The following is a 288,358-nucleotide window of genomic DNA, read 5'->3' as shown; positions in this document are numbered from 1 at the left end:
TTTGTAGAGACGAGAATGGACCTAGAGACTGTCATACAGAGTGAAGTCAGAAAGAGAAAAACAAATATTGTATATTAATGCATATATGTGGAATCTAGAAAAATGGTACAGATGAACCAGTTTGCAAGGCAGAAATACAGACACAAATGTAGAGAACAAATGTATGGACACCAAGGGAGGAAAGTGGGGTGGTGGGCGGTGGTGGTTGTGGGGTGAATTGGGAGATTGGGATTGACATATATACACTACTGTGTATAGAATAGATAAGTAATAAGAACTTGCTGTATTAAAAAAAACTAAAATTAAAAAAAAATAAATAAAAGGTAACTGTTTAAAACAATAATAGACAATATGTTGTGTGATTACAGTATTTGGACAAATTGGGTGAATGACAGCAATATCCAAAAGGGTGAGAGGGAGAAATAAAGAACACTGTATTATAAGGTACACCCACTGCATATGAAATACTATACTGTCATTTGAAAGTGGAGTTTTATTAGTTAAAAATGTATATTGTGAGCACTAGGGCAACTACAATTTTTTCAAAATAATGTTTGATATGGTAAGCCATGACATAAAATGAATTTATAAAAAATTCTCAAAATAAAAGACATCAAGAGGAGAAAAAACAAGGGAGAAATGTAATCAGTAGAAAAGAGTTACAAATATAGATATTAATACATCATTAAAAATACCAAAGTTGTCAGAGTTGATTAAGAAAACAAGACTCAACTATAAGTTGTCTATAAGAAATCCACTTTAAAAGTAAACACTCAGATAGGATAAAAGTAAAGGAATGGTGAAAATATACCATACTAACACTAATCAAAAGAAAACTGAAGTAGCTTTATTAATTTCAGACAAAGCAGACTTCAGAGCAAGAAATAGTATCAGAAGGGATAAAGAGTCATATTACCTAGTGATAGAGGGCTTAATTCACTAAAAAACAAGAAAACCCCACAACAATCTTAAATACATATGTACTTGAAAATAAAAAGCATCAAAATACATGAGGTAAAAACTTATAAATCTGAAGGAGAAACAGACAATTCATCTATTATATTTAGAGAGTTCAACATCTGTCTTAAAGTAATTGATAGATGATGCAGGCAGAAAATCAGTAACGATATAGTTGAACTGAATGGCACCATCAATCAACTAGATCTAATTGACATTTATAGAATGCTTCATTCAACAGTGGCAGAACACACATTCTTCTCAAGCTCAAGTGGAACATTCAACAAGATCTGGGCCATAAAACACTCCTTAACAAATTTAAAAGAATAGATATCATACAAAGTATGTTCTCAGACCAAAGGGGAATTAAACTAAAAATCAATAACAGAAAGGTAGTTGGAAAGTCTCCAAAATATTTGAGAATTAAACACACTTATTAATAACACATGAGTAAAAGAATTATCAAAAAATATTTTAAACTACATAAAAATGAAAAATCAATTATCAAAATTTGTGGGATGCAGTGAAAAACAGTACTTGTAGGGAAATTTATAGCAATAAATGCATATATTAGAAAATAAGAATAAATTAATAACATAAACTTCCACCTTAGGAAACTAGAGAAAGAACAACTTAAGCCTAATGCAAGCAAAAAATAAATAAATAATTAGAAAAAATATAGTAGAATTCGATGACATTGAAATTAGTACAATAGAGAAAAATCAATAAAATGACCGTTTGAATAGATCAATAAAGTGATAAATCTCTTGTCAGGCTAAACAGGAGGAAAAAGAAAGAATTTGCAAATTTCAATATTAAAAATGTAAAGGGATCATCGTAACTGTTTACATGGCAATTAAAAGAATAATAGGGCTTCCCTGGTGGTGCAGTGGTTGAGAGTGCAGATGCAAGAGACACGGGTTCGTGCCCCGGTCTGGGAGAATCCCACATGCCACAGAGTGGCTGGGCCCGTGGGCCATGGCCACTGAGCCTGTGCGTCCAGAGCCTGTGCTCTGCAACGGGAGAGGCCACAACAGTGCGAGGCCCACGTACTGCAAAAAAAAAAAAAAGAAGAAGAAGAATAAAGGAAAGCTATGATGACTCTATTCACTTAGTTTTATAATTCAAATGAAATGCAACAATTCTTGAAAGATACAAATGAACAAAATTCATACAAGGAAAGAAAAACAGAATATCCCTTTATCTATTAAAGAATTAGTCACTGTCAAAAAACAAATTACAAGGCTAAGGTAGTGAACTCTTCCAAATATTTAACTAAGAAATAATAACAAATTTTCATAATCACTTCTAGAAAATAGAAGCAGAGGAAACATTTTCTCCTCATTCTATGAGGCTGACATTACTTTAAAACCAAAATCAGATAACACACAAGAAAAGAAAACTACAGAGCGATATCTCACATGTGAAAACTCTCAACAAAATATTAGCAAATTAGGGCTTCCCTGGTGACACAGTGGTTGAGGATCCAGCTGCCAATGCAGGGGACATGGGTTCGTGCCCCGGTCCGGGAAGATCCCACATGTCACAGAGCAGCTGGGCCCGTGGGCCCTGGCCACTGGGCCTGCGCGTCTGGAGCCTGTGCTCTGCAGCGGGAGAGGCCATGGCAGGGAGAGGCCATGGCAGTGAGAGGCCTGTGTACTGCAAAAAAAAAAAAAAATATATATATATATATATATGCAAATTAAATTCAACAATGTAAAAAAGAATTATACTCCTAATTGTGTAACTAAGTGATACATATTACAGGAGTGCAAACCTGGTTCAATATTCAAAAATCAATCAATGCAGGTTGATTGACATCAGCAAAATGGCAGAGTAGGAAATATCAGTCTTTGTACCCACCCACCCCAAAATAATACAATTAGACAGCTGACCATGAAGAAAAATAGCCCAGGAGGTCTCAATTGTCCAATTAAAAACATACAACAACCCAATGGAGGAAAAACACCAGAGAATAACCACAAAGAAAGGATCGTTGCAGAGTCCAGCATCACTGAGATGTCTAAAGATGATGGCTAGGAACAAAGAAGCATGAGGGCTGTTCACATCAGCCACTCAGTAAGTACTAATGTGGTCCTCCTCCAGTGGGATGCTCTACAGAAGGCCCCAGAACCTTTGCCACTGAAGACCTTAACATCATTTGTGACAGCCATGAATTCTCCACAGCTTTCACAGTAGAAGACCCAGTAGTGTTTCTCAGTGCAGACCCCAGAAGCTTGCTGCACATAGGACACAAAGAGCTTTTGCCAGTGAGATAACTAACAACCCACAATCCAGATCCTAGCTCTGCAGCTGTGATGTGCACACCCATGTTTCAGACTATAGCTCTGTGATCGCTCCACATGCACATGTATCTCAGGTACCAGAGCCACCACTGCTGTGGGCTAGCCAGCATCCCAACTCCAGAGCTCCTGTTTCTCCGTACGTACCTATACTTCAGACCCTGGCCCTTGGCTGCTCAGTGTGCACCTTCATTACACATGCCAGAGACACCACTGCTATGGATTAGCCTGTGCTTCAAACCCTGTCACTTTGCAAGTGCCCTCACTCTAGTCCCTGACTCCATCATTTTTCAACCACCCATGACTCAGGCACCGGAGCCATGATTGATGCAGGCTAGCCAGTACCCCAGAGCTCTGTAAATCAGATACCAGTGCTACCACCAATCTAAGGTCAACCACAAGTCATATCAAGTATCAAGAAGGATCCCCTCAGCCACAACATCCCCCATGGGAGTAAAAAAGATCAAGGGTTCCCTGGAGCCCCTGCCACTGAAGAAACCAACAGTTTTCACCAGCACAGTAGACTACCTATAGCCTTGGCCATTGAGGATCCCTGAAATATTTGTCAAAGCTGAACTCAGTTGTAGAAGCTGCATGGAGAATATGCTGCTGGACGTCCCTTGGATCTGCAACCACCACTCCCCACCCTACCATTACCCTCACACACACCCACAGACAAAATTCCTTCCCCATCAAAATCAGTTGGCAAAGACTGGAAGAGCTGGTTATTCCATCATATGCACAGGCATCAATGCAAGCCTACAAGAAACATGAAAAATCAAAGAAACGAAGAGACCTTCAAGATGGTAGAAGAGTAAAACAAGGAGATCACCTTCCTCTCCACAAATATATCAGAAATACATCTACATATGGAACAACTCCTAGAGAACACCTACTGAACACTGGCAGAAGACCTCAGACTTCCCAAAAGGCAAGAAACTCCCCATGCACCTGGGTAGGGCAAAAGAAAAAACAGAAACAAAAGAATAGGGATGGGACCTGCACCTCTGGGAGGGAGCTGTGAAGGAGGAAAAGTTTCCACACACTAGGAAGCCCCTTCACTGGTGGAGACAGGGGTAACGGGGTGGAAGCTTCAGAGCCACAGAGGAGAAGACAGCAACAGGGGTGCAGAGGGCAAAGCAGAGAGATTCCCACACAGAAGATTGGTGCCAACCAGCACTCACCAGCCCAAGAGGCTTGTCTGCTCACCCGCTGTGGTGGGTGTGGGCTAGGAGCTGAGCCTCAGGCTTTGGAGATCAGATCCCAGGGAGAGGACAAGGGTTGGCTGCATGAACACAACCTGAAGGGGGCTAGTGCGCCACAGCTAGATGGGAAGTAGTCCAGGAAAAATTCTGGAACTGCCTAAGGGGCAAGAGACCATTGTTTTGGGGTGCACGAGGGGAGGGGTTTCAGAGCACCACCTAAATAAGCTGCAGAGATGGGTGTGAGCCGCGGTTATCAGAGCAGACACCAGAGAAGGGCATGAAACACTAAGGCTGCTGCTGCAGGCACCAAGAAACCTGTGTACAAGCACAGGTCACTCTCCACACCTCCCCTCCCTGGAGCCTGTGCAGCCAACATGATCCACAGACAACTTTCCTGGGAGAACACACGGTGCACCTCAGGCTGTTGCAACATCACACTCACCTCTGCAGCCACAGGCTTGCCCCACATTCCATACCCCTCCCTCCCCCCTGCCTGAGTGAGCCAGAGCCCCATAATCACCTGCTCCTTTAACCCGTCCTGTCTGAGTGAAGAAAAGATGCCCTCAGGTGACCTACATGCAGAGGCGGGCCAACCCAAAGCTGAACCCCAGGAGCTGAACAAAGAAGAGAAAGGGAAATTCCTCCCAGCTCCCTCAGGAGCAGCAAATTAAATCTCCATAATCAATTTGATGTACCCTGCATCTGTGGAATACCTCAATAGACAACAAATGATCCCAAAATCGAGGCAATGGACTTTAGGAGTAATGATATTTATATTTTTTTCCCTTTTTCTCTTTTCATGAGTGTGTATGTGTATGTTTCTCTGTGTGATTTTTTTCTCTATAGTTTTGCTTTTGCCATTTGTCCTAGGGATCTATCTATCCATTTTTGTTGTGATTTTTTTTTTCAGTGTTATTTACATATTTATTTATTTTTAGTATCATTTTGTAGAGCTTGTTATCATTGCTGGATTTGATTTTTGCTTGGGTTGCTCTCTTCTTTCTTTCTCTTTTCCTTTTTATTACTTTTAAATTTTTTTATTTTAATAATTATTTTTTATTTTATTAACTATTTTTTTCTCTTTTCTCTTTATCTTAAGTGTTTAGGAAACGTCAGTATCATGAATGTCATATATATATATATATTTTGAATTTTATTTTACTTAAGTTTTTATACAGCATGTTCTTATAAGTTATCCATTTTATACATATTAGAGTATATATGCCAATCCCAATTTCTCAATTCATCACACCACCAACACCCTGCCACTTTCCACCCTTGGTGACCATAGGTTTGTTCTCTACATCTGTGTTTCTATTTCTGCCATTCAAACCAGTTCAGAACAGTGGAAGTTAGTCAAAGGTATACAACATCCAAGTGAATGCTTAACAAGAGAAGTGCACTGAAATATAGTGGAAGAGCTTTGATAACACTTTAAATCACTTATTCTATCCCCGTGCCCTGATGCAGTGGTTGACCTTAAGATGGCATACTGTGGTCCTGGAGGACCTACTGAACTAAGATTTTAAATAAACTGACTAAAATATACTTAAATATATTTAAAGAGTTAAAGGAAAACATAGACAAAGAACTGAAGAAAACCAGACAAAAAATGTATAAACTAACAGAGGTAAGGAGATAGAAATAAAGGCATAGAAACTATAAAAAAGGAACAAAGTGATAAAAATATTGGAGTGAAAAGTAAAATAACTGAAATGAAACATGCCCTAGAAGGATTTAACCTACAATTGAATAGAAGAAGAAAGCATCAGTGAACATGAAGACAAGTCTAGTGAAATTATCCAGTCTGAGAAGCAGAGAGAAAAAAAGGAATTTTTAAAAAATGAACAGAACCTAAGCCTTGTGGGAAACCATTGATGGTACCAACATATACATAATGGGAGTGCCAAAAAGAGAGGTTAAGAGAAAAGGGACAGAATGAATATTTGAAGAAATAATGGTCAGAACTTACCAAACTTGATGTAAGCATAAAACTACACATCCAAGAAACGTATCAAATTCCAAGTAGGATATACTCAAAACAATTTACACCAAGACCTTATAATCAAACTATCAAAGCCAAAGACAAGGAGAGAATCTTGAAAGCAGCAAAAGTGAAGTGATTCATACAGAAAAGTCATCCTCAGTAAGATTAACAGCTGATTTCTCATCAGAAGCCACAGAGGCAAGAAAGAAGCAGAATATTTAAACTGCTGAAAGAAAACAAACAAAAAACCCCTACGAACCAAGAATTCTATATATGGCAAAATTACCCTTCAAAATTAAGAAATAAGTAAGACATTCCCAGAGAAACAAGCACAGTGGGAGTTCATTGTTAGTAGATCTGTCCCATAAGAAACGCTAATGTGAGTCCTTAAGGCCAAAGTGTAAGGACACTAGACTAATTCAAAACACTAATAAGAAATAAAATATACTAGTAAATGTAAGTACATAGTAAATGTAAATCAAGTACTAACATCTTTTTGACTTGCCATTCCTCTTTTTATTTCTGTGTGATTTAAAAAGCAACACAGAAACAATAATTATATATCTATATTAATGGGCACACAATATATAAAGATGTGACAACAACCTAAAGAATGGAGGCACAGGGCTGTATACAGATGAGTTTTTGGATACTATCAAAGCTAAATTGGTATTTATTTAAACTAGCTATTATAAGTTTAAGATCTTAATTGTAAACCTCAAAGTAACTCCTATGAAAATAATGAAAATATATTCAGAAAATAAAATGAAAAGGAAAATATAATGGTGCACTACCAAAAAACCAAAAATCAGTTAAGTACCAAAGAAAGCAGTAGTTGGGGAAATGAGAACAAAAAAGGATAACATATGTGGAAAACGAAAAGCAACATAACAGAAATGTCTGTCATCAGTAATTATTCTAAATATAAATGGATTAAAATTTCTAATTTAAAGGAAGAGATTGTCAGTATAAATAAAATAACAAGATCCATCTATACACTGTCTACTAGAATCTCACTTTAAATCTAAAATTAAAAATAGATTGAAAGTAAATGAATGAAAAAGATATCCCCTGCCAATAGCAACCAAAGTAGAGTGGGGTGGCTATCCTAATATCAGAAAAAATAAACATAGAGTCAAACATTATTATAAGAGTTAGAAAAGGGTTCAATCAGTAAAGAAAATATAACAATTATAAACATATAGACACCTAAAAACAGAGTCTCAACATATCTGAAACAAACATTGGTAGAAATAAAGGAAGAAATAGTCAGTTCTACAATAATAATTGGAGACTTGAATACTCCACTTATAATAATGGGTAGAACAACTAGAGATAAGATTGGTAAGAAAACACAGGACTCAAAAAACATTATGAACAAATTGGTTCTAACAGATATATACAAAACATTCCATGCAGAAACAAGAAAATACACATTATTTTCATGTGAACATGAAGCATTCCTCATGTATCAGACTGCAAAACAGGACTCTGTAAATTTAAAAGGACTGAAATCCTACAAAATATCTTTTTAATTCCAGTGTGGAATTAAACTAGAAATCAAAAACAGAAGGAAAACTGGAAATTTTACAAATACATAGAAATTAAACACACTCTTAAACAACCAAGAGGTCAGAGAAGAAATCACAAGGTAAATTAGAAAATACTTTGAGACAACTGAAAAGAAAATACAACATACCAAAATTAATGGGAGGTAGAAAAAGCAGTGCCCAAAGGAAATGTATTGCTGTAAATGTCTACACTTAAGGAAAAGAAATATCTCAAGTTAGAAATCTAACTTTACACCTTAAAAAGGTAGAAAAATAACAAAATAATACCAAAATGTAGCAGAAAAAAATTGAATAATAAAGAGTAAAGATAAACAAAATAGACTATATAAACAATAGAGAAAATCAATAGAAAAAAAATTGGTTCTTTGAAAATATTAACAAAATTGGCAAAGCTTAATCTAGACTGAAAAAAAGAGCAAGAACTTACATTACTAAAATAAAAATAAAATTGGGCTCATTACCAGAGATCTTACAGAAATAAAAAATATTTTAAGAGAATACTGTGAAAAATTGTATGCCAAAAAATTAGATAACATAGATGAAATGGACAAATTCCTAGGAACACAAAACTGACTAAAGAAAAAAAAAAAAGAGTATGTGAATAGACATATTAGAAGTAAAGAGATTAAACCAGTAATCAAAAATCTCACTACAAATAAAAGGCCAGGACGAGATGACTGTACAGGTGAATTCTACCAAACATTTATATAACTTAATACTTCTCAAACTCTTGTAAAAAATAGAAGGGCAAGGTAACATTTCTTAACTCATTCTGTGAGGCCAGAATTACGTTGATTATCCAAACAAAGACATCAAGAGGAAAAAAAAAAAAAACTACAGGCCAATTTCCTGTGAATATAGATGTAAAATCTTCAACAAAATACTAGCAAAATGAATACAGCAGCACATTAAAAGCAATTACACACCATGACAAAGTGGGTTCTCCAAAGAATGCAAGGTGGTTCAATATATGAAAATCAATCAGTGTAATACACAACATTAATAGAATGAAGGGGAAAAGGCATATGATAATCTCAACTGACACAGAAAAAGCATCTGAGAAACCCAATACTCTTTCAGAATAAAAACACTCAACAAACTAGTGATAGAAAGGAATTTTCTCAACATGAAAAAGGCATATATGAAAAAAAATCATAGCTAACATTAAATTTGAAAGGCCAAAACTTTCTCCTAAGATTGGGATCATGACAAGGATGCCTCCTTTTGTTATTTCTGTCCAACACTGTACTAGAAATTCTAACCAGAGATATTAGATAAGGAAAAAAAATAGTTGGCATCCAAATTGGAAGGAAGGAAGTAAAACTAATTCTAGGTGCAGATAAAATGATCTTATATATAGAAAATACTAAAGAATACACACACACCAAAAAAAAACATTTTAGAGCTAATAAATGAATTTAGCAGTTTCAGGATAGAAGGTCAACACACAAAAATCAGTTGTATCCCTATACACTAGTAATAAACAATCTGAAAAAAATTTAAGAAAATAATTAATTTACAACAGCATTTAAAATATAAAATACGGGCTTCCCTGGTGGCGCAGTGGTTGAGAGTCCGCCTGCCGATGCAGGGGACACGGGTTCGTGCCCCGGTCTGGGAGGATCCCACATGCCGCGGAGCGGCTGGGCCCGTGAGCCATGGCCGCTGAGCCTGCGCGTCCGGAGCCTGTCCTCCGCAACGGGAGAGGCCACAACAGTGAGAGGCCCGCATAACGCATAAAAAAAAAAAAAAAAAAAAAAAAATATATAAAATACTTAGGAATAAATTTAAGGAGGCTAATACTTTAAACTACTAAACATTTTTTTTTTTTTTTTTTTTTTTTTTTTTGTGCTGTACGTGGGCCTCTGATTGTTGTGGCCTCTCCCGTTGCGGAGCACAGGCTCCGGACGCTCAGGCCCAGCGGCCATGGCTCACGGGCCCAGCCACTCCGCGGCACATGGGATCCTCCCAGACCGGGGCACGAACCCGTGTCCCCTACACCGGCAGGCGGACTCCCAACCACTGCGCCACCAGGGAAGCCCCTACTAAACATTTTTGAAAGAAAATAAAGAAGACCTAAATAAACAGGACGATCCCATGTTCATAAATTGAATGAATTAATATTGTTAATATGGTAAATTTCCAAAAGCAACCTACTGGATCAGTGCAATCCTTATCAAAATCCAAGTGACCTTTTATGAAGAAGTGGAAAGGTTGATATTAAAAATTCGTATGGAATTGCAAGGGACCCTAAGTAGACAAAACAATCTTGAAAAAGTAGAACTTTTTAGATTACAAAGTTGAATTACTGACACTTTCCAATTTCAAATCTTATTACAAAGCTACAGTAAGCAATGAAGTGTAATATTAGCACAAAGATAGACATACAGGCCAACTGATTAGAATCAAGTGTCCAGAAATAAAACCATACATGCATGGCCAATATGTGTAATTTATCACAATACACACAAAAGAAGGAAGTATCCAAAAAATATCAGCTAATATTCACTCCAAGTCAGAAGTTACCTCACTCAGTGTGGAAATAATGAGGATACATTTAAGAACCAATAGATAAGAATTTAAAAAAATGAAGAGTTGAGATAACAGGAGTATAAGTGCAGGAAAATTAAAGAGAAAGCTGCATGAAAGAACAAGTCCTCCTTGTGACATGAGAGAAGAGAGACCTTAAGTCGAGCAATGGGAAAGTGACCTTAAATATCTCAACAGTAGGGTTATTCTGTTAATAAGTGACTTAGGATGAGCTAACTCATTCAATTATTAATACAAAAAATGCCACATTATTTTTGAATTTGAAAAGAAAGAAAATCAGAGCCTGTTAGAAGCAAAATAAAACTTACTGGAAGATACAGGCACAAATCAAAGGAGACTAGCAACACAACATTTCAACATATTTTTATGAGCAGATACAGTTAAGAAAGAACATCATGAAATGCTTTAAAAAATACAAAAATAAAACCTTAGAAAGTTCATGAACAGACAATAGGAAAATGTAGGGAACACACAGAATTCAGAAATAAATGAACAAAAAGGACAAAATCACTTCAGAAATGGAAACTGGATTACAGGGGGAAAAAAGATAATTGACATCATTGAATCTATATAAAGTTATATAAAGGAGTTTCTAAAATTGCCTGGAAAAATAAAAAGAAATGATGAATTATCCCCAAAGTAATAAACATAGAAGATAAGCAAATGATATAAAAAATATGTGCATCTGCAGGTCTTGGCATAAAATAAAGGGAAGAGAACAAACATTTAAAACCATACATCTAAAACCTACAGTGAAGGTGGGGGAAAATTTACATAAATTTGGAAATAAGTGGAGTCTGCAAAACTAAATGTAAAAGGAACTGCACATAAGCTCTGCATTCTACATGATAAAGTTGTTACCTGTGGAATATGGGTGAATCTTTCTAAAAACATATATGTACACTGGAACTAAACAATTAAATACATGAATGGCAGATGTGGTCATGTTTACACTGCTGGAGTGAGATATTACAGACAAGAAAGGGGAGGATAGGATGATCCATGGGGTAATAGATATCAGTATAAATTCATATTTAGATCAATATAGACACCAAAGATTACATATATAAATATTTATATATACTATATCAGTTAGTATATAAACATATATTTCTTTTTCATATCAGCTGAAAGGGCCTAGAATCAGTGAAACTCCAGTAGCAATTAGTACACCTAGTGCACTAGATGCAGGTGCACTTGTTTTTGATACCTCCAAAAGAACAAATCATGGATCCTTGGAGAATTGGCTGATTATAAGAGTAGGTTCAGGGAATTTACAATGTTAGCCTAGAACATATGTTCCATAAAGTAAGGAAGTCCAACCCCAAAAAAGGGGGTATGACAAAGTGATGCAAAAGCCAACTGGAAAACCTCCCATGGCCAAGGCTAAAACAATTTGCACAAAAAAGTAATACTGGATTATAACCCATAGAGTAAAATACATATCCATGAGCCTATACTTATGCTATTAAATTAATGAATACATAAATAAAAGATTGGAGAAAAGACAAATATACTGTGCATAAGAATTCTAAGCAACTTACATAAAGACTGCCCTCAAGGAAGTTAAGCATAACTTCCCATTCCTTAATTGAGAGCTTCCACATTCTGACTTCCATCAAAGAGCATAGTACGGAAAGGAGGTAAAATGGTAACTTTACACTATCTCGACTCAGCAATTTAGAAGTGGAGAGGAACTTCCTCAACTTGATTTTTTAAAAAGCAACAAAATCCAATAGCTAACATCATACTTAATGGTAGGAAAGATAATGTTTTCCCACAAAATCAGGAACAAGGAAAGGGTATATTTTCTCAACACTCCTATTCAATACCATACTAGAAGTCATAGCTATTTCAATAAGACAAAAAGATGAAATAAAAGCTACATATTGGAAAGAAATAAATTAAACTATCTTTATTCACAGATGACTTGAAAGTCATGTAGATATTTCCAAAGAATCAACAGATATATTTTGGAACAAATAAACAAGTAGATCAAGGTTGCAGAATACAAGCTAAATATACAAAAATAAATTTTGTGTATATCAGCAATAAAAAATTGTAATTTGAATTAGAAAATAATTTCCATCTACACTAGAAACAAAAATAAAATTGAAATATGTATGTCTAACAAAATATTTATAAGGTCTACAAGTAGAAAATGAAAAAAAGAGTGATAAAAGAAATCAAAGAAGATCTAAATAAATGGAAAGATTTCATGCTCATGGATTGGAAATCTCAATATTATTAAGATGCCAATTCTTCTCAAATTGATCTATATACTCAACACAATTACAATCAAAATCCCAGCAAGCTTTATTTTTTTTAATTGAGGTGAAATTCAAATAACATGAAATTAACCATTTTAAAGTATACAGTTCAGTGGCCTTTATTATATTCACAATGTTGGGCAACCGTTACCATCACCTATCTCCAGAACTTTTCATCTTTCCATACTGAAATCACAGAGTGTTGCATCATCTCAAAATGAAACCCTTTACCCCTGAAGTAGTTACTTCCCATTCTTGTCTCTCCCCATATGCAGGCAACCACTAATATATTTTATGTCTCTATGTATTTACTTGTCCAGATACTTCATATAAATGGAATCCTATAATATGTGACCATTTTCGTCTGGCTTCTTTCAATCCATGTAATGTGTTTCAGGCTCATCCTGTGTTGCATGTATCAACATGTCATTCCTTCTTATAATTGAATAATATTTCATTGTATGAATGCACAATATTTTGTTCATTTCTTCATCCATTGATACATATTTGAGTTGTTTTCACCTTTTGGATATTGTGAATATTGCTGTTAAGCACATTTGTGCATAAGTATTTGTTTGGGTATGTGTTTACAATTCTTTGGGGTATATTGCTAGGAATGGAGTTTCTGGGTCATATAGTAATTCTATAGTAATTTTTTGAGGATTCACCAAACTGTTTTTAGTAGCAGTTACACATTTTACATTCCCACCAGCAATGTATGTGGATTACAGCTACTCCATATCCTTAACAACATCTGTTTTCTATATTTTAAAATTATTATCACGGTTATCCTAGTGGATGTGAAGTGTTATCCCATTGTGGTTTTGCTTTACATTTTCCTAAAGATTAATGATATTGAACACATTTTCAAGTGCTTTTGGCCATTTGTATATCTTCTTTGTAGAAATCTTTATTCAAGTTATTGGCCCAGATTTTTTTTTAACATCCTTATTGGAGTCTAATTGCTTTACAATGATGTGTTAATTTCTGATTTATAACAAAGTGAATCAGCTATACATATACATATATATCCCCAAATCTCCTTTCTCTTGCGTCTCCCTCCCATCCTCCTTATCCCACCCCTTTAGGTGGTCACAAAGCACCAAGCTGATCTCCCTGTGCTATGTGGCTGCTTCCCACTAGCTATCTATTTTACAGTTCATAGTGTATATATGTCCATGCCACTCTCTCACTTCATCTCAGCTTACCCTTCCCCCTCCGCATGTCCTCAAGTCCATTCTCTATGTCTGCATCTTTATTCCTGTCCTACTCTAAGTTCATCAGAACCTTTTCTTTTTTAGATTCCATATATATGTGTTAACATACAGTAGTTGTTTTTCTCTTTCTGACTTACTTCACTCTGTATGACAGACTTTAGGTTCATCCACCTCACCACAAATAACTCAATTTCGTTTCTTTTTATGGCTGAGTAATATTCCATCGTATATATTTGCCACACCTTCTTTATCTATTCATCTGTCGATGGACACTTAGGTTGCTTCCATGTCCCAGCTATTGTAAATAGAATTTCAATGAACATTATGGTACATGACTCTTTTTGAATTATGATTTTCTCAGCGTATATGCCCAGTAGTGGGATTGCTTGGTCGTATGGTAGTTCTAGTTTTAGTTTTCTAAGGAACCTCCATATTGTTCTCCATAGTGGCTGTATCAAATTACCTTCCCACCAACAGTGCAAGAGGGTTCCCTTTTCTCCACACCCTCTCCAGCATTTATTGTTTGTAGAATTTTTAATGATGGCTATTCTGACTGGTGAGAGGTGATACCTCTATGTAGTTTTGATTTGCATTTCTCTAATGATTAGTGATGTTGAGCATCCTTTCATGTGTTTGTTGGCAATCTGTATACCTTCTTTGGATAAATGTCTATTTAGGTCTTCTGCCCATTTTTGGATTGGGTTGTTTGTTTTTTTGTTATTGAGCTGCATGAGCTGCTTGTAAATTTTGGAGATTAATCCTTTGTCAGCTTCTTCATTTGCAAATATTTTCTCCCATTCTGAGGGTTGCCCAGATTTTAATTGGTTTGTTTTAATTTGTTTATTTTAATTGGGTGTGACATAGGATTTTGAACTCATTGTATTGAATGTGGATATCCAATTGTTGTAGCGCAAGTTGTTCAAAAGATTATTCTTTCCCCATTAAATAGCCTTGGCACACTTGTTGAGAATCAGTTGACCATAAGTATAATGATTAATTTCTGGAATGTCAGTTCTATTCCATCGGTCTATATATCTAGTCTTATACCAGTACCAAACTGTTTAGATCAGTGTAGCATTGTAGTATATTTTGAAATCAGGAAGTGTGAGTCCTCCAACTTTGTTCTTCTTTTTCAAGATTGTTTTGTCAACTTGGGGTCCCTTAAATTCTCTGTGCCATCAAGCTTTCTGTAGAGGTGAAAAATCAAATTCTAAAGTGTATATGAAAAGGCAAAAGACCTAGGATAACTAACACAATAGTGAATAGGAAGAACGAAGTTGAGGACTCAGCTATCTGAGACTTACTGCATTACTCTTGCTATTTGAGTCTTACTACAAACCTAAAGTAATGATGATAGTTTGGTTTCAGGAAAATAAGAGACATGTAGATTAATAAAAAATAATAGAAATCCCAGAAATAGACCCACCTATAATCAAATGATCTTTGAAAAGGAGCAGACTATTTCAATGGAAAAGATAATATTTTCAACAAATATTGCTACAATAATTAAACAGTACTATGAAAAAATACCTACACACAGGCCTTATGACTTTCACATAAATTAATTCTAAAAGGATTATAGACTTACACATAAACTGCAAAACCATAAAACTTCTTGAAGAAAAGATAAGAGAAAATCTAAGTAACCTTGGGTTTGGTGGTGAGTTTTTACATGTAACAGCAAAAGGATGATCCTTGAAAGAAAAGGATGGATAAGTACAACTTTATTAAAATTAAAAGCTTTGTGCTGTGAAAACAATATTAAGAGCATGAAACTGCATCCATAGAGCTGGAGAAAATATGTGAAATATACATATATAATAAAGGACTTATATCCAAAATATACCCCCAAAATCTTAAAAGTCAAAAAATAATGAAAGAAATAACCCAATTAAAAAATGGACAAAAGATCTGAATAGACATCTCATCAAAGTAGATACATAGTAGATGGAAAATAAGCATAGAAAAAGATACTCAGCATTTTTTGGCATTAGATAATTTCACATTGAAATGAGGTAGTATTACATACCTATTAAGATGATTAAAATCCCAAAATGGAAAATGTCAAATACAAACAAGAATATGGAGCAAAACTCATTTATTGGTGGGGAAATTTAAAATGGTACAGCTACTTTGAAAAACATTTTGGCATTTTCTTACAGAGCTACGCATAGTTTTACTATATCATACAAGAAATGTGCCACTAGGTAATAACCCAACTGATCTGAAAACTTATATTCACATAAAAACCTTACATGCATGTCTATAACAACTTTATTCATGATTGCCAAAACATGAAAGTGATGAAGATAATCTTCAGTAAATGAATGGATAAACAAACTATGGTGTATTCATCAAATGGGTAAAATGAATCAGCACTTAAAAGACATATGGCATCAAGCCATAGAAAGACATAGATGAATCTTATATACATATCATTAAATGAAAGGAGCCAGTCTGAAAAGACGACATATCATGTAATTTCATTATATGATATTCCATACATGGCAAAACTACAGAGACAGTAAAAAATCAGTGGTTTCCAGGGGTTTGGATTTGGGAGGCAGTAGAATGAGTGAAGCATATGGGATTTTTTAAGGCAGTGTAATTATTTTGTATGGTACTATAATAGTCGATATTATAAGCTGAATTGTGTTCCCACAAAATTCATATATTGAAGTTCTAACTCCCAATACCTCAGACTGTGAATATATTTGAAGACAGAATTGTAAAGAGGCAATTAAATTAAAATGGGGACATTAGGAAAAGGCTTAATTCAATATGACTGGTCTCATATAAGAAGAAAAAATTAGGACTCAGAGATACATAGAACTAAGACCATGTGAAGACACAAGGAGAAGATGGCCGTCTCCAAGCCAAAGAGAAGGCCCTCAGAAGAAACCAACCTTGTTGACACCTTGGTCTTGGACATCCAGCCTCCAAAACTGTGAGGAAATAAATTTCTGTTGTTTAAGCCTCTCATTCTGTGGTACTTTGTTGCGACATCCATAGCAAATTAATACAGTGGATTCATGACATTATTCTTCTTTCAAAACCTGTCGAACTTTACCACACAAAGAGTAAGTCTGAATATAAGCAAAATTCAAAAAAATTTTAGGAGGTTGGAGGATTCTGGTATGAAATACAGAATGTGACAAAACAATTTAACTCTATTGCAACCTCACTGATGGAACAACCTCACTGACAGGAGTGGGGGGAAAGTTGCTGACCTAAGTAACTTTGGGAATGTGTGCAAAAGAAAATTCATGTAAGCACAGAATTCTTAATGATAATATTTTCCCCCCACAGGGGTGATCAAGGCAACCTTCAAGTTTCCCTCAGTTTGACCCAACTTTAGACAAGTTTCTTTCTGCCTGTACATCCCTGACTTCCCTTTCCTTAGAGCATTTATTTTAGAAAACTTATAATTGTAAATTCTTGCTCTGTCCCTTTTGAAATATATGCAAATCTTCTCCCAGCATCTTGTTAGTTCTAAAACTCAGGAAATATCTTTCTAAGAAACTGGGAACCACCGCTTCAAAATGCAATCATCAAGGAAGATAAGACTCCTTTTTCCAATTCTCTGTTGGAGAGAAGGAGCCTAACTTTGGTGCCAATTAGCAAACACAGGTGGTCCAATCACAGAGAAAATCATTTGAAAACCCAGAAATAACTCAATGTTCTCCACACATCCCATTGATCAACCATCCACCCAAACTCATCCAGTAATAATTTCCTATTAGCTCACCAGTACTTGGACACCCTCCACCTTTTGTTACAGGGGAGTTGAGTGCAGCCCTTTTCCCCTACTGCAGTAATATCAAATAAAGTTTTCTCTGCTTGTCTGTGTCTGATTCATATTTTACTTTGACAGGGGTACAGTTTAATAACTCTGATATGTTATTCATGAATTGAGTAATTAAGTAAATAAATGGTAGATGGTGGGAGCCAAGTTCCTCACTGTTGGAGTGAGAGGATACATATACTATTAGAATGATCCATGAAGTTAATGGATTAGAGTTGCAGAGATTGCTATGAACTCATTTTCAGCTTAATATATTCAGGTACTTACGTATAGAAAAATATACTATATATATATGCATGTATTTCCTTGCTCTGTTACCTGAAAGGGACTAAAAGCAATGAAATCCTTGTAACAATGAGCATACCTAGCCCTAGACCTTGGTTTCTAATACTATTCTATAATAAAAAGAAGCAGTACTCAGAGAAATGACTGATTCTAGAACTGGGACAGGAAATCTACAAAATGAACCTGGAGCATGTTGTAGTGCCAGGAAATGAGAAAGTGCTAAAAAACAAACAAATAAAATCCCACCATGATGGAGAATATTTTAGAGGGACACTGGAGCCAAGTAAAAGAGCTTCGAGTGTCAAAACAGGAACAGATTAGACAAAAAATAAATAAAGGGGTACTGGATTATGGCCCAAAGTATAACATACATATCTATGGGTCCTTACTGATATAAATAAGTGATTGAATAAATAAATAAATATGTGAGAGGAAGAGGAAAACCTCCTGACCTACAGAAATCAAAATGATTTATGTAGCTACTTTGCCTTAAAGAGCTGAAGTAAAAGTCTATTCCTATTAAGTGGCGATTATACATAGTGACTTTCTCCCAAAGAGTTCAATATGAAAGTAAAGAGAAAAATAGTAAGTTTACAGTGGAGAAGGCTGACAAACAGTTGCCAGCCAGATGTTCACAGTTAACATCAACAATAAGTCATTTAATATGATGTGATGAAAATATCTTCCCAAAAACATATGACCCCAATCTAATCATGAGAAAAACATGAGACAAAATTCTAATTGAGCATATATGGGAATTCTCTATACTATCTTCACAATATTTCTGTAAATGTAAAAATGTCTTAAAATAAAATGTTTATTTTTTAAAGTTCCATTCTTATTTTTGCCAAACCTTCCAAGTTAATTTGAAAATTTTGTCTGGAAAAGAAAATGAATTAAAACAGCAAAATAATTTTGAAAAAAAAAAGAAAAAAGTGAATGGGCTTTCTCTCTCTGACAATAGGAGTACTATAAAGTTATAGTAATCAAGACTGTGGTACTGGGGAACTGATAGACTCATATATTAATAGAACAGAATAGAGTTCAGAAATAAAGCCATCAAGTAAGGTCAATTAGGTATTAATAAAGATTCAAAGGCAATTGAATGGAGAAAAGAAAGTGTTTTTTTCCAAAAATGGTGTTGGAATAATTATTTATCCTTAAAATAAAATGAACCTTGATCTATATGTCTCACTTTATGCAAAAGTAACTTAAAATGGATCATAGATCTAAAGGTAAAACTATAAAACTCCTAAGGAAAAAAACATTGGAGAAAATCTTTGTTGTGTCTTTGAATTAGTGAAGATTTTTAGATACATCACCAAAAGCATGATCATAAAAAGAAAATAATAATAATAATTAGACTTCATCAAAATTTTAAAAACTTTTGCTCTGTGGAAGACATTGGCCAAAGTATGGACAAAGACACTATAGCCTGGGAGCATATGTTTGCAAATAACAAATCTGACAAAGGAACTTGTATTCAGATTATATAAGTACTCTCAAAACTCAACAATAAAGAAATAACTCATTAAATAATGGATAAAAGATATGAACAAACACTTTATTGAAGAAGAAACACACATGGTTACTAAGTGCTGGTAAAGATGCAGACAATTTGAAATCTCATATACTGCTGGATGGAATGCAAAATGGTAAATCTTCTATGGAAAATAGTTTGGCTTTCTCTTATATTTCAAATATACACTCACAAGTATGACCCAGTAGTCTCACTATTAGGGATTCATTAACCCTGTATTTGAATGTTTATGACATCATTAGTCATAATTGCCAAAACTGAAACAATTCAAATATCCTTCATCAGTTGAATGAATAAACAGATGTAGTATATCCACACAATGCAATACTATGCAACATTCAAAGTAATGAACAACTGATATACCCATCAATGATATATCTCAAATGCATTATTGTAAGTGAAGGAATTCAGATTCAAAAGCTCACATTGTATGTGATTCCATTTATATGGCATTCTAGAAAATCAAAACTTTTGAAAGAAACTAGATCACTGGTTGCCAGAGGTTATAGGTAAAAAAGAGTTTACAGGGGGAAGCAAAAAGGAATATTTGGAGATGAGGGAACTTTTCTTTATTCTGGTTGTAGTGATGATTTCAAGACTCAATACATTTGTCAAAATTCATAAAACTGTACTCCAAGAAACAGTGAAATTTACTATATTTAAATTAAAAGTTTTTAAATAGTAAAAAGAAAACTTTAACAATAGTTTATTCTGGTAGCAGCATGAAGAATTTTATTTTCTTCATTCTACTTTACTTCAGTCTAAAACCTTTTAATCAATGTGTGTATGACATCTACAGTTTGAAAAAATATGTTTATTAAAGATATGGCTGTAAAAATTAAACAAAATAGTTATCAGAGTTGTGAAGGGAGAGATCAAACCATCCTTACTTTGAGATTATGATAGCCTATATAATATTATAGGAATGGGAAAAGAATTTGAAAAGGAATATATACATGTATATATATATATATATATATATATATATATATATATATATATGTATATATAACTGAATCACTTCTGTACACCTGAAACTATCACAACATTATTAAACAACTATACACCAATATAAAATAAAAAGTTAAAAAATGGGAATGGGAAAAGAATTTGAAAAGGAATATATACATGTATATATATATATATATGTATATATAACTGAATCACTTCTGTACACCTGAAACTATCACAACATTATTAAACAACTATACACCAATATAAAATAAAAAGTTAAAAAAAGAATATGCTATTAAAAATAAATAAATAAAACAATTATGTTGCATTTGAAAATTCTAAAAGGACATATTTTTTAGCTACAGGAAATTGTTCAACTGATAATGGGGTGGTGATAGCGTGCTGTTCTTAACTCATCCAAATGCAAAATTTTTTGGATAAACATTTAAAAAGAAGTCAAGTCCTATTCTTGAAGCAATTCATAAATTTCACTACTAAGATAGTATATCTTTCCATTTTGATCTTGTGCTTATATTTTTTTAATTCAGAAATAATTGTTCTGAGCTGTAAATTGTAAGGTGCTATTTTTAGAAATGAATTTGTCTCTGTTTCATTTATTTTTTGGTTACATTTTAATCTTCATTCTTGCTTTTTTTTTCCAGAAAAATAATATAATACTTCTTAAGATTTCTAATTTATCATGTATTGAAATTGACTTTCAAAGAAACCATTCTACATGTTGTCAAAAATTAAATTAAAAAATGTTTTAAATTAAAAGGAGCTATGGATAAAATCACAACTAAAGAGAGAGATTAACATGCTGACTGGATATAAGAATGTACAACACAAATAATACATATCAATAATTACCAACTACAATATGTAATGAAAAATTTTTTCAAAATAGTTACAAAAACTATTAATGTCCATAGGAATAAATACATGAAGGACAGTTGTAGGAAAACTTAAAAATCATGACTGAAAGCCATTAAAGAAAACCTGTATATATGGAGAGATCAAACATATCCATAGATTTAAAGGTTCAATATCATTAAAATATCAATTGTTCCCAAATTTATAAATTCAATGTCATTCTAATAAAAATCCCATAAATATTTTCATGAAATTTTACAGGATCCTATAATTTTATAAAGGGGCCAACAAGACAAAGAGAACCAAGGCAGTTGTAAAGAAGAATGTGGTGCCTGGCCCCATCAGGGCATACGATAATGAAATTAAGACAGTGAAGTGCTGATGTAGGATCAGAGGTAGACTCAAGTTGAGAACTGAAAACTCAAGACACAAAATCATGCACACATTCTATGTGACAAATCAATGCAGAATGCATGTGCCATTCAATGCAAGGAACAGTTAATTAGTTATTTAAATATTTCAGAAGAAACCATAGGAAAAGGTTTTTCTGACTTCTAGGTAAAGAAAAAGAAGTTTCCAAAAGCTCTTAAAATTTTTCCAAAGAACAATCCATAAAGGAAAAGATTGATCATCTTTGACATGTTAAAATAAAAACTTATGCAGAAGAGATAATAAATAATATGAAAAGATAAGACAGTGAAGGAGAAAATATGTGATACACATACTTGTAAAAGGATTCATGTCAAATATATATGTCTAATAAATCAAAAGGGTAAAAGCAAACAATTCACTCAACAAATGGATGGAGGATATGAATATGCAACTTGAATAGGCAATAAATATGGTAAAGTGCTCAGTCTGCACCACTAATCCACAAAAGGCGTGCCTTCCACATGATCAGCAAATTGCTTTTAGGTAGATAACCGGTTCTTAAATGCTTCTTACTTTGTTCCATGTAAAAGACCCATTTATTTATACCATGGCCCAATATACAGAACAAATAGGTGTGTGTGTGTGTGTGTGTGTGTGTGTGTGTGTGTGTGTGTATGTATTGGGTGGGCCAAAATGTTCATTTGGTTTTTTCTGTAAGATGGCTCTAGTAGAACTTAGTTGTCTTTAACTTCATTGGAAACAATTTTGTTAGATTGTATGTGACAGCTGTCATATCAGCATGCATTTTAAAAAAGACATCAAAACTGGTGAATTTTTGTGTAGCCATTTTCATATTGAAGATGGAAGAAAAAAGCAACATTTTTGGCATATTATGCTTTATTATTTCAAGAAAGGTAAAAACTCAACTGAAACGCAAAATAAAAAAGATTTGTGCAGTGTATGGAGAAGGTGCTGTGACTGATTGAATGTGTCTAAAGTGGTTTGAGAAGTTTCATGCTGGAGATTTCTTGCTGGAAGATGCTCCACAGTCGGGTAGACCAGTTGAAGTTGAAAGCGATCAGATAGAGACAATAATTGAGAACAATCAATGTTATACCATGCAGGAGATAGCCGACATACTCAAAATATCCAAATCAAGCATTGAAAATCATTTGCACCAGCTTGGTTATGTTAATCGCTTTGATGTTTTGGTTCCACATAAGAGAAAAAAATAAAACTGCTTGACCATAATTCCACATGCAATTCTCTACTGAAATGTAATAAAAATGTTCCATTTTTAAAACCAATTGTGATGGGCAATGAAGAGTGAGTACTGTAAAACAATGTGGAACAGAAGAGATAGTGGGACAAGTGAAATGAACCACCACCACACCAAAGGCTGGTCTTCATCCAAAGGTGTTGTGTATATGGTGGGATTGGAAGAGAGTCCTCTATTTTGAGCTCTTCTGGAAAACCAAATGATTAATTCCAACAAATACTGCTCCCAATTTGACCAACTGAAAGTAGCACTCAATGAAAAGCATCCAGAATTAGTCAGCAGAAAATGCATAATCTTCAATCAGGATAACTCAAGACTGCATGTTTCTTTGATGACCAGGCAAAAACTGTTACAACTTTGCTGGGAAGTTCTGATTTATCTGCCGTATTCACCAGACACTGTACCTTTGGATTTCCATTTATTTTTTTCTTTACAAAATTCTCTTAATGTAAAAGATTTCAATTCCCTGGAAGACTGTAAAAGGCACGTGGAACAATTCTTTGCTCAAAAAGTTAAAAAGCTTTGGGAAGATGGAATTATGAAGTTTCCTGAAAAATGGCAAAAATTATGAAGTTTCCTGAAAGTTGAATAAAAGGGTGAATACATTGTTCAATAAAATTTTTTGAGAAAATGAAAAATGTGCCTTTTATTTTTACTTAAAAAACCGAAGGCACTTTTTGGCCCACAAAATATATGTATATGAGTGTGTATTCCATTAAATATACTCATCCTTCTCACATGTGATGCACTGTAATTTTTTAATTCTATCATGTTACCTTCTTTGTAATGTTGGCCTTGACCCACTGCTTGATTTTATGACTCACTAATAGGTCAAGACTTGCTATTTGAAAGACACTCTACCTCCAAAGCCCTTATTCACACATACTAATAGACAGGTACAAAAATGTTTACCATAATTTAGTTTGTAATAAACATTTGGAAACATCTTAAATGTCTTCAAAAGAATAAACATCAGAGTGTTACCATACATACACATCTGCAGTAAAAATTTTTAACATGTAGTAAAGGTTTTAAAACATGTGTGGGAATGCTGAAAGCCAACGTTGGAAAGCAGATACTTCTAGTGGGTAGGGTGGGAAAAGGCACAAACAAGAGCTTCAAATGTATATCTGCAAAGTTAGGGTTTATGGAGATGTGCAAAAAAATATGGCAAAATGCTAACATTTGGAAAAGTATATTTTTCTGTATACTTTATGTATTTTTTAACTTAAAAAGAGGCAAGGAGACCTACAAGATGGTGGAGGAGTAAGAAGTGGACATCACCTTCCTACCCACAAATAAATAAAAAATACATCTACATGTGGAACAACTCCTACAGAACACCTACTGAACACTGGCAGAAGACCTCAGACTTCCCAAAAGGCAAGAAACTCCCCCACATGTCTGGGTAGGGCAAAAGAATAAACAGAGACAAAAGAATAGGGACAGAACCTGCAACTCTGGGAGGGAACTGTAAAGGAGGAAAAATTTCCACACACTAGGAAACCCCTTCACTGGTGGAGATGGGGGTGGGCAGGGATGGGGGAGCTTTGGAGACACGGAGGAGAGCGAAGCAATAGGGGTGCAGAGGGAAAGCAGAGAGATTCCTGCACAGAGGATTGGTGCTGACCAGCACTCACAAGCCTGATAGGTTTGTCTGCTCACATGCCAGGGCAGGTGGGAGCTGGGAGCTGAGGCTTGGGCTTCGGAGGTCAGATCCCAGGGAGAGGACTGGGATTGGCTGCGTGAACACAGCCTGAAGGGGGCTAGTGCATCACAGCTAGCTGGGAGAAAGTACAGGAAAAAGTCCAGAACTGAACAAGAGGCAAGAGACCATTGTTTTGGGGTACGCGAGGAGAGGAGATTCAGAGTACCATCTAAACTAGCTCCAGAAATGGGCAAGAACAGTGGCTATAAGCGTAGACCCCAAAGACTGGCATGAAATGCTAAGGCAGCTGCTGCAGGCACCAATATTCCAGTGTTCAAGCACAGGTCACTATCTACACCTCCCCTCCCTGGAGCCTGTGCAACCTGCCATTGCCAGGGTCCCTTGATCCAGGGACAACTTCCCCTGGAGAACACATGGTGCACCTCAGGCTGTTGCAATGTCACACTGACCTCTGTTGCCACAGGTTCACCATATGTTCTGTACCCTTCCCTCCCCTCGGCCTTAGTGAGTCAGAGCCCCTTAATCATCTGCTACTTAACCCCATCCTTTCTGAGCAAAGAACAGACACTCTCAGGTGACCTACACACAGAGGCAGGGCAAAATCCAAAGCTGAACCCCAGGAGCTGTGTGAACAAAGAAGAGAAAGGAAAATTTCTCACCCAGCAGCCTCAGGAGCAGTGGATTAAATCTCCACAATCGACTTGATGTACCCAGCATCTCTGGAATACCTGAATAGACAACAAATCATCCCAAAATTGAGGCAGTGGATTAATTCTCCACAATCGACTTGATGTACCCAGCATCTCTGGAATACCTGAATAGACAACAAATCATCCCAAAATTGAGGCAGTGGATTTTAGGAGCAACTGTAGACTTGGGGTTTGCTTTCTGCATTTAATTTGTTTTTGGTCTTATGTTTATCTTACCTTAGTATTTAGAGTTTAGTATCATTGGTAGATTTGTTTATTGATTTTGTTGCTCTCTTCCTTTTTTTAAATATATAGATATATAGTTTTTTCCTTTTTCTCTTTTTGTGAGTGTGTATATGTATGCTGCTGTGTGTGATTTTGGCTGTATAGCTTTGTTCTTACCATTTGTCCTAGGGTTCTCTCTGTCTGTTTTTTGTTGTGTTGTTGTTGTTATGTTTTTGTTTTCTTTTTGTATACTTTTTAGCACTTGTTATCACTGATAGATTTGTTTTCTGGTTTGGATGCTCTCTTCTTTCTTTCTTTTTTATCACTTTTTAATTTTTTAAATTTCTAATATATATTTTTTATTTTAATAACTTTCTTTACTTGTCTTTCTTTCTTTATCCCTTTTCTTTTGAGCCATGTGGCTAACAGGGTCTTTGTATGCCAGCCGGGTGTCAGCCCTCTGCCCCTGAGGTGAAAGAGCCAAGTTCAGGACATTGGACCACCAGAGATGTCCTGGCACCACATAACATCAAACGTTGAAAGCTTTCCCAGAGATCTCTATCCCAATGCTAACAGCCAACTCCACTCAACAACAAGCAAGCTACAGTGCTGGACACCCTATGGCAAACAACCAGCAAGACAAGAACACAACCCCACCCATTAGCAGAGAGGCTGCCTAAAATCATAATAAGGTCACAGACACCACAAAACACACCACCAGACATGGTCCTGTTCACCAGAAAGAAAGGATCCAATTTCATCCACTAGAAGAAAAGCACCACTCTCCTCCACCAACAAGCCGACACAGCCCACTGAACCAACCTAAACCACTGGGGGCAGAACCAAAACCAACATGAACTACAAACCAGCAGTCTCTGAAAAAGACGCCCCAAACACAGTAAGTTAAGCAAAATAAGAAGACAGAGAAACACACAGCTGATTAAAGAGCAAGGTAAAAACCCAACAGAACAAACAAATAAAGAGGAAAAAAGCAGTCTACATGAAAAAGAATTCAGAGTAATGATAGTAAAGTTGATTCAAAGTCTTGGAGATAGAATAGAGAAAATACAAGAAATGTTTAACAAAGACCTAGAAGAACTAAAGAGCAAACAAACAATGATGAACAACACACCAAATGAAACTTAAAATTCCCTAGAAAGATTCAATAGCAGAATAATTGAGGCAGAATATGGATAAGTGACCTGGAAGATAAAATAGTGGAAATAATTACCTCAGAACAGAAAAAAGAATGAAAAGAATTGAAGACAGTCTCAGAGACCTCTAGGAAACCATTAAACCCACCAACTTTTGAATTATAGAGGTCCCAGAAGAAGAAGAGAAAAAGAAAGGGACTGAGAAAATATTAGAAGACATTATAGTTGAAAACTTCCCTAATTTGGGAAAGGAAATAGTCAATCAAGTCCAGGAAACACAGAGAATCCCATACAGGATAAAACCAAGGAGAAACACTCCAAGAAACATGTTAATCAAACTATCCAAAGTTAAATACAAAGAAAAAATATTAAAAGCAGCAAGGGAAAAGCAACAAATAACATACAAGGGATTCCCCATAAGGTTAACAGCTGATCTTTCAGCAGAAACTCTGCAAGGCAGAAGGGAGTGGCAGGACATATTTAAAGAGGCAAAAGGGAAAAACTACAACCAAGATTACTCTACCCTGCAAGGATCTCATTCAGATTCGATGGAGAAATTAAAACCTTTACAGACAAGCAAAACCTGAGAATTCAGCACCACCAAACCAGCTTTACAACAAATGCTAAAGGAACTTCTCTAGGCAGGAAACACAAGAGAAGGGAAAGACCTACAATAGCAAACCCAAAACAACTAAGAAAATGGTAATAGGAGCATACACACTGATAACATATGCTAACACACATATATGGAATTTAAGGGAAAAAATGTCAGGAAGAACTTAGGGGTAAGACAGGAATAAAGACACAGACCTACTAGAGAATGGACTTGAGGATATGGGGAAGGGGAAGGGGAAGCTGTGAAAAAGTGAGAAAGTGGCATAGACATATATACACTACCAAACTTAAAATAGGTAGCTAGTGGGAAGCAGCTGCATAACGCAGGGAGATTAGCTCAGTGCTTTGTGACCACCTAGAGGGGTGGGATAGGGAGGTTGGGAGGGAGGGAGATGCAAGAGGGAAGAGATATGGGAACATATGTATGTGTATAACTGATCCACTTTGTTATAAAGCAGAAACTAACACACAATTGTAAAGCAATTATACTCCAATAAATATGTAAAAAAAAAAACAAGCAATGAAGTGACTATTTAATAATAAAGCATAGATTATAGGAAAAAAAATTAAATGTAAATGGAACAAATGCTCCAACCAAAAGACATAGACTGGCTGATTGGATACATAAACAACACCTATATATATGATGTCTTCAAGAGACCCACTTCTGACCTCGGGAAACATACAGACTGAAAGGGGGGAGGAGGATGGAAAAACATATTCCATTCAAATGGAAATCAAAAGAAAACTGAAATAGAAATTCTCATACTAGACAAAATAGACTTAAAAATAAAGACTATTACAAGAGACAAAGAATGACACTACATAATGATCAAGGGATCAATCCAAGAAGATGATATAACAATTGTAAAAATTTATGCACCCAACAGAGGAGCACCTCAATACATAAGGCAAATGGTAACAGCCATAAAAGGGGAAATCGACAGCAACATAATAATAGTAGGGGACTTTAACACCCCACTTTAACTAATGGACAGATGATCCAAAATGAAAATAAATAAGGAAACACAAGCTTTAAATGACACATTAAACAAGATGGGCAAATTGATATTTGTAGGATATTCCATACAAAACCAACAGGACACACTTTCTTCTCAAGTGCTCGTGAAACATTCTCCAGAATAGATCATCTCTTAGGTCACAAATCAGCCTTGGTAAGTTTAAGAAAATTGAAATCCTATCAAGTATCTTTTCCAACCACAGCGCTATGAGACTAGATATCAATTACAGGAAAAAAATTGTAAAAATTACAAACACGTTGAGGCTAAACAATACACTACTAAAGAACCAAGAGATCACGGAAGAAATCAAAGAGGAAGCTAAAGAATACTTAGAAACAAATGACAATGAAATCATGACGACCCAAAACCTATGGGATGCAGCAAAACCAGTTCTAAGAGGGAAGTTTATAGAAATACAATCCTACCTCAAGAAACAAGAAACTTCTCTAATAAACAACCTAACCTTACACCTAAAGCACATAGAGAAAGAACAGCAAAAAAATAAAAATAAAAAACACCCAATGTTAGCAGAAGGAAAGAAATCATAAAGATCTGATCGAAATAAATGAAAAAGAAATGAAAGAAACAAGAGCAAAGAACAATAAAGCTAAAAACTGGTTCTTTGAGAAGATAAACAAAATTGATAAACCATTAGCTGAACTCATCAAGAAAAAAAGGGAGAAGACTCAAATCTTTCAAATTAAAAATGAAAAAGGAGAAGTAACAACTGACACTGCAGAAATACAAAGGATCATGAGAGATTACTACCAGAAAATATATGTCAATAAAATGAAAAACCTGGAAGAAATGGACAAATTCTTCGAAAAGCACAACCTTCCAAGGCTGAACCAGGAGAAATAGAAAATATAAGCAGACCAATCACAAGCACTGAAATTGAGACTGTGATTCAAAATCTTCCAACAAACAAAAGTGCAGGACAAGATGGCTTCACAGGTGAATTCTATCAAACATTTAGAGAAGAGCTAACACCTAACCTTCTCAAACTCTTCCAAAATATAGCAGAGGAAGGAACACTCCCAAACGCATTCTATGAGGCCACCATCATCCTGATGTGAAAACCAGAAAAATATGTCATAAAGACAGAAAACTATAGCCCAGTATCACTTATGAAAAAGGATGTAAAAATCCTCAACAAAATACTAGCAAACAGAATCCAACAAAACCCTGAAAGGATCATATACCATGATCAAGTTTGTTTTGCCCCAGGAATGCAAGGATTCTTCAATATATGCAAATCAATCCATGTGACAAAACATATTAACAAATTGAGGGGTAAAACCATATGGTCATCTCAATTGATGCAGGAAAACCTTTTGACAAAATTCAACCCCGCATTTATGATAAAAACCCTCCAGAATGTAGGCATAGAGTGAACTTACCTCAACATAATAAAGGTCACATATGAGAAACACACAACCAACATCGTTCTCAATGGCGAAAAACTGAAACCATTTACTTTAAGATCAGGAACAAGACAAGGTAGTCCACTCTCACCACTATTGTTCAACATAGTTTTGGAAGTTTAACCACAGCAATCAGAGAAGAAAAGAAGTAAAAGGAATCCAAATCGGAAAACAAGAAGTAAAGCTGTCACTGTTTGCAAATGACATGATACTATACATAGAGAATCCTAAAGATGCTACCAGAAAATTACTAGAGTTAATCAATTAATTTGGTAAAGTAGCAGAATACAAATTAATTAACAGAAATCTCTTGCATTCCTATACACTCATGATGAAAAATATGAGAGAGAAATTAAGGAAACACTCCCATTTACCATTGCAACAAAAAGAATAAAATACCTAGGAATAAATCTACCTAAGGAGAAAAAAGACCAGTGTGCAGAAAACTATAAGACATTGATGAAAGAAATTAAAGGTGATACAAACAGATGGAGAGATATACCATGTTCTTGGACAGAAGAATCAACATCGTGAAAATGACTATACTACCCAAAGCAAAGCAATGCTACCCAATGAATATTACCCAAAGATCCAATGCAATCACTATCAAACTACCAATGGCACTTTTCACAGAACTAGAACAAAAAATTTCACAATTTGTATGGAAACACAAAAGAACCCGAATAGTCAAAGCAATTTTGAGAAAGAAAATCAGAGCTGGAGGAATCAGCCTCCCAGACTTCAGACTACACTACAAAGCTACAGTAATCAAGACAGTATTGTACTGGCACAAAAACAGAAATATTGATCAATGGAAGAGGACAGACAGCCCAGAGATAAACCCATGCACATGAGGTCACCTTATTTTTGATAAAGGAGGCAAGAATATGCAACAAAGAAAAGACAGCCTCTTCAATAAGTGGTGCTGGGAAATCTGGACAGCTACAATTAAAAGAATGAAATTAGAACACTTCCTAACACCATACATAATAATAAATTTCAAATGGATTAAAGACCTTAGTGTAAGGCCAGACACTATAAAACTCTGAGAGGAAAACATAGGCAGAACACTCTATGACATAAATTACAGCAAGATCCTTTTTGACCCACCTCCTAAAGAAATGGAAATAAAAACAAAAATAAACAAATGGGACCTAATGAAACCTAAAAGCTTTTGCACAGCAAAGGAAAACATAAACAAGACAAAAAGACAACCATCAGAATGGGAGAAAATATTTGCAAATGAAGAAGCTGAAAAAGGATTAATCTCCAAAATTTACAAGCAGCTCATGCAGCTCAATATCAAAAAAACAAACAACTTAATCCAAAAATGGGCAGAAAACCTAAATAGACATTTCTCCAAAGAAGATATACAGATGGCCAAAAAACACATGAAAGGATGTTCAGCATCCTTAATCATTAGAGAAATGCAAATCAAAACTATAATGAGGTATCACCTCACACCAGTCAGAATGGCCATAATCAAAAAATCTAGAAACAATTTAATGCTGGAGAGGACGTGGATAAAAGGCGACCCTCTTGCACTGTTGCTGGGAATGTAAATTGATACAGCCACTATGGAGAACAATACAGAGGTTACTTAAAAAAACTAAAAATAGAACTAGCATATGACCCGAAATCCCACTACTGGGCATATACCCTGAGAAAACCATAATTCGAAAAGAGTCATGTACCACAATGTTCATTGCAGCTCTATTTACAATAGCCAGGACATGGAAGCTACCTGAGTGTCCAACAACAGATGAATGGATAAAGAAGATGTGGAACGTATATACAATGGAATATTACTCAGCCATAAAAAGAAATGAAATTGAGTTATCTGTAGTGAGGTGGATGGACCTAGAGACTGTCATACAGAGTGAAGTAAGTCAGAAAGAGGAAAACAAATACCATATGCTAACACATATATATGGAATATAAAAAAAAATGGTTCTGAAAAACCCAGGGGCAGGACAGGAATAAAGATGGAGATGAGGATACAGGAAGGGGGAGAATGGACTTGAGGACACCGGGAAGGGGAAGGGGAAGCTGGGATGAAGTGAGAGAGTGGCATGCACATATATACACTGCCATATGTAAAACAGATAGCTAGTGGAAAGCAGCTGCATAGCACAGGGAGATCAGCTCTGTGCTTTGTGACCACTTAGAGTGGTGGGATATCGAGGTTGGGAGGGAGATTCAAGAGGAAGCAGATATGTGGGTATATGTATATGTACAGCTGATGCACTTTGTTATACAGCAGAAATTAACACACCATTGTAAAGCAATTATACTCCATTAAAGATATTTAAAAACAAAAAGAAGAAGAATCAAGAATAGAGATGAGCTTTGCTGTGACTGTGAAGAGACATATGTAGTAGTTGGAGTAGGGTAAATATCACAGAACTGGGTTTTTTGTGCTGTTCTGCTTTGTTCTTCTCTAGAAGGCCTGACCCTTTGGCCAACCCTCCCCATGTTCCAGTCACTTCCCATTGATTTTACCTGCTTTAGTACTTACAATGGTTGTGACTGATGGAGATTATCACTCCCATTTCACAGATGAGGAAACTGAAACTCAGAAAAGTTGAACATGCTAACCTGCCTCAGGGCTTGGAGCTCACAGTGGTGGAGCTGGCGTGCAAACTCTGGGACCCCAGCTGCTAGACTGTTTTTCCCACTACATGTCACTTCCTCTAAACGTTAGAGAAGAGACTGGAACTCAGTGTGGGGCCCAGCACTGGGGTCACACTGTAGTGTGCCAGCATGCTCCCATTCCTAAAACACAAAAAAGCAGAGACCTCTTCTTCTGAAGCTCAGAGGAAAGCTCAGAGGTTTTCCTGGGAAACCATTCGGCATCAAACAATGCAGAGAAACCACAGGACTCACTGCCTCAGGGCTCAGGTGATCTTAATGAAGGACCTCCCTGGAGTGGGACGCAAGAATCAGCCTGACCATCAAATCTAGCTGCTAAGAGGAGATACCTATGACAGGAGGGTCTTGGGTCTGTTTCAGCAACTCAAGTATCTAGGGATCCACCAGTCTCCTGTCTGCTCCTGTGTAAGATGGGCATGGTGCTGTGGGCACTGTTTCCCAAGGAGGGTTGATTTGATGCTTCAACGGGCATAAAAGTACTCTGTGAACTGTGATACATAATACATTTGGAAGATTATTATCTTTCATTGTGCTTTGCAAAATCACTCAATAGGAAAAACACAACTAAAAATGTGGATCTGTGCCCTCTGAGAACCACAGTTACTTGGCCCATTTGCCACACTAACAAAGTGCATGGTCCCACCAAGCTCCACCCAAGACAGATCCAGCTCATCCCTGCCTCCCTGGCACAAGAGAGTACTCTGAATGACCTCTAGCTCCCCCAGTACCCTACACTTCAGAGCACTCAATCGTCACTGGTCCCTCTGCTTGTCTGCTCAGTCCCCCAACACTGAGCTATCTTAAGGGTCTCAGGCCACAGGAACTCAGGCTTCCTCCTTCAGGCCCACCAACGGGAGACAACATGCCAGTTATATGTCTCTCTTCCCACTGTAGGACTATGGGCATGAGAGGAAACAAAATGTCTAAAAGAGATGACGTGAATTTATAAAGTGCAGCCCATTGTGGCTGGGTCCAGGCCCCAGGTGTCAAGACCACACTCAACTGTGAGATGATGTGAAGTATGTCAGCACTCTTTGCTTATTTCACCCACCAAGGTCAAGCTTCCTTTATCCCTGGGAGCCCAAACCATTTTCCCTAAAACCAGGACACTTATTATATCCCGAAACATGAGCACATCTCCTAAAAAAATCACACTTTCTTCACAGCCCTTCTGCCTTAGGGATCTGCCCTCTATTACATGGTGTATTCATCTGCCAGGGCTGCAGATGAACAAAACCACAGACTGGGGAGCTTAAACAGAAATTTGTTTTTGCACAGTTCTTGAGGCTGGAAGTCTAAGACCAAGGTGTCAGCAGAGTTGATTCCTTCTGAGGTTTCTCTCTTTGGCTTATAGACAGCCATCTTCTCCCTGTGTTTCCACACGACCTTCCCTCTGTGTGTGTCTGTGTCCTAATCTCCTTTCCTTAGATTAGGGCCTATGCCAGTATCATACTGGATTAGGGCCTATGCCAATGTCTTTATTCTAACTTAATTACTTATTTAGAGGTTCTAACTCTAAGTACAGTCATGTTTTGGGGTGCTAGGGTTAGGACTTCAACATACGAATTCTAGAGGAGACACAATTTAGGCCATAACATAGTACAACCCTCCACGTGCCCTGACTTCCCCATCCAGGCTAGGCACCTGTTCATTTGCCCCCAGAGACCCTTCTGACTTCCCATAAGGTAGCACTTGGAATGCACTAAAGACAGTCGTGTTTTGTCTGCATCCAACCTTCCAATTCCCCCAACTCCCAGCAGAACACCAACCCCTTGTCAGCAAGGTTCTCTCTTTCACTTGGCGGCCAGGGCCAAGGAAAGGCTGGCCTGGTCAGCGAGGTGGTCATCATGGAAGGCACTGTGGTCTCTGACTACAGTGTCAACCCTCTCCTCTCACCTCCCAGGCTGCAGGTGCTGCACACTGCCATTGAAGCATCAAAGCAAGGTTGATCTTTAAAGTCCTGTTTCTAAAATTCCACACCACATTCCCATTGTAAAAACCCGAGAAGTCTAGATTTTAACACATCTACCTTTTCATCACTCTGAGCCCAAATAAAAGTATGAGAGCCGATTTTCTGCTGCCTGCTTTTCAAGAGCTTCTGCATCTGTCACATTCCCTGAGCTCCTGGCTCTCTGACATTCGACCATGTTTAGCTCAAATACCATCTTTCCTGGGATCTTTTTCCCAGGCCAAGAATCATTCCAGCAAAACATCCTATAATTATTTATGGGAATATCTCACTCTCTTAGGAATCTGCAAGCTTCTCGAGGGCAGAAAACTCCCAGATTTATCTCAGTATGACCAGAACTTGATACAATTCTCAATTGGAGATACTCAAAAGTTGTTTTAGGAGTGAATAGATAAATGAGTTTATAAAAAAGCTGAAGCCAAATTTGTCTTCTCTTTTCTAAGTATGCTCTGTATCTTTTGACCTTTATAACTTTATTTTCTGCATTCCTTCTGCCCAGAATTTCTCTTCATAAACAGTTAAGGAAATTCTAAAACTTATTTAAATGTTTTTCTAGATTCTAAAACAGTGTCTGGCACACATGGGCCTCAGTAGATATGTGATAAGTTACCTTGTTGCAAAATGAAATTCTTCCTTAGATCACTCCAGACTCATCACCTCATCACCTCCCCTTCCTCTCAATTACAGTAGGACACTAATACATTCATTCATTCAACACTGCCCTCATCTAACCCTGGGCTACATAGATGCAGAAGATGTTGTCTTTCTCCTCAAGCAATTTCTAGGCTTGTGAAGAGTGTATTGTGTAAACAAACAAAAATGCACCCAAAGAAACCCACAGGTGCTGTGGGAGCAGTGTCTAAAGGACCAGGAAATGATAAGTTCTTCCCAGAGTCAAGAGGATAGTGGGCAACATGTCCAGGCCAAGGTGAACCATAAGCTGAACTTAAAGGACTGTCTGAGAGGGGTGGAGGATGACTATAAAAGCAGGTGATGTGCCTGCTGGCCATGCCTGGGAGGGCCCCAGGAATTCAGGATGGCAGGAGTGTAGAGGGTTAAGGAAGGGTGGACAGCAACAAAGGTAGAAAGAAAGCAAGCTGTGGCCACATCATGAGGGGCTCTGTGCATCCTGCTTAGGAGCCTGGGATTTTTCTGGTCATCTCTGTCTTCATTCATCTTCTTCGGGGTCATGCACAGCACCTACAGAATTGGGTAAAGGAGACACTAATGTGTTCCACAGAGAATGGCCCCCCAAAAATGGACTGCAGAAGAACAAGCAGAGAGTCGTGCAGAAGGTAAGCTGAGCCAGGGAGAGGCTAGACTGGGGCAGAGATGGCAGAAAGGCACAGCAGGAATCCAGAAGGCAAAGGACAGGTGCTAGGGTGGGTGCAGGGCAGGGAGATGTGGGAGCCTGTGCCCAGGACTCCATGGGGAGGGCGTGGTTCCACAAAGCTCTCTCTATTTTTTCAAGTGCTTATTCCACTCATGATACTTTTTTGCCACTTCCTTGTACCATAGATATTGGTAAACTCCTCCCTATGAATGGTAAATACTTGGAAGACAGGTACTGTGATTAATTCACCTATACATACTGTAATTATAAGCACTCTAGGGATCCCAGTAAAAACATGTCAAATGCATGTGTAAATGAGTCAGTGAATAAATGGTATCAAGTTAGATGTTGTAGCTTATTTTCATTCAATCTCTTCCTAATTCCTTAACCCAAGCATCAAGAAGCTCTAGAGTTCTATGGAGACACCTAAATCAGGGGGTATTTCATGAAAAATAGGCAGAGAAGATTCCCAGCAAGTAGAAGAAAGATTTAAAAGTGAGGTCAAGGCAAACCAAGAGGACCAAGGCCAGACCTCACTGAGGTGTCTGTCTGCCATTTAGCATGTTCACTTTTACACAGAAGGAAGTTAGTACCATTCTATTGCTTGAGTCAATGACAATGATAAGGTAGAGAGAGGTAAGAAATGTGATGAATAAGCAGATTTCACTAATTGTCAAAGCTATGTGAATATATTATGTGGTAACCTAAACACAACAAAAGAACATTGTTTTCAAAGATTAAACCTAGATGTGTTGCTGATGTATTTATTTCATCCTAATATATTTAAAGTCCTAAGTTCTCAAACACTGTCCCTTGTCTCAGTTACCATCTGGTGTACTATAATTAGTCCCCAGCTAATGGCTTCCCACTGTACTGCTCCTGGTTCAAGAAGTAGAACATTGTGATTGAATAGTGATGTCAACCATGGGCACGTGCAGGAATCGTGGGACACATGTGATTTTGCCATAACTGTACTAAGCCTTCCAGGGTGCTAGGAGCTGGGAAATCATTCAGTATTTTAACTGTTGGCCCAATCAATTAATCTGAAAACACAACCTATACATTATGACTTCGGGAAGCCATGAGAAAAAGTAGAAGGAGATGATTGGGCGTGAATTCCAACTTTGCTTCTCACAAGCTGGGTAATCATGCACATGTTTAAAGACTCTGGGTCTTATTTTCTTTTTTCTGAAAAATGGGGATCCTTACTCAATCTGTGAAAATAGTGTATCTATGGCACCTGGCAAAGTGCTGAAGAGGAGTGACTTCAGGCTGCTTCCCTCCGAACAGCCCCACACCATCACTCTGTGTGCTGCACAGAACTCAAAACCGTCCCAAGATTTCTAGGGGCTCACTCCTACTTACTCAATCAACACTGATGTAGGTGCTGCTGTGGAGAGATTTTACAGTGTGATTAAGGTTCCAAATTGGTTGGTCTTAAGACAAAAAATTAGCTTTGGTGGGTCTGACTGATCAGGCAAGTCCTCAAACGACACTGGGATCTCTTCCTTGGAAAAGAGGTTCATGGCATGAGAGGAAGTCAACCTGAGAGATATTCTACTCTATTGACTTTGAAGATGTGGGTGGCCTCCAGGACTGAGAGAAGTCCCCAGATGACTGCTAGCAAAAAAACAGGAACCTCAATCGGAGAGCCACAGGATTGAATTTTTCACAACCACATGAGCTTGGAGGAGGATCCCGAGCTCCAGATGAGAACAGAACACTGCCAACACTTTGACTTCAGCCTCAAAAGACTGAGCATGGAGCTCAGCCATGCTGTGCCCAGACTTCTGGCCTACAGAACTATGAGTTGTGTTGTTTTAAGCCACTAAGTTTGTGGTCATTTGTTATGCACCAACAAAAAACTAATGCACCCGAGTCCTTCTCTTGCCAATTTTACTTTCTTGAGCTTTAAAATCTTTCTCATTTTAAAACTGCCATAAAAATAATGTTCCTGCAAGGAAGACATATCTGAACACAAATACCCTTTAATACCCTACAAGGAATAGCTGCAGTGAGGCTCAAGATAATCCCCCCAAGTGAGCTGTGTCCTTCTTTCATTTCCTGATGGTCAGCATACTACCTTACTTTGCTTTTATAATAGTGTTTATGGTCATTTTTCTGAGAATGAAATTGATATACACTGATAGAAAAGTTGGAAGCCACAGAAATAAGAAAACATAAATCAACAATAACCCTACTCTCAGAAGCAATCCCTGTTAATATGTTGACAACAATCTTTATATAAAATAGAAATAACAAATGTAAGTGAGGATGTGGAGAAAGTCAACCATTTATATATATACATACATATACTTAAAAAGATAAAAACAATACATACTGTAATGTTTCTCAGATTTCTTTGATTGACTACAGCCCAATAGCATATTTTATTACTTGCATTACTCCAAAAAAGCTTTTGCATTACTTCAAAATAACTTCACAAAACATTATGTACCCTTACTACCTACAATAAATTCTGATAGTTTCTGTTTTTCATTAAATATATATATTCCTTGCATTCTAGTAAACTGATTGCAACACCCACTAATGTGTTGTTACCTGTACTTTGAAAAACCTTGCTATATGCAATTTTGTATCCTGATTTTCTACCTTTCATCATTTCGTGAAAATTTCCAATGCCATTAAAATAATTTTAAGCATATTTGTAATCACTTTATGATCTTAAATCTTATTGTATTACCTTATTTATTTTACATCCCTATTCGCCTATGTTTGAATATTAGGTTGCTTCAAAATTTTAAATTGAAGTAAACATTTTTCTTGACTATTAATCATGCTTTGTATGTTCTTCAACATTAATAGCAAGAAGTGAAACCACTAGGGCTTCCCTGGTGGCGCAGCGGTTGAGAGTCCGCCTGCCGATGCAGGGGACGCGGGCTCGTACCCCGGTCCGGGAAGATCCCACTTGCCGTGGAGCGGCTGCACCCGTGGGCCATGGCCGCTGAGCCTGCGCGTCCGGAGCCTGCGCTCCGCAACGGGAGAGGCCACAGCAGTGAGAGGCCCGCGTACCACAAAAAAACAAAAAGAACAAACAAAAAAAGAAGTGAAACCACTAGAAAGCATGCATATCTCCATTCTAAATAGTATGGAACTAAGCAAGGGGGCCTAAATCATAAAATTTAGTCATTTCATGTCCTTCCTCCCTGTACCCCACTTCCCCTGCCCTGATCCAGTTTGCCAGGGAAAATAGCGTCCGGAGAACACTGTTGTTCTCAGACGTCACTGGCCCGAAGGATAGAAAGTTTGGAAGGAACACTGTGCTGTGTTGTTCTGGATCAGGTAAGCAAAACAGGAGGGGCCTCACCACAGGCACCTGAGCAGCACCATGGTCATCAGCTCCACAGCTGCCAGAATGTTCTCATTGCTCATTAATTGTTAGCACTGTTCGTTCTAATGAACTGTGATTTTCATTGCTGCTGAAGCAGACTGGCATCCTCTCCTCCCCCAGCAACCAACATCCAACATAAGTGCCCCCCACAGGAGCCAGCATGCTTGCTCCATCACTCTCATCTGCCTCTCCAAACCTGTTTCCACCCTGCAGAGCCGGTGAGGCAGCCAAAGACCTCACCACGCTCTCCTCTCCTTCCCTCCCTCCTTCCTTCCATCTCTCTCTCTCCCCCCATCCCCGCCCATCCCTCAATTAATGCAACAGTTAAAGCAGAAAATTCACTTCTCTCTGCACTATTTCAGTATGAGTGTAAATCTCCTGAAATAAGCAGTTGTTGGGCTGTTTTCATGGGAGCAACTGCACCTGCTTTTGTCACTTGGTGACACCAGCTGGAAGCAGGGTTCATCTTACATGATAAAGGCCTCTCCAGAAAGCCCTCCTTATCTTCATCAGAGGCTGCAAACGTGAGGCTCTGAGCATTATGGTGCAGGGAGGATGCAGGGAGGGGGCTTAGGCATGTGTATATGTGTCCAAGTCAGCCCATCTCTCCATTAACAGGAAACTTAAGGGCATAAGTTGTTTTCACCTCTCAGTGCTTTTAACTTTGTGCTGTTCTAACCTTTCTACTCTTGGCTAATTTCTACTTGGGCTGCAAGTTCAGTCTGGTTGTCTCCCCCAGGAAAACTTCCTCTGACTTTCCTCTTCTGGGCTTCAACAGAACCCTCATGGACCACTCACAAGGGAGCATAGTCACTCCTTTGCTTTTCTCAAGACTGAATCTTAATTTACTTTTCTATCACTTAGTGCATGTCACATAGGATGTGCTCAGTGAATTTTTACTGCAGTGAACTGAAAAGGTACAGAATTATCTATTCACAACCTTGAGGTTCCTATTAGAAAATAGGCACAGTTGCTATTTCTCCCTTAATTCTGACCTCTAGGTGCTAAAGGTTTCATTTGTCATAGTAAAGAGTAGTGAAAAGTTCTACTTTGTCTTATAAAATTTTGGTTTAAACAATAGAAATTTACTGTCTCACAATTCTGGAGGTTTGAAGTCTGAAGTCAGGGTGTCGGCAGGGTGAGCTTCTTCTGAAGGCTGTGAGGGAAAAATCGGTTCTAGACCTCTGTCCTTGGCTTGTAGGTAGCTCTTTCCTCCCTGTATCTCTTCACAGTGTCTCCCCTCTATGTGTGTCCATCTCTGTGTCCAAACTTCCTCTTCTAATTAGGACCCCAGCCATGTTTTATTAGGGCCCTCTCTAATGACCTTGGGCTTAGTTACAGGAACCTGAGCAACATCATAATTTTCCTAGTTACACAACTTTATTACACACCTTTAATAACTACATTTGCAATGACCCTATTACTAAATAAGGTTACATTTCAAGGTTCTGGAGGTAGGACTTGAACATATGGATTTTGGCGGGGGGACACAATTCAACCCATAACATATGTCAAAGAAAAATTGTTCATTTTTCATGACACAGAAAAGTTGTTCTTCAGGTCCTCAACCCTAACTAAATCCAATTCCAGTCAAGTGCTTACTGTGTAGAAGACAGTGGACTAAGGGCCATAGAATGGAAGGGACACACATTTCTCTGCCTTTGAGGATCTCAGGGTGGGATGACAGAATAACAGTTTCCTGGCACATAGGAGGCACCCTATAAATGTTTAAAGAATATTGGTCCTGTTCTGGGGAATCAAGATTTTAGACTACTTGTTTCACCACTTGTTTGCTTTATAGCATTCGGAAGCCACTTCCAGCCTCTGAGGCTTTGTCTTGTAATTTAGATCAAATAAGGAAGGACACGATTACAGCAGGATACAATGCAACTGAAATAACGCCATGCCTGAGGAAAGAGCACTCTTGCCCGTGACATTAGTCAATTTGTAGGTCATGTTTGCTAAACAGATTCTAAGTTCCTTCTGCCAACTCAAGTGAGAATTATTGTTTTTCATTACCATTTTTAGGAAGTAGCATTTCTATGATTTCCATTAAGATATGTTCTCAGTTACAGGTATCTTTCTCTTGTTTAGTCTGCAGAATAATGTGTTAAATAGTGTTCAAGGACCACAAGTCCATGGAACTCATCCAGTACGTGGAAAACCTGAGGCCACTGGTCTCACAGGTGATGTCATTATTCCATCTTCTAGTGGTACTGGAAGCCCCATTCACCAATATGACTTACCAACACTTTTGTTGTTTTGTCTCCCCTATCCTCCCACACACACAACTAAGCCTGTCCCACAGGCAAAAGTACTTCCAAACATGGATTTCACGTGTGGGGGAACAGTGGTGCGGGGAGATAATTTCTCCAAAAAGTAACATAAGAAAGACTTTCAACACTGACTAGCATGCACACATTCATAATATATTAATCTTCTCATTGTAACACCGAAAAAAAAGGATAAAGTAAAACAATGTATGTTTTAAAACTATATCAAAGAGGTGTGGATGCAAAGAAGCCTAAGAGAACTACACTCTAAAAAAGATGAGCTCTTCTTGGTGAGCAGAGACTAGTAGCCACTTACCTCCATGGAGCGTCTGTTGAGTCAGGGCATGAACAGGCAGAGAATTTGACTTGATTCAGGAAAAACAGTGGATGGATTGGAATCTGTAAGAGCCCAAGATGCAGAATGAATTTCCCTCTAACACATTTGCCCCCAAAGGACATTTGCTGAGTGTGACATGTAAGTATCATGATGGAAGGCTGGGAACTGAGCAGATAAAGGAGAGAAAGGTACTGGAATGTTTTAGGTACTCAGAGCCTCTACAAGGAGGGGCTCACTCTTAAGAAATTTAGGCAGAGTTAACTAGAATTAACTAAATGTGTAACCCAGACCTGATACAATTCATTCCTGATTGACCAATGTGACCACCTACTTATCATAGCTACCTGACAAAGGAAGATGAAGCTTATTCTGGAGGAAAATAATGTTTATTCTTGTATCCAGAGATTTTCATAACAACTCCACTGAGATAATTTTGACATACAAAAGTTATATATATTTAAGATGTACAACTTGGTGTTTTGATATGTGTATACATGGTGAAAGTATTACCACAATCAAGCTAAATAAGTTATCCATTACCTTTACATAGTTACCATTGTGTGTGCTTGTGTGTGTATTAAGATTTAATTCAAGATCTATATTCTTATCAACTTTCAAGAATACAATAGAGTATTGTTAATTATTGTCACCATGCTATACATGAGATCCCCAGAACTCAATGATCTTGCATAAATGAAACTTTAGACCCTTTGACCAACATCTCCTCAGTTACCCCTGCCCCTGACTACCACCATTCAACTCTCTGAGAGTTTGACTATTTTAGATTCATCATATTAGTGAGATCATGCAGTAGTTGCCTTTATGTTTCTGTCTTACTTCAGTTATAAAATATCCTTCAGGTAGATCCATGTTACTGTGAATGGCGAAAATTCCTTCTTTTTTTAAAGCTGAATAATACTTAATTTTACATCCATATATGCCACATTTTCTTTATCCATTCATCCATTTACAGACATTTAGATTATTTCCATATCTTTGCTATTGTGAGTAATGCTGCAGTGAACATGGGAGTGCAGATATCTCTTTGATATTCAAACTTTTTTCTACAGGAAATATGACCAGAAGTGGGATCATCCGGTAGTTCTATTTTTAATTTTTTGAGGAACATCCATACTGTTTTCCATGATGACTGGGTCAATTTACATTCCTACCAATAGTGCATAAGGGCTCTCTTTTCTATACATACTTGACCACACTTGTTATATTTCATGTTTTTTTAATGATAGCCGTTATAAATAACAGGTGTGAGGATATATCTCATTGGGGTATTGCTTTGAATTTTCCTGATGATTACAGATGTTGAGCACCATTTCATGTACCTCATGGCCATTTGTATTTCTTATTTTGAAAAATGTCTATTCAGTTCCTTTGCCCTTTTAAAAATTATTATTATTGCTATTCATTTGTATGCATTCCTTACATATTTTGGATATTAAAACTTTATCAGATATGTGATTTACAAATATTTTCTCTCACTCCATAGGTTATCTGTTCAATATAATTGTTCACTTTAATTGTGTCCTTTGCGAATTAAAAGCAGAAGCTTTTTTCTTTTGGAGTATAATTGCTTAACATTACTGTGTTAGTTTCTGCTGCATAATGAAGTGAATCAGCTATACATATACATATACCCCCATATCCCCTCATTCTTGCATCTCCCTCCCACCCACCCTATCCCACCCCTCTAGGTGGTCAAAAATCACCAAGCTGATCTCCCTGTGCTATGTGGCTGCTTCCCACTATCTATTTTACATTTGGCAGTGTATGTATTTCAATGCCACTCTCTCACTTCTTCCCAGCTTATCCTTCCTCTTCCTTGTGTACTCAAGTCCATTCTCTACGTCTGCATCTTTATTCCTGTACTGACCCTAGGCTCTACAGAGCCATTATTTTTTCAGATTCCATATATATGTGTTAGCATACGATATTTGTTTCTCTCTTTCTGATTTACTTCACTCTGTATGACAGACTCTAGGTCTGTCCACCTCACTACAAATAACTCAATTGTTTCTTTCTATGGCTGAGAAACATTCCATTGTATATGTGCTACATCTTTATCCATCCATCTGTCAAAAGGACACTTAGGTAGTTTCCATGTCCTGGCTATTGTAAATAGAGCTGCAATGAATATTGAGGTACATGACACTCTTTGAATTATGGTTTTAGCAGGGTATATATCAAGTAGTGGGATTGCTGGGTCATAGGAGAGTTCTATTTTTAGTTTTCTAAGGAACCTCCATATTGTTCTCCATAGTGGCTGTATCAATTTACATTCCCACCAACACTGCAAGAGAGTTCCCTTTTCTCCACACGCTCTCCAGCATTAATTGTTTGTAGGTTTTTTGATGATGGCTTTTCTGACCTGCATGAGGTGATATCTCATTGTAGTGTTGATTTGCTTTTCTCTAATGATTAGTGATGTTGAGCATCGTTCATGTGTTTGTTGGCAATCTGTGTATCTTCTTTGGAGAAATGTCTATTTAGGTCTTCTGCCCATTTTTGGATTAGGTTCTTTGTTTTTTGATATTGAGTTGCATGATCTGCTTCTATATTTTGGAGATTAATCCTTTGTCAGTTGCTTCATTTGCAAATATTTTCTCCCATTCTGAGGGTTCTTTTTTCATCTTGTTTATGGTTTCCTTTGCTGTGCAAAAGCTTTTAAGTTTCATTAGGTCTCATTTGCTTATTTTTGTTTTCCTTTCCATTTCTCTAGGAGGTGGGCCAAAAAGGATTTTGCTGTGATTTATGTCATACACTGTTCTGCCTATGTTTTCTTCTAAGAGTTTTATAGAGTCTGACCTTATATTTAGGTCTTTAATCAATTTGAAGTTATTTTTTGTGTATGGTGTTAGGGAGTGGTCTAGTTTCATTCTTTTACATGTAGCTGTCCAGTTTTCCCAGCACCACTTATTAAAGAGGCTGTCTTCTCCATTGTACATTCTTGCCTCCTTTATCAAAGGTAAGGTGTCCAATGTGCGTGGGTTTATCTCTGGGCTTTCTACCCTTTTCCATTGATGTATATTTCTGGTTTTGTGCCAGTACAATACTGTCTTGATTATTGTAGCTTTGTAGTATGGTCTGAAATCAGGGAGCCTGATTCTTCCAGCTCTGTTTTTCTTTCTCAAGATTGCTTTGACTATTCGGGGTCTTTTGTGTTTCCATACAAATTGTGAAATTTTTTGTTCTAGTTCTGTGAAAAATGCCAGTGGTAGTTTGATAGGGAGTGCATTGAATCTGTAGATTGCTTTGGGTAGTAGAGTCATTTTTACAATGTTGATTCTTCCGATCCAGGAACACGGTATATCTCTCCATCTGTTTGTATCATCTTTAATTTCTTTCAACAGTGTCATAGTTTTCTGCATACAGGTCTTTTTTCTTCTTGGGTAGGTTTTTTCCTTGGTATTTTATTCTTTGTGTTGCAATGGTAAATGGGAGTGTTTCCTTAATTTCTCTTTCACATATTTTGTCATTATTTTATAGGAATGGAAGAGATTTCTGTACATTAATTTTGTATCCTGCTACTATACCAGCTTCATTGATTAGCACTAGTAGTTTACTGGTAGCATCTTTAAGATTCTTTAAGTATAGTATCATGTCACCTGCAAACAGTGATGGTTTTATTCTTCTTTTCCCATTTAGATTCAGTTTATTTCTTTTTCTTCTCTCATTGTTTTGGCTAAAACTTCCAAAACTGTGTTGAACAATAGTGGTGAGAGTGGACAACCTTGTCTTTTTCCTGATCTTAGTGGAAATGATTTCAGTTTTTTACCATTGAGAACAATGTTGGCTGTGGGTTTGTCATGTATGGCCTTTATTATGTTGAGGTAACTTCACTCTATGCCTACTTTCTGGACATTTTTATCATAAATCCATGTTGAATTTTGTTGAAAACTTTTTCTGCATCTATTGAGATGATCATATGACTTTTATCCTTCAATTTGTTAATGTGGTGTATCACATTGATTGATTTGCATATATTGAAGAATCCTTGCATTCCAAGGATAAACCCCACTTGATCATGATATATGATCCTTTTAATGTGCTGCTGGATTCTGTTTGCTAGTATTTTGTTGAGCATTTTCACATCTATGTTCATCAGTGATATTGGCCTGTAGTTTTCTTTTCTTGTGACATCTTCGTCTGGTTTCAGTATCAGGGTGATAGTGGCCTTGTAGAATGAGTTTGGGAGTGTTCCTTTCTCTGCTATATTTTGGAAGAGTTTGAGAAGGTTAGGTGTTAGCTCTTCTCTAAGTGTTTGATAGAATTTGCCTGTGAAGCCATCTGGCCCTGGGTTTTTGTTTTTGGAAAATTTCTAATCACATTTTCAATTTCAGTGCTTCTGATTGGTCTTTTTATATTTTCTATTTCTTCCTGGTTCAGTCTCAGAGGTTGTGCTTTCCTAAGAATTTGTCCATTTCTTCCAGGTTGTCCATTTTATTGGCATATTGTTGCTGGTAGTAATCTCTCATGATCCTTTGTATTTCTGCAGTGTCAGTTGTTCTTTCTTTTTCATTTCTAATTCCATTGATTTGAGTCTTCTCCCTTTTTTTCTTGATGAGTCTGGCTAATGGTTTATCAATTTTATTTATCTTCTCAAAGAATGAGCTTTTAGTTTTAGTGATCTTTGCGATTGTTTCCTTCATTTCTTTTTCATTTATTTCTGATCAGATCTTTATGATTGCTTTCCTTCTGCTAACGTTGGGTGTTTTTGTTGTTGTTTTTATTCTTTCTCTAATTGATTTAGGTGTAAGGTTAGGTTGTTTATTTGAGTTGTTTCTTGAGGTAGGTTTGTATTGCTATAATCTTTCCTCTTAGAACTGCTTTTGCTGCATCCCATAGGTTTTGTGCCATCATGTTCTCATTGTCATTTCTTTCTAGGTATTTTTTGTTTTCTTCTTTGGTTTCTTCAGTAATCTCTTGGTTATTTAGTAGCATATTGTTTACCCTCCTTGTGTTTGTATTTTTTACAGTTTTTTCCTTGTAATAGGTACCTAGGCTCATAGCATTGTTGTTGGAAAAGGTACTTGATACAACTTTAATTTTCTTAAATTTAACAAGTCTTGGTTTGTGCCCCAAGATATGACCTAACCTGGAGACTGTTCCATGAGCACTTGAGAAGAAAGTGTATTCTGTTGTTTTTTTCATGGAATGTCCTATAAATATCAATTAAGCCCATCTTGCTTAATGTGTCATTTAAAGCTGTGTTTCCTTATTTATTTTCATTTTGGATGATCTGTCCATTGGTGAATGTGGGGTGTTAAAGTCCCCCACTATTATTGTGTTACTGTTGATTTCCCCTTTTATGGCTTATAGTATTTGCCTATGTATCAAGGTGCTCCTATGTTGGGTGCATAAATATTTATAATTGTTATGTCTTATTCTTGGATTGATCCTCTGATCATTATATAGTGTCCTTCTTTGTCTCTTATAATAGTCTTTGTTTTAAAGTCTATTTTGTCTAATATGAGATTTGCTACACCAGCTCTCTTTTGATTTCCATTTGCATGGAATATCTTTTACCATCCCCTCACTTTCAGTCTATGTTTGTCCCTAAGTCTGAAGTGGGTCTCTTGTAGACAGCATATACATGGGTCTTGTTTTTGTATCCATTTATCCAGTCTATGTCTTTTGGTTGGAGCATTTAATCCATTTACATTTAAGGTAATTATTGATATGTATGTTCCTATTACAATTTTCTTAATTGTTTTGGATTTGTTATTGAAGGTCTTTTCCTTCTCTTGTTTTCCCTGCCTAGAAACATTCCTTTAGCATTTGTTGTAGAGCTGGTTTGGTGGTGCTGAATTCTCTTAGGTTTTGCTTGTCTGTAAAGGTTTCAGTTTCTCCTCTGAATCTGAATGAGATCCTTGCTGGGTAGAGTAATCTTGGTTGTAGGTTTTTCCCTTTCATCTCTTTAAATATGTCCTGCCACTCCCTTCTGCCTTGCAAAGTTTCTGCTGAAAGATCAGATGTTAACCTTATAGGGAATCCCTTGTATATTATTTTTTGTTTTTCCCTTGCTGCTTTTAATATTTTTTCTTTGTATTTAATTTTGAAAATTTGATTAATATGTGTCTTGGAGTGTTTCTCTTTGGTATGGGACTCTCTGCGCTTCCTGGGCCTTATTGACTATTTCCTTTCCCAAATTAGGGAAGTTTTCAACTATAATCTCTTCAAATATTTTCTCAGTCCCTTTCTTTTTCTCTTCTTTCTCTGGGACCCCTAGTATTCGAACGTTGTGTGTTTAATATTGTCCCAGACGTCTCTGAGACTATCCTCAGTTCTTTTCATTCTTTTTTCTTTATTCTGTTTTGCAGTAATTATTTCCTCTATTTTGCTTTCCAGGTCACCTATCCGTTTTTCTGCTTCAGTTATTCTGCTCTTTCTAGAGAATTTTTAACTTTATTTCTTGTATTGTTCATCATTGTTTCTTTACTCTTTAGTTCTTCTAGGTCCTTGTTAATATTTCTTGTATTTTCTCCGTTCTATTTCCAAGATTTTGGTCACCTTTACTATTGTTACTCTGAATTATTTTTCAGGTAGACTGCCTATTTCCTCTTCATATGTTTGGTCTGGTGGGTTTTTACCTTGTTTCTTCAACTCCTGCATATTTCTCTGTACTCATTTTGCTTAACTTACTGTGTTTGGGGTTTTCATTTCACAGACTGCAGTTTAATAGTTCCCATTGTTTTTGGTGTCTGCACCCAGTGGGTAAGGTTGATTCAGTGGTGTGTGTAGGCTTCCTCATGGAGAGGACTGGTGCCTGTGTTCTGGTGAATGAGGCTGGATCTTGTCTTTCTGATGGGAAGGACTGAGTCTGGTGGTGTGTTTTGCAGTATCTATGACCTTATTATGATTTTAGGCAGCTTCTCTGTTAATAGGAGGGGTTGTATTCCTGTCTTACTAGTTGTTTGGCATGGGGTGTCCAGCACTGGAGCTTGCTGGTCATTGAGTGGAGCTGAGTCTTAGTGTTGAGATGGAGATCTCTGGGAGATCTCTCTCTGATTGATATTACATGGTCCAGGAGGTCTCTGGTGGTCCAGTGTCCTGAACTCCACTCTCCCACTTCCAAGGGTCAGATCTGACACCCAGCCAGAGCATGAAGACCCTGTCAGCCATACCACTCAGAAGAAAAGAAAGAAAGAAAGAAAAGAAAAAATAAATAAATAAAATGAAATAAAATTATTAAAATAATTTTTTAAATATTATTCACATAAAAATTAAAAACAGCAATTACAAAAACAAAAGAGCAACCAAACCAATAAACAAATTCACCAATGATAACAAGTGCTAAAATCTAAACTAAGATTAACACATAGATCAGAAACTAGTCAATAGCATACAGCAAACCTCAAGTCTACAGTTGCTCTCAAAGTCCACTACCTCAATTTGGGGATGATATGTTGTCTATTCAGGTATTCCACAAATGCAGGATACATCAAGTTGATTGTAGAGATTTAATCTGCTGCTCCTGAAGCTGCTGGGTGAAATTTCCCTTTCTCTTCTTTGTTCACACAGCTCCTGGAGTTCAGCTTTGTATTTGGCCCAACCTCTGCATGTAGGTTGCCCTCTGAAGTCTGTTCTTCATCCAGACAGGACGGGGTTAAAGGAGTGGCTGATTATGGTCTCTGGCTCACTCAGGCCAGGGGGAGGGAGGGGTATGGAATCTGGGGCGAGCCTGTGGTGGCAGAGGCCGGCGTGAGGTTGGAACAGCCTGAGGCACACTGTGTGTTCTCCTGGGGAAGTTGTCCCTGGATCACGGGATCTTGGCAGTGACAGGCTGCACAGTCTCCCAGAAGGGGAGGTATGGATAGTGACCTGTGCTTGTGCAGAGGATTCTTGGTGGATGAAGCAGCTGCGTTCGTTTTTCATGCCCTTCTCTAGTGTCCACACTGATAGCTGCAGCTCACACCCATCTCTGAAGCTCGTTTAGGCGGTGCTCTGAATCCCCTCTCCTCATGCACCCTGAAACAATGGCCTCTTGCCTCTTAGGCAGGTCCAGACTTTTTCCTGGACACACTCCCGGCTAGCTGTGGCGAGCTAACCCCCTTCAGGCTGTGTTCATGCAGCCAATCGTAGTCCTCTCCTTGGGATCTGACCTCCAAAGCACGAGCCTCATCTCCCAGTCCCCACGCACCCTGGCGGGTGAGCAAACAAGTCTCTCAGGCTGGTGAGTTTGGTCGGCACCGATCCTCTGTGTGGGAATCTCTCCACTTTGCCCTTTGCACTCCTATTACTGTGCTCTATTCTATAGCTCTGAAGCTTCCCCCCTCCGCCACCCCCCATTTCCGCCCACGAAGGGGCTTCCTAGTGTGTGGAAACTCTTCCTCCTTCACAGCTCCCTCCCAGAGGTGCAGGTTCTGTCCCTATTCTTTTGTCTCTGTTTCTTCTTTCTTCTTTTGCCCTACCCAGGTACTGGGGATTTTCTTGCCTTTTGGGAAGTCTGAGGTCTTCTGCCAGCATTCAGTAGGTGTTCTGTAGGAGTTGTTCCACATGTATTTTTGATGTATTTGTGGGCAGGAAGATGATCTCCACATCTTGCTCCTACACCATCTTGAAGGTCCTCAAGCTTTTTTAAGTTGGTGCAGTCTCACCCATCCATTTTTGCTTTTGTTGTCTGTGCTTTTGGAGTCATGACCAAAAAATTATTGTCAAGAAAAATGTCAGGAAGAATTTTCCCTATTTCCTTCTAGTAGTTCTACAGTTTCAGGTCTTACATTTACGTCTTTAATCCATTTTGAGTTGATTTTTATATATGGTGTGAAATAAGGGTCCAGTTTCCTTCTTTTTCATGTGGTTATCCAGTTTTCCCTTGGCCATTTAATGAAGAGACTATTCTTTCCACACAGTGTGTGCTTGGCAACCTTGTTGAAGATCAGTTGACTGTAAGTGTGTGTGTTTATTTCTTGGCTCTTTATTTCCTTCCATTGGTCCATGTGTCTCTTTTTATGTCAGTACCATAATGTTTTGATTATTGTAGTTTGTATTATATTTTGAAATCAGGAAGTGTGATATCTCCAGTTTTCTCTTCTTTTTCAAAATTACTTTGGCTGTTTAGGGTCTTTTGTGGTTCCATATGAATTTTAGGATTTTTTTTCCATTTCTGTAAAGAATGAAATTGGGATGTTTGTAAGTATTGCATTGAATCTGTAGATCACTTTGTGTGGTACAGATATTTAAACAATATCAATTCTTCCAATCCATGAACACAGCATGTCTTTCCATTTATATGTGTCTTCTTTAATTTCCTTCATTAATATTCTATTGTTTTCAGTGTATATATCTCTCAGTTCTTTGGATAAGTTTTTCCTTAGTATTTTACTCTCCTTGTTGCTATGGGATTGTTTCTTAATTTCCTCTTCAGATGGTTTGCTGTTAGTGTATTGAAATTCAACTAATTTTTGAATGTTGATTTTGGACCCTGCAACTTTTCTGTATTTATTAGTTATAAGAGTTATTTTTGATTGAGTCTTTAGGGTTTCCTATATATATAATTATGTCATGGCAAAGAGATAGTTTTTCTTTTTCCTTTCCCATCTTGGATGCCTTTTATTTCTTTTTCCTGTTTAACTGCTCTGGCAAGGACTGCCAGTATTATTTTGAATAGGAATGGTCAAAGTGTGTATCTATGCCTCATATCAAATCTTAAAGAAAAAAACCTTCAATTTTTCCCATTGATTATGTTTTCCCATTGAGTATTGATTATGATGAATGGATGTTGAATTTTGTAAAATGTTTTTTCTATATCTATTGAGATAATCATATAGATCTTATTTTCATTCTCTTAATGTAGTGTATCACACTGATTAACTTGTGTAAGTTGAAACATCTTTGTATTCCAGGGATAAATCCCATTTGATCAGGGTGTGTAATCCCTTTAATGTGCTGCCAAATTTGATTTGCTAGTATTGTATTGAAGATTTTGCCTCTATGGTCATTAGGGATATTGGCACATGGCTTTCTTTTCTTGTGATATCTTTGCCTAGCTTTGGTATCAAGGTAATGCTGACCTCATAAAATGAGTTTGAACGTGTTCCCTCTTCACTTTTTGCAATAGTTTAAGAAATACTGGTATTAAATATTTGAATGTTTGGTAAATTCACCAATGAAACAATCTGGTCCTCGTTTTTTCTTTGCAGGGAGGGTTTTGATTACTGCTTTTTCTGCTTCCATCTCTTTGTCTTTTGTCTGTTCAGACTTTCTATTTCTTTTTTATTTAGTCTTTGTAGCTTTTACATATCTAGGAATTTATCCATTACTTCTAAGGTATCCAATTTGTATGTAATTGTTCATAATAGTATGTTCTGATCCTTTTTATTTCCAAAGCATTCATTATTTGGTTTTAATTGGGCTTTCTAAATGTGGATTTCTATTTCCGTACATGGGTTTGGGAAGTTTTCAACTATTATTTCTTGGAACAAATTTTCTGCTTCTTTATACCTCTCCTCTTTTTCTGGGGCTCCCATAGTACATATATTGCTTTGCTTGGTGAAACCTTATAGCTGTAAGCTACCTTCACTCTTTTTCTTTCTTTCTTTTTTCTTCTCTGACTGAATGATTTTCAATGATCTGTCTTTGAGTTTGCTGGTTCTTTATTCTGATTGATTGAGTCTGCTGCTGAATCTCTCTATTAAATTTTCAGTTCAGTTATTGTATTCCTCAGCTCTATTATTTTTTATTTGGTACTTTTTATATTTTCTGTTTGTTGAAATTCTAAATTTGTTCATGCACTTTCCTGACCTTGGTGAACATCTTTATAACCATTATTTTGAATTCTCTGTCCAGTAAATTATATTACCTCTATTTCATTCAGGTTAGTTTCTAGAGATTTTTCTTATTCTTTTATTGGGAACATATTTTTCTGTTTCTCTACTTTCCTTGACTTTCTGTGTTGGTTTCTGCACATTAGATAAAACAGCCACCTCACCCAGTCTTCACAGGCTGGCCTTGTATAGACTGACCTCACCAATCAACTTGGCCAGAGAGCCTGAATGCCTCACAAATCTTTGTGCTAGTCTAAACTACTGTCTTTGTTCTTAGTGGCTTCCAGGGTACTATACTATACCAAGTACTTTCAGTACCCTTAGACAAGCAAGATAGAAACAAATCCCTCATGTAGCAGCCAGCAAAGTTGGGACAATATATCCAATTTCTTCTCTCCTCAGAGAGCAGGTGGGAACTGGAGTTTATCACCCACTCACTCCACACTGATCCAGGAATAGGAACTGCAGCACGCATGCTTTCAAACCATACTGTCTTTCAAACTGTTGCTTTGCTCTCTGTCACCCTGAGAGGCATAACAAATGCTGGGACTCATCAGCTCTCAGAGACAGGCCCTTGGGCAACTGGAAAAGTCAGGGTACCAGGTATATAGTCCAGCTTCTTCCAGGTAGAAGCTGGAGGTTTGGTTTTTATCATTGGAGCAAGCTTTGGGGAGAAGCCCTGGGAAGTGCCCACATACTTGTTCAGATTCCCAAATGGCACTGTCAGCTTCCAGATGCAGGCTAGTTAGAAGCCGGACTATGGGCACCAGCTGGAGAAATCAAAGTACTAGATGTGAAGTCAAACCCCTTCCAGGAAGAAACTGAGAGCTAGACTTCATTTCCTTCTCACTGTGTGCTGAGCCAGGGAGAGAGCCATAGGAAGTACCTGCATGCCCATTTAAAATTGCTCTTTGTTCTCTATGGCACCAGAGGCTAACAAATGCTATGTCATGTCAGCTCCCAGATCTAGTTAAGTTAGGAGCTAATCCCTCAGATGGCAGTCATAGAAGTTGTGGTGCTATATGTGTGGTCCAATTCTTTCTGGGGAGAAACTATAGGCTTTGTTTTATCACTGGTGTGAGCTGAGGAAAGATGCCTCAGGAAGTACCCACACACCCATTCAAGCTCTCAAAGGACAGTTTCAGCTTGCAGATGCAGTCTAGTTAGAAGCTATACCCTTTGACAGCAGCCAGAAAAGTCAGAGCTTAAGATTTGTGGTCTAATTCCTTCCAAGGAGAAGCTGGGAGTTGAGCTTTGTTGCATACACATTCTATAGTAAGCCAGAATAAAGAGCCATGGGAAGCGCTCATGCATCCATTTAAAGCCACTTATTTGTTCCTTGTGGTCCAAGAGGACTAGTGAATGCTAGGTTCTGTCACCTCCCAGAAATGCACAAGGTAGTATCCAGTCCCTCAGCTAGCAGCAGATTAAAAGTAAAATTACATACATACCAGGCAGTCTGGAAGACTGTGTGCATACACAAGGCTGGACTCTCTTAGGAGTGATCAGAGAGGGAAAATACAAGCTGTTAATGAAACAAAAACATAAACTCCAGGAAATGTGACAGCAGTCTCCAAGTCATACATACATCCAATGATAAAAGGTAAATATCTATCTGCTAAGGGGGCTTAAGCACAACAATTGATCAAATTGACTTACACTGACTGAGGCAGCTGCTAGGTAACCAGGCCAAAAGATATTGAAAATTAAAGTAATAAATCTGAGCAGACATATTAGAGGATACACACACTACGATAGACCATACGGTAGGTCATAAAGCAAGTCTTAATAAACCTAAAAGGTTTAAAATCATACAAAGTATATTCTCCAACTACAAAACCATAAAATTAGAAAACTAGAAAAGGAAATGTATGAAATTCACAAAGATGTGAAAGTTCTTCAAAACACTCAAAATAATTGATGAGTCAAAGAGAATTCCCAGTGGAAATTAGAAAAAATTTCAGATGAATAAAATTAAAACACAATATACTAACACTTATGGGATGCAGCTGAAGCAGTGCCAAGATGCAAATTGATGGCTGTAAATGCCTATATTAAAAAGGAAAAAAAATCTCAAATCAATAATTTAAGAAACTGGAAAAAAACAGCAATCTAAGCCCAAACAAGGCAGATCAAATAATAAAGATTATATTGGAAATGCATAAAATAGAGAATAGAAAAATGATTGGGGAAAACCCAAAAAACCAAAAGCTGTTTTTTTAAGGCTCAACAACATTAACAAACATTTGGCTATATGACGAAGAAAACAAAGACTGGAAACTAAACTACCAAAATCAGGAATAAGAATATATAACTACTGACCTTACATAAATAAGGGAATATTGTGAACAACAATATACTAACAACTTTGGTAATTTGGATAAAATAGACAAATTCATAGAGAGACACAAACTATTAAACTGACTTAAGAATAAATGAAAAATCTGAATAGACCTATAACCAGCAAGAGATTTAAGCAGCAATTTAAAAATTTCACTTTCAGATTTTTCATCATTACTGTATAGGAATGCCAGAGATTTTTGTGCATTAATTTTGTATCCTGCTACTTTACCAAATTCATTGATTAACTCTAGTAGTTTTCTGGTAACATCTTTAGGATTCTCTATGTAGAGTATCATGTCATCTGCAAACAGTGACAGCTTTACTTCTTCTTTTCCAATTTGGATTCCTTTTTTGTCTCTGATTTCTGTGGCTAAAACTTCCAAAACTATGTTGAATAATAGTGGTGAGAGTGGGCATCCTTGTCTTGTTCCTGATCAGGGAGATCAGCTCGGTGGTTTGTGACCACCTAGAGGGGTGGGATTGGGAGGGTGGGAGGGAGGGAGGGAGACGCAAGAGGGAAGAGATATGGGAACATATGTATATGTATAACTGATTCATTTTGTTATAAAGCAGAAAATAACACACCATTGTAAAGCAATTATACTCCAACAAAGATGTTAAAAAAAAAATTCCCACAAAGAAAAACCAAGTCCCATATGGTTTCAATGATGGTGTTTACTTAACATTTAAAGAAAAATTAAAACTGGGCTTCCCTGGTGGCGCAGTGATTGAGAGTCTGCCTGCCGATGCAGAGGACACGGGTTCGTGCCCCGGTCTGGGAAGATCCCACGTGCCACAGAACGGCTGGGCCCGTGAGCCATGGCTGCTGAGCCTGCGCATCCGGAGCCTGTGCTCTGCAACGGGAGAGTCCACAAGAGTGAGAGGCCCGCGTAGCGAAAAAAAAAAATTAAATTAAAACTAATTCTTCAAAAACTCTCCTAAAAAAAGAAATTTATAATCTTTTATATATAGAAGATATATATATATCTCCCAACTCATTCTATGGAGCCACTATTAAACTAATACCAAAACAAAAGACATCACAAGAAAAAGAAACTACAGATCAATATTATTTATGAATAGAGACATAAAAATCCTCTATGAAATACTAGTAAATGAAACTCAGCAACACATGTAAAGGATTATATACCACGAGCACATGGAATTAGCATGTGAAAATCAATTAAAATTATAAAAAACAGAACTTATATGATCATCTCAATAGACACAGAAAAACATTTGGCAAAATCCACTAGCCTCTTATGATCAAAGTAGCAAAAAAACACTCAACAACTAGGAATAGACAGGAACTTCTTTGACCTGATAAAGGGCATCTACAAATACCCCACAGCTAATACCATACGTAACAATGAAAGACTAAATGCTTTATCTGTAAGATTAGGGAAAAAAACCCAACAAGAATATCTATTCTCACCACTTTTATTCAGCATTGCAATGGATGTTCCAGTTTGGGCAATTAGGCAGGAAAAAGCAGCAAGTGTCATCTTCATGATTTTGTTTATAGAAAATCCTAAGGAATCCATTAAAAAAACTAATCGAACTAATGTTTGAGTTTAGCAAAGTTGCAGCACACAGGATCAATATACAAAAATCAGCTGCATTTCTATACATTAACAATAAATAATTCAAAAATAAAATTATGAAAAAATGCCATTGGCAATAGCATAAAAATATTTAGGAATGGGCTTCCCTGGTGGTGCAGTGGTTGAGAGTCCACCTGCCGATGCAGGGGAAACAGGCTCATACCCTGGTCCGGAAAGATTCCACATGCCACAGAGCAGCTGGGCCCATGAGCCATGGCTGCTGAGCCTGTGCATCTGGAGCCTGTGCTCCACAACGGGAGAGGCCGCAATGGTGAGAGGCTTGCATACCGCACAAAATAAAAAAAATTAGGAATAACTTTTATAAAATAAACATAAGAAGTACAATGAAAACTACAAAACATTTTTGAAAGAAAGTGAAGATCTAAATAGTAGAAAGATCCATGGTCATGGATCAAAACAATTAATATTGTTAAAATGGCAATACTCCCCAAATTGATGTACAAATTAAGTGAAACTCCTATCTAAATCCTATCTTGTTTTTTAGCTTATATTGGCAAACTGGTCCTAAAATTCATATGGAAATTCAAAGTGCCAAAAATAACCAACTATATTGAAAAGGATGAACAAAGTGAGAAGACTCATACTTCCTGATTTCAAACGTACTACAAAGGTACAGTAATCAGTACTGTGTGTTACTAACATAAGGACAGACATATAGATAATTGGAATAGAATTTTGGTCCAGAAATGAATTCAAATATCTATGAACAATTGAATTTGGCAAAGGGTACAAGATAAGTCAATGGGGGAAAACACTCTTTTCAGCAAATGGTGCTGGGACCACTGAATTTCCACTTGCAAAAGAATGAATTTGGACACATTACTTAGAACATACACAAAAATTAATTTAAAACAGATGACAGAGTGAAATGTATGAGCTAAAAATTATAAAACTGTGAGCAGAAAATTTACAATTAAATCTTCCTCATCTTGGTTTAGGCAGACTTTTTAAGATATGAGATCAAAAATACAGTAACAAAAGAAAATATATATAAATTTGAAGACACTAAAATTTATAACTTTTCCACTGAAAATAAAAACACCAAAAAAGTGAAAAAAACAATCCCCAGAATTGGAAAATAGATTTACAAATTATATATCTGATAAAGGAATTATATCCAATTCATTTTTAACTCAAAGAGAAAATAAAAATAACCCAATTTATTTTTAACATCTTTATTGGAATATAATTGCTTCACAACAGTGTGTTAGTTCCCGATTTAAAACAAAGTGAAATAGCCATACATATACATACATCCCCATATTTCCTCCCTCCTGGGTCTCCCCCACACACTCCCCATCCCACACCTCAAAGTGGTCACAAAGCACCGAGTAGATCTCCCTGTGCCATGGGGCTGCTTCCCACTAGCTATCTACCCTACACTTGGCAGTGTACATAGGTCCATGCCACTCTCTCACTTCCCCCTCCCTATGTCCTCAAGTCCATTCTCTACATCTGCCGCCTTATTCCTGTCCTGCCCCTAGGTTCGTCAGAACCATTTTTTTCTTTTTTTTTTTTAGATTCCATATATATGTGTTACCAGGCGGTATTTGTTTTTCTCTTTCTGACTTACTTCACTCTGTATGACAGACTCTAGGTCCATCCACCTAACTGAACAAAACTCAAATTCATTGCTTTTTATGGCTGAGTAATATTCCATTGTATATATGTGCCACATCTTCTTTATCTATTCATCTGTCGAAGGACACTTAGGTTGCTCCCCTGTCCTGGCTATTGTAAATAGAGCTGTAATGAACATTGTGGTACATGACTCTTTTTTGAAATATGGTTGTCTCAGGGTATATGCCCAGTAGTGGAATTGCTGGGTCATATGATAGTTCTATTTTTAGTTTTCTAAGGAACCTCTACATTGTTCTCCATAGTGGCTGTATCAATTTACATTCCCACCAACAGTGCAACAAGGTTCACTTTTCTCCACACCCCCTCCAGCATTTATTGTTTGTAGATTTTTTGATGATGGCCATTCTGACCAATGTCAGGTGATACCTAATTGTAGTGTTGATTTGCATTTCTCTAATGGTTAGTGATGTTGAGCATCATTCATGTGTTTGTTGGCATTCTGTATATCTTCTTTGGAGAAATGTCTATTTAGGTCTTCTGCCCATTTCTGGAATGGGTTGTTTATTTATTTGATATTGAGCTGCATGAGCTGCTTGTAGATTTTGGAGATTAATCCTTTGTCAGTTGCTTCATTTGCAAAATTTTCTCCCATTCTGAGGGTTGTCTTTTTGTCTTGTTTATGGTTTCCTTTGCTGTGCAAAAGCTTTTCAGTTTCATTAGGTCCCATTTTTTTATTTTTGTTTTTATTTCCATTTCTCTAGGAGGCGGTTCAAAAAGGATCTTGCTGTGATTTATGTCATACAGTGTTCTGCCTATGTTTTCTTCTAAGAGTTTTATAGTGTCTGGCTATACATTTATGTCTTCAATCTATTTGCAGTTTATTTCTGTGTATGGTGTTAGGGAGTGTTCTAATTTCACTCTTTTGCATGTAGCTGTCTAGTTTTCCAAGCACCATTTATTGAAGAGGCTTTCTTTTCTCCACTGTATATCCTTGCCTCCTTTAACAAAACTAAGGTGACCATATGTGTGTTGGTTTATCTCTGGGCTTTCTATCCTCTTCCATTGATCTATATTTCTATTTCTGTGCCAGTACCATACTGTCTGGATTACTGTAGCTTTGTAGTATAGTCTGAAGTCTGGGTCCCTGATTCTTCCAGCTATGCTTTTCTTTCTCAAGATAGCTTTGACTATTCATGGGCATTTGTGTTTCCATAGAGATTGTAAAATTTTTAGTTCTAGTTCTGTGAAAAATGCCATTGGTACTTTGATAGGGATTGCATTGAATCTGTAGATTGCTTTGGGTAGTAGAGTCATTTTCACAATGTTGATTCTTCCAATCCAAGAACATGGTATATCTCTCCATCTGTTTGTATCATCTTTAATTTCTTTCATCAGTGTCTTATAGTTTTCTGCATACAGGTCTTTTGTCTCCTCAGGTAGGTTTATTCCTAGATATTTTATTCTTTTTGTTGCAATGGTAAATGGGAATGTTGCCTTAATTTCTCTTTCAGATTTTTCACTCTTAGTGTATAGGAATACAACAGATTTCTGTTCATTAAATTTGTATCCTGCTACTTTACCAGATTAATTGATCAGCTCTAGTAGTTTTCTGGTAGCATTTTAGGATTCTCTATGTATAATATGATGTCATCTGCAAACAGTGACAGCTTTACTCCTTTTTTTCTGATTTGGATTTCTTTTATTTCTTTTTATTCTCTGAATGCTGTGGCTAAAACTTCCGAAACAATGTTGAAAAATAATGGTGAGAGCAGAGAACTTTGTCTTGTTCCTGATCTTCAAGGAAATGGTTTCAGTTTTTCACCATTGAGAACGATGTTGGCTGTGGGTTTGTCATATATGGCCGTATATATTTCCCTCTATGCCTACTTTCTGGAGGGTTTTTATAATAGGTGTGTGTTGAATTTTGTCAAAAGCTTTTTCTGCATCTATTGAGATGATCATATGTTTATTCTGCTTCAATTTGTTAATATGTTTTATCACATTGATTGATTTGCGTATATTGAATAATCCTTGCATTCCTGGGATAAACCTCACTTAATCATTGTGTATGATCCTTTTAATGTGCTGTTGGATTCTGTTTGCTAGTATTTTATTGAAGATTTCTGCATCTGTGTTCAACAGTGATATTAGCCTGTATTTTCCTTTCTTTGTGACATCTTTGTCTGCTTTTGGTGTCAGAGTGATGGTGGCCTTGTAGAATGAGTTTGGGAGTGTTTCTCCCTCTGCTATATTTTGGAAGAGTTTGAGAAGGATAGGTGTTAGCTCTTCTCTAAATGTTTAATAGAATTCACCTGTGGAGCCATCTGGTCTAGGGCTCTTGTTTGTTGGAAGATTTTGAATCACAGTTGCAATTTCAGTGTTTGTGATTAGTTTGTTTATATTTTCTATTTCTCCTGGTTCAGTCTTGTAAGGTTGTGCTTTTCTAAGAATTTATCCATTTCTTCCTGGTTGTCCATTTTATTGGCGTATATTTGCTGGTAGTAATCTCTCATGATCCTTTGTATTTCTGCAGTGTCAGTTGTTACTTCTTTTTCATTTCTAATTCTATTGATTTGAGTCTTCTCCCTTTTTTTTTTCTTGATGTGTCTGGCTAATGGTTTATCAAGTTTGTTTATCTTCTCAAAGAAATAGCTTTTAGTTTTATTGATCTTTGCTATTGTTTCCTTCACTTCTTTTTCATTTCTTTCTGATCTGATCTTTATAATTTCTTTCCTTCTGCTAACTTTGGGGTTTTTTTGTTTTTCTTTCTCTAATTGCTTTAGGAGTAAGGGTAGGTTGTTTATTTGAGATGTTTCCTGTTTCTTGAGGTAGAATTGTATTGCTATAAACTTCCCTCTTAGAACTTCTTTTGCTGTATCCCATAGGGTTGTCGTGTTTTCATTGTCATTTATTTCTACATATTTTTTGATTTCCTCTTTGATTTCTTCAGTGATCTCTTGGTTATTAAGAAGTGTATTCTTTCGCCTCCATGTGTTTGTATTTTTTACAGATTTTTTTCCTGTAGTTGATATCTAGTCTAATAGCATTGTGGTTGGAAAAGACACTTGATATGATATAAATTTTCTTAAATTTACCAAGGCTTTATTTGTGACCCAAGATATGGTCTATCCTGGAGAATGTTCCATGAGCACTTGAGAAGGTAGTGTATGCTGTTGTTTTTGGATGGAATGTCCTATAAATATCAATTAAGTTCAGCTTGTTTAATGCATCATTTAAAGCTTCTGTTTCCTTATTTATTTTCATTTTTGATGATCTGTCCATTGGTGAAAGTCGGGTGTTAAAGTCTCCTACTATGATTGTGTTACTGTCTATTACCCTTTTATGGCTGTTAGGATTTTCCTTATGTATTGAGGTGTTTCTATGTTTGGTGCATAAATATTTACAACTATTATATCCTCTTCTTAGTTTGATCCCTTAATCATTATGTACTGTCCTTCTTTGTCTCTTGTAAAAGTTTTTATTTTAAAGTCTATTTTGTCTGATATGAGATTTGTTACTCCAGCTTTCTTCTGATTTCCATTTGCATGGAATATCTTTTTCCATCCCCTTACTTTCAGTCTGTATGTTTCCCGAGGTCTGAAGTGGGTATCTTGTAGACAGCATATATATGGGTCTTGTTTTTGTATCCATTCAGCCAGTCAATGTCTTTTGGTTGTATGTATGTTTCTATTACCATTTTCTTAATTGTTTTGGGTTTGTTATTGTAGGTCTTTTCCTTCTCTTGTTTTTTCTGTCTAGAAAAGTTCCTTTAGCATTTGTTGTAGAGCTGGTATGATGGTGTTGAATTCACTTAGGTTTTTTTGTCTGTAAAGGTTTTAATTTCTCCGTCAAATCTGAATGAGATCCTTGCTGGGTAGAGTAATCTTGGTTGTAGATTTTTCCTTTTTATCCTTTTAAATATGTCCTGCCTCTCCCTTCTGACTTGCAGAGTTTCTGCTGAAAGATCAGCTGTTAACCTTAAGGAGGTTCCCTTGTATGTTATTTGTTGCTTTTCCCTTGCTGCTTTTAATATTTTTTTCTTTGTATTTAATTTTGGATAGTTTGATTAATATGTGTCTTGGCATGTTTCTCTTTGGATTTATCCTGTATGGGACTCTCTGTGCTTCTTGGGCTTGATTTACTGTTTCCTTTCCCATATTAGGGAAGTTCCACTATAATCTCTTCAAATATTTTCTCAGTGCCATTCTTTTTCTCTTCTTCTTCTGGGACCTCTATAACTTAAATGCTGGTGTGTTTAATGTTGTCCCAGATGTCTCTGAGACTGCCTCAATTCTTTTCATTCTTTTCTCTTTATTCTGCTCTGCAGTAGTTATTTCCTATATTTTATCTTCCAAATCACTTGTCTGTGTTTCTGCCTCAGCTATTCTGCTATTGATCCCTTCTAGAGAATTTTTAATTTCATTCATTGTATTATTCATCATGGTTTGTTTGCTTTTTAGTTCTTCTAGGTCCTTGTTAAATGTTTCTTGCATTTTCTCCATTCTCTTTCAAAGATTTTGTATCATCTTTACTCTCATTACTCTGAATTTTTTCAGGTAGACTGCCTATTTCCTCTTCATTTGTTTGGTCTGGTGGGTTTTACCTTGCTCCTTCTTCTGCTGTGTGTTTTTGTGTCTTCTCATTGTTCTTACCTTACTGTGTTTTGGATTTCCTTTTTGCAGGCTGCAGTTCTCTAGTTCCCATTGTTTTTGGTGTCTACACCCAGTGCATGAGGTTGGTTCAGTGGGTCATGTAGGCTTCCTGGTGGAGGTGACTGGTGCCTTTGTTCTGGTGGATGCGGCTGGATCTTGTCTTTCTGATGAGCAGATTTGCTTCTGGTGGTGTGTTTTGGTGTGTCTGTGACCTTAATATGATTTTAGGCAGCCTCTCTGCTAATGGGTGGGGTTGTGTTCCTGTCTTGCTAGTTGTTTTGCATATGGTGTCCAGCACTGTAGTTTGCTGGTCGTTGAGTGGAACTGGGTCTTCACGTTGAGATTGACATCTCTGGGCGAGCTTTCGCTGTTTGATTTTATGTGGAGCCCGGAGGTCTCTGGTAGACCAATGTCCTGAACTCGGTTCTCCCACCTCAGAGGCACAGGCCTGACACCAGTCCAGAGCACCAAGATGCTGTCAGCCACACAGCTCAGATGAAAATGGAGGAAAAAAGAAAGAAAAAAGGAATGAAAGAAAGAAAGAAAGAATAAAATAAAGTAAAATTATTAAACTAAAAATTTTTAAATATTATTAAAATTAAAAAAAAATTTGAGTGAAAAAAAAAAGGACAGAGAGAACGCTAAGACAAATGGCCAAAGCAAAGCTTTCCAGACAAAATCATACAAAGAAGCATATACATAGACACAAAAAGAGAAAAAGGAAAAATATATATATTTATTTATATATAAATATAAAGGAAGAGAGTAACCAAATCAATAAAGAAATCTACAAATGATAATAAACTGTAAATACTAAACTAGGATATACATAAAACCAGAAACAAATCAGTTGCAGAAAGCAAATCCCAAATCTATAGTTGCTCCCAAAGTTCACAGCCTCAATTTTGAGATGATTCGTTGTCTATTCATGTATTCCAGAGATGCAGGGTACATCAAGTTGTTGTTGAGGATTTAATCCATCGCCCCTGAGGCTGCTGGGTGAGATTTCCCTTTCTCCTTTTTTCGCACTGCTCCCGGGGTTCAGCTTTGTATTTGGACCTGCCTCTGCATATAGGTCATCTGAGGGCATCTCTTTTTTGCTCAGAGAGGACGGGTTTAAAGTAGCAGCTGATTAGGGCGCTCTGGCTCACTCCAGCTGTGAGGAGGGAAAGGTATGGAATGCGGGGTGAGCCTGCGGCTGCAGAGGCCACTGTGACGTTGCAAGAGCCTGAGGCGCACCGTGTGTTCTCCCGGTGAAGTTGTCCCTGGATCACGGAACCCTGGCAGTGGCAGGCTGCACAGGCTCCTGAGAAGGGAGGTGTAGATAGTGACCTGTTCTTGCACAGAGGTTTCTTGGTGGCTGCAGCAGCAGCCTTAGCATTTCATGCCTGTCTCTGTGGTCCACGCTGATAGCCGTGTCTCACGCCAGTCTCTGGAGCTCATTTATGCGGTGCTCTGAATCCCCTCTCCTCATGCACCCCAAAACAATGGTCTCTTGCCTGTGAGGCAGATCCAGACTTTTTCCCGGCCTCTCTCCTGGCAAGCTGTGGCGTACTAGCTCCCTTCAGGCTGTGTTCACGCAGCCAACCCCAGTTCTCTCCCTGGGATCTGACCTCTGAAACCCAAGCCTCAGTTCCCAGCCCCGACCCGCCCCGGCGGGGGAGCAGACAAGCCGCTCAGGCTGGTGAGTGCTGGTGGGCACCAATCCTCTGTGCGGGAATCTCTCTGCTTTGCCCTCTGCACCCCTGTGGCTGTGCTCTCCTCAGTGGCTCTGAAGCTCCCCCCTGCCACCCCCTGTCTCCGCCAGTGAAGGGACTTCCTAGTGTGTGGAAACTTTTCCTCCTTCACAGCTCCCTCCCAGAGGTACAGGTCCTGTCTATTCTTTTGTTTCTGTTTTTTCTTTTGCCTTACCCAGGCACATGGGGAGTTTCTTGCCTTTTGGGAAGTCTGAGGTCTTCTGCCAGCGTTCAGTAGGTGTTCTGTAGGAGTTGTTCCACATGTAGATGTATTTTTGATGTGTTTGTGGCGAGGAAGGTGATCTCCACGTCTTACTCCTCTGCCATCTTGAAGGTTTCTCTCAACCCCAATTTTTTTTTAATGGAAGTGGAACTCAATAGACATTCCTCCAAATAATATGTGAAAATATCCAGTACGTACATATAAACATGTTAATATTATTACCATATTACCCAATAAACCTGTACTTTGGTATTTATTCAAGATAAATGAAAGTTTATGCTCACCAAAAAACTTATACACAAATATTCTTAGTAGCATTATTCATAATAGCCACAAACTGGAAATAATTCAGCTGTTCATCAAATTATAAATGAATAAAAAATATGATATCTGCTCACACAATGAATTATTATTCAGCAATAGGATGTAGTACTGACAAGTGCCAAGACATGGATGGAGCATGAAGACATTGTCCTAAATGAAAGAATGCATCACAGATGAACACATAGTATATAATTTCATTTACATGAAATGTTCAGAATCAACAAATCCATGGAGATTGAAATTTGATTAGTGATTGCTTAGGTTTGGGGAAAGAGGAAAGGGAAGCAACTGTTGATGGATATGGGGTTTCTCTTCTGGTTGGTGAAAATTTTACTTAGATTGTGGCAGTGGTTGAACAACTCTGTGAATATACTAAAAACCAATGAATTAAATACTTTAGAAAGGTTAACTTTACGTTTTATAAATTATATCTCAATAGTATATTTAAATAATTAATAGAAATATGTTTTAAACAACTTAATGATAATTTGACAATTTTTTTGATAATTAGCTAGATAAAACAAATTAAAAATACACAGCTTACCAAAACTGTCACAGAAGAAATAGAAGATCTAAATTAAAAATATGAAAATATAAATGATTGTTTAAGAAATTAAATCTCTAATTAAAATTTTTCTATGAAGAGAACTCCAAGCACAGAGTTTCACTGGCAAAGTCTACCAAATAAAAAATAAATAAAAGCTATATTCCACAAACTCTCTTAAAGAAAAGAGAAAGTGGTAACACTTCTCAGCTCATTTTTATGATTCTTGCATAACCCTATTATAAAAATCTTACTAAGATACTTTTAAAAAGAAGTTAGAGATCAATATTATTCATGGAAATAGAGTAAAAATCCTAAACAAAGTATCAGCTAACTTAATTGGACAATTTTTTAAAGTATTGCATTTTAAAGTATAATGAGAATAGAAAATTTTTTAATGTAAAAATAAATCTTATTATCAAAATAAAGAAGAAGAAATTATATCAACATATTTGGGAAAAGCACTTGCTAAAATTCAATACCCATTCATCTTTAAATTAAAAAAGAAAGTTTTTAGCAATTTAAGAACTTGCCCAATCTGTGTACCTAAAATAAAAAATAGAGAAAAGATAGATAGACAGACAGATAGATGGGGGGGGCGGTGGGGAGAGAGAGAGAGAGAATGTCTAAACACACACCTGCCACAGTATGCTTTCACATTTTTTCTATGGCCTGGTATAGCTGTGGCTCTTGCACTTAATCACTTGGAGGGCTTGTTAGATCACTGGTTACTGGGTCCCATATCCAAGGGTGTCTGATGCAGTATGTCTGAGGTGGGGTCCAAGAATTTGCATTTCTACTGGTCTAGGGACTGCACTTTGAGACTAACTGTGGTTTCGTATAAATAACATTGGACTGTATGTGATTTAGAGGTTAGGTAAACTGCTGTAAAGTATCTTTTTATATAGTGTGGAGAAAAGGGAACCCTCCTACACTGTCAATGCGAATGTAAATTGGTGCAGCCACTATGGAGAAAGTATGGAAGTTCCTTAAAAACTTAAAATAAAACTACCATATGATCATCCTGGGCATATATCTGGACAAAACTATAATTCAAAAAGGTACATGCACCCTTATGTTCACTGCAGCACTATATAGCCAGGACATGGAAGCAACCTAAATGTCCATCATCAGATGAATGGATAAGGAGTATGTGGTACATATATACAATGGAATATTACTCAGCCATAAAAAAGAATGAAATAATGTCATTTGCAGCAACATGGATGGGCCTAGAGATTATCATACTAAGTGAAGAAAGACAGATGGAGAAAGACAAATATCATATGATACCACTTACATGTGGAATCTAAAAAATGATACATATGAACTTATTTACAAAACAGAAATAGACTCACAGATATAGGGGGGAAAAAAACCTTATGCTTACCAAAGGGAAAAGGGGGAAGGGATAAATTAGGAGTTTAGGATTAACAGATAAAAATTACTGTACATAAAATAGATAAACAACAAGGACCTACTATATACCACAGGGAATTATATTCAATACTTTGTAATAACCTATAATGAAAAGAATCTGAAAAAGAATAGCTATACATATGTATAACTTAATCACTTTGCTGTACACCTGAAACATTGTAAATCAACTATACTTCAATAAAAATAAGTAAATAAGTAAAATCTCTCTTCATATAGACTCTGTTTAATGATATCTTGCCAGTTATCTTTCCAACCTCTTGACTGATAACTGCCTTTTTTCAAAATTTCTATTTCTTTTGAAATTTTGATGTTCCATATTTTTCTACAAAATCATCTATTTCCTCTTTTTTGTCAAAGTTATGCAAAATAGTCTCATAATTTTGTTTTTCTACATTTTTTATTTTGTTTTTTCTTATTCCTAATTTATTTTTTCCTTAACTGATTTTGTGAGAGCTGTCTATTCTATTGGTCTTTAAGAACAAGCAAAAACAGATTTTGTTTTTACCATTGTTTTCTAGGTTTCATTTGAACTGATTTTTTTTTCAAAATTAACTCATTTTTTCTCTACTTTGCTTTCACTATTAATGTGGGTTATTAGTTCCTTTATTACCAGTTTCTTTAATAATGAAGACATTTGAGGCTATAAGTTTATGTCTGAGTATAATATTATTTGTGGCTCTTTGTGTGCATTTCCTTTATTTATTGATTTCTAGATATTTGGTCGTTTATGTTTTATTTCTTCTTTGAATCCTTGGGCACCCATAAATGCCTTTCTTCTGGCTTGACAGGAGAATGGTACCAGAACTGGGTGGAGGGTTCCTGGGGTTCCTGGGGTTCTAATAGAGGGTTCTATTTTCTTCAGTGATCTGTAAAGTTCTTCCACTGTCTTTAAGTTCCCACTTTTGTAGATTAGAAAAAAATCATTTTCCTTTGTTAATAAGTTTTTTTGTAGTCTGAACGCATGTGTTTCCTTTCTTCCTTGGACTTCAAAAATTTTCCAGAAAAGGCATCTATCTTTCCTAGAACCCAGCCTTTTAAATCAGTTAACAGGTTTGCTTTAGATCAGTGAAGATATTCTCTATTAGTTGTTTAGCCATTGTCTCTTCCGCACCTGTTCTTTCTTCGCCTTCTGGATCTCTTACTATCCATATGTTAGACCTCCTGGATTTGTCCTCTGGTCTCTTGATTTCTTCCTCATGATTTCCATATCTTCATATTTTTCCTCTGAGAGAAATACTCCTTACCCTTGGTCTTCCAGGCTACTGATTTGATTCTCTCCTGTTGTACCAGTGAACATGATCCCAGAAATGAGATGGAGAGAAATACACGTACTCCAGCAGGTCCTCCAGAGCCAGGAAGCTCTGACAGTTCTTCTCAATATGGAAACTTATACACACAAACACTCAGTTATGCAAGACTCCAAATTCACACACACAGACACACACATACACCCTCCACACTTCTACAAGGGGATTCTGGGTCTCTGAAGGCCAATTCTGTCTCTGGGACCTTAGCCCTCACCCCAGGACTTGGCTGCTTGTCCCCAAGTAGTTCTCAGGGGAAAGCACAATCCTAAGAATGTTCTTCCCGACATGGATACTGGCAGAACCCTTAGCCCAGTGTATGCCTTCTCAGCCTGACTGGCACAGCCATGCCTCCAAGGAAGCGGGAGCAAAAGGCCCCCTCTCACTGAAGCTCAGCCCTTTTCAAGCTTGAGTAACCTCTTTAACCACAACCAGTTGTACAGCAAACCCTAATGGGCCTGCTGGATAATACTCTGACCTCCACTAACCAGATACTGACAGCCAGTTACCCAAGGAAGTCACTCTGGGGACAGGGAGACGGGGTCAGAAAAAGATTAATCCCCCACAGAGACACTTCGGGTGGCCCTTTTAGCTGAAGGGAGGATGCAATATTGGGCAGTGAGGAAGCACAGCTAAAATAATAAATATGGTTTCTTGGTCCTCTGTACCAATGTGTTCATGTTTGATCTGCTTAGAGTCCACCTAACCTGCACCTCATCTATCCCATGCCTGTTATGCACTGGGCACCTGGAACATCTTATCTCACTTGGTCTTTATAACACTGTAAAAATAAGTTATTATTGCCTCCACTTTTGAGTCACTAGAAGGCAACACAGTCTCCGAAGACTGACTGGCTCAACCTTCTTCCCATAGACAATGCTGATAATAGAAATGGATGCTAGAAAGCTAGGACATATTTTTTGAACAGTGTAGACGCTCAGGCGTCCAGGTATATGGGCAAACTGGGTAGGCATCTGTTATGGCTCTTACATTTCCTAATGCTTTTCGTTAAGGTGCATGGTTTTTGTTAGCCTGTGGAGTTGTACTTTTCCCAACCTCTTTCACTTTCCAAATCACTCTAATAACCATCATTTCCTCAGGTCTTCTGCAATCTCTGTGAGCCAAGAGGATAAGGTGTCTCTCACTTAATCTGTCCATAGGAGGAACATGACGCCAAAGAGGTAAGATTATTTGTGCAAACCCTCACACCTATGGGGCAGCATCACTGAGGCAGGAGCTACACATGCCCCACCACACCCAGAACCTTACCTCTTTTAGTTTACACCCACCCACACAGAGCCAACAATGATGAGGGCATCTCCTGAGCCACATCAGACCACCTGATGTTCAAAACTAATATTATTTAAGCTTCTAACAGTTTCTATTTAATTTTCAGATTAATCAACTAGTCTTTAGGCTTTCTGGAAGATTCATCATTTGTCCTCCAAATACTTGCTCTGAGGATGGGAAAGCTAACCCGGCTGGTATTAGATCACAAAGAATGTTATCTCCAGTTAAGACATCAAGAGGTGTACCCAGATTCGAAGAACTTCCAATTTAATCATTACGACACCTAATAATCTTATTTCTTTCTTTCAAAGATAACCAAGCAGGCAAAGGTGAAATTTGGTTTCCCCTGTTTAATATTACAGTTACAAATCAGTGAAAATGAGAGAGTCAGGAAAGCAAACAGGGACCTCCTGCTGAGCCATTGTCCATCAAAAATTGAAATTACTCTAATGTATTTTTTCTTTTTTCTATATGTAAATTGCTAAGAGAGTAAATCCTAAGAGTTCTCATCACAAGGGGAATTTTTTTTTCTTTTATATTGTATCTATATGTGATGATGGATGTTCACTAGGTTTATTGTGGTAATCATTTCATGATGTATGTAAGTCAAATAATCATGCTGTACACCTTAAACTTATACAGTGCCATATGTCAATTATATCTCAATAAAAATGGAAGAAAAATTAAATGAATGAACAAAGGTTATAGAAAAGAAGTCTTTTTTAACATATGAACATAGTCGCTGGGATGAACCCTCCCAAAGCAATGGCATGGGAGACTTTCTGTTTCCCTTGTAGCAAAGACAAATAAGAAGCCATATGTGGTTTACAGCTACTTGCAGCCCTCTTAGCCATGTTAATGTCCGTTAGAAATAATTATATATATATACACACACACATACAAATATATATGCACACACACATATATGCACACACATACAAACAACATATACACAAACACACACACACCCCATAAAATCAAGTCTCAACCAGCAGGCCTCCAGCTCTCTGTGCTAACTCCATCCACATCATTTATTCCGTATCTCAGGTTTCTGGATGACAGCTAATGTAGATTTGCGTGTCTCTAAGATGTATTCTCCTTACTAAAGGATAAAACAAGATTGTTTATCACTGAGAGGTTAACGTACAGAAAAGGAAGAAATAGACGTATTTTGCTAATTGAAATGAAAGGTGCATAAAATATGAATTATGAGTGTTTCTGTTCTCACAGACACCCTAGAGCCTCAGTTTGCACATGGTCTCTTGTTTTTCCTTGAAAACACATGCTGGTGATGCATGGCAGAGCTTTGGATTCAATTATCAACACTGGGAAGTAAATTGGCTTTTCAACAAAGACAATAAACAATCTATACATGGTTTAATGTAAAGCAATGAATATCTTATTCTTAGCAAAAAAATGTGTCCTTTCACGAAAACACTTACACAAGCAACCCAGAGCTATCTCTATGGCAGGTTATTTTTGAGAATCTTTATATTTTCTTTAAAGGGGTTGGAAGAGAAACCACTTAAGCAATGCACAGTACAGTGGGGGCCCTGGTGGCAAATCACACCTCTAATGAAGACACCAGGCTAACAGACCATCTGTGAAACAATGTTGAGATTCAATTGAAAATGGTTTCCTGGCACTATGTGCAAATGTGCTTGTATTTCTCCTGCTTGGGGCCAACTACCCTACTGTTTTTGCTTTTCTTTGGAGCAGCTAATGTGTATGATTGCAAACTCCTTAAAAACAAAGCCATTTTTAAAATAGCATATATTAAGCCTGTTTATATCCTATATTAAAGAAAATCATGTACCCAGTTCTTAATGAAGGCAATAATGATGTTGACAGATGATATAAGCTGCCCTAGGAAATGGGACTAGTCACATTAGGATCGATTTGCCCATGGTTCCTTCTTTGGCTGCAGCCAAGGTCTAGCAAGGACAGTTAGGATCCCCGGGGTGAGGGAGGGAGAATTCTTCCCTCTGGAGCACCAGGGGCTACAGAAACAAAGAGCATTGGTGACTGCAATTACATAGGAACTCATCCTTTTATTGATAAAAGAAATGACTGGAAAAGGCCCCAGTTAAGCAGAAACACTGAGTGGGGAGCATCTGTTCTCTATGCTCCACTGTAGGGTGAAGTGCCTTGCATGGCTGTATTTGAGACACTGTGGTTGCCATTCCTGGTGGCTGTCCTGGAATGTTATTCCTTTTGGCTATAAGTCTCAACCCCATGATCACAGCAGTGGCCTAGTGACCCAGGTCTGGACAAATGATAATACTCCACTTTCTCGAACACAGTGACAGCTCTCAGTGTGTGTGTATATATATATATATATATATATATATATATATATAAACTAGGCAGGGCCAGTCAAAGGAATCATTCATTTTTTGACAGAATTGGGAAATATTGGGGAAAATAAATTTGGGGAAGCAAACAGCTATCTTCCCCCACTACCTGAAAGAGTCCATCAGCAGAATGAGAAGGAAAACAGCACAGAAAAAGAAGAACAAGGAGATAGAGAAATACAGGGTGAGAAGAGGCTGTAAGGTCAGATAGCATCAGCTTGGGTTCCTGGATTGAGCAGTGCCTGTGGACTTCTCCATAACATGAGTCAACATATTACCACTTTTCTCATGCAGTTTTGAGTTGGGTTTTCTTTCCTTACAACTGAAAAGAGTCCTGACTAATCAAGTTCTAGTTCCTGAATACAGGGAGGCAGAAGGAAGACCTCTAGCGGCCTCTGTTTTAGACAGTACACACTGCAACACTTACTGAGGCTTTTTGACAAAAGCTGGCGCCAGCTCCAAAATGATCAAAACAACGTCGCCACTCCCTGCCCTCCACCCCTAAGTCTATTCTATAACATTAAAAGTGGAATACTAGAAAGAAAGCAATAAGACCAACCTACAAGCTGCAGAATTAGATTATAAACCCAGTTCTCAAAAGCCTTACTAACAAAGCAAGAGCAAAACCATCATTTGGTATCTTCATGTTGTGAAGAGGGGCAGTTTCCCAGGAGGAAAACAGCTTCTGACCAAGGATTGGAGAAGCATAAGAAAGGGAGACAGGAGGTGGGAGCCAGGGTCACAGATCAGGTCCAGGACCAAGGAAGGAAGTCTGGATAAGTCTCCAAAGAACAAAGACTAAGAGAGAAAAATCCAAGCCAGGAATTCACAGATAGGAGCAAAACAGTGAAAAGCACATCAACAGGGACTTCCCTGGTGGCGCAGTGGTTGAGAGTCAGCCTGCCGGTGCAGGGGACACGGGTTCGTGCCCCAGTCCGGGAAGATCCCACATGCTGTGGAGCAGCTGGGCCTGTGAGTCATGGCCGCTGAGCCTGCGCATCCGGAGCCTGTGCTCTGCAACGGGAAAGGCCACAATGGTGAGAGGCCTGCGTACCACACACACAAAAAAAGAACAAACACAGCTGGCCTTGGGTGATTGACTAAACGGTGTCGTCTACACCTGGCCCGTGCAAGCCCTCAGCCGAATGGTGCTGAACCTACAGGGGTGAGAAGACAGGGAAGGGTAGAGAGGGCACAGGCCATTAGTGTACTGGAACAAAGACATTAAGCAAAGCCCTTGATAGACTCAAATGAAACAGCGAAGCCCCTAAAGAGCACAGACATTAACATCTGGAAATAGACTTGGGTGATTTAAGAAGGAGCATGTTGCAGAGAAATCACTGGTCCACATCCCAGTTTCCTCTGGGATGCCTTCACCCAAGAGTGACAATCAATTCTCATGAGGGCAACAAGCCTGGTCTGATGGACATTGAACCTGCAGCGTTACAGGATTTTTCATGGAATTATTGTGATTATACTGAGCATAGAGGTCACTGCACCATGATGAACCTCTGGTCTGGAATATATTGTCTCAGACAGCCATCCAGATCCTCTTCAATCTGCAATCAACACAGCAGAAGCCTACAGCAATCACAGGGAATTCCAGAGAGTAGATTTTCTCTATAATCCACCATGTCACACTTGGAGAGTGACCACAGGATGGGCATCTACCTCCTGCTCGTGTCCCTTGCAGGACACAGGACAACATCCCAGCAGAAAAGGCTGCATGGTTCTTTTATGCCAGAAGAGAAGGATGGATTGGAAATGAGTTTCTGTGGGCAAGCCTGGCATGTCTGTGGGCTCACGTCACCCATGGGTGAGCTGCTCAGTGGCACCAGAGAAAGAAGGACATCAGGACATCACAAGCCCCTAAGCAATTCCTGGACAAACAAATTGAGTGACACTCAATAAAATGATATGCACCATTTTCTGAACAGCTTTCTTAACTATGGAGAGACTTTTGGAAAGTATAAACAAGTGCACCGGGGAGTAAGCAAACAGAAGTCAGCTAGGTGGGACCACTGGGGTCAGGGGGGAAGCAGAGGAGTATGTGTAGCCCTGAGCACTTCTGTGCTCTCTCAGCAAGTCACCAAACTCTCTGAGCCTCCCTCTCCTCAACTGAAAACTAGAGGGAGGGTGGCTGGTCTCACACCCAAAGAGGACCTGGGTCTCTTCTTACTTGGATGCTGATACCACTAAGCCTCTGCAGTGAGGGGTCATCACCGGCGTGCTCCAGGCTGTCTTGTAGTTGAGGCACGGTGCTCTCACAAACTGGGTGTGCCCACACTTTTCTACACAGAACCTGCAAGGGGAACTAGGCTAAGCAATTACAAGGTCTAAGGATTCGGGGAGCTCTGGAAAGTTTCCTGCTGACCCTCAAAATACTTCTGTCCTTTGCCATAAATTTCATTATCAAGCCATAGACATGAAATCAGGTTGGCCCAGGTTTCTAAGAGGCTGTACCACTATCAACTCTGGTCACTTGGGCAAGTACTCACTTTTTTTTTTATTGGGGTATAGTTGTTTTACAATGTTGTGTTAGTTTCTACTGTACAGCAAAGTGGAATTCCCTGTGCTATATAGCAGGTTCTCATTAGTTATCTATTTTATGCATATTAGTGTATATATGTCAATCCCAATCTCCCAACTCATCCCCCAGTCTCCCCCCTTGGTCTCCATACATTTGTTCTCTACATCTGTGTCTCTATTTCTGTCTTGCAAACCAGTTCATCTGTATCATTTTTCTAGATTCTACATATATGCTTTAATATATGATATTTGTTTTTCTCTTTCTGACTTACTTCACTCTGTATGAGTCTCTAGTTCCATCTACATCCCTACAAATGACCCAATTTCATTCCTTTCTATGGATGAGTAATATTCCATTGTATATATGCACCACACCTTTTTTATCCATTCATCTGTCGATGGACATTTAGGTTACTTCCATGACCTGGCTATTGTAAATAGTGCTGCAATGAACACTGGGGTGCATGTGTCCTTTTGAATTATGGTTTTATCTGGGTATATACCAAGTACTCACCTTTTATGAACCTCAGACTGCATTTCTGAAAATGGGTACTAATATCCAATGGAGTCGTGAATATGAAAGTTTCATAAACCATAAAGCATTAAACAAATGTCATCACCAAAGTTACTATTCAACAACAATAAATAGTTCAATACCTCTTAGGATGAACATTGCTGAGGCGGGAGCAATACAAGCTTATCCATCATTTATTCACAGAATTACAAAATATTAGACCCAGAGATAACCTGTCAAGTTTTCCCAGTTCAACCCCTTAACCTCATAAAAGAGGAAATTAAAGCCCAGGAGAGGTCAAGTGACCAAAATTACATGTCAAACAACAACCACCTGACCCCCTGAAGTCCCAGAGCAGAGTGTCCACATAGTCTTTTTGCTAGTTGGGAATCAGGCCTCCTTAGAATGTTAAACATGAGAGAATCATAAGTGAGAGACAAGAATCGTTAGGTCAAGGCACCAACAGCTGATCTCACTGTTCTGTGCAGCAACTGGGAATGTCCATTTGGAGGCGCCATCACAGTGGACCGAGCAGGCTTCCAGTCATCATAGATCAGGGTTCAAACCCCAGCATGGAATCTCTCATCATGGATTTCTCATGTATTCAACCCTGGCAATCATAATGGCTTGATGGGGCTGTGCTGAGGGTTAAATTAAATGAGGAAGTTGACCGTGGAATCTAGCTGATTTTGTATTCTAATCACAGGAGCCTTCTGGAGACTCCCAGGACAGTCATGCAGCAGAGGGATGGAGGCTGAGCCTGACAACAGTCACATGCAGCTGGGGTGAGGGTGTCTAGGTCAGGGTGGGACTCGGAAACTGCCCCCAACCGCTTCTAGACACCCAGACCCCTCCAGACTCCACCCCCACCCCCACCAGCAGACATCAGATATCAGAAAACCAGGCACTTACATAGACAAAGCTGAGAAGTAGTGGCAGTTGGGCCCCTACCAAGGGCAGAAGGGGCTTCCAGCCCCATCTACAGAACAGCTTCTGGACCCAGATAAAACCTGGGAAGAATCTAGGAGAACAGGCCTTCCCTTTGCAGGGAGGTGGAACAGTCTACCCTCAGGTAGCACTATTTCACAGGAAAGCCCCAAAAGCCTTAGAGAGAAGTTCACTCTGTCCAGCCCACTGATGGGGCTCAGGGGCTGGGCCTACATGGGCTCCAAACCTGTCACTTCTGCCCCAGAGATGCCTCTTCTAGTCCAGATCCAGGTCAGTCCAAGCAGCCGACCACAGCCAAGGCCTTAACGAGTGGAAATAGCAGAGAAAGGTCATGCCTCAGAGGGTAGAAAAAAATAGAAAATCATTATTAAATGAAAGGTTACCCCATCAAATTTCAGAAGACTAAGTTGTTCAAGATAGCAGCAGCCAGCCTCAGTCTTTGGGGTCTTTGGGGACAGTGCCAGGGCTCTGTCTGTGCCTACAATCTGCAGAGGTCCTATTCCAGCCACTGCCAATTACTCATTTCAGACCCCTGCCCTGAACTGATGGTTCTTACATCCACCCACTGACCATGAGAGTGGTTTGGTTTCTTTTAAATGATGCTGCTGAGAACTACCCTCTCTCTCCAAAGACAGGGGACAGCAGAATCTATCAAAAGATGTTCCATGAGATACCATTTGGTTGGCATGTTACTAGGCTACTCTAGTAGACTCAGGGAAGCTTGGTGCTGGATGTACCATGGAATGGAAAAATGCCACTGATCTCCCGAAGACTGTGCTCTTTCTGAGTACTTACAAAGACAGGGGTTCAGTCAGCTGTTAAGTAGCAGCAAGGGTAAAAAAAAAGGAAGTGGGGGGCTTCCCTGGTGGTGCAGTGGTTGAGAGTCCGCCTGCCGATGCAGGGGACACAGGTTCGTGCCCCGGTCCGGGAAGATCCCACATGCCGCGGAGCGGCTGGGCCCGTGAGCCACGGCCACTGAGCCTGCGCATCCGGAGCCTGTGCTCCACAACAGGAGAGGCCACAATGGTGAGAGGCCCAAGGACAGCAAAAAAAAAAAAAAAAAAAAGGAAGTGGGGTAGGGTGGGGTAAAACCATAATCTCTGTATTCAGAGTCTCTCACATTTCAGCTCTGCCAGTTAGTAGCTCCATGACCTTGTAAATGTATTTAATCTCTGATTCTCACTTTCCTACTCTATAAAATATGGATAAGGAAGCCTACCTATAAGGTCATCGGGAGAATGACAGAAAATTTATATAAAGCCCTTATTTCAGTTTCTGTCACATAAGTGCTCAGTAAATGATACTTTCAATAATAATTCCGTTTCCTCCTCCCCTTCCTCACTCTCCTCTTCCTCCTTAAAATCAAATCAAATGTTGCCTGAAATATTCTGTTCCTTTGCCCCAGTTCTGCCTTTTAAGACCCCACAAGAGCAGCAGAGCCACGGGAAAAAATAATCAGCCAAACCTAGGTTTAAATTCTGGCAGTTACGCCTGGTTGCTAATTTTCTTAAAAGGTAAAGGTAAACATACAAATTTTCTTCTTAAAAACAACCAACCAAAAAAAAAAAAAAAAGGAAAAAACCCTATTTTGTAGTCAAATACAGCTCAAACAAAGCTTGCTAAAATTGGCAAAACTTTTCATGTCTGGTTGAGAGGTAATGTAATAAATGTATTCAGTTCAGGCCATATGTAAAGATTTTATAAAGCAGTTAGAGAACCAGCCAAATAAATACAGTAGACCCTTGGACAACACGAGATTTAATCTGCTCATAAGTTATAGCTGGCCTGCCTCCCCGGTTCCTAGCATCCATGGATTCAACCTACCATGGACCATGCAGGACTGTAGTGTTTACCAGTGAAAAATATCTGCATGTAAGTGAACCCGTGCAGCTCAAAGCCGAGTTGTCAAAGGTCGACTGTACTCATACGTGGATTGTTTCTCCTCTTGAACTGCATGTTCTGGTTTCAGTACTTGTTCTTTTTGTGTCACTGATGGATTGCTCCCATTTCTGAAAAAGCAAGTCATCTGGGGACAGGAACCACAGAGACACCCAGCTTTCAGTCTCCAGAATGTGGCAAGTAATTTCTTCTTAGCAGGTGACAGCAGACATCAACTCCAGTAGAAACATCTCAGGGTGTGGAAGTCTTGGCTCAGATGGCCCTTCTTTCTCTAACACAGCTTCATTCATTCCTTCCACAGGAATGGCCCTCATTAAACTGACCCTCCAAGCCAGGACCACTTAGAGCAGGGACAAACTTTCTTCCTAAATTGGGTCAGCTAGAGCCCCTTATCTGATCATTCTGATTTGGAACCCACAAAGAAAATTGAACCCCTGGAGGAGAAGGAACAGTGACATCCACCTGTGAGCTGCAGGCTGCCACAACCCCCATCATGCTCCAAGAGACTGAGAAAGCTGGAAGGCACTGAGAGGTAAAGAAATGATAAGTAGGAGGAGCTTCAAGACGGTGGAAGAGTAAGACACGGAGATCACCCTCCTCCCTGCAAACAAATCAGAAAAACATCTACATGTGGAACAACTCCTATAGACACCTACTGAACGCTGGCAGAAGACCTCAGACCTCCCAAAAGGCAAGAAACTCCCCACGTACCTGGGTAGGGCAAAAGAATAAACAGAGGCAAAAGGATAGGGACAGGACCTGCACCAGTGGGAGGGAGCTGAGAATGAGGAAAGGTTTCCACACACTAGGAAGCCCATTCGCGGGCGGAGACTTTGGGTGGCGGAGGGGAGAAGCTTCGGAGCCGCGGAGGAGAGTGCAGCCACAAGGGTGCGGAGGGCAAAGCGGAGAGATCCCCGCACAGAGGATCGGTGCCGACCGGCACTCACCAGCCCGAGAGGCTTGTCTGCTCACCCGCCGGGGCGGGCCGGGCTGGGAGTTGAGGTTCAGGCTTCAGAGATCAGATTCCAGGGAGAGGACTGGGGTTGGCGTTGTGAACACAGCCTGAAGGGGGTTAGTGTGCCACGGCTAGCCGGGAGTGTGTCCGGTAAAAGGTCTGAAACTGCCGAAGAGGCAAAAGACTTCTTCCTGCCTCTTTGTTTTGCGGTGCGTGTGGAGAAGGGATTAAGAGCACCGCCTACAATGGTGTGTTAGTTTCTGCTTTTTAACAAAGTGAATCAGTTATATATATACATATGTTCCCGTATCTCTTCTCTCTTGCATCTCCCTCCCTCCCACCCTCCCTATCCCATCCCTCTAGCTGGTCACAAAGCATCGAGCTGATATCCCTGTGCTATGCGGCTGCTTCCCATTAGCTATCTATTTTATGTTTGGTAGTGTATATATGTCCATGCCACTCTCTCACTTCGTCCCAGCTTACCCTTCCCCCTCCCCATATCCTCAAGTCCATTCTCTAGTAGTTCTGTGTCTTTATTCCCATCTTGCCCCTAGGTTCTTCATGACCATTTATTTTTCTTAGATTCCATATATATGTGCTAGCATATGGTATTTGGTTTTCTCTTTCTGACTTACTTCACTCTGTATGACAGGCTCTAGGTCCACCCACCTCACTACAAATAACTCAATGTCGTTCCTTTTTATGGCTGAGTAATATTCCATTGTATATACATGCCACAACGTCTTTATCCATTCATCCGATGATGGACACTTAGGTTGCTTCTATCTCCTGGCCATTGCAAATAGAGCTTCAATGAACATTTTGGTACATGACTCTTTTTGAATTATGGTTTTCTCAGCGTATATGCCCAGTAGTGGGATTGCTGGGTCGTATGGTAGTTCTATTTGTAATTTTTTAAGGAACCTCCATACTGTTCTCCATAGTGGCTGTACCAATTTACAATGTTAAAAAAAAGAAAAAGGCAAATGATTTGATTAGACATTTCATCAAACAAGTTATGAATAGCTGAAAAGGATATGAAAAGATATGCAACATCATTAGTCATTAGGGAAATGTAAATCAAAATCCCAATTAGAAACTACTACATATCCACTAGAATGGCTATAATAAAAAATACAAATGATACTGAGTTTTGGGGATGCAGAGAAAGCAGACCACCTGTGCATTGTTAGTGGGAACATAATATGGTACAGACACTTTGGAAAATATTTTGCAGTTTCTTAACAAGTTAAACATAAATTTATCATATAATAGCCATTTTACTTTTAGGAATCTAACTGTAAGAGATAAAGATATATGTCCAAAAATATATGTCCACACAGAGGCATGTTGTAACTATTCATAGTAGAATTATCCATAATAAGGAAAAACTGGAAAATATCCAAATGTCCATCGCCTAGTAAATGTATGAACAAAATATGATATATTTACACAATGGAATACTATTAATCACTTAAAAGGAACAAGCTATTGATACATGCTACAACATGAATACACCTTAAAAATATGCTCAGTGAAAGAAGCTACACACAATGGACCACATATTATATGATTCCATTTATATAAAATGTATAGAGAAGACAAATTTACAAAGATAGAAAACAGAAGAATATTTGCTTAAGTCTGGGCATGGGAGAAGAGATTAACTGCTAATGAGTATCACAGAATTTTTGGATGATGGAAAAATTTTTTAATTGAATTGCAGTGATTATTGAACGACTCTATTAATTTACTAAAATCATTGAATTATACACTAATAAGTGTGAATTTTATAGTATGTATACCTCATTTCAATAAATCTGTTTAAAAAAAAATAAAGAGCACCACGTAAACGAGCTCCAGAGACTGACGTGAGCTGTGGCTATCGGCACAGACCCCAGAGACAGGCATGAGACACTAAGTCTGCTGCTGCAGCCACCAAGAAGCCTGTGTGCAAGCACAGATCACTGTACACACCACCCCTCCTGGGAGCCTGTGCAGCCCACCACTGCTAGGGTCCCGTGATCCAGGGACAACTTCCCCGGGAGAACACACGGCATGCCTCATGCTGGTGCAACCTCACACTGGCCTCTGCCGCCTCAGACTCACCCCACATTCCATACCACTCCCTCCCCCCAGCCTGAGTGAGCCAGAGCACCCTAATCAGCTGCTACATTAACCCTGTCCTGTCTGAGTGGGAACAGTTGCCCTCAGGCGACCTACACGCAGAAGCGGGTCCAAATCCAAAGCTGAACCACAGGAGCTGTGCGAATGAAGAAGAGAAAGGGAAATCTCTCCCAGCAGCCTCAGGAACAGTGGAGTAAAGCTCCACAATCAACTGATATACCCTGCATCTGTGGAATACCTGAATAGACAACGAATCATCCCAAATTGAGGTGGTGGACTTTGGGAGTAACGATATATATATATTTTTTTCCTTTTTCTCTTTTTGTGAGTGTGTATGTGTATGCTTCTGTGTGTGATTTTGTCTGTGTAGCTTTGCTTTTACCATTTGTCCTGAGGTTCTGTCTGTCCGTTTTTTGTTTGATTGTTTGTTTTACTACAGATTTTAGTGCTTGTTACCGTTGGTGGACTTTTTTTTGTTTTGTTGCTGTCTTCTTTCTTCTTTTTTTAAAATTATTTTTAATTTTGTAATATTTAATAATTATGTTTTATTGTAATTATTTTATTTTATTTTTTCTTTCTTTCCTTCTTTTTTTCTCCCTTTTATTTTGAGCCATGTAGATGCCAGTGTCTTGGTATTCGGCCCAGGCATCAGGGCTCTCTGAGGTGGGAGAGTCGAGTTCAGGACATTTGTCCACAAGACACCTCCCAGCTCCATGTAATATCAAAAGGCAAAAAACTCTGAGAGATCTCCATCTCAATGCCAAGACCCAGCTCAACTCAATGACCAGAAAGCTACAGTGCTGGACAACCTATGCCAAACAAAGAGCAAGACAGGAACACAACCCCACCCATTAGCAGAGAGGCTGCCTAAAATCATAATAAGGTCACAGACACACCAAAACACACCACCGGAAGCAAACCTGCCCACCAGAAAGACAAGATCCAGCCTCACCCACAAGAACACAGGCACCAGTCATCTCCACCGGAAAACCTACAGAACCCAGTGAACAAACTGTAGCCACTGGGGGCAGACAACAAAATCAATGGGAAATACGAACTGGCATGCTGGGAAAAGGAGACCCCAAACACAGTAAGTTAAGCAAAATGAGAAGACAGCGAAACACACACCAGATGGAGGAGCAAGGTAAAACCCCACCAGACCAAAAAAATGAAGAGGAAATAGGCATTCTACCTGAAAAAGAATTCAGAATAATGATAGTAAAGATGATCCAAAGTCTTGGAAATAGAATGGAGAAAATACAAGAAATACTTAACAAGGACCTAGAGGAACTAAAGAGCAAACAAAAAATGATAACAATGCAGTAAATGAAATTAAAATTTCTCTAGAAGGAATCAGTAGCAGAATAACTGAGGAAGAAGAACAGATAAGTGACCTGGAAATAAATTAGTGGAAATAACTACCGCAGAGCAGAATAAAGAAAAAAGAATGAAAAGAATTGAGGACAGTCTCAGAGACCTCTCAGACAACATTAACACACCAACATTTGAATTATAGGGGTCCCAGAAGAAGAAGAGAAAAAAAAGGGACTGAGAAAATATTTGAAGAGATTATAGTTGAAAACTTCCCTAATAGGGAAAAGGGAATAGTTAATCAAGTCCAGGAAGCACAGAGAGTCCCATACAGGATAAATCCAAGGAGAAGAACACCAAGACACATATTAATCAAATTATCAAAAATTAAGTACAAAGAAAAAATATTAAAAGCAGCAAGGGAAAAACAACAAATAATATACAAGGGAATCCTCAAAAGGTTAACAGCTGATCTTTCAGCAGGAACTCAGCAAGCAGGAAGGGAGTGGCAGGACATATTTAAAGAGATGAAAGGGAAAAACCTACAACAAAGATTATTCTACCCAGCAAGGATCTCATTCAGATTTGATGGTCAATTAAAACCTTTACAGACAAGCAAAAGCTAAGAGACCTCAGCACCACCAAACCAGCTTTACAACAAATGCTAAAGGAGCTTCTCTAGGCAGGAAACACAAGAGAAGGAAAAGACCTACAATAACAAACCCAAAACAATTAAGAAAATGGTAATAGGAACATACGCATTGATAATTACTTAAATGTAAATGAATTAAATGCTCCAAACAAAAGACATAGACCGGCTGAATGGATACAAACCAAGACCCGTATGTATGATGCCTACAAGGGACCCATTTCAGACCTAGGGACACATACAGACTGAAAGTGAGGGGATACAGAAAGGTATTCCATGCAAATGGAAATCAAAAGACACCTGGAGTAGCAATTCTCATATCAGACAAATACACTTTGAAACAAAGATTATTACAAGAGACAAAGAAGGACACTACATAAAGATCAAGGGATCGATCCAAGAAGAAGATATAACAATTGTAAATATTTATGCAGGGAGCGGCGGGAAGATGGCGGAAGAGTAAGACGTGGAGATCGCCTTCCTCCCCACGGATACACCAGAAATACATCCACACGTGGAACAACTCCTACAGAACACCTACTGAAGGCTGGCAGAAGACCTCAGAGCTCCCAAAAGGCAAGAAACTCCCCACGTACCTGGGTAGGGCAAAAGAAAAAAGAAAAAACAGAGACAAAAGAATAAGGACGGCACCTGCATCAGTGGGAGGGAGCTGTGAAGGAGGAAAAGTTTCCACACACTAGGAAGCCTCTCCGCGGGCGGAGACTGCGGGAGGCGGAGGGGGGAGCTTCGGGACCGCGGAGTGGTGCACAGCGACGGGTGCGGAGGGCAACGCGGGGAGATTCCTGCACAGACGATCGGTGCCGACCGGCACTCACCAACCCGAGAGGCTTGTCTGCTCACCCGCCGGGGCGGGCGGGGCTGCGAGCTGAGGCTCGGGTTTCGGTTTTGGACGGAGCGCAGGGAGAGGACTGGAGTTGGCGGCTTGAGCATAGCCTGAAGGGGTTGGTGCGCCACGACTAGCCGGGAGGGAGTTCGGGTAAAAGCCTGCACCGGCCGAAGAGGCAAGAGACTTTTTCTTCCCTCTTTGTTTCCTGGTGCGCGAGGAGAGGGGTTTAAGAGCGCTGCTTAAAGGAACTCCAGAGACGGGCGCGAGCCGCGGCTAAAAGCGCGAACCCCAGAGACGGGCGCGAGCCGCGGCTGAGGGCCCGAGCCCCCGAGACGGGCGCGAGCCGCGGCGGGAAGCGCGAGCCCCAGAGACGGGCGCGAGCCGCGGCTGAAACCGCGGAGCCCAGAGACGGACGGGAGACGCTGGGGCTGCTGCTGCCGCCACCAGGGGGGCTGTGTGCGAGCACAGGTCACTCTCCGCGCCCCTCTTCCGCGGAGCCTATGCAGGCCGCCACTGCCAGGTTCCCGGGATCCAGGGACAACTTCCCCGGGAGTACGCACGGCGGGTCTCAGGCTGGTGCAACATCACGCCGGCCTCTGCCGCAGCGTCACGCCGCCTCTGCCGCCGCAGGCCCGCCCCGCACGCAGTGCCCCGCCTTCCCCCATCCCCCATCCCCCGGCCTGAGTGAGCCGGAGCTCCCGAATCAGCGGCTCCTTTAACCCCGTCCTGTCTGAGCAAAAAACAGACGCCCTCCAGCGACCTACACGCAGAGGCAGGGCCGGGTACAAAGCTGAGCTCCTGTGAGCTGTGAGAGCAGGGAGGAGAGGGGGAGGTCTCTCCCGGCAGCCGCGGAGGCGGCGGATTGAAGCTCCACAATCAACTTGATGTGCCCTGCATTGTGGAATACCTGAATAGACAGGGAGTGATCCCAAATTGAAGAGGGGGAATTTAGGAGCGAGATCTGTGATTTTTTTCCCTTTTCCTCTTTTTGTGAATGTGTGCGTGTATGCTTCTGTGTGAGATCTTGTCTGTATACTCTTGCTTCCACCATTTGTCCTAGGGCTCTATCCGTCCATGGTTTTTTTTTTTTTAAAAAAAAAAAATTTTTTTTTAATAATTAATTTTAATTGTAATAACTTTATTGAACTTTACCTTCGTTCTTTCTTTCTTTCTTTCCTTCCCTCCTTCCCTCCTTTAGACAGCGAATCACCCCAGGTTGAGGGGGTGGTCTCTGGGAGCAGGATTTATGATTTTTCCCCCTTTGCCTCTCTTTGTGAACGTGTATGTGTATGCTTCTGTGTAAGATTTTCTCTGTATAGCTTTGCTTCCAACATTTGTCCTAGGGCTCTATCCGTCCATGGTTTTTTTTTTTTTTTTTTTTAATTTTTTTTTCTTAATAATTAATTTTAATTGTAATAACTTTATTGTACTTTACCTTCGTTCTTTCTTTCTTTCCTCCCTTCCTTCCCTCCTTTAGACAGTGAATCACCCCAGGTTGAGGAGGTGGTCTCTGGGAGCAGGATTTATGATTTTTCCCCCTTTGCCTCTCTTTGTGAACACGTATGTGTATGCTTCTGTGTAAGATTTTGTCTGTATAGCTTTGTTTCCAACATTTGTCCTAGGGTTCTATCTGTTCTTTTTTTTTTTTTCTTTCTAAATATTTTTTAGTACAATAACTATATTATACTTTATTTTATTTTTACTGTATCTTCTTTCTTTCTGTCTTTTTTCCTTCTTTCCCTCCTTCCTTCCTCCCTTCCTCCCTCCCTCCCTCCCTCCCTCCTTTCTTTCCTTCTTTGCTTCTTTCTTCCTTCCTTCCTTTCCTCCTTTCCTCCTTTCCTTCTTTCTTTCCTCAAACTTCTACTAATTCTCTCTACATTTTCTCCTTCTTTCCCTCCTTCCTTCCTTCCTTCCCCCCTCCCTCCCTTTCTTTCCTTCTTTGCTTCTTTCTTCCTTCCTTCCTTTCCTCCTTTCCTTCTTTCTTTCCTCATACTTCTACTAATTCTCTCTACATTTTCTCCTTCTTTCCCTCCTACCTTGCTTCCTTCCTCCCTCCCTCCCTCCTTTCTTTCCTTCTTTGCTTCTTTCTTCCTTCCTTCCTTTCCTCCTTTCCTTCTCTCTTTCCTCAAACTTCTACTAATTCTCTCTACATTTTCTCCTTTTTTCCCTCCTTCTTTCCTTCCTTCCTCCCTCCCTCCCTCCCTCCCTCCTTTCTTTCCTTCTTTGCTTCTTTCTTCCTTCCTTCCTTTCCTCCTTTCCCTCTTTCTTTCCTCGTACTTCTACTAATTCTCTCTACATTTTCTCCTTCTTTCCCTCCTTCCTTCCTTCCTTCCTCCCTCCCTCCCTCCTTTCTTTCCTTCTTTGCTTCTTTCTTCCTTCCTTCCTTTCCTCCTTTCCTTCTTTCTTTCCTCATACTTCTAATAATTCTCTCTACTTTTCCTCCCTTTTATTCTGAGCCGTGTGGATGAAAGGCTCTTGGTGCTCCAGCCCAGGAGTCAGGGCTCTGCCTCTGAGGTAGGAGAGCCAACTTCAGGACACTGATCAACAAGAGACCTCCCAGCTCCACATAATATTAAACGGTGGAAATCTCCCAGAGACCTCCATCTTAACACCAGCACCCAGCTTCACTCAACGACCAGCAAGCCACAGTGCTGGACAACCTACGCCAAACAACTAGCAAAACAGGAACACAACCCCACCCATTAGCAGAGAGGCTGCCGAAAATCATAACAAGGCCACAGACACCCCAAAACACACCACCAGACGTGAACCTGCCCACTAGAGAGACAAGATCCAGCCTCATCCAGCACAACACAGGCACTAGTCCCCTCCACCAGGAAGCCTACACAACCCGCTGAAACAACCTTAGCCACTGGAGACAGACATCAAAAACAACGGGAACTACGAACGTGCAGCCTGCAAAAAGGAGACCCCAAACACAGTAAGATAAGCAAAATGAGAAGACAGAAAAACACACAGCAGATAAAGGAGCAAGATAAAAACCCACCAGACCTAACTAATGAAGAGGAAATAGGCAATCTACCTGAAAAAGAATTCAGAATAATGATAGTAAGGATGATCCGAAATCTTGGAAGTAGAATGGACAAAAAGCAAGAAACAGTTAACAAGGACCTACAAGAACTAAAGATGAAACAAGCAACGATGAACAACGCAATAAATGAAATTAAAAGTACTCTAGATAGGATCAATAGCAGAATAACTGAGGCAGAAGAACGGATAAGTGACCTGGAAGATAAAGTAGTGGAAATAACTACTGCAGAGCAGAATAAAGAAAAAAGAATGAAAAGAACTGAGGACAGTCTCAGAGAGCTCTGGGACAACATTAAACGCACCAACATTCGAATTATAGGGGTTCCAGAAGAAGAAGAAAAAAAGAAAGGGACTGAGAAAATATTTGAAGAGATTATAGTTGAAAACTTCCCTAATATGGGAAAGGAAATAGTTAATCAGGTCCAGGAAGCACAGAGAGTCCCATACAGGATAAATACAAGGAGAAATACGCCAAGACACATATTAATCAAACTATCAAAAATTAAATACAAAGAAAGCATATTAAAAGCAGCAAGGGAAAAACAACAAATAACACACAAGGGAATCCCCATAAGGTTAACAGCTGATCTCTCAGCAGAAACCCTACAAGCCAGAAGGGAGTGGCAGGACATACTGAAAGTGATGAAGGAGAAAAACCTGCAACCAAGACTACTCTACCCAGCAAGGATCTCATTCAGATTTGATGGAGAAATTAAAACCTTTACAGACAAGCAAAAGCTGAGAGAGTTCAGCACCACCAAACCAGCTTTACAACAAATGCTAAAGGAACTTCTCTAGATAAGAAATGCAAAAGAAGGAAACGACCTATAATAACGAACCCAAAACAATATAGAAAATGGGAATAGGAACATACATATCCATAATTACCTTAAATGTAAATGGACTAAATGCTGCCACCAAAAGACACAGATTGGCTGAATGGATACAAAACCAAGACCCTTATATATGCTGTCTACAAGAGACCCACCTCAGACCTAGAGACACATACAGACTGAAAGTAAGGGGATGGAAAAAGATATTCCATGCAAATGGAAACCAAAAGAAAGCTGGAGTAGCAATTCTCATATCAGACAAAATAGACTTTAAAATAAGGACTATTAAAAGGGATAAAGAAGGACACTACATAATGATCAAGGGATCGATCCAAGAAGAAGATATAACAATTGTAAATATTTATGCACCCAACATAGGAGCACCTCAATACGTAAGGCAAATACTAACAGCCATAAAAGGGGAAATTGACAGTAACACATTCATAGTAGGGGACTTTAACACCCCACTTTCACCCATGGACAGATCATCCAAAATGAAAATAAATAAGGAAACACAGCTTTAAATGATACATTAAACAAGATGGACTTAATTGATATTTATAGGACACTCCATCCAAAAACAACAGAATACACATTTTTCTCAAGTGCTCATGGAACATTCTCCAGGATAGATCATATCTTGGGTCACAAATCAAGCCTTGGTAAATTTAAGAAAATTGAAATTGTATCAAGTATCTTTTCTGACCACAACGCCATGAGACTAGATATCAATTACAGGAAAAGATCTGTAAAATATACAAACACATGGAGGCTAAACAATACACTACTTAATAATGAAGTGATCACTGAAGAAATCAAAGAGGAAATAAAAAAATACCTAGAAACAAATGACAATGGAGACACAACGACCCAAAACCTATGGGATGCAGCAAAAGCAGTTCTAAGGGGGAAGTTTATAGCAATACAAGCCCACCTTAAGAAGCAGGAAACATCTCGAATAAACAACCTAACTTTGCACCTCAAGCAATTAGAGAAAGAAGAACAAAAAAAACCAAAAGCTAGCAGAAGGAAAGAAATCATAAAAATCAGATCAGAAATAAATGAAAAAGAAATGAAGGAAACGATAGCAAAGATCAATAAAACTAAAAGCTGGTTCTTTGAGAAGATAAACAAAATAGATAAACCACTAGCCAGACTCATCAAGAAAAAAAGGGAGAAGACTCAAATCAATAGAATTAGAAATGAGAAAGGAGAAATAACAACTGACACTGCAGAAATAAAAAAAATCATGAGAGATTACTACAAGCAACTCCATGCCAATAAAATGGACAATCTGGAAGAAATGGACAAATTCTTAGAAATGCACAACCTGCCAAGACTGAATCAGGAAGAAATAGAAAATATGAACAGACCAATCACAAGCACTGAAATTGAAACTGTGATTAAAAATCTTCCAACAAACAAAAGCCCAGGACCAGATGGCTTCACAGGTGAATTCTATCAAACGTTTAGAGAAGAGCTAACACCTATCCTTCTCGAACTCTTCCAAAATATAGCAGAGGGAGGAACACTCCCAAATTCCTTCTACGAGGCCACCATCACCTTGATACCAAAACCAGACAAGGATGTCACAAAGAAAGAAAACTACAGGCCAGTATCACTGATGAACATAGATGCAAAAATCCTCAACAAAATACTAGCAAACAGAATCCAACAGCACATTAAGAGGATCATACACCATGATCAAGTGGGGTTTATTCCAGGAATGCAAGAATTCTTCAATATACGCAAATCTATCAATGTGATAAACCATATTAACAAATTGAAGGAGAAAATCCATATGATCATCTCAATAGATGCAGAGAAAGCTTTCGACAAAATTCAACACCCATTTATGATAAAAACCCTCCAGAAAGTAGGCATAGAGGGAACTTTCCTCAACATAATAAAGGCCATATATGACAAGCCCACAGCAAACATCATCCTCAATGGTGAAAAACTGAAAGCATTTCCACTAAGATCAGGAACAAGACAAGGTTGCCCACTCTCACCACTCTTATTCAACATAGTTTTGGAAGTTTTAGCCACAGCAATCAGAGAAGAAAAGGAAATAAAAGGAATCCACATCGGAAAAGAAGAAGTAAAGTTGTCACTGTTTGCAGATGACATGATACTATACATAGAGAATACTAAAGATGCTACCAGAAAACTACTAGAGCTAATCAATGAATTTGGTAAAGTAGCAGGATACAAAATTAATGCACAGAAATCTCTGGCATTCCTATATACAAATGATGAAAAATCTGAAAGTGAAATCAAGAAAACACTCCCATTTACCATTGCAACAAAAAGAATAAAATATCTAGGAATAAACCTACCTAAGGATATGAAAGACCTGTATGCAGAAAATTATAAGACACTGATGAAAGAAATTAAAGATGATACAAATAGATGGAGAGATATACCATGTTCTTGGATGGGAAGAATCAACATTGTGAAAATGACTCTACTACCCAAAGCAATTTACAGATTCAATGCAATCCCTATCAAACTACCACTGGCATTTTTCACAGAACTAGAACAAAAAATTTCGCAATTTGTATGGAAACACAAAAGACCCCGAATAGCCAAAGCAATCTTGAGAACGAAAAAAGGAGCTGGAGGAATCAGGCTCCCTGACTTCAGACTATACTACAAAGCAACAGTAATCAAGACAGTATGGTACTGGCACAAAAACAGAAAGATAGATCAGTGGAACAGGATAGAAAGCCCAGAGATAAACCCACGCACATATGGACACCTTATCTTTGATAAAGGAGGCAGGAATGTACAGTGGAGAAAGGACAGCGTCTTCAATAAATGGTGCTGGGAAAACTGGACAGGTACATGTAAAAGTATGAGATTAGATCACTCCCTAACACCATACACAAAAATAAGCTCAAAATGGATTAAAGACCTAAATGTAAGGCCAGAAACTATCAAACTCTTAGAGGAAAACATAGGAAGAACACTCTATGACATAAATCACAGCAAGATCCTTTCTGACCCACCTCCTAGAGTAATGGAAATAAAAACAAAAATAAACAAATGGGACCTAATGAAACTTCAAAGCTTTTGCACAGCAAAGGAAACCATAATCAAGACCAAAAGACAACCCTCAGAATGGGAGAAAACATTTGCAAATGAAACAACTGACAAAGGATTAATCTCCAAAATTTACAAGCAGCTCATGCAGCTCAATAACAAAATAACAAACAACCCCATCCAAAAATGGGCAGAAGACCTAAACAGACATTTCTCCAAAGAAGATATACAGAATGCCAACAAACACATGAAAGAATGCTCAACATCATTAATCATTAGAGAAATGCAAATCAAAACTACAATGAGATATCATCTCACACCAGTCATAATGGCCATCATCAAAAAATCTAGAAACAATAAATGCTGGAGAGGGTGTGGAGAAAAGGGGACACTCTTGCACTGCTGGTGGGAATGTGAATTGGTTCAGCCACTATGGAGAACAGTATGGAGGTTCCTTAAAAAACTACAAATAGAATTACCATATGACCCAGCAATCCCACTACTGGGCATATACCCTGAGAAAACCAAAATTCAAAAAGAGTCATGTACCAAAATGTTCATTGCAGCTCTATTTACAATAGCCCGGAGATGGAAAGAACCTAAGCGCCCATCATCGGACGAATGGATAAAGAAGATGTGGCACATATACACAATGGAATATTACTCAGCCTTAAAAAGAAATGAAATTGAGTTATTTGTAATGAGATGGATAGACCTAGAGTCTGTCATACAGAGTGAAGTAAGTCAGAAAGACAAAGACAAATACCGTATGCTAACACATATATATGGAATTTAAGGGGAAAAAATGTCATGAAGAACCTAGGGATAAGACAGGAATAGAGGTGCAGACCTACTGGAGAACGGACTTGAGGATATGGGGAGGGGGAAGGGTGAGTTTTGACAGGGCGAGAAAGAGTCATGGACATATACACACTAACAAACGTAGTAAGGTAGATAGCTAGGGGGAAGCAGCCGCAAGGCACAGGGATATTAGCTCGGGGCTTTGGGACAGCCTGGAGGGGTGGGAGGGGGAGAGTGGGAGGGAGGGAGACGCAAGAGGGAAGACACATGGGAGCACATGTATATGTATAGCTGATTCACTTTGTTATAAATCAGAAACTAACACACTATTGTAAAGCAATTATACCCCAATAAAGATGTTAAAAAAAAAAAATATTTATGCACCCAACAGAGGAGCACCCCAATACATAAGGCAAATACTAACAGCCATAAAATGAGAAATTGACAGTAACACTATCATAGTAAGGGACTTTAACACTCCACTTTCACCAATGGACAGATCATCCAAAATGAAAATAAATAAGGACACACAAGCTTTAAATGACACATTAAACTAGATGGACTTTATTGATATTTATAGGACATTCCATCCAAAAACAATAGAATACACCTTTTTCTCAAGTGCTCATTGGACATTTTCCAGGATAGATCATATCCTGGGTGACAAATGAAGCCTTGGTAAATTTAAGAAAATTGAAATCATATCAAGTATCTTTTCCAACCACAACGCTATGAGCCTAGATATCAATTACAGGAAAAACTGTAAAAAACACAAACACATGGAGGCTAAACAGTACATTACTTAATAACCAAGAGATCACTGAAGAAATCAAAGATGAAATCAAAAAATACCTAGAAACAAATGACAATGAAAACATGATGCCCCAAACCTTTGGGATGCTGCAAACGCAATTCTAAGAGGGAAGTTTATAGCAGTACAATCCTACCGTAAGAAACAAGAAACATCTCAAACAAAGAGCCAAACCTTACACCTAAAGCAATTGTATAAAGATGAACAAAACACCCCCAAAGTTAGCAGAAGGAAAGAAATCATAAAAATCAGATCACAAATAAATCAAAAAGAAATGGAGGAAACAATAGCAAAGATCAATAAAACTAAAAGCTGGTTCTTTGAGAAGATAAACAAAATTGATAAACCATTAGCCAGACTCATCAAGAAAAAAAGGGAAAATATTCAAATCAATAGAATTGGAAATGAAAAAGAAGTAACAACTGGCACTGAAGGAACACAAAGGATTATGAGAGATTACTACAAGCAACTATATGCCAATATAAGGGACAAACTGGAAGAAATGGACAAATGCTTCAAAAAACACAACCTTCTAAGACTGAACCAGGAAGAAATAGAAAATATAAACAGACCAATCACAAGCACTGAAATGGAAACTCTGATTAACAACCTTCCAACAAACAAAAGCCCTGGACCAGATGGCTTCACAGGCGAATTCTAGCAAACATTTAGAGAAGAGCTAACACCTATCCTTCTCAAACTCTTCCAAAATATACCAGAGGGAGAAGCACCCGCAAACTCATTCTACAAGGCCACCATCACCCTGATACCAAAACCAGACAAAGATGTCACAAAGAAAGAAAACTACAGGCCAATATCACTGATGAACTTAGATGCAAAAATCCTCAACAAAATACTAGAAAACAGAATCCAACAGCACATTAAAAGGATGATACACCATGATCCAGTGGGGTTTATCCCAGGAATGCAAGGATTCTTCAATATACGCAAATCTATCAATGTGATAAACCATATTAACAAATTGAAGAATAAAAATCATATAATCATCTCAATAGATGCAGAAAAAAACTTTTGCCAAAATTCAACACTGATTTATGATAAAAAAAAAAAAGTAAGCATAGAGGGAAAGAAAGTAGACATAGAGGGAACTTTCCTCAACATAATAAAGGCCATATATGACAAACCCACAGTCAACATCATCCTCAGTGGTGAAAAATGAAACCATTTCCACTAGGATCAGGAAAAAGACAAGATTGCTAACTCTCACCACTATTATTCAATATTATTTTGGGAAGTTTTAGCCAGAGCAATCAGCGAAGAAAAAGAAATAAAGGAATCCAAATCGGAAAAGAGGAAGTAAAGCTGTCACTGTTTGCAGATGACATGATACTATACATAGAGAATCCTAAAGATGCTACCAGAAAACTACTAGAGCTAATCAATGAATTTGGTAAAGTAGCAGGATACAAAATTAATGCACAGAAATCTCTGGCATTCCTACACTAATGATAAAAAATCTGAAACAGAAATTAAGGAAACCCACCCATTTACCATTGCAACAAAAATAATAAAATACCTGGTATAACCTGCATAAGGAGAGAAAAGACCTGTATGCAGAAAACTATTAGACCCTGATGAAAGAAATTAAAGATGATACAAACAGATGGAGAGATATACCATGTTCTTGGATTGGAAGAATCAACATTGTGAAAATGACTATACTACCTAAAGCAGATTCAATGCAATCCCCATCAAACTACCACTGGCATTTTTCACAGAACTAGAACAAAAAAGTTCACAATTTTTATGGAAACACAAAAGACCCTGAATAGCCAAAGCAATCTTGAGACAGAAAAATGGAGCTGGAGGAATCAGGCTCCCAGACTTCAGACTATACTACAAAGCTACAGAAATCAAGACAGTATGCTTGGCACAAAAACAGAAATATACATCAATGGAACAGGATAGAAAGCCCTGAGATAAACCAACGCACATATGGTCACCTTATTTTTGATAAAGGAGGCAAGAATATACAATGGAGGAAAGACAGCCTCTTCAATAAGTGGTTCTGGGAAAACTGGACAGCTACTTATAAAAGAATGAAATTAGAACACTCCTTAACACTATACACAAAAATAAACTCAAAATGGATTAAAGACCTAAATGTAAGGCCAGACACTATAAAACTCTTAGAGCAAAACATAGGCAGCACACTCTATAACATAAATTACAGCAAGATCCTTTTTGACCCACCTCCTAGGGAAATGGTAATTAAAACAAAAATAAACAAATGGGACCTAATGAAATGTAAAAGCTTTTGCACAGCAAAGGAAACCATAAACAAGAAGAAAAGACAACCCTCAGAATGGGAGAAGATATTTGTAAATGGAGCATCTGACAAAGGATTAATCTCCAAAATTTACAAGCAGCTCATGCAACTCAATATCAATAAAACAAACAACCCAATCCAAATTGAACAGAAGAACTGAATGGACATTTCTCCACGGAAGATATACAGATTGCCAACAAACACATGAAAGAATGCTCAACACCATTAATCATTAGAGAAATGCAAATCAAAACTACAATGAGATAGCACCTCTCAACACTCATAATGGCCATCATCAAGAATCCTCAAACAATAAATGCTGGAGAGGGTGTGGAGAGAGGGGAACCCTGTTGCACTGTTGGTGGGAATGTAAATTGATACAGCCACTATGGAGAACAGTATGGAGGTTTCTTAAAAAAACTAAAAAAAGAACTATCATATGACCCAGCAATCCGACTACTGGGCATGTACCCTGAGAAAACCATAATTCCAAATAGTCATGTACCACAATGTTCATTGCAGCACTATTTACAATAGCCAGGATATGGAAGCAACGTAAGTTTCCATTGACAGATGAATGGATAAAGAAGATGTGGCACATATATACAATGGAATATTACTCCGCCATGAAAGAAATGAAATTGAGTTATTTGTAGTGAGGTGGATGAAGCTAGAGTGTGTCATACAGAATGAAGTAAGTCAGAAAGAGAAAAACAAATATCGTATGCTAACACATATACATGGAGGCTAAAAAAAAAAAAAAAAAAAAAAGTCATGGAGAACCTAGGGTCAGGATGGGAATAAAGATGCAGACCTACCAGAGAATGGACTTGAGGACACAGGGAGGGGGAAGGGTAAGCTGGGACAAAGTGAGAGAGTGGCATGTACATATAAAGACTACCAAATATAAAATAGATAGCTAGTGGGAAGCAGCCTCATAGCACAGGGATATCAGCTCGATGCTTTGTAACCACCTAGAGGGGTCGGATAGGGAGGGTGGGAGGGAGGGAGATGCAAGAGGGAAAGGATACGGGCATATATGTATATGTATAGCTGATTCACTTTGTTATAAAGTAGAAACTAGCATGCCATTGTAAAGCAATTATACTCCAATAAAGATGTTTAAAAAAAATAAAAGAAAACAGAAATGATAAGTACACAGAAGGTGAAGCTCTTTGCATGTGAAATAGGTTCACAGGTACTATTCATTTTCCTAAAAAAAATAGCTATACCTCTATCAGTCATCTATCTGTGCCTGTGCATTCATACACATATGCTCATATATGTGTACATACATACATATGTGTGCTTGTGTGTAATTACCCATATTAGCTAAGGATAGGCTAAACCTGGGATTGCCAAACAATGGCCTATAGTGCAAATCTGGCCCTGACCTCTTTTTGTATATGAAGTTTTATTGGAACACAACCATGATAGGTAATGAATAGTCATTCACATGTTGTCCATGATAGTTTTCAAGCTACAGTGGAATTGTGACAGACAGCATATGGACCACAAAGCCTGAAATATTTATTATATGGCCTTTGCCCACCCCTGATTTAAATAGTCTCCATTGTCATAAAGAATATCTTCTGAATATCCATATGTGCCCAGCACCGTATCAGGCACTATAAAAATGACAAACATAATGTCATATATGCTTCTTGTGTTTAAGTTCTGTGTTTACAAGATGTACAAACAATTCCCTTCAAGAATGGGAAATTTTGATGACAGTGAACTGTTTTTCTTTCCTTTTCTCCTTACCTTTCTAAACAGCTAACACTTGCACATTTTCATAGAATACACAGCTCTCTTGTTGTTGAATAAATGTAATTCATTGTGGAATTAGTGGACCCTTCACTGTTTTCCCTAGTGAGTTTCTTAAACTATGTGCAATTCTTAACTGAGAGAGCATGTATAATGATTCAGAGTGTGGCATCTGGCCACAGACTGAAGTAGGCATCCCATCTCCACAACTTGAGAAAGTTCCTTAATCTGACCGTGCCTCAGTTTCTTCAACTGTAAAATGGGGGTAATAACAGAATTGTTTTAATGATTATGTGAGCTAATGCATATAAAGCCAGTAGAATTGTGCCTGACACACAAAACATATTCAACTAGGATTAGCTGTTTTTATATTAGGGAAACTATGCCATCAAATATCAACATAAATAATTTGGAAACCTCAGTAATGTTCTAGGTGCTGTTCCAATCCCAGGGAAGACAAACTTCCTTTTTCCAAGGTGTCAGCTTATAAAATAGAGTTTAATAGGGTTTTCCTTTATATGAGAAATTGTGAGTCCATGTTCTTCTCCAGATATATCCTTGTATGGGCTGGATGCCCCTCTGCAGAAGGAACAGTGTAAGCTTTAATTGAACAATTGCTACCATCCCCAGGCTGCTCCCACAAGCCACCAAGACACAGATTTGCTGCTTCCCAGGCCAGTGTGCCTTCCAAACAGCTATGGCAACAGGGGGCCAACAGGGACCCACAAAACACCAGTCTGGTTATGATGGCTTGACCACATCAGCAGGAGAAACAAAGGTTTCCTAAGTAGGCACAAATTACAGGTTCTACAAACTCAGTAAAATCCCTGTTATCTAAAAAGCATATCCTTCCCCTGGTCCTCATGACACCATCCTCTGCACAGCACACAACCAGCCTCTCCTAGTTCTCGCAAACTTGCTTCGAACTGCCTTCCACTTACCAATCTACTTCCTCTTCCCACTCTTCCATTCACCCTCCCACTTCTCTACCAAATGAGCCCTTGCTCATATCAAGGACTCCAATGACCTCCGTGTTGCCAAAGGCAAAGGACGTCTCACAGTCTTCGTGGTAGAGTATTGTCCAGTGGCTTTGACCACTTAGGGCTCCTTCCACCTGCAGATAGATACTCCTTCCAGAGCTCCACCACCTTACACTGTCCTGATTTCTGCTCACCTCACTGGGTGCTTTCTGAGGTTCTTTTCCTGGCTTCTTCTCCACCTGACTACTGTTTCAGGGGGTTGTGCTGGGACCTGTTCACTCTCTGTACTCCCTTCCTTGATGACCTTGCTTTGTTCTGTGGGTATACTGTTGTCTTACATATTTATATATGCATGCTTCCTTCTCCCATGACCTCCAGCTCAAATAAACAACTCAACTTCAGGGCCTGAGACATCTCAAACATAACACACTCACCATGACACCCTTGATCCAGCCCTTCTGCCCATACACACCAACATATTTCCACACACCCATAATTAAAGGTTATCATTGGTTTCTGTCGTGTTCCTCATCCACACCCATCCAATCCATTAAAAGTCCTGTCCGCCTCTTGCGTTTCCCTCCCACCATCCATATCCCACCCTTCTAGGTTGTCACAAAGCACCAAGCTGATCTCTCTGTGCTATGCAGCTGCTTCCCACTAGCTATCAGTTTTACATTTGGTAGTTTATATATGTCCATGCCACTCTCTCACTTTGTCCCAGCTTACCCTTCCCCCTGCCTGTGTCCTCAAGAACTAACACACCATTATAAAGCAATTATACTCCAATAAAGATGTTAAAAAAATTTTTTAAGTCCTATCTGGTTCTCTCTTCAAGGCACACTGCTCTATCCAGCAACCTCCTTGTCTTCTTCCATCCTAATAATATAACCATCACCATGTCTTTCTGGGACTATGCTTACAGACTCCCTGACCCCGTTCACTTCCCATACAATTCATAATCCAAAGAGCAGCCAGAAAGAGTTTTTAAATCAAAATCAGATCATACCACTCTCTGTTTAAAACCCATTAATGTTTCCCATTGTACTTGCAATAAAAGCCAATGATGGCCCTGCATGACCTGGCTTCCTTCAACTTTCCAGCCTCTACTTATGTGGTTCAGACCCACTGCCCTGACCATAACTTTAATTTCCACCATCCTTTATCTCTCTGAAAATATTATTCTCATTGTTCAGTAGTCATCTCAACTCCAATATCCTCCTCTCAGATAAATCTTCCCTGAAGATATTATCTAAGTGAGTCTCTCTTCTATGTGGTATTTTATGCATCTACTGTCCTGTTTTATAGATTTCCTTTCTTTCTTGTTCTTGATTCTCGTCCTCTTTATATTGATTTGGATATTTTCCCTCCTCTTATCTTTCATTCTTTGTTGTTTATTAGTTATCCACTCTATCATTTCATATGTTGGCCACAAAATTGAAATACACATACTTACCCTAACATTATCCTTAATTTCTTGCCAATTTAAGGGATTCAGAATGTTTATCACCTGTCACTTTATTTAGTACCCCCCTTCCCCAATTATATTATTGTTAGGAGTGTTAGGACTAGTTTGACTTTTGAAACTCTAAAAATAGATTACTGCTAACATTTCATACAGTGATGATTTATTTAGATTTTCTCCAGGTTTCTGTCCACTATTCCTTCTTTCACCTCACTGGGATCATTTTCCTTTTTCTGAAGTATATACTTTTGATATCCTTTGAGTAGGGACTGTTTTACTGAATTCTGTTTTATTTTTTAAACTGTCTCATTTTTCTTTATTCCTAAAGAGAGTTTGCAGAATATACAATTCTATTTTGACGATTTGAAGATATTGTTACACTGTATATGGGCTTCAATTATTTCCTTATTAACTCTCTATCTAGTCACGTTCCTTTGAAGGTACCATGTCTTCTCTCTGCCTCCTTTTAAGACTTCTTTCTTTTTAGAGTTCTGCTGTTTTACTACACACTACTCTCTGTGCTGCTTCAGGTTCACTGGGTTTCCTAAAACAGAGAGATGGAGCCTTTCATAAATTCTAGAAAGTTCACACTCATTATCTTTTTTGCATTATTGTCTACTCTTCCTGTTCTCTCCTCCCAAGACTCTGATCAATATACTTGACACCTCTCACTCATATCTGTTGTGCTCTCATAATTTCCATTTTCTTTGCACTCTGAAGTTCATTCCAAGTGCATATCTTTAAATATATGTTCCGGTCAATGACAATTTGCTATCTGGCATTACCTAGTCTTATGTTTAACACATTCCTAAGGTGCTGTTATTTTTAATAAGCTTTTTAAATTTTTTTAAATAAGTTTAAATTTACAGAAAAGATACAAAAATAGTGCACAGAGTTCCCATATACTCCTCACTCAGTTCCCTCATTGCTAACATCTTACATTACCATGGCACATTTGTCAACATTTAAAAACTGCCAACAATACAATACTACTCACTAAACTACAGATATTATTTGGATTTCACCAGTTTTTCTATGAACATCCTCTTTCTGCTCCAGGAACTAAGCCTGGTTATGGCATTGTATCTACTCATTATGCTTCCTTAGTCTCCTCTTTCTGCTCCAGGAACTAAGCCTGGTTATGGCATTGTATCTACTCATTATGCTTCCTTAGTCTCCTCTAAACATTTCACAGGTTTTCTTAGTTTTAATGGTTTACAGTCTTGAGTCATACTGTCCAAGTAACCTGAAGAATGTCCTCCAGTTTGGTTTTGTCTGATGTTTCACTTTTGGTTTTGTTTGTTTGTTTATATGACTAGACTAGATTGAAGTTATAGGTGGAGTGCCCTTCTTGTCACATCCTACCTGGAGCTACATGACATCCACAGTCATCTCTGGGGATGTCATCACTTGCTTAAGGTGATGTCTGCCAGGTTTCTCCACTGTAAGTGACTATCTTCCCCTTTCCTGTTCTTCAGAAGCAAGTCACTATGTCCGTCCTCAAGGAGGGGTGCACATTCCTGAATTTTTAAATTCAATTTTTATCTTTTTTGTTTTAAAGTTTTATTTGCTTCTTTTACAAATCTGGCTGGTCAATTTTGACTGTCTCTGATTTCTGTTTTTACTTTCAAGCCCATATTTTATGTCCTTAAACATTTAAACATCCTTACTTTATGTTTTGTATCTGGCAAGTCCAGCACCTGGAGGGTTTGCAGCTCTGATTCTGCAGTGTTTTGTTTCTGCTGACTTTCATGCATGGTGGCCAGTTTCCTCATATGTTTAGGGAATTTTACAGTTATGAGCTCAGGTTCCTTAGAACTTTATTTTTGAGAACTCCTTGAGGCTGATGTTTAAAATTATTGTTCCAGAGATAATTTCAGCTTGATTCTGACATTATCTATAGGTACTACCAACTTAGGTCTACTTTAAATTAAAATTTTCAACCCCCATCATCTCCGGGCCTAGGCAACCACTAAGCTACCTTCTGCCTCTATAAATTTGCCTCTTCTGGACATTTCATATAAATTAAATCATACAAATGAGATCCCCTATGATTGGCTTCTTTCATTCAGCATAATGTTTTCAAGGTTCATCCAAGTTGTAGCATGTGTCAGCATTTTGTTTCTTTTGATTGGCAAATAATATTCCATTGCAAAGATAGACCACTTTTTATCAATTCATCAAATCATGGGCATTTGGATTGTTTCCATTTTTTGGCTATTATGAGTTATGCTACTATGAACATTTGTGTACAATTTGTGTGTGTAAGTGTGTGTGTATGTACAAATGTTTTCATTTGGGGGTGTATATCTAAGAGTGATATTGTTGGACTGTATGGTAACTCTATGTTTAATCATTTTCAGAGCTGCAAGACTATTTTCCAAAGGAGCTGAAACATTTTACATTACCATCAGCAGTGTATGAAGGTTCCAATTTCTCCACATCTTCACCAACACTTTTTAATTCTCTGTCCTTTTGACTATAGTATCCTAGTAGGTGTGAAGTGGTGTCCCACTGAGCTTTTGACTTGCATTCCCCTAATGGCTAATGATGTTGAACATCTTTTTACATGATTGTTGGAAATTTTTTTATCTTCTTTGCACAACTGTCTATACACATGTTTTGTGCTTTTTTAAAAATTAGGATTTTGTCTTTTTATTATTGAATGTTATTTACACACTCTTGGTAAAAGTCTCATCAGATATATAACTTGAAAACATTTTTTCCACTCTGAGTTGTCTTTTCTCTTTCTTGATGTTGTCCTCTGAAGCACACATATTTTCTTTTTTTTAAATTTATTTTATTTTTGGCTGTGTTGGGTCTTTGTTGCTGCGAACAGGCTTTCTCTAGCTGCGGCGAGCAGGGACTACTCTTCGTTGTGGTGCACTGGCTTCTCATTGCAGTGGCTTCTCTTGTTGCGGAGCACGGGCTCTAGGTGCACAGGCTTCAGTAGTTGTGGCAGGTGGGCTCAGTAGTTGTGGCAAATGGGCTTAGTTGCTCTGTGGCTTGTGGGATCTTCCCTGACCAGGGCTCGAACCCTTGTCCCCTGCATTGGCAGACAGATTTGTAATCACTGAGCCACCAGGGAAGCCCCCATATTTTCATCTGTTTCAAAAACGTTCTCCTTTACCTCATGAATCACTGTTATATGAGTGATATAAAGTCTATCTGACAATTCCAACAACTGAGTCGTCTCGGCTGGCTGCTTTTGATTGTATTTTCCCTTGAGAATTGGTCACATTTTCTGAAAATTTTAAATATTATGTTATGCGACTCTGGGTCGTGTTAAAATTCTCTGAAGAATGTTGGTTTTCTGTTGGTTTTACAGTCAGTCAACCCAATTAGGTTTAGATTGCAGGTTCTTCCTTACCTCTGGGCATGGTGGTTCTGGTGTTGGTTCAGTTTTCACAGCCCTGGCTACGTGGTTGGGTCCATCCTTCACCTGTGCCACTCAGATTTTGTCCAGGATGAGGGCTGTGGTTTTCATGGTGCTTCAGTCTTCAAAGCCTTTACCAGGCTTACCTGGGTATGTTCTATACAGGTTCAGCCTAGGGGTGGTTCATACATACGTTAGTCTTCTCCAACTCCCCTCGCCCAGATTTCCCCCCATACTGTCTACCTCCAGGGGCTCATTTTCCTCATTCCTCTAGCCAGAGAGACAGAGTTCTCTCAGTTTCCACAACCTGTACTGTGCTACATGACTGTGTCTGCCTTTGGGACAAAGTGGTGAGGGAAAAAAAGAGAAAAAGTACATCTGGAATACACCCCACACTCTTTGTGAAACGTTCTTTTCCCTCTCTCCAATGGGATGATTTCCTCTTGCCTACTCCATGGTAGCACAGTGTGTGACTGGTACTGGTCTTGGAGCAGAGCAGGAGAGAAAAATATTAAGAAAAGAAGAACAGCTGTGAGGATTCTCTCCATGCTCCCCAGCTCACAGGGGTTTTCTCCTCTATCCTCTGTCCTGATAAACAGACCTTTCTTGGAGTTTTTGCCAATAGCACTTGCTATATAGTTTCCCATTTTGATTTGTCTTTGAATCAAAACTGAGAATTAAAAGAGGAAAAAGAAAAAACCCAGGAAACTCACAGCCACCTTCTTGGTCATTTTTCATGTTGGGAGTTTTGACTCGGCTCCCCAGTCTCTCTACTCTTATTATTTTTAGAGTTCTCAGGTAGTGTTTTTTTGTATGTTGTCCAGTGTGTTTGGTTGTAACCACTGTGAAAAATAAGATGCAATTAGCCTACTTCATTTTGGCCAGAAATGGACAATTTTAAGGCACTTTTAGTGATACATCACCTTCTTAATCCCTTGTTTGTTTATGGAATGACTCCCATCTCTGACTCAAAGGAGCGCTTCCATGCAGAAGGTTTGGTTCTTAATTCACTGCTATATTCCCAGCACTTAGAAAAATACCTGGTACGTGGTAACTCTCAATAAATATTTATTGAATAAATGAATCTTTATGCATAGTGCTTTTTTAGCACTTTAGATTTTACTTAAGATAATTTCCTAGAAGTTAAATTACAGCCCCAAAGGTATAATTATCTTTTAGGTTGTATTCATGTTGTCAAATTCTTTGCAAAAGTGTTCCACTCTGCACTAATAAGTGCAAGTCGCTGTGTCATCACACTAAAACGAACTTTTTTTTAAACATTTTCTAATCTATAGGTGAAGATGTTATCTCATTGTTATTTTTGTCTATACCAAATACTTTTAACCCAAGCATCCCTGATCTTCTAAAGCAATCTTCATTACCAGGACAGGAGTGCTCTTCCAGAGTGCTCTGTATCATCTGCCTTTGAAACTCCCACCAAAGGGGTTCTACTGCAGATCCTCTTGCTGGAGAAAGGAGAAGTGTGGTGTTTTTAAAAGCGAGAGCTAAATCATGAATATCCCTTTGCAAAAATACCCCTACGTTCCACTAACTTCTTAACTGGACATCCCCCCATCCAAAAAAGTGTTGTCAATTCACTTCTGAAATAATAAAAGTGGTACTTTTCATAGATAATTTCATGTAACAATCATCTCATGTGCTTCTTGTATCCAGTAACAAGGTTAGGTCCCTTCAATTAAACTAACCTTCTTGTTAAAAACAATTTAAAATGTTGGATAATATTTGGAAAACATTTAAAAGTTGGAGATGAGAGAAATTCCCCGATGATTTTTAAAAATTAAATTTTAATTTTTAATTTTCAAAATCAAAGCCTTGCCTATCCCCTGCACCCAGGACAGAGCCCGCGTTTCCACAGAGCTAGAACTCCTGGCTCAGGGTCTCTTTCCTCCACCGTAAGGGAACTGCCCCGGAGTCCAAGGCGAGGGCGGCCTCACTGAGGCTGCGGGCTCTGGAGGGGCCCCGGCGGCCGAAGCCTCGACAGTCCTGGAGACGACGGTCTGGAATCATCGTACATGGGAGAGGGGGAAGAGTCGGAAGAGTAAGACGTGGAGATCACCTTCCTCCCCACAGATACACCAGAAATACATCTACACGTGGAACAACTCCTATAGACACCTACTAAACGCTGGCAGAAGTCCTCAGACCTCCCAAAAGTCAAGAAACCCCCCATGTACCTGGGTAGCGCAAAAGAAAAAAATAATAAACAGAGACAGAACAGGGATGGGGCCTGCACCAGTGGGAGGGAGCTGTGAAGAAGGAAAGGTTTCCACACACTAGGAAGCCCCTTTGAGGGCGGAGGCTGTGGGTGGCGGAAGAGGGAAGCTTCGGAGCCATGGAGGAGAGCACAGCAACAGGGGTGCAGAGGGCAAAGCGGAGAGATTCCTGCACAGAGGATCGGTGCCGACCAGCACTCACCAGCCCGAGAGGCTTGTCTGCTTACCTGCCGGGGTGGGTGGGGCTGCGAGCTGAGGCTCAGGCTTCCGTTGGAGCGCAGGGAGAGGACTGGGGTTGGCAGCGTGAACACAGACTGCAGGGAGTTAGTGCACCATGAGTAGCCGGGAGGGAGTCCGGGAAAAAGTCTGGAGCTGCCGAAGAGGCAAGAGACTTTTTCTTCCCTCTTTGTTCCCTGGTGCGCGAGGAGAGGGGATTAAAAGCGCTGCTTAAAGGAGCTCCAGAGACAGGCACAAGCCACGGCTAAAAGTGCGGACCCCAGAGACGGGCATGAGACGCTAAGGCTGCTGCTGCTGCCACAAGAAGCCTGTGTGTGAGCACAGGTCACTATCCACACCTCCCCTCCACGAAGCCTGTGCAGCCCGCCACTGCCAGGGTCTCGGGATCCAGGGACAACTTCCCCGGGAGAACGCACGGTGCGCCTCAGGCTGGTGCAATGTCAGGCCGGCCTCTGCCACCGCAGGCTCGTCCCACACTCCGTGCCCCTCCTTCCCCCCCAGCCTGAGTGAGCCAGAGCCCCCGAATCAGCGGCTCATTTAACCCCATCCTGTCTGAGCGAAGAACAGACGCCCTTCAGCGACCTACACGCAGAGGCGGGGCCAAATCCAAAGCAAACCCCAGGAACTGTGCGAACAAAGAAGAGAAAGGGAAATATCTCCCAGCAGCCTCAGAAGCAGCTGATTAAAGCTCCAAAATTAACTTGATGTACCCTGCATCTGTGAAATACATGAATAGACAACAAGTCATCCCAAATTGAGGAGGTGGACTTTGAGAGCAAGATTTATTATTTTTTCCCCTTTTCCTCTTGTTGTGAGTGTGTATGTGTATTCTTCTTTGAGAGATTTTGTCTGTATAGATTTGCTTTCACCATTTGTCCTAGGGTTCTATCCATCCGCATTTTATTTTTTTACTTAAAAAATTTTTTTTCTTAATAATTATTTTTAATAACTTTATTTTACCTTACTTTATTTTATTTTATCCTTTCTTTCTTTCTTTCTTTCTACCTTTTCTCCTTTTTATTCTGAGCCGTGTGGATGAAAGACTGTTCGTGCTGCAGCCAGGAGTCAGTGCTGTGCCTCTGAGGTGGGAGAGCCAACTTCAGGACACCGGTCCACAAGAGACCTCCCAGATCCACATAACATCAAATGGCGAAAATCTCCCAGAGATCTCCATCTCAATACCAGCACCCAGCTTTACTCAACGACCAGCAAGCTACAGTGTTGGACACCCTATGCCAAACAACTAGCAAGACAGGAACACAACCCCACCCATTAGCAGAGACGCTGCCTAAAATCATAATAAGTCCACAGACATCCCAAAACACACCACAAGACGTGGACCTGCCCACTAAGAAAACAATATCCAGCCTTATCCACCAGAACACAGGCACTAGTCCTCTCCACCAGGAAGCCTACACAACCCACTGAACCAACATTAGCCACTGGGGACAGACACCAAAAACAACAGGATCTACAAACCTGCAGCCTGCGAAAAGAAGACCCCAAACAGAGCAAGATAAGCAAAATGAGAAGACAGAAAAACACACAGCAAATGAAGGAGCAAGACAAAACCCCACCAGACCTAACAAATGGAGAGGAAATAGGCAGTCTAGCTGAAAAAGAATTCAGAATAATGATAGTAAAGATGATCCAAAATCTTGGAAATAGAATGGACAAAATGCAAGAAACATTTAACAAGCACCTAGAAGAACTAAAGATGAAACAAGCAATGATGAACAACACAATAAATGAAACTAAAAATACGCTAGAAGGGATCAATAGCAGAATAACTGAGGCAGAAGAATGGAAAAGTGACCTGGAAGATAAAGTAGTGGATATAACTACTGCAGAGCAGAATAAAGAAAAAAGAATGAACAGAACTGAGGACAGTCTCAGAAACATGTGGTACAACATTAAATACACGAACTTTCGAATTATAGGGGTTCCAGAAGAAGTAGAGAAAAACAAAGGGACTGAGAAAATATTTGAAGAGATTATAGATGAAAACCTCCCTAATATGGGAAAGGAAATAGTTAATCAAGTCCAGGAAGCACAGAGTCCCATACAGGATAAATCTAAGGAGAAACATGCCAAGACACATATTAATCAAATTATCAAAAATTAACTACAAAGAAAACATATTAAAAGTAGCAAGGGAAAAACAACAAATAACACAAAAGGGAATCCCCATAAGGTTAACAGCAGATTTTCAGCAGAAAATCTGCAAGCCAGAAGGGACTGGCAGGACATATTTAAAGCGATGAAGGAGAAAAACCTGCAACCAAGATTACTCTACCCAGCAAGGATCTCATTCAGATTTGATGGAGAAATTAAAACCTTTACAGACAAGCAAAAGCTGAGAGAGTTCAGCACCACAAAACCAGCTTTACAACAAATGATAAAGGATCTTCTGTACACAAGAAACACAAGAGAAGGAAAAGACCTACAATAACAAACCCAAAACAATTAAGAAAATGGAAATAGGAATATACATATCAATAATTACCTTAAATGTAAATGGATTAAATGCTCCCACCAAAAGACATAGACTAGCTGAATAGATAAAAACACAAGACTCATATAAATGCTGTCTACAAGAGACCCACTTCAGGCCTAGAGACACATAGAGACTGAAAGTAAGGGGATGGAAAAAGATATTCCATGCAAATGGAAACCAAAAGAAAGCTGGAGTAACAATTCTCATATCAGACAATATAGACTTTAAAATAATGATTATTAAAAGAGACAAAGAAGGACACTACATAATGATCAAGGGATTGATCCAAGAAGAAGACATAACAATTGGAAATATTTATGCCAACATAGGAGCACCTCAATACATAAGGCAAATACTAACAGCCATAAAAGGGGAAATCGACAGTAACACATTAATAGTAGGGGACTTTAACACCCCACTTTCACCAATGGACAGATCATCCAAAATGAAAATAAATAAGGAAACACAAGCTTTAAATAATGCATTAAACAAGATGGACTTAACAGATATTTATAGGACATTCCATCCAAAAACAACAGAATACACATTTTTCTCAAGGGCTCATGGAACATTCTCCAGGATAGACTGTATATTGGGTCAGAAATCAAGACTTGGTAAATATCAGAAAATTGGAATTGTATCAAGTATCTTTTCTGACCCCAACGCTATGAGACTAGATATCAATTACAGGAAAAGATCTGTAAAAAATACAAACACATGGAGGCTAAACAATACACTACTTAAAAACGAAGTGATCACTGAAGAAATCAAAAAAGAAATCAAAAAATACCTAGAAACAAATGACAATGGAGACACTACGACCCAAAACCCATGGGATGCAGCAAAAGCAGTTCTAAGAGGGACGTTTATAGCAATAAAATACTACCTTAAGAAACAGGAAACATCTCGAATAAACAAACTATCCTTGCACCTAAAGTAATTAGAGAAAGAGGAACAAAAAAACTCCAAAGTTAGCAGAAGGAAAGAAATCATAAAAATCAGATCAGAAATAAATGAAAAAGAAATGGAGGAAACGATACCAAAGATCAATAAAACTAAAAGCTGGTTCTTTGAGAGGATAAATAAAATTAATAAACCATTAGCCAGACTCATCAAGAAAAAAAGGGAGAAGACTCAAATCAATAGAATTAGAAATGAAAAAGGAGAAGTAACAATTGACACTGCAGAAATACAAAAGATCATGAGAGATTACTACAAGCAACTCTATGCCAATAAAATGGACAACCTGGAAGAAATGGACAAATTCTTAGAAAGCACAACCTGCCAAGACTGAATCAGGAAGAAATAGAAAATATAAACAGACCAATCGCAAGCACTGAAATTGAAACTGTGATTAAAAATCTTCCAACAAACAAAAGCCCAGGACCAGATGGCTTCACAGGTGAATTCTAGCAAACATTTAGAGAAGAGCTAACACCTATTCTTCGTAAACTCTTCCAAAATATAGCAGAGGGAGGAACACTCCCAAACTCATTCTACGAGGCCACCATCAACCTGATACCAAAACCAGACAAGGATGTCACAAAGAAAGAAAACTACAGGCCAATATCACTGATGAACATAGATGCAAAAATCCTCAACAAAATACTAGCAAACAGAATCCAACAGCACATTAAAAGGATCATACACCATGATCACGTGGAGTTTATCCCAGGAATGCAAGGATTCTTCAATGTATGCAGATCAATCAATGTGAAACACCATATTAACAAATTGAAGGAGAAAAACCATATGGTCATCTCAATAGATGCAGAGAAAGCTTTTGACAAAATTCAACACCCATTTATGATAAAAAAAAAAAAACCCTGCAGAAAGTAGGCATAGAGGTAACTTTCCTCAACATAATAAAGGCCATATATGAAAAACCCACAGCCAACATCGCCCTCAATGGTGAAAAACTGAAAGCATTTCCACTAAGATCAGGAACAAGACAAGGTTGCCCACTCTCGCCACTCTTATTCAACATAGTTTTGGAAGTTTTAGCCGCAACAATCAGAGAAGAAAAGGAAATGAAAGGAATGCAAATCGGAAAAGAAGAAGTAAAGCAGTCACTGTTTGCATATGACATGATACTATACATAGAGAATCCTAAAGATGCTACCAGAAAACTACTAGAGCTAATCAATGAATTTGGTAAAGTAGCAGGATACAAAATTAATGCACAGAAATCTCTGGCATTCCTATACACTAATGATGAAAAATCTGAAAGTGAAATCAAAGAAACACTCCCAGTTACCACTGTGACAAAAAGAAGAAAATATCTAGGAATAAACCTACCTAAGGAGACAAAAGACCTGTATGCAGAAAACTATAAGACACTGATGAAAGAAATTAAAGGTGATACAAACAGATGGAGAGATATACCATGTTTTTGGATTGTAAGAATCAACATTGTGAAAATGACTCTACTACCCAAAACAATCTATAGATAGGTTCAATGCAATCCCTATCAAACTACCACTGGCATTTTTCACAGAACTAGAACAAAAAATTTCTCAATTTGTATGGAAACACAAAAGACCCCGAATAGCCAAAGCAATCTTGAGAACGAAAAACAGAGCTGGAGGAATCAGGCTGCCTCACTTCAGACTATACTACAAGGCTACAGTAATCAAGACAGTATTGTACTGGCACAAAAACAGAAATATAGATCAATGGAACAGGACAGAAAGCCAGAGGTAAACCCACGAACATATGGTCACCTTATCTTTGATAAAAGAGGCAGGAATGTACAGTGGAGAAAGGACATCCTCTTCAATAAGTGTTGCTGGGAAAGCTGGACAGATACATGAAAAAGTATGAGATTAGAACACTCCCTAACACCATACACAAAAATAAGCTCAAAATGGATTAAAGACCTAAATGTAAGGCCAGAAACTATCAAACTCTTAGAGGAAAACATAGGAAGAACACTCTATGACATAAATCACAGCAAGATCCTTTTTGACCCACCTCCTAGGGAAATGGAAATAAAAACAAAAATAAACAAATGGGACCTAATGAAACTTCAAAGCTTTTGCACAGCAAAGGAAACCATAAACAAGACCAAAAGACAACCCTCAGAATGGGAGAAAATATTTGCTAATGAAGCAACTGACGAAGAATTAATCTTTGTCAGCTCAATAACAATAAAAGAAACAACCCAATCCAAAAATGAGCAGAAGACCTAAATAGACGTTTCTCCAAAGAAGATATACAGACTGCCAACAAACACATGAAAGAATGCTCAACATCATTAATCATTAGAGAAATGCCAATCAAAACTACAATGAGATAACATCTCACACCAGTCAGAATGGCCATCATCAAAAAATCTAGAAACAATAAATGCTGGAGAGGCTGTGGAGAAAAAGGAACACTCTTGCACTGCTGGTGGGAATGTGAATTGGTACAGCCACTATGGAGAACAGTATGGAGGTTCCTTAAAAAACTACAAATAGAACTACCATATGACCCAGCAATCCCACTACTGGACATATACCCTGAAAAAACCAAACTTCAAAAAGAGTCACGTACCAAAATGTTCATTGCAGCTCTATTTACAATAGCCAGGAGATGGAAACAATCTAAGTGCCCATCATCGGATGAATGGATAAAGAAGATGTGGCACGTATATACAATGGAATATTACTCAGCCATAAAAAGAAATGAAATTGAGCTATTTGTAATGAGGTGGATGGACCTAGAGTCTGTCATACTGTGTGAAGTAAGTCAGAAAGAGAGAGACAAATACCATATACTAACACATATATATGGAATTTAAGAAAAGAAGAACCTATGGGTAAGATAGGAATAAAGACACAGACCTACTAGAGAATGGACTTGAGGATATGGGGAGCGGGAAGGGTAAGCTGTGACAAAGTGAGAGAGGGCATGGACATATATACACTACCAAACGTAAAATAGATAGCTAGTGGGAAGCAGCCACATAGCACAGAGAGATCAGCTCGGTGCTTTATGACCACCTAGATGGGTGGGATAAGGAGAGTGGGAGGGAGGGTGATGCATAAAGGAAGACGTATGGGAACCTATGTATATGTGTAACTGATTCACTTTGTTATAAAGCAGAAACTAACACACCATTGTAAAGGAATTATACTCCAATAAAGATGTAAAAAAAAAAAAAATCAAAGGCTTTATCCAAGGTAGTAAGCCAAATACTAGGGTTCCAATGTCCTATGGAAATTTGCCAATACCAAACACCTCACCTTGGATTTAGTGGCTTTGGTTGACAGACCTTATAGCCCAGGAACCACTCAATCTGGAAAATCTTATAGGTGACATTGTAAGCCTACTGACTTTACCTTCATGGTAATTGAAAAATAAATCTTTCCCATGTCACACTCCCTCTAACCCTAGGAAAGTATAGAGAAAACAGTCTTGGGAAGAGAGAGCAGGAAAAGTAAAAGAAAATATGGAGGGAAAAACGTCCCTGAGGAGTTCTGTCCTTCACACGTATTTTCACTCTGGGAAAGTATATCTGAGTCTGTCATGGGACCTCAGGCTGCACATCTGGTCTGAGGTGGTCCACACTTGTGGCACCAACAGATTTGGAAACAGCAGATACAGTACCCCTCTGAAGGAGTATCCACCTTTGTCTTCAGGAAACACCTACCAGACTTTCCAAGACAAGGGACCATCAAGCACTCAGAAGTACCTCCCACCTTAATAGAGAAAGTGGAACTGAAGCAGTTCTGACACAGGGCGAACAGGGTCATCCGTATCTCTGCAAGAGGCCAGCAGATCAGCTGGCCTGACTCTCTCTCCATCCTCCCTCTAGTCTCCTCCTTTGACTTCTCATTGGCCCAACCAAACCAGAAGCCTAACAATGTAGTCCATTCAGTCCATTTAGGTCAACTTTCCAGGGCACCAAGCAGGATGGAAAGCAGAGAAGAGCACATGTGAAGGTGCTCAGTGCACACAGGAGGCTGAAAAAACACAAAGAAACTCCTCCTGAGGAATTGCTATATTCTGTTCCAAATTACCACCTAAGTTATGGAATTCTGCCGGCCAAACTATTGGTCTGTATATGCGTGTAATGTTAGCATTTAGCACTGCCAATAAATGTTCATTTCCTTCATCCTACCATAATTTAAAACACATCCGTCACTGGGATAGATTGCCCATTAAATCACTAACAATACATAAAGGGGAGGAAAAGGCTTCACCCTTCTCCGCATTCCCTCCTCACTCTTCTTAAAAATGAAGCAAACACTGACCTAATGAATCATGTTCTGTGGGGACTACGTTTGCTAGTAAATAGGATCCCTTTGTTTTACAAGGCATGCAAGTGGGTGTAAACTTCTCCAAGATCTCTGTCACCCACAGACACCACACTGAGTGGAGGATTCCCCCCGGGCAAGCACAAGTAACTTGCTCTCACTTTACTTCACTCTGGAACATTAAGGCTTTTAAAAAAGTATTTCTGGCGCCAGAGTTGGTTGGTTGGTAAAACTGGACACCGTAAGCCTAACCCTAAGCTATGTGTTTCAGTCTAACTAGCATCCATTATGAGGATTTAGATGCACTCATCAAGTTGCTAAAGCATCATCGTGTCCTGAGTATATATCTAGAATTTGATGAAGAGAAAGAGTATTCGAAGTTAACATTCTAGGGATCCTGGGTCAAACACAATTAAGAGTTACAGAATCACACCCCCCTTTACATCAGAATAATCATCTCTGATATTTGAATCTGATTTTTATGATTGTCCTATGATCTTATCTCTACTAGGAACAACCTTTATTTTAGTCCCTACTCCGTTGTATTACAAAGGCTTGTCTTCACCACTAGATAAAAATAAAGGACGCTGTGTTATTTATTTATGTGTCCCCAAACTTATCAGGGTCTGATGAGTAGTAGGTACTCATTCTTTCATTAATACTGTCATTCAGCAAAATTTTATTCACCACCTACTATGTGATAGGCATGATACTGAAGCTGGGTAACACAGAAGTGACCAAAGCAGTCAAAAAATTAATGCCCATATGAAAATTATATTCTAATGGGAGAGACAGGTAATCTATAAGATATATGGATAAAATATATAGTATGTCAAGAATTGATACTAAGGAAAAAACAACAGAAAAAGCAGTATACACTGTCACCAGTTACACTGGCTTGTGAAAACCAACTGTTATATTTTCAGGAACTTTGGAAGGCAGCTGTTGTCACTTTGGTTGCTTAAAGTTAGCCTTGCTAGGGACTTCCCCAGTGGTCCAGTGGTTAAGACTCCATGCTTCCACTGCACGGGGCACGGGTTCAATCCCTGGTCAGGGATCTGCATGTCACACGGTGAAAACAAACAAAACAAAACAAAATTAGCCTTGGTAAAAGTATTCACCTTGCAGAAATCAGCAAGCACTACATCCCCCCAACCATGGGTCATTTGTTGCACATTTATCAGAACAGCCTGTACCACTGGCACGAAGAGGAGGAGAGCTCCCTAGGGAGAGTGGTGAAGGAAGGCGCCGGTAGGAAGGGAGCATCTGAGCAAAGACTGCCATGAGGGAAGGGAGCTGGACTACGTGGCTGTCAGAGGGAAGAGCATAGCAAATGTAAATGGCACAAAGCTGTGTGGAGTGACAAGGGGAACACAGTGGGTCACAAGGCCAGAAGAGTCGAGGGGGCCAGGTCATATTGTCTTGCAGGTCACTATAAAGACTGACTTTAAGTGAGACGCAGGTATCAGAAGATTTTGAGCAGTGTGGTAACATGATTCCGTTTACATTTTAACAGGTTCATTCTGGAAGATTTGTTGGGAATCAACCAAAGTTAGCAAGGATAGAAGAAGCATCCCAGGAGGAAGTTACTGCCATAACCCCAGTAACCCAGGTGACAAGGAGCAATGGGTGGGGCAGTGTCTATATAGAGTGGTGAGAAGTGGTTGGTTCTTGCATACGTTTTTATAGTGGAACCAACAAAATATGTTGAAAGGCCAGAGACTCCAAATTTTCTTGAGCATCTGGAAGGACCAAAATGCTACTTACCAAAATGGAGAAGACTGTGAGAGGGACAGGTTTGGGAGTGAACTGATGGGTGCAGGGTAGAGCAGTAGCTCAGGGTCAGAAATGTTTATCAGTTGTCCAGTTAGCGGATGTCTTCAATCTGTCCTCATACAGACTGCCTTCCCTTCCAGGTCTCCACAAGCATCCTACCTGGAATAGTTGCCTGCCAACTAGTAACTCCTCTGTGTATTTGGAGCAACAAAGTGACATGTCTCATTTTGTCACTATGACCAGGAACTCTGGCTGACTGTCCATTTCTGTCTCTGAAGCCCTTCACTCTGACTTGAGTGACCCAGCCCGGGTTGGCATGGAGCCGAAGACTTAGTGAGCCGACCTCTTGAAAACCATCATTGAGTTGCCAATTTTTGATCTGGTCCAAGGCCCTGGGAAGGTACAGGAGGATGGACACATAGACATGGATTCTGACTGATGACTCTGCAGTGACCCTTGGTCCTGGGATGTCTGCCCAGAGTCAGGTGATGATGTACTCAGGAGTCTCCCACACAAAGGACGGCTGGCAGAAAACAGAAGTCAAAGGACACTAATGAAAGAGAGGAGGTGGGGGCAGAAACTTATTGTCCACATTGAGAAAGTGTGAAAAGACAAGCAGACATCTGAGAGCCATGTTTGCATGTGTGGGTATGTGTCCTCAAGCAACAACCATCTCTCTTTCACCTTGGGGAAGCCAGGTGTGGAAGGGGTGGGGAAGGGAGATATTAACGTGCAGCTGGGAGACTGGATTTTATACCTTCATGCTATGTCTCAATTAATCAAAGACTTTCCATAAAACTTAACTGGCAGTGCTCCACACCAAGACATCTCATAAAGTATTAGCTGATTAATTTCCTTCTAATTTGTATGATCATTAAAATTCTAACTCTAATTCTGTTCATTGTCCTCCAACAAGGAGGCTGATTGGGCTTTCCCAATGCCCTCTGTGACAGTCCTCTCCCCACAGGGTGGCTTCATTGCCTTTATGGTACAAGGTTTCCCTGTCATTCATCAAGGCCCAGAGTTAAGTGTGTGCTTATCTCTCATCTCTCCAGCCATTCTGTCAGTAGCCAAGCCTGTGCCCATAAATCAAACATTGAAAGTCATTTGGTATTTTATCAGGATGTCAGGCCAGCTCTGTGAATGTCCCTTCCTCTTAATGAACAATTAAGCTGCTAAAAGCAATAAGGCCCCAAATACATCTAGGCCACATGGGCCATGGTTGAGCATGTCCTGGGTGAACCAGGTGGCCTTCACATTAGCACACACCAAGAAAGTCCAAGTGCACATCTCCTGTGTTGATGATGAGCTTCTAAAGGGCAAAAATGTCTGTCTAGATCCTGCCTCAGAGCACAGGATGGGAAAGGAGAAAGGAATTATTAGGAGCCAGGTTCTCTGCAAAACATGTTGCAGAACATTTTTCACTCCAGAATTGCAAGTAACTTCACAAATTACATATTCCATGAGGGAGATTTTATTATACTTGCTTTGCATTTGAGGAAACTGAGGCACAGTGGAATTAAATGAAACATTAAAGTCACATAGGCCATAAGTGGTAGGACTTTGGATTCAACTCTATATTACCTCTAAGCTCTTAAACTAGTGGACATCCCATCTATGCATAACAGAAATCCCTAATTTATTGAGCATCTGTGTACCGGGTACAATCCTGGGATCTTTACATAAATTATTTATAATCTTTACCATAGTACTCAGACCTGGATTGAAATACGTGGTCTGCTGAGGAAAAGGACCTTCCTCATGGTTATGTAATCTTTTCAGGCCACCCAGCTGATCAAAGGCAGAGGTAGACTTCTGAGAGGGTCCAGCGGACCTCAGAGCCTGTGTTTCTTTCACCACCCCAGAACACAGGGTCCCCGCAATTGCCAGTGCTGGCTGTTAAGATGAGCATGCACTTGGCCAAACCTATGTGGAAACCTGACCATCAGCACGCAGGTCCTTGCCTCCCTGAAGTCATCACATGGGTTCAACCCAAAAGGATTTGGGGCGAGAGGGTCATTAGCTAGGTTGGGAAGACGGGCAAGGTCAGGGCTGGCAGAGAAGAGCAGGGAGGTGCTGGAAGAAGCAAAATGATGGGCACTTGTCCATTTGGTCAGTGATATAATAAATATGTAGAAAGCTTGTACAGTGTGCCAGGCTTTATGATAGACAGAAGAACACAACAGTGAGCGTGGTCAGCCCCATCCTCCAGGATATGCAGGCCGGTGGGAAGAGAAACATGAGTAGGTCATTAATTATATAGTTATGAAGCAAATGTGGTGATAAGACTGAATCCAAGCATGTTGCAAGGTCCCAACTAGGTTGCAGAGTCAGGACAGGTATCCCAAAGAAATTCTTGCTTGGCAGCTGTTCTAGGGGTATGATTTTAGTTATTCTACTTTTCTCATACTCTCTGCTGTATTTTCATGGAGATATTTCAGTTCCCAACATCTGATACTATATTGCAGGTTTCTTTTACTCCAGAATTGCATAGTAAATTCACAAAGCCCGTAAACATGAGACTACTTTCTGCTATTTTTTTAATTTGCTAAAGTGTCTACAATCCTACAAAGTCTCTACCCTTGACCTGGAGTTTCCTTCTAATTACTCAATCCTCAATCTCTTCCCTCCCTTCCTAATCCAAACATTTCCCAACTATATTTCTCTGGTCATATTACAGTTCCCCAAATCTGGCTTCTTTCACCAACAATTTAATGACACTCCTTTAATTAAGGTTGCCAATTGATTCTAAATGTTAAAACACAAAAAGTATTTTTTTCAATATTTTCCCTATGGGATACCACCAATGTATTGTTTCTTATTGCTGCTGAACAAATGACCACAATTTAGTGGCTTGAAAAAAACCACAGATTTACTATCTCACAGTTGTGGAGGTCAGAGGTCTGCCTTAAGTGACCCTGGGCTAAAATCAAGGTGTCATCAGAGCTGCTTTACTTCTGGAAGTGCTGTGAAAGCATTCATTCCCTTGCTTTTTCTAGCTTCTAGAGGCTGCCCGCATTGTCTCATGACATGTTCAAATCAACAGCAACAATGGAGTGGGGTGTTCAAGTCCCTCTCACATTGCATCACTTTGACCTCCTCTTCTGTCTCTCTCGCCCACCTTTAAGGACCATTGTGATTACTTTGGACTCACTTGAATAATTCAGGATAATCTCCCCATGTCAAAGCCCTTAATTTAATCACATCTGCAAAGTCCTCTTTGTCGTGTACTGTAAGGTCAGGACATGGACATCTTTGAGGGGCCATTTTTCTGCCTGCCACAGCTAGTAATTCTCTTTTCCTTGAAACTACCTTTTCTATTGGTTTGTGTGACTCCATCCTCTTCTGCTTCTCCTCCTATCTCTTTATTTCTTCCAAGTCTCCTTGCATTCCCCATTTTTTTCTACCATTAACAGCTGGGAATCAAACTGATTATCATTTCATACTTCCCTGGTGATCCCTACTGTGAAAAGAAGGAGTAAATGTGGTAAGTGTGAGAATTGTTCTGCTAGCAGTAATTTTTCTCTTGCTATTGAGGTCCTATCATATCTTTAGCCATCCAGCAAGTTACATGAGAAACACTCTAGATTCCTCACTCTTCTTCATCACACCATACAAAATTATCATTTAACCATGCAAACTTTAGCCTAAATATAGAATTTATTTTAAGTCCAGGACATGCTCTACAAATGGCAGTTCTATAGATTTCTATAGAATGCTAAGATTAGACAAAGTTGAACTCCACAAAAAACTGTTAGAATAAATGAATTCAACAAAGTTGAAGGATACAAAATTAACATACAAAAATCAGTTGTATTTCTACACACTAACAACAAGTTATCCAAAAAGAAAATTGAAAAGCAATTTCATTTACAGTAGGACCAAAGGAGTAAAATACTTAGGAATAAAATTAACCAAGGAAATGAAAATTTGGTACACTAATGAAATTAAAGAAGACACAAATAAATGGAAAAACATCCCATGTTCATGAACTGAAAGAATTAATGTTGTTAAAATGTCCATACTATCCGAAGTGATTTATACATTCAATGTAATCCATTTCAAAATTCTAGTGGTGTTTTTTTTCTACAGAAATAAAAAAAAATCTTAAAATTTATGTGGAATCACAAAAGACTGCAAAGAAACAAAGCAATTTTGATCAAGAAGAACAAAGTTAGAAGCATCACACTTCCTGATTTCAAAATATATCACAAAGCTGCAGAATAAAACAGACACATAAACCAATGGAACAGAATAGAGAGCCCAGAAATAAGTTCATGCATATATAGTCAACTGATAGTTGACAAGAGTTCTAAGAATAGACAATGGAGAAAGAATAGTCTCTTCAACAAATGGTGCTGGGGAAATGGATATCCACATGCAAAAGAATAAAATTGGACCTTATATCATACATTACACAAAAATCAACTCAAAATGGAATAAAGACCTAAATGTGAGATGTGAAAGAGTAAAGCACCTAGAAGAGTGCACAGGGAAAATGCTTCTTGACATTGGTCTTGGAAATAGCTTCTTAGATATGACACTAAAAGCACAGGCAACAAAAGCAAAACTAGACTACATGATACAACTTATTAGGAACCTAAGTAGTCAAACTCGTAGAATCACTGTGTAGAATGCTGGTTGGCAGGAGCTAGGTGGAGGGAATATGGGGAGGTATTAGTCAAAAAGCACAAGTTTCAGTTACACAAGATAAATAAGACCTAAAGATCTATAGTATAATGCCTATAGTTAACAATATTTTATTGTAACTTAAAATTTTTCTAAAAGGATTAATCTTATGTTAAAGTTCTTATAATAATGGTAATAATAATGAGAAACAATAATAATAAATAAGGAGGTGGAAGAACATTTTTGGATGTGATGGATAGGTTTATGGCATAGAGTGTAATGATGGTTTCATGAGTGTATAATTATCTCTACTCTGAACAAATTGTATACTTACATAAATTATGTACAGATTTTTGTACACCAAAAAATTGTTTCAATCAATTAATTAATGAAAAACAAAGTTAAAAAGTTCCCCTTACTCTAGGATTTATTAGAGACTTTATAATGTTATTAGGCACTATGGAGCTTAGTTGTGAGGCAGCACATAGATGGACAGTGACGGGCTCCTACCCAAGCTCTGACATGTGTTTCCCCACATTGAGTATCTTCTATACATCAGGTAATTAGCTAAGTTCAACTTCTATTATCACACTTAGTCCACTCAACAATTTTGTGAAAATAACAAAACAACAGTAACATTATTATTATCATCATCACCAATCTATCATATTGTAGATTAAAAAAATCTCATAAAGGTGAAATAATTTTTCCAGCATCATACAGTTAACGTGTGTTAGAGCTGGGTTAATTCCTACCTTGGAGAGCTAGTTGTGGGATCAAATGACTTGCTAATGTGAGTCTCTAAGCTCACTTCTTGGTACCCAGGAAGCATAATGAGAACACCATTCTTGTTAACTAAGAATGTTATCAGAGGTCAAGAATTTCTTGACCTCCATTTCTTCCCAAGATGGAGTGACAGGGAAATGATTTACTTTTCCACCTGAAATAATGACAGAAACAAACAGAAAAAAATGCATTAAACGTTTCAAAATGTTGGACATCAGACAATGAAGGACAGCAATTCCTGAGAGATGAGAACAAGCTAGGTAAGCTCTATGAACCCCTCCAACTTACTGCTTTAGAGATTTCCAGGCTGGGGTGTGGAGAGGGGTAACCCAGGCAGACCTTGCTGCTGAATCCTTAAGTTGCCAAGATAGAGGCAAGAATCCAGAGAGACCAAGGCAGCTGGAGTTTGCATGGCGGTGTATGAAAGAGAGGAGTGTTCATATAGATAAGCTCAGAGAACTACAGAGAGTCCCCTTCAAGTATTCATAAGGGTACTGATCAACACTTGCATAGGGAAAAAGAAACATCTGAAAGAGTGATAGAAAAGTACCAGTGCTCACATAGTGCTGGCACTAGTGCTTATTCCCAATAGCCAGAGTGGAAACACTTAGAATTCATGGGTCATTGAGTAGACTATTCCGGAATGTTTTGCCTTATTAGTGAGGAATAATAATCAGTAGATAGAGCACAATGTCATTGTGTTTCTGATTGTACAACAATGTGAATATACTTAATGCCACGTGCTGAATTGTGTCCTCCACAAAATTCATATGTTTGAACCTTAACCTCCAATGTGATGGTATTTGGGAGGTAGTTTAGTAATTAGGTTAAAATGAAGCATGAGGATGGAGATCCCATAATGGAAATAGTGTCCTTACAAGAAGAGGGAGAGAGATCAGAGCTCGTTCTCTCTCTTTCTTTCTGTCTCTGCCATGTGAAGACACAGCATGGTGAGGGGGGAAGGGGAGATAAACCAGGAAGAGCTCCCTCTGAAAACTGAAACGATGGCACCTTGATCATCTCAATAGATTCAGAAAAAGCTTTTGACAAATTTCAATGTTCATTTGTGATAAAAACTCTCCATAAAGTGGGTATGAAGGGAATATACATCAACATAATAAAGACCATATATGACAAACCCACAGCCAACATCATACTGAATAGTGAAAACCTGAAAGCATTTCCTGTAAGATGAGAAAAAAGACAAAGATGTCCACTCTCGCCACTTTTATTCAACATCATATTGAAAGATGAAGCTACAGCAATCAGACAAGAAAAATAAAAAGAATCCAAATCAAAAAAGAAGTAAAACTGTCACTCTTTGTAAGTGACATGATACTATACATAAAAAATCCTATAAACACCACCAAAAAGCTATTAGAACTAATAAATGATTTCAGGAACTTTGCAGGATACAAAATTAATATACACAAATTTGTTACATTTCTATACACTAACAATGAACAATCAGAAAGATAAATTAAGAAAATAATCCTATTTACATTGCATAAGAAAGAATAAAATACCTAGGAATAAATCTAACCAAGGAGGTGAAAGACATGTACTCAGAAAACTATAAGACGCTGATGAAAGAAATTGAAGATGACACAAAGAGGTGGAAAGATATACCATGTTCACGAACTGGAATCATTAATATTGTTAAAATGACCATGCTCCTCAAGGCAATCTATTGATTCAATACAGTCCCTATCAAAATACCAGTGGAATTTTTCACAGAACTAGAACAAATAATTCTAAAATTTGGATGAAAGCACAAAAGACCCCAAATTGCCAAAACAATCTTGAAAAAAAGAGCAAACCTGAAAGTATCACATTTCCTGATTTCTAACTACAATGCTAGAATAATCAAAACAGAATGATACTAGTACAAAAATAGACACTTAGATCAATGGAAAAAAAACGAGATCCCAGAAGTAAACCTACCCCTATAGGGTCAATTAACCTATGACAAAGGAAGCAAAAATATACAATGAGGAAAAGACAGCCTCTTCAATAAATGTTGTTGGTAAAACTGGACAACCACCTGCAAAAGAATCAAGCTGGACTACATCATCATATTCTCACATCATACTCAAAAATAAACTCAAAATGGATTAAAGTCTTAAATGTAAGAACTAAAACCATAAAGATCCTAGAAGAAAATAGGCAGTATGTTGTTTTACACAGGTATCAGCAATATTTTTTAGGATATGTCTCCTCAAGCAAGGTAAACAAAAGCAAAAATCAACAAATAGGACTACATCAAACTAAAAATTTTTGCAGAATGAAGGAAATTATCCACAAAACAAAAAGTTCACCTACTGAATGGGAGAAGGTATTTGCAAGCAATATATCCAAAGGGGGTTAATATACAAAATATACAAGGAACTTATACAACTCAACATCAAAAAAAAAAAAAAAAAAAAACCAAATTGAAAAATAGGCAGAAGACCTGAATAGACATTTTTCCCAAGAAGATATACAGATGGCCAACAGAAACATGAAAAGATGCTGAACATCACTAATCATTAGGGAAATGCAAATCAAAACCACAATGAAATATCACCTCACCCTTGTCCGAATGGCTATTATCAGGACAGAAAATAAAAAGTATTGGTGATATGGGGAGGGGGAAGGGTGAGCTGTGACAAAGCAAGAGAGAGGCATGGACATATATACACTACCAAACGTAAGGTAGATAGCTAGTGGGAAGCAGCTGCATAGCACAGGGAGATCAGCTCGGTGCTTTGTGACCACCTGGAGGGGTGGGATAGGGAGGGTGGGAGGGAGGGAGACGCAAGAGAGAAGAGATATGGGAACATATGTATATGTATAACTGATTCACTTTGTTATAAAGCAGAAACTAACGCACCATTGTAAAGCAATTATACGCCAATAAAGATGTTAAAAAAAAATTATTGGTGAGGAGGTGAAAAAAGGGAATCCTCATGCACTGTTCATTGGAATGTAAATTGACGCAGCCACTATAGAAAGCAGTATGAAGTTTCCTCAAAAGTTTAAAAATAGAACTACATTAGATCCAGCAATTTCAGTTCCTAGTACTCTTCCAAAGAAAAAAATCTATATGACCAACAATAGATGAATGGGTAAAGAAGATGTGGTATATACATATAAAATGGGAAATTAACCATAAAAAGAATGAAATCTTTTCATTTGTGACAACATGAATGAACCTAGAGGGCATTACGCTAAGTAAAATAAGTCAGAGAGAGAAAGACAAATACCACATGATTTCATTTATATGTGGAATCTAAAAGACAAAGGAACACACATAACAAAATGGAAACAGCATCATAGATACAGAGAACAAACAAAGTGGTTGCCAGAGGGGAGAAGGGGAGGAGAAGAAAGTTACAGCTGAGTGGGATCAAGGGTACAAACTTCCAGGTAGAAAATAGTAAGTCATAAGGATGAAATGTACAGCATGGGAAATAGAGTCAATAACAATGTAATATTTTTGTATGATGACAGATGGAAACTAGACTTATTGTGGTGATCATTTTGCAAAGTATAGAAATATTGAATTACTATATTGTGCACCAGAACTCCCATAGTGCTGTCAGTCGATTATACTTCAAAACAAACTCATAGAAAAAGAAAGCAGATTTGTGGTTACCAGAAACAGGAATGAAGGGTGGGGGAGTTGGATGAAGGTGGTCAAAAGGTCCAAACTTCAAGTTATAAGATAAATAAGTACTAGGGATGTAATGTACAACATGATAAATATAATTAAAACGGCTGTATGTTACATACAAACGTTGTTAGGAGGGTACGCCCTAAGAGTTCTCATCACAAAGAAAAACATACTTTTTCATTTTTCTTTTATTTTGTATTTATATGAGAGGATGATGTTCACTAAACTTATTGTGGTAATCATTTCATGATGTATGCAAATCAAGTCATTATACTTTAAACTTGTACAGTGCTGTATGTCTATATCTCAATAAAACTTGAAGAAAATGTATATTTTATGTATTGCCATAAAACATCTTCTGGCTTTTAATTAGGAAGGACAAATAAGTTGGCAAATTATCCCCTTTAATCAGAGGAAACATGTGTGTTTATTTTAAAAATCTGCACACAGTTGGGATTCAGTACAACAGTGTTCATATTCCAGAAATGTCGATGAGGTTTTAGTATATTTCAGTTTAAGACTCAGCACAAGTTCTGGCCAAATCATTAATTATCAAGCATTCATTTTTGGTCCTCTGCCCTGTATTAGAAGGCCCATGCCAGGTGCAGTGGGCAGCTTTGTCTAAAACGCCAACCACATCAACAGCCTAACAACCAAACAGACTGGGGTGTCAGTAGAGGGTTTCTGGGAGAAAGTGGGCTTTAAAATATGAGTCAGATTTTACTACAAGTGATGGAGGAAAAGGGACACTGAAATACTTACAAGCATTTTGTCCCAGCATGGAAGGAAATGACCTTAGTTTCCAGCTCCCAAGAGAAGAAAGCAGCTGAGACCAATAACTGATGAGGGGCCAACTCCCAGAGCTGATGACTCTGGAAGCAGCCTTTCTCAGCCTTGGCTGCCCCTGGAATCACCTGGGGGAGGCTTTAAAAATCCAGATGCCCAGACCATACTGCAGACCAACTGAATCAGAATTTCTGGACATGGGACGTAAACATTAGTGTTTTATAAACACGCCTAGGGGAGTGCAACTTTCCTTGTTAAGAAGTGACTGCAGGTCATGGTTGGCTTGTTGTCTTATCACCACGCTCACCCTCCAACATTAGAAAAGCCGGGATCCTGGGTGCAGCTGCCCATATCACCCATGATGACCCACAGCTGCTCTGTGAAGCAGGCCTGGCCTTGCCCTCCAGGTGCTCACCACCACCTCCAAAAGCCAGGACTTCTTGGAACTATAGCTATTGACACTCCACCATCCTCAAGTGCTGTCCATCAATTAGGACAGTTGTCTGTCCAGGGATCTGTGTTAGGCTTCTACCAGATATTTCTATGCCTATAAAGGTCTAACTCCCTCTCTCCAGTATGGTAGAGGGAACCTAAGAAGTATCCTATCAAGTCTAGTTAACGTCCACAGAACCCAACAGCTAAAATGTAAGATCACCTTGAAGCTACCCCACATGATCTCAAGGCCTGTGCTCATTTGGGGAAAAATCAGTGGTCATAACAGTGCCCACCAATGTCCAGCAGCTCTTCTTCAACCACCTCCTGACAAGAGTTAGTCTTTCTCCTCCTCCCCTTTCTGGTCTTCAGGGGATCTTTTCTCTGTATCTCCATGGCCTTGCCCCCTCTGCAGACTGCCCAGGAACTTACGGAGAGCCTGTGTTTGGAAATGACTGGCTCTGGAAGTTGTCCCCCACTGTGCAAGGAAGAGAGTGTGTCCCAGACTCTGCTCCTCCCTGTTGTCAGCTACACTTGGGCATCATCCACCTGGTTAAAGGGATGTAGATGTTTCCCCACAGAGAGGCCTGTCAAGCACATAGGCCAAGGCCAAGGCCTTGCTGATCCAGCCAGTGAAGGGACAACAGAACACCTTTAGATTCCATTTATTACTGACCTAGACAGCACAGGAGGAATGGCTGCCAGCTCCTTTGTCCTCCCTCACACCTAAACAGGAGGATCTGGAGAATGGAGGGTGATTGGGACACCTTGGTCCTGGGAAGCCCATTCCAGGCTTCAGCTACAGTGAACTGTAGCTGCAGTTCACTGTCTGCAGCTACACCCTGAGGGGTGAGGCAGAAAACCCCATACCTCTTCAGAACCTGGGAGTCCATAGAAACTGTTCCATGACAGGCTTCCACAGGGCACGGAGGTGAGCAAGAGATGGACTTGAAACAGCTCTTCACAGGCCTCCATCCTCTCATGTTCTTATAGGATCACAAGGCATCCTACCAAAACTCCAACAAGCTGTGGTTCAGAATTTTGGCAGTGTGGCCTATATGGAAATTATGAGGTCACTGGGGCACCAAGGCAGAGCCATCCCTCCAAGTCCACACATCCTCAGGTGGCAGCCCACCTGTTTTCCAAGGAGCAGTGCTCATCTTCTGCTTGGCAGACATCCTTGGCTGCCTGCCCTGTAAGGGGCAGAGGTGTGCAGCAGGGAAGGGGCCCTGAAGGCCTAGAGGACCATGTTGCTGGTGGTCCTGGCTCCAGCATGGAGAAGGGAGTGGAAGAGGCAGGGACACATTGAGGACTGTCCTATTGTTCCATGGAGAGATGAAGGTGGCCAGAACCAGATGAGAGCAGGATGGAGAGGCAGGCACACATTCTGGAGATGAGTGGGGGCAGGATAAGGATGCACGTCTTCATTTTTACAGTGTGTGGAGGAAATAGGAGCCGAGGATACAGATCCCTGCCCAGGCCAGCAGTGTGGGTGCTGCCATTCCAGATGAGGGAACACTGGTCAGACAAGTTCCAGAGGAATGTGGACCTTCTGCACAGGAGGCCAGGGGCCCCAACAGCAGGGCGTGAGAGTATGTGAGCCAGCACATGAGGATTTTGTCATCCAAAGGCTCAGAAGATGTACATTCAATAAGGATGCTCAGACACTCACAGTGCAGCAAGGTGAGGTGGCAGAAGGGACGAAATAGATGAGGAACCATGACTAAGATAGAGGAGCACAAGGCCTGGGGGCACAGGCAGAGGATACCAGAGACAGGAGGAGGCACTGCGTGCAAGCTGAGCATTGAAGGGGAAATCAAATGTATTCCATTAGAGGAATCAGGTTAATAAAGGGCATTTAGGGACGGAGCAGCTGGTGAGACCCCAGGAGGCAAGTGTAACACCAGGTTGTGCTCAGGAACTCACAAGGGATGGGGGAGGGCGAACACGGTCACCTATACTGAGAGGACACACAGGATGTGGGCTTGATGCTCTACCTGTATGGCTGCCTCATCCCAACGTGGGCAGGACCCATCGTTTGGGGAGACATTACATGCTCTTTCCCAAAGCAGCATCTTGCAAACCCAGTGCTCAGGCCGTGGAAGTCCTCTAGGACAGAAGTGGTGATGTCATGGTGATACTGAGTAGATGTCTGCATGCTCTGGCCACGCAGACTTTGAAATAGTAGTGCTATACCTCATAGGAAAACTATTTCTGATCATGGATCTGAATAATGGAGGGGGGAAGAAAATGAATTCAGTGTCAGCTAAGCACTGAAAAATGGCTTTTTCCTCCATGTACTAAAGTGAATCAGAATCCTTAGGAACACTTAAATTTAAAACACATAAAACAAAAAATGAGTCTCATCTGTTTCAGTGGCACTAGATGTAGTGAATCTCAATGAAGGCTTCCCCCGCCTCTTGTGCTACCTTAAATCACATTATGGGTTTCTTACAGCTTAGTGTTCAGACGTCCAGGTGAAATCTTCCTCTGGACACAGGTTTGTCCAGGTTGGCCACCAGCCCCACAGGCTGTTACCTCCCTTCTCCATGAGGGCTCCTAAGGTGTTTCCACTGCTGGGTCTGCTTCCTAAAATTTTCTAAGATAATGGGCTATCAAGGGCACCTTACATTCTGTGTGCTTGCATGTTCACAAGAAGCCCTGAAGTGCATGTGCTGTGCCCTCCTTTGTTTGCTAAGTTCACAATTTCTCACCCAACACTCTCAACAGTGTACTTATAAATTTACACTATTTTGTTACAAATCATATGCGTCCTAAGAGATTTCACCCTGTCCTCCATACAACAATTATGTTTTTATTTTCTTTTGAAACTAATAAATATTCATTAGTTTTACTTTGGGAAATATAGGGAAGTATGAAGAGAAATGGAGTCATACATAAATACAATGTTAGAACAAAATCCATTGCCTTTGTTTCTATTACCCAAGTTCAGGACCATGCCTCCTGTATCCGCATGTGGCTCCCATGTGGCCCCCACGTATCCCAGAGCCTCTCTCACAGCCCAGAGCCCTCCTCTGCCTTTCCCAAACATTCTAGACAAACCTCTCCATCAGCACAGCCTTTCTCCTACTCCCATAACAGTTCCCAATGCCCAGGGTAATTTCTCTCTGATCTGCCCTTAATTTCTCCTGAAGGCAGAGACCATGAGGTTCCTGAGGGGGTGCTGCCCAGGAGACTACTCACGGGAACACACATGCCTTGGCGGATGTGCAGCAGGGTAAGTACACGCCACTGCTGGGTTTCCAGGTAGCTGATGGGCAGCTCCTCTTCCTAGCCTGTGGAAATGCAGATTTCCAGGGTCACCTCTGATGGGGGATACACTGGGGAAGTCCAAGTTATGGCATTTATCACGTGGTGAACCAAAGTGAGCAGGGTGGGAGTTTGTTTCTTTTCCTCTGACTCTCACTAAACTTTATCTACTATTACTTACATCTAAAGTGAGGTCATTCTGCTGCTGATCTACAGTAGAAAAAAATAAGCCAACTGCTATGACTGACAAAATGTTCAAAGCCAGAAATGCCCACATGTTATCTGCTAACCAAATCCAACAGACACACTGAAACCAATTCCCCCTAAAACTGAGTTCCTCTGCTGAGTTTATGATTAACATCTCTACTCAAAATTTTACTCCCTTACTTTTCCTGAACCTGATCCCCTCAAGATTGAGGAGTATCAAAGAAAAGGGGGGATTGAAACCATATACAAGTCCCTGTGTCCTAGTCCTTTGAAGTAAAAGACTTTTGCTTTAGTCTCCCAGGCCTCACTTGAGTCTCAAAATGCTGCTCAAGAGTTTTTAATTAGGAAATGTGAAGATGTAAAAACAAAGAATATCTGTTGGGCTGGGAAAGCGGTAATAATTTAGACTATAAATCCACCACATAGAATCATCGAACTCCCAGTTCCCTGAAAGACAGATAAAGGCCTGACACACATTCCTAAGTTGTTTTTACAGGAAGCTGACCCCTGCCAAATGAAAACTACTGACTGCAAGAACACAAACCCTAGACTGGTTGAAACCAGAAGGGTGATGATGCTTGAAACGTCACCTTGATGCCAACCAATCCCAGAATCATGCACGAGCTGATCATGTACCCTGCAGCCCCTCCCTCACACAGACTTTAAAACCCCTTCCCTGAAAACCATCAGAGAGTTTGAGTCTTCTGAATGTGAGCTGCCCATTTTCCTTATTTGGTGCCCTGTAATCAATGCTACACTTTCCTTCACCACAACCCACAATCAGTAGATTGGTTTTACTGTAAGTGGAGAGTAGACCAAAGTTTGGTTCAGTAATGACACTACTGTTTTAAAAGTGGTGTAATGTGGTTTAATAGAAAAATCACAGGCTTTAGCATTGCGGAGACCAGGCCCACAATGAACTGGCTGCGAGACCTAAGGAAAATGTGTTCATTTCACTAAGCCTCAACATTCTCATTATAAATTGAATATCAGATCACTTAATCTAGAAACCACTGAAAACGAAATGTTGACAGTGACTTAACCAGATATCAACCTACTCTGGGTACTAGTATGGATCAGCTAGAGAAAGCCAGATAAGCCAAAACTAAGAAATATTATGGGAATTTTACCTCTGATTGAAAGTTGCATCTGTGCCTTTTCCTCAGTAGCAGCACCCCTGTCTCAGCTTTGCTCACACCCAGCTTTTTTTTTTTTTTTTTTTTTAAACATCTTTATTGGGGTATAATTGCTTTACAATGGTGTGTTAGTTTCTGCTTTACAACAAAGTGAATCAGCTATACATATACATATGTTCCCATATGTCTTCCCTCTTGCGTCTCCCTCCCTCCCACTCTCCCCATCCCACCCTTCCAGGCTGTCACAAAGCACCGAGCTAATATCCCTGTGCCTTGCGGCTGCTTCCCCCCAGCTATCTACCTTACTACGTTTGTTAGTGTGTATATGTCCATGACTCTCTCTCGCCCTGTCAAAACTCACCCTTCCCCCTCCCCATATCCTTAAGTCCGTTCTCCAGTAGGTCTGCGTCTTTATTCCTATCTTACCCCTAGGTTCTTCATGACATTTTTTTCCCCTTAAATTCCATATATATGTGTTAGCATACGGTATTTGTCTTTTTCTTTCTGACTTACTTCACCCTGTATGACAGATTCTAGGTCTATCCATCTCATTACAAATAGCTCAATTTCATTTCTTTTTAAGGCTGAGTAATATTCCATTGTGTATATGTGCCACATCTTCTTTATCCATTCATCCGATGATGGGCGCTTAGGTTGTTTCCATGTCCTGGCTATTGTAAATAGAGCTGCAATGAACATTTTGGTACATGACTCTCTTTGAATTTTGGTTTTCTCAGGGTATATGCCAAGTAGTGGGATTGCTGGGTCATATGGTAATTCTATTTGTAGTTTTTTAAGGAACCTCCATACTGTTCTCCACAGTGGCTGAACCAATTCACATTCCCACCAGCAGTGCAAGAGTGTCCCCTTTTCTCCACACCCTCTCCAGCATTTATTGTTTCTTGATTTTTTGATGATGGCCATTCTGACTGGTGTGAGATGATATCTCATTGTAGTTTTGATTTGCATTTCTCTAATGATTAATGATGTTGAGCATTCTTTCATGTGTTTGTTGGCATTCTGTATATCTTCTTTGGAGAAATGTCTATTTAGGTCTTCTGCCCATTTTTGGATGGGGTTGTTTGTTTTTTTGTTATTGAGCTGCATGAGCTGCTTGTAAATTTTGGAGATTAATCCTTTGTCAGTTGCTTCATTTGCAAATGTTTTCTCCCATTCTGAGGGTTGTCTTTTGGTCTTGGTTATGGTTTCCTTTGCTGTGCAAAAGCTTTGAAGTTTCATTAGGTCCCATTTGTTTATTTTTGTTTTTATTTCCATTACTCTAGGAGGTGGGTCAGAAAGGATCTTGCTGTGATTTATGTCATAGAGTGTTCTTCCTATGTTTTCTTCTAAGAGTTTGATAGTTTCTGGCCTTACATTTAGGTCTTTAATCCATTTTGAGCTTATTTTTGTGTATGGTGTTAGGGAGTGATCTAATCTCATACTTTTACATGTACCTGTCCAGTTTTCCCAGCACCATTTATTGAAGAGGCTGTCCTTTCTCCACTGTACATTCCTGCCTCCTTTATCAAAGATAAGGTGTCCATATGTGCGTGGGTTTATCTCTGGGCTTTCTATCCTGTTCCACTGATCTGTCTTTCTGTTTTTGTGCCAGTACCATACTGTCTTGATTACTGTTGCTTTGTAATATAGTCTGAAGTCAGGGAGCCTTATTCCTCCAGCTCCTTTTTTCGTTCTCAAGATTGCTTTGGCTATTCGGGGTCTTTTGTGTTTCCATACAAATTGCGAAATTTTTTGTTCTAGTTCTGTGAAAAATGCCAGTGGTAGTTTGATAGGGATTGCATTGAATCTGTAGATTGCTTTGGGTAGTAGAGTCATTTTCACAATGTTGATTCTTCCCATCCAAGAACATGGTATATCTCTCCATCTATTTGTATCATCTTTAATTTCTTTCATCAGTGTCTTATAATTTTCTGCATACAGGTCTTTCGTATCCTTAGGTAGGTTTATTCCTAGATATTTTATTCTTTTTGTTGCAATGGTAAATGGGAGTGTTTTCTTGATTTCACTTTCAGATTTTTCATCATTAGTATATAGGAATGCCAGAGATTTCTGTGCATTAATTTTGTATCCTGCTACTTTACCAAATTCATTGATTAGCTCTAGTAGTTTTCTGGTAGCATCTTTAGGATTCTCTATGTATAGTATCATGTCATCTGCAAACAGTGACAGCTTTACTTCTTCTTTTCCGATTTGGATTCCTTTTATTTCCTTTTCTTCTCTGATTGCTGTGGCTAAAACTTCCAAAACTATGTTGAATAAGAGTGGTGAGAGTGGGCAACCTTGTCTTGTTCCTGATCTTAGTGGAAATGCTTTCAGTTTTTCACCATTGAGGATGATGTTTGCTGTGGGCTTGTCATATATGGCTTTTATTATGTTTAGGAAAGTTCCCTCTATGCCTACTTTCTGGAGGGTTTTTATCATAAATGGGTGTTGAATTTTGTCGAAAGCTTTCTCTGCATCTATTGAGATGATCATATGGTTTTTCTCCTTCAATTTGTTAATATGGTTTATCACATTGATAGATTTGCGTATATTGAAGAATCCTTGCATTCCTGGAATAAACCCCACTTGATCATGGTGTATGATCCTTTTAATGTGCTGTTGGATTCTGTTTGCTAGTATTTTGTTGAGGATTTTTGCATCTATGTTCATCAGTGATATTGGCCTGTAGTTTTCTTTCTTTGTGACATCCTTGTCTGGTTTTGGTATCAAGGTGATGGTGGCTTCGTAGAAGGAATTTGGGAGTGTTCCTCCCTCTGCTATATTTTGGAAGAGTTTGAGAAGGATAGGTGTTAGCTCTTCTCTAAACGTTTGATAGAATTCACCTGTGAAGCCATCTGGTCCTGGGCTTTTGTTTGTTGGAAGGTTTTTAATCACAGTTTCAATTTCAGTGCTTGTGATTGGTCTGTTCATATTTTCTATTTCTTCCTGATTCAGTCTTGGCAGGTTGTGCATTTCTAAGAATTTGTCCATTTCTTCCAGATTGTCCATTTTATTGGCATAGAGTTGCTTGTAGTAATCTCTCATGATTTTTTTTATTTCTGCAGTGTCAGTTGTTACTTCTCCTTTTTCATTTCTAATTCTATTGATTTGAGTCTTCTCCCTTTTTTTCTTGATGAGTCTGGCTAGTGGTTTATCTATTTTGTTTATCTTCTCAAAGAACCAGCTTTTAGTTTTATTGATCTTCTTTGCTATTGTTTCCTTCATTTCTTTTTCATTTATTTCTGATCTGATTTTTATGATTTCTTTCCTTCTGCTAGCTTTGGGGTTTTTTTGTTCTTCTTTCTCTAATTGCTTGAGGTGCAAGGTTAGGTTGTTTATTCGAGATGTTTCCTGCTTCTTAAGGTGGGCTTGTATTGCTATAAACTTCCCCCTTAGAACTGCTTTTGCTGCATCCCATAGGTTTTGGGTCGTTGTGTCTCCATTGTCATTTGTTTCTAGGTATTTTTTTATTTCCTCTTTGATTTCTTCAGTGATCACTTCATTATTAAGTAGTGTATTGTTTAGCCTCCATGTGTTTGTATTTTTTACAGATCTTTTCCTGTAATTGATATCTAGTCTCATGGCGTTGTGGTCGGAAAAGATACTTGATACAATTTCAGTTTTCTTAAATTTACCAAGGCTTGATTTGTGACCCAAGATATGATCTATCCTGGAGAATGTTCCATGAGCACTTGAGAAAAATGTGTATTCTGTTGTTTTTGGATGGAGTGTCCTATAAACATCAATTAAGTCCATCTTGTTTAATGTATCATTTAAAGCTTGTGTTTCCTTATTTATTTTCATTTTGGATGATCTGTCCATGGGTGAAAGTGGGGTGTTAAAGTCCCCTACTATGAATGTGTTACTGTTGATCTCCCCTTTTATGGTTGTTAGTATTTGCCTTATGTATTGAGGTGCTCCTATGTTGGGTGCATAAATATTTACAATTGTTATATCTTCTTCTTGGATCGATCCCTTGATCATTATGTAGTGTCCTTCTTTGTCCCTTTTAATAGTCCTTATTTTAAAGTCTATTTTGTCTGATATGAGAATTGCTACTCCAGCTTTCTTTTGGTTTCCATTTGCATGGAATATCTTTTTCCATCCCCTTACTTTCAGTCTGTATGTGTCTCTAGTTCTGAGGTGGGTCTCTTGTAGACAGCATATATAAGGGTCTTGTTTTTGTATCCATTCAGCCAATCTGTGTCTTTTGGTGGGAGCATTTAGTCCATTTACATTTAAGGTAATTATTGATATGTATGTTCCTATTTCCATTTTATATATTGTTTTGGGTTCGCTACTATAGGTCATTTCCTTCTCTTGTGTTTCGTGTCTAGAGAAGTTCCTTTAGCATTTGTTGTAAAGCTGGTTTGGTGGTGCTGAACTCTCTCAGCTTTTGCTTGTCTGTAAAGGTTTTAATTTCTCCATCAAATGTGAATGAGATCCTTGCTGGGTAGAGTAGTCTTGGTTTCAGGCTATTCTCCTTCATCACTTTCAGTATGTCCTGCCACTCCCTTCTGGCTTGTAGGGTTTCTGCTGAGAGATCAGCTGTTAACCTTATGGGGATTCCCTTGTGTGTTATTTGTTGTTTTTCCCTTGCTGCTTTTAATATGCTTTCTTTGTGTTTAATTTTTGACAGTTTGATTAATATGTGTCTTGGCGTGTTTCTCCTTGTATTTATCCTGTATGGGACCCTCTGTGCTTCCTGGACTTGATTAACTATTTCCTTTCCCATATTAGGGAAGTTTTCAACTATAATCTCTTCAAATATTTTCTCAGTCCCTTTCTTTCTTTCTTCTTCTTCTGGAACCCCTATAATTCGAATGTTGGTGCGTTTCATGTTGTCCCAGAGGTCTCTGAGACTGTCCTCAATTCTTTTCATTCTTTTTTCTTTATTCTGCTCTGCAGTAGTTATTTCCACTACTTTATCTTCCAGGTCACTTATCCGTTCTTCTGCCTCAGTTATTCTGCTATTGATCCTATCTAGAGTGATTTTAATTTCATTTATTGCATTGTTCATCGTTGCTTGTTTCATCTTTAGTTCTTGTAGGTCCTTGTTAACTGTTTCTTGCATTTTGTCCATTCTACTTCCAAGATTTCGGATCATCCTTACTATCATTATTCTGAATTCTTTTTCAGGTAGATTGCCTATTTCCTCTTCATTTGTTAGGTCTGGTGGGTTTTTATCTTGCTCCTTCATCTGCTGTCACACCCAGCTTTAAGCAAAAGCAACACTGGTCTAACTCTTCAGTTGTAATCATTCCAGCTATTGTTGAAAACTAATTAATGAGGTTTTTTCTAATGAGCCCGGCCATTTAGCAGCCACAGCCTCATAAATGCTTTCCCTATTCTTAATTAGGTATCAATAAGGTTGTGTCACTAAATACCAAATAAATAGTTAGAAGGAGCTCATTCCACACTCAGGTGCCTACATATATACATGTAAGTACAGAGATATGAAAAGACCTCCGTCCTCTCCTTGTTCCTCCAACTTCATATTTATTCTTAATTGTCTGACCCAACCAAGTGATAGCACTAATTCTGGAAAAAGACACTTTCTAAGGAAATATTTAAGACTGGTTAACACATACGGCTTTTCTGGTGGAATAACTTTTACTCAGAGCCCTCAAGAAGGACCTGACATTGCAATGGCCCCAGCTTTGGGTGTGTCTAATGGGCTGACATAAGTAGCTGCCTATCTACAAAAGAAGATTCTAATGTCACTAAAAAGTCAGTTTGACTCACCTCACACCCATGAATTGTGGTGTTTAACAGTGTCTGGAATAAAGTAATTGTTCAAAGAATCACTAGTTTCATCTCTGACTAATGCCAGAAGTTTATACCTGGAGCTAGATGCTTTTATAATAATAATAGTAAGAATAAGAATAAATATTATGGAATATTTCCTATATGTAAAAGAATATAACAACTTTAAGTTATAAAAAATAAAATTATTTTATTAATTTCCACCTGGCTCCTTGTTGCCTACTTCCAGTCACATCCCTATCTCTTTCTTGAAATTTATGTACATCATCCCCTTCCCTAAATAAACATTGTTAAATATTTATCACTTAAGAATTTATTATAAATGGTAGTGTCTATATTTATTTCTCTATGACTTGCCTTTTTCACCCACCAGTAAGTGTTTGAGATTCATTCATGCTGATGTGCATGGCTGTAGTTCCTTCATCTTCTCTGCTGTCTAGTATCCTACTAAATGAGCTTTCCATTCATGGATGGACATTTGCCTCATTTACATCATTTCCAGAAATTTTTCTATCACAAACCTTTGTGTCATAAACCTTTTCATACATGTCTCCTGGTACAAGTGTGCAAGATTTTCTGTAGAGAAAATTTTTTCTAATAGGCTTAGAATTGCTTGATGATAAGATATGCATATCTTCGACTTTCTAAGTAAATGCTAATTGTTTTCCAAAGGCACTGTGTCAACTTACACCAGCAGTAGGTAAGAGTGCCTTTGCTCCATATTTTCACCAAAACTTAGTGTTGTCCTTTTTTCTATTTCCTAATTTAATGGGTGCCAAATACCACCTGATTTTTTGTGTGTATATTTCCTTGATTACTAGTAAGGTTGAGCATTTTTTACATATGTCCGAATCTTTCATGTTTCTCCCATGAAATGCCTGATCATGTCTTTTTGCCCATTGTATCTATTGGATTGTTAGGATTTTAAAAAATTTACTTCTTAATATATTCCACATTGTATCTCTTTGTTTTATGCATTATAAATGTTTTCTCTCAGTTTGTGGCCTGTCTTTTTCACTTTTTTAGTGAACAGAGATTTGCTTTTATTTGTTTCACTTTTAATGTGTTTAAATGTATCAGTCTTTTTCTTTATAGTTTGTCTTTTTAAATGTCTTATGGAGAAAACCCTTTCTCAAGTTCATAACAACCTTTTCCAGATTTTCTTGTAAATTTTTAAAAGCTTTGCCTTTTAATTGAGTTCTTTAAACCAACTGTCATTTAATTTATGTAGGATTATTCAGTTGATAGTTATTCTATTAGGATAGGATAAATTTTTCCATCAGGATAACTATCAATTGAATAATCAATTCTTTCCTCTTCATCTGAAAGGTAGTTATGTCATATCATATCTGCATGCATGTGTGGATCTATTTCTGTCTGTCAATCCCTGAGCCAGTTTTAGTCTCAATTACTATAGCTTCTCTAAAAGCCTTGCTGTCTAATACATCTAAGTTTGCGTAGCCCATTCTTCTTTGAGACTATCTTTGATGTTTTAGGCCTCTAACTCTTTCTGATACATTTTAGAGTCAGCTCATCCTTTTCCTCAAGAACTGAGTATAAATTTGAGAAGAGGTAATATTTCTGGCACATGAATCTGTCTATCCATGAACATGTTATCCCTACCCATTTACACTGGTCTACTTTGATGTCTGAAAAGTTCTAATTTCCTCTATAACAAGATTATACAGCTCCTGTTAGATTAGTCTTAGTTCATTCATTTTTACTGATGAGTAATATTCCATTGCATGAATATACCACAATTTATTTACACCTTCACCTACTGCTGGACTTTTGCTATGAACACTTGTCTGCAAGTAATTGTGGACTTATGCCTTAATTTCTCTTGTGAAAATCCCTAAGTTGAATGGCTGAATCATGTGATAGAGTATGTGTTTAAATTTTTAAGAAACCTCCAAGTGGTTTTCCAAAATGGTTGGATATTTTACATTCCCAGCAGCATTCGCATTCCCTCCAACACTTAGTATGTTCAGTTGCTTACATTTTAGCTGCTTTAATAGGTGTGTCCTAGTATCTCATCATTCATTTTTGTATTATGTTTTATTGATGTATATCTGACGTATAATAGACTGCACATATTTAAAGTGTAAATTTTATAAGTCCCAACATATATATATATATATATATATATATATATATATACCCATGACCACCCCACAATCAATGTAATGAACATAACTCTCACTCCCAAAATTTCCAAGTTCTCCTTCGCAGTTCCTCTCTCTTATCCTTTCTCCCTTTATCCTAATTTAAGGAACTACTGATAAACTTTCTATCACTATAGAATAGTTTGCATTTTCAGTAGTATTTGATAAATGGAATCACACAGTGTGTATTTTTTTATTTGATTTGGCTTTTTTTCACTTTTTTTTTCTTCTTAAGCATTTACTTATTTTTTTATTGGAGTATAGTTGCTTTACAATGTTGTGTTAGTTTCTACTGTATAGCAAACTTAATCAGCTATACGTATACATATATCCCCTCTTTTTTGGATTTCCTTCTCATTTAAGTCACCACAAAGCCCTGAGTAGAGTTCTCTGTGCTATACAGTAGGTTCTCACTAGTTATATATTTTATACATAATATCAATAGTGTATATATGTCAATCCCCATCTCCCAATTCATCCCACCCCCCTTCCCCCTTGGTATCCATACATTTGTTCTCTACATCTGTGTCTCTATTTCTGCTTTGCAAATAAGATCATCTATACCGTTTTTGTAGATTTCACATAAATGCATTAGTATGCGATATTTGTTTTTCTCTTTCTGACTTACTTCACTCTGTATGACAGTCTCTACTTTCACTTACTATACATTTTTTTGAGATACATATATGCTACTGCATGTATCAATAATTAATTTCTTCTTTAGCTGAATAGTATTTCTTTGCATGCGTATACCATCATTCATCCATTCATCTGTTGATAGATATTTGGGTTGTTTCTAACTTGGGGCTGTTATAAGTAAAGATTCTATAAACATTTATACACAAGTCTTTGTGTTGACATATACTTTAAAGTCCCTTGGGAAAATACCCAGTAGTGGAATGACTGGATCATATTGTAGACAAATGTTTGGCTTTTAGTCAAACGGCCAAACACTCACCAAAGTGAATGTACAAATTTGTATCCCCACAACCAGTATTTGAGAGTTCTAGTTTCTACTTATCTTTCTAATACTTGGTAGTGTCAGTCTTTTTTTCCGTCTTCAACTTTTTTATTATGTTAGAATTTACATAACATGAAATTTACCATTTAAATATACAGCTCAGTGGCATGAAGCACATCTGTATTGTTGTGGAAACATCACCACTATCCATCTCCAACACCTTTTCATAATGCAACTGAAACTTTGTACCCGTTAAATACTGAATTATAATTCCCCCTCCCACCAGCTCTTGGTAACCAATGTTCTACTTTTTGTCTCTATATGGATGTGACTATTCTAGGAATCTCTTTAAGTGGAAGCATAATATTTGTTCCTTTGTGTTTGGCTTATTTCACTTAGCATAATGTCTTCATGGTCCATTGTGTTGTTCCTTTTTTAATCTGAATAGTATTCCACCATATGTATATACCACATTTTTTATCATTACTTGATCTGTGGCCTAGCACATGATCTATCCTGGAGAATGTTCCATGTGTACCTGAGAAGAATCTGTATTCTGTTTTTCTTGGGTTGAGTGTTCTGTATATGTCTTGTAGATCTAGTTGGCTTACTGTGTTAAGTCCTCTATTCTCTTATTTACCTTCTGTCTAGTCGTTCTATAATTGAGAGTTCAGTATTAAAGCCCACAACTATTATTGTACAATTGAATTCTGTCCATTTCGCTTCATATATCTTGATGACATTTATCGAGTGTGTAAATGTCTAATTTTTATATCTTCTTGCTATATTGAAACCTTTGTTAATACATAAATGTCCTTCTTGTCTCTTGTAATTTCTATTGATTTAAAGTCTATTTTGCCTTATATTAGTATAGCCACACTACTCTCTTTTGGTTATTATTTCCAAATAATATCTTTTTCCATCCTTTTGCTGTCAGCATAGTTATACCTTTGGAACTAAAGTGAGTCTCTTGTACACAGCATATAGTTAGATCATGTTTTCTTATTCATTCTGCAAGTTTCTGTCTTTTGTTTGGAGAATTTAATCCATTTAAATTTAATGTAATTACTGAACAGGAGGGGCTTACTCCTGCCATTTCTTTATTTGCCTTCTATATACCTAATAGCTTTTTTTGGTCCCGTATTTCCTACATTACTGTCTCCCATGTTTAGTTGATTTTTTTGTAGTGAAATATTTTAATTTGCTTCTCATTTTCTTTTGTGTATAATCTATAGATATTTTCTTGGTGGTTACCATGGGGATTACATTTAACATCCTAAAGTTATAACACTCTAATTTGACTTCATACCACCTTAACTTCAATAGCATACAAAAATTCTCCTCCTATACAGCCCCTTCACCATCCCTTTCAGTTACTGATGTCACAAAATCACATCCTTATGCATGTGTGTCAAAAAATATCGACTATTTTTTAATGCATTAGTATCTTATATCATGGGGAAAACAAAAAGTGGAATTACAAACTAAAGTTACAATAATACTAGCTCTAAAAATTTCTCATGTGTTTACCTTAACCAGGTATCTGTTTTTTCATATAGCTTTGAGTTACCGTCTCAAGGTCTTTCACTGCAACCTATAAGACTATCTTTAGCATTTCCTTCAGGATAGGTGTAGTGATAACAAATTCCCTCATCTTTTGTTTATCTGGGTATTTAATGAATCCCTCACTTTTGAAGAACAGCTTTGCAAGATATAGGATTATTAGTCAATAAAATTTCCCTTCTGCATTTTGAATATATCAACATACTGCCTTCTGACCTCCAAGGTTTCTGATGAAAAATCAGCTGATAATCTTAAGAATGCCTTGTGTGTCCTCTTTGGAAAAATGTCTATTCAGGTCTTCTGCCCATTTTTTAATTGGGTTGTTTGTGTGTCTGATGTTGAGTTGTATGCATTTGTTCATATATTTTGGGAATTAATCCCTTATTGGTTATAACATTTGCAAATATTTTCTCCTATTCAGTAGGTTGTTTTTTCATTTTATCGATGATTTCCTTTGCTGTGAAAAAGCTTTTAAGTTTAATTAGTTCCCATTTGTTTATTTTTGCTTTTATTTTCCTATGCTTTAGGCAATAGATCCAAAACAAGGTTGCTATGATTTATGTCTAAGAGTGCTCTGCCTATGTTTTCCTCTAACTGTTTTATGATTTCCAGTCTTACATTTAGGTCTTTAATCCATTTTGAGTTTATTATTGTGTATAGTATTAGAGAATGTTCTAATTTCATTCTTTTACATGTGGCTCTCCAGTTTTTCCAGCACCACTTATTGAAAAGACTGTCTTTTTGCCATTGTATATTCTTGCCTCCTTTATCATAGATTAATTGATCATAAGTGTGTGGGTTTATTTCTGGGCTCTCTATTCTATTCCATTGATCTATGTGTTTGTTTTTGGAGGGTATTATGCTAAATGAAGTAAGTCAGACAGAGAAAGACAAATACTGTATGATATCACTTTTATGTGGAATCTAAAAAAGTACAAGAAGTTGTGACTATAACAAAAAGGAAGCAGGCACAGATATAGAGAACAAACTAGTGGTTACCTGTGGGCAGAGGGAATGAGGGAAGGGCATCACAAGGGGAGGGGAGTAACAGGTACAAACTATTAGGTATAAAGAAAGTTACAAGGATATACTGTACAACACAGGGAATGCAGTGAATATTTTATAATAACTAGAAATAGAGTATAACTTTTTAAAATTGTAAATTACTATATTGTAAATCTGTAACATAATCTGTAACAACTCTACTTCAATAATTTTTTTTTTAATTTCAAAAACACGTAAATGATCAGTTGTTTTTCTCTTGCTGTTTTCAAGATTCCTTCTTTGTCTCTGTCTTTTGAGAGTTTGATTCTAGTATGTCTCAGTGTGGGTCTCTGATTTATTCTACTTAGGATTTGTTGAGCTTTATGGAAGCTTATATTCATGTCTTTCATCACATTTGTTATGTTTTTAGCTATTATTTCTTCAAATAATCACTCTGCCCCCTTCCTTCCCTCTTCTCCCTTTGGAATTCCCACAATGTTTATGTTGGCTAACTTTGCAGTATCCCACAAGTCCCTCAGGCCCTCCTCACTTTTCTTCAATATTTTTCTTTCTGCTCCACAGAGTTGATAATTTTAATTGTTGTATCTTCAAGTTCACTAATATTGTCTTCAGCCTGCTCAAACTTGTTTTTAAATAATCCTGGTGAATTTTTCACTTCAATGGTTACAATTTTCAGATCCAGAATTTCATTTGGTTCCTTTTTGTGTTTTCTATCTCTTTATTGATATTTCCATTTTGTTTGTACATTGTTCTCTTGACTTTGTCCACATCTTCTGTTACTTCTTTGAGCATCTTTAAAACAGCTGTTTTCAAATCTTTGCCTAGTAAATTCACCACCTGGTCTCTCTCAAGGATGCTTTTATTGACTCTTTTTTTTTTGAAGTATAGTTGATTTACAATGTCGTGCCAATCTCTGCTGTACAGCAAAGTGACTCAGTTATACACATATATGTATTCTTTTTTTATATTTTTTCCATTATGGTTTATCTCAGGATAATAAATATAATTCCCTGTGCTATAGATTAGGATCTTGTTGTTTATCCACTCTAAATGTAATACTTTGTGTCTACCAAGTCCAATCTTTTTTTACTTTTAAATGGACTGTAGTTTCCTGTTTATTTGTTTATTTTTTATTGAAAACTGGATATTTGAATATTATAATATGTAGCTCTTAAAATCAGATTCTCTTTTTATCCAGGGCTTGCTTGGTGGGTTTTTTTGTTTGTTTGTCTGTTTTTGTTTTAACTAGTGTAAGGTGTCTCTCTATGCCAAGGATAAACTTAAAGTTTCATTAGGTCAATTCTGAACATGTTTCATTCCCTGGGCATGTACAGTGACTTTCTAAAATCCACCATATATGCAGTGCATTTTGAATGTCCTAGTCTTTAAATGCCTGGCTCCCCAACAGGAAAAAGAAAGTGAATGGAAAAAAGAAGACTCTGCCCCTTTAAACCCCCAGCCCATGGGGGTTGCAGCAGTGGTGGCCAGTTTCTTTATCTGTGCCTCCACAATCAGAAGCAGCAATCAGTGATCAGTACACAAATCCCCAATATTTGAAGGACAAGGTCCTCACTGCCCACTGTGGCTCCAGCATGTCGCCTGCAAGCAGCTCCAGGAAGGAGGGTATGACTGCCTGCTTTGAGTCTGGGGTTTAAGAATGGGTAACCACTACCACACCAAAGTCAAAGTCGATTGAAATTACCAATAATTTACCATCCAAGCCTTCCCATGGAAACTAGAAGCCTTTGGACAGACTCCAGTGTTTAGGGCGTAAGTTAATATCTAATGTGGTTTTACTTGGCATCTCCCTAATGACTATTTATGGTTTTTGCATCTATTTACCATTCATTTACTATCTTTGTTAAAATGTCTGTTCAAACTTTTAGCCAATATTTTTTAATTGGGTTGTTTGTTTTCTCACTGTTGAGTCATAAATCTGGATACAAGTCACTTATCAGATATAAGATTCCTAAATATTCTTCAGTCTGTCTTCACTTTTTGCTCTCTTAATGGTATCGTTTGATAAACAGGAGTTTTTTATTTTGATGAAATCCTATTTATCAATTTGTTATTTTATTGTAGACAGTGCTTTTAGTGCAATATGTAAGTAATTGTTGCCTAACACAAGGTCACAAAGGCTTTTCCCCCCTATATTTTCTTCTAAAAGTTTACTGTTTAGGTTTCTCATTTAAGTTGATTATTGAGTTAATTTTTGTATATAGTACACAGGATGAATCAAAGCTTTTATGCATATAGATATTGAATTATTCCTACAGTATTTGTCAGAAAAAAGAAAAACACCTTTTCTCCACTGAATTGCCTTTGCACTTTGTTGAAAATCAGTTGTCTATATAAGAATGGGTCTATTTCTACACTCTATTCTTATCTTTTGATTTATGTGCCTATCTTTATGACAATATTACACAGTCTTGATTACTATAGCTTTATAATAAATCTTTAATCCAAATGTGTTCTTCATGTTCAAAGTTGGATTTTTCAAGGCCCTTTGTATTTCCAAATGAATATTAGAACTAGTTAATCATTCTTACAAAAATACATGCTGATATTTTATTGAGACTGCATCTGAATCTATAGAATAAGAGATCTGACATTTTATCAGTACTGAGTCCTCTGACTCAAAATGATAATATATCTCCTAAATTCTTTGGGTCTTTCAAAAATTTTATTTGACAATGTTTTGTAATTTCAACACATAGATCTTTCATAATTTTTTATCAAATTTACACCCAAATAGTTCATATTTTTATATGCTGTAAGAGGTTTACTTTTTAATTCAGTTTTAGATATTTTTATTGCCAGTATACAGAAATACAATTTTTTAGTTCTCTGATTTTTTTGGTGCTTTTCCTATCTTTCATCAAGTTTTTTACATAAGCAATCATGTTGTCTACAAAAGAAATCAGTCTTAAGTTTTTCTTCCTAATTTAGATGTCTCATTTCTTTTACCCACCCTAGAAACTCCGTTTCAATTATAACACATGTATATACATAGTCTGTATTTTGCATTTTTACGCAAGTAGTCATATTATCAGGAAATAATGACTATCTAATATCTCTTTTTTTTAACAATTGTATCCTTATTTCTTGGTATATTATTATTTTTCATTGCACACCCTCGGAATCCCATGTGGTGTTATAAAGAAATTGTGAAAGTGATCACTCTTGTCATGTTTCACCACTACTGTTTCACCATTAAATCTGTTATTTATAGCAGGTTTTGGTGTTTGACGTTTATCATGTTTTTTTATCACGAATATGACTAAATGTTATTATTATGAATAATTATTTTGCAACCAATGAGATGATCATCTTGTTTTTCCCCTTCAATCTGTAAATGTGGTAAATTGTGCTCATAGGTTTTTCTAATCGTAAGTCAATTTGGTTATGAGTGCTATCTTTTTATATAAATTCTCTATTTATTTTAACAATATTTTGTTTAGCTTTTTTTGTAATGTTTGTAATATTGGCCTGTAATTTTCTTTTCTCATTCTGTCCTTGTCATATTTCAGTATCAAGGAGTTTTAGCCTCACAAATTGCATAGAAACTGTTTTCTCTTTATCTAATCTCTAGAAGAGTTTTTAATTGGAATTATATATTGCTTGATCACTTTATAAAACAATTCTAAAACAATTAAGGCTCAATCTTTTCTTATGAGGAAGGTATATAACTACTCATTCAAATTATTTAATGGTTTTATTAATATTCAGGCTTCCTTTTATTCTGAAGTGAGTCTTACTAAATTATATATTTCTAAGATTTTGTCTAAGTTCTCAAGTTTATTGATGTATAGTTGTTCATAGCATTATCTTTCTACAAACATTTCTGCTCTATTTGTATTCATCCCTCCTATTTATATTGATCATGCTGTCAGAAAATATTTAATTTAATTAGTCTTTTAAAAGACCCAGCTTTAACATCAATGATTCTTCGTATTTAAGAAAAGTTTGATGTTATCTTTATCATTTTTATCTTTCACTTTGATTTTATTCTTTTTTTTACTAACTTAGTAAGTTGGATGTTTAACTCATCATGTCATTATTTTTAGAATTTCCTCTTTTCTAATAAATATATTTTATGATATACATTCCTCTTTATGTTTTTTATAGCTGCAACCCATGAGTTTTTATAACAGCATTTTCAATATCATTCAGGTCAAAATATTTTAAATACCATTATGATTCCTTCTTTGCATTTTGAATTATTTAGAAGTGTATGTGTTATGTTCTAAATAAATGAGTGATAGTTTTTTATTGATTTATAAATTACTTAGAAAAAAGAATTTTTTTAACATCTTTATTGGAGTATAATTGCTTTACAATGGTGTGTTAGTTTCTGCTTTATAACAAAGTGAATCAGTTATACATATACATATGCTCCCATATCTCTTCCCTCTTGCATCTCCCTCCCTCCTACCCTCCCTATCCCACCCCACTAGTTGGTCAAAAACCACCTAGCTGATCTCTCTGTGCTATGCAGCTGCTTCCCACTAGCTATCTATTTTACTTTTGGTAGTGTATATATGTCCATGCCACTCACTCACTTTCTCACAGCTTACCCTTCGCGCTCCCCATATCCTCAAGGCCATGCTCGAGTAGGTCTGTCTCTTTATTCCCATCTTACCCCTAGGTTCTTCCTGACCTTTCCTTTTTTTTTTCCCCCTTAGATTCCATATATATGTGTTAGCATACAGTATTTGTTTATCTCTTTCTGACTTACATCACTCTGTATGACAGACTCTAGGTCCATCCACCTCACCACAGATAACTCAATTTCGTTTCTTTCTATGGCTCAGTAATATTGCATTGTATATATGTGCCACATCTTCTTTATCCATTTATCTGTTGATGGACACTTAGCTTGCTTCCATATCCTGGCTATTGTAAAGAGAGCTGCAATGAACATTTTGGTACATGACTCTTTTTTTTTTTAACATCTTTATTAGAGTATAATTGCTTTACAATGGTGTGTTAGTTTCTGCTTTATAACAAAGTGAATCAGTTATACATATACATATTTTCCCATCTCTCTTCTCTCTTGCGTCTCCCACCTTCCAACCCTCCCTATCCCAACCCTCTAGGAGGTCACAAACCACCGAACTGATCTCCCTGTGTTATGCAGCTGCTTCCCACTAGCTATCTATATTACGTTTGGTAGTGTATACATGACTCTTTTTGAATTATTGTTTGCTCAGGGTATATGCCCAGTAGCGGGATTGCTGGGTCATATGGTAGTTCTATTTATAGTTTTTTAAGGAACCTCCATACTGTTCTCCATAGTGGTTGCATCAATTTACATTCCCACCAACAGTGCAAGAGTGTTCCCTTTTCTCCACACCCTCTCCAGCATTTATTATTTCTAGATTTTATTTATTTTTACATCTTTATTGGAGTATAATTGTTTTACAATGCTGTGTTAGTTTCTGCTTTATAACAAAGTGAATCAGTTATACATATACATATGTTTCCATATCTCTTCCCTCTTGCAACTCCCTCCCTCCCACCCTCCTTATCCCACCCCTGTAGGTGGTCACAAAGCAACGATCTGATCTCCCTGTGCTATGCAGCTGCTTTCCACTAGCTATCTATTTTATGTTTGGTAGTGTATATATGTCCATTACACTCTCTCACTTTGTCACAGATTACCCTTCCTCCTCCCCATATCCTCAAGTGCATTCTGTAGTAGGTCTGTGTCTTTATTTCTGTCTTACCCCTAGGTTCTTCATGACATTTTTTTTTCTTAAATTCCATATATATGTGTTAGCATATGGTATTTGTCTTTCTCCCTCTGACTTATTTCACTCTGTCTGACAGACTCTAGGTCCATCCACCTCATTACAAATAACTCAACTTTGTTTCTTTTTATGGTTGAGTAATATTCCATTGTACATATGTGCCACATCTTCTTAATCCATTCATCCGATGATGGACACATAGGTTGTTTCCATCTCCTGGCTATTGTAAACAGAACTACAATGAACACTTTGGTACATGACTCTTTTTGAATTATGGTTTTCTCAGGGTATATGCCCAGTAGTGGGATTGCTGGGTCATATGGTAGTTCTATTTTTAGTTTTTTAAGGAACCTCCATACTGTTCTCCATAGTGGCTGAACCAATTCACATTCCCACCAGCAGTGCAAGACTGTTCCCTTTTCTCCACACCCTCTCCAGCATTTATTGTTTCTAGACTTTTTTGATGATGGCCATTCTGACTGGTGTGAGATGATATCTCATTGTAGTTTTGATTTGAAGTTCTCTAATGATTAAAGATGTTGAGCACTTTTTCATGTGTTTGTCGGCAGTCTGTATATCTTCTTTGGACAAATGTCTATTTAGGCCTTCTGCTCATTTTCAGATTGGGTTGTTTTGTTTTTTTTTTTTTTTTTGCTATTGAGCTGCATGAGCTGCTTGTAAATTTTGGAGATTAATCCTTTGTCAGTTGCTTCATTTGCAAATATTTTCTCCCATTCTGAGGGTTTTCTTTCAGTCTTGTTTATGGTTTCCTTTGCTATGCAAAATCTTTTAAGTTTCATTAGGTCCCATTTGTTTATTTTTGTTTTTATTTCCATTTCTCTAGGACGAGGGTCAAAAAGGATCTTGCTGTGATTTATGTCATAGAGTGTACTGCCTATGTTTTCCTCTAAGAGTTTGATAGTATCTAGCCTAATATTTAGGTCTTTAATCCACTTTGAGCTTATTTTTGTGTATGGTGTTAGGGAGTGTTCTAATCTCATACTTTTACATGTACCTGTCCAGCTTTCCCAGCACCACTTATTGAAGAGGCTGTTCTTTCTCCACTGTAAATTCCTACCTCTTTTATAAAAGATAAGGTGACCATATGTATGTGGGTTTATCTCTGGGCTTCTACCCTGTTCCATTGATCTATATTTCTGTTTTTGTGCCAGTACCATACTGTCTTGATTACTGTAGCTTTGTAGTATAGTCTGAAGTCAGGAAGCCTGATTCCTCCAGCTCCGTATATCGTTCTCAAGATTGCTTTGGCTATTCGGGGTCTTTTGTGTTTCTATACTAATTGTGAAATTTTTTGTTCTAGTTCTGTGAAAAATGCCAGTGGTAGTTTGATAGGGATTGCATTCAATCTGTAGATTGCTTTGGGTAGTGACAATCAACATTTTCACAATGTTGATTCTTCCAATCCAAGAATATGTTATATCTCTCCATCTATTTGTATCATTTTAATTTCTTTCATCAGTGTCTTATAATTTTCTGCATATAGGTCTTTTGTCTCCTTAGGTAGGTTTATTCCTAGATATTTTATTCTTTTTGTTGCAGTGGTAAATGGGAGTGTTTTATTGATTTCACATTCAGATTTTTCATCATTAGTGTATAGGAATGCCAGAGATTTCTGTGCATTAATTTTGTATCCTGCTATTTTACCAAATTCATTGATTAGCTCTAGTAGTTTTCTGGTAGCATCTTTGGGATTCTCTATGTATTGTATCATGTCACCTGCAAACAGTGACAGTTTTACTTCTTTTCCGATTTGGATTCCTTTCATTTCATTTTCTTCTCTGATTGCTGCAGCTAAAACTTCCAAAACTGTGTTGAATAAGAGTGGTGAGAGTGGGCAACCTTGTCTTGTTCCTGATCTTAGTGGAAATGCTTTCAGTTTTTCACCATTGAGGATGATGTTGGCTGTGGGTTTGTCATATATGGCCTTTATTATGTTCAGGAAAGTTCCCTCTATGCCTACTTTCTGCAGGGTTTTTATCATAAATCAGTGTTGAATTTTGTCGAAAGCTTTCTCTGCATCTATTGAGATGACCATATGGTTTTTCTCCTTCAATTTGTTAATATGGTGTATCATGTTGATTGATTTGCAATATTGAAGAATCCTTGCATTCCTGGAATAAACCCCACTTGATCATGGTGTATGATCCTTTTAATGTGCTGTTGGATTCTGTTTGCTATTATCTTGTTGAGCATTTTTGCATCTATGTTCATCAATGATATTGGCCTGTAGTTTTCTTTCTTAGTGACATCCTTGTCTGGTTTTGGTATCAGGGTGATGGTGGCCTCATAAAATGAGTTTGGGATTATTCCTCCCTCTGCTATATTTTGGAAGAGTTTGAGAAGGATAGGTTTTAGCTCTTCTCTAAATGTTTGATAGAATTCACCTGTGAAGCCATCTGGTCCTGGGCTTTAGTTTGTTGGAAGATTTTTAATCACAGTTTCAATTTCAATGCTTGTAATTGGTCTGTTCATATTTTCTGTTTCTTCTTGATTCAATCTTGGCAGGTTGTGCATTTCTAAGAATTTGTCCATTTCTTCCAGGTTGTCCATTTTATTGGCATAGAGTTTCTTGTAGTAATCTCTCATGATCTTTTGTATTTCTGCAGTGTCAGTTGTTACTTCTCCTTTTTCGTTTCTAATTCTATTGATTTGAGTCTTCTCCCTTTTTTTCTTGATGAGCCTGGTTAATGGTTTATCAATTTTGTTTATCTTCTCAAAGAAACGGCTTTTAGTTTTATTGACCTTTGCTATCATTTCCTTCATTTCTTTTTCATTTATTTCTGGTCTGTTCTTCATGATTTCTGTCCTTCTGCTAACTTGGGGTTCTTTTGTTCTTCTTTCTCTAGGTGTAAGGTTAGGTTGTTTATTTGATATGTTTCCTGTTTCTTAAGGTAGGGTTGTATTGCTCTAAACTTCCCACTTAGAATTGCTTTTGCTGTATCCCATAGGTTTGGGGTCATCGTGTCTCCATTGTCATTTGTTTCTAAGTATTTTTTTATTTCATCTTTGATTTTTTCAGTGATCACTTCGTTATTAAGTACTGTATAGTTTAGCTGCCATCCATTTGTATTGTTTACAGATCTTTTCCAGTAATTGATATCTAGTCTCATAGCGTTGTAGTCAGAAAAGATACTTGATGCAATTTCAATTTTCTTAAATTTACCAAGACTACATTTGTGACCCAAGATATAATCTGTCCTGGAGAATGTTCCATAAGCACTTGAGAAAAATGTTTATTCTGCTGTTTTTGCATGGAATGTCCTATAAATATCAATTGAGTCCATCGTAATGTATCATTTAAAGCTTGTGTTTCCTTATTTATTTTCATTTTGGATGATCTGTCCATTGGTGAAAGTGAGGTGTTAAAGTCCCCTACTATGATTGTGTTACTGTTGATTTCCCCTTTTATGGCTGTTACTATTTGCCTTATGTATTGAGGTGCTCCTGTGTTGGGTGCATAAATTTTTACAATTGTTATGTCTTCTTCTTGGATCAATCCCTTGATCATTATGTAGTGTCCTTCTTTGTCTCTTCTAATAGTCTTTATTTTAAAGTCTATTTTGTCTGATATGAGATTTGCTACTCCAGCTTTCTTCTGATTTCCATTTGCATGGAATATCTTTTTCCATCCCCTCACTTTCAGTCTGTATGTGTCCCTAGGTCTGAAGTGGGTCTCTTGTAGATAGCATCCATATGGATCCTGTTTTTGTATCGGTTCAGCCATTCTGTGCCTTTTGGTGGGAGCATTTAATCCATTTCCATTTAAGGTAATTATCGATATATATGTTCCTATTCCCATTTTCTTAATTCTTTTGGGTTTGTTATTTTAGGTCTTTTCCTTCTCTTGTGTTTCTTGCCTAGAGAAGTTTCTTTAGCATTTGTTGTAAAGCTGGTTTGGTGATGCTGAACTCTCTCAGCTTTTGTTTGTCTGTAAAGGTTTTAATTTCTCCATCAAATCTGAATGAGGTCCTTGCTGGGTAGAGTAATCTTGGTTGCAGGTTTTTCTGCTTAATCACTTTAAATATGTCCTGCCACTCCCTTCTGGCTTGCAGAGTTTCTGCTGAAAGATCAACTGTTAACCTTATGGAGTTTCCTTTGTGTGTTATTTGATTTTTTTCCTTTGCTGCTTTATATCTGTTTTCTTTGTATTTATTTTTGATAGCTTGATTAATATGTGTCTTGGTGTGTTTCTCCTTGGATTTATCCTGTATGGGACTCTCTGTGCTACCTAGACTTGAGTAACTATTTCCTTTCCCATATTAGGGAAGTTTTCAACTATAATCTCTTCAAATATTTTCTCCATCCCTTTCTTTTTCTCTTCTTCTTCTTGGACCCCTATGATTCGAATGTTGGTGGGTTTAATGTCATCCCAGAGGTCTCTGAGACTATCCTCAGTTCTTTTCATTCTTTTTTCTTTATTCTGCTCTGCAGTGGTTTTGTCCACTATTTTATCTTCCAGGTCACTTATCCATTCTTCTGCCTCAGTTATTCTCCTATTGATCCCTTCTAGAGTATTTTTAATTTCATTTATGTGTTGTTCATCATTGCTTGTTTCATCTTTAGTTCTTCTAGTTCCTTGTTAAATGTTTCTTGCATTTTCTCTATCCTATTTCTAAGATTTTGGATCATCTTTACTATCATTATTTTGAATTCTCTTTCAGGTAGACTGCCTGTCTCCTCTTCACTTGTTAGGTCTCGTGGGTTTTTACCTTGCTCCTTCATCTGCTGTGTGTTTTTCTGTCTTCTCATTTTGCTTATATTACTGTGTTTGGGACCTCCTTTTTGCAGGCTGCAGGTTCACAGTTCCCATTGTTTTTGGTGTCTGTCCCCAGTGGCTAAAGTTGGTTCAGTGGGTTGTGTAGGCTTCCTGGTGGTCGGGACTAGTGCCTGTGTTCTGGTGGATGAGGCTGGATTTTGTCTCTCTGGTGGGCAGGTCCACGTCTGGTGGTGTATTTTGGGGTGTCTGTGGACTTATTATGATTTTAGGGAGCCTCTCTGCTCATGGATGTAGTTGTGTTCCTGTCTTGCTAGTTATTTGGCATAGGGTGTCCTGCACTGTAGCTTGCTTGTCATTGAGTGGAGCTGGGTCTTGGTGTTGAGATGGAGATCTCTGGGAGATTTTCGCTGTTTGATATTACGTGGAGCTGGGAGGTCTCTTGTGCACCAGTGTCCTGACTTGGCTCTCTTACCTCCAGGGCACAGCCCTGATGCCTGGCTGCAGCCCCATGAGCCTTTCATCCACATGGCTCAGAATAAAAGTTAGGAAAAATAAGAAAGAAAGAAAGAGTATAAAGGAAATAAAGTAAGATAAAATAAAATAAAGTTATTAAAATAAAAAATAGTTATTGAGAAAAAAAATTTTTTATGTAAAAAAAAAGAAAAGAAAAAAAACCCTGATGAACCAAACTCTAGGGCGAGTGGCGAAAGCAAAGCTATACAGACAAAGTCTCACACAGCAGCATACACATACACATTCACTAAAAGAAGAAAAGGGGAAAAAATAATATATCTTGCTCCCAAAGTCCACCTCCTCAATTTGAGATGATTCGTTGTCTATTCAGGTATTCCACAGATGCAGGGTACATCAAGTTGATTGTGCAGATTTAATCCGCTTCTTCTGAGGCTGCTGGGAGAAATTTCCCTGTCTCTTCTTTGTTCACACAGCTCCCGGTGTTCGGCTTTGGGTTTGGCCCTGTCTCTGCTTGTAGGTCGCCTGATGGCATCTGTTCTTCGCTCAGACAGGACGGCGTTAAGGGAGCCACTGACTGGGGGCTCTGGCTCATTCGGGCCTGGGGGAGGGAGAGGTATGGATGTGGGGTGAGCCTGCGGTGGCAGAGGCCAGCATGACTTTGCACCAGCCTGAGGCGCGCTGTGTGTCCTCCCGGGGAAGTTGTCCCTGCATCCCGGGACCCTGGCTGTGGCGGGCTGCACAGGCTCCCGGGAAGGGTGGTATGGATAGTGACCTGTGCTCGCACACAGGCTTCTTGGTGGCGGTAGCAGCAACCTTAGTGTCTCATGCCCATCTCTGGGGTCCGCGCTGTTAGCCGCAGCTCACACCCGTCTCTGGAGCTCCTTTAAGCAGCGCTCTTAATTCCCTCCTCACGCACCAGAAAACAAAGAGGGAAGAAAAAGTCTCTTGCCTCTTTGGCAGGTCCAGAATTTCCCCGGACTCCTTCCCGGCTAGCCGTGGTGCACTAACCCCTTCAGGCTGTGTTCCCGCCGCCAATCCCAGTTCTCTCCCTGCATCCGACCGAAACCCGAGCCTCAGCTCACAGCCCCTGCGCACCCCGGCAGGTGAGCAGACAAGCCTCTCGGGCTGGTGAGTGCTGGTCGGCACCGATCCTCTGTGCGGGAATCTCTCCGCTTTGCCCTCTGCACCCCTGTTGCTGTGCTCTCCTCCGTGGCTCTGAAGCTTCTCCCCTCCGCCACCCGTAGTCTCCGCCTGCAAAGGGGCTTCCTAGTGTGTGGAAACCTTTCCTCCTTCACAGCTCCCTCCCACTGGTGCAGGTGCCGTCCCTATTCTTTTGTCTCTGTTTTTTCTTTGGCCCTACCCAGGTACGTGGGGAGTTTCTTGCCTTTTGGGAGGTCTGAGATCTTCTGCCAGTGTTCAGTAGGTGTTCTGTAGGAGTTGTTCCACGTGTAACTGTATTTCTGATATATTTGTGGGGAGGAAGGTGATCACGTCTTACTCTTCCGCCATCTTCTCAAATCCACCTCAAAAAAAGTATTATTAATGATGCTAATTCATTAAAATTTTTTGTGTCTTGCTTTATGATTTAATGTTTGATCATTTTTTATAATGTTATGTGTGTGAGGATAATTTATACCTTTAATTTTCAATGTAATATTCTATATATATCAAGTTTGTTTATTGTGTTGCTTAAATCTCCTGTTTCTTACGAATTGTTGTATTCCTTATCTATCAGTTGCTGAGAGAGCACTGAAATCCCCCACTATTTCATCATTTGGCTTCTTTTTCTATGTAGTTCTGTCTATTTTTGCTTTGTATGGGTGCTTACAAGTTTAGAATTGATATATCTCCTAGAAAATTGAATTTCTCATCATTATAATAATGGTCTTCTTTATCTCTCATGTGCTATTTGTCTTGGTAGATTTTAGATGTATCTTATATACTCTATAGCTGGATTTGTTTCTGTGTTCATTATGGTAATCTCTACATTTGCTTGGACATTGTAGTGCCTCTACATTTTTTATTCAAATTTATTTCTACCACTCATTTTGAGTTTTCCATTTTTCCTGCGCTTCCTTTTTTTTTAGATGTTGGGGTTAGGAGTTTATTAATTAATTAATTTATTTTTGCTGTGTTGGGTCTTCGTTTCTGTGTGAGGGCTTTCTCTAGTTGTGGCAAGCAGGGGCCACTCTTCATCATGGTGCACGGGCCTCTCACTATCGCAGCCTCTTTTGTTGCAGAGCACAGGCTCCAGACACGCAGGCTCAGTAGTTGTGGCTCACAGGCCTAGTTGGTCCACGGCATGTGGGATCTTCCCAGACCAGGGCTCGAACCCATGTCCCCTGTATTAGCAGGCAGATTCTCAACCACTGCGCCACCAGGGAAGCCCTGTGCTTCTTTGTTCTTATTCTTTGTATTAACTGAGGGGTCCGTGTGTCTGTGGGTGTTTTTATTGCATTTTTAATACTCTATTTTTTATGAGGCAGAACTCTATTATATTTTGGATGCCTGGTACTCTATTTCAATTCTTTTAATATTATGCAAGAATTTTTAGCAAACAGAGAGAAAACTAGCAGCCCCCCAAAAAAAATGTTCATATCCTGATCCTTGAAACCTGTGAATATGTTATCAGGCAAAAAGAATTTGCAAATGTGCTTACAAGTTAAAATCCTTAAGGTGGAAAAATTATCCTGGATTATCCCGATGGCCAAATCTAATTGATATCTTCCTTAAAAGCAAAGAATCTTTCAAGGCTAAGACTGGAGGGAAATGTGACTATAGACAAATGATGAGTGAGGTGCAATAGTTTTGGCTTTGAAAGTAGAGGACGTTGGCTGTGAGCCAAGAATGCATGCAGTCATTAGAAAAATAGCCAAGGAAATGAAATCTCCCCTGTAGATTCCAGACAGAAATGCCACCCTGCCAACGTCTGGATTTTATCACAGTGAGATCTTTGTGGCACTTCTTACCATGAAATTTGTGATAAATTGTTACAACATCAATAGAAAACTGCTTAATATACACACTTAACTAAGTACAAAATTACTTAGTATCATATGACATCCACAAGATGGCATATAAGGGAGGTCCAAGCCTCTGTTCTCTCATGGAAACACCAAATAGTCAACAACATATGGACCAAAATAGCTCTGTGAAAGCTTTAAAAGTTGCAGCAACCAAGGAAATGCTAAACCAAGAAAAAGTCACATTCAAATCAATAGGAAAATTTGTGGTGTTTTTGCTCACCCTTGTATTCCCCCCCAACCCAGCACAGCACCATGTGATTGGGAGGAGGTGGTGCAACTCCTAGTTCTTCTCTCAGGATATAAGGAAAAGAATGGAATTTACTGCCAATGGTCTAGCTTGTCTAGGGGCTGCCCAAGGGACTGTTTTTCTGTCTTGCCTTACTAAGAGAGCTGATGGGAATGGTGTCAGAGCTGGGATATCATATTGGATATCTCAACTGAAAACTGTGTCTGGTGTCATAGTGTGTTAGGCCTTCAGAAGATCTGCAGACCCCTGAGTGCCTATAAGAGATTACCGGCCACTCCCACCACCTGCTCCAGTCCCTTGTCACTAAATGTAGAAACAATTATGAAGATTCAAACACCCCTTGCACCCAGAGCTGTCATGTAGCTCCACACTTGTCCTACAACACTATGTCTGGGGCCACAGAATGCTCCAGAGTTCCTCCTCCCACTGCCCTGCAGGTGAAGGTCCTTCTTTAGGGAAGACAGTTTATAAAGGCTGGAAGAGGTGACAGCTACTTGAATGTACAGAAATCTATGCAAAACTACAGGGATCATGAAGAATCAGGAAAACATGCACTAGCAAAGGAACACAATAAACTTCCAGTAACTGACCCCAAAGAAATGGAAATCCACAAACTGCCTGACAAACAATTTAAAATAATTGTTCTGAAGAAGCTCAGAGACCACAAGAACACAGATAAACAATTTAACAAAATCAGGAAAACAATATAAGAACAAAATGAGAACTTAACAAAGAGGTAGAAAACATAAAAAAGAACTAAGTAGAAAATTTGGAGCTGAAGAATACAATGACTAAACTAAAAAAATGCAATAGAGAGCTTCAACAACAGACTCAATCAAGCCGAAAAAAATATCAGTGAACTGAAGACAGGCTGTTTAAAATGATCAAGTCAGGGGAAAGAAAAGAATGAAAAAGAATGACAATATACTATGGGACTCCATTAAAAGAAACAATATTTGCATTATGGGAGTCTCAAAGGAGAAGAGAGAGATAAAGGGGAAGAAGATAATATTTAAAGAAATAATGGATGAAAACTTCCCAAATCTGGGAAAGATATGGACAACCAGGTAGATGAAACTCAAAGGTCCCAAATAAATTCAACCCAAAGAAGACTTCATCAAGATACATTATAATAGAACTGTCAAAAATCAAAGACAGAGAGAATCTTGAAAGCAGCATGAGAAAAGAAGCTTGTCACATACAAAGGAACTTGCATAAGGCTATGAGTGGATTTCTTAGCAATAAACTTGCAGGCCTTGCAGGCCAGGAGAGTCAGATTATATATTCAAAGTACTGGGGGAAAAAAAAAACCTGCCAACCAAGAATTAATTTACCTGGCAAATTTGGTGAGAGTAGAACTTCAGTGTTCTTAACACGCACACGCACGCACACACACACACACACACACACACACACACACACACACACACACCCTACAGGAGGTGATAGGTATATTAATTAGTTTGATTGTGGTAATCATTTTGCAATGTATACATATATCAAAATATCACATTGTATACCTTAACTATATACAAATTTTATTTGTCAACAATAAATAAATACATTATTAAAATAAAATAAAATGATGGAAAAAAAAATGTCCACCAAGACTATATATTCAGCAAGACTATCCTTCAAAAATGAGACAAATTGGGCTTCCCTGGTGGCTCAGTGGTTGAAAGTCCGCCTGCCAATGCAAGGGACATGGGTTTGTGCCCGGGTCTGGGAAGATCCCACATGCCGCGGAGCGGGTGGGCCCGTGAGCCATGGCCACTGAGCCTGCGCATCCGGAGCCTGTGCTCCGCAACGGGAGAGGCCACAACAGTGAGGGGCCCGCGTACCAAAAAAAAAAAAAGAGAGCGAGAAATTAAAACATTTCCAGATAAACAATAGCTAAGGGAGTTCATTACCTGTAAAACCTGTTTTGCATGAAATGTTAAAGAGTTTAAGTTGAAATAAAAGAATGTGCAGGACTTCCCTGGTGGTCCAGTGGTTAAGAATCCATCTGCCAATGCAGGGGACACGGGTTCAAGCCCTTGTCCAGGAAGATCCCACATGCTGCAGAGCAACCAAGCCCATGCTCCACAACTACTGAGCCTGTGCTCTAGAGCCCACGAGCCACTACTACTGAGCCTGCATGCCACAACTACTGAAGCCAGCACACCTAGAGCCCATGCTCCACAACAAGAGAAGCCACCGCAATGAGAAGTTCATGCACCACAACAAAGAGTAGCCCCCGCTCACCACAAGTAGAGAAAGCCCACTCACAACAACAAAGACCCAATGCAACCAAAAATTTAAAAATAAATAATAAAAATAAATTAATTATTTAAAAACAATTTTAAAAAGAATGTGAGAGAGTAACTCAATACCATAAAATGATACAAAGGTCTATAATAACAGTGAAGCATAGACAAATATAAACCTGTATTGTAATTTTGGTTTATAAGCACTTTTAATTCTATTATAGGATTTAAAATCCAAAATCATAAAAAATCATTAAAGATCTATATTAACGGGTACACAACATAAAAAGATACAATTTGTAATATTGTTAACATAAAGTGGTGGACTTGTAAAGGAAAACAGGTTTTTTTTTATATCATTGAGGTTGTTATCAATATAAAATAGGTTCTTAATAGCTTTAGGATGTTTTCTGTAGCTAGTATGATGACCATAACTTACTTTAAGGTCTACCCCCAGATACGATGTGCCTATATCCAGTAAATATCCAGTAAGAAGTGGGTTTGAATGTGCCCAATTTGTGTCAAAGGCCAATTGGGTGGGGTATTCAGACACCTATTTGCATAAAGACCTAGTAGCATCGTGGCAAGGAGTTCATCGTGACAGAAATGGGAGTCAAAGGGGAGTGTGAGGCAGATTTGAACACAACAGGATAAGCGGTACTCACATCATCATTAGGCCTCCCTCCACTGCCAGATCCAACCACCCCCCAGTGGAGAGAACCCATTAATTTTTTAAAAAGTTACTTGTGTCTTGTTGGGAGGGAGGGGATGCTTTCTCCACATCATCAAGGTTCCTAATGAAACAAAGGAAAGACTTCACTGGCAGTGGCCCAGAAGAGGCCCTAGCAAAAGGAGCAGAGAGACCCCACTACACTATATGAGTCCTGGCTCTGCAGGAGCTAGAATCCCAGCGGGCAGCTACACTACCCTCCTGACCTTCCGTGATTTCCTAAGCTGATATCTTGTCACGTTATCCCCGTCCTTAAGACTTTCCTCTGGTTCCTGTTGCTCTTCTGGTGAAGATCAAGCACCTTTGCTTTGGTTTCCATGCACTGTGAGATGACTACCTCACCCATTTCAATAAATCAAATCACAGTTACACGCTCTTATAGCACTGGCTTTTCCGTCAAAGCCTCTTCCTCATTTGTGATCATTTTGTGGAGTTTTTCTATTAACATCTTATCCTAATCCAACCAGCTCACCAACCAAATCGGTAGAGAGTCTAGCTCTGCTCTACCCTTATTCCCAGGTCATGTCTGGCTCAGAACAGCATGGAAGCATGTTTCTTGATGAAGGTGTGACTAGACACCAAGACAGCCTGAAGACATCCCAACTTAGTTCAAGGGATAGAGGCCTGGAAATGGAACGGACAGGGGTGGGCCATCCCATGCTTCTTTGCTCGACTGCCATGGTCCCCTCCCACCCTCAAATGCTGGGCTTATGCAATCACTGAATTGTTTGATATGGTTATCGCAGTTGTGTAAGGCATAAATATGATTGACACTTTAATAAAAATAATGTTGGTCACTTTCATTCATCATTTACAAAGTAAAGTTTATTTTTATTTTTGGCTATCCTCCAAACAACCCTGCAAAGGAATTATTTTTACCTGCCTTGTTCAGCTTAGGAATCTGGTTACCTACAGCTGTGTAACAAATTACCTTGAAACTTAGTGACTTAAAACTTTTCTATGTCTCATGATTTTCTAGGGTCAGGATTTCTGGGAAGACCTAGCTGGTGATTGTTCTGCTCCATGACAAAGCAGCCACAGAGGACACTGGTGGTATTCAGCTAGTGGATGTGCTGGTCTGGAGGGTCCAAGACAGCTTTATCCCCCCATATGTCTTGGGCCTTGAGGGGATGGCTGTGGGCTGGATGCACCCAGATGAGACTGAGACCAGAGAGCTGACACGTGGCCTCCCCAGCTGATAGTCTTAGGGTATTTGGTCTCCTTATGCAGTTACTCAGGCTCACAAAGACTGTTCCAAGAGCCCAAGGCAGAGGGTGCAGGGCTTCAAATGGCACATTATTGACTGTCACAAAACCTCATTTCTCCTGCAATCTCTGCATCAGGCAAATCATCTCAGTCCAGCTCAGGTTCAAGGGAAGACACCATCCTTCAATGCAAAGCACAGATTTTGCAATCATCTTTTATCTACCATGGGGGTCAATGGCTCATCTGTGTCTGCACAGCTACTAGGAGGCAAGCCTCTGGGTGAACCAGAGGCTATGGGTTGTCTGCTACCTCTCTGTACTCTTTTGAGGGCCAGAAACTTACTTTCTAAAAGTGGGCCAATTTTCTTTTTTAGGAAAAAAAGATATTTAAGAGGAAACAACTTCAGTTTCCTGTCATGGAACAGAGCTGGGCTCAGAGGATGCAGGAGCTCATAAAGCTCCAATTTTCTTTTTTAGAAAAAAAGATATTTAAAAGGAAACAACTTCAATTTCCTCTCATGGAAAGGGGGAAAGAGGACAAAGATGCCAGGAGCTATCCATTAATTCCCTGGTCTGGGTCCTCTGCTGGGCCCATCTGGAGCTCTGGTAGCAAGCAGTTCCAGGCAGGAGTGGGTGCTGGGCTGAAGAAGCTACTGGAAAGAAAAGATGCATGATTACAGCTGACATATCCCTAGGAGCATAATTACAAGTGACACATGCCTAGGGCCCGAAAATAAACCAGTTTGAAAAATTGAAATGAACTTACTCTGTTCTATTTCAGGCAATAAGCTTCTTTGTTGCCCTAGTACAAATGATGCCTGGAAAACTTTCTGAATTGACCTTACATGGGACATGGAAGTGTTTCCTTATGAGAACATCCTCCACGGACTGATGAAACGTTCCCAAGCCCCCACTTTCCTCCTGGTCACATGAGTCGAGATGTTTAACTCTCTTCTGAATGCTTTGAAAGCTCTGACAAACTTTAAATCTGGAGGGAAAGGGGAAGGAGAGGGGACAGGGAGAAGGAGGGGTCGATCCTTTCAAAAACCATTTCAGTGTGCTCTTGTACTTTGACGATCCAGCAGGAAGGGACCAGAGTCATTCTACTCTGCCAGGGAGGGCTGCCAGGTGGAAGGATTTTGCCACCTACCCTCTTCACATACCTACCCCTCTTAGTTTTATAACCTTTTACTTTTTATCTCTAATGATACCTAGTTCCAAATATGAACCTGAGATAAAAGCAAACTCCAGGAAATTCCTGATTTGGGTGGAACTCCAATTCTATTTGGCAGTGACCTTTGAATGTGTGAGTTATCCTTTCCTAGTAGTCCCCAGCCCTCTTCTGTATGTGAGAGTCTCTGAATTTTGAAAGGATGGAGCAAATTCCTCTAGACTAAAGGGTGATTGCCTTAGAGATCTCAGAGCTTCAGAAATCCTACAACAGCCAGGGTCTTGGTTGTTTAGAATGATGGAGAGTCAAGGAATCAGGATCGCCTGGTCCTGCGATGTTCACTTTTTGCTCAAAGGGAAGCTTGGGATTATGTGGTGCTGATTTGGGGAGCCCTACAGGGGCAGGGGGAGACAAAGCATCGGGTCTGGTCTGCCCAGCAGAGCAGCTCCACTTCCAGCAATGTTACTTAGAGGAGTCATTGCAATACTGTGTTTGAAGACCAGGTTCTTTGGCCAAAAAAAAGCAAACTGCTAACATAGGCCAATCCAGAGACTACTACTCTTTCCACTAATGACAAAGCACTCAGCAACCACATCCTCAGGGTGATCATAGAAGTGGCAGGTGGAGGCATGTGAGAGCTAGGCTCAGTGGATGCAGGAGCTTGTAATGGTCTAGGACATCCACTGAACTTCGGCCCAGAGAGTCCAGAGATGAGGGATGATGGCTCATGGTGCAACCAGGGAAGGCAGGCCCTGTTATGAGTGCAGAGTCGAGGGACACCTGCGCTACTTGGGGACTGAGGAAGTGCTTCCAAGCAGAGACTGCCTTTGACTAATCTCCTGAGGGCACAGGGCCGGTGTTCCTGAAATGAATAATGTGGAAGTGGTGCTTCAAGAGGAGATCAGCAAGGCCAAGAGCCTGGAATGGCAAGACCTGAAAAGGAAAGGTTACATAGGCTGAGTCCATCTTCTAGAAGAGGTTTGGACTGTGGTGCCAGAGAATGGAGTATGATTTCTACCTCTTCTATTTAACTGTGCTGCAATTATGACCAAGTTCTGGAACCTTCCAGAACTTCTGTCTCACTTACTATCAGATGAAGTTCCCGACAAAACGGAAGCTCTGGGGGAGTGGCTGAGATCAAGCACCAGCACAGTGCTGGTCCATGGAGGGGCTTGGGAGGTCGTGGGGCTGTGGTCATGACTGCCCTGGGCATGAAAGTGGAGTCTAAGAACATTCATCAATTGTTGATTGGAGCTTGTTGGAATGCATGAGACTTCCGTTTTGCATAAGCGCTAATAGTATAATTAGCTTGTGTATATATGTGTGTAGTATTTGCTATTTGTTTTTAATTAGCGTCCACACACTTTAGCTCCTGAGAGCCTCAAAGAATAAAGTATTTCATGTAGACGCCACGCTGGGTTTATTTTCACAGAGCTTGAGCAATGACCCCTCTCGGAGATGGGAGGTTTATAGGCCCAGCAGTCAAACATTCCACCAGGAAATCCATAACGACCCCTGTAGCATTGGTAACTACAAATACTCATTAACTTAAAAAATGCAAGTCAGCCATTCACAGATTGTCCATTGGATTTATCACTTAATTAACGTTTTATGAGGATTGTTTGTTAAGGGTGAGAACTCAGATGACTAGAATGGCCTTTCTTCCCTTTAGATTTCATGATGGGTTTAGAGCAAATGGGAAAACTTTGATTAGTAAATCAGCATCTGACTTAATATATTACAGTAAGTGGTCTCCAAGGAATACAGAAGATAGTACAGTAAGTGGTCTCCAAGGAATACAGAAGAAGCACTTCAAGTATTTTCGAGGGGACAGCATTTTACAGCACAGACAAGACTTCCAAAGGTAAAGCACAAAGGTATTTACACAAAATGCAAAGTTATCATGCCCTACATGTTCCCTTGAATTCCCTAAATAAAAGAATTTGCACAAAGTTATTCATGAAACTAAGAAAATATAGGTCAGTAAAACAGTGCTGTCCTCTTCCTGTTAACTCAGTCTGTCCATCCATTCTATGAGTATCACCAAGTTCCAACCATGTGCCAGCACTGGAATAGGTGCTGGGGATTCAACAATCAAAACAGCCAAGACAATGTCTTGACTTTTGGTGCAGTGGGTGAGTCAGACCGTCATCAAGCAATTACACAGACAAGCGGTGGCCAGTGTAGGAAAAAAGCAGAGAGCCTGATCAGGTCTGAGAGAACAGGAAAGGGGTCTCGGAGGAGTAACATTTGAGATAATATCAAAAAGTTAACGAAAGCTACTTAGGAGAAAAGCAGAGCTTCCCAGGAGAAAGAAATGGCAAATATAAGAGCCCTGAGGGGAAGGAGCTTAAATTCTAGGGACCAACAGAAGGTTCACAGCAACAGAGAAGTTTCTGGTGGTGAAAAAAGGCACTCAGAAGCATGAGAAGTTGGGAGATGAACCTGTAGCCTTCTAGATATTTTATGGATGGTTTACAAGTACATCCTTGGAGCAACCGGAAGTGATTAGTTCAGCTGGGGTCCTCTAGGAAGCAGGCACTAGACAGAGTTAGAAGCCCAAACAGTTTACTGAGTGTAATACCTGTGGATGATAAAGGGGAGAGGGAAAGTGAATCCGAATAGTCAGGGAAGATCCCACACCTGGGTGCAGAGTAGTTGTCACTTAGCATAATTCCTATGAGATTCATCCAAGTTGCTGCATGTATCAAGAGTTGGTTCCTTTTTATTTCTTAGTAGCATCCCATGGTATATAAGTACAACAGTTTAACTACTCACACATTTAAGGATATACAGATTGTTTCCAATTTTTAGCTATTATGAATACAGCTGTTATGAACATTCATGAATGGGTTTTTGTGTGAATATGAATTTTTATTTCTCTAGTATGAATGCCCAGAAGTGCTATTGCTGGGTCATGAGGTAGCTGCGTGTTAAGTATTACAAGAACTGCTAAACTATTTTCCAGGAAGGTTTACCATTTTAGATTTTCACCAGCAATACATGAGTGATCAAATTTCTTCACATCCTCACCGGCATCTGTGCTGTCACAATTTTTATTTTAGCCATTCTGATAAGTTTGCAGCGATATTGTATCATCCCTTTTAAGTTACATTTCCCTAATGGCTAAAGCTGTTGAACATACTTTCATATGCTTAGTTTTCATCTGTATATCTTCTTTGGTGAAAGGTCTATTCATGTCTCTTGCCCATTTTCAAATTGTATTCTTTGTTTTTTAACCAATGAGCTTTAAAAGTTCTCTGTCTTTTCTAGGTAATAGTCCTTTGTCAAACATGAGGTTTGCAGATATTTTCTCTCATCTTGTAGCTTATCTTTCCGTCTTCTTAACAGGGTCTTTCCCAGAACAAAACTCTATATTTCAATGAGATCCAATTTTATCGGTTTTTCCTTTTATGGACTATGCTCTTGGTATCAAACCTAAGAGCTCTTTCCTTGCTCTGGATTCCAAAGATTTTCTCTTATGTTCTCTTGTAAAACTTTTATAGTTTTACATTAAAGTATATGACCGGTTTTGAGTTACTTCTATATAAGGTGTGAGGTTTAGGTTGAGTTTTACTTATTTTCTGGCCTTTGGATGCCTTGCTCTTCAGTATCAGTCCGTTGGAATCCTCTCCTTCCTCCTTTGAATTGCTTTCAGACCTTTGTTGAAAATCAGTCATGAGTGATGTCATCAAAAATTGTGGAGTAGTGAACTCCAAACTTCCATCCCTCCTCTATGATTAAGCTGGCAAAAACTGCCAGAATTGACTTTCTCACAGCTCTGGAATCTACAACAAAATTTACAGCGTCCAGGGGGATGCTTAATGAAGAAAGAGACTGCTGAATTCTGGTAAGAGAGTATTCTGGAGTTTTAACTTACCCTTCTACTCTTCCCCACTCCCCAGCTCCAGGGCTATGAGAAGAGGGAAGGAGGAGAGAATGCCAGGGGGGAAAAGCACAGGGACAAGGTTGTAAGTTTCACTGGGGCTGCAAGATATTTGAAGGAGAAACCCAGTGGTTAGATCAAGGGACTTTGAAATTAAAATTATAGAAAGTCTCAGTGATTGGTAAAGACAAAGTCAGAGATACTAGCCTAGAAGTGTATCCGTATTTTTCCCCAGTCTATAATCTTCTGACTTCACTTCCTTCCCTATTTAATGGAGCCTCATGCATGGTCAGTGCCCTCAGCCCCTTTGTAACCCTGTCCTAATGCACCTTCCCTACTAAACCATTTCCCGGGTCGATCTCACCCTCTGTCTTTTCCACCTCAACACCCATGCTGCCAAGCTAATGTGGAAACTTAAATTCATGACTCCAGTCTCAGTTTGGCTTACCATTCCTGTCACCTGCTCCCAGCCTACCCCACTCTCTTTACCCAATGCAATTCCTCTCACCTTCTCCGCCGCCTATCTTGGTCTTACCAGATGGATGGTCCTACCTTCTCACTCACACGTGAGAATTCCTGCAGTACATATCCTATTCAAAAGACAGATATATCTGGCCTGGTCTTATCTTCTATCTAGTCTGCTTCCCCAACAATTATTCATTAGAATATAACATTTTCATTACTAAAGTCATATATTTTCATTATAGAAATGGTGGAGCAGTGAAGCCAGGTCAATGGGGTAAGAAGCCATGGGATTGAGAAGCCAGGGTTAGGGCTTCTGGATGGATGTAAAAATCTCCAGGAACTCTGACAGTTGGTGGACAGAATGACAGGCAGGAGCTGAGCCATCGGGTTGGTTGGCAGCCAGGAGAACCTCAGCTGGGCCTCATGGAGTCCCCATCAAGTCCAGGACAATGTCATGTGTATCCTGGATATTTTCCACGAGACCTCTTTATTGTCACTGCAGTTGGGTCCTTTCCTCTGTCCTGCCTCTGCTTCCTTCCTTATGGCACAGACCACCTGTCCCTTGAGGCACAGATCCTGATCGTCCCCATTGATGACCACGCCCGCACACTCTGCAAATCCACATGCCTGGTGATGATCTCCCTCAGGTCTCATCCACACACAAGCTAAGCTCCACGTGCCCACATCACCCAAGGTGAAGCTCGTGGTCGTAAGCGTGGGTTGCCCCCATGGCCCTCACCTTCTTCTCACTCTTACCTGTGACCACTACCCCAGACATGCTCAGAACATGCTCACTCGCCATCTTCTAACCTGGCCTCCAGGATGCCTTGGCTTATCCTTCAATTCCAACCCAGACTCACCCCTTCCACAGGGCTTCCCTGATCCAGCCCTTCCCAGATGAGGGCTTCCTCCTCTCTCAACACCTCTAGTACCTGTTGGTGGGCATCGCATGTTTGGTTACAGTTGTCAATGTCTCTCAACCTCAGAGGAGGGCTCCTGCAGGGCACTACAGAGATGGGCAGAACATTTCCAGAAATGGTTGGGAGAAGCAGAGAGGAAAGGAGGGAGGGAAATAGGGGAAAGGGAAGGGAGGAGGGGACAAGGGCAGGAGGTAAGGAAGAGGAAGTAAGAGAGGTGGGGAGGGGAAGAGGGAGGCAGAGACAGATGGAGGGTGGTAGAGTAGGGGGAAAGTAGTTCTCCCTGCTAGTCATGTTGGAGCCTGGAGGACCCCACCCCCAACCTGACATTCCAGCACTTCTCCTGGGCCAGGGCCCTGGCAGCACAGCTGGCTGGCCCTGTGTGAGGAGCCAGCAGGCAGTGGCAGTCAAGCCTGCAGCCTGACATCCAGGCCCCCTTGCCCCACCCCATCCTTGTATGCTGGGCCACAGGATCACACGAGCCTCGGATCCCAGCCTCAGCCCCACGTAGCCCCTCAACTCTTCTCTCTGAAGAATCTGCTGACACTGTGATACCAGCCAAGCATAAAGAGGCTACACCTTGGTCAATGAGAGCCACAGGTATTATAGTCACAGGGTTCTGGCATCCTCGAGGCATTAAGGTGGGGGGCAGCAGCTTCTGCACAGAGGCAAGCCAGGCAGGGGGCAGCAGCTGCAGCTCACACACCACCATCGTGCCCTCCCTCCTCCAGGGAAATGGGGAGAAGAGAAGTCGTGGCTCTTGGAGCCGAGGCTACAAGAATCAGCTGGCTGTGGCCCAGCACCTTCTGAGGGCAGTGCTGTCCTGTAGTTAGGAAGGAACATCTCTGGGACTCATATCACTGGGGTTCAAACCCCAGGTCCCATCCCTTCCTGAGTTACCTAAGTGCATGGCCTTACCTCCCTCTGCCTCAATCCTGCACCTGTAAAGGGGATGATGATAGAACATATTCACCAAATTATGCTAGAGGTTGAATGAGCCAATGGGTGGGAATCCCTCTGAATGGTCCGTTGTTGGTGTAAACCCAACACATGTGGTCTGAACCCCTGTCTTCTCAGTGTATCACCCCAAGGTGCACTGAGAGTTCTCTGCAGCTGGGAGTTCCTAGACTTGAATGATACTCCAGGGGATGTTGGCCAGTTCTCCCTCAGGGAGGCTATTGACAATGTTATTTCACTAAAAGGGGACATGCCCTAGGTAAGTGGGTACAAAATGGTCATCTGGGAGCCTAAAAATACAGATTCTTACTTCCTACACCCAGAGGTTCTGATTCTGGAGATCTGGAATAGGTCTGGAAATCTGCTTAAAGAAGCTCACAAGGTGATCTTGATGTTCAGCCAGGTTTAATGGATTTCACGGCTAGATGACCCATAAGAAGCAACGTTTCCATTCTTCAGGGCAGCCTCTCTCTCAGCACCAAGCACTTCCCCAACCCTGGCACACATACCCCATCTCAGATCCCTGCATTTCAGCAGTGTAATTGAGAGTGGCTGGTTTATATGAGAGTCCAGAGCTAAGAGATGCTGGTCCAGCTTCAGCGGCTTGGGCTCCTCCACAGGCCAGGCTCGCTTTCTCAGCAGCGCTGTGAGAACCAGATCGGCTTCCTGGAGATCGGCTGGCCTGGAAGAGAAGTCTCCTCAAGAAAGAATCATTCACTCCCTGGCCACTGCTCCAACCAGGGAGGGAAGTGAGGGCATCCCTTTCAACTAACGTCTCATGCAGTGGCCTTGCTGCCTCGGCCTGGCAGGAGGTTCTTGCTGATGAGGAGACTTCAGCTGGCAGAAACCTGAAATGGTGATGACAAGAATTGCTTCTTGCCCTGGGATTGGTTTCCTGGCAAAGTAATTAGTGGTAAAATTCAGGATAATCATTTCCCTTCTTTGCATCTGACATTCCGCAGAATGCCAGGGTAACGTACAGAAGGGAGCCCCTTGGCTGCTACTTTGATTTCAAGCAAAGTGGAAGTGAAAAGGGTTCCCATCGCAGATGCAAACTTCAGTGTGCCCGTGGTATGGTCAGATGGCCCATGCCCCAGAGGACAAGAGGTATAGCAGGAAGAACCTTTACCTGAAATGGATGAGGTTTGGGTTCCCATCCTATCTTGACTTGGTATTGCTGATTGCCCTTGGACTTATCATGTCCCCACTAAGGACCCTGGATCCTCATCTGTAAAACAATAGTGTGGGAGGAGATGGTCTCCAGGCTTCCCAGACTCTAAAACTTATGGCTTGTGAACCACTGAAAAATTTCTAAACAAAATATTAAGGCATGTGAAATCACTTTGTCGTAACTCATCCCATGTTGTAGATAAGTGCGAGCTATTCTGGGGAGACAGGAAGGAAACAGGCTTGGCACATGTCTGGTGAGTAGCTACATCAGATGGATTACAATGCTGGAAGCATGAGACTGGTGGTAGGTGGACCAGAGACTAGTTATGAGTCGGTATTATTAAGGATGCTTTTGGCAACAAGAAATAGAAAACCCTACTGAAAATGAATTAAACCCTGAAAGTAGTTATTGTTTATTTAAGAAGAATTTTAGGTTAACTCAGCAATTCAATGATGTGATCAGGCTTTTTCAATTTTCTTATTCCTCATCATCTAGGTTGGTTATGTTTCCCCTCATGGCTACTAGACAGCTGTCAGTGATCCAGGCATCACACTATCACACAACATGTCCTGAGCAGGAAACAGTGGAGGTTAAAGGCAGAGATTTAACCTCAGTCACTCCCATCATGAGTCATCTTAAGTTTCACTGGCCAGATACTACACAGGATTATTCATAGACTCATTTCCCCCTGCCCCTCTCCACTAATCAAAACTACAAACTATGGAAACAAGACAGGACACAACCAAAGCAGAACTCTGAAAGTGGAAGAGGAAGGTAAGCTGGTTTGAGACCTCGGGGATGAAGGAACAGCAGCAGGAAGTCTTACAACCTCCCACCCAAAGAAAGAAGGCAAGCCAGACCCCTAACCTAGCAATAGAGGGCAGCCCAGGTAGGTTCATTACTCACCAGGATCAAACAGGAGTCACCCCCAACAACATAAGGCAAGTCAACACTCTAGCAAGGGGATCAGGTGAGACATCCATCAGAAACAAAGGGCCACTGGACACACTCTTCTTTGCCATTAGTCCTGGGATCCCCCTTTCCACTGAGAGGTGCTGAGGTGGATGAATAGGCAGAGCCACCAAGAAAGCTACAGCAAGTGGTCTGGTCTAGGAAATCTCTTTGTCCCTCTGGGCCCAAGACTCTCCTCCCCCACCCAGAGGCAGGGGTCATCAAGGGCACTGGTAGGAGGATCCCACCACCCCACTCACCAACTCAGAGCCCAACCTGTAGAGATCGCTCCACCCCTCAGGCAGCACCAACAGGAAGCCACAGGAGAGCCAGAAACAGCACGTGAACACATCAGGCAAAAATAATTCTGCAACGGCTCAGAAAATTAAACAGAAATTGAAACTACAACCTGCATGCTAAACCTGAGCAGGTGACTGCCTGTTAAAAGCGTAAGATTTAAATAGTACCCAATACACTCCTGAAAAATAGACAAAACGTCCAAGATGCAATAAAAAAATCACCTGTATACCAAAAACCAAGACAATCACAACTTGAATGAGAAAAGGTAATCAGCTTACACCAATACTCAAATGAATCAAATGTTGGAATTATCGGCCAAGGATTTTAAAGCAATCATTGTAAAAGTGCCTCAGCATACAATTACAAACTCTCTTGAAAAAAAAGGAAAAAAAAAAGAGGAAAAAATTAGATGTTATAAAAAGGAACCAAAGGGAGATTATAGTACTGAAAAAATCAGTAACCTAAATGAATGGTTTCAACAGTAGAAGAGAAATGATGGGGGTTAGAGTCAGTGAACTTGAAGACAGATCAGTAGAATTCACCCAAATTGAACTATAGTGAAAACCTAGACTGAAAAAAAAGAAAAAACAGGGCCTCAGGGACCTTTGGAAAAATAACAAAATTCCCAACACCGTACCGTCAGAGTCCCAGAAGGAGAAAGGAGAAAGGCCTGAAAGTATTTGAAGAAATAGTAATGGCTGACAACATGCTAAATTTGGTGCAAAACACAAACCTAGAGACCCAGTAAACTGAGGAAACCACAAACAGGATATAAACAAAGAAATCTATGCCAAGACACATCATAATTTCACCCAGAGACAAAGGAAATATCTTGAAAGAAGTCAGACAGAAATGATGCGTTACATATATGGGAGAGCACCAATTTGAACGACAGCAGATTTCTCATCTGAAACCATGGAGGCCATGAAGAGGTGGCACACTATATTTCAAATGCTGAAAGAAAAGAACTCTCAACCACAAATTCTATAGCTGGTGAAATTATCCTTCAAGAATAAAAGGGAAATAAAAACATTCTCACATGAAAGAAAACTGAAGGAATTTGCCACTAGTAGATGTACCTTTAAAGAATAGCTAAAAGAAGTTCTTTTAAAACAGAAAGAAAATTATAGAAGAAGAAATTTTGGATCATCAGGAAGGAAGAGGGAACAATGGAAGGAACAGAAATAATATACCACATTTTGGCTTTTAAGTTTTATAAGTTATATTTGATGATTGAAACAAAAATTATAACACCATCTGACACCACAGATATGATATTTAAGTGAGGAAGGAAAACAGATCTAAAGGAAAGAGAGGTTTCCAGACTTCCCTTGATGTAGCAAAGTGTTGATACCAGTAGACTATTATAAGTCACATGTATATATTATAATACTCAACCATTAAGAAAATTGTACAAAGATATATCTCAAAAACACTATAAATAAATAAAGATGTAGTCCTAAAAAAATTTTCAAGTAACCTGCAGGAAGGCAAGAAAAGAGAAACAACAATGAGAAAAGAAGCAAATAAAACACAAATAATAAAACTGCAGACATAATCACCTTAATAATTAGCTTAAATGTAAATGGCCTACTTAGATATAGTCACAATAACCAAAACACTAAGATCTGTAGAATGGATGACAAACATGACTCAACTATATGCCTCTTACAAGAAACTCACTTAAAATCAATGACATAGGTAGGTTGAAAGTAAAAGGATGGGAAACAATATATCATGTAAACGTTAATCAAAATAAAGCAGAGCATGGGCTCCCCTGGTGGCGCAGTGGTTGAGAGTCCTCCTGCTGATGCAGGGGACACGGGTTCGTGCCCTGGTCTGGGAAGATCCCACCTGCCGCAGAGCGGCTGGGTCCATGAGCCATGGCCGCTGAGCCTGTGCATCCGGAGCTTGTGCTCCACAACGAGAGAGGCCACAACAGTGAGAGGCCCACGTACCGCAAAAAAATAAAAATAAAAATAAATTTTAAAAAATAAAGCAGAGCAAGAGTGGCTATATTAATCTGATAAAGCCAAAATCAAAGCAAAACAGTTTACTAGAGACAAGGTAGGACCTTATATAAGCTAAAAGTGTCAGTCCACCAGAAAGACATAACAATCCTAAATCTTAACAAATTATAAAGCATAAAATACATTAGTGGTTAGAAGTAAAGGGAGAAATAGGCAAATATATTACTATATTTAGAGACGTTAACAATTTTCAACAGCTGAAAGAGCTACTAGACAGAAATCATCAAAGATATGGCAGATCTGAATAACACAATCAAGGAAAGGGATCCAATTGACATAGAGCACTACACCTAAGAAAAGTAGAATATGCATTTTTTCCAAGTGCTTATGGAACATTCACCAAGAAAGACCATGACTTAAGCCATAAAACAAACATTAACAAATTTAAAATAATATAGAAAATGTTCTGATGCATTTTATAAACCTCTAGCCCGACTGAAAACAATAGGAAAGATAGAAGACAAATAATAACCCATATCAGGAGTAAAATGGGTTATCACTGCAAATCTTACAGTCAATTATGGGTAATAAAAGGAAATATTGTGAATCATTTCATGTTCACACTTTTACAACGTAGAAGAAATGACCCACCTCCTTGAAAACCACAAATTAAAACTCAACCAAGGTGAAACAGATGATCTACCATTGATTTTGTAATTGATCTTGTAATTAAAATCTCCAGAAAAAGAAATCCCCAGGTCCAGATGGTTTTACTGAAGAATTCTACCAAATAATTAAACAATTAATACAATTTTAACAGTATCCTCTAAAATTTGAAGAGGAGGAAAGACTTCCTAACTCACTTTATGAGGGCAGTAATACTAAAGCCAGGCAAAGACAGTACCAAGAAAAAGGATACCAAAGACCAATATCCCCCATAAACTCAGGCCCAAAATTCTTAATGCAATATTAGAAAACTGAATTCACCAATGTATTAGAAGAATTATACAACATGACAAAGTGAGATTTATTTCAGGAATGCTTCATTTGTTCAATATTCAAAAATTAATCAATATATTCCACCTATCAACAAGCTAAAGAAGAAAAATCATATGATTATATCGCTTAAGGCAGAAAAAGTATTTGACAAAATCCAATACCTATTCATTAAAAAAAAAAAAAACTTTCAGCAAATTAGTAATAGAGGAAAATCACCTCAAGTGATAAAGAACATTCACAAATGATCCTACAACTAACCTCATACCTAGTGGCAAAACATTAAATCCTTTTCCCCTAAGATCTGTGACAAAGCAAGGATGTTCCCTCACCACTTTTATTCAACATAGTGCTAGAATTTCTAACCACTGCAGTGAAAAGAGAAAAAGAAATAAGACATACAGATTGGGAAGGAAGAAGTAAAACTGTCTCTATTTGCAGACGACATGATTATCTATCCCAAGAAATCCTAAAAAAGTAATAATCCAAAAAGTAATAAGTGATTTCAGGAAGGTTGCAAGATACAAATCAACACTCAAAAATCAGTCACGTTACTGTGTACTAACACTGGAATGCACAAATAAAAATTTTAAACAATATTATTTATAATAACTCCAAAGAAAGTAAGATACTGAAGTATGCATTTAACAAAACATGTATAGGGTCTGTATGTTGAAAATTATGCAACGCTGATGAAAGAAATCAAAGAGGCTTTAAATAAATGAGGCAACATACAGCATTCATAGATGGGAAGACACAACACAGTGGAGGCATCAGTTCTCCACAAAACAATATGTAAGTTTAATGTAATTCCTGTCAAAATCCCATCAACGATTCTTGTACACATAGATTAGCTTATTCTAAAATTGGTACGGAAAGCACAGTCCCTAAAAGAGCTAAAACAATCTTGAAGAAAATAAAGTGGGAGGAATCCCTATACCACATATCATGGCTTAATATATACTTACAGAAACCAAACCAGTGTGGTTCTAGCAAGGGGATAGACACACGAACCAATGGAGCACATTAGAAGATGCTGAAATAGACACACACAAATATGCTCAACTGAGTTTTGACAAAGGTTCAATACCAATTCAGTGGAGGAAGTTAGCCTTTTCAAGAAATAATGCTCGAGCAATTGGACATCTATAGGTTAAAAAAAAGAGGAGGAGGAGGACAAAGTAAAAGACAGAAGAAAAAAAACTTCAACCTAAATCTCAAACCATATACAAAAAGTTACTCAAAACAGATCATACACTTAAGTGTAAAATGAAAACCTAAAAAATTTTCAGAGAAAAGTAGAAAACCTTTGGGATCTAGGGCTAGGCAAGTAATTCTTAGGCTTAACATGAAGCACACTACCCAAAAAAGGGGAAAAAAAGATAAAATGTACATTATCAAAATTTAAAAAGAAACCTCTTGCTCTATCAATACCCTGTTAAGAGGATGAAAAGTAACTATAGAATGGGAGAAAAAAATTGTAAACCATATATTCACAAAAGGACTACAGTCTAAGAATACACAAGGAACTCTCAACATCGGACTGTAAAAAAAAATACAATTAGAACATGCTTAACAGATATGAACAGATATTAAGAGAATATAGAGATGGCAAATAAACACGTGAAAAGATTTAATAAATTGAGGGCAGATTCCCAGTTAAAGGAAGGGGAACTAGGAAGGGGTGTATGTGTGTGTGTCTGTGCTTATAAAAAGGCAACATGAAGGATCCTTGTGGTATTGGAACTATTCAGTATCTTGATTGTGGTGGATGCATGAAATTACACCCATGATAAAACTGTGTAAAGCTTAATACACATATGTACACATAAATGAATAGAAATAAAACTGGGGGAATCTGAATTAGACAGGTGGACTTTATCAGTGTCAATATCCTGCCTGTGGGATACAAAATTAATGCACAGAAATCTCTGGCATTCCTATATACTAATGATGAAAAATCTGAAAGTGAAATCAAGAAAACACTCCCATTTACCATTGCAACAAAAAGAATAAAATATCTAGGAATAAACCTACCTAAGGATACGAAAGACCTGTATGCAGAAAATTATAAGACACTGATGAAAGAAATTAAAGATGATACAAATAGATGGAGAGATATACCATGTTCTTGGATGGGAAGAATCAACATTGTGAAAATGACTCTACTACCCAAAGCAATCTACAGATTCAATGCAATCCCTATCAAACTACCACTGGCATTTTTCACAGAACTAGAACAAAAAATTTCGCAATTTGTATGGAAACACAAAAGACCCCGAATAGCCAAAGCAATCTTGAGAACGAAAAAAGGAGCTGGAGGAATAAGGCTCCCTGACTTCAGACTATATTACAAAGCAACAGTAATCAAGACAGTATGGTACTGGCACAAAAACAGAAAGATAGATCAGTGGAACAGGATAGAAAGCCCAGAGATAAACCCACGCACATATGGACACCTCATCTTTGATAAAGGAGGCAGGAATGTACAGTGGCGAAAGGACAGCCTCTTCAATAAATGGTGCTGGGAAAACTGGACAGGTACATGTAAAAGTATGAGATTAGATCACTCCCTAACACCATACACAAAAATAAGCTCAAAATGGATTAAAGACCTAAATGTAAGGCCAGAAACTATCAAACTCTTAGAAGAAAACATAGGAAGAACACTCTATGACATAAATCACAGCAAGATCCTTTCTGACCCACCTCCTAGAGTAATGGAAATAAAAACAAAAATAAACAAATGGGACCTAATGAAACTTCAAAGCTTTTGCACAGCAAAGGAAACGATAACCAAGACCAAAAGACAACCCTCAGAATGGGAGAAAACATTTGCAAATGAAGCAACTGACAAAGGATTAATCTCCAAAATTTACAAGCAGCTCATGCAGCTCAATAACAAAAAAACAAACAACCCCATCCAAAAATGGGCAGAAGACCTAAATAGACATTTCTCCAAAGAAGATATACAGAATGCCAACAAACACATGAAAGAATGCTCAACATCATTAATCATTAGAGAAATGCAAATCAAAACTACAATGAGATATCATCTCACACCAGTCAGAATGGCCATCATCAAAAAATCTAGAAACAATAAATGCTGGAGAGGGTGTGGAGAAAAGGGGACACTCTTGCACTGCTGGTGGGAATGTGAATTGGTTCAGCCACTGTGGAGAACAGTATGGAGGTTCCTTAAAAAACTACAAATAGAATTACCATATGACCCAGCAATCCCACTACTTGGCATATACCCTGAGAAAACCAAAATTCAAAGAGAGTCATGTACCAAAATGTTCATTGCAGCTCTATTTACAATAGCCAGGACATGGAAACAACCTAAGCGCCCATCATCGGATGAATGGATAAAGAAGATGTGGCACATATACACAATGGAATATTACTCAGCCTTAAAAAGAAATGAAATTGAGCTATTTGTAATGAGATGGATAGACCTAGAATCTGTCATACAGAGTGAAGTAAGTCAGAAAGAAAAAGACAAATACCGTATGCTAACACATATATATGGAATTTAGGGGAAAAAAATGTCATGAAGAACCTAGGGGTAAGATAGGAATAAAGACGCAGACCTACTGGAGAACGGACTTAAGGATATGGGGAGGGGGAAGGGTGAGTTTTGACAGGGCGAGAGAGAGTCATGGACATATACACACTAACAAACGTAGTAAGGTAGATAGCTGGGGGGAAGCAGCCGCAAGGCACAGGGATATTAGCTCGGTGCTTTGGAACAGCCTGGAAGGGTGGGATGGGGAGAGTGGGAGGGAGGGAGACGCAAGAGGGAAGACATATGGGAACATATGTATATGTATAGCTGATTCACTTTGTTGTAAAGCAGAAACTAACACACCATTGTAAAGCAATTATACCCCAATAAAGATGTTAAAAAAAAAAAAAAAAAAATATCCTGCCTGTGTTATTGCTCTATAGCTTTGGAAAATGTTACCGTTGGGAAGATGGGGTACAGTGTACAAAGAATCTCTCTGTGTTATATATTACAGCTGAATGTACATTTATCTCCAAAATTTCAATTAAAAATCCAAACACAGTATGCATGGTGAACTCCCAGTCTAGTTGCTTCTGGCAACATTTCCCCACCACTGACATGAGCCAAAGATGAAGATCATGTCTAGTTCTATTCTAAAGGGGTAGTTTAGTGTTATAGTGGGTAACAAGTGGGATTTTATAAGGGAATAGAATAGAAATTATGAGTTCATTTCAATGTAGTGAGGATAAAGATTGCGTTGTGAAATTTTGTGTGTATAAAGATTATATATTTATCCAATTTATAAATCCATATATTGTGGACCCACTTTCTGTGCCTCTTCCGGTGTATTCAGCCCCAACTGAACCTCCAAGTCCTGCATCTTGCTCAGTGGAGAGCCCTGGTGTCTTCTGTTGTCCCTCTTTTCCTAATGACACTGGCTTTTTCAGATGCCCACAGGAGGGAATGTCAAGCTATGGACACTGCCCTCAACACACCTGCTGTGGTGGGGATACGGCAGCTGCAGCTCCCTTATCCAACCCAACTAGACCACAGAGGCTCTGCCTGAAAACGCAGGCAATGTTGGCATCTCCTGTGGCCAGTGTTGGCATCTCCTGAGGCCAATGTTGACTGAGGAGAGACAGGAAATGGAAGCAGCCAACAAAGTTCTTTCCCTCTTCCTTGCAACAGACTTTTCCAGGCTACAGTGGCTCCGTAGAGCCTTCTGGTGACACCTGCATGGCCAAAGCCCCTTATGTTTGCAGACAGCCATCACTAACTTGGAAACACACCTCCTTCCCTACCTTACTCTCTACCTCACCTATAATAAAGCACTAGTACCAAGGCTTTGCCTCAGCCTAGGTTTTCCAGGGACCGTGGATAGAGACAAATCAAAGACAAGTCTCCATATTACCCACATACAAATTTGTACACACATGTGCATATATATAATATGCAGGCAAGGGGTCATAATAAACACATATTTCTAGAGGTTGGGCTTAAATTTTTTGCAAGTCACTAATGCAGCCATGATCTTCAGCCTAAGAATTCCTTTATTCCAGCCACTGGCCTCACCAGGCCCTGCCAGGCACATAATCCTCGGGTTATGTCCTCCACCTGGGTGAGTAATCTGAGGGAAGGCCTCATCTCATCTTCATTCTGCCCCCCAACAGAATCAGTGTCCAGGTCAGAAGTGGGGGTACGATATGCTGGGCAGGAAAGCCATGAGGATCTGCCCGGAACGAATGCAACTGAGGGAGCCCTGGGAGCTCGGCCAGGAAAGGGGCCTTGGGAATTCTCCCTACCGCTCACGTCCCCAATCCTTCTTGGGAGCACCAAGCAGCATGTGATAATTCTAGGACTGCCAGGCAGGAGGACGAAACATAGCCATGAGCCCCCGTATCCACCTCCCGTCAGTGCTTGCACTAATGACCAGAGCTCCCTGGGACTCATTTTTGCTCAGCACAGCAAGAAACATGGGTCAGCTGCTTTCCAGGAATCCTCAGAGTGATAGAGAAATAGGGGCCGGAGACAGAGCCTGACTACAGGGGACTGCTCCACTTGACTGTGTCCTTGCCCTGGCCCCTCAGTGTCCTTCCTGATTCAGAAACAGAAACCCAAATAGATCTTGAGATACAAGAGCTGAGGCATGTGCCCACTTCTTGTGCACTCTGTGGTCTTGACCTTGGAATGGTTGGCCACCCCTACCTCAGGACAGGCCCCACTGCATCCTGTCCTAGACCCATACGTATGTGTTATTCTGAGCTGGGGGTTGATCAGTAGATGTTCTGGGGTCCCAGGAATAGAAAACAGCTGCACTCATCTTCTGAAATGGCCTCTAAGCTCAGTTAGGAGTTGGAAGGTGGCTGGGGGGACAGGAAGTTGATGGAGAAGACAGACAGAGCTCAGCCACTGTGCCAATGTCATGTAGTCTACCGACTCCCAGCCCCAAGTCCACCCCTCTGTACTCTGTTCTGTGATGTTGAGCAGGAGGTCTGCAACCCCATTTCTCAGATTCCCTCCCCAGAGGACTTCTTCAGTCCTGCCAGTGAGAGGCAGTGGTAGGGAACTGGAAGGCCAGCAAAGGGGAAAGAGACCCTCTTCCCGTCCCAGCTTCTGCAGGCATCTCTGCGTCTATAGTGGCAACTACACTGCAGCACTGCTGGAAGCTCATGCACCAGCCATGGGACACCACACCCCCTCCCTGAATAGAGTCCAGGCTTCCGTCAGAGGGCCAAGCATGAACTGTGTTTCACCCTCTGTTGTCTGAGTGCCAGCTCCAGCAGCCCCTCTCCAGGCCCACAGCTGCCCCTGCACTCTTCCTGTGCCCCCTCCCCAGCGCTAAGGGACACCAGCTGAACCCTGCACTTATTCTTTTCTGAGTTGCCTCGTCACACCATTTTCTTGCTTTCAACTTTCCCATACCCATGTTAAATCCCCTCCATTTGAAATACTTTGAACACTCTGTTTCTGCTTTTCTGCCTGAACTTTGACTGACACAGCCATAATAACAGAACACTCCCGTGATGACACAAGGAGCCATAGGATGGTTTATTCAAAGGGACCTGGATCACGGAGTCCAGCCTTCATCCTACAATCAAAGAAAAGAACATCCAGGGAGACCAAGCATGTGGCACAAAGAGGGACTGGGCATTAGCAGCCTAGCCAAAAATAGACGCCAAGTTTCCTGACCCCCACCCGGGCCCTTGTCACTTCACCGAGTGTCAAGTCCAACTTTCCATGGCTCTGCTCAGGAATCGCAGTATGTCCATGGCCTGTTCCCTGGGGGGAATCCCAGCAAACCCTTCAGTACAGCAAACTGGCCCGTGTTTTCCTCCATTCCTCTTCAGCACTGGGGCCCCCACCTGGAAGGAATCCATGGTTCTCCAGTCAGATACTCACTCATCAGCTTTTCTCATGCAATTCTGGGTGAGGAAGCAAAGTTCAGATATGAAGATGTGAGCTGGAAATTCAGAAATTCTAAAATCTGAATGCTGATTGTTTGTATGGTCTCATGGAAGCAATTTATTCTCTGTTTTTCCAATAAGAGCCAGAAACATGCCCTGGAAGATTTTATGGAGAGTGACTTCATTTTAATAAATGTGAGCTAAGTTTCAGAGAGGTTTAGTCATTTTTCAAATTTCACAAGGTTGGCTGGAGTCAGAAGCAGGACCAGAACCCAGGTCACCTGATTCTCAGACCAGTAGTAAAGAAAGTTGAGTAGAAATATTGGGGCCCTTAGTGAAGTTTTGGATGGCTAGCAGTAGGGGGCTGGGAGAAATAGTAAACTGTCTCCCAGTGGGGTGTGGGGTGCTGACACCTGTGCTGCAAGCTGGGAAACTATGCCCAACTACCCAGACCAGCTTCTGCTTGCTGACAGCTGATAGACCACCAAGAGGCATGGGATAGGGAGGGTGGGAGGGAGGGAGACGCAAGAGGGAAGAGATATGGGAACATATGTATATGTATAACTGATTCACTTTGTTATAAAGCAGAAACTAACACACCATTGTAAAACAATTATACTCCAATAAAGATGTTAAAAAAAAAAAAAGTATATCCCCAGTAAGGACAAATAGACCTGTCTTAAGCAAGTGGCTGACAGCCGGAGGGTTCTATCCATGACTGCTGTCTAGTTGGCCATCCAGCTGGGTGACCGAGCGTCCTCAGGTTTCTCCCCAGAGCCTTCGCTGTCTCCATCAGTCCTGGGCTGCCTTCCCCAGACCCTCACTTTGTCTTTAGCAAGAACCATCCTCTACCTGAGGACTCTGGGGAAAAGACAGGAGGCAGCCTCTCTCTCCAGGATCCCCCAAACCAGCCAATCTCACTCCTGCACCTCTATTCCTATCTAGTTGACATCCTTGTCCCTTTCTTTGTGAATTATTCCCATAGCAACCATCATGTACTCAAATACTTTTGCCCTTATAGTCTTTATCAGTATGTGCTTTGTATGAGGAAATAAATATGGCACTAAGAGTTGAGTCCCACTGTTCATTCATTAGATTTAATATGTGCTATGGCAAGGCTATGGTGCCTTTAAGGAACTCACTACAACAGAGGCCCCACAGCCCATCATGACAGCAAGTATCATAAGGCATCACTGATGACGTTTGCAGTGCGGGAAGGTTAACAGCGGCAGCAATGATGATATAAGCCTACACTTGTGTGCGTGCCATGCCGTGTCTCGGCTGAGCAGTTGACAGTGTTATTTATTCCTTCTAGAACTCTACAGGCAGGCGTGGTTCTTACCTCTTTTCTCAGAAGAAGACAGCAAAGCCGAGAGAGTAAGGAACTTGCCCCGGTCAGGTGCAAGGGCAGCAGATGAGAGGGTCCTGATGGGAGGCCGGGTGGATGCCTCCAGAGCCTGCCCCTCCCTCACATAACAAAAACCTGGAGTGATGACACAGAGAAATGTACTCTTACCCAAACGTCCATCAGCTGTAAAAGCTGAGAAACCTCTTACCTCCTGCCACGTTTCATCACAATGGTTGCAATAGCAATGAAGTTACGGACTGCTGATTGATTAAACCACCACCCTCTCCCCATGATTTTTACTGGCATCGTTGTTCAGCTCTCCCCATAGTGAGAAAGCACTCATCAGCAAACACAGGTATGCATCGCCCGAGATGTGGTTTTCTCAGTGTAATGCAGTGGGTCATTATCAAGTTCATTTACTAAAAATGTCTCCTGGCAACTTCTCCTGTGCTACTTGCTGTGTCCTTTTACACAGTCCCAGTCAAAACTACCCAGCTTACATCTCCAGTGAGACTTTCTCTTCTTGGATCCCAAATGTACTTGGTTGTTGCTTTTGCAAGAAAACATGGAATCATCATCACTGACAATGAAAAACATATCAAAGTGTCCCCCTTGGCTGTTGCCACTCTTTTCTGTGCATACAATGAATTTCTGCTTCATTGCTGTATCATAGTATTATCGTTGGGAAGACACTTTATTTTTTTTTATGTGAATGTTATAGCAAATTTATTCTTCTTTTTTTCACACACACACACACTGTATTTTATTTTTACAAGAGATAAATAGACTGATACCAAGCATTGTAAATGGATGGCCACAACAAAAGCAACAATGATTGCAATTACCAAACACGAAACACACTCATACTATGTCATACTATTGACATTCAGTCCAGTAATCCTCCACTGTAACAGCTCCTTTACCTTGAAGTGAAAATTTCTTGCCTCTGAGTCATTGTGGGATTTTTTTTTAATTCAAACAAAAGTCACAAAAATTATAATCACCCTCATCAGTTCACTCAGTCCCATGTAATTAATTTTTTCATCTTGATCTTTTGTTAGCACTTTTATGAGTTCATCAGTTTTCCATGAGAGTTCTGAAAATGCTTATTCATTCGGTTCAGCAGTATAGTCAGTTACCAGAAACCTGTACTTGTCAGAGTCTTTTCCATGAATTCCTTGAAGATGAAAACCTTTTATAAGAACATATTTTGAAAAGCATCAGAGTACACCCAGAACTGTCTGTAAATGACAAAAGACTTAAAAATGACCACGGTTAAAGATTTGATGAAAGTTCATAATAATGCAATTGACAAGGAAATTTAGTTATTTCTGAGATATACATTTTAAAGTAATAATTAGAATTATGACTTATAACATTATACTAGAATATATAAGACTTTTAGAAATTTCATGTACTGTCTGAAACATTTATGTTAACATATTTCCATACAAATAACCCAATGAAAGTTTAGTATTCATTGTTTTGTTTGTTTGTTTTTTATACTGCAGGTTCTTATAAGTCATCAATTTTATACACATCAGTGTATACATGTCAATACCAATTGCCCAATTCATCACACCACCATCACCACCACACCGCGGTTTTCACCCCTTGGTGTGCATACATCTGTTCTCTACATCTGTGTCACAACTACTGCCCTGCAAACTGGCTCATCTGTACCGTTTTTCTAGGTTCCACATACATATGTTAATATACGATATTTGGTTTTCTCTTTCTGACTTACTTCACTCTGTATGACAGTCTCTAGGTCCATCCACCTCACTACAAATGACTCAATTTTGTTCCTTTTTATGGCTGAGTAATATTCCATTGTATATATGTACCACCTCTTCTTTATCCATTCATCTGTTGATGGGCATTTAGGTTGCTTCCATGACCTGGCTATTGTAAATAGTGCTGCAATGAACATTGGGGTGCATGTGTCTTTTTGAATTATGGTTTTCTCTGGGTATACGCCCAGTAGTGGGATCGCTGGATCATATGGTAAAGCTATTTTTAGTTTTTTAAGGAACCTCCATACTGTTCTCTATAGTGGCTGTATCAATTTACATTCCCACCAACAGTGCAAGAGGGTTCCCTTTTCTCCACACCCTCTCCAGCGTTTGTTGTTTGTAGATTTTCTGATGATGCCCATTCAAACTGGTGTGAGGTGATACCTCCCTGTAGTTTTGATCTGCATTTCTCTAATAATTAGTGATGTTGAGCAACTTTTCATGTGCTTCTTGGCCATCTGTATGTCTTCTTTGGAGAAATGTCTACTTAGGTCTTCTGCCCATTTTTGGATTGGGTTGTTTGTTTCTTTAATGTTGAACTGCATGAGCTGTTTACATATTTTGGAGGTTAATCCTTTGTCCGTCGATTCTTTTGCAAATATTTTCTCCCATTCTGAGGGCTGTCTTTTCTTCTTTTTTCTGGTTTCCTTTGCTGTGCAAAAGCTTTGAAGTTGCATTAGGTACCATTTGTTTATTTTTGTTTTTATTTCCATTTCTCTAGGAGGTGAATCAAAAAAGATCTTGCTGTGATTTATGTCAAAGAGTGTTCTTCCTATGTTTTCCTCTAAGAGTTTTATAGTGTCCAGTCTTACATTTAGATCTCGAATCCATTTTGAGTTTATTTTTGTGTATGGTGTTAGGGAGTGTTCAAATTTCATTCGTTTACATGTAGCTGTCCAATTTTCCCAGCACCACTTATTGAAGAGACTGTCTTTTCTCCATTGTACATCCTTGCCTCCTTTGTCATAGATTAGTTGACCATAGGTGTGTGGGTTTATCTCTGGGCTTTCTATCTTGTTCCATTGATCTATGTTTCTGTTCTTCTGCCAGTACCATATTGTCTTGATTACTGTAGCTTTTTAGTATAGTCTGAACTCAGGGAGTCAGATTCCTCCAGCTCCGTTTTCTTCCCTCAAGACTGCTTTGGCTATTCTGGGTCTTTTTTGCCTCCACAGAAATTTTAAGATGATTTGCTCTAGTTCTGTAAAAAATGCCATTGGTAATTTGATAGGGATTGCATTCAATCTGAAGATTGCTTTGGGTAGTATAGTCATTTTCACAATATTGATTCTTCCAATCCAAGAACATGGTATATCACTCCATCTGTTGGTATCATTTTTAATTTCTTTCATCAGTGTCTTATGGTTTTCTGCATAGAGGTCTTTTGTCTCCCCAGGTAGGTTTATTCCTAGGTATTATATTCTTTTTGTTGCAATGGTAAATGAGAGTGTTTAAATAATTTCTTTTTCAGACTTTGCATCATTAGTGTATAGGAATGCAAGAGATTTCTGTGCATTAATTTTATATCCTGCAACTTTATCAAATTCATTGATTAGATCTAGTAGTTTTCTGGTGGCATTTTTAGGATTCTCTATGTATAGTATCACGTCATCTGCAAACAGTGACAGCTTTACTTCTTCTTTTCCAATTTGTATTCCTTTTATTTCTTTTTCTTCTCTGATTGCCGTGGCTAGGACTTCCAAAACTATGTTGAATAATACTGGTGAGGGTGGACATCCTTGTCTCTTTCCTGATCTTAGAGGAAATGCTTTCAGTTTTTCATCATTGAGAATGATGTTTGCTGTGGGTTTGTCGTATATGGCCTTTATTATGTTGAGGTAGGTTCCCTCGCTGCCCACTTTCTGGAGAGTTTTTATTATAAATGGGCATTGAATTTTGTCAAAAGCTTTTTCTGCATCTATTGAGATGCTCATATGGTTTTATCCTTCAGTTTGTTAATATGCTGTATCACATTGATTGATTTGCTTATATTAAGGAATCCTTGCATCCCTGGGATAAATCCCACTTGGTCATGGTGTATAATCCTTTTAATGTGTTGTTGGATTCTGTTTGCTAGTATTTTGTTGAGCATTTTTGCATCTATATTCATCAGTGATATTGGTCTGTAATTTTCTTTTTCTTGTAGTACCTTTGTCTGGTTTTAGTATCAGGGTGATGGTGGCCTCATAGAATGAGTTTGGGAGTGTTCCTTCCTCTGTAATTTTTTGGAAGAGTTTGGGAAGGATAGGTGTTAGCTCTTTTCTAAATGTTTGATAGAATTCACCTGTGAAGCCATCTGGTCCTGGACTCTTGTTTGTTGGAAGATTTTAAATCACAGTTGCAATTTCATTACTTGTGATTGGTCTGTTCATATTTTCTGATTCTTCCTGGTTCAGTCTTGGAAGGTTATACCTTTCTAAGAATTTGTTCATTTCTTCCAGGTTGTCCACTTTATTGTCATAGGGTTGTTTGTAGTAGTCTCTTAGGATGCTCTGTATTTCTGCGGTGTCTGTTGTAACTTCTCCTTTTTCATTTCTAATATTATTGATTTGAGTCCTCTCCCTCTTTTTCTTGATGAGTCTGGTTAATGGTTTATCAATTTTGTTTATCTTCTCAAAGAACCAGCTTTTAGTTTTATTGATCTTTGCTATTGTTTTCTTTGTTTCTATTTCACTTGTTTCTGCTCTGATCTTTATGATTTCTTTCCTTCTGCTAACTTTAGGTTTTGCTTGTTCTTTTTTCTCTAGTTCCTTTAGGTGTAACATTAGATTGTTTACTTGAGATTTTTCTTGTTTCTTGAGGTAGGCCTGTATAGCTATAAACTTCCCTCTTAGAACTGCTTTTGCTGCATCCCATAGGTTTTGGATCGTCGTGTTTTCATTGTCATTTGTCCCTAGGTATTTTTTGATTTCCTCTTTGATTTCTTCAGTGATCTCTTGGTTATTTAGTAACGTATTGTTTAGCCTCCATGTGTTTGTGTTTTTTACGTTTTTTTCCCTGGAATTCATTTCTAATCTCATAGCGTTGTGGTCAGAAAAGATGCTTGATATGATTTCAATTTTCTTAAATTTACTGATGCTTGATTTGTGACCCAAGATGTGATCAATCCTGGAGAATGTTTTGTGTGCACTTGAGAAGAAAGTGTAATCCGCTGTTTTTGGATGGAATGTCCTATAAATATCAATTAAATCTATCTGGTCTATTGTGTCATTTAAAGCTTCTGTTTCCTTATTTATCTTCATTTTGGATGATCTGTCCGTTGGTGTAAGTGAGGTGTTAAAGTCCTCCACTATTATTGTGTTACTGTTGATTTCCTGTTTTATAGCTGTTAGCAGTTGCCTTATGTATCGAGGTGTTCCTATGTTGGGTGCATATATATTTATAATTGTTATATGTTCTTCTTGGATTGATCCCTTGATCATTATGTAGTGTCCTTCCTTGTCTTTTGTAACATTCTTTATTTTCAAGTCTATTTTATCTGATATGAGTATAGCTGCTCCAGCTTTCTTTTGATTTCCATTTGCATGGAATATCTTTTTCCATCCTCTCACTTTCAGTCTGTATGTGTCCCTAGGTCTGAAGTAGGTCTCTTGTAGACAGCATATAGATGGGTCTTGTTTTTGTATCCATTCAGCAAGCCTGTGTTTTTTGGTTGGAGCATTTAATCCATTCACGTTTAAGGTAATTATTGATATGTATATTCCTATGACCATTTTCTTAATTGTTTTGAATTTGTTTTTGTAGGTTCTTTTCTTCTCTTGTGTTTCCCACATAGAGAAGTTCCTTTAGCATTTGTTGTAGAGCTGGTTTGGTGGTGCTGAATTTTCTTAGCTTTTGCTTGTCTGTAACGCTTTTGATTTCTCTGTCAAATCTGAATGAGATCCTTGCTGGGTAGAGTAATCTTGGTTGTAGGTTCTTCCCTTTCATCATTTTAAGTATATCAGGCCACTCTCTTCTGGCTTGTAGAGTTTCTGCTGAGAGATCAGCTGTTAATCTTATGGGAGTTCCCTTGTATGTTATTTGTCATTTTTCCCTTGCTGCTTTCAATAATTTTTCTTTGTCTTTAATTTTTGCCAATTTGATTACTATGTGTCTTAGCGTGTTTCTCCTTGGGTTTATCCTGTATGGGACTTGCTGCACTTCCTGGACTTGGGTGGCTATTTCCTTTCCCATGTTAGAGAAGTTTTTTACTATAATCTCTTCAAATATTTTCTCTGGTCCTTTCTCTCTCTTCTCCTTCTGGGACCCCTATAATGCGAATGTCATTGTGTTTAATATTGTCCCAGAGGTCTCTTATGCTATCTTCATTTCTTTTCATCCATTTTTCTTTGGTCTGTTCCACAGCAGTAAATTCCACCATTCTGTCTTCCAGGTCACTTATCTGTTCTTCTGCCTCAGTTATTCTGCTATTGATTCCTTCTAATGTAGTTTTCATTTCAGTTATTGTATTGTTCATCTCTGTTTGTTTTTTCTTTAATTCTTCTAGGTCTTTGTTAAACATTTCTTGCATCTTCTCAGTCTTTGCCTCCATTCTTTTTTCGAGATCCTGGATCATCTTCACTATCATTATTCTGAAATCTTTTTCTGGAAGGTTGCCTATCTCCACTTCATTTAGCTGTTTTTCTGGGGTTTTATCTTGTTCCTTCATCTGGTATATAGCCTTCTGCCTTTTCATCTTGTCTATCTTTCTGTGAATGTGGTTTTTGTTCCACAGGCTGCAGGATTGTAGTTCTTCTTGCTTCTGCTGTCTGCCCTCTGGTGGATGAGGCTATCTCAGAAGCTTGATGGGAGGGACTGGTGGTGGGTAGAGCTGACTGTTTCTCTGGTGGGCAGAGTTCAGTAAAACTTTAATCCACTTGACTGTTGATGGGTGTGGCTGGGTTCCCTCCCTGTTGGTTGTTTGACCTGAGGCAACCCAACACTGGAGCCTACCTGGGCTCTTTGGTGGGGCTAATGACAGACTCTGGGAGGGCTCAAGCCAAGGAGTACTTCACAGAACTTCTGCTGCCAGTGTCCTTGTCCCCACAGTAAAACAGAGCCACTCCCTGCCTCTGCAGGATACCCTCCAACATTAGCAGGTAGGCCTGGTTCAGTCTCCCCTGGGATCACTGCTCCTTCCCCTGGGTCCCAATGCACACACTACCTTGTGTGTGCCCTCCAAGAGTGGAGTCTCTGTTTCCCCCAGTCCTGTCAAAGTCCTGCAATAAATTCCCACTAGGCTTCAAAGTCTGATTCTCTAGGAATTCCTCTTCTCATTGCCAGACCCCCAGGTTGGGAAGCCTTACATGGGACTCAGAACCTTCACTCCAGTGGGTGGACTTCTGTGGTATGTGTTTGCCAGTCTGTGAGTCATCCACCCACCAGTTATGGGATATGATTTTACTGTGATTGCACCCCTCCTACCATCTCACTGTGGCTTCTCCTTTGTCTTTGGATGTGGGGTATCTTTTTTGGTGAATTTCAGTGTCTTCCTGTCGATGATTGTCCAGCAGCTAGTTGTGATTCTGGTGTTCTCACAAGAGGGAGAGCACATCCTTCTAATCCGCCATCTTGGTTCCTCCTCAGCCGGGAAGACACTTTAAATGGTAATTAGTCTTGATATATATATATATATATATATATATATATATATATATATATATATCCAACAATGCACATAATATATATTGAAGTGACACTAGCTATGGATAAGGAGACTTTGCAATGTATAACCACACTGTAACACCTTTGGGAATAAAGGGATATTATTAATAATAAATACAGGGCAACTGACATAGTCAGAACTGTTCCCAGCAAAATGGAATGTGAGGTTACCCCAGCTATGACCAAGTTCGCATATGCAAGCAATGACAACCACAACACAAACGTTTCATATCCTGGATACCATTGTATAAGACACTATCAGTTGCACAATGCATCACATCTGATTGCAGAAATGCTAAAATGTGGGGAAAAAACATGTATCATCTAGAGTTAAGAAAGGATGATATACAACCTGTCAAGGTCTTCTTTATCATTTGGTAAGGGATTCGTCATGTCTGCAGAGGGTTGCCTTCTCTCCAAACTCTTGTCTGTCTCTCCCTTGGTCTGTAATGATCACTTTCCATCTCTGGGAGCCTTGTGTCTCCTGATATGTTAGTGCATTGAAGGAGGCTGAGTCTTGGTCATGAGGTAGGCACAGCCATTAGTGCATTCCATCCATCCTGTTTGGATGACCTCACCCTCAACTGTCAACATCAGAGCAAAGCCAAGTCCAGGAGGCAGCATTAAGAGCCCCTCAGCTCCATCCACTTCCACCCAACAGGTAAGGTGACGCCTGGATCACAGAGCTCCCTCTCCTGAGACAGAATGGGATATGGCAGCAGGAGGCAGAGGTCGGTACCTCCCTATTTGGCTACGTCATCCAACCAGCAGCCCCTTTTTGCCTTTCACGTGCCCACTTCACACCCTCAGTCCCAGGGAAGTGACTGACAGTCAGTACATGACATACTTTCTTTGGCTCAGGTAAGCTCAGGGTTAGCTGCAAGGATTTGTTGGGTGGATTTGTCAGTTGCCAATTTTTAAGCTTCAAATGTTTGTTAAGGGTTTCCTCTCCACCTGCTCTTCCCTCCATCCCGGTGTTGCCCCTCCTCCTCCACACCTCACTCTGGGTGGCAGCAGAGCCCAGTGGCCCATGGACTCCCAATCCTATGACTCCCCAAGCCTCAGCCCTTTACCTGTGAGCTGGGGATTGTCAGCAGCACTCACACCCTGGCTTTTGTGAGGCTTGCAGAGTTGATATAAATCACTGAGAACATAGCCTGGGACGTGGTCAGTACAGTGTAAGACTAACTCTATTATTAGCATGCATATTTGCTTAGTCAGTGCCTATAAATGCTTTAGCTCTCAGCTCAAGTGTCATTTTCCCAGGGAGATTTCCTGCTTCCCTGGACCAGGTCAGCCCCTGCGATAAGTTCCAAAGTGTGTCCTCCAAGGTATTTATCACTGTTTGCAGTAGAGTTTGCACTTTCTTCATTACTTAATCAATGCTCCTCTGCTCCCATGGGGCTCTGTGCCCCCGAGGTCAGTGTCCAAGGCAGTTGTCTTCATCATCACGTCCCCTGCACCTTCCAGTACAGTGTCTGGCATAGAGTGTGTTTACATTAAAGATTTGTTGGAGAAGTGGATGAATGATTAATAGATGCCACATCCATATGTATTGTATTAAAATAAATCTGTGTTTCACTGACTCACGCAGGGGATGGTGTGTGTCTTGAGATAAGCAAAGATTCCCAGGCAATTGAGGAGAAGCCAACAGAGGTGGCAGTAGGTAAGGGAAAAGCCTGTGGGCTCTAAGGAAGCCCCTTGTTTCTGGACACTCCCTTGCTGTTAGTCCACAGGCCTTACCAGGTAAAGCTCCCTCTGCCAGCCCCACTATTTCTTGGCCACATGAGCTGATAAGAAGCAAGATTCCTGGGCTGGCACCTGGGGATGTGCCCAGGGTAATCTGTCAGCATCTCACTTCTTACATTTACAGATAGGAAGGGAGGTGGCGTTCCCAGAAGCCAGTGAGCTTGGAGCTGCAGAGGGACCTGTGCTCAGCCTGGGTGCTGAGGTGAATCCAGGCTCGCAGGGCTGGGCCCTCTGCCTTCAAGGCTCAGGGGGAAACGCAGCACTGCGACCAACCTCTAACCAGACTAGAAGGCAGGCACTTCCGTTGCTCACCTACCAGGTGAGATCAGAGCAAGTGAACCTTGGTTATGAGGACTGGGGCGGGGAAGCCCTCTCCCCAGAGCCGGCGAGAATGCCTTATCTAACTTGATTTGTCACGTGGAGCTGGAAGAAAACTTAAATCCCATTTGAGCAGGTCTTATGTCACATTCACACCCCGACTTGATGTTGGGGTTCGCAGCAGGAGTGGCTGACCGGACAGGTGACAGATATTTACAGAGCACCTACTCAGGCCCAGCCCCATCTGGACACTACATACATGGTCTTGTTTCACATTTTGCTACTGCCTTGTGAGGAACCTGTCACTTACAATCTATGCAACTGGAAGAGGATACAGAGGGTCCAAGAAGCGTGTCCTCTTCAGGATGAACAGCTTGTAAGTGGCAACCCAGGAATCGAACTTGGATCCACGCTCCCAAATGCATGTCCTTCCTCCCCGCTGGGGCCTTCGTGACCCAGAAGGGGCTGGACCAGAGGTAGAAGCTGGATCAGAGCCATTCCACACGTCAGGCGAGGCTGAGGACTGTCAGAACAGAGCAGGAGACAGCTGCGCGCAGGGGCCTGGGATGCCTGTTCTTCCTCACTCTCTCCCTGCTGGGTGTGGAAATGCCCCAACTGGGCTGAGACAGTGGGTCAGGAGGATGAAGCAGAGCCATAGGAGGGATTTGTAGGTGGCGTCCTCCACACCATTAGTGAGTGCAGGGTAGTGGCCCTCCAGCCGGCGATGGTCTGGCCCCCACACAGCCAGTCCTCCTGCCCTGCCCCGACCCTGGCCTTGACCTCTGAGCAAGAGGCTCCTCACAGGCCGGGGCAGAGCCTCCGAAACTTGACTGTGAGGTGGAGAATGGCAGTGGGATCACCAGCAAGGTTACCTGCAAGGTCACGGGCCTCACCCTGTTACAGTCTGGACCTATATTATTTGAAATTTCATACTTTGTCTGTATAATTTCTTTTAGAAATATAAGCATTATTTTGCTTATAAAAAATATAGATAATACAGAAGTCCATACAAAGTTCCTTTTTTCCTCCCCAGATACTCCAGTTGGCTGCATAAGCTTCTGGACCTTACGCTGCTCTCCTGTCCAGAATACAACACCCACCACCCACCACGGCTCACACCCTGGGTAGTACCTGAACCGCAGTGCAGACTCAGCAAGTGGACCCTTCCCAGGGTGGAGTGGCCAGTCCAGGGCAGAGGCCTTCCGGTGTTCCAGCAGGGGAGCTACCCCCTGCCCAGCAGGGCCGTGCAACACCTCTCTGTCTCCCCAGGATCTGGGAACGGCAGGACAAAAGGAAACCCTGGAGGAAGGAGACCAAGCCAGCATGGGCTCTGGAGACTCCCCATCACAGGGGAAGAAGCATGTGCACTATAGTCCAAATGCTGATGAAACTGGGACATCTGTGATGCTGACGGGCTTAACATCTCTCTGCCCCTCCTCCCAGGTATCTACTCCTCACCCACCACGGAGGAGCGCCCTGTGCTGAGTGCTGGCCCAGCAGCCCTGTACCAGGCATCCTCAGTGGGCCTGGTGGGAGCTGGCGGGAGCGGGAAGGCTTCTCAGAGGAGGTGCCCGGGCAGTGGTCACAAAGTGTCAACAGGATCTTGCAAGCAGAGGAGTGGGCAGGAACGTCCTAGCAAAAGGAGACACAAAGTTTCAGTTGTGCAGGATGTGTAAGCTCTGGGGATCTAATGCACAGCGATGTGGCTATAGTTTACAAGGTCGTATGTGGACTTGAAATTTGCTACCAGGGTAGATCTGAAATGTTCTCATGACCCACCCAGGAAAAAGAGAAGAAAATGGTAAGTATGCGAGGTAACAGATGTGTGAATTAGCTAGAGAGGTGATCATTTTACAGTGTATAACTATATCAAAACATCAAGTCGTACGCTTTAAATATGCACAGTTTTCGTTTGTCAATTATACATCAAGAAAGCTGGAAAAAAGAACAAAAAAGAAAAGAAAATGTTTTAAAACTCTAAAAGAAAGTCGACCCTATCCGTAAACTCACATCTAGCTAATTAAACTGTGCAGACCTGACTGGTGTATCCATGCAGCATCCAGTCTCACAAAGTCACCGTTTCATTATGTCAGAGGACCGTCACTGGCTGACTGAAACCTACAAGTAAATATCAGTAGTTACTACAATTCAAAAATTTTTAAAAGGAGCCAGCACAGCACAGCGTGTTCTGCTCAGGGCACTGCAAGGGCAGGTAATGGCACGAGGTGGGCAGGCGAGGCCGTGGGCAAGGAGCGTGGCTGTTTTGGGGCAGAACAGAATCACAGAAGTGATCAGACTCCTGCTGGAGAATCCGTGAAGCAGGATGGGTGTGAAGCCAGGACACCTGCTGGGCAGTGCTCCTCCCACGTTCCTGGAGGGCAGAGGGGAAGGGCAGAGAGCAGAGGCAGCTGAAGCAACACTTTAAGGGGTGTGAGGGCTGGGGAGCCTGGGTGAGGCCGGCTGTGGGCTCCAGTGGGGCCACTGCCCTATGAGTGCGAGAGTGACCTGCTGCGTGGCCAGTCCAAGGAAGCCCTTTCCAGGCGTCCAACAGGTTTCCGGGGGCTGCTGCCTCTGGGCCCCTCCCATGACGCAGACGGGCACCCGTCTTCTACCTACCTTCCCTCAGGAAGCAGAGAACACTGTCCAGCGAGGCACCTAAGTGACCGAGGGTGGGGAAGGCAGGAGTGCTTTCCTAGCTGGGTGCCCATCGTGATGGAAAAACTGTGATGGCACTGCTTCTCATTATTTTATTTCCCTAGGCTGCTCCTGCGGGGGGTGGGGATAGGGGCTGTGCTGGAGGAAGGGGGTTTCTGCCCATGGCTGTGCCCATACTGGAGACTGACTAGGAGAAAGAAAGAACAATGACCCTGACTGCTCTTCCCATGGGCACGGAGGGCTCAGTGTGATGCATAGGAATACAAACAAGATGCTGTAATTCAATGGGAACCTGCATCCCATAAATCCCACTGGTTTCCCCTAACTTCAGACTCTGTAATTGTTGATGTAATTCCACAAATGTTCATCTTAAACAGCCAATCCGCTTCTCCCCAGGAAGTCTAACCTAGAGGTGCCTGGGACAGACGGGTTTCCCTGATCTAAACCAGACCCTCTAACCAACCAAGCAACAGTTGGTATGTGCATACACGAAGAACTTAGGGTCGGGGACTGGTGTTTGGTGAGCCCCAGCCACGTGCAGCTGGTCACGCAGACACTTCCATGTAAGGCCTGCAATTAACAGCTTGCCCGAGGTCCGCACACAGTTCAGTGGCAACACTGACCACATTCCAGGGTGGGTCCAAGGTCGCCTAGAGGCCTCAGGTGGGTCCCAGGCCCCTCTCTCCACCCCAAACCATCCTGCTCCCCACCCAGAGCAGGGGGCACGGCCATGCCAGGGGTTCAGTGCAGAACACTTGAGAAGCATCTCTTGGGGCTAGGGCTGAGTTCCAGTCTGATTCTTCCAGGCCCAAGGCATTCCGCCCTGGAAGTGTCACACATCAGCAGATTCAGGTCGAAAGCCGCTGAGGCTACGGGAGAAGCTTCCAAATCCTCCCACCTCTCAGCCTTTCTCTGGCCCATCAGTCAAATGGCTAATGTGTTTCAAACAACAAACGTAGGTTTCCACACTCAGGTCCACTTTCCTTGATGCTGTCACTGTCACACAGAGGATCCAGGATCCGTAAAGAGGTCTGGAAGAGGGAGGCGGGGCTGGGTAGAGATTCTATAACCCTGGTGGTGATAAAGCCCCGCGTGTATGTAGTTTGCTGAGTTTTCTATTTCTCCCCATATTTTCACATCCGTCATCCGTCATCCTGTTTGTCGTTCACCAAATATAGGATGTTTGAGGGCCCCTTTTCCTCTGGACCACCATGGCCCTCGGGAGGCTCTGCTGTCTGCTCCAGGCCACCAGGCTGTCCTCCGGGGCCATGGACTCTTCTCATCTCCCCGGGATCAGACGGGCTGGGCGGGCCCATCGGCAGGCTCTGCTCCCTGCGCCCTGCTTTGGCCACATGGCTCAGAATTTCTCCCCCTGAGACCCTGCTGGAGAACCTGGGAGCTGACTGTCGGGCCCAGGGCCCCAAAACCAGGGGTCCGAGAAAGCAGCTGGTTTCCCTTATCGTATGAATGATTGTGTTTCTCTCTCTAATCAGTGAAGATGAGGAGTCAGGTGGGGCCCACCCCAGTAAGGGCACACAGTGTAGCCACCACCCCACCTACTGGCCCACCCCACTTTCCCCTCCAGCCTCACGGGCTTCCCTGGTGGCGCAGTGGTTGAGAGTCCGCCTGCCGATGCAGGGGACACAGGTTCGTGCCCCGGTCCGGGAAGATCCCACATGCCGCGGAGTGGCTGGGCCCACGAGCCATGGCCGCTGAGCCTGCGCATCCGGAGCCTGTGCTCCGCAACGGGAGAGGCCACAACAGTGAGAGGCCCACGTACCGCAAAAAAAAAAAAAAGAATCCACCTGCCAATGCGGGGGTCACTGGTTCAAGCCCTGGTCCAGGCAGATCTTACATGCTGCAGAGCAACTGGGCCCGTGTACCACAACTGCTGAGCCTGCGCTCTAGAGCCCACGAGCCACAACTACTGAGCCCATGTGCCACAACTACTGAAGCCCGTGTACCTGGGGCCCATGCTCCTCAACAAGAGAAGCCACCGCAGTGAGAAGCCCACACACCACAACGAAGAGTGGCCCCCGCTCGCCGCAACCAGAGAAAACCCATGCACAGCAACGAAGACCCAACGCAGCCGAAAATAAAAATTAATAAAATAATAAATAAGTAAATAAACTTGTATGCATTGTAAAATCCACCTCAAATCCCTGCTTTTTATTTACTGAGGTGCTTATAAATGATTATCAGTAATGCAAAATTACTATTATAGCAACAGAGGAAGAGCTGGAGCACACACGACTGCTAGGCCGAGCTCCTTCCTCCACCAAAGGCCTGAGGATGGCCCGAAGAGGTCGCTGTCATTTTCAGTGGTCGGTGCATTCACGCCCTCCCGTGCTCATCCTTCTCTCCTGATTGCCTGCCAGGTGGCAAACCCTGCCTCGGGGCCCTCGCAGCCACACAGGCCAACTACCCTGCACTCAAGGACTCACTTGTCTATGTGTCGGGCAGACACACAAATAGATAACATGAGCAATGTGAAAACTGGGTGAGTAACATTCGTAGGGCCCTTGGGGAGCACAGGGGAGAAATCCTGAGGGATGAGGGGCCCAGGGGGCTGGAGGGGCTGCCGGAGGAGCCCTGGACCAATGCACAAAGCTGCAGGTGTGGAGCCAAGGGGTCACAACGGACTTTGTCGTTAGAGGTGCCGGTGGAGGCTTTCTGCTCAGATACCACTGCACTAAGTGTCCGTGGGTCAGCAGGTGATACAGAGGACGTTACAGACACTGAGACCCAGCTCCTTCTGAGTGCCATGCCCCTGACACTCCCGGTTGGCCTCCCAGGAGCCAGCTGGCTCCTACACAGCACATAAGGGCGGGTAAGAGTGCACATATACACACTCATACTTGGGCATGTTTAAAACACAGTTCTAGGGGCTTCCCTGGTGGTACAGTGGTCGAGAGTCCGCCTGCCGATGCAGGGGACACGGGTTCGTGCCCTGGTCCGGGAAGATCCCACATGCCGCGGAGCGGCTGGGCCCGTGAGCCATGGCCGCTGAGCCTGCGCGTCCGGAGCCTGTGCTCCGCAACGGGAGAGGCCACAACAGTGAGAGGCCCGTGTACTGCAAAAAAAAAAAAAAAAAAAAAGAAAGAAAAAAAAAACACGGTTCTATTTTCTAAAAATTAAAAAAACACCAGATGGGCCAGCGTACTAGCGTGGTTAGCAAAGAACATTCACGTAATTGCAGAAACAGGGTGTCCAGCAAATCCACTCAGAGATCCCAGTTTGGACACTGGAAAAGTGGCCCCAAATGAATGGGCCCACTAGGGAGACACAGCAGTGATGCTGGGCGAGCCTCAGAGGGACAGGTGCTGTCCGGCTCCAGGGGGTGACAGTGGCGTGCTGGACGGGAGGTCAGTGTCTGGGGAGGAGGGTTGTGCTAAAGGCCAGGCAGGTTACATAGTTAGCTTCAGAATCCTGGATGTGTCCTTCCCTTCACTGGTTTTCTTTGAAAGTATTTCCACGCAGGGAGACCTGTCATGGTGAAGGAGACATGCCCTTGGAGAGCTTACAGGCTCAAGATGAAAACAGGAAGTTGCCAAGGAGGGCAATAAGTGCTGGAATGAACGTTGAGTATGAGCTCTGCAGAGGCAGAGGGGGAAGCTGCCCACCTTCACTCCAGATGGCCCCATGGAGAAAGCAACATCTCAGCTCAGGCCTGAGGGCCAGCCATGCTAAGAGGCTGGAGTGAGGGAGTTTAGGATGCCAGAGGCTCCCTGTGCTGTGAAGACAAGTGGCTGACAAGGCTGGAGTGGGAGAGTTGGGCTGAAGGCAGGGTTGGGGTTGGGTTGCCATGACGAGTGGGGACCTGCTCCTGAGGTGGGGGATGCTCTCGGGGCATCAACAAGGTGGGTTATTCATTCATTCGCCAAACTGACAGTTTATGAAGATCCCAGAGGCTTTTGGGTGGAGACCGGACGGAGAATGCTCTAGCCAGATTGGGTCCTAGGGGAACCTGGACAAGATTGGGTTCTGGATAAGGTCACAGTGTTGGTGAGGGATGGTGACTTTAGAGAGATTTAAGAGGCAGGAGATGGGGGAGGGGCTTGGTGACGGAATGGAAGTGGGGAGAAGTAGCAGGGATCCTGGCTCCAGGCTGGGACCCCTGGGTGGACGGGGTGCCATGAGCTGGCAGAAGGGATGCAGGGGGAAAGCAGCACGCCCAGCAAAGTGCATGCGTGTGGCCCCAGGGTGACCTCCACGTCCACTGCCGCGCTCCCTGAGACCTGCCCCCCAGGGACATGCGTGACAAGACATGGGCACAGTGAGGGCTCTTGTGTGGTCGTCATGGTTGCCTCACGGACAGTTAGGAAATCGAGGCTTTGCAGAGACATGGTTCCCTGGAATCGTCACCTCCCCCCAACCCCGGTGGTCAGCACCACCGAGATGCCACACTGTTCTAAAGCCTCACGTGAAAGCAGAGCCCAACCTAACCTCGTACCCACCACTGAGCCAACAGCAGGACACAGACACCTGTATAGCACAGTGCTGAGAACCCACCAAAAATTCCGAGGAGAGTGGGAGAAGAGGGAAGAGATACCAAATAATAACTAAGATTCACAAGGTCCTCTACAGTTTACTGCAGAGCAGACCCTATCGAACTGAAGGGGATGGTGGGACGAATTAGGAGATTAGATTTGACATAAATACACTACCATGGGTAAAACAGAGAGCTAGTGGGAGCCTGCTGTACAGCACAGGGTGCTCAGCTCGCTGCCCTGTGATGACCTAGATGGATGGGATGGGATGGCTGTGGGAGGGAGATCCAAGAGGGAGAGGATGTATGTATACATACAGCTGATTCACTTCATTATACAGCAGAAATTGACACAACATTGTAAAGCAGCTATACCCCAATTAAAAAAAAAAAAACTGCACTGGGAAGAACAAACTTAGTCCCAGTTAAAAATGGGAACAAGGAGATTCAGAAGAAGGAGGACGATGATCACTTCAGTAATTAAAAATAATACTACCGGGGCTTCCCTGGTGGCGCAGTGGTTGAGAGTCCGCCTGCCGATGCAGGGGACACGGGTTCGTGCCCCGGTCCGGGAAGATCCCACATGCCACGGAGCGGCTGGGCCCGTGAGTCATGGCCGCTGAGCCTGCGCGTCCGGAGCCTGTGCTCCGCAATGGGAGAGGCCGCAACAGTGACAGGACTGCGTACCGCAAAAAAAAAAATATATAATAATACTACCAACATGGAATCAACCTAAGTGTCCATCAACAGATGAATGGATAAAGAAGACATGGCACATATATACAATGGAATATTACTCAGCAGTAAAAGGAAACGAAATTGAGCTATTTGTAGTGAGGTGGGTGGACCTAGAATCTGTCATACAGAGTGAAGTAAGTCAGAAAGAGAAAACAAATACCGTATGCTAGCACATATATATGGAATCTAAAAAAAAAAAAAAATGGTATGAAGAACCTAGGGACAGGACAGGAAATAAAGATGCAGACATAGAGAATGGACTTGAGGACATGGGGAGGGGAAGGGTAAACTGGGACGAAGTGAGAGAGTGGCATGGACTTATATACACTACCAAATGTAAAGTAGATAGCTAGTGGGAAGCAGCCACATAGCACAGGGAGATCAGCTCAGTGCTTTGTGACCAACCTAGAGAGGTGGGATAGGGAGGGTGGGAGGGAGACGCAAGAGGGAGGAGAGATGGGGATATATGTATATGTATAGCTGATTCACTTTGTTATAAAGCAGAAACTAACACACCATTGTAAAGCAATTATACTCCAATAAAGATGTTAAAATAAATAAATAAATAAAAATAAACTTGGTGAAAAAAAATAATACTACCTGTTTGTTCCTCAAAATATTAAAAATAGAAATACCATATGAACCAGCAACTCCACTTCTGGGTATACACCCAAAAGAATTGAAAGCAGGGTCTTGAAGAGATACTTGTACATCCATGCTCCTGGCAGCTTTATTCACTAGAGTCAAAGGCTGGAAGCAACCCACGTGCCCAGTATATACATACAATGGAATATTATTCAGCCTTTAAGAAAAAGGAAATTCTGACACATGCTACAGCCTGGATGACCCTTGAGGATGTTAAATTGAGTGAAATAAGTCAGTCACAGAAAAGACAAATACAGCATGATTCCACTTATATATGAGCTACCTAGAGTAGTCAGCTTCATAGAGACAGAATGTAGAATAGTGGTACCAGGGGCTGGGGGAGGGGAATGGGGAGTTAGTGTTCCATGGATACAGAGTTTCAGTTTTGCAAGATGCAAGTATTCTGGAGATGGATGGTGGTGATGTTTGCACCACAATGGGAATGTACTGAACACTACTGAACACTTAGAAGTGGTTACCATGCTAAACTTTGTTATATACTTTACCACAGTTTTTAAATGCTGATAATAAATGTAGCAAACAATAATTACAATAATAATAATACCTTCGCAGCCCCAGGCCCCCTCCCCCCACTCCTGCGTGAGGCCTCAGGTGATGGCTTCTCACCGTTGCCGTTCATCGGATGCCTTATCAACTCTTATTAACTCTTTTCACGCAGCCTTGTAAACAGACCCTTCATTAAATAATTTTCAGTTAACAAATAACAACAATACTGCCAGTAAGAGTCATTTTCAACTACAAGCCAAGCAGAAATGGGTGCCCCATCTGAAGGGATGTCCTCAGCCCTGTGACCCCAGCACTGAACAGTGTCCACGCCAAGCTCTGGAGAGGACTCTGTGCTGAAAGCCAGCCATCGCCCTGTCTGCTGTGCTATTTTTAGACATTTCAGGGGGCCTCGCATGGAGCCACTGGTGACACTTGATTGAAAATCCCCCAGGCTAAGCTGAGGCACCCAGTCCTTGTGATGATGGGACAGACCATTGTACGTTAGGCCCCCCATTAACTGTGACTCTCCATAATGTAATGGAATAAAAACAGGACTTGGGACTTGGAAAATTAGAGACTGTGCAGCCTTAGGGCAGAGGTAATGAGAAGGGGGTCCCGACGGAGAGTGCAAAGCTGGGCTCCGAGAGAAGGTTGCTGCTGTGGCCAACGGGCCTGCCCGGGGTGAGACTCCTTATGCTGCTAAGCCAGTCCTGAGCATTGGCCCTTGAACCCAAGGCCTAAGCCAACAGCGTGGAAGGACTGAGGTGGAAAGGCATCTTCTGCTCTCTTCCAGCAGCGATGCACAGCACTCGTCGTCCTCCCGTGGCCAAGCCCCTGGATGCTGTACAAGCACAGAGCAGCAAGTCCTCAACCAAGTGCAGTGAGAAATCCTGGTGGGCAGCGTGGAGGGAGACACAGGTGTGACCAGATGTGCAATAAGGGCTGCTAGTGGGCAGCATGCAAAGGGTGCAGGTGTTACCTCTCTCCAGCACCGCACCCCCACCCCCCGGCCCCGCCAGCTAGGAGAACAACTCATTGAAACTTCATGGGCCTCTACTTCCTCATCTGCAAAATGAAAGTGGTCATACTGACTTACAAGACACACAGAGAAGGCGATTGATATGTGTGACGTCCCCTCTCCTTAAGGAGAGGGGCGTGTCAGGAGGCAAGGCATGAGCAGGGTCCTGAGGGAGCTGGGGGCAAAACTCCCCAGCAGGCACAGCTCTCATCTGCTTCCAGTCCCCCCCTTACCTCCTGCTGCAGGTCCCTTACTCTCTATAAGTTTCTTGCAGCTAGATCTTGCTGAACTTGCCCTGCCCCAGGGCCTTTGCACTTGCTGTTCCCTCTGCTAAATGCTCTCTTTCAGGCATCTCCATGGCTGCCTGCCTAACTTCCTTCTGGATGCTGCTAAATTTTACCTTCTTAGAGGGGCCTTCCCTGACTTGTATACACACACGTTTGTATCCCCTTTACTCTGCCTCGTTTCTCTTTTTCATTCATAGTACCCATCACTATAGTGTCTGTATAAATATATAAATGTGGGTGGGTGTGGTATCAGTCTAGTCCACTGCTGTACCCCCAACACCTAGAAGGGTTCCAGGCCCCTCCAGGTGGATGTGAATAAAGAAAGAACCAGTGAGCACCACTCCAGCAGACACCCTCCCCACCTTCCCCGATCAGACCGTACTCCCAGGCCTGACTTTTCCCCCCTCTCCTGTCCCCAGGCCTGCCTGCTCACTGCCCATCACACACTGTGTGTTCGTGTTCACTGGCTCTGGTGCGGGAAACGCTCAGTCCAGGCAGTTAGGTTCACTGCCCTGAGTGCATCTCAGAGAGATGGAAGTGTGCACACAGGCAAAGGGTGTCAGGACCTCCCCGCCCTCAGCCAGGCTCCTAATCTTCACAAATACCCAGTTTCATTTCCCCAGAATGTCATCACGTCTGTGTCATTCACAGAGAGCGTGCACCTGCACTAACATGAAATAAATTATCATTAACACAATCATAAATAATTAAAGCTTGATTCTGCCGATCACTCAACGGCCATATCTTTCCTGGTGGAGCCTGGGGTCAATTCTGTCCTTTCCCCTCTTCTGCTCGGGCAAAATCTGCAGCACAGCCCCACCCTAGAGGGTAATTAGCAGGCTCTCCCGGGGAAGATGGATTCTCACACTCCCAGCAGAACATAGGCAGTGTAATTGGAAAGCAAAAGAGATTAGCAAGGAAGGAAGACAGGAAGAGAAAGTGGCAAGAGCTGTGAAATTCACATCAAGCCTGCTTTAATCACAATATGCATTTTAATCACCCCAGGCGGCTTGAGGAATGCAGTTATTTAATGCGTTTTTAATAGCCTGCTCACAGCCCTGGAGGTCTGGAACACTTGACCAGAAATGGAGGCATATGGGTCCCCTCTTGGCCAGGGCCTCCGAACTCCAAAGATAGCTGGTCCTGGCCTCAGTTTCCCCACTCTTTGACTCGTGCAGGCACAAACCACAGTGTAGCAAATCCTCATGTAAACACCTCAGACAAATTCTTTGGTTGCTTTTTTCTTTTCAGGTTGACCAGCTGTTGAAGGTGAGGACTCAGCCTTTGGCTCCGAGGCAGAGTCCTGAAATGTCCCCGGGCCAACAACTCATCTGACCTTGAGCCTGGCTCCATGGGATACCCGCACTGCCAGGCACTCCTCCGCTGTCTGGTGGAGCGTTTGCTCTCGAGGAACATGGACCCCAAGCCTCTTCAAACTCCTCAGCAGGAGCCTCGAAGAGGGGCTGAAAGCAAGTTTTCCTTCCCCAAGCCCCCAGGATCCCTCCTCCCCATTCCTCCTCCACGCAGTCTGGACCTCCCATGCCTCCAGGCAGGTCCACTGGCTCCTTCTTCTTTTGTTAAAGTTTTTTTTTAAATTGAAGTATAGCTGATTTACAATGCTTCAGGTGTAAAGTGATTCAGATATACATATATTTTCTTTCTCAGATTCTTTTCCGTTGTAGGTTATTACAAGATATTGAAACACAGTTCCCCATGCTATACAGTAGGTCCTTATTGGTTATCTATTTTATGTATAGCAGTGTGTATATGTTAATCCCAAATTCCCAATTTATCCCTCCCCCCTTTTCCCCTTTAGTAACCATAAATTTGTTTTCTATGTCTGTGAGTCTGTTTCTGTTTTGTAAATAAGTTCATTTGTATCATTTTTTTTAGATTCCACATATATGTGATATCATATATCTGTCTTTCTCTGTCTGACTTAACTTCACTCAGTGTGACAATCTCTAGGTCCATCCATGTTGCTGCAAATGACATTATTTCATTCCTCCTCTTTAAGAGAAGCATGTAAAAGTCTTGTACACTGCATTATTGATTCCATTTCTAACAGGAGATAACTTCTTTTTAAATGAGTATCAGTGAGAAGTGATCCTTACAAGTCCACTCACCTACTGATTGGATGAGTGTTCCACAGACTACCCTCCTGACTCCCTTCCACTGTAACCTGCCTCTCCTCCAAGAATCTCACATTCTGGGGTCTGGAGGAATTAAGACACATCACGCAGTACCCTCTCTGACCTGTATCCTCACACCGTGTGCCAGATGCTAGATACAGAGTATGGTGGGAATATTCTAGAAGCCCCAGAGGGCTAGCAGTGATAAACACGTGGACATGATGGCAATCCCCATGCAATTATCCCACTTAACCCAAACTGAGCACATGCCCAGTTCAGCTTCCCCTCTTCTGGATCCCAAGACACCAACGAGCCCTGGAGTGAGAGGAAGTGAAGGACATGGCAGAAAGTCGGACCAGAAAGAGAGAGAGTCTTCAGAGACTGCAGTTGAAAATTTAGTAAAAACTGGCCATGTGAACACACTGGGAGGCCCCCACCAGCACCACCAGTACCTGGGAAGAGGCCCCGAGAGCAAGAGGTCCGGCAGACCGCCACCTTCCAGTATCAACACAGTGCGTGCGGGAGGGTGTCCAAAAGCCAGCACACGCCTGCCTCACGGAAGGCCTGCAGGGGACGTGGTATCCATGCGGACAGACAGATGCGGGCGTGTGTGTACGCATGCCCAGACACAGACACAGCAGAGCCCTGTGCCCGACCAGAACCAGGAGCGGCGTGTCGTCTGCCTGCGTGTCTGCACTCCACTCACTACACATCTGTGTACCCATGTGCCGCAATGCTCACTTCCTCACCAAAGCCCCAAGGGATTGTGCGAAGAGAGGAGTCTTTTCTCCAGATCCTCTTTGGTGGTAGAATAAGCCATTCCAACAGCCCAAGGACACATTGAAGGTGCCCAGACCTAGCAATGGCCTCACCGATGTGACTGTATGTGCACGAAGGGCTTACGGAGAGCCTTGAATGTTGGGTGCCCCCCCATCCTGACTGGCACCCCTCCACTGTGGTACCACACCGGGCCATCCACCTGGGTCATGTTCCTCCTCACACACCTTCCAGCAGATGATGCTGGAAGGACCTGGGCCCGTATCCCCAGCCAAGGCCCAAAAGTCCAGACTCCTCACTGCCGTCCAAGCAAGGGGCCCCGAATCGGGGGGGGGCCCCGAATCGGGGGAGGGCCCCGGACAGGGGACGAGCAGGTGACTCTGCACAGCTATTAGATGGAGCCAAGTGTGGGAGTGAGCCCAGAGCAAGAAGACACAGCTGGTGTCTGCCACAGGCAGCTCGGTGGGGACCCCCATGGGAAAGGCAGGTCTCCTGCACAATCCGTGGGCTAGAGGAACCATGTGGCCCTGGGAAAACCTGTCTGGACCTAGACTTTGGGTCCAGCCATAATGGGAGGAACTCAGGGCAAGGTACCCTTGTCCCCAGGAGCCAGGTGCACCAGGCACTGAGCTGCCCTCAGTGTAGACTTGCTGGACAGGATGGATGCTTTTTGTTTTTGGCCACGCCATGCAGCATGCAGAATCTTAGTTCCCCGACCAGGGATCGAACCCGTTGCCCTTGCAATGGAAGTATGGAGTCCTAAGCACTGGACCTCCAGGGAAGTCCCTAGACCTGCTGACATGAGAACTGGCCTCCTGGGAGTGGCATGTGGGCCGCTGCCAGTTTTGTTGTCACGAATGCAGCAAGCGTTCCCTAATCCTGCTCTGTGCCTGTGTTGTGTCACTAAGGGCAGTACAAACAGAGGTAAGATGTCTATATCTAGTTTTGAAAGATGAGATACAAATGCCTAAAAACTCTACAGAGAAGACCCAGGCTGAACTAGAAGCAAATGGCTTTACAGACAAGTGCTGGCCTTCTAGGCAGGCAGCCACGGTGGAGTCCCAAAGCAGGCAACCCTTCATGACTGGGTGTATGTGACTTTACCTCTCTAAGCCTCCATGTTTCTTGCCGATGGAACGGGAATTGTTAAATCTACGTCCCAGTGTCCTCAACAGGATGAGGTGGCCATATCAGACAGGACAGGCTGTGTAAAACTGTGGTGACAAGCTACTTGCTCACTCACAGGTCATGACCTCGTGCCCCTCCAGGGCCCCAGGCACACAGGGGACCATCATCTGCAGGGACTCCAGCTACAGAGATGGGGGAAGAGGGAGGCCATGGAAAGTGAGTGCCGGCCCATTGCTACTCTCTGGGGCCACAGCAAACTCACAGCTCTGCCCTGAGTCAGCAGCAGGGTGGGAATGCAGCTCCACCAGGGGTCTGGAAGAAAGGAGAGAAACCAGTCTTTGTGAATAGCCCTAATCACACCACAGAGCCTGGCTAGGTACAAAAGAAGCACTAGCTCCCTTTCCCTCTATTAAGTGCAATCGTGAGACTTATTACCCTGTTACACTTGTAGAGTCTGTTCTTTCTTGAAAACGCTCTCCTGTCCCCAACCATGGTCGAGCACCAGATACAGTGGGACCCACTACAGAAAAGAGAGAGCTCATGGTGGGGAGTATTTCAGAAAGACTCTGGAAGAGGCTGGTGGTCAGGACCCAGATCAGTAGAGAGGATGGTAAATGGGTTCCTTATGGGGAGGTCTGAACAGCATGAGTGAGCAGACACTGTGGTATGATAGTGACAGCAAAGTGAACCTGAATTTAAATTCTGCAATACATATGATGAACTGAACAGAATGTCTTAATGTTGTAACGTACACATACTCCTTCCAAATAACCAGTTAATGAAAGGAAATTCGATTAAAAGTCCAAATAGGGTTGAGGTTGCATGGAACAGAAATCCATCTATAGTCACTTAACCAAAAATTGATTTATTTTTCTCTTTTAACAGGAAGTTCAAAAATAGACAATCAAGTACTGAAAGGACAGCTGCATGATGCCAAAGGGGGGTCTATGCCCCTTTATCTTTCTATTATCTTTCTAATCTATTCTGTTATGTCAATTGTACAATATGCACAAGGTAGCTGCTGCTGCTCCAGACATATCAGCCACATTCCAGGCAGGATGAAAAAGGAAATTTTGCCTACCAGAGGAGTGAGTCCCTCTTAATCAGGAAAACATTTTTTTTCCTGGGACTCCCAGCAGGAAAAGTATCACTTATATCTAATTGGTAAAAACTGGGTCATTTGTCACCCATGCTATGAGGAAGTTTAGGAAGAAGAAAGGAATGGAAATTAAATAGGCAGCTAGCAATGAAGAGTTTTAGAACTCAACAAAATAATGCTAAATTTCATCTATGAACACAGAATAAGAAAAAAGTAGAATACTCAGGTGAAACAAGTCCTACCAGACATTAAAACATAGCAAGAAGCTAAAATAATTTAAACAGTTTGGTGTTGATGGAGGGAAAAAGTCAAATCATTAGAATAGAATAGAAATTATGAAAATAATTCAAGTATATATAAGACTAGTACATGAGAATTGTACATTTCAAATAAATGAGGGATCATTTGGGAAAATGAATGGGGATAGATCTCATCCTGGTGCCATGCATTGAACAAATTACAGGGAAACTAAAGAATTAAATATAAAAGTAAAGCCATAGAATTAGTTTACAGATACATAGATGGCTATTTATGTAATATTGGAGTGGGAGATATGTTTTTAAACATGATACCAAAGACAAAACCATAAAGGAAAAGAATGATAGACTCAACTATGGAATGTATTGAAAGTAAATATTTCTGAGTAGTGAAAACACAAAATAATAAAGTTAAAAGACAAACATCATTTAGGGAAATACTTGCTATGTTCATCAAACTATTAATATCTTCAATGTGTAGACTTTTTGCAAAGCAATAAAAAAAAAAGACAAGAAGTAAATGCTAGTTTATAAAGAGCAAATTTAAATGTGCAAAGGAAAACAACAGAAAAGCTTAAACTCCCTAATTGTCAAGGGAATACAGATTAAAGCAACAGCACTTTGTTATTTTTCACCTCTAATTCATACATAATTTTTAAATCGGTGATTTGGGAGTTGCAGATAATAGGGTTTTTTAAAAATAAATCCTTTATTGTCTATATTGTCTGACTCCCTGCAACATGAAAAGAAGTTATTTTGAACCTGAAAAGGTATGCAGGATGCATCCTGAGGTAAAGTTGGGCGGATCTGCCCTCCAGAGCCAGAAGGTGACTCCCTGCCCATCCAGCAGTTTTTGCTGTGATATGCCTGGCCACCCTGAGCAACCTAAGTGTGACACACAGATGCTCAGCACTGAGATCGGGTGGCCACGCTCCCAGAGGCTCTCCCCTCTGCTGCAGTGGTCAGCACGACATTGCACAGAATCAGGTGCCTTCCCATCTCAGACGTCCTCTTGCCCATTGACAGCAAAGCCCTTCCACATGCTCCTCCCTTGATTACCCAGTGCCCTTTGTTCATTCAAGATGTGACGCTTGACCCTCCCTCCATCAGAAGCTTTCCTGGCCATTCCCGTGCCACAGGCCCCGGTGGGGACCCTGCCTCTGTGTCGTCACAGCTCTCAGTTAGCAGAGGTGGGAGTGAGGGGCTACCTTTTCCACATCTGTACTTTCAGCATCACACACAGAGCAGGCACTCGCTTACTGAAGGAGAGGACGGAGGAAGAAACTCAGGGCAGAGGGAAGGGAAACATAGATGCCTGGTGCCCAAAAGAAGCTCAGCCCAGATTCTGGGAGCTCAGAGGAGGGAGAGTTCCAGTGTGTGAGAAGGGGCTTCCAGGGAGGACATGAGGCCCCAACTGGATTTATTAAAAGGGTGGATTTGGAAAGCAGAGGCATGCATGGGTCTGGTCTGAGGACAAGGGTGGGTGGGAGCCCTGATGCAGGAGCACAAGCACAGAGGAGGCCAGGCAGCCGGAGCACAGGAGCCTGGAGGATGGGCTCTGGGCTGTCTGCTCAGCCTGAAGGGAGGCGCCCACCCAATGGCAACTCGGCAAGCACAGGGGTCCGCAGCTGTCCCGGGTCAGACAGATCCCATCCATCTCCTGCCCAGACACTTGGCTGGGTTTTCTTCCAGGGCCTGTGAGCAAGCATCCTCTCCTGCACCTGAAGAAAATGGAACTTCCCAAGCCCCCAGGAGCCAGCTTGGCCAGAGCGAGGGGACGGCCTGGACAGCAGCTGCAGAGGTACGATCCCGATTAACCTAATTAAGGGGGACTGTGAGTTTTTACATGAACAGATGTGCCTGTGCTCATGCCCTCAGACACCACAGGGAGCCAACCGCTCACCCGTCGGTGCACATGGCAAACACAGAGCTTCGCTGTGCAGGCCCCCAGCACTGGGCTAGAAGATGGGCTGCAGGACGGAGGGCTTGTGACCCACCCCTTAGTGTGGGAGCTGGGAGCTGAGCCCTCAAGCCAGGCAAACCCCACCAGGGTCTCCCACTGGGCAGCGATGTGTTACATGCAGGTTTTGCAAAGATTGTCTGGAAGCCATGTGTAGAGTGGATTGGGGGCAGATATGCCCCTGGGGGCATGTGGTGCAGGACGGCGAGGACCCTAACCAGGCAGTACCGGCTGCTGTGGGAATGCATAGGTAGAAGTTCGCACTGACAAGAAAGTGTTTCAGCATATGGGGTGAAGAGAGGGGGTGCTCCCAGTACATGGCTCAGATGCCTGGTGGCGGCCAGTGCCTTGAATGGGCCTGCAAACCCAGGAGGAGGCCCAGGTCTCGGGGAGGTAGACTGTCAGGCCTCGCTCTTGTAATAGGCGTGTCAATGCCAAGACTCCTGGGCACACATTGTGCATTTGTAAATGCCCTCCTGGGTCGGAGGAACACCCCCCTGGGGCTTCTCTGAGTGAGGCAAGACAGGCCCTCACCTGCTCTGGTCTGAGCTGGAAAGGACATTTCTCTGGGCACGAGTACAACTAGGTTGACACTTCCTATGAGGAGAAGGGAGGGAAGTTTCAAGAGCATTTTCTGGGAGCCATGAGCTGGTAGGAGCTCAGCCAGCACACACACAGTGGAGGGAGGACCTCGGGCTGGCCCTGCTCACACTGCATTCTGTCCTTCCATCCTCGGACCTGGTCTGGGTGTCAGCATTGTACACCCTCATTTCTAGTTTTTCCTCCTGCAGTGGCTCACCCCTCTGTGACCTAGAACCATAACCCCAGTTCTAACTGTGCACCCAACAGGGGCCGAGCGTGGATGTCAAGCAAGAGGAGAGGACAACCCAGACGCTCCAGGCTGCATGCTTAGAGCAGAACCTCCCCTCCTGCACCCAGCAAGAGATGCCATCGGGAACTGTGCCCCCAGAAGAGGGACCTGGTCCCCAGCAAGAAAGGGCAAGGGTCACCCACAGTGTGAGAGACATGGCACTTTCCAGCTGGAACTCCCGCCTCACTGAGAAACCTCCTGCACCAGGTGCAGTCCCCGGTTCCCATCTCCAGGGTTTCATCAATCATAGATTCTGGGAGATAACAGAAAAAATATATACTGGTCTCTGCCCCTAGTTCTTGGCATCGAGCTCCTAAAACCCTGCAATTTCCTAAATGATAAGAGCACTGGGGCCATCTCTTGTTCTAAAATTTGTCTTTGACCCCAGCCCTGACACAGGGCTTCTACAACCTTTGTAAATTCCTAAGTGACAAGATCACTAGGACCATCTCTAGTTCTTATGAGACAACTCTGGGTGGACCCTGAGTGGCGGCTGGTCAGAAAGACCAAGGTGTGATTAGAAGCTCGGATGTTTCAGTCCCATCTACCCCCATCCTCCAGAGAGAAGAGAAGCTCAGGAAATGGAGGTGGTAATTGATCACGGAGGAAGTCTCCATAAAATCCCAATAGTAAGGGATTCAGGATTTCTGGGTTGGTAAACACGTGGAAGGCATGGAAGTGCCTCACCCCTCCCCCAGCACCTGACCCTGTGCATTCTCTTCCTTGTGGCCTTTATCATATCCTTTAATAAACTGCTCGACGTAAGCAAGTATTGCCCTGAGTTCTGGGAGCCAATCTAGCAAATTAATCGAACCCAGGGTTCGATTGGGGGTTGGTGATGGGTCACTGGGACCTCCGATCTGTAGCCAGTTGGTGAGAAGCACAGGTGACAACCTGGGCTTTCAACTGGCATCCGATGTGAGGGAGGGGACGGTCTTATAGACTGAGTCCTTATCCTGTGGGATCTGACACTTTCTCCAGGTAGATAGTGTCAGAGTTGAGTTATACGGCAGGACACCCTGCTTGCTGGTACCCTGGAGAATTGCTTGCTGACCAGAAGTGAAGTGTCCTGTGTGAGGCGTGATGGAGACTCAGGAGAAACACAGCTGGGAAGAACTGGGTTTCTCCCTACACAGGAGGGGAAAACGCTGGTTTTCTCATGTATGGATCCTCTACCAGGTGTACAGAGGAAATGGGCCTTCTGGGGTCCCTTGCAGGGCAGCAACACAGGGAAGACCCCACCTGCCAGCACACAGAGGTCAGAGCACTTGGGCACCAACGTCCCTGGGTGTGTGGACCCCCGCCGCTCTAAGTCAAGGGGGCTCAGGTCAGGAGGCCTCTGGCACCCTCCCAAAATGTGCCAAGGGTGCTCTGGCCCAGAGTCCACTCCAACGTGTCCACAGTGCAGTGGTCACACCCTTTGGGTCTGTACCCTCAGTCCCTTTGTGGGGAGCATAGCAGGGCACAGAGCAAAGCGCTCTACAGAAGCATCCTCCGTGGGGCCCTCATCCCAGCCTGTCACTGCCCCCCTTCCCACAGCTGCTCTTCTTGTGGCTTCTTCATTGTGCCCCACATGCTCCTTTCTCCCCACTCTCCTCAGGGCTCTGGTTTATGGACCCAACACCGAACTGTCAGTGGTTCTGCCTGAGGTGGGGCTCTGGGGAGGCGTCCAGACCGTACTTTCTGCGTGGAGTGGAAACCAGAGCCCCTGTGGCATCTTCTTCCCTTGACAGGACGTGCTCCAGTCACACAGGACAAGCAGGGCTGCCCCACACTGCACAGGCCACCAGGGGTGCAGCTGGGGGAGCAGAGAGTGTGGGCAGCCTGAGGAATCCACATTTCCTTTCACAGCAGATGGGCCTCCAGAGCCCGGACTCGCTGTAATTATAACCCCCAACCACCAGGTCTCCCCCCTATCCCTGCTCAACCAAGACACCTGGGGGCTCCCACCCACCTCCAGGGTAGCCTCGAGCCTGCTTACATTTTGCACCATTACAGGGAATCAGATGAGACACACAGGCGGCCAACAGTGCTGTCAGGGCAGCCGCCATAAGCCACAAGCCCCAGGATGTACACTGCCCCCAGACTATCTCCACCACAAAGTGACATGGCCTGTTGCAGATGTAGCTGAATTCACCATCAGCCATGCTTCAGAAGGGACCCTGATCTCTACTGCCTTGTAGATTTTAGGTAGGGTGACCATATTCTTCATGGTCCAAACTGGAACACTGTTAGAATAAATAAAGGTGCTGTTAATAATTCTGCTGGGGGCTTCCCTGGTGGCGCAGTGGTTGAGAGTCCGCCTGCCGATGCAGGGGACACGGGTTCGTGTCCCGGTCCGGGAGGATCCCACATGCCGCGGAGTGGCTGGGCCCGTGAGCCATGGCCGCTGAGCCTGCGCGTCCGGAGCCTGTGCTCCGCAACGGGAGAGGCCACAACAGTGAGAGGCCCACGTACCGCAAAAATAAATAAATAAATAAATAAATAAATAACTCTGCTGGGACAACAGGTGTGAACGGAGGCAAGGAAATGGGGACACCTTCTATCTGCCGAGGAGTTGGGAGGGGGCGGGGATCACCTAACTGATTTGAAAGACTTTGAGCTTTACCATCAGAGTGACAGAAATGTTCCATTCCTGGTTCCCATGACCCTGGGGGCTTGTGCTTTGGCACAGGGGTCATCCAGGGGCCATGGGAGCCTGCCTGAGAGAGAAAGGCAAGTTCTTCCAGAAGACACTGTTATTTCTTGTCATTACAGAAACTATGCACATTAGGAATGATTACCACCATTTAAAGATGAGGAAATGGGTCTGAGAGCAGTTTGTTAATTCCCCTTAGGTCACAGCTGGCAAGTCCAGGCTTTCCCCTCATTCTATGTGGCTGCATTCTATTTATGTCCTTAAAAGCTGGTGTCCTTAAAAGCTCCTTAAGTCAGCAGTTTCCTCATAACACTCCTGCTCTATCTCGTCACTGCAGGACTGAACTGGGGAATTGGATTGTTATGGCTGGACTGCAGCCTGAAGTGAAGACTGGGAGTGATGTGGCAATGGAAAGCTGGCCAGGACCCGGGGCGAGGATGACCAGGGTCTAGAGTCAGAGCAGCTGTGGGTCAGAGCTAGGTGTGCTAGTTAGAGCCAAGCACCTGGGTAGGGAGGCCGTGTCCTCACCTGGGCAGATGGGACCCAGGCTCAGGGAGAGTCCAGGTCTCAGGGACTCGGGGAGAGGTAAGCAGAGGGTTGACCGGTGGGGGCCACTGTGGGAGCAGAGGAGGCTCAGAATGGAGGGACAAACAGAGCCCATGTCCTTCCCCAGTACACAGACTTCCACTCTCACTGTAGAGATTTAGAAAATCAGAAAATGTAAAAGTAGAGGAAGAACGTCACCCACAATCCCAATGCCAAGTCACTAGCACCGCTGATCTTTCATAAATCCTCTTCGCACCCTTATCTTTCACAAGTTTTAAGATTTTGTTTTTACCTATAATAATGTTACTCAATTCTTCATATTCTATTTTATTCTGCTTTCCTTCTGAAAACACTATACAAGCATTTTCCCACTTTATCAAATAGCAAGTAGTAATCATATAACGTATGCTGCAAAATGTTCCATCAAATGGATGTGTCCTCATTTCCTCGGCTGTTCATCTATTAATGGGCATCTGGTCTGTTTGCTATTTTCACTATTACAAACAGCACCCCAAGACACACATGTATCCTTAAAACTTTGTCCTCATTTCAGATTAATTTCTCAGAACTGTATGGGGAGAAGCTTAATATATATTGGGTACATATTGCCAGATTTCTTTCTATAATTTCTAGATTGCTAATTGACAGATATTTCAGCAGTGTATTAAAGGAAGATCTCACCTGATTCTTTCCTTGAGGCTTTTAATTCACGGATCAGAAACATTCTACATTTTCTAAGCATTTACTATATACCAGACACTTTGCTGGAAACATATTCTCCCCAGAAGCAACAATGCTGGTCCCTGGTCTGGTTTCAGCTGAGCCCAGATGGGACTCACTCTGGACATGCTTTGGGGATCTGACAGGGGTGGGGACCCAGCCTCCTGCACCCCCAACAATCACACATAATCCCGGGACCACAGCCATGGCTGAGGGACCACCACCACCATGTGCTGGGACAGAGAGTCACCAAGTTGTGCCACAGGTGGAACAGTCAGACCAGCAGCCTCATGGGCTTCACGTTAAGTAACCAAGTGGGATTATCCTGACTTATGTAAGGTACAAAGATGAGTGTGCGTGAAGGAAATGTATCAGACTGGACCGTATGAAATTGCCAATAATCTGCCATCTTTAATCTCCAGAAATGACAATTTCATATGGTCCAAACTAATACAATTTATAAAAATATGCATCACACAGACTTTTCAGAAAATTGAGGGCTTTGGAGTTAGAATCCCTATTCCTGGCTACATAGTTCATTTGCTGAGAAACCTTGACCAAGTTGCTCACCCTTTCTGAGTCCATAAAATAAAGACAACTATGTCCTTGTTTCAGGGTTGCTGTAGAATTAAGTCAGGGCCCGCATACAGACTAGTGCTCAGAAAGGCCTCCCGCATGGCCTAAATCCTCTGCTCTCTCGATTTTGAAATTATTAACAATTTCTGAACAAGGAACCCTGCTGTCATTTTGCACTGGGCCTTGCAAATTATATACCAAGTCCTGGATCAAGCCACTAAGACTGAAACAGCGGCTGCATCATAATAGGTCCTCAACAAGTATCCCTCTCCACACCCTTACCTTGGTGTGTCTAAAATTTATTTGCACCCATCCTTTTATGAATCTACTTAACACAAATTCTGCAATGTAGACATGAAAGAAAAGTTGTGTTTGACGGCTTTATGTGTTTCTTGCCAAATGTTATCGGTGGCAAATATCCAACTCAAACAGTCCCAGTCACCTGCCCTATGTGGGCACTCTGCTCAGCCCCACAGCTCCTTCCAGCAAGGGTGTCACAGCCCAGAGGGGTGGCCCTGAAGTGGAGGTGTACTCAATGGGCCCACAGGGAGCTCTCCAGCAGGAGTCCCTTATCTGCTGGGAGCCGAGTTCAGGGTAAGTTTCCAGGGCTGGTGTTAATGGATGCTAAGAGGTATCAAAGGTGGGGGTGGGTGGAAAGGTTGCAGAGGGCTGACTTTGGAGGCAGAAAAGAGCACAGGTACAGGCCTCACAAACTTAACCTCTCGTCCTCATTGGCAGGCCAGGAATCCCTGGAGCTGACTTTCATGAATTCTTTTGGGATCAAGCCTTCGCCTTCCTGACTCTCTCACTGTACACAGTCTCCCTGGGCAGTTCATCATCACCCTGCCTCCCTCTCCTCGGCTCCAAGCACCTGCTGGCAGATAAACCCCAGATCTCTATCCTCAGCACATGTTCTCTCAGGGCCCGCTGGACATTTCTGCCTGAGTGCCCCGCTGAACTATGGGTAGAGTAAATTCATCCATGTGGCTCCTCTCTGCTAACTGACTCCCTAGCATGGCACCTTGTGCTTTTGCAGTGTGGCTTCCAGGAACCTTGTCAAACCCTGTGTCCAGTCACCTGTGGAATGTGCATGCCTCAAGCAGCCTGGGCATGGGCTGCTCCCCTGTCTTAGTGTGCTCTCAGCCAGCTTCATCTAAGGAACTCCTCCTCGGCCTTCAGGGCTCAGTGCAGAGCTTCTGTAACATGCCCCCTGCCCCAGACCCAGCATCCTGCCCAGTCTCCTGCACCCTCTGCTCTAATCCCAGCCACACTGTAGCCTCGATGACCACACCTTTGTCAGGCTTCCTTTAGGATTATTGCTGCCCCCTCAGAATCCTCATTGAACATGGAATATGGCATCTGCTCAGTAAAAGAAGGAATCAAACCAGTATGAGACCTGAGGGTGCTGCAGGCTTTCCTTCTGTCACATGGATATGTATTCTTTGTTGCTTCAACGGGACCTTGTTAATCTCTCCTAAAGCTCTCTCTAGGTGGGGAATAATTATCACGTTGGCTTGTTCAGGACGGCTCCCTTCTTCAGCATCCCCACAAATGCTTGCCTATAGATCCCTGGGCTTCCTGTTAAGACTAAACAAAACATTAATAAAGTCAATCATATTACCTATATAGGACACAATGGTTTCCAGATTCCTTTCTGCAGTTCGTATCATCTAATCCTTCCGCAACTAACCTTCGTAAATAATTTCCACAATCCGATACAGATGTATGGTTCCTTTCTCCTGTTTCTCCTTCTCCACTTCTTCCTTCTCCTCCCCTTCCTCCTACTTGTCCTTCTTTTTCGCCCAGCACCGCTCTTTCTTGACCTACTACAGTAGCTTTAACAGTAAACCTGAAAGTCCAGGGGTCCAGCCAGTCTTTCACAATGTCCTCACTAAACCAAGCTCAGTGTTCAGATCCTCACAGGGAATTTCAATTTGAATAATTAAGATCTCTAAGTTTAGGCAACCAATCATCTGACTCTAGGGGCAGAAAGAGACGGAAACCTGACCTTTCTTTAGCAGCAGTGGACGCTTAACTTCAGAGACCTGGAAGGTTTTCCTAGAATAATATCTTAATACCTACCAATATTTATATAAAATTGATATAGGAAACTTCCAGAATTTCAGAGAAGGTCCGCCAAAAAGCCACTCCTTCATAAAAGCAATAAGAACATGCAAAATCAAATTTTTCAGAACTCTAAAAATTAACCGAAGACTTACAACAATCCAAGGAGCATTTATTCAAAAAAATGACTGAGTGTTGGTAAGAACAGTGAGCTGTGTGGTGTTTCAGTTTGTCTTATTCCCATCACCCTGTCTCCACCTCGACAGTCCTCTTGAAAACCAGCAGCCTTGCAATAAGAGTAGCTGTTAAAGCCAGCATTGTAATAGCAAGTAAAGGAGGCCAGAATCTGAGGAAACTGAGAAAGTCCCATCTGTAGAGAACTGTCACTATGACCTATCCAGCTGCTCCCTGGAGGACCCCCCTTTACAGGGCCTACCATTATTTGACCTGACTCAGAGCTCACTCTGCGTAAAGAGCCCTATCTTCAAAGCATTTGTTGAAAACAATTAGCAGCAATTGTTTAACATTATCACTGAGAGAGTGATGCTGTTGGGGAAAATAAGAGTCTGGCCAAAAGGTTAAACTGAAAGATATGGGGAAAAAAGGTGTTCATGGGAGCTCTGAAAAGCTTGAACATATTCCTGGGGATCTGGAAGGACATGCACATATACAGGGCATTGTGCATACTCAGGAAAGATCTGAATATATCCTGTTCTCTCGCCCCTGGCTAAACCTGAGGACCTGCACAAGCAGGAAGTAAAGGTTAAGGAGTTGAAAATCACCAAAGTGAGAGTACACCCTGGCGTCCACTCAGGGTGAGAGCGCACCCCTATGCCCACAGAGCCCCAATATACATGAAGCAAAACTGACAAAATGAAGGCAGACATCGATAACTCAAAAATAATACTTGGAGACTTCAATACCCCATTATAATAATGGATAGAGCAAGTAGGCGAAAGGTCAATAAGGAAACTTGAACAACACTATTAACCAAGCGGACCTAACACATTTATAAAACATCCCACCCAGAAACATTGGAACACACATTCTTTTCAGGTACTCATGGAACATTCTCCAGGGTAGGCCATATGTGAGACAACAGAACAAAACAGAACAAATTCAAAAGGATTGAAATCATACCAAATATGGTTGGTATGATAATTCAAGCACAATGGAATTAAATTAGAAATTAATAATTTTAAAAATTGATGGAAATTCATCACTATATGGAAATTAAACAACACACTCTTAACCATCAATGGGTCAAGGAAGAAATCACAGTGGAATTGGAAAATACTTTGAGATGAATGAAAAATAGAAACACAACATACCAAAGTTTATGGGATGCAGAAAAAGCAGCATTCCCAAGAAGATTTATGGCTATGTTTTTTTAAATATTGCATATTTTAAAGAAAGAAATACCTCAAATCAATAATCTAAGCTTCTGCCTTAAGAAGCTAGTTAAAGGAAAGCAAACTAAATTCAAAGTAAACAGGAAAAAGGACATAAAAATCAGAATGTAAATAAATGAAGTAGAGAGTAGAGAAACAATAAAGAAAATCAATGAAACCCAAAGGTATTTCTTTTAAAAGTTCAACATTATTGACAAACCTTTAGCTAGATTGATCAAGTAAAAAAAGAGGGAAGATTTAAATCACTAAAATCAAGACTTTACAGAAAAAAATTACAAGTGAATACTATAAACAATTGTATATCAAGAAATTATAAAACCTACATGAAACGAGCAGCTTCCACAAAAGACAAAACTCTAGAAACTGACTCAAGAGGAAATAGGTAGTCTCACTATAGAAGTAAAGAAATCAAATTAGCACATTTAAAATTTTGCACAAACAAAATCTTAGGCTCAGATGGCTTCACTTATGAACTGTAACAAATGTTTAAAGAAGGAGTAGTACCAGTATTTCATAAACTCTTCCAAAATATAGAAGAGGGAACACTTTCCAACTCATCTGATGAAGCTAATATTACCATGGTTATGAAGCCAGACAAAGATATTACAAGAAAAGAAAACTACAGACCAATATCTCATGAATGTATTTGAAAATATCCTTAACAAAATATTAGCAAACCAAACACAAAAATATATTTAAAAGACTATACACCGTGACCAAGTGGGATTTATCCCAAGAATGAAAAGTTGGCCTAACATATAATAAATGATAAATGTAATGCACCATATTAATAGAATAAAGGACAAAACCAAATGATCATCTCAACAGATGCAGATAAAGCATTTGACAAAATCCAACAGAACTTTGTGATAAAATACTCCACAAACAAGAAATAAAAGGGAACTTCCTCAACCTGATAAAAGTCGTTATAAAAAAAAAACACAGCTAACGTCATACTAATGGTGAAACACTGAATGCTTCTCCCCTAAAATCAGGAACGAGACAAAGATTACTTCTGCCAATTATATTCAGCATTGTACTGGAGGTCCTAGTCATGGCAATTAGGCAAGAAGGGGAAATAAAAGGCATCCAAATTGAAAATAAAGAAGTAAAACTACTTCTATTTGCATATGACATGATGTTTTATGTAGAAAACCTAAGGGAATCACACAAGCCAAAAAATTATTAGTACTAATAAATTAGTTTAGCAATATGGGAGGCTGCAAGTTCAAAACACAACCATCAGTTGCACTTCTATACACTGGCAATGAACAATCTGAAAATGAAGTTAAGAAAATAATTGCATTTACAATAACATCAAAAGGAATACGTAAGAGAGTTAACAGAAGTGCAAGACTTATATATTAAAACTACGAAGCATTGCTGAAAGTAATTAAATGAAATCTAAATAAATGGAAAGGCATCCCACGCTCATAGATTGAAAGACTTAACATTATTGAGATGGTAACGTTCTTCAAACCAATCTGCAGATCCAATGCACTCCTTATCAAACTCCCATGTCGAATTTTTTGCAGGAATTTACAAGCTGATCCTAAATTTATGTGGACATTGAAGGGACTCAGAATAACCAAGACAATCTTGAAGAAGGACATGGCTGGATAACTCATGTTTCCTAATTTCAAAACTCACTACAGAGCTACAATATTCAAGACAGCATAGTACTGGAATAAGAATGAACATATAAGTTAATGGAATCAAACTGGGAGTCCAGAGATTAACCCTTACATTTACAGTCAATTGATTTTGCCAAGGGTGCCGAGACCATTCAATGGAAAAAGAATATTTTCTTCAATCAACAGTGCTGGGACAATTGGATATCCTCATACCATACACAAAAATTAACTCAAAACTAGATCATCCTGTGTCTTTGCCTTTACTGATGAGAAATAAACCCACAAACTTATGGTCAATTAATCTACAACAAAGGAGGCAAGAATATACAAGGGAGTAAATACAGTCCTTCAATAAGTGGTGCTGGAAAAACTGAACAGATACGTGTACAACAATGAGACTAGAACACTGCCTCACACATATACAAAAATAAACTCAAAATGGATTAAAGACCTAAATGTGAGACCTGAAACCACAAAACTCCTAGAAGTAAACAAAGGCAGAACACTCTTTGACATAAACTGTAGCAATATATTTTTTGGATCTGTCTCCTAAGGCAAAGAGAAAAAAAGCAAAAATAAACAAATGAGATCTAATTAAACTTAAACGCGTTTGCACAGCAAAGGAAACCATTGACAAAATGAAAAGACAACTTACTGAATGGGAGAAAGTATATGCAAATGATATGACTCACACAACTCAGCATCAAAAAAAACAAATAACCTGATTTAAAAAATGGGCACAACAACTCAATTTAAAAAATGGGCAGAAGACTTGAACAGACATTTTTCCAAAGAAGACGTACAGATGGCCTACAGGCACATGAAAAGATGTTCAACATCATTAATCATCAGAGAAATGCAAATCAAAACCATGAGGAAATATCACCTCGCACCTGTCAAAATGGTCATCATAAAAAGATCACAAATAACAAATGTTGGCAATGATGTGGAGAAAAATGGACACTTGTACGCTGCTGGTGGAAATGTAAATTGGTGCAGCCACCCTGGAAAACAGTGTGGAGATTTCTCAAAAAACTAAAAATAAAACTACCATATGATTCAGCGATTGCACTCCTGGGTAGATATCAAAAAAAAAAAAAAAAAAAACCCAACTAATTTGAAAAGATACATACACCCCAATGTTTATAGCAGCACTCTTTATAATAGCCAAGATATGGAAGCAACCTAACTGCCCATCAATACATGAATGCATAAAGAACAGGTGGCATACATATACAATGGACTGCTACTCAGCTATAAAAAAAAATGAAATTTTGCCATTTTCAACAACCTGGATGGACTTGGAGGGTATTATGATTAGTGAAATAAGCAGAGAGAGAAAGACAAGTACTGTATGATATCACTTATATGTGGAATCTATAAAATAAAACAAACTAGTGAATACAACAAAAAAGGAGCAGACTCACAGATATAGAGAACAAACTAGTGGTTACCAGCAGGGAAAGGGAAGGGGGAGTGGCAAGCTAGAGGTAGGGATGAAAAGGTACAAACTACTATGTATAAAATAAATAAGCTACAAGGACATACTCTACAGCACAGGGAACATAGCCAATATTTTATTATAAGTATAATTAATTAATAATAATAAGTATAACTTTTAAAAATCATGAATCAATATGTTGTACACTTGACGCTTATATAGTATTATAAATCAACTATACCTCAATAAACTGGATCACAGACCTAAAGGGTAAGAGCTAAAACTATACAACTTTTTAGAAGAAAACATAGGAGTAAATATTGTTTACCTTAGACTAGGCGATGCAACACCAACAGCACTGCAAAAAAGGAAACAAATACATTGGACTTCACCAAAATTTTAAATTTTTGAGCTTCAAAGAATGAAAAAGAAAAGGGCAACCCATAGAATGATAGAAAATATTTGCAAATCATGTATCTGATAAGGAACTTGTAAGCAGATTATGTACAGAAATCTTACAACTCAACAATGGAAGGATAAATAATCCAACTAAAATTAGGAAAAATATTTAAGTGAATATTTACCTAAAAAAGATACACAAATGACCAAAAATCACATGGAAATTGTTAAAGATCATTATTTATTATGCATATGCAAATCAAAACCACAGTGAGGGCTTCCCTGGTGGCGCAGTGGTTGAGAGTCCGCCTGCCAATGCAGGGGACGCGGGTTCGTGACCCGGTCTGGGAAGATCCCACATGCTGCAGAGCGGCTAGGCCCGTGAGCCATGGCCGCTGAGCCTGCGTGTCCGGAGCCTGTGCTCCGCAACGGGAGAGGCCACAACAGTGAGAGGCCCGCGTACCGAAAAAAAAAAAAAAAAACACAGTGAAATATCACTTCATGCCCACTAGGTGGCTAAAATAAAAAAGACTGACAATAGCAAGTGCTGGTGAGGATGCAAAGAAATTGGAACCTTCACACAGTGATGGTGGGAATGTAAAATAGTGAAGCCACTTTGGAAAACAGTTTTGGCAATTCCTAAAATTGTTAAACATAGAGTTACCTTTTAACTCAGCAATTTTACTCCTAGACATATGTTCAAGAGAAATGAAAATATATGTCCATAAAATACTTGTACACAAACGTTCATAAAAGCATTATTCATAATAGCCAAAAAGTAGAAACAACCTAAATTTCCATCAACTGATTAATGGATAAACAAAATGTGGTATATCCATACAATGGAATATTATTCAGTAATAAGAAGTGAAATATTAATATCCACCGTAACATGAAGGAACCATGAAAATATACTAAGTGAGAGAAGCCAGGCACAAAGTGTCACATATTACATGATTCCATGTGATTCAGTACGTACTTATTGAGTGGCTGCTATGTGCCCCGCACTGTTCTTGGCTCTTGGTTCTCGTTATCAACAGACTTGTCAACAGACACCCCATCCTGAGGCTTTCATCCTAATGCAAAAAAGACTTTAGACACATGATTGTGCACCTAATTAATTAAACAGGATTAAAATTGCGATGGGTCCTGACAGGCAGAAGTGTAGAGGACAGTTCTTAGTCTGGGTGGTCAGGGAAGGCTTCACTGAGGGGGTGATCCAATTATGTTTTCTGCTCTTCTTCTCACATCACATTATATTGTAAGTATTTCCCCATGATTAAAAACTCTTTAGACACATAATTTCCACGTCTCCATAATACGTTCCTTGTGTTGTGTCTCACCATCTCTGGGACAATGGAAAGTTAGTTTATTTCCATTTTTCCCTATTCTACACATTGTGTCAAGAAGCACCTTTATGTTATATATGTCCAAATTATTAATTAGTTTAAGGATAAATTCCTGCTAAAGAAATTGCTGAGCCTAAAGATAGGAGCTTTCTAAAGCTCTTCACATGTATCATCGAGATTTGTTTCAGAAAGATTGTAGCTTTTACACACTGAGTTCTCACCACACCCCACTGTGTAAATTGGAAAGCTCTCCTTTCTCTCTCTGCATTCAACACATGGAGCTGCCCAGCCTCCTGACACTCATTCCATCCTGTAGCAGAGGTCCAAAAAGAATGTCTTCTTAAGTGTCATTAATGGGCCCAATTCTACCCCAGGGAGTAAGAAAGAATACGTCTAATTGCCATTCCTCCTTCCAGCTCTCCATTTCAGCATAACTGGAGCTCAATGCTAAATCTCAATATACCAAGCATCTTCAGCATGATCCTTCTTGCCCCTTTTTCTGCCTCTTTTTTGGTGTTGTTGTTGTTCAGTTATTAGCTCTATTATAAATCATGCAGTGATTGTTACTGGTTTTAGTATGTTAAATTTGCTCAGGTTCTACTAGAACAGAGCAGGATCTAGACAGAATTGTCAGATAGGTAATTTGGTTTCAGGGCTGACTAACTTCATTTTTCTAGCCTCAAAGAATGAGTTCAGACATGCTGGCCTTCAACTCTCAGATCTTCTACTCAATAGTTCTGCTACCATGGACTCATCTATCTTAACCTCTCCGAGTTTCTGATACTGTGGATAGTCCCTGTTTCAGCAGGGCAAGTGAAGATGAAATCAGAAAGAGTGTCCAAGGGCATTGCCTAACATGCTAGTTCTCTCCATGTACTTCTTTCTAGGCTCCTCCGTGCATGGCATGGAGCACCTAAGCATCCCCCATAGGCAAGACCCCCAGGACCTGTACCCAGATCCACACTGGTTTTCACACAGTCATCCGTGAGCCTCCCCTGAGTCCACTGAGCACAGCACCGTTTGAGCCTTTGTGGGTGTGCAGGCTGTAGTCCTTGAGAGGGTGAGATCTTCTGACCTAACTTGGTACATGTGAAACCCTGAACAACAAGTTCAGAAAGAGTCTTCAGAGGGTGAGGATCAGGGTTAGGGTTAATGTTAGGGTTAGGGTTAGGGTTAGGGTTAGGGTTAGGGTTAGGGTTAGGGTTACGGTTAGGGTTAGGGTTAGGAAAGCACTCAGGAAAGCTGTAGGGTGAGGATGGGGGTGGTCTAGCCTGAAGGATGGGTTGGGTTTGGAGACAGATAAGGAAGGCAAGAGGATGAAAATGTCACTTTTCCATTTCTCTGGTAGATTTTCTCCTTTGGACTTACCATGATAAAAAAACAAAATACTTCTCACTTACTGATCTTTATTATCTGTGTTTCTGCAGTAGAAGAGAAGGCAGAGATTTGTGTCTGTTTCTCTCTCTACTGTATCCCCAGTGTGTAGAACCTTGGCTGAAGCTTTTGACTTGCAGTTAGTATTTTTGAGTGAGTGAATGAATGAATGAATGAATGAATGACTAAGGCTGCTGAGGGAGCAGGAACAAAGGCACGTGCCTGTGTATTTTCAGAGAGGAGAGGCTGGGTCTTGGGGGAGCAGAGGAGGGGCTCACTGCCCCCCAGAGCCTCAAGGGACTGGCAGACCAAGAGCTTGCGTGGAGTTGCAGGACCTTGATTGCATTAGCCCCTCTGACATGCACACATGCATAAAGCAGTGTTTCCATCTTAGCAGGCTCATTAGTGGAGAGCATTTTCCTGCAGCATGTGTGGGCTTAGCCACCTGCCCCCTCACCGAGAAACAGTCTATCACAGCAACTGAGATTCAGCTGTGCCTGTGAATGTCTGCATTCCATGTCTTGGGAAAAGACAGGGAAAAGTTGGCACGGGTGAAACTGTTGACACTCGTTCAGGTGCCAGTGAACTGACACAGGGGTGTGGGGTGTGCAGGTGTGCCTGGTTTAACTCCCTTGTGTCAGGTTCATTGCTCTGCCTCTTTGCCACAGTAAGAATGGAAATACAGTGAGCAATAGGGGATTTTAGGTTGCCATGTTTCTCGCCTTGGTGCTAGAGTACTATCGTTATGAACTTATGACAAAGCACTTGAAAAGTCCCTTCACTAGAGCATTTCTCCCGGTACGTTTGGTGGCTTCGCTGCTGCCTGCCTGAGGAATCCTGTGGCAGATGGGAGGAATGCTGTCTTGGAACCCTTGCTAAAAGCTCCTATGGAGAAAAGATGTCTCACCTTCCAGGACTGAGCATATTTGCAAAGTGACTGTCTTAGATGTGGGAGGCCTCTAGGACCTGAAGGGGGTCAGGGGGAGATACCCTATATTATCAAACCATGAAGCACAGACAGGCTGTGGAAGACAGGGGCTCTGGAGAGTCTGAGGCCCATGAGAACTGGACAGAAACTCGTGGACTACATTTGAACATCGTCTAGAGGAAGACATCTTTGTGTTTTAGTAGGTCACCAGGTGATTTTGAAGGCCGAGGAGAAAGCTGTGCACTTGTCATGCCTGGGAGATCCTGGCTGGAGAAGGTACGGAATGCCCGAGGTTGAGGTGGGACCTCTTCCTGTCTGACTCTGTCAACATTTGAAAGGAAAACTCCCAGAATCCAGTCTGTCCTGCTATCCTACTCACCCTCCCAACAGCTGGCCCACTGGGCAGGACTTCAGGAGGCCCTGTGCTATGATCCACTGATTTCTGGAGACCCCCTCACCAGCCCTGTGGTCTCTTCCCCCTTGTCAGCCCGTCCCTGCCCTGGGTGGGGCGGGGTCCCAGGGAACACACTATGTATCCTTCCCCCTCCCTGTGTCCTGCCATGTCCCTACTTTCCAGGATTGTTCAAACCCACTGTCCCCTCTTTCTCTTGTCTTTCACTGAACCCTTTCCACACAGTTGCCACCTTAAACTTGTTGACCTTAAAAAAAAAAAAAAAAAAAAAAAGGCCAGTTATTTTACCAGCAAAATGAGTTTATTCAGGAATAGCAGAGAATTGCAATTCAGTTCAACGAAGCTATGGTGAACGATAGGCAAGTCCAGAGAGCAGAGGAGAAAGGCTTGCTTTATAGAGGAAAGGAGGGAACTGTGGAGGTGGTGGGCCACTTGTTGTTTCTGGGTCAGGGGAAACCTTTCTTCCTGATGGGGTCTGTGATCTGCTCCTGATGCCTCTGTGAGACCTCCCTGATTCAGGGCTTCCCCACTCCACCTTAAATGAGGGTTTCTTCATTTTCACAGACTCCACAGGGTACTATTTTCCTCCATTTACCTGAATAGTCTGGCGTCCTCCCCTCTCCTGGGTGCCTGCACACTTGGGAAGTGCCTGACTCATCCTCTGCTCTCCAGGCTCTGTTAAGTGTCTCCCTAACGGGGTCCACTGACGGCCACACCTCCAGAGAAGCTCTGCCCTGAGAAATGGGGATTCAGGAACACTGGGGATCTGCCTCACCTCAAAGGCTCCTGAGGCGGCATCCCCTTCCCTCTGTTGATTTACAGAGGAGCTCTGCTGCCTTCAATCTAACCCTAACCCTAACCCTAACCCCGAGTTGGCCCAGGCTTGAGAGGTTGACTGGCAACATAAGAGTGAGGACTTGGGTCAGGGAAGCAGGAGAAAGCTATGGGGTGGCAGGATAGAGAGTGCCAGGCTCCCACACCTTTCCAGAAGGATTTGACCATGAGTTTTGAGGTCCTGGAGAGAGGGGTGCACAGGGCCTGCAACCAGGCAGTTCTAGTGGTCCTCAGCACAGTCACTGGGTGGTCTGGGGAGACTTGGAAGGACTGGCAAGCTGTTTAGGATTCACTCACGGGAGACATGACAAGGATTCATTTCCCCCTCCTCCACCCAGTGTCCCCCAGGGTCTGGACCAGGTTGGCCCTGAGCATCCTGCCTGACCCCTTCCGCTGGAGCATGCCTCCTGTTGGGACAGGTCTACTCTCAGAGAGCGTCCTCACCTTCAAGGCTCACTCAGAGTAGAAGCAGTTTGTAGCCTCCCAAAGCTAGGACCCCCTCCCTAGCACAAGAGTTTGTCTCTCTCCTTGTCCCTCTTCCCATCGGAGTGGGCCTTCCTTCTGGTCAGCTGTCCTGAGCATCAACTCTAGGGATCCAGGACCTCGGCCATTAAGGACCACAGTGTTGCCACCTGTTGACCGAATGAGTGACGGTGATCAAGAAGTTCTGAAGGGGAGGCTCAGGTCATGGATGCTCATTCTACAAACAAAGAAGCCAAGGTAAGAAGAGGTGAGGAGGCCTGCCCATCCATTCTTGTAGTCGTGTAGCCCATATTTATTATTATATTATTAAAGATGAGCTTATGCTCTCATAAGCTCATCTTTAGCAATTCAGCTCCTAGGTACTTCCCATAAAAAGAAAAAATTAGAAAAGTGGCAACTTTCAAAGCTCGAAAACATTCATTGCGAGTTATTTTTGATACTAAAGAAATGAAAACACTCTAAATATCCAAAACTAAGAAAGCAGGTAAATGACAAAGCAACCATGAATGCGGCCAATACAATCCTTGTTGCAGCAGAAGGCTGTTGACATGGAGAGGTTCACAGACCAAGGCCAAGTGTAAAGCACAGCTGTCAAACACCATCTCTGCAGGTTCCACACACCCGTGGCTCTAGAAGTGACCAAGGAAAACACACACAACATTAAATAGGACTGGTGGGCATATGGTGACGTTTCGTGTTCTTCAAGAGTATTTGTTTGTTTTTAGCTTGAGTGTATTGACTATGTAATTAGGAAAATGATCCACTTTTTAAAAAGCCCAACAACAAGGGAGAGATAGCCAAGTTTTTTCCAAAAGATCTCACACCTGATTATCGGAGAATAAGGACTGAAATTTAGGACATGACCTTTCTGTCCTGTGCTTGGCCCACTGGTCCTCATGAGCCCAGTCAGGGACTCAGAGCTTCCTTCTACCTTAGGCTTGAAATACATCTGTCCCTTGTCCCTCTTGCCAAACTTCCTCTTGCTGACAGACAAGGGATTAGTAACACTTTTGGCATGAATTCTTACATGTCTGGACAAGATATTTACATATTAACATGGTTAATTCCTCTATCCCATTTGAAAAACAAGTTTAAGTTTTGCCAACCAGAGTCTCACTCTGGGCTGCTGTTAGCAGTCATTTATGCACCTCTCGTTTTGTTACCGAACGCAAGTATTTCGCGTGCCAAACAAACGGAAACATCAGAGTTTGGAGCAGAGAAAGGTTTATTGCAGGGCCGTGCAAGGAAACAGGTGGCTCGTGCCCCAAAAAAAACCCCTGAACTCCCCGAAGGGCTTCAGCAAAGCTCTTTTAAAGGCCAGGTGAGGGAGGGTTGTGGTTAGTTGTTGCAAACTTCTTGATGTTGGAATCCTTTGTTCTTCCAGCTGTCAGTGCAGGTCAGGTCATGATGTTCCTGTAAACCTCCAGCAAGACAAATGTTATCCTCTGTTCTGCAACTTTTTACCTTTATATGAATGGACTCTTAAAGGTCAGAGCTTTGAGAATGGGCTATCCTGTATATTTCAGGCTGTAGGCAACCTTCTTTTATAAAAGGTGCAGAGCCAGCATGACTAAGCACAGGCAATAAAACACAAAGGTTAAAGCAAAAGCAACAGATCTAATACGGTGTCAGTTTTGTTCTTCTCTATTATAGTTTGATCACACAGGTTTTGCACCTTTCAGGTTGACATCATTCCTGGGATTTATTTTTTTCCTGAATGGACAGTTTCCCACTTTATTTCTTAACTGTTTTTTGTTATTGTATAAGAAACCTTTGGTTAGTGGATACCGATTGGTAAGCAACAAGTTTGTGTGCCCCCTGTCTCTTGGCATCCAGCCAGCTATGGTTTCCAAGCCCAGGTGAATCTCAGAATATACAAGAATGGAGATTCCTGCACCCAACCCTTAGCAAATCTGCTTCAGTAAGTCTGGGGCAAAGCCCTAAATATTTAGCAAGTATGCTGCATGATTCTGACGGAGGCAAACACTTCCCAAGCAGGCATCAGGAGCCACCTCGGTGCATTTTAATATCACCACTGTGTCTTCCCTTTGTAGGCACTCTTTCCCCAGCTTGATCTATTGCATTAAATTATACCTCTGTGTGGATCTCTTTCAGTTGATTTTGTTCGGCCCTTGGTGATGTATTGCATTGATGTCTTTATTCAGTTCAGGGAAAATGTTTCATTAGTTCTCTGTTAACACAGTCTGAATGTCCTGAGGGTACCCCATAGGACTCTATCCTATCTCTTCATCTGCATCATCATCGTCTTCTCCCTTAGTTTTGGGAGAATTTTAGTAATTTGTCTTCTAATTCATGGGTCTGGTTTTGTTTTCCATATCTAATCTATTTTTCACTGTCTACAATGTATTTTCAAATAAGTTCATTGTATTTCCACCTGAACACTGTTGCATTTTCAGAGTGCAGTAGTCTCTCAACTGGAGATTTCTGGCATGTTCTCCTACTTTTTGTCTGTTTGGTGGAGGAAATAATGCCTTGGCATCCTGGAATATTTTCTTTAACTCTTCAAACTGAAACATATTTTGAATGATGGCATTTTTTCTAACCAGTGATTTTGTCCATTTATTCACTCTTAGAGGGTTTTGGGGATTCTATATTTATCCAGTAGTGGGGGTAGATTTGGGTCCTCTCCAAAGGTTCTTGGTCCCTTTCATACTTTTGAAGGTCAAATGAAAAGAATGAAAAGTCAATATATTTGTGTTTCAGCAAAATACTTTGGGAAAAATTCTAAGTCTGGCATTTTCTAGTTGTATGATTTTGTATATGTAGCCTTTTTTTTCTTCCACGTTCTGTCTGTATCATGGGGTAGACTTATATGAAACAAAGTCTGTAAAGCACATAACACGGTTCCTGACTCCTGGTGGACAATCGCTCATTGCGGTGGGTTATCATGGTGCCATTGTTGATGTTGCTATTGCTTGCTTCCTCTTTCAGGTAGGTCTCTGATTCTTTTAGGACTTGCCCTGTGTACAGGTAAAGTTCAGGCCAGAGGTGGACCCTGAATTCTGCCCTGGGATGTTCCGCAGCATCGCGTACCTTTCTAGGCACACTTTTGGGAGAAGGGAGGGGCAGGGTGTTAGTATAAAGGAGAACAAGATAGTAACAACAACCACTGCCTATTAATACTTATAGTGAATTTCTGCTTCACTGCTGTAGTCATTTTTCTTAAATTTAGCAACTTGTACTGATCACAAAAAGTACACTTTATAAGCAGATGGTACCCTTCACCACTCACCCACACAGGACTTGGGTTCTGTCTGGGGCCTGACAACCCATCTCTCCTCTGGCCCAGACCTGTGGCTGCTGCTGCTTCGGATCTGTGCTGAATGAGGCTTGAGCCCAGCCTCCTCCTCCCAGTTTTCTCTCATGCTGAACGTCTGCTGCATTCTCATGCGATCAGAAGCGATCTTAACATCTTTCCTCCTCATGTGGAACTTAATTTCCTAACTGCAGTTTTATATAGTGCAAAATGAAGATGCTGGGTCTCTGATCTTGCAGGAAGAAAAATCCAGATCCTCACTGGTGTGGGGAGCATGGATCCAATTGATATGTTAATGCAGGAGGATGCAGTCCTGGAAGGATGTCAGGGGCTTCCACATATACACTGTGTGTGGCCCAGTTCTGACTGCTGCAGGCTTTGATGTCCAATAAATGGGATAAGGATGGGAGAGTGAAGCCACACCACAGATCTTCTTCCTTCCAACAGAAGGGCAAAAGTTTGCAAAGTCCTCCCCAACTGCTTACAAACAAAGGAAAGAGTACTTCATTCCACAGCTTGAAAAAGGAAAGCCGAGTTAAAATTTAGAGTTAAAGTGCTCAGCAAGGCACTCTTCCCCACAGCCAGAGGCACACTGGACAAAGTTAAAGAAAATTTCAAGAATTCAAAGCCCCCACATTTGGAGAGAAGGTGATTATGGGGTAAGTAGACCAAGATGGAAAATATAAAGATCAACCCTAGGGAAGGGAAGGGGAGGGGAAGGGAGGGGAGGGAAGGGAAGGGGGCTCACCTGGCTTCTTTCTGGCTCTCAGAGAGAGGGAAGCACTCCAGAGTTCCCTGTCACTGAGGACTCCCCACTGAATATTCCAAGAATATTCCACCAAGGGAGTAGGGTGAAAAAGTGTATAAAACACAATTCAGCCCTGGAACTGAGACTCTGCAAGGAAGACAATAATATCAGAGAAGGTAGAATAGCTGTCAAGGAAAATTTGACCAATGATATTAGAGCAAATGTAGGTTAAGGACAAGGCAGACAGACAGAAATGACAGAGTAACTAGATGAACATGTTTCAGGGGAAATTATGGAAAGAAGATAGCACACAGCCTGCAAAAGACTGATGAAGAAAGCAATCTGAGTGAAAATATAACCTGAAGGCAAAAAGTATTTCCATGAGTCCTTCACATCAGAGAAAATCTATACAAAAATATGAATGAGTTAACAGATGAGATTAAAATGCAGAGAATAGGTTTAAAAGAGGGTTTTTTTTTAATTTAGCACCAAAGAACATTATTAACAGAACTAGTAAATTAACAAAAACAGCAAGGAACAAGATAGGTAATCAGTTACTGACATAGAAGAAGACAGGTTTGAGGTGACAGCTATGAAAGCCCAAGAAAAGACCTAGAGATTAAAACAATCATGGAAAAAACAATAGAAATGAAGGACAGGCAAGGGAGAGCCAGATATGACTAATTGGTGTTCCTGACCTGGAAACCTTACAAAAGGGGATAGAATGTCTTTTTAAATATGTAAAGAGGAAAATTTTCATGAACAAGGGAACATGGACTGAAACCTATCTAAAAGGTAAACTCTACACTCCAGGAAAATTTAATGCAGAATTAATGCCAGTGAAATAGTTCCTGGTTAAGTTAATAAACACTAAAGACAAAGGCTTACTTCATGCATTCAGGCATAGAAAGCAAGGGAGAGAGCTGGCCAGGGATGAACCAGACTATGCAGACAGGTCTCAGGCTGCCCCACAGCAAGATCCAGAGTTAAAAAAGAAAATGGCATGGAGAGAAAATTCTGCGAGCGAGAACACATTACCCAAGATTATTATACCCAGCCAAGCTGGCTTCCAGGAATCATAGTCACATGTAAACCTACCAAAAAGTAGGCTCTTTTCATGAGACATTAAAAAAAAGTCAGCCCACTGACATGAACAGAGAAAGGACAGGTAGACCTGGGCAACACTTAAAATCAGAGGACAAACAGTTAAAAAGTACATTTTATATTGTGTATACCTTACCATACAATTTTTAACAACCAGGTAAAAGAAAAAAAAAAAAAAAAAAACAGAGGACATGGAGTATGGACTGAAGAGTTCTGAGGGAAAGGAAACATTGTTTACCCACCCAAGTTTCCTTTTGATTACATAGGCCACAGACGATTCTTGACCGACAAGAATTTAAGAATCCAGCATCTCTGAGAACTTAGAACTGCTCAATGATAAAATCCAGCCCAGCAAGCAAATAAACCAAATAGAAATTCAGCCAGGAGAGGGAAAGCTATTAGGAAAAGGGCTCCAAAATACCAAATCCACTCAAATACAGAAAAAGGCTAAACAATGGTGGGAATAATTGTTACATGATAGAATACAAATGCTACTAACCTTGCAAATATCACCAACAAAAATCACAAGAAATGTGAAAGTATAAGGATGCTGATTTCCTCATCTTTTATAATAGAGCATAATTAAAATTTTCTGAAATTGAAACATGAAATTAAAAACATAAAGAAGCCAACCTCTTAATGTTTTTCACATCCTTGTTCTTGATCTTAGAGGGCACTTTTACAAAATAATATCTTTTGTGCCAAGGCAACATTTATTTGAAGATAGGCAGTTTCCTTCACTTAAATACCACCCCATTTTCTTCTTTTAAATTAAAGTAAAATTTAATAAAATACTTTTATATTGAAAATAGTAGGTGTCACTAATCCCATTTTTATCTAAAAGTCTTTGTTTATCTATACTTGCACCTTTTATGGTTGATATGGGTACAGAGATGTCTGAGGTGAGGGCCACCTGAGGCTGAGATGTCTGTTGCAGAGCAGCTGGATCTGAGGTCGTTTTAAAACTTTCTTTTTCTGTATTATTTCCATTTTTTATAATGAACAGGCTTCATTTTTACCAAATCAATATGATTTGAGAAGATGAATAAATTAAAAGAAATCAAATGCTTGAAAATTAAAACAGATGCTGTTTTCTGTAATATCGGGTTGTTTTTTATTTTCAGATTTTATTTGGAAAAGGTTTAATACCATCCTGGTGGATAAGGGAAACATTTATTTCTCCCGTGTCTGGAATAGCTAGGTGGCTCAGCCCCATGTCCAGGATCCAGGACTGGCAGTCAGGTGATTTAGGATGAGCTGGCTAGGGCGACCATGGACACTCTGCTCCCCAAGTCCCTCGTCCTTCGGGTACCCCGTCCCAGGCCTGTTTTCAGGGTGGAGGCAGCAGCACCAGAATAGCAAAGCCCAATTACACAAGTGCTTTTCATGCCTCTGCTTGCAACAAACCAAAAGATGTCAGAGTCAAGTGGTGGAGAAATAGACTCTGTTTAGTTGGGGGAAACTGCAAAGGTCATATGGTATAATTCATGCATACAGGGAGGAGTGAGGAGCTGGTTTCAATACAACATGGCCGGGTAAGCTGTTTCTGCTTAATTTTGCCACTGTAATCAACACGTCGGTCAGTTTTATCCTAATACCTCTCTTCCAGTAGGATTGAGAGGGAATCGCAATGGCTCCCTAATCCATTTACCCAAGAATGGGAAGTGCAAGAGTTTTCTATTTCAAAATATTTAGCTGGAGGATGGACCTAGAGGCTGTCATACAGGGTGAAATAAGTCAGAAAGAGAAAAACAAATATCATATATTAATGCATATATATGGAATCTAGAAAAATGGTACAGATGAATCTATCTGCAAAGCAGAAATAGAGACACAGACATACAGAACAAATGTATGGATACCAAGGTGAGAAAGGAGGTGTGGGATAAACTGGGAGATTGGGATCGACATATATACACTACTATGCATAAAATAAATAACTAATAAGAACCTACTGTATAGCACAAGGAACTCTACTCAGTGCTCTGTGGTGACCTAAATGGGAAGGAAATACAAAAAAGAGGGGACATATGTATATGTATAGCTGATTCACTTTGCTGTACAGCAGAAACTAACACAACATTGTAAAGCAACTGTACTCCCATAAAAAAAATTTTTTTTAAAGAAAATTTAGCTAGAAGTTACCAGTTTCTTTAGTTCAAGAAAGAGATTAGAGATCCATTTCCAGAAGCAGTGACCTCAGGCTTGGGCAAAGAGCAAGCAAAAGATTCCAGGAAGATTTTGCTTCAAATAAAGAAATCCAGGGTAAACCCCTAGTACTGGTAAGGAGACAAGTTCCCTGGCTGGCTGGCTGTGAAGGGAGCATACATCAGAGAGCTTGGGGGAAGCAGGGACAGGTCTTCAGATGGGCTTGCCAGTTCCAGGGCACAGCACAGAGTTTTCCGTCCCTGAACAACCTGTTGGCTACCTTGGATCTGTGTGTGAGCAAACTGATGAGAAGGAGGTGAAAGAGTGAATTCTACTAACCTGTGGGATATTAGACAATAGTTAACTGCTTTAGGATGCAGAGATATTGGGGACAGCTTCTCTGAAGAGGTCTGACATTTCTAGGAGTCACACTTAAACTAGGTCCTAGAAGATGGAGAGGATTTTACACATGGGAGAATAGTCCAGCAAACCCCCCCCACACACACACATACATACACATATATGCACACAGTTTTGGACTGAGTTTTATTCCCAGTTTTTCTGGTTATCTGCCACAGGATCTTGGACTAGTTACCTAACTTTTCTAAACTTCAGTTTCATCATCTGTAAAATGGGCATAACACAATAACCAAGGCTCAGGGTTATTCCAAACTTCAAAGGAGATGCTGTTTCTAAACTGGCCTATGGTTAGCCCTCAACTGATGGTAGCTACCATGATTATTAATTGATAGATGTCAGGGGTGAGAGGAAGGACATGGCAAAGATGGGAAGAGCAATGCATGCTGATACATCTTCATTTGAGATTCACTATTTGGAAACTGCACTTAGTTTTCTCAGTGCCTCCATGGGCTGGTTCTCAGGTAAGCAAAGGTAATCTGTCCCTGCCTTCTTCAACCTCTGCTGTATTCTGAAGCATTTAAAGGACAATTAAACTGTGACAACTCACTGACGAATAACTGTGCTCTCTGCTAATCTTGTCACATTGGGCACTGGCTAGAGACACAATTAATACAACATGGTTGAACAGCTTACACATTAATTACATGCCCCACTAAAAGTGACAGGGCTGGGAGGCCTGCAGCATCTTAATTTCCCACCCTCTGGGGGTTTTCCCAGTGAAAGTGAGGTTCCAATGTAGGCATAAATCAACTTTGTCATACCAGAGCTCAGAGCTACACCAAGGGGGACTCAGTCCTCTGTGTCCCACGCCCTCCATTCCCAGACCCAGGGCTCTCGCAGCTGGGTAGAAGTGATTTACAGTAAGCCCTTCAAGATGATGTGTTAGCACTCAAGGTCAATGAATTGAAGAGTGTGGCTTAATAACGTGCAGCACTTTGAGCTTCACCCTCAGCTTCAAAAAGAACCTGTCTTTTGCAAAACGAATGGGCTCTGTGATTGGTGCTTCACCCGGGTTCACTCAGTCAAGCCTCACAGCAGCCTGAGGGCTTCAAACAACACACCAATCAGGAACCCCTCCTTCCCCAGCCTCTGGACTCATCACTGTCACCCAGGCAGGATGCAATTTCCAGACCCTTTTCTATGCAAATGCAAACATATTTGTATAAGCGTTTATCATTTTATATATCATTTAAAATTTTTTAAACAACAGAACCATTTATACATAGTTTTCTTTTTCTTCTTTAACAGTATTTCTTTTCTTGTCGTCCATGTAGGTCTACATCATTCTATTTAATGACCGCATCATACTCCAGAGTAGATGTTGGTTGACTGAAAGAAAAACACACAACATGAGAGTTGTGAGTTAAGTTTTATTCAGTAAGACTACTGAGGATGGTAGCCTAGGAGACAGCCTCTAAGATAGCTCTGAGACACTGTTCCAGAGAGGTCCTGGGGAGGCTAGTTTATATGTGATTTTTCTTATGGAATACACGCAGTCAGTAAACATCTTGGTAAAAGATTACTGTTAGTCTCAAAAAACAGACATCTTATGTTGATGATTATAGTATTTTTCTATGTATGGGAAGATGCAAGAAATGGGGCTCATTAAAATTCTTCCTGAAACGCATCCAACTATTCAAAGGCCTGTTTGTACAAAGCACAGAGCATCCTGTTATTGTCTTTAATTTCCTCTGTCTGAAGCACAGGGTGCTTCATCCCATCCTGTTATCACCTTAATCTTTGTCTGAAATACCAAAAGCACTGTGGGTCAGCAACTGCAGTGGGTTAATCTTTGTCGACTTGGATGGAGAGAGAAATGCTCACTGCTGTTCTTTTGTTTGCAATTCCCCCCTTTTGGTCATAAATTCATCCAAAGTTTGGGAGGCATTTCATGACCAATTTGTCCCACTGCACTAGGAAGGTTCACTTTTAGGTCAAGCAAGGATTTCGTTGATAGACCACTCAATGTGTTATGACCAAACTGAGCCAGTCTAACGGTAGCTATAAAGGTCTCTGGACCACCTGTCTTACTAGTCTGTTATGATCCAGGAAAAATTCACCCTTGTTGTTTATTTCCATATCTAGAGTTTATACTATTACAGTCCATCTTAATCTTATATGGAATTATATAGCTGGTTAATCATTTCAAGTCACTTAGCCATCATTATGTCTGGCAGAGACTCAGTTGCATATTGGGTAATATAAGAAAATAAGCAGAATACAAGTAATATAGCTAATAGCATTAATAAGGTCATAATTCATATGTAAAAGTTCAAGAAGTCAAGAAAACACTATAATTAAACATACTGGTCTGGTCCAGCATCTTGGGATAACTATCTACTTCTGATGTCACCTTTTTCTTGTCCTGCTGTGGAGATCCTTCTTCTCTGTTTGAGCATTGCTTTAAGGTGAGTTTGAGGTTAACAATCCTCTCTGTAGACCAGTCCAGTGCAAGGCCCTTTTTAAGTAGGAAATATGAATCCAAGAGTCAATTCCCTTTAGTTTTGTTGTGTATGAGCTAGTTAAAAGTACCTGATAAAGGCCTTTCTACCTAGGCTGGAGAGTGTCTAGTATCTAAGATAACTTTTTCAGTATATATTTTCCTGGTTCTAGCTCTTGGGGCATCTGATCTTCATTCAAACAGAGATTATAGTGATGAACTTCAGAAACAAGCCTAAAATGTCCTTTCAATAATTCAATTAAATTTTGCAATAATGTAACATAGCAACAAGGAGCCATCTAGGAAGTGAGTCTTAGGAGGTATACATATGAAAACTTAAAGAGAATTAATAGCACTAGAACTTAATATCCACAAAGACGTATTACTGAAATGTAATTTTTCTATCTAAAATGATCTTCATTTTCACCAAATATAGCCAAACTAAGGCTAACTTGGTTGCAAAATAAGTCTGGTTTCAATAAACTTGGCCTGATTATTCACATAAGTATATCAAGAAAAGCAATTGATCATATAAGCTGTTTTAAATTTGCTTTGCTGGAACGTTCCATAAGGAATCTCAGGTTGAACATTAAAAGGCCTCTCAAGGCCAGGAAATTTATGCTAAGGACTTGTCATCAGACTCACCTGTAATACTTATAGATTTGAGTGAAGTCCTGTCTTCTCAAGCTCTGCAGAATATCTTGAGATCCCTGCACCTGTCAGGAAGTGACCTTTCTTATTCATCTGGTAAGGTTGCTGGGAACCCTGTAAGTAAGGTGCCAGGTTGTTTTTCTAAAGGCTTTTTTGGCTCCATAAAGTCTATCTTAGTTCATTAAAGCTTTCTGGTCATATCTGATTCTATGTATGTTCTCAAATATGGCATTCCAGTCAAAGTCATGATAATATAGCCAATGTTTCCAACTATGTCCAGTTATAAGGAGAACAGATTCTTTTTTTTTTAACATCTTTATAGGAGAACAGATTATTTTTTTTCTTTTTTTTGCCTACAAGAGACTCCCTTTATTTATTTATTTATTTATTTTAATTAAAGCATTTATTTAGGCATTGTTTCAATCAATAAAAACACAATACAGGCCACTGCCTTGTTGCCTAACACAATAGGAGATTGCAGAAGCACAAAGATGAATTACAACATAGTCTCTGCCAGTAGAAGGCATTTCATTTCAACATAAGAAAGAACTCCTTTGACCAACTAGGTGATAAAACTCAAGAACTGGCTGAAGGAACATATATAATATATAAATGCCTAGAGATTGTCAAGAATAATATTGACTGCTATTCAAGACTGTTATGATCGCTATGATCATAGAACTAGATGATTACTGAAGTTCCTTTCTAGACTGTGATACTAAAACCTGTACCTTAGTTTTTTGGGTTTTTTAATTGAATTTTTGAATTTTATTTTATTTATTTTTTTATACAACAGGTCCTTATTAGTCATCAGTTTTATACACATCAGAGTATACATGTCAATCCCAATCGCCCAATTCATCACACCACCACTCCCAACCCCCGCTGCTTTCCCCCCTTGGCGTCCACACGAGGAGAACAGATTCTTATTGAACATACGCAAATAACTATATTGCCATGGAAATAAGAATACTCACTAAGAGTTTCTAATGCTGCAGGATCAGGTACAGAGAAAAGATAAATGTTTCAATTCTGCTTACAAAAGTATAATTTACCAAATTGTTGTAAGTCATAATTAGCGTAAGGAGAAAAGTTTCCTTTTACCTGGAAAGCAACTTTTTTTTTTAACTGAGTAATATTTTAGACAAAAGTCATAAAATTTATAACCATATTCATCAATTCATTCAGTCCTATGTAATTAATTTTTGTTTATTTTGATCTTCTGTTAAGTTTTATGAAGCCATCAGTTTGTTCAATAGCATTCTTTAATTTCTTACCCAGTTCAGTAGTTTGATCTGAAAGTTATCAGAAACCTGTGGTTGTTTAAAACAAAAGTCATTCCTATAAATCTTGGGAATTTCCCTGGTGGTCCAGTGGTTAGGACACAGGGCTTTCACTGCCATGGCCCGGGTAAGATCCCTGGTCAGGGAACTAAGATCCTGGAAGCCATGTGGTGTGGCCAAGTAAGCAAATAAATAAATAAATAAATAAATTTCAAAAAATAAATTTAGGGCTTCCCTGGTGGCGCAGTGGTTGACAGTCCGCCTGCCGATACAGGGGACACGGGTTCGTGCCCTGGTCCGGGAAGATTCCACATGCCACGGAGCGGCTGGGCCCGTGAGCCGTGGCTGCTGAGCCTGCGCGTCCGGAGCCTGTGCTCCGCAACGGGAGAAGCCACAACAGTGAGAGGCCCATGTACCGCAAAAAAAATTAATAAATAAAAATTAAATAAATAAATAAATAAATGTAAAAATATATAAATCTTCTTGATGAAGCATTTTTGCAAAAGTATAAGGATAAAATAATAATCGCCTATAAATGACAAAAGACTTTAAATGGCATGGTTAGCAACCTGATTAAAATATAATTGACAAAGAAAGTTGATTATTTCTGTGACATATATTTCAAGATAATAATTAGGATTATAAATGATAATATTATATTAGGACATATTTGAATTTTAGGGATTTCATAAAATTTCTAGAATATTTATATTAATAACATTTAACCATACAATATAACCTAAGAAGGTTTATCATCATTTATTTTAAAATGTTTCTCATATAATTTAATATACCAATAAGCCTCATTAGTTTAATATCTCTCCGAGATATTTCAGGGGCCCTCTGAAACATCTCAAAGTTAGTTAGAGGTCAAAAAAATTCATTTAAAATTTTATTTGAGGAAGTTTATCCAAGATAAAGGTTTTAAAATACTTGGTCAAATAGGATCATACGTCTCTGAGAAACAACACTTAGTTATTCACTTAACCAAAGTGACAATAAGATTTTAAAGGCAAACACGAGAAGTTACAACAGATCACTTAAAAGGTAAAGAAAATTTTACAATCTATTATCAAAAACAGATCAATATTCCAAGAGAACTTTGTCCTCTTAACAGAGAGAAAATAAAATTCTAGTTTTGCACTAGCTTACTTATAATATTAGAATTGTTTCAATCAAGTCCATTTTAACTTGACCTGACCAGCCATTAAACTCTTTGCCAGTGTTTCCTTTCCACAAACCTTCTACAACTTCCTTTTTTAATTTCAGATTTTGTCCTATGCTTTCCATTTTTCTTTCTCTTTCTCTCTTAACCTCTCTTTAGGAAAAAATTATTTTCCTTTCCCTTAACAAAATGCATTTCTATTCGTTATACCCTTTTTATTTTCTTTTGGCCATTTATTTAAACAAGAGGAAAACAGACACATGCTAAAGAATATGAAGAGCACAAAAGAGCACACAGTGATATGTTAGCAGCTCCATGCTATAGGTAACTGGTATCAAGTTCTTTTTCTTTCTTTCCAGAAATGCTTTGTGCAAATACACATAAGTATTTTCTTATTTTTTTCTCATTTAAAGTTATTTTATTATGATGAACAGATATTTGGACAATGTAAAACTCCACTTCCTATACAGACAACTCCAATAATCCCTCAGTTTAGCATATAAGTACATATTTAAACAATTTAAAAACACATTGACTACATAATTTTTATTTGTTACTGCTCAAAAGAAAGGACTTGTGTGTTTGTGTGTGTGCCTAAAGTTTTTATTTTTTTTTTTACGTCTTTATTGGAGTATAATTGCTTTACAATATGTGTTAGTTTCTGCTTTATAACAAAGTGAATCAGTTATACATAAACATATGTTCCCACATCTATTCCCTCTTGCATCTCCCTCCCTCCCACCCTCCCTATCCCACCCCTTCAGACAGTCACAAAGCACCGAGCTGATCTCCCTGTGCTATGCGGCTAATTCCCACTAGCTATCTATTTTACATTTGGTAGTGTATATATGTCCATGCCACTCACTCACTTTGTCACAGCTTACACTTCCCCCTCCGCATATCCTCAAGTCCATTCTCTAATAGGTCTGTGTCTTTATTCCTGTCTTACCCCTAGGTTCTTTATGACATTTTTTTTCTAAAATTCCATATATATGTGTTAGCGTATGGTATTTGTCTTTCTCTTTCTGACTTACTTCACTCTGTATGACAGACTCTAGGTCCATCCACCTCACTACAAATAACTCAACTTTGTTTCTTTTTATGGCTGGGTAATATTCCACTGTATATATGTGCCACATCTTCTTTATCCATTCATCCGATGATGGACACTTAGGTTGTTTCCATCTCCTGGCTATTGTAAATAGAGCTGCAATGAACATTTTGGTACATGACTCTTTTTGAATTATGGTTTTCTCAGGGTATTTGCCCAGTAGTGGGATTGCTGGGTCATATGGTAGCTCTATTTCTGGTTTCTTAAGGAACCTCCATACTGTTCCCCATAGTGGCTGTACCAATTCACATTCCCACCAGCAGTGCAAGAGTGTTCCCTTTTCTCCACACACCCTCCAGCATTTATTGTTTCCAGATTTTTTGGTGGTGGCCATTCTGACTGGTGTGAGATGATATCTCATTGTAGTTTTGACTTGCATTTCTGTAATGATTAATGATGTTGAGCATTCTTTCATGTGTTTGTTGGCAATCTGTATATCTTCTTTGGAGAAATGTCTATTTAGGTCTTCTGCCCATTTCTGGATGGGGTTTTTTGTTTTTTTGCTATTGAGCTGCATGAGCTGCTTGTAAATTTTGGAGATTAATCCTTTGTCAGTTGCTTCATTTGCAAATATTTTCTCCCATTCTGAGGGTTGTCTCTTGGTCTTGTTTATGGTTTCCTTTGCTGTGCAAAAGCGTTGAAGTTTCATTAGGTCTCATTTCTTTATTTTTGTTTTTATTTCCATTTCTCCAGGAGGTGGGTCAAAGAGGATCTTGCTGTGGTTTATGTCACAGAGTGTTCTGCCTATGTTTTCCTCTAAGAGTTTGATAGTTTCTGGCCTTACCTTTAGGTCTTTAATCCATTTTGAGCTTATGTTTGTGTATGGTGTTAGGGAGTGATCTAATCTCATACTTTTTCATGTACCTGTCCAGTTTTCCCAGCACCACTTATTGAAGAGGCTGTCCTTTCTCCACTGTACATTCCTGCCCCCTTTATCAAAGATAAGGTGACCATATGTGGATGGATTTATCTCTGGGCTTTCTATCCTGTTCCATTGATCTATCTTTCTGTTTTTGTGCCAGTACCATACTGTCTTGATCACTGTAGCTTTGTAGTATAGTCTGAAGTGAGGGAGCCTGATTCCTCCAGCTCCATTTTTCGTTCTCAAGATTGCTTTGGCTATTCGGGGTCTTTTGTGTTTCCATACAAATTGTGAAATTTTTTGTTCTAGTTCTGTGAAAAATGCCAGTGGTAGTTTGATAGGGATTGCATTGAATCTGTAGATTGCTTTGGGTAGTAGAGCAATTTTCACAATGTTGATTCTTCCAATCCAAGAACATGGTATATCTCTCCATCTATTTGTATCATCTTTAATTTCCTTCATCAGTGTCTTATAATTTTCTGCATACAGGTCTTTTTTCTCCTTAGGTAGGTTTATTCCTAGATATTTTATTCTTTTTGTGGCAATGGTAAATGGGAGTGTTTTCTTGATTTCACTTTCAGATTTTTCATCATTAGTGTATAGGAATGCCAGAGATTTCTGTGCATTAATTTTGTATCCTGCTACTTTACCAAATTCATTGATAAGCTCTAGTAGCTTTCTGGTAGAATCTTTAGGATTCTCTACGTAGAGTATCATGTCATCTGCAGACAGTGACAGCTTTACTTCTTCTTTTCCAATTTGGATTCCTTTAATTTCCCTCTCTTCTCTGATTGCTGTGGCTAAAACGTCCAAAACTATGTTGAATAAGAGTGGTGAGAGTGGGCAACCTTGTCTTCTTCCTGATCTTAGTGGAAATGCTTTCAGTTTTTCACCATTGAGGACAATGTTGGCTGTGGGTTTGCCATATATGGCCTTTATTATGTTGAGGAAAGTTCCCTCTTTGCCTACTTTCTGCAGGGCTTTTATCATAAATCGGTGTTGAATTTTGTCGAAATCTTTCTCTGCATCTATTGAGATGACCATATGGTTTTTCTCCTTCAATTTGTTAATATGGTGTATCACATTGATTAATTTGCGTACATTGAAGAATCCTTGCATTCCTGGAATGAACCCCACTTGATCATGGTGTATGATCCTTTTAATGTGCTCTTGGGTTCTGTTTGCTAGTATTTTGTTGAGTATTTTTGCATCTATGTTCATCAGTGATATTGGCCCGTAGTTTTCTCTGTGACATCCTTGTCTGGTTTTGGTATCAGGGTGATGGTGGCCTTGTAGAATGAGTTTGGGAGTGTTCCTCCCTCTGCTATATTTTGGAAGAGTTTGAGAAGGATAGGTGTTAGCTCTTCTTTAAATATTTGATAGAATTCGCTTGTGAAGCCATCGAGTCCTGGGCTTTTGTTTGTTGGAAGATTTTTAATCACAGTTTCAATTTCAGTGCTTGTGATTGGTCTGTTCATACTTTCTATTTCTTCCTGATTCAGTCTTGGCAGGTTGTGCATTTCTAAGAATTCGTCCATTTCTTCCAGGTTGTCCATTTTATTGGCATAGAGTTGCTTGTAGTAATCTCTCATGATCTTTTGTATTTCTGCAGTGCCCATTGTTACTTCTCCTTTTTCATTTCTAATTCTATTGATTTGAATCTTCTCCCTTCTCTTATGAGTCTAGCTAATGATTTATCAATTTCGTTTATCTTCTCAAAGAACCAGCTTTTAGTTTTATTGATCTTTGCTATCATTTCCTTCATTTCTTTTTCATTTATTTCTGACCTGATCTTTATGGTTTCTTTCCTTCTGCTAACTTTGGGGGGTTTTTTTGTTCTTCTTTCTCTAATTGCTTTAGGTGCAAGGTTAGGTTGTTTATTCGAGATATTTCCTGTACTTAAGGTAGGATTGTATTGCTATAAACTTCCCTCTTAGAACTGCTTTAGCTGCATCCCATAGGTTTTGGGTCATCGTGTCTCCATTGTCATTTGTTTCTAGGTGATTTTTAATTTCCTCTTTGATTTCTTCAGGGATCACTTCGTTATTAAGTAGTGTATTGTTTACCCTCCATGTGTTTGTATTTTTTACAGATATTTTCCTGTAATTGATATCTAGTCTCATAGCGTTGTGGTCAGAAAATACACTTGATACAATTTCAATTTTCTTAAATTTACCAAAGCTTGATTTGTGACCCAAGGTATGATCTATCCTGGAGAATGTTCCATGAGCACTTGAGAAAAATGTGCATTCTGTTGTTTTTGGATGTAATGTGCTATAAATATCAATTAAGTCCATCTTGTTTAATGTATCATTTAAAGCTTGTGTTTCCTTATTTATTTTTATTTTGGATGATCTGTCCATTGGTGAAATTGGGCTGTTAAAGTCCCCTACTATGAATGTGTTACTGTCGATTTCCCCTTTTATGGCTGTTAGTATTTGCCTTATGTATTGAGGTGCTCCTATGTTGGGTGCATAAATATTTACAATTGTTATATCTTCATCTTGGATCGATCCCTTGATCATTATGTAGGGTCCTTCTTTGTCTCTTCTAGTAGTCTTTATTTTAAAGTCTATTTTATCTGATATGAGAATTGCTACTCCAGTTTCTTTTGGTTTCCCTTTGTGTGGAAGATCATTTTCCATCCCTTTACTTTCAGTCTGTATGTGTCTCTAGGTCTGAAGTGGGTCTCTTGTAGACAGCATATATATGGGTTTTGTTTTTGTATCCATTCAGCCAATCTGTTTCTTTTGGTGGGAGCATTTAGTCCATTTACAATTAAGGTAATTATCTATATGTATGTTCCTATTCCCATTTCCTTAATTGTTTAGGGTCGTTATTGTTAGGTCTTTTCCTTCTCTTGTGTTTCTTGCCCTAGAGAAGTTCCTTTAGCATTTGTTGTAAAGCTGGTTTGGTGGTGCTGAACTCTCTCAGCTTTTGCTCGTCTGTAAAGGTTTTAATTTCTCCATCAAATCTGAATGAGATCCTTGCTAGGTAGAGTAATCTTGGTTGCAGGTTTTTCTCCTTAATCACTTTAAATATGTCCTGCCACTCCCTTCTGGCTTCGCAGAGTTTCTGCTGAAAGATCAGCTGTTAACCTTATGGGGATTCCCTTGTGTGTATTTGTTGTTTTTTCCCTTGCTGCTTTTTAATATATTTTCTTTGTATTAGTTTTGACAGTTTGATTAATATGTGTCTTGGCATGTTTCTCCTTGGATTTAACCTGTATGGGACTCCCTGTGCTTCCTGGACTTGATTAACTATTTTCTTTCCCATATTAGGGAAGTTTTCAACTATAATCTCTTCAAATATTTTCTCAGTCCCTTTGTTTTTCTCTTCTTCTTCTGGAACCCCTATAATCGAATGTGGTGCATTTAATGTTGTCCCACAGATCTCTGAGACTGTCCTCAGTTTCTTCTCATTCTTTTTCTTTATTCTGCTCTGCAGTAATTATTTCCACTATTTTATCTTCCAGGTCATTTATCCGTTCTTTCTGCCTCAGTTATTCTGCTACTGATCTCTTCTAGAGTATTTTTAATTTCATTTATTGTGTTGTTCATCATTGCTTGTTCATCTTTAGTTCTTCTATGTCTTTGTTAAACATTTCTTGTATTTTCTCCATTCCATTTCCAAGATTTTGGATCATCTTTACTATCATTATTATGAATTCTTTTTCAGCTAGACTGCCTATTTCCTCTTCATTTGTTAGGTCTGGAGGGTTTTTATCTTGCTCCTTCATCTGCTGTGTGTTTTTTCTGTCTTCTCATTTTGCTTATCTTACTGTGTTTGGGGGCCTCCTTTTTGCAGGCTGCAGGTTTGTAGTTCCTGTTGTTTTTGGTGTCTGTCCCCAGTGGCTAAAGTTGGTTCAGTGGGTTGTGTAGGCTTCCTGGTGGAGAGGACTAGTGCCTGTGTTCTGGTGGATCAGGCTGGATCTTGTCTTTCTGGTGGGCAGGTCCACGTCTGGTGGTGTGTTTTGGGGTGTCTGTGGACTTATTATGATTTTAGGCAGCCTCTCTGCTAATGGGTGGGGTTGTGTTCCTGTCTTGCTAGTTGTTTGGCATAGGGTGTCCAGCACTGTAGCTTGCTGGTCGTTGAGTGAAGCTGGGTCTTGGTGTTGAGACTGAGATCTCTGGAGATTTTTGCCATTTGATATTATGTACGGCTTGGAGGTCTCTTGTGGGACCAGTGTCCGGAAGTTGGCTCTCCCACCTCAGAGGCACAGCACTGACTCCTGGCTGCAGCACCAAGAGCCTTTCATCCACCACAGTGTCTCCTGAGCAGGCAGCAAATTCACAGCCATTCTTTCCTTCTTAGTTTTCCTGAAATAATTTGTTCTTTTGTTCATCTCATATAATGAGAACTCTAGAAATGCACAGCACAGGGTCAATATGGCAGCTCCATAATGTAATCAGAGACCAGCCTCTTTCTTTTTTTGCTGCTTCTTACACACCCCCACAGTGCTGAGCTTTACAGTTCACACAAGGAGATGACCTTAGACTCAGTCCTCAGATGGAAGGTTCATTTCTCCCTCTGGCTCTGCCATCCTGTAGTTCATTCTCAACACGTTATGGGCCACGTCCTGTAGTGGTTGCACAAAGGAGACATCAAGGCTGTGTAGCCATGCTTCCTGCTCTTGTGAGGAGCATCAGTCTCTCTGCTAGAGTTGGAAGGTCTCCTGCAGAGGCGGGGGGTGGTTGTGGGCGTACCGTGGGGACCTCCTTTATACCCTTTGAAAAAATTTCCTTGCATACGAAGATACTTTCCTTTTTAATTTTATTAGTTTTATTTACATAATCCAAATTCTCAACCCTTAAAAACCCCAGTCTCTAGTGAAAACCAAGATGCAAGCAATCATAAACTGTCACACCAGCATTTCCTGATTGCCAGACTTACGAACATATTCCATAACCTCTGCAAACACACATTTCTCACAACATTAATTTCTTTCCTCAAAGTAGTACAAGGTATGTGTCCAATAAACCCAAACATCTTTAGTTTTTCTCTAATAGGAAGACAAAAGTAGGTAAACTAAGACTTACTTAGCAATTAATGTTTCAGTATACCTGATTCACTAGTTTATAATAACAGTTGGAATAAGTTTAAGCTTACTCACTTGAGTTTTTTTAAAAAGCCTATTTAATCTTTTTTTCTTCCTCAGTCTCAGGAATTGGAGATGGTCTAGATAAGAGTTTCCTGAGAGGATGTGGTAGAACATTTATATCTCAAAGGCACAGGGAGATAATTGTAAGCTCTCCTAAAAGGACTTTTGTTTACTTAGGGTCAGAATTTTGAAAAGATGTTTTATCAAGCTGGTTTTCTCTGTGTACACAAAAACCAGTTTTGGGACGTCAAAAGAGCCCCATCTTGGCCATTTTCAGGGTGAGATTTTCTTTAGTTCCCAGTTAAGTACATGCAAGTATAAGCTCCATAGGTACATAAACACAGCTGTGGTATTAGTCAGAGTGCCCCTTTCTTCTGATTTGAAGGCTTTGTTTGCCATTTCAGAGTTGTTTTGGTCAGGGTAAAATTACTATTGAAAACTGTGGTGGGCTGGTGTGCTTTTTGTGAGCTTAACTCCTCTAGATGTACCCTACAGTCATTTCAGCTCTTTTATGTGTCTCAGTTTTCTCCCTCCTGCAGTCTAAAACACCAAGGGCATTCCAGAGCACTAGATGGCCAATCCTTATATGCAATGTGTGCGTCCCCAGATGAGGAGTTTTTAAATTACTGAGTAGACTTCCCTATGGGACCGCTCGGACAGTATGAGGACTTGACTCAACAACTCTTGTAAATTTCCCAGTTGCCTGAGAAAGCCATACCTGGCCTGGAGGATCTGTGTCCCTTATCTTTGGAGCTGAAAGCTCTCACATGGAATCTTTACTTTTATTCTGACAAGCTACTTGTTAAAGTAGTCAATTCAAGGAAGGATGCCAAGCTAGTCCCCCACTTAATCACCCAGTCTAAACCTTCTCAGTGTCTTTCAGCTGAACAAAGTCATCCCAGTGTCTTTCAGTTGGGGAACCCAAGTACCTCTTCTTGAACCTAAATTCAAGAAAAACCTACGCCTCATAGCAAGGAGTTTTAACAACCGTCCAATAAAACTCAGGAATGTCAACCAAGACAGGATATCTGAGACCAGGAGAGACTTACCCAGCCATCTTGACTCACTGAGGATAGGGACTGGCACAAGCGGCCCTTGCTGGCACCAAGACTCCAGATCTTGGTAGAGGTCAGGCAAAGGAGAGAAATCTGCTCTGGGTCTCTTCATGATCACCAAAACTGCTGACTGAAAGAAAAATGCACAACATGAGAGTTGTGAGTTAAATTTTATTCAGGGTCTTACTGAGGACAATAGCCTAAGAGACATCCTCTCAGATAGCTCTGAGAAACTGCTCCAAAGTAGTAGGGGGAGCCGAGTTTACATGTAATTTTTATTGTGGAATACATGCAGTCAAGCATACATCTTGATAAAAGAACACTGCTAGTGATAGAGAACAGATATCTCAAGTTAATGATTATAGTGCTTTCCTATGTATGGGAAGATGCAAGAAGTGGGGTTCATTAAAATTCTTCCTAAAATGCAGACAACTATCCAAGGGCCTATCTGTCCAAAGCACAGACCATCCTGTTAGTCTCTAATTTCTTCTCTCTGAAGCACAGAGTGCTTCATCCTATTATTTCCTTAATCTCTTTGTGTGAAGCACCAAGTGCACTGTTGGTCAGCGGCTGCAGCGGGTTAATCTTAGTGGACTTGGATGGTGAGCAAAATGCTCTTCGCTCTTCTTTTGTTTGCATGTTGTTATATTGCTTCAAATTTCTGTTTATAAAAAGTTCTGGAATAAGCATCCTTGTGCATATAGATTTATGTGCATATAAAAACTTTTTTTTTAAAGGCTAAAGTCCTAGAAGCGAAATTTCCTCATCAAAACTTATATGCATTCTACATTTAAACAGAATGGCAACTTCACTCCCAGGAAGCTTCACCAAGCTTCTCTACCCTGTCACCTACTGCGTACAAGAATGCTTGGTTTTCCACATTCTTGTCATCAGTGAATGTTATTAGTCTTTTTAGTTTTTGCAAACCAGAGAAACAAAACAAAATATACTACTATGGCTTAAATTTACATGTCCTTTTAAGTTGAACATCTTTTCATATGTTGTTCTTAATATGTGGACTTCCTTTTAATATCCTTTGCCCATTTTTCTTTTCAATTATTTGCATTTTTCTTATTGATTTTTAGAAGCTCTACATGTATTTATATATAATAATCCCTAACGTGATGAATGTTGCTTTCCAGAAGTTTGTGATTTGTCATTTAATTTATTAATGTTTTTTCTTTCTTCTAGAAGTTATTCTTAGTTTTTGGTAAAATTCTCTGCAAATGTTTTATAAAAAGTATCTAGATTATATGCACTTCCCCAAAATATTTTTATATATTTTCTTAAATTTTTCCTAATGCTTATATAATTTTTTAAAATGGCTCTTAAATACAGCTACTTTATTTACGTCATGGCATGAATTAGGTATCTTATTTTGTTTTTCCAAATTCATAGTCAATTATTCCAACAGTGTTGTTAAAAGTAGTCCATGTTTCCCCCACTGATTTGAGATGCTACTTTAACCACAGATACAGGTAAGAGTACCACAAATTCCTGAGTCTATTATAAAATTTACCATTCTGTTCAATTAATCTATTGAGCCCTGTGCATGTATCATAAGGTTTCAATAATTTATTAGCTTAATAGTATATTATTTATTAATCTTCTGTGTCAAATGTTCCCTTGGTTATTCTTGTGTATTTTCTCTTCCACTTGAATTTCCATGAAAACTCTGGCAGAGATTTTATGTTCTACAAGTTGATGGGAAGAGAGATAACTTTTTTGAATACTGAATTTTCCTTCTAGACATATAATGTCTGTTTATTACTATCTCCCTTAATGACATACATTTTTATTTCATAATTTTGCAATTTTCTTTTTATGTATCTTGCATATATCTTATAAGGTTTATACCTAATTATTTTATGTTTTGTGTTGCTGAATGCATGGGATATTTTTTACTTTCAAATTTCATTTCTAATTCTGATTTTCTAATTTCATTTCTAATCAGTTACTGCTGATATATAGGAAAGCACTTCATTCTTGTACATTTATTTATATTTTGTTGATTTGTCAAATTTTTACATTTCATTTTTTGGATATCTTCAATATGCAGATGTGTGCAAATGTTGTCTTCTCTTTCCAGTATTAATTAATTTTAATTCATTAAAAATTTTTTTTATTTGTTCTTTAACCACTTCCAGTATAATGATGAGAGTGGATATTCTTGCCCCGTTCCTGTGCTTAATAATAATACAATACCATTAAATGTAATGCTTATTGTATGTTTCTGGTAAATGTCCTTTACTGAAAATTTTGCTCCTGTTCAAACCTATTGAGCTATTTTTTAAAATCAGAAGTGATAATTGAATTTTATCAAATATTTAGCCAAATATAGAGGTAGTCAAATGATTTGTTTCTCTAATAATGGTTAATATGGTGAACTACCTAAAAATTACCCCTGATTTAGAACCATTCATTCATAATTAGGATGCTAATACCTGAGTTTAATTTATCACTTATTATGTACCAGGAACTATTGTAAATACCATACACATATCATCTTATTTATTTCCAAGTTATGACATATTATATTTTAAATGCAATGCTGGATCTAATTTGTTAACACATTATTGGGGACTTTTGCCTCTATGTTCTTAAGTGGCTGGGTTTTTGTTTTTTGGTTTTTATCCTTCCTCATCTGGGGAGTTTTCCAGTCTCATAGAATAGGGAATCTTTTCAACCATTTTCTATGCTCTATTTCTGTTAATATATAGTATGCCTTTTTACTGAAGATTTGGTCTTTAAAATTCCCTATAAACCTGTCCAGACATGTTGACTTTTTAGGGGTACATTTTTACCACTTTTAAAATTGTTTCCATTGGTTTTCTATTGTTTCTAAATTCTGCTTTGGACATTACATATTCCTTGTGAATCATTTATTTTCTCTATATGTAAGGTGTACAATGTGATGATTTGATACACACATAGACTGTTAAAGGATCACCACAGTCAAGCTCATTAACACATTCATCACCTCAAAAAGCTAACTTTTGGGGGGGTGAGGGGAGATGAGAACACTTAAATTTTACTCTTAGCAAATTTCAAGTACACAATACAGTATTATTAACTATAGCCATACCCCAGTCCTGGGCTAACAATATTCTACTCTCTGGTTCCATGAGTTCAAACTTTTTAGATTCCACATGTAAGAGAGATCTTACAATGTTTGTCTTTCTGTGTCTGGCTCATTTCACATAACATAATGCCCTCAGATGTTATCCTTTTTTTTTGGCTGTGCCACATGGCATGCAGGATCCTAGTTTCCCAACCAGGTATTGAACCCATGACCCCCACATTGGAAGCATGGGGTCTTCACCACTGGACCACCAGGGAAGTCCAAATTTCATCCATGTTGTTGCAAATGACAGTATTTCCTTTATTTTTAAGGGTGAATAATATTTCATTATATATATTACGTATAATGCAATATATATTTATTATATTATATGATTATATAATATATATGCCACATTTTCTTTACACATTCATTCATCAATAGACACTTAGATTGTTTCCATAGCTTGACTATTGTGAATACTGCTGCAATGAATTGGTAGTGTGGATATCTCTTCAATATCCTATTTTCATTTCCTTTGGATATATACCCAGAAGTAGGATTTCTGGATCGTATGGCAATTCTATTATTAGTTTTTTGAGGAATCACCATGCAGTTTTCCACAGTAGTTGCACCAATTTACATTCCCACCAACAGTTGACAAGGGTTCTCTTTTTTTAATTGATATATAATTAACACATAACATTATATTAGTTTTAGGTGTACAACATAATGATTCAATATATGTATATATTGCAAAATGGTCACCACAATGAGTCTAGTTAACATCCATAAACACACATAGTTATAAATTTTTTTTCTTGTGATGGGAACTTTTAAGATCTACTCTCTTAGCAGTTTTCATAGATACAGTAGAGTATTATGAACTCTACTGTCACCATGCTGTACATTACATCTCCATGACTTAATTATTTTATAACTGAAAGTTTATACCTTTGACCCCCTTCACCCATTTCTTCCACTCCCCACACCCCACCTCTGATAACCATCAATCTATTCTCTGTATCACTGAGTTCGGCTCTTTTTTAGATTCCACATGTACATGAGATCATACAGTATTTGCATTTCTCTGTCTGACTTATTTCACCAAGCACAATGCTCTCAAGGTCCATCCATGCTGTTGCAAATGGTAGGATTTACTTCTTTTTTAAGCTGAATAATATTCCATTATATATATATATTATATAATAATAAATTATTATATAATTAGATATACATATAATTTTCTTTATTCATTCATCCATCAGTGGACACTTAGGTTGCTTCCATGTCTTGGCTATTGTAAACAATACTGCAGTGAACATGGGGGTGCATGTATCTTCTAAGGTTAGTATTTTCATTTCCTTTGGATAAATACCCAGAAGTGTCACTAACATTTCTGTTTATTCTGTGTGAAATACACTGTCATGCATTATAATTATGGATTTATACTTTGTATCTCTATCTGGTTTTTGCTGTGTCTTGAAGCTACGCTCTTTATGCATAAGTTGCTGATTCTTATTTCTTCTTGTAGAATCATAACTTTCACCCTGGAATGACCCGAGTAGGAGACAATGCATGTGGTCTTTCGGTTGCTTCTCTGAGTTGCTGTCTAATAGCAGTGTGGCAGCTGCAGCCTGGCTGACTGTTCCTACACCTGCCCTGTCCCAGAGAGAGTAGGGAGGTAGGGAGAGATACTTAAGCTTAGGAATTTGAATTATTTTCTGTCTGATATTAACATTGTTACGCTACCTTTACTTTTGTTAGTATTTCCCTGATGTAAATGTTCTAATTTATTATTTCCAACTTTTGTCATGTCATTTTGTTTTAGGTATCTTTCTTGTAAATTTCAGTCTGAAAGTCATTAACTTTTTTTTTTTTTTTGCAGTATGCGGGCCTCTCACTGCTGTGGCCTCTCCCGCTGCGGAGCACAGGCTCCGGACGCATAGGCTCAGCGGCCATGGCTCACAGGCCCAGCCGCTCTACGGCATGTGGGATCTTCCCAGAGTGGGGCACGAACCTGCGTCTCCTGCACTGGCAGGCGGACTCTCAACCACTGCGCCACCAGGGAAGGCCCTGAAAGTCCTTAACTTTTGATAGGGAATTTACCTTATTCCCATTAATAGTGGTAGTCCATATGTTTAAATTTATTCTTGTCATCTTGTTTAATGTTTTCCTTCCAACAAGTTTTTCTTATTCTTTTTTCTTTCTCATCTTTGTTGGATTGACTCCATTTTCTTTGTCAAATTTTTCTTATTCTTGTAATTCAGAATTTATTCACCATTTTTTTGTGGTCACACTTAAATTTTTAACAATATACATGTTGTTCTATTGATTTCTAAAGAAAATCAACCTCTTTTTAATGCTATATGTGAAACTATTTTACAATCAACTATTTTTTTATGCTCAACTCTAAGTTTTAATAGTTTCTTTGTTTACTATTCTTTCTTAATTGCCATGTATTTCTCTAGGATACTGTTTTCTCTATTCTCCTCACAATGCTTCTGACACCAAAAGCATGCGTTTTTCACACTAAGCAATTCTTCAATTCTCAGCAGACACCAAATAGATGTCCCACAATTTTTTTTTTTTTTTTTGGCTGCATTGGGTCTTCATTGCTGCACATGGGCTTTCTCTAGTTGCGGTGAGCCGGGGCTACTCTTCATTGCGGTGCTCAGGCTTCTCATTGTGGTGGCTTCTCTTGTTGCAGAACACGGACTCTAGGTGCGCAGGTTTCATTAGTTGTGGCATGTGGGCTCAGTAGTTGTGGCTCACGGGCTCTAGAGCACAGGCTCAGTAGTTATGGCACACAGGCTCAGTTGCTCCGTGGCATGTGGGATCTTCCCGGACCAGGGCTCAAACCCATGTCCCCTGCATTGGCAGGTGGATTCTTAACCACTGCACCACCAGGGAAGCCCTGTTCCACATTTAACTCAATTCTGACACTACCTGAAGTTAATGCAGACCCCACAGGTTAAGGACTCTGTTCCACAAGACTGCCCCCACTTTAGATGCCAATCACAAGTAAAAGTTGTCACCTGGAATTCTAACCCATAAGCTAAATCATGGGTTTCCACAACCCCTTCCTTGGTTTTTCCATAATTTGTTGGAATGGCCCCAGGAAGACACTAAGTAAACTCACTTAATACTTACTTACCATCACTGTTTTATCATAAAAGGATACAACTTGAGAATGGTCAAATGGAATTGATGCATAGGACAAGATGTGAGAAACAGAAACACACCATGCCTTCTCTGGGTGTGCCACCATACCAACACATGGATATGTTCACCAACTCGGAAGCTCTTCAAATCCCTTTGGTTAGGATTTTTTATGGAGGCTTCAATAGGTAGGCATGATTGATTGAATCATTGGCCATTAGTAATTAACTCAACCTCCAGCCTCTCTCCCCTCCCTGGAGGGGATAAATGGGGGTGGGGATGGGGTTGGACATGCATCTGTGCTGAAAGTTCCAACGCTATAATCACATGGTTGCTTCCTCTTGCAAACAACTCCCTCCTTAGGGGCTTTCCAAAAACTCACCTTATTAACCTTATTAACATAAACTCAGGTGTGGTTGAAAGGTGCATTTTATGAATAACAAAAGACCTTTCACCTTTCTCATTCCAGAGTTTTTTCAGGAACTGGGAACACAACAAAATATAACAAAAGATGCTCCTATCACTTTTAGGATAGGAAATTATAAGGGTTTTAGGAGCTCTGGCCAGGATCTGACAAAGACCAAAATACGTATTTCTTATTATATCACAGACACATTTCATGTTTTTCTAGAGAATATAATCTGGCAATTCTTAGATGACAGGCTACGAGGTGGCAAATTTCTGAGTAATTGCATGTCAAAGTGTTTTTGTTTTGTTCTTTCATATGAAAGCTAGTTTGGCCAAAGATAAAACTCTCAGCTCAAAATTGTTTCCTCAAAAATCTGAAGATATTTTTTCTATTATTCTCTTGAATCTAGTATTGCCCAGGACTAGTTGAATACCCCAAACCATTTTTTGTTCTTTTGTTAAGTTTTTTTTGAGGATTTTTTTTTTTTTTTGAGGATTTTTTTATTCCGAAATTCCTCATTGGTGTCTCCCAGTGTAGCTTCTTCTTCATGTTGCTTGTCCTTTCTGCACACCCCTTCACTCACTGGACATATGCCCTAATACCTGTATTTTTAGTTTCATTTTGACTCTTCAGTGTACAGATATTGGAAAATTTTATGTTTATTTTCCTTATCTCTTTTTTTAATTATTTTTTTGGTTTTTTTGTACTGCAGTTTTCAAAAATTCCTATTCTGAGTGCCTCCAGTTCATTAAGATAAATTTCAGTTGTATCCATTCTGCTGTTCAACCCATTTACTAAATTTTTCATTGCCAAGACCATTATATATATGAATTTTTTTCATATTTACGTCCTCTGTTTTCATAGCAGCAGTATTCTCGCTTATCTCTCTAAGAATATCAACTGTACTTCTTTTACAGTCTTACTTTTCTGCTTTATTAGCTCTTTTTCCTCTGGTGTCAGTTCTCTTTGCTGAGTATCTTTGCTGATTTTTGTTGAAGGATGAAGATGGAGGCAGCTGTGGAAAATCCTTCCAAGTGGGATGTATCAGTACTTCTCTCCTGAGTTGGGAGTTCGTCATTCTCCCTGGGTGTCACCAGCCCTCCAGGGAAGTTTCTACCTCTTGACAATAAGACTCCACATTCATCTCACCATCCAGGGGACAAATGACTAAGTTGTCACCACTAGGCAAAAATTAGTGGAAGAAGGGATTATCTCCCCAACTGTTTTTCTCATGCTTTCCTCAACCATTCACCATAATGCATATCTTGGGCTTTCTCCTGCTCGTTGTGTCTATTATGCTTGAAATTAGAAGATTCCTAACAGTTCTCCCATCTTTTTCCTCTATATTTCATAAGTATGCACTTTGGACTATAGTTTTCTTCATTAATGTCTTCTATGTCTTAGTAATTTCTCAAAATATCTACATCACTGATGGCATTCTCTTGTTATCCAACAATAAGTATTTAATATTTGTAAAATACATTCATTCTATAATTTCTTGATATTGGGAGTATGAAAGGAGGTTGGTAGATAACCTTAGATACCTTGAACTAAACCATCTGCTTCAAGAGAGGCAAATGAGGAATGAAGAGGTCACGTGCTTTGCTCCAGATCTCAGCACCTATCAGTGACAGTGGTTCTTGAACCTGTATATCCGTGATTTCAAAGCCTGTGTATTTTCCACTGTACTACATGCAGGCATGTCACTGGCAATGGAGAGCATTCCTGGGTGCATGAAAATGTGAGTGGAGTCTCTGTGCTGGTTAGCCTGGGGAACCACAGTTGGTGATTAATAGTTAACAGTTGTCAAGCTCGCTTTTGAGAAACGTCTCTTGGAACAGTGGAATAGGCACAAGGAGGGAGTGCAAACTGAAGGGGTCAGCTAGGGGTCTGGAGGCAATCTGGTGAGTGAGGGTCAGGGAAGTGTCCAGGATGTACAAGGAGAAGGAGATTATGCACACATACACACACATACGTGTCTTCAGTAAGCTGCTGTGGGACAAACTAATATTAAACCATTAGTACCAGTAAGCCCTTGCAAATCTCTTTCTAGAGGTCTGAACCACTCAGCCTGTCTTGATGGCCTAGGTGTCAGCCTAGTCTGCCTGTAAAAGCACTGCTACAGGTATATCTTCTTGTTTGCATTTCTTCTCTGCCATACCTCCCCCCACTCTGGCAAACCTGCTCCCTCAACTTGTTCACTCTACGTATGGACTAACAGCTCAGATATTTTAGTTGACAGCCTGATTTGCCACGGTCATTGGCTCGATGTAGCCCAGGAAGTGTTTGTCTGTGAGCTGAAGAACAGCTGACCAGCAGACTCTGAAGAGGGTGGCTTTGCTACCCATTAAGAATATAGTCCTTAAAAGAACAGGAGCAGGTAATGCTGTTGATTCCCAAATTCCCAAACTGCTACCCAGGTCAGTTCATGACAATCACAGAAACCTGGACCAGTTCCCTCCCAGACTCTTCAGTGCAGTCACTATGCAGGGAGAAATGTGCTGTCCCATCCGCCCACGTATTCGTGTCCACCAGATCTTTGTCCTGCTTTGTACATGATTTTCTGTCGGTTCAAGATGCGTGAATAAGATTCATTCCCACACCACAAAGTTAAGTTTCTAGACAATCTAGTTTTCTAGACAATCTCAGCTGACACAGGTCTTTTGGAGTGACCTCTTGTATGAGCACCTCTGACCTGTTACCACAAACCCTTTAAGACCAGACCCATCAAAGGTACCATGAAGCAGATCAAGGCAGCTTTCCTTCTGGTTGGTTGTGTGAGAAAAGGTTCAAATTCCTAGTGAGACATTAAGTCTTTGCCTAGGCGGATAGCTAACCTCACCTACCTTGTTAACAAGGCTGTTCTCCTAACTCCAAATGCCCTGACTTTCAGGGCCATGCTTAGATATCTCCTCTTCTCAGAATGCCGTGATACCTCCAAGCCAGGCAGGTTCTCCCCAGGCTTTTACCAGCCAGCTCAGTGTCATACTCATGCATGAAGTCTTCTGGGAACAACACAGCACACACTCACTTGTCTGAATTCCTGCAATATTCACATAATAAAAAATGCCTACCATATGTTCACTTGCTGTAAATCTCTGCCATTAAAGGCTGAGCTCCCTGTCAACCACCTTTTTTTTTTTCTATATGTCCAGCACCAAGCATGGCTCTTGGGGAAGAATAGGCTTCAGAGTCTTTTACCTGGAGATATGGGTACCCTGATGATGCTGAGAGCACACATGAAGAGCTGGGCAATCATGAGAAAGGTGGGGCCAGCATCAAGGTCAGATACCAAGTCGAGAGACGATGCTGAATTCAAATCTAGGAGATACACAAGCCCAGAGACAAGTGAGTCTGGCAGACAAAGTGCACAGTAGTCTGGGAAAATCCCCAAGTGTTCGCTCACTTCGTCACCCCTTAAGCTCTCTAACGTACTTGGAGAGCCCACAAAAGAGTGTCTTGAACCCTATTGCTGGCTTTTGCCGCCACCACCAAAGCTCCCATTCCTATTTTGTTCACCTCTATGTATTTACACATTATATGCATCACACGAGAAAATACTGTTAACATGTTCCTCTAACACAGTCTATACTGGCTTAACAGGTGCATACAACTGGCCTGCCTTCTCGATCCCTGCAGCTCCATCTCCAAAGCCGGTCTGATTCTCAAGGAAACACTACCACCGCAGGCTGCACTTCCTACCACCAAGTGCTGGTCACATTGCTCGTTTCCCTCCAGTTTGTGAGCAAAGTGAGACACTGAATGACTGTGTCTTTTTCATCTTTGCATCTCAAGAGCAAGGCATGATGATGTCAAGCCCAAGGCTTGGGAAAGTGTCTGGCACATTTTATTGGCACTAAAAAAATTGTCTGTTGGATGGAGAGGTACAGTCTAGTGCAACAGTTATTCTTAAAATATATTTTGAATCTCCTGGTCCACTTTCATGTCCAGAACTGTCTTTAATCAACCCTTTACCTAGGCACCCCCCACAGGTCGGGGGTTAGCAACTTGCTCCTTTCAGGGCTTCTTGCCCAAACTGGAGATGAGTCCATGGGGAGAACATCCATCCAGAGACAGCAGGGGGAAGAGCCTCAGGGACAGAGATGGCAAGGGAGTGGCCAGAGGAGCCAGGGAAACCAGAAAGCACAGGGTCCTTGTGTACAAGCAGGAGAGGACTGCCTGGAGGACAGGTGAGCGTTGGCCAATGCAGGAGGACAATAGGTTATCAGTGGGAGACTCTCTGATGTCCTATAAAAAGCAGTTTTGGTAGAAGTCGAAGCCAAGCCCTGCCTGCCAAGGAGTGAGCTGTGACTGGCTGGTGAAAAAGCAAAGCAAGGGGATGAGATTTTCAAGAGCTGAGATAAAGGTAAGGAGAGAATTATGGTACCACCCTGAAGGGGAAGCAGGATGTGTAATGGAGTGAAATGGCAACTCTACCCTCAAGCCTACTGGTGGGCCTTGACCTGAAATGCTGTCCTATTCTGATGTGATTGCTACGTGCCATGTAGGAGGAGATGGGCTTCCCTAAAGGAGTCAGTCCTCTAGGTAAAAGGAAGATCCAATGGGGGGGGGAATCCAGGCATCATTTTATTAAAGGTAAAAGCAGATTGCTTAAGTGAGGAGGGCCAGCTAGCTGAATCCCCCCAAAAGATGTTTGGCTGACAGAGTGATTTTTAAAATGTGAACACCCTTTAGGTAGAATAAGAACATTTTGGATGGGAAGAGGTCTCACTACCATCTATTTTATCAGAGTGTCTGCCTAATTTACATATGTAAGTTATTTGCTTGACCAACCTTGAAGGCATTTGAGCTTCTGGCACCTACCCTATAGGGAAATGCAAGTATTGATTAGGTGCTGGAAAGTATCCAATGCCCGAGGGCTTAGGCTAGGGGAGAAAGACAAAACACATGGAAGATATATTCATTCTCTTAGAGCCAGGAGGGAAATACTTGGGCCTGAGAGGAAGTGAAAGACAGGGTCTTCTCTCTGGTCCTGGTCTGGGGAGCAGAGTTGGCAAAGTGACTGCTCTCTTAGCTGCATGCCTTCCAGCCATCCCTGGGGCTTGAGGAGCTCTGAAGAAGGGGTTCCCAAGTTCACCTGGAGGACAGAGATTACTACCAGTATTACAACACATGTGTCAATGTGAAGAAAGGGAGTGTCACTGGGGTTTATATGGTGCTGGTAGCTTACATGCTTTTCAACTACCGGCTTTCTTAACAGGAACTCAAACATGAGTGGCTGGCTACACAAGTGCCCCTGAAGGGGTTGTGTTTGGAGGGCACACTCTGCATTCCTGACCATGACCTCCTTTGCCCAACACCTCTGAATCCTTTCATGTCCTAAGTGAGAATTAACACCCAATAAAAAATGACTGGTTGAAAAGAATTTAAGGGCCCGCTCAGTTACTCACGTTTAGATGGTTAATGCAGCCATCAGGAATGGCTCGTGACTAGCACGTAAGGCTTCTGGGGGCATTTCCGTTCTCAGACTCCAGTGAATAGCAGAGCTGTGGCCAGCCAGGGCTCTGCCACTAAAGGACATTTGGTCTGCCACTCTGCAAACTTGAGCCCAGAGTAGCATAAGTCAGGTGTTCCTGGGGAGTTTCAGGTAGGGTGACAAGTGTCTGAGCTTAAAGTCATGGAAGCAAAGAGCCTAAGGCAGAGCAGAAGGAGAGTCCATTTTCTAAGTGTGACCTGGGGTGCTGGGTTCTGCAAAACGTCCAAGTCTTCCACCCTCCTCCCTGGTGAGGGGCTTGTTCGTTTCATGGCTTTGCAGACTAGAGAGGGCTAACATGGTATGGTCCAACACATGGGGGCTGGGACAAATTAGGGGCTGGGCGGCATCTCAGATGTGGAAAAGTATGACTCCAGTTTAGACATACGACAGGCAAGGGGCTGACCACCCCAAGGGACACTGAAAGGGACAATTCTGCCTCTGGTGCGCACCCCAGACTTTTTCCAGAGGCAGGGGGCCAAGTTGCACAAAGCATGAGTTCACACTCTCACTCTCCAAGAAAATTAACCCAAACATTAAAGTGAATGTTTAGAAATCACAATAAACTGGGGAACAGATTCCAGGAAATAGACTCTGAGGTCAGTGGAGGAATGTGCAGCATGTTCTGTGCGGGCAAGCTGGCACTCAGAAGATGGCGTGTGATTCCCACACTTTGCTACTCCACGAGACTCAGTGCCGTCAAGTTCTGGGTTCATGGGTTATAAAATACAGAATGTCCCAATTGGCACTGAAGGGACCGTGTAGAAGGCAAGGACATAGGAAGGAAACAAATGTCTACTGAACATCTATTTGTGAGGCCCAGATAAAAAGCCAGGCATTTTATCTTCATATCTATTATCTTACTTAATTACTTTCCTCATTTAGCAGATGGGGAAACTGAGGTTCAGAGCCCTGAAGATTATCCTGTCTTCACCAACTCTGGAAGGGTCAGAGGCGAGGACAGCAGAGGGCCTGGATGCTCTGTGCGTCCACGTAGGAGTGCCCTGGCCTCAAGGGTGGTGTGACCAGAGAAGCACACATCCAACGGCCCACAGTCCTCTAGAGCAAAAGGGACACAGTGGACTGTGTGGGTTTGGGAAGCCCCCTGCCGCAGATCAAGTTCGGAGTTAATGGAAAACTTATTAGAGAAATCTTGACTTTCAATAATGAAATTAAAAGCTTATGGAAGTAGTGCAATTGACTGTCCTCAGAATGAATCATAATTTACACTTAATTACAAAGGCAGAACTCAGGTTGGGAGCTGTGCCAATTAAGCTACCTGTTTTGCTATATTTGAGGATGTTGCAGCCCCAAAGAACTGGTTTTTGAAAAATGTACATCATCATGGTGTACGTTTAAACAGCACCTAGTATGTTTTTAGTCAACTATTAAACACCTACTGTGTGTAGAAGATAGGATTCCAAAGGAATCCAAGAGAAGCACAAGAATCCCTTGACTCCATCCTTCCGGAATTCTACCGTATTTCTTCAGAGAAATCACAAGGACAAATATAATTGTTACTATATCCTGTGTGCCTGGTACAAATAACTGAACAGTCAGGAAGGAAGGTATTAACCCAGGCTGGCATTTTCAGGGAGGAGCCATGGAGGGCTTGGGACCTGAGATTCACTGAGTGATTTGTTTAAAATATAAATCCAAGTATGATCCTGTCCCTAGTTAAAGTCCCTCCAATAACTTCACATTCCTTCTAGGTTTGGGCATGACCTTCTCAGCGTGGGGCTCAAAGCTCTCCCTGTACGTAGCACTCTGTCCAGACCCACATTTCATCTCCGTTCACCTGTCAGGCATTGTGTCCCAGCAATTCCAAACTATTTCAATTTTCTGTCCACACAGACCTTTCCTTATTCTTTCCCTCTGTATGCCCCTCCCCTTTGCTCCCTACTCAAGCCTGGCCATCCGTTACCCCTCAGGAAAGGGTATCAATACATGACCACACGCACATTGCCCCTGCTCAATGCTGCATCACACGCCTCATTCATGCCTCTTCTGTCTCCTCAGAAACACCTTTAACAGTAGGATGTGGCTGAGACATGTCTCCTTAACACCCCCTTCAGATCCAGGCTCTCCAAGGCAGCCCTACAAGCTTGCTTAGAATCCATACACCGAGACTCACTCTCCCAGGGAAGCTCTGCATGGCCACGTGAAGCCTGGTATGTGGGCAGGGAGGCAGGGGGAGGGGGGGCTACTTCTGTGAGGCTCAGCACTTTGCAGACAGCAGCCGGCCCTGCTCATACAGAGCCAGCATTGGGTGCCTTGGGCTCTGGTGCCTGGGATGCTGCCTGGATGATTAGAAGGAACTTGGCCAGGTAAACACCTTGGGTTGGATCCTGTTTCCACCTCATAGTAGTCGAGTTACCTGGGACATGACTCGTCCGTCGTCCTCAAGTCTCCCTTTCCACAAAATGGGAGCAGAAGAATCAACTACCTTCTATCAATGACACGAGCTAAGCCCCGAGTCTCAGGCCCATACTCAGAAAAATTACAGCTCTCATTCTGTCTGGTCGAGGCTCCCCAGATGAACACTGCTGGATGGCCAGAGTCTGCAGCCACAGCTCCAATCCAGGCCATCTCCAGGGCTGACCCTGCCAGGCCCAGGGAGAACGATTTCCTGTGCCTTCTCCTTGAGGCCTCCGTCTGCAACCCCACTTCCCAGAGGGGCTGCCTGGCACCACCTTGTGGCAGAGACGGGAACTGCAGGCCCACCTCCGGAGCTTGCTTGCTCTCCTCGGTGGTCTGCGTAGTGTGGGGGTGGGGCACCCCTGGAGCTGCCACCAGCCAGATGGTTGTTTTGGACTTTAATTCAGGTTAAACTTGGTCCTAGGCTTCTAAGGATACAAAGACCAATGGACTCAGCTTCGCAGCACCAGGTTATATTTCAAAGTCAGCCCATGGCTGTGGGCTCAGGGTAGGCTGTACTAGCAGCCTGGGCGTGATGCCCGGGCACCAAGTTGCCAGGTAGGGGCGGCTGCCAGCATTCCAGGCTCTGTCCACCCCATGGCTTAAAATCCAGGAGGGATGAGCAATTTCCCCCATCTCTCCAAACCAGCCACTCTAAGGATAAATTACATACTTTCTTTGCTAGTACATTGCTTCAAGGTCTGCAGTGCCTACAGAATGGCTTTGCCAACACACGTGTGATCTGAGCCAGCAAACCATGCCCGCAGGACAGAGAGACGGCCAAGAGGGAGACGCAGCGAGATGGCGAGTGGGAGACATAGCCCAGAGCTGGATCCCTGGCCCAGGGCCTCTCTTGAACTCTAGACTCCCAGATCCAACCACTGATGGCATCTCGACCTGTGTGTCCAGAAGGTGACATGTTCAGCTGACCTCACCAGTGGCCCAGACCTGGGCTCTTCCAGGGCCCCCCGGCTCAGAACATGGCTCACCTGGGACAGGTAACCTGAGCCGGCCCTAGGGCCCCGGGACCAGGCATGAACAGTTGTCACACAGACTCCCACCCCGCTTTTCCTAATTCCAGAACTCTGAGCTGGTTCAGGGTGACACTGTGTCCAAACCAATATTCTTGTTTCATCAGATGCCGTTTATGCACACGCTTCCTGAGGGTCCTCCTTCGAGAACCAAAGGAGAGGCCACACTGGAAGGAGCTTCCTCCTTTCTGCCTGATTCCATGTCTCCTGAGCCCAAGGCCTGGAAAGTCAGGGCCATCCTGCATCCCCAGGGCAGCCAGCAGGAGGTGCTGGCCTCTGTGTGTAGGGCCATGGAACAGGAAGATGTGCAGACCTGGTCCCCAGGTGGAGCCACCACCCCAGTCTGACTCCCCACCTGAATGCCCCCTTGCACTGCACACACACCAGGCTCGGCTCCTGTACTGTGGGAGCCGAGCACACTCCCAGTGACGGTGGCCCTTCTCGTCCCCCTCTACCCTCTCTGCACAGTCAATTCTACCCCACCCCCATTCTCTTCTCTCCATCTCACCTACAGTGACGGTAATTCATCCATCTCCTAACTGCCCTCGGGTCTTCCCCCAGCTCTGTGATGTTAGGAAACCCCTCACGGACACTAGCTCTACCGGGAATTAGCAGATCTTGTGGGCCAGGGAGTCCCGTGTCAGGCCCACTGCATTCTTCCCACTCCTTTGCAGGTATTCACTTTACCTGCAAGCCAGGTGCCGTGTGGGAGAAGAAAGGAGAAGGGGACTAAGAGGAAAGGGTTCATTGTCCCTCTCCTGATTCTTTCAGAAGCAGAACCTTCCAATAGCCTCCAGCCAGAAACCATCCAATAGCCACCAGCAACCTCCATTTTCAGAGACGCATGGCACTCTGTGCCACATGGAGTGTAAGCAGGGTGGACGTGTGCAACTTCCAGAGTGGTCCCTTGAAAGGAAGTTGCTTGCCCTCTGAAAGGAAGGACTTCCCCTTCTCTTGGGCAGGAACGGAAAGGAGGGCAGAGCTTAGACCCTGACAATGACAGAAAGGACCTGGGTGACTTCTCAGAGTGGAGACACCCACCCTCCTGACCACCTACCAGCGTCCACTTTTATAAGAGACAAACACAGTCCCTCTGTCTCACTTAGGCCACCAGTATTTGGCCTCTGTTAAAGCTTCCGATGACGAGCTTTGAATCTACTTGAAGAAACAGGATTTACACACAAAAGTTTGTTAATTGTGCTGGGTTTCCTCCATCTGTCCCTCCCAAGCAGCTCTCCATCATCCTTCCCTGGGATCTGGTCCCTTGAGGGTGACCTGGACAGACTGCAGCTACAGGCTTCCAGTTTGGCTTGTGGATGGGGGGCCCCAGCAGGAAATCGGAGGGTGAGGGAGAGTGAGCTCCCTGCCTGCAGCGCTGCTTTATTTACCAGAGTTTACAGCTCTTACAGGAGGCCCTCTGCAGGTCCAGCTGTCAGTGAGGACCATGCTCCTTGCTCAACACAAAATAGTGAGTGATTAGTCATTACTGTATGTGTTACATCTCAGGGTATTTTGCATTTTATAGTAAAATGTGTAGAGATTAAAGACTTAACTCAAGGAAATGTACAACTAAAGGTACAATTCCAGGCACTGAGGTACTTAAATGAGACACTGATAGGGTGGCAGGAGGAGGGAGTGTTGTCACCTGTCCCCATAGCTTAACAGTACATAAAAGGGACCCAACAGGAGTCACTACAGGCAGAGGCCCTGGAGTAGCATGCCCTGAAGTATGATCTGGAGGCAAAAAGGGGTCTGTTGTCTAATGAGCTTGGGGACACCGGGTATGCTCTCCCTCTTGGGAGACTGTTGATAGGTATATCTTTTAAAATGTATTACAGAGCGGCTTCTTGACCCCTCCTCCCCCCCCACCTCTACCCTCACTCGTGGAGATTCAGCCACAAGGGCCTCCTCAAGCACAGCCAGCACGGTCCCCACCAGGACTCCCGCTAGCTGCCCTCTGCCTTCCATGCTCATCCCAAGATCGCCCCTGGACTCCCTCCCTCACTTCTTTCTCACCTCTGATCATAAGGAGACCCCCTCCCTAACAGGGCACCCCACCTTCTGTCACATTCCCGCCCCTCACCCTGCTTCCTTCTTCATCATTGCAATCAGCGCCAATCAACACTTTACATACAGGATACTGTGGAGACTGTGGTGCCTTCCACACCAGCGCAATGAAGGGGTCATATGAATATTTTGGTTTCTCAGTGCATATAAAAGTTATGTTTATGCTATACTTCAGTCTATTAAGTGTGCAATAGCATTGTGTCTTAAAACTGTACATATCTTAATTTTAAAAGACTTTATTTCAGGATTGGAGGGAAGATGGCAGAGGAGGAAGACCCTGAGCTCACCTCCACCCACAGGCTCACCAAAATTGCAACTATTTACAGAGAAACTAATGGTGAGAAAGACCAGAGTCTAGCAGAAAAGATCTTCTGCAACTAAAGGTATAAAGGAGGAACCACAAAGAGATGGGTAGGAGGGGCAGAGATGCAGTACAGTCAAGAACCATACCCCAGGGTGGGTGACCCACAAATGGGAGGCTAATTACAACTGCAGAGGTTCTCCCTAAGGAGCAAGGGGTCTGAGCCCCACATCAGGCTCCCCAGCCCCGGGGTCCTGCACTGGGAAGATGAGCCCCTAGAACATTTGGCTTTGAAGGCCAGCAGAGCTTATATTTAGGAGACCCAGAAGGCTGTGGGAAATAGAGACTCTACTCTTAAAGGGCACACACAAAATCTCAGGCGATCATGGACAGAAGAAATAACATGATAGAAGCCTGGGTCAGACCCACCTGCTGATCTTGGAGAGTCTCCCGGAGGCAGGAGGCAACTGCAGCTCCACTGGGGACACGGACACTGGCAGCAGCCACTGTTGGGAGCCCATTCTACCACGTGGACACTGGGACTGACAAGTGCCATTTTGGAGTCCTCCCTCTAGCTTAGTAGCACCAGGACCCAGCCCTGCCCACCAGCCTGTTGGCACCAGTACTAGGACGCCTCAAGCTAAGCAACTAGCTGGGCAGGGACACAGCCCCACCTACCATCAGACAGGCTGCCTTAAAACTCCCAGAGCACACAGCCTCCTTAGGACACAGTCTTGTCCACTAGAGGGCCCAGGACACTGCTCCACACACAAGTGCACAAGCATTAGCCCCAGGACCCAAGGACCCAGCCCACCCAGCAGCAGGCAAACACCAGCTCGGAGATACCTTGGACTCTTCAGCCAGTTGCCCAGGGGTCCAGCTCCACTCACCAGCAGGCCAGCACCAGCTTTAGGACACACTGGAATCTGCAACCAGCCATGTCAGCAACCAGCCCCATGTGCCAGCAGGCCAACACTAGATCTGGGAACCCTGGCCCTGCAACCAACCAACACACAAACCAGTTCTTCCCACCAGTGGGCCAGCACTAGCTCCAAGACCACCTGGGATTCCACAGCCAGTTGTGACCTGGCCCCACCAACCAGCAACAAGCAGCCTCCACACAAGGCAGGGTCTCGCAACCAACTGGATGAGGGCCAGCCTCACCTACCAGACCACCCTCAGTAGTCAGTCCACCACAACAGAAGGGCCCACACAGCCCACATAGGGGGCACCCTAGCAAATAGGACATCTCCTTCAAAAGGCCACTTCTCCAAGGTCAGGAAACATATCCAACCTACCAGACACAGAAATAAAAACAACAAATTAGGCAAAATGAAGTGACAGAGTAACATGTTCCAAATGAAGGAAAAAGATAAAACTCCAGAAGAAGAGCTAACTGAAGTGGAGAGAGAGAGAGAATCTACTCAATAAAGAGCTCAAGGTGATGATTGTAAAGGTGATCAAAGAACTTGGGAGAATGGATGAACAGAGTGAGATGTTATAAGCTTTTAACAAAGAGTTCAAAAATATAAAAAAGAACCAAACAGATGAAGAATACAGTAACTAAAATAAAAAATGCACTAGAGGGCTTCCCTGCTGGCACAGTGGTTGAGAGTCTGCCTGCCAATGCAGGGGACACAGGTTCGTGCCCCGGTCTGGGAAGATCCCACATGCCACGGAGCGGCTGGGCCCGTGAGCCATGGCTGCTGAGCCTGCGCGTCCAGAGCACGTGCTCTGCAATGGGAGAGGCCACAACAGTGAGAGGCCCGCGAACCAAAATAAAAAGCACTAGAAAGAGTCAAGCATAGATTAGATTAAATGATACAGAGAAATGGATCATCAAGGTAGAAGACAGAGTAGTGAAAATCACTGAAGCTGAACAGGAAAAAAGAGTTTAAAAAATGAGGACAAGCAGAAACTAACACACCATTGTAAAGCAATTATACCCCAATAAAGATGTTAAAAAAAAAAATGAGGACAGTTTAAGAGACTTCTAGGACAACATATATATATGAATATTCATGTTACAGGGATCCCAGAAGGAGAAGAGAGAGTGAAAGGGGCAGAAAACATATTTGAAGACATAATAGCTGAAAACTTCCCTAACATGGGGAAGGAAATAGACATCCAGGTCCAAGAATCACAGAGAGTCCCAAACAGGATTAACCCAAAGAGAAAAACACCAAGACACATTGTAATAAGAATTGCGAAAATTAAAGATAAGGAGAGAATATTAAAATTAGTAAGGGAAAAAGCAACACCTTATGTACAAGGGAACTCCCCTAGGCTATCAGCTGACTTTTCAGCAGAAATCTATTGGCATCTTCTGGAAACCCTCCATTGCTCTGAGCTTTACCACAGATTTACAGTAGTGGTTTTATGCTCCTACTGAGAATCAGATGCTGAGCCCTGGTTTGTCTTGCTCTGAGCCTCATTTAAGTTGAGTACCCTGCCTCTTAACCATGTTGCATCTGCTTTCCATTTTGTACATTTTGCTTTGTTAACAAAATCATGGCAGTAAAACAGGAATTGAGACATTTTGCTTTCTCTCTGTCACCTTCTAACGTTATACCATATGCCGTCAACAGCTGGATTCTGTCAACAAAACTTTTTAAATCCTTTTTGAAAATATTCATAATGTATTTTTCATTAATGAAATTCTTCTGATCTTTCACCTTCCTTAGAATCTTATTCCAGATTTGTGTCATGCTTGGGCATTTTATTATACTAATTCCTCTTTAGCACACATGAACCAATCTCAGAATAGCCTCCTTCTACAGCTCCTTCGACATGTCCTTTCTTGACTTCTCTTCCTCATCCAGAACCCGGAGCTAAGAGTGACCCAGGACTTAAACCCTGAACCTTGTTCCTTCTTTATCCACACTGTCTCCCTAAAGTGTTTGCATCCGTTCCAATGACTTTTAATATCAGATATATTCTGACAACTCCACAATCTATTTATCTACTCATGGCCTCACTCTTTACCACAAAATGTATTTATCAAACTGCATACTTGACCTCTCCATTTGGATTCTAACAAACAACCCAAGCCCTTCCCACAACAGCACCTGACCTCCCTGTCTTCCACTTTTAGTAAATGATACCCACAATCAACCAGTAGCTCAAGACAAAATCCTAGAGTCAATCTTGTGACCACTTTCCCTTGTGTCATACACCCAATTCACCAGAAAATCCTGTCACCTCCTCCTTCAAGAAGATATATGAAGTCCAATATTCTTTTCACCTTGTATCTTACCTTGACAAATGTGATGTCATCCTACATGGCCTCCCTACTTATACTTTTGTCCTATAATCTGTTCTCCACATGGGAAGATTTTTTTTTCCACATTTTTCCTCAGACCCCAGATGGACCTTCTCTGTCTGCCTCTCCATCTCATGGAACTCTTCCAGTCATAGTGGGTTGCTTTGCCCTCTGCCCAGAATATTCTTTCCAGTATAGTTCACCTTCCTCATTTCATTCAAATCACAGCTCAAAAGTCATGTCCTCAGAGACAGCTAAAATCACAAGGCCTATCTACGCCCTTATTATATAATTACATTATATATCATTTGTTTACCTGTTTACCTCTCCCACCACTAGAAAGTAAGCTACCTGAGGGCAGGGGCTTTGCTGTTTCCAGGTCTTCGGGTCCCAGAGTCCAGAGGGTACCTGCATGGAATATATCCTCCTTAAACATTTGTTGATTCAGCAGATGACTTCAATACACCTCCTGAATCTCTCCACTGCAGACTTTGCACAGAGCTGGGTATGCAAAGGGAGAGAGCAGGGGAGACTTTGGCCAGGATGCTGGCCTACCTTTTGAGTGGGTCCTGAGCATCTTTGAGGGCTGACTGTACTTGGGCCTTGGCAGTGATGGGAAAGAAAAATCAAAACATAACCGTGAAACCAAACACAGTAGGTGTTTGGGCATGGACATGTCTAGCTGATTTCAAGGGATACCAAAGGCAATACTGTCCACCTAGGAATGCTGCCTGGTTAGAAAAATCCTGGACCTACAAATCATTAATGCAGTCAGGTGTAACCCCTATAAGGAGAATATGGCTCCCTGGTCAACTGTCCCCATTTGAAGGAAGATTTGCTTTGACTCTTGATAGTGCTTCTTATGGGGATCAGATGAGAACTGACTAGAAAACCACTACCTCATAGACATGCTCAGAGAAACCTGAGTAGCAGCTTCCTTAACATACTTGCATATTCAACCTGAAAACTTATTAGCATTATAGTGACAGATCAATGTGTCACATAGCTCCCAGAACTTGGAAGATGCTAGATGACCAGGCCAGGCCATTTCCATTATAGGAATTACCTTTGACAAGTCCCCAAAGCACAGCCTGTCTTCTGTTCTATGTAGGGCCAGGCCCAGGGATGGAAACCCTGGTCTTTGAAAATCACTGTTTGTAGTATATGAGACTGATGGCAACCATGTGGATGATGGATTGAAAAGAAAACCAAAAGTCAGTCTGCCATCTATCTTTTCCAAATATTCAGGGATTCTACATGATATTATGGAAGAAACACAGAACATTAGATTGGTGGTAACTTTGGAAGCAACAGCAGGTATAGGAGACCCCTCTACAACACCTCTGTCAACACCCGGCCTCAGCTTCAATATCCTCAGGAAGGTGAGTCACAACCTCTTGAAGTGGCAACTTCAAGGTTGACTTCCAAGGTTGTATTCCACAGGTGAGCTATATATTAGTACCCGCCACACTTTCCCAGCATTGCTGAGAGATAAGTGTTGGAGAATCAGATGTCTTGGGTGGGACTGCCGGCAACACCCCACAAGGCCCAGATGACTCCTACAGTATAGATACCCTCCTGTGTCCATCCCCACTCCTGTGCTGTCCAGCAGGGTCCTCCCTGCTCTCTCATCCAGACGACTGAAGTGGCCTCTATTCCTCCATCTCCCGGCCTCTGTTATTTCACTACTAACCCATTGTTCAGCCTAGCACTCTTTGCTTTTTGTTCTTTAATTATTTTTAATTTTTATCAAGATTATGCATACAGAACTTTTAAAAAGTACCACAACAGGCCTCTCCACTCCCCCTATTTTCCTCCTCCAGTAGAAACGAAAACAAAACCCTGAGGGGCAAGAACCTGAAATCATATGAATGTGGTTATAACAGGGCTGGTCATTGGCCTTCTAATCTCCAAATCCCCAGCTGGCGGGCTGCACGCAACAGTGGAGAGTATTTCATTCACCTTTCCACAACGTGGCCCCTCCCACTTTACATACAGGACTGATTAGTTTTTAGACACAGCTTACTGTACTATCAGTGATGGGGTTCTATTTTACTTTATGATATTTCTGTACTTAGCTCTGTATGACTAATTGCCATGCTCACATTGTTATTTCTTGAGTGCTCCATCTGGCTATCATCAACTGACCACTCATAATGGAAGATGAGATTCATTGTTCCCAAGCCCCACCCTACACATGTTGACTTCCCATCCTTGACTTGGTCCAATTTCATTCCCTTATCATTTTAGTTAGCACAGTATTTGATCTTCATATCATTATCACTGGCTAAATGCTCTTCACAGCTGAGCCATGCGGTATACTATGATTACCTTTTGTTTCCTGGACAATACTTTGCTTTCCCTGAAGTTAATAATTACTTTGTTGTTCCATTTACTTTGTTTTATTTGCACTCTTGCCCTGTTATAAATATCCTCTCAGTGTATCATCATGAAGAATCTCTACTGGAGCTTTCTTTCTGTTTGGTAGCTTCTTTTTCATCTTATTTTTGTTTTAACTTTTTATTATGGAAATTTTCAAATGTACATAAAACTCCACATATCCACATTTTTGCTGAAATATTTTAAAGGTAATCCCAGACATCATATCATTTCATCTAAAAATGCTTTAATTTGTATCTCTAACTTATAGGTACTTTTAAACAATATAACCATCATGCTATTATCAAACCTATTAAATTAATAATTCCTTGGAGCTTCCCTGGTGGCGCTGTGGTTAAGAATCCGCCTGCCAATGCAGGGGACACGGGTTCGAGCCCTGGTCCAGGAAGATGCCACAGAGCAACTAAGCCCGTGTGCCACAACTACTGAGCCTGCACTCTGGAGCCCACACACCACAACTACTGAAGCCCACGCACCCTAGAGCCCGTGCTCCACAACAAGAGAAGCCACCACAATGAGAAGTCCATGCACCCACAATGAAGACTAGCCCCCGCTCGCTGCAACTAGAGAAAGCCTGCACGCAGCAACAAAGACCCAACGCAGCCAAAAATAAATAAATAAAATAAAATAAATAAATTTTTAAAAAGCATATATTATAAAAATAATTCCTTAATAATCATCTGATTAACCAGCATATATCCAAATTTTATGATCGTCCCCAACATATCTTTCAAGCTGGTTGGTTGAAATAGAATCCGAATGAGACCCAAGCATCGAATCTCCTTGTCTATTAAGTCCCTTATTCTGTAAGAGTTCCTTCTCCCATTATCTCAATGTCCTTGATTAGCTGAAGTGACCAAGTCATTTGTCTTATAAAATATCTCACGTTCTGAACTTGGCTGATTACTTCTTCTGAGTGTCATTTAACTTGTTTTGCTTTCCTTCATATTCCTTGTACCCTGGTAGTGACTCTCAGCCTGGACAGAATATTAGAATCACTTGAAGAGCCTTTTATAATAAAACCCCAATGCCCAGACCAATTAAATCAGAATTTCGGGATGGGATTCAAGCATCAGTATTTTGAAAGTGCCCCAGGTGAGCCCAATGGGCATCGGAAGTTAACAAACACTGCCCTATAGAGCAGCATTAGCATAAAGACTTCATCAGTGGTGCTATATACTTCCTACTGAGGTGGTTCTCAGCCTTGGCTACACATTAGAATCACCTGCATGGCCATAAAGAAGAATGAAATAATGCCATTTGCAGCAACAGGGATGGACCTAGAGATTATCATACACAGTGAAGTAAGCCAGACAGAGAAAGACAAATATCATATGATATCACTGATATGTGGAAACTAAAAAAAAAAAAAAAAAAAAAGATACAAATGAACTTATTTTCAAAAGACAAATAGACTCACATACATTGAAGACAAACTTATGGTTATCAAAGGGGAAAGGAGGGGGGAGGGATAAAGCAGGAGGCTGGGATTAACATATACACACTACTATATGTAAAATAGATAACCAAAAAAACTTACTCCATAGCACAGTGAACTATATGCAATATTTTATAATAACTTATAACAGAAAAGGTTCTGTAAAAGAATATATATTATACATATATATGTATATGTGTATATATGTATAACTGAATCTGTGCTGGATACCTGAGACTAACATAATTTTGTAAATCAACTACACTTCAATTAGAAAAAAAAAGAATCACCTGCACAGCTCTTGTTAACTAGCATTCAGGCCCAGCCCCAGGTCAATTGAATCTGATTATATGAGAGTGGGGCTCCAAGGCCCAAGTTTTTAAAAGTTCACCGGGTGATCACACAAGCACAGGGAGGGTTAGGAATCACTGTCCTACCTCACCACCTTAGGAGGTACACAGTGCAGGAGTGCCCCATCTTTAGTGCTACTAAGATTTATTAATGGATTCAGGTATTGTCGGCCTGATCCCTCCATTATAAAAATGAGGTTGAGGAGGACCTTCAAGATGGCGGAAGAGTAAGACGTGGAGATCACCTTCCTCCCCACAGATACATCAGAAATACATCTACACGTGGAACAACTCCTACAGAACACCAACTGAACGCTGGCAGAAGACCTCAGACCTCCCAAAAGGCAAGAAACTCCCCCACGTACCTGGGTAGGGCAAAAGAAAAAAGAATAAACAGAGACAAAAGGATAAGGATGGAACCTGCACCAGCGGGAGGCAGCTGTGAAGGAGGAAAGGTTTCCACACACTAAGAAGCCCCTTCGCGGGTGGAGACTGCTGGTGGCGGAGGGGGAAGCTTCGGAGCCACGGAGGAGAGCACAGCAACAGGGGTGCGGAGGGCAAAGCGGAGAGATTCCCGCACAGAGAATCGGTGCCGACGGGCACTCATCAGCCCAAGAGGCTTGTCTGCTCACCCGCCGGGATGGGCGGGGTCTGGGAGCTGAGGCTCGGGCTTCGGTCGGAGCACAGGGATAGGATTGGGGCTGGCGGCGTGAATACAACCTGCAGGGGGTTAGTGTACCACGGCTAGCCAGGAGGGAGTCCGGGAAAAAGTCTGGATCTGCCTAAGAGGCAAGAGACCATTGTTTTGGGATGCGCGAGGAGAGGGGATTCAGAGCACCCCCTAAACAAGCTCCAGAGACAGGTGGAAGCCGCAGCTATCAGCGCGGACACCAGAGAAGGGCATGAAACGTTAAGGCTGCTGCTGCAGCCACCAAGAAGCCTGTGTGCGAGCACAGGTCACTATCCACACCTCCCCTCCAGGAAGGCTGTGCAGCCCGCCACTGCCAGCATCCCGGGATCCAGGGACAACTTCCCCGGGAGAACGCACAGTGCATCTCAGGCTGGTGCAACGTCATGCCGGCCTCTGCCGCCACAGGCTCGCCACTCATTCTGTACCCCTCCCTCCCCAACCCGAGCCTGAGTGAGACAGAGCCTCCTAATCAGCTGCTCCTTTAACCCCCTCCTGTCTGGGTGGGAACAGATGCCTGAGGGTGACCTATACACAGAGGCAGGGCCAAAACCAAAGCTGAAACCCAGGAGCTGTGCAAACGAAGAAGAGAAAGAGAAATTTCTCCTGTAGCCTCAGGAGCAGCGGATTAAATCCACACAGTCAACTTGTACCCTGCATCTGTGGAATACCTGAATAGACAACGAATCATCCCAAGATTGAGGCCATAGACTTTGGGAGCAACTGTAGACTTGGGGTTTGCAGTCTGCACCTGCTTTGTTTCTGATTTCTGTGTTTATCTTTTTTTTTTTTTTTTTTTTTTGTGTTTATCTTAGTTTAGTGTTTAGCACTTGCTCTCTCTGGTAGATTTGTTTGGTTGGTTGCTCTCTTCTTTTTATTATTATTATTATTTTCTTCCTTTTCTTTTGAGCCGTGTGGGTAACAGGGTCTTGGTGCTCCAGCCTGGTATCAGGCCAGAGCCTCTGAGGTGGGAGGACTGAGTTCAGGACATTGGACCACCAGAGACCTCCCAGTCCCATGTAATAGAAATTGGTGAGAATTCTCCCAGAGATCTCCATTTCAATGATAAGACCCAACTCCCAGCTCCACCCAACTACCAGCAAGCTCCAGGGCTAGACACCCCATGTAAAACAACTAGCAAGACAGGAACACAACCCTAGCCATTAGCAGAGTAGCTGCCTAAATCATACTAAGTTCACAGACACCCCAAAATACACCACCAAACCCAGTCCTCCCACTGAAAGACAAGATCCAGACCCACCCACCAGAACACAGGCACCAGTCCCTCAACCAGGAAGCCTACACAACCCACTGAACCAACGTCACCCACTGGGGGCAGACACCAAAAACAATGGGAACTACAAACCTACAGCCTGTGAAAAGGAGACTCCAAACACAGTCAGTTAAAAAAAAAATGAGAAAAGAAATATGCAGCAGATGAAGAAGCAAAGTAAAAACCCACCAGACCAAACAAATAAAGAGGAAATAGGCAGTCTACCTGAAAAAGAATTCAGAGTAATGATAGTAAAGATGATCCAAAATCTTGGAAATAGGATGGAGAAAATACAAGAAACGTTTAACAAGGACCTAGAAGAGCTAAATGATGAACAAAACAATAAATGAAACTAAAAATTCTCTAGAAAGAATCAATAGCAGAATAACTGAGGGAGAACAATGGATAAGTGACTTGGAAGAAAAAACAGTGGAAACAAATACTGTAGAGCAGAATAAAGAAAAAAGAATGAAAAGAATTGAGGACAGTCTCAGAGACTTCTGTGACAACATTAAACACATCAATGTTCGAATTATAGGGGTCTCAGAAAATGAAGAGAAAAAGAAAGGGTCTGAGAAAGTATTTGAAGAGATTATAGTTGAAAACTTCCCTAACATGGGAAAGGAAATAATCAAGTCCAGGAAGCACAAAGAGTCCCATACAAGATAAATCCAAGGACAAACACACCAAGACACATATTAATCAAACCATCAAAAAATAAATAGAAAGAAAAAATATTAAAAGCAGCAAGGGAAAAGCAACAAATAATATACAAGGGAATCCCCAGAAGGTTAACAGCTGATCTTTCAGCAGAAACTCTGCAAACCAGAAAGGAGTCACATGGGCATATTTAAAGTGATGAAAGGGAAAAACCTACAACTAAGATTACACTACCAGCAAGGATCTCATTCAGATTCGATGGAGAAATTAAAACCTTTACAGACAAGCAAAGCTGAGAGAGTTCAGCACCACCAAACCAGCTTTACAACAAATGCTAAAGGAACTTTTCTAGGAGGAAACACAAGAGAAGGAAAAGGCCTACAAAAACAAACCTCAAACACTTAATAAAATGGTAATAGGAACATACATATTGACAATTACCATAAATGTAAATGGATTAAATGTTCCAACCAAAAGACACAGACTGGCTGAATGGATACAAAAACCAGACCCGTATATATGCTGTCTACAAGAGACCCACTTCAGACCTAGGGACAGATACAGACTGAAAGTGAGGGGATGGAAAAAGATATTCCATGCAAATGGAAATCAAAAGAAAGCTGAAGTAGCAATTCTCATATCAGACAAAATGGACTTTAAAATAAAGACTACTACAAGAGACAAAGAAAGACACTACATAATGATCAAGGGATCGATCCAAGAAGAAGATATAACAATTGTAAATATTTATGTACCCAACATAGGAGCACCTCAATACATAAGGCAAATGCTAACAGCCATAAAAGGGGAGACTGACAGTAACACAATCATAGTAGGGGACTTTAACACCTCACTTTCACCAATGGACAGATCATCCAAAATAAAAATAAATAAGGAAACACAAGCTTTAAATGACACATTAAACAAGATGGACTTAATTGATATTTATAGGACATTCCATCCAAAAACAACAGAATGCACTTTCTTCTCAAGTGCTCATAGAACATTGTCCAGTATCGATCATATCTTGGGTCACAAATCAAGCCTTGGTAAATTTAAAAAGATTGAAATCATATCAAGTATCTTTTCCAACCACAACGCCATGAGACTACCTATCAATTACAGGAAAAAAAACTGTAAAAAATACAAACACATGGAGGCTAAACAATACGCTACTAAATAACCAGGAGATAACTGAAGAAATCAAAGAGGAAATCAAAAAATACTTAAAAACAAATGACAATGAAAACATGATGACCCAAAACCTATGGGATGCAGCAAAAACGGTTCTAAGGGGGAAGTGTATAGCAATACAATCATACCTCAAGAAACAAGAAACATCTCAAATAAACAACCTAACCCTACACCTAAAGCAATTAGAGAAAGAAGAAAACAACAACAAAAACCCCACCAAAGTTAGCAGAAGCGAAGAAATCATAAAGATTAGATCATGAATAAATGAAAAAGAAATGAAGGAAATGATAGCAAAGATCAATAAAACTAAAAGCTGGTTCTTTGACAAGATAAACAAAATTGATAAACCATTAGCCAGACTCATCAAAAAAACAGGGAGAAGACTCAAATCAATAGAATTAGAAATGAAAAAGGAGAAGTAAAAACTGACACTGCAGAAATACAAAGGATCATGAGAGATTACTACAAGCAACTATACGCCAGTAAAATGGACAACCTGGAAGAAATGGACAAATTCTTAGAAAAGCACAACCTTCCGTGACTAAACCAGGAAGAAATAGAAAATATAAACAGACCAATCACAAGCACTGAAATTGAAACTGTGATTAAGAATCTTCCAACAAACTAAAGCCCAGGACCAGATGGCTTCACAGGCGAATTCTATCAAACATTTAGAGAAGAGCTAATATCTATCCTTCTCAAACTCTTCCAAAATATAGCAGAGGGAGGAACAATCCCAAACTCATTCTACGAGGCCACCATCACCCTGATACCAAAACCAGACAAAGATGTCACAAAAAAAACAAAACTACAGGCCAATATCACTGATGAACATAGATGAAAAAATCCTTAACAAAATACTAGCAAACAGAATCCAACAGCACAGTAAAAGGATCATACACCATGATTAAATGGGATTTATCCCAGGAATGCAAGGATTCCTGAATATATGCAAATCAATCAATGTGATACACCATATTAACAAATTGAAGGATCAAAAACATATGATAACCTCAATAGATGCAGAGAAAGCTTTGGACAAAATTCAACACCCATTTATGATAAATACTCTCCAGAAGGTAGGCATAGAGGGAGCCTACCTCAACATATTAAAGGCCATATATGAAAAACCCACAGCCAACATTGTTCTCCGTGGTGAAAAACTGAAACCATTTCCTCTAAGATCAGGAACAAGACAAGGTTGACCACTCTCACCACTATTATTTAACATAGTTTTGGAAGTTTTAGCCACAGCAATCCCTAAGAAAAAGAAATAAAAGGAATCCAAATCAGAAAAGAAGAAGTAAAGCTGTCACTTTTTGCAGATGACCTGATACTATACACAGAGAATCCTAAAGATGCTACCAGAAGCCTACTAGAGCTAATCAATGAATTTGGTAGAGTAATAGGATACAAAATTAATGCAGAGAAATCTCGTGCATTCCTGTACACTAATGATGAAAATTCTGAAAGAGAAATTAAGGAAATACTCCCATTTACCATTGCAACAAAAAGAATAAAATACCTAGGAATAAACTTCCCTAAGGAGACAAAAGACCTATATGCAGAAAACTATAAGACACTCATGAAAGAAATTAAAGATGATACAAACAGATGGAATGATATACCATGTTCTTGAATTGCAAAAATCAACATTGTGAAAATGACTATACTATCCAAAGCAATCTACAGATTCAATGCAATCCCTATCAAACTACCAATGACATTTTTCACAGAAGTAGAACAAAAACTTTCACAATTTGTATGGAACCACAAAAGACCCTGAATAGCCAAAGCATTCTTGAGAAAGAAAAACTGAGCTGGAGGAATCAGGCTTCCAGACTTCAGACTATACTACAAAGCCACAGTAATCAAGACAATATGGTACATGCACAGAAACAGAAATATATATCAATAGAACAGGATAGAAAGCCCAGAGATAAACCCACGCACATATGGTCACCTTATTTTTGATAAAGGAGGCAAGAATAGACAATGGAGAAAAGACAGCCTCTTCAATAAGTGGTGCTTGGAAAATGAACAGCTACATGTAAAAGAATGAAACACTCACTAACGCCATACACAAAAATAAACTCAAAATGGATTAAAGACCTAAATGTAAGGCCAGACACTATCAAACTCTTAGAGGAAAACATAGGAAGAACACTCTATGACATAAATCACAGCAAGATCCTTTTTGACCCACCTCCTAGAGAAATGGAAATAAAAACAAAAATTAAAAAATGGGACCTAATGAAACTGAAAAGCTCTTGCACAGCAAAGGAAACCATAAACAAGAAGAAAAGACAACCCTCAAAATGGGAGAAAATATTTGCAAATGAAGAAACTGACAAAGGATTAACATCCAAAATTTACAAGCAGCTCATGCAACTCAATAGCAAAAACCCAAACAACCCAATCCAAAAATGGGCAGAAAACCTAAATAGAGATTTCTCCAAAGAAGATATACAGATTGCCAACAAACACATGAAAGGATGCTCAACATCACTAATCAACAGAGAAATGCAAATCAAAACCACAATGAGGTATCACCTCACACAAGTCAGAATGGCCATCATCAAAAAATCTACAAACAATAAATGCTGGAGAGGGTGTGGAGAAAGGGAACCCTCTTGCACTGTTGGTGGGAATGTAAATTGATACAACCACTATGGAGAACAGTATGGAGCTTCCTCAAAAACTAAAAATAGAACTACCATATGACCCAGTAATCCCACTACTGGGCATATACCCTGATAAAACCATAATTCAAAAAGAGTCATGTACCACAATGTTTATTGCAGTACTATCTACAGTAGCCAGGACATGGAAGCAACCTAAGTGTCTATCGACAGATGAATGGATAAAGAAGATGTGGCACATATATATACAATGGAATATTGCTCAGCCATAAAAAGAAACAAAATTGAGTTATTTACAGTGAGGTGGATGGACTCAGAGTCTGTCATACCGAGTGAAGTAAGTTAGAAAGAGAAATACAAATACCATATGCTAACACACATATATGGAATCTAAAAAAAAAAAAAAAGGTTCTGATGGACCTAGCATCAGGACAGGAATAAAGACAGAGACATAGAGAATGGACTTGAGGACACGGGGAGGGGGAAGGGCAAGCTGGTTCAAAGTGACAGAGTAGCATTTACATATAGACTACCAAATAGTTAGTGGGAAGCAGCTACATAGCACAGGGAGATCAGCTCGGTGCTTTGTGACCACCTAGAGGGGTGGGATAGGGAGGGTGGGAGGGAGACACAAGAGGGACGGGATATGGGGATATATATATATACATATAGCTGATTTACTTTGTTATACATCAGAAAGTAACACAACCTTGTAAAGCAATTATACTCCAATAAAGGTGTTTTTTTTTTTTAAAAAAAGAGTGGAGATATATATATATATATATATATATATATATATATCTGACTCACTTTGCTGTACACCAGAAAGTAACACAACATTGTAAATTAACTGTCCTCCAATAAAAATTAAATAAACAACAAAAAATGACCATGAAACCTATCAGTAACTCACGACTACTGGTTAACTCATTTAAGAAACTAGAGTTAATTTACCAAAAAACAACCCAAAATGATGTTGATCATCTTTTCATCAGTTGGTGATCATTGCCTAGGTTACGTTATTAAGTGTGAAAAAGTGATTTTCAAAATCTACCATTCCTTTTGCATGGGAGTTGGGTAAAGAACGATTCCTTTTTAATTATGAGGTTACTCTACAGTTCATACAAGAAAGGTTGTACAAATGATGGCTTCTTTCCTCGTATTTGTTTTCAAGGTGATGGGTTGAAGACCATCACCATCAATGCCAAATACCAAAGGTGAGCAGTGAATGTTTTTCTAAGTGTGATTATGAACTCATAGATTTTATCTATGTGATATGATTCAATACTTTGCAATTATTATTTTTCAATGTTCTAATTGTCCTAGTTTTGATTAGGAAAAGCCCTTCAAGTTGCCTCCTGTGTCCTTTTGATGTGACCCCACATGAATCACATATCCTCCATGGAGCTCTAGGTTCTTTGAGTGGAATGTGGTATTCAGAAGCCACAATCCAGGCATCAAGTATGCTCATCGCTACTTAATTGTCAATTCTTCTAAACCCGTTCAGTGGACAAAGCAAGGAAACATTTTTCAGAAAGAGAAATCATGAGTTTAAACTGGTATTTCCAATTTTTTTTTTTTTTTTTTTTTTTTTTTTTGTGGTAGGCGGACCTCTCACTGTTGTGGCCTCTCCCGTTGCGGAGCACAGGCTCTGGACGCGCAGGCTCAGCGGCCATGGCTCACAGGCCCAGCCGCCCCACGGCATGTGGGATCTTCCCGGACCAGGGCACGAACCCGTGTCCCCTGCATCGGCAGGCAGACTGTCAACCACTGCACCACCAGGGAAGCCCAGGTATTTCCAATTTTAATTTAGGAATACAGGGTTTTGAGTCAACTACTTTGATTTCATATTTCTCTTATAGCTTGATTCTTAACTACATTATCATATTTACCTATTTGCTTTTCATGCAATACACTTAATTGAATTGTTTCATGATCTGAACTGTGTCCCCGCCATAAACAATACATTAAAGTCATACTCCCAATGTGGCTATATTTGGAGACAAGGACTTTAAAGAGGTAATTAATGTTAGATGAGATCATAAAGGTGGAGCATTAATCCAATCAGATTGCTGTCTTATAAGAGGGGGAAGAAACACCAGCGAGGAAAGGCCATGTGAAGTAGAATGAGCTAGGAAGCCAGTTAGGAAAAGAGTCCTCACCAGAAACCAACCCTGATGGCATCCTGATCTTGGGCTTCCAGGCTCCAGAATTGTGAAAAAATAAATTTCTGCTGTTTTAGCCACCAAGCCCATGGTATTCTGTTACAGCACCCCGAACAGACTAATACAAATGGTTTTGAAATAATAATACACTATTAACAATTAGTCTACTGAATTAGTGTTTAAAATTTCTTTGTTGTTTTATTATCCTTAAAATATATACCACTAAGGATGTAGAGTCAATATAGTGTGATTTAAAGTAAATTGAAGAAATTCTTGGGCTTCCCTGCTGGTGCAGTTGTTGAGAGTCTGCCTGCCGATGCAGGGAACACGGGTTCGTGCCCCGTTCCGGGAAGATCCCACATGCCGCAGAGCAGCTGGGCCCGTGAGCCATAGCCGCTGAGCCTGCGCGTCCGGAGCCTGTGCTCCGCAACGGGAGAGGCCACAACAGTGAGAGGCCTGTGTACCACAAAAAAAAAAAAAAAAAAAAGTCTCCTGTTCCTTCATGGATGCAACTCTCACCTCTCTAATAATATTGATATATTTTTTTCTCTCAACATAGTCTGTTTCTTTCAAGTTGAGTTTGTTTTAATTTTTTTTCTGTCTTTCAGTTTGTTTATCTTGATTCTGCCTTTTACATTGCATGTTGTCTTCAGATACCTTGAGACACTGGATCAATAGTGAGGCAGAGAAAAGTGGATGGGCATTCTCTGTGTCAGAGTCTTGTTGACACTCTTCCCTATAAAGGATCTGACTTGAGCATATCCTATAGGAAACCTCATTATCAGTATCTTTAGGTTTTTATTTCTTCTGGGCTGGCCAGATTCTTCAGAGAATGCTCTTCTGCCTGAGGAGGGGAAGGCAGTTGTAGGAACACAGGGACAAAGGCATGTAAACATTCTCTCATGTTCCCTGTTGTCTAGATCACACCTCTACTCTCAGCAGGACTTGCTGTCCAGCCCAGAGACCTTCTGTTTTATCCTCTCCAAATACTAAACCTCCATTTCCTTCCAGGGTCCGGGGAGCAGTTGCCCCATCACAGAAACTTGGGGAGGAGATCTGGGGCTCCATTTGCTTCTTAAATTGACCTGCAACCATTTCTCCTGATTTTATAAATTTCCAGAGGTGCCTTGTGCTGCAAATTCTTTGATTTCTTGGGGATTCTACTATGTAAGCCAGGTTGCTTTTTGGTTTTTACTTATGCCAATGAAAAATTCCATTTTCTCAGCTGAGCTACATCACTTGCCACTCACCATCTGCTTTCCAGTTCCCCAAATTTTGTTACTTTTGTCCTTATGGGTTTATGCCTTTTTAAAGTGTTTCTTATTGAAGTGTAATATAAAAACAGAAAATTGCATATATCCTAAGAGTCGATCTCAATCAGTGTTCAAAAATGGAAGACAATCATGTAACCAGTATCCACATCACAAAACAGAACATGACCAGGATCCCAGAAGACCCCTGTAGGCTCTCTTGCAGCCCCAATCTCCCTTCTCTCAATGGTATCCACTGTTCTGACTTCTAACAGCACAGATGAGTTTTTCCTGCTCTTTAACTTTATGTAAATGCAATTACACTGTATGTATTCTTTTGTGTCTGGCTCCTTTCACTCAGCATTTTGTTTTTGACATTAATCCATAATGTAAAATGTGAATGGTTCATTCTCACTGCTGTATTCATTGTTCATTTTTCCAATGTACCATAATTTATTTATCCACTTTTGATGGACACTTGGTAGTTTCCAATTTGGGAGCTATTGTTGATACAAATATTCCTGCACATGTTTTTTGGTAAACACACATGTGCATTCCTGTTAGGTCTATGCCGAGTGGAACTGTTATGTCACAGGGTATGCATATATTCAGCTTTATCAGATACCATCATGTTGTTTTCCAAGTTGTTTGTAACCATTTACACTCCAACCAGCTGTATATAAGAATCCTGGCTGTTCTATTTCATTATCAACACCTTTTTTCATTGTAAACTTTCTGGTGGGTATTTGTGCGTTTAAAAAATTATTTTACTGTTTTCGTCGGGATAGAAAAGGAAGTAGACGTTAGTGTGTCTATTTATGCTGCCATATTTATTAGGAAGCTACCCAAGTCTCCCTAAAACACCAATTTGACCGTGTCTCTCACCTTTACTAAAATCAGTGGTTCTCAGGATAAATTTCAAATTTCTTTCCTTAGTCCTCAAGGCCCACCTTGAGCTGTCCCTGGATAGATCCAGCACATCTTTTCCATCTATATGGCTATAACTATGTAGAACATCTTGTAATTAACCAACATGTAGTGCTCTCTTTTAGGCATCTATGCAATTGTACAACCATTGCTTCTTAAATTGCTTTTTCCAGCCTCCTCTACCTAGCTATCTCCTCTATCACCGTCAATAACCACTCCCGCAGAACACCTTCCTTGAGTGCCCACAAGGTGCCCACCTCTGTATTCCTCAACCACCCTTTGATTTCTTCTATCAGGTCCTTTATCATGGAATGATCACCTGTCTCTCTTCCCCAGTGCCTGGGGAGCTCACTGAGACGAAGACCTGTCTTATTTCATTCTGAAGCAGCAACGCTCATCAGAGTGCCCAGGGCAGGACACTGAACAAACAATCCTTTCATTCATTCATTCAGTTAATTATTCAGCAAATATTTAACAAGTAACTGTCACATACCAGACTCTGTTCTAAGCCGAGGGAATGTCAAGGGAAGCAACCAGCAAAACCTCTGTTCTCAGAGGCTGACATTGTAGTGAGCAAGGCAGACAGTAAGCAAATAAACACAGAAATAGATAAACAGCATGATTAAGGGTATGCAGACAATGTCCTTCCCCAAATCTCCACCTTCCTCTAAAGACAGTCTCCTCTGTCCGCCCTGCTCCAGTGACACGGTCTCCTCTGCCCTGCATCTCTTGGGGTCTCTGCTCTGGCTCCTCCTGGTCCTGGAATGCTCCCTTTACCCCCAAGATCTCTGTGTGGCTGGGTCCCTACCATCATTCCGATTTCAGCTTAAATGTCACCCCCTCGTAGGGACATTCCTCGAACACATAATCAGTCACTATCACACCATATTCTTTTAATTTTCTACATAAAATATACAAATATCCGGTAGCTTTATCGTTAATGTGGTTTTTTGTTTGTTTTCTATTTCCCCTAAAGCAACTCTATGAGGGAATTGTTTTTTTTTTTTCTGTTTTAACAGCTCGACTCCTTTTTCCCAAATAATAGTGCCTGTTGAATAGTAGGTGCTAATGTATTTGCTAAATGAGTGAATAAATGAGTTCATGGTAGGAAAATTAGAAATTGGAGAATTTTAAAAAAAGGAAAAGGTAGCATTCACTTATACAATCCACAATTGCACTCCCCATGATTTACCCAACAGAAACGAAAACATGTCCACTAAAACACTTTTATGTGAATGGTCATAGCACGTCTATCCATAACAGGCAAAAACTGGAAGCAGTCCAAATAGCCATCAATAAGAAAATGGTAAACAATGTGGTATAGCCAACAACGAAATACCAGCTAGTGAGAAAAAAGGAGGAAGCTACTGAGTAAAGCAAGCAGGGCACTAATTTGACTGCCTGCAAGGGGCACAGAATCTTAGAACGATGGGATGGACTAAATCTTGACTGTGGTTATGAATACATGGTGTGTACATCTGTCAGTTATTGAACTATACTTTTAAAATGGGTACTTTTAAGTGACATAAAATATACCTCAAAAATTTAATTTAAAATTATATTGAAAGGAAAATTTGAGCATGAAAGCACTGCTCACCTCCACTCTGCCCCCCAGCCTTACCTAAGACGGTAGCCTTGATCTGTCCTTGTTGGCCTGAGAGGCCCACCCCATACCCCACACAGACCTGTGCTGCTGTCTTCCCAAGCAGCAGGAGTCTCAGGTTCACTGCTGGGCTGCTACCTCATCAGACTCCCAGGGTCCAATCTATCAATGGATTAGGGTCCAGTACCTCAGTTAGGCGCACCTGGGCCCCGCAGCTGACTCTGAGGGCCGTCCTGATGCCAACAGTGACAGTCCTTTGTAGCTTTGTCTTGCAAGCAGCTGTGTGGACCAGGAAGATGATCTAACTCCTTGCTCCTCGGAGTGTAATCCCCAGACCAGCAGCATCTGCACTGCCTGGGCACTGGTCAGTAATGCAGTGTCCAGCCCTGACCCAGAATCTGCCTCATGTCGTGACCCTCAGGTGACTTGGATGGACACTAAAGTTCGAGAGACACTGAGCTAAACTTTCTGAGCTTCAGATCTCTCTGTAAATGGTAATAATCATGCCTGCCTTTCCAGTTTCCAGGAGGACTGAGTGAATCACGCCACGAAGCCAGCAGCTCAATGGCTGTCACTTACTAGCATTCGTGAACGGCCCCCTCCTGCCTCCTGGCTCCATTCCCCAGTCATTCCTGGCCAGCCTCAGGCCTGGTTAGTCAAGAGATTTGCTGGCAAATCTGAAGAGCCAACCTGACAGCTGGGTGGCCAGCTTCACAGAGCTGGAAACATCACTGGAACCTCCAGAGCACGCGGCCCAGCCAGGAGAGGGGGCTGGGCTCGCTGTCTGTCAACATCTCATGGCCCACTCCTCAGCCCACCCTGTGCTAATAATGGCAGACACATTTCCACGTTGATCAGATACGGCATTTCCAACTGGGTCATCATCCCCAATGTGTCACCTCTCTCTGAGGATAAAAATTAGATCCTTGTCCCTGAAACTTACCATTATTCATCTGTCTGCCAACACAAAGACAGACACACCTCAGATGGGACCCAGAGATGCATCAGATAAAGAAAACATTCACACCTCCTCTTCCTCCTGTCTTCCCCAATTTTCCCTCCCCTTCTCCTGCCTCCCTTTTTACCCTTCTCCTCTCGGTCCAGAGCCTCTCCTCTCTGGGGAGATGACTTTCCCTCCAGGCAGTTGCCATTAGCTCCCAGGCAGTGTCAGGATCAGCCCTGCTGCTGGCCTGGGAAGTGGCTGGTTCACAGGAGTGCCAGGGCCTCCCGGCTCCCACGGGCACCCCAAGCCTCCTCTCTGGACCTCACTGCCACTGCAGCCCAGGGGAAGCCTCGTGTGTTGACAGAGAACAGCAGTAATCCCCAGAATGCCTGCCACTGCACCCTACCACACACCCCCGTGCCACTTCCTCTGTGCCAGGTAATGCTCTAGACACTCTATGCTGTCTCCACTTAATCCTCTAAACCGTGCTAGGGCGAGGAGAAAAGATCCTCCCTGTTCAGGTGAGACCCCAGGGAGGCGACTTAGTCCAAATGCACGGGTTGGCAAGAGGTGATCTGGTGTCTCACCCAGCTCTGAACCGACTGCATCAGGCCTCCTACCAGGAGCTGAGGGCCAGGCTACGCCAGGCTGAGTGAGTCAGCCCTCCTCCTCTGCCCTCACTGCACACCTGCCTGTAGGAGCCTCTGTGGGGTTAGCGGGAAAGGATGGTGGATCTGAGGTCAGGGAGGGCATGGTGGGGATGCTGGTCCTGGAGAGCTGGGGCCGCGGCACGGGTGCTTGTGGCTCCAACATCTCCCTCCCTTCCCAAGGACCTTGGGGTCTGCCTGCCTGGGGTGTCAAAGCGATGATGTAGCATGACCCTGGCTCTCTGGACCTCCAAAGAGTCCTCCCCTGGCTAAGCCGCCCTGAAAGAGCACTGCTCCCTCGTGTGAGAAGGAGTAAGGGTTAACACCAGACAATGGCAGCGCTTCCCAGGAAGACTGAGCCAGATGGAGCCCCGCTTAGAAATCCAGTGTCAAATGACAGTGTCGCCAGCACTCCGAGCAGTAATTGGCATTGAGAGACTTGGAACTGCAAAACCAGTGATTTTCAGCTGGTATTTAAAAAAAGTAATTGACATTAAGTGCTGTTTGGAGCTTCAAACTAGTGATTTGCAAATGACATTCAATAAGAAATCATTTACGTCTACTGACATTAAATAGGCGTGAGCTCACAGCGCACCCGAGGGGCAGCGGAGCGGGGGCGGGGAGCAGCTGGGAGCCGCCTCGGATCGCAGAGGCTTCACCCCAAACGCCCCTTCCTGCGTAGATGCCCTGCGCGAGGAAGGGTGTATCCAGGCTCAGGCGGTGCTCCCCACCGTACAGCCCCTTCCCTCCCTGCCCGTCTCCTCCCAGCTGCATCCTGTGACTTCCCCGAAGGAGAAAATGCCCTCCCTCTCTGCTCCCGACCCGCTCTCGGCACCGCGACTCCCTCGGCCTGAGGGCTCCCACTTGTCACGTGGCGCCACCCGCCCCAGGAAGCCTCCCGCTCGTGGACCTCGCGCGCGCTCAGCCACATCACCCTGCTCTGGCTGCCTGGCGACCCTCCAGACGGTTTCCGGGAGGCCAGCGCACACTGCACTGCGACGAGCCAGCGCGTCTGCTGTTCTGGTTGAGGAAGTTCTTAAAGAAAGGCAACAAGCGCTCTGCAAATGGTCCGGGAATGGAAGGACATGCCCAGTGGTGGTCGGACGCAGCAGCCTATGGCCGTCCCTCCCACCCCCACCCCGACCCCTGACCCTGACCCCTGCGTGCTGACGTCGTGGCCGACCTTCTGCACAGGCAGAGCAGGGGGCACCACAACTGTGACCTGCAGGCTGTGGACTACTGCCTTTCTGGTGGAGCTATTCCTGATCTATTCTGTGATGGACAAGAGTGAGTCTTACAGTTCCCAGAGCTTGATTCTCAGGACATCTGCCAGTGCTGGAGTGCACATACCTTTTGCAATGCCTACAATTACAAGGTGGATGCCTATTAATAGTTACATTACAGATGGGGACTTACATGGCTGGATGGAGTGCACCTTAAGTGAAAGAAGCACAGCAGGAATGAAGCCTGGCTCCCTCTAACCCTGCAAACCAGCACACCTAGCACCACAGCACGGCCCCTGTTAAACTTGAGACCCGGTGGACAGTCCTGTGTAACTTAGTCCCCAGCCATTAGCCCCTTTCCGGGAACCTCTACCAGCCTTTCCCACCAGGAAGCCGCCTGGAGCACGTTCTGGAAAGGGGGAGCAGTAGACAGCTTGTTCTGACAGCACTACTGAGAAGAGCAAGGGGACAGTGCTGAGTTGGATCTTGTCCCCAGAATCAGGCAGTGTCCAAATAAAGCATGACCCCTTTCCAAGAAAAAGAAACGTGTCGTCAGGGAATGCTCATCTTCTTGGGAACTTGATTTTTCCAAATACTGCTCTTTTGGAATCTGTTGAATTACAGAAAAGGAAAATCAAAATCCCCTTGGCCCAGGGCAAAAGGGGAAAAGAAGCCTAGGTGGAATAAGTTAAAACCTTCATCTCCTTTCCTTTCTTCCTAGGGGCACACATCAATTGGGCCCAGGGCAACGAGTGGCCCAGCACTGGCTCAGGTCCTGCCTGCAAGCTAGAGACCTGAAAATCAGCAGGAGGCTCTGGCAGTGACCAAGAAAGAGATGAAGGGCCTGGACCACAGGGAGGCCAAGGGGTGCAGAGTAGGGCTTGCATCAGGTGCAGCTTCCTCAAGAAAAATATGACTTAAGGTCAGGAACAGCAGATTATTAAAAACCTCTTCCAAAAGTACAAAGTAATTCAACTGGAATAGTAATAAAGTAAGAGGCACAAGTGTTGGGGTGAAAAGAAGCAAAATGATCACTGCTGGCAAATGGGATGCTTTTGTACATGGAAGATTAAAAAGAATTGACAGAAAACCACAGAGACAGTAAAAGACTTGAACTAGGTGGCTGGTTAAAAGATAAATATACAAAATTGCTTTTAAACCAAGTCTTCTTTTAAACGAACAGTAAAGTTAGAAACAGAGGTAGAAAGTATGACAAACAGAAGCCATTCACAGCAGCAACCCAACCCGTAACATGTCTTAGAGACACCTTAAAAATAATGTGTCCGCCTGTCTGAAGAATGCCATAACACTCTGCTAAGGGCAGAGATGGTTTGAATAGGTGGCCAAACCCACCTTGTTCCAGGACTGGAAAACTGAATATTATAAACATCAATTTTCCTTAAATCAACAAGCTC

The sequence above is a fragment of the Phocoena sinus genome, chromosome 7, assembly GCF_008692025.1.
Source record: "Phocoena sinus isolate mPhoSin1 chromosome 7, mPhoSin1.pri, whole genome shotgun sequence".
Lineage (NCBI taxonomy): Eukaryota > Metazoa > Chordata > Mammalia > Artiodactyla > Phocoenidae > Phocoena > Phocoena sinus.
The sequence above is the reverse complement of the archived record's forward strand: the minus strand, read 5'-3'. Positions refer to the sequence as shown.